At 35.5% G+C, this 288,358-nt stretch overlaps 10 protein-coding genes, 2 long non-coding RNA genes and 1 pseudogene across 32 annotated transcripts in view; 8 read left to right on the plus strand and 5 right to left on the minus strand.

The window, feature by feature from the left end:
- Positions 1–3,971, minus strand: part of LOC128222601 (uncharacterized) — an 8,233-nt gene extending 4,262 nt beyond the window's left edge. Inside the window, exon 1 of one of the 2 annotated variants that reach the window (XR_008259171.1) lies at positions 3,709–3,971. This is a non-coding gene — a long non-coding RNA (uncharacterized LOC128222601). Of the gene's footprint in view, positions 1–3,471; positions 3,652–3,708 lie in introns of those variants that run through there. The other variant, XR_008259170.1, reaches the window with a different exon arrangement.
- A 13,478-nt stretch (positions 3,972–17,449) lies between these two features.
- Positions 17,450–21,487, plus strand: LOC128221515 (uncharacterized). The gene is made up of 4 exons (XM_052930121.1): positions 17,450–17,555; positions 18,762–19,333; positions 20,271–20,509; positions 21,191–21,487. The coding sequence occupies exons 1-4, from the start codon at positions 17,545–17,547 to the stop codon at positions 21,485–21,487; spliced, it is 1,119 nt and encodes a 372-aa protein (XP_052786081.1). The 5' UTR covers positions 17,450–17,544.
- Positions 21,488–41,060: 19,573 nt separating this feature from the next.
- On the plus strand, positions 41,061–58,594 carry LOC128222029 (uncharacterized). Its single transcript, XM_052930774.1, has 3 exons — positions 41,061–41,086; positions 48,538–49,583; positions 51,969–58,594. The coding sequence occupies exons 2-3, from the start codon at positions 48,595–48,597 to the stop codon at positions 52,021–52,023; spliced, it is 1,044 nt and encodes a 347-aa protein (XP_052786734.1). The 5' UTR covers positions 41,061–41,086; positions 48,538–48,594; the 3' UTR covers positions 52,024–58,594.
- A 26,951-nt stretch (positions 58,595–85,545) lies between these two features.
- On the minus strand, positions 85,546–87,080 carry LOC128222030 (uncharacterized). The gene is made up of 3 exons (XR_008259057.1): positions 86,915–87,080; positions 86,652–86,738; positions 85,546–86,435 (listed from the first exon to the last, which is right to left on the minus strand). It is a non-coding gene; the product is annotated as an uncharacterized LOC128222030 (long non-coding RNA).
- A 15,997-nt stretch (positions 87,081–103,077) lies between these two features.
- Positions 103,078–105,143, minus strand: LOC128221516 (uncharacterized). The gene is made up of 3 exons (XM_052930122.1): positions 105,078–105,143; positions 103,926–104,548; positions 103,078–103,807 (listed from the first exon to the last, which is right to left on the minus strand). The coding sequence occupies exons 1-3, from the start codon at positions 105,141–105,143 to the stop codon at positions 103,078–103,080; spliced, it is 1,419 nt and encodes a 472-aa protein (XP_052786082.1).
- Positions 105,144–105,736: 593 nt separating this feature from the next.
- Positions 105,737–108,273, minus strand: LOC128221517 (trichohyalin-like). Its single transcript, XM_052930123.1, has 4 exons — positions 108,110–108,273; positions 107,564–107,675; positions 106,585–107,168; positions 105,737–106,466 (listed from the first exon to the last, which is right to left on the minus strand). Exons 1-4 carry the CDS (start codon positions 108,271–108,273, stop codon positions 105,737–105,739), a joined length of 1,590 nt encoding a protein of 529 aa, XP_052786083.1.
- Positions 108,274–108,434: 161 nt separating this feature from the next.
- Positions 108,435–110,921, minus strand: LOC128221518 (uncharacterized). Its single transcript, XM_052930124.1, has 4 exons — positions 110,663–110,921; positions 110,223–110,368; positions 109,283–109,827; positions 108,435–109,164 (listed from the first exon to the last, which is right to left on the minus strand). The coding sequence occupies exons 1-4, from the start codon at positions 110,919–110,921 to the stop codon at positions 108,435–108,437; spliced, it is 1,680 nt and encodes a 559-aa protein (XP_052786084.1).
- Positions 110,922–123,786: 12,865 nt separating this feature from the next.
- On the plus strand, positions 123,787–190,391 carry LOC128221883 (uncharacterized). 20 transcript variants are annotated; one of them, XM_052930522.1, is made up of 10 exons: positions 123,787–123,944; positions 140,252–140,305; positions 148,891–148,944; positions 160,643–161,069; positions 164,582–164,635; positions 165,019–165,072; positions 187,167–187,239; positions 187,472–187,630; positions 188,566–188,763; positions 189,004–190,391. In XM_052930522.1, the coding sequence occupies exons 7-10, from the start codon at positions 187,206–187,208 to the stop codon at positions 190,047–190,049; spliced, it is 1,437 nt and encodes a 478-aa protein (XP_052786482.1). In that variant the 5' UTR covers positions 123,787–123,944; positions 140,252–140,305; positions 148,891–148,944; positions 160,643–161,069; positions 164,582–164,635; positions 165,019–165,072; positions 187,167–187,205; the 3' UTR covers positions 190,050–190,391. The 20 variants fall into 20 exon arrangements, with proteins under 20 accessions (XP_052786482.1, XP_052786483.1, XP_052786484.1 ...); XM_052930523.1 differs by having other exon boundaries at positions 164,582–164,631; XM_052930524.1 differs by having other exon boundaries at positions 160,643–161,009.
- A 6,412-nt stretch (positions 190,392–196,803) lies between these two features.
- Positions 196,804–202,229, plus strand: LOC128221886 (uncharacterized). Its single transcript, XM_052930543.1, has 4 exons — positions 196,804–198,959; positions 199,217–199,375; positions 200,477–200,674; positions 200,927–202,229. Exons 1-4 carry the CDS (start codon positions 198,929–198,931, stop codon positions 201,952–201,954), a joined length of 1,416 nt encoding a protein of 471 aa, XP_052786503.1. The 5' UTR covers positions 196,804–198,928; the 3' UTR covers positions 201,955–202,229.
- A 49,609-nt stretch (positions 202,230–251,838) lies between these two features.
- On the plus strand, positions 251,839–255,183 carry LOC128221888 (uncharacterized). The gene is made up of 4 exons (XM_052930544.1): positions 251,839–251,887; positions 252,129–252,335; positions 253,319–253,516; positions 253,753–255,183. Exons 1-4 carry the CDS (start codon positions 251,854–251,856, stop codon positions 254,841–254,843), a joined length of 1,530 nt encoding a protein of 509 aa, XP_052786504.1. The 5' UTR covers positions 251,839–251,853; the 3' UTR covers positions 254,844–255,183.
- Positions 255,184–259,692: 4,509 nt separating this feature from the next.
- On the plus strand, positions 259,693–260,220 carry LOC128221519 (circumsporozoite protein-like). The gene has a single exon (XM_052930126.1). The coding sequence runs from the start codon at positions 259,693–259,695 to the stop codon at positions 260,218–260,220; it is 528 nt and encodes a 175-aa protein (XP_052786086.1).
- A 14-nt stretch (positions 260,221–260,234) lies between these two features.
- On the plus strand, positions 260,235–260,942 carry LOC128221520 (fibrous sheath CABYR-binding protein-like). The gene has a single exon (XM_052930127.1). The coding sequence runs from the start codon at positions 260,235–260,237 to the stop codon at positions 260,940–260,942; it is 708 nt and encodes a 235-aa protein (XP_052786087.1).
- Positions 260,943–262,227: 1,285 nt separating this feature from the next.
- Positions 262,228–288,358, plus strand: part of LOC128221521 (uncharacterized) — a 29,107-nt pseudogene continuing 2,976 nt past the window's right edge.

Raw genomic sequence — 288,358 nt, forward strand, 5'->3', positions numbered from 1 at the left:
AAAAAATGGTGCAAATGTGAGAAGCTCTGAAGAAGAAAACTGATATTTTAATAGAAATAGTGATGAAATCACTGACATTATGTTTACTTAGCATCTAAAGCAACAGACCAACCAGACCTACCAGTATGCTAATCTATATTTAACTGCTAAATTTTAAAAACCCTAAACATACAGATAAGATCTGTGGTGCAGTTGTTTACATTGTGTGATTAAAATTAAATTTTTGGTGGTGATTAGTATAAATCCAAGATTTGTTTTCAGAAGATCAGCAATAATGTTTTTTCTTTGTCTCAATGAAAAATGTAATGTTCAAGTTCATAAGCGCTGTTTAATCTGAGAATTTCCCTTGGTGTGAACGGTTTACTGTGTCCAAATTATCCAAGCAGGATCTAAGACATTACTACAATATGGGCAATTCGCTCTGCCATTTTTATAGATAATTGTGTATTCCAAAGGTATTCTTTTGGTACATTGAACTCACAACAATATTTGAACTCCTGACGTCCAGCAGCGCTGTCAGATTATCTAATCCAACCACTATGCCATTGCATGCTCTTTACTGAATGAAAGATAAATGAATACTCACAATTTTGAACAGTATTTTTTTGGTCACAGATAGCAACCTTTTAACCCCACTTTAACCTGTCTTCCCTATTTGGCAAACAGAAATTTTTTAGAAAATTTGTTATCTGATGATCCTGTAAATTTTGTGTGGATAGACTAAATACTGTTCGAATTTAGCAAATCAAAACTAACATTTTGGGTTTATTCAGTGTAGACCCTAAAATATCAATTTTGATTTATAAGTATGTAGGTTTGTTCAAAAGCTCAGTACAGTTTACGTTACTTGTTAAGTTATCCAATTTCTGTAAATAAATGTTACTAAACTTGACTATAAAATACTGTAGGGGGGCGTGTCGTAAAGTTAAGAAAAAATCCAAATAATGCAACAGTCAATTGCAGCATGGGCCCCCAAGGTCCTGCTAATAGCGGGGACTTTGACTTTCCGTCCAGCCAATCCCAGGTAAAATTCCCGCTCTGCACAGACAAACAGCTGGTAAAAGCCCTGTCAAATGAATTATGGTCATTTCGTAACCGCTCATTGTTGGTCATTTCGTAACCATTGTGTTAGTCAATTCGTAACCGTTAAGAAATCGAATGGTCATATCTTAACCGTTGACTCCTATGATTATGAGGAATTAGTTTAATACCATTTGAATTTACAAAATAAGTTTACTGTAAGTATAAAACATAAAAATAACAACATAAACAAAGTTAAATCTAATAGTTGTATTCCTTCTTTATTCCTAATAGTGTAGTGCGATTTGCCAATTAACTCTGAAACTATGACAAATAGAAACATTCACACTAGCTATTTTTTTATGTTACGAAGGAAATATTATAAGTAGGCTGAATATTAAATGTAATAATTTTTTAATTCATAGATGTTCTACCATTGAGAGGAATTGTGACCTGAAGCCAATATTTTTTTAAATATATAGACCATATAACTTTAGAATTTCATTTTTTTTAAATTGCATAGAAGTATTGTAAAATGTAGTAAGTTTGCCAAATGAGAGTATGCGCTTTTTATATGCTTATTGCATTAAAAATGTGCCCATATGTTTAATTTTGTATCTTGTTATTGGAAATTAATACATTGGAAACTCACTAAACCGGACAAGGTCCGGACTGGGCAAAATTTCCGGTTTAGTGGGGATTCGATGTACGGAGTAAGTTTACTCAATATATTAACTGAGTTAACCTTTAAAGGCTTTTGTCCTCTAGGGACAGTTCAATTGTCCGACGTTTAGACGGAGGTTGAGACATGATTAAAGCACTTGCAAAAGTGATAAGCATAATTAAACATTTCTGCGTTTTTATAACCATCTTTTTTCCAAGTCTTGAAATAAAACAACTCTCGTAATTTAATGCTTGTTTAGTATGTTTGATAGTTTAATTAAAGCACCGCTCTAATTTGATTCAATCATAGAAGTCTTTAGATAAAACAACACTTCAAAATGATCACTAAAAAACCGTTTCTAGTTCTTTATTTTCTGCAACAAACAAATAAATGTTTTAATCAATTTTCTTTTCACAAGTTTGATTATCGCGCGACAGTCAATCCACAGTGCAATCATCATTATAGATTATCGTGTTAACACAACATCACAGGTGTAATATTTAACGACGTACCGGCTGTCAAAACAAAATGACACGTGATTCGTAAATTCCTAATACACAGAATTATTTTGACATGTTTGAACAAAACGTCTGGTTTTGTAAGGTAAAATTACGTTGACAACTAACAAATTTTCTCGATTTTTTGTCCGGTATCCGGAATTCCGGGGTTCAGGTTTTGTAGGGATTTTTTACATTGAAAATAGAAGGGGAAAACCGGGACTCTGATAAAATTCCAGTATCCCGAGGATTCCGGTTTTGTGGAGATCCGGTTTAGTGAGTTTCCACTGTACCATAACTAATAATTTTAGGCTGTTTTTTGTTGGTTTCGGATATAAAGTATGCAGAATATGGATCAATTGAGAAAAGAACAGAACAAAATTTTGTTCGTTTTAAACAATTCAAACAAATATAGTCAATGAAATAGGTCAAGAATGATCATTTATGTAAACGTAATTTTACTCAAAAATACATCGCGATCAGTCTTAAATTATTGTTTATAAGTAAGCAAAATGTAAGAAAATAATTAACATATTTTGGTAGTATAACAAATCATTTCTAATTTACCATGATATATATCTAATAACTATTGAGTAACATAAATTATTGGCTTGTTACTAGTGAGAATTTGAGTAATGTCTCCCAATTGGTGTCTTGGTTGCTGTGCCATATACATCCAGGTTCGAATAATACACTTAACGAGGTGCTAAGTGTACTATTTATCACCTTGTTAAATGGTGGTTACCATATGAGCAATTGATTTATTGATGGTTACAAATTTACTAACAAAATGGTTACAAAATAACCAAGATTCAGCAGTTACGAAATGGTAAGGTTACGAAATGACCAGATCCCCGTCAAATGCCCCTGGGGGCATCGTAGGTTAGGCCCATTCCCTGTTTTCAGCGCAAAAACAATAACACTGCATTCACTCAGCACTGTCGGTCCACCTGGAACGTAAAAACATGGCCCATTTCCCCTGCTATCCCTGGTATAAACAAGACCTGCCTGGGGGCCATGGTTACAATTGACTGGTGCATAACTGTGGCAGAATAAGGGAAATATTTTATTGTTGCATTTATTATCAAATATGAAAATTTAAGACACATGCAAAAAGCCACAATACGAATTGGTGATAGTGTTCGTTCTGTTCTGCTATTCAAAGGTGATGAGAATGACTAATGACATGACATTGACAAACAAAATGTAAGGCATTTGTATCATTTCGTCTTTTATTTATTAAAATCTGAGATGTTAAGGGAGCAAATCCCTTTTTAGATTGGAACATACCAAATAATAATAAGCGACGATGTAGTGGTAAACCAAGTTTGCTAGAAATCAATCGAGTTTCTCCAAAATACAAGCAAAAATTACACCGGATGTTGATACTAGTGATTTAGTTTCGGATGAACAAAATCCGGATAAATCATTTGCTTTTCATCCAAAGGGTGGACGATTTATACTACTGTACAAAAGTCATAAAAATAAACGAAAAAAACCCGTTGAATATGTATTGTAAACACTTACCAAGTTACCATTCTCTTTCCGTAAGAGATGAACGCCATACTGCATAATTGCACGGAGATGGTACCACGGAGATACCCGAAAATTTCCGTTATATTCCGGAAAGTTAAATTTCTGTATACTTGAAAATTTGGATGCTGATGGTACACGAAATATCGAATTTCCTTATTTCTGTTTTTTATGGAATGAAACTTCGGGATAATATACAATAGGCTTTAAATAAAGTAAAACAAATAAAAAATGCTTAGTATATAGCTATTTTTGACCAAAATTATGATTTTTTCCCTGGTCGCCTTAATAGCTATTTTTATGGATAAACAAATATACACACACAAAAGTTTAAGAATATTTTTTTTGATATTAAAAGATAATAAGATTTAAAACAATGAAATGATCTCGTAAATAAACATTCAAGCTTATCAACTTACTATCAATGGACATTTTTATTGACATTTGATACATCAAATCTGGACTGAAAATATTAAGGAGACCAATTTTTGTCGCCTTAATCCAGCGGTCCCCATAATGCCTAGATTAATATATATATGGTCACCTTAATATCTGTAGTAGATATATATATATATATATATATATATATATATATATATATATATATATATATATATATATATATATATATATATATATATATATATATATATATATACATATATAGTTACTGTAGTTCTGTATCGTAAAAATAAGTAGGGATAAAAACAGTCACAGTTGTTATCTATACGTTGTAGGAAGTTTTGAAAAGTTGTGTTTTGAGAGCTCTTTTGAATGAATTAAGTGATGATTCTTTTCTGAGAGTGTCCGGGAGAGAATTCCATAGTTTTGCGGCAGCAACTTTGAAACTCCTATCACCGTAAGAGACCAGTCGACATTTTTATGGCACAAGGGTGGTTGCTGCACTTGCTGATCTCAGGTTTCTAGTTGGCACGTAAACCTCTACTAAGTCGCTCATGTAAACCGGTGACTGACCATGCAAGGTCTTGAAAGTTTGAATGATAATTTTATATTTAATTATATCTTGTACTTGAAGCCAGTGAAGGACTTTAAGGATTGGTGTTATGTGTTCAAAACGGCTTGTTTTCGTTATGATACGTGCAGCTGTGTTTTGAAAAATTTGCAGTTTGTTCGTTGTTGATTTCGGCACGCCATACAAGAGAGCATTGCAATAATCTAACCGTGATGTCACAAGCGAGTTTATGAGAGTATTGGTGGCATCAGCGGTCAAATATGGCCGAATGTGACCAATCTTTCGTATCTGACCATAGCATGTTCGAGTCACCGAATTAACATGCTGGTCCATGTGCATGTTCGAATCAAGCGTAACACCAAGGTTTCGAACAGTTTTTGATGGTTTTATGCTCGTATCGCCAATTTCCAGTTCTAGATTTTCAACAAGTTTGGAGTGTTTTTGACTTGAAAAAAGAATTAATTCAGTTTTGTCTGCATTCAATTTTAACATGTTTGAATTCATCCATGATATGATTTCTTTTAGGCATTGTTCAACTCGCGTGATTGTGACTATCTTTGATGCTTGGTCAGTTGGTTTAAACGAAAGATAGAGTTGGGAGTCATCTGCATAAAAATGGTGGTTTAGACGATGGTTTTTACAGATAGACCCGACCGGCTAAGTGTACATCGTGTAGAATTTTGGGCCCAGTACCGATCCTTGAGGAACACTGAATTTCATAAGGACCGGTTTAGAGAGTTTGCCGTCGATGCATACCGTTTGGTAGCGGTCTGTTAGGTATGATGCGACCCATTGACGAGGTTTATCTGCAAATCCAAAGTCAGATTCGAGTCTTTGAAGAAGCGTGTTATGGTCAATGGTGTCAAATTGCAGCCGACAGGTCCAGCATCACGAGTACTGTAACATCACCTGTGTCTAATGATTCAAGAATGTCGTTTTGAACTTTTACCAATGCCGTTTCAGTTGAATGAAATTTCCTGACTGGTTTGTTTCATGTAATTGATTGTTTGTCAAATGTTCCTCAATTCTTCTGTTTACCACTTTTTCGAGGATTTTTGAGAGATATGGCAAATTTGATACTGGTCTGTAATTCTTGAGTATGTTTTTGTCAAGACTAGGCTTTTTTAACAATGGCCTTATTCGTGATGCTTTAAATGATTTAGGCACGATTGAACTTTGAAGCGAGCTGTTAACAATTTTCAGCAAAATTGGTAGAAGTTCGTTTATACACGATTTCAAGAGCCATGTAGGAAGAGGGTCTAGTTCACAAGACTTGTTAGCTGATTGTTGAACAAGCTTTTTCACCTCCTCCTCTGTTGCTGGAATGAAATTATCCATTCGCGCAATATCACGTACTTCTGTGGGTCGATCTTCTGGTACTGATTCACTCTGATGCTGAGATGAAATGTTCGTTCTGATTGTTTCTATTTTATCTATAAAGAAATCGCTGAACTCCTGTGCTAAAACTTCTGGTTTCTTACCTGGTGGAAGTGCAACTTCGCTTGGGCCATTCAATAAATGTTTCGTTAATTTGAACAAACTTTTTTGGTCCCGTTCACTTGATTTTACTTTCTCTGAGTAATAATCAATTCTTGCCTTTTTCAACATTTTGTTAACGATTGCGCATTGGTTCCTATACATTAAATGGTCAACGTTGAGTCTTGAAATCTGCCATTTACGTTCTAGCTTACGCTTCACATGTTTGGCACCGTGAAGCTGCTCCGTGTACCAGGGACAAGATGGTCTCAATGTGATGGTTTTTAAACACAATGGCGCGTGATTGTCTATTAAAGCTGAAAGTTCACTATTGTATGACGAGACACGAGTGTCTGCATCTGACGTGCTCTGAGAAAATTTCAAAAGATCGGATGATAGAATATCAGCTTTGAATGAATCAACGTCAATCGACCGAAGTTTCCTGTATGTTACAGTTTTCTTAACCGGAGGGGGCTTCGCTGCAAGCGCATTGAACATTACTGCGAAATGATCCTTAGCTATTTTGCCAGAGCTATCTGATAATCCAGGATCGGTCACTACAACTGCAGATATTATGTTTTCCATGTCTCTGGTGATGACCACGTCTAAGGTATGACCTTGGACGTGGGTTGGCCCTTTCACATGTTGATACATGCCACAGGATTGAAGCACACTGTTAAATTTGATGGTGTCGCGATCAGAAAGATTGTCCAAATGAAAATTCAGATCGCGGTGATAATGACATTGTTGTCAATTGTGGCAAATTTTGATAAGAAATCTGGCCATTCGGTATCCAGAAAATCGCGTGCATTCAAGCCATTCTTCTTTGATGGAGGAGGTCTGTACATAACGGCCATGAGCAATGTATAGTTGTTGATACTTACATTACACTCAATATGTTCAAATGTTGAAAATATATTATCACTGGTTGAAGAGACTATTTTAACACCAATCACCGATTTATAGATCAGGCCACCCCACCACTCGCCCACTACCTGGGCGTGGCACATGCTTGATTTTATACCCATCCGGTAATAATTCACTTAGACATGCTTTATCGATTGAGGTGCCTAACAATGTCTCAGTCACAGCAATGATATCTAGATCATTCGAGAGTATCAAGTCACTAAAAGATATCGTTTTGTTTTTTCAAGGATCTTGGGTTTATGCAACAAATTTTAATGTTTTTCTGGCCTTTAACTATTGTTTGAGATTCATATTTAATGTGGGATAAATTCATTTTTCTCTTAGAGTCCAGCATTTCTTTGTTGAATTTTCTGGTTAAGGTTTTGCGTGTAAAGAGCCATAGGTTAATATCTTAGCAACTACTTGAGGAATTGCATTGAGGCCTTATACACTGGTACTCAACCATCCAACCTACTAAATCAATCAAGTTAGATAACTCTAGTTTGCATTTGATGCAAAATAATTGCCCTTTTTTATTCGACTTAGAAATTATATTTAAGGTTTGGCATGTAACCACTTTCAAGTCAATACCTCAGCGAATACATCGTGTATTGCATTGAAACTTTACACACGGGCTCCCAACCATTTAACCTTCTTATTTAATCATGTAAGATAACTCTATCTTTCATATTATATAATTTTTGCCCCTTTATTATGCGACTTAAAAAATCTTGTTTAGGTCTTGCATGTAAGCACACATAGGATAATATCTCAGCAACTACTTAATGTATTGCATTGACACTTTATACAATGGTATTCAACCACCCAACCTAATTGAATAACCAAGTTAGTTCACTGTATTTTGCAAATAATGGCCCTTTATTATTACACTTCAAAATTCTGGTTAAATTTTTGCATGTAACCACATTTATGTTAATATCTCAGCACATCATGTATTGCATGTATCTAACAGTGATCCATGCATGTTTCGCCAAAACTTTTCAATCCTTACACTGAAAAGCGGCTGAATGGGCGAGCGCGCTGTCTCTGTGACAGCTCTTGTTTCAATTTTGGTAATTGTTTTCTAGATTGTTTCTCGTTAAAGTATTTATAAAATTTAATCTTTGTAAATCCTAACAAAGTTTTTGTTAATTGTAAATGACATCGTCCCGAAGGAGTATATGTATAATTTACAAGGTTCCACAAATTTGGAACGTTTTTATTCTGACTTTTTCAGGCTGTTACGATGACAGACATAAAAAAAGAATTGGAGGTAAGAATATTGTACAAATGCAAATGACGCTTTGATATTCATCTTATTCATATTAGGTTCGAACCGTCGGCTTGATTATAGAGAAAGTTTGATCCAGTAGCACGACTGGAATTGGTGCTGACCTACTTGTTAAGAGGGGTGCGCTAGTAATTTTAACGCATGCATGTTTCATGTCCATAGTTCAACTCTGTAATAGGTAGTAAACATTTATAAAACTTACTCAGTGTTAACAACATGTAACGAAAAAAAACATTAAGGTTTAGTCATTTGATAATTTTAAACACGCTATCTTGTATCTGGTTTGGAAGAAAGTAATCAATTTCAAATTGCCGCGTCTTTTCGATAATTTGCATATAATTATCCAAAGTCCTTGATTGTAAAGCACTGACAGCATGTCTTTTCAACAGCAATGTTATCACTCAGCAAATATTAAATGTCATCAACAGATGCATCTAAGGTACGTTTATATAGTTAAAATACATTTCCAGTCGGGTCTTAGAGGAGAGGATATCAACTGGTGGACCCCATCGCAAGACGATGGAAAAAAGAAAGACAAGTGTGAGATTTGCTGCGTAAATAAGCCTGGTATGGTATAGCTATCTTTTCTTTTCATGATTGAGTGTTATATTCTAAATTACGGCACATTTTCCATGCATTTGGCGACTTGTGATCAGCCTTTTGTAAAACCGACCGCAATATTTCGATAAATTGACTCTAAGGCAAATAGTTCTCAATTACACCTAAATTGGTTTCCCGAGATACTGCGTGTCAAGTAAAATTAATTGTTGCTAAAAAAAAAGTCTGCGCATAAAAAAACTGGTGAGGTTCTGCGTACCGCATACAACCTACCAAAATTATGAGTACTACATTAACAAAACTCCTTAATACCGCTTACCAAAATGAGGGATTCTTCTTACGTATTGTACATGGATAACTAGCAAACCCATAAAAGATAGTAACATATTTGATATGGATGATCAATAGTTACTAAACAAAAAAGTAACGCTTTTTGCACGGATTGTTGATGATTAATCAGCAAATTAAAATTAAATTACGTGTTTTACATGGCTAGTTGATATCAAGAAATGAAAAAAAAGTAACGTTGTATAGACGGTGCATGAATAAGAATAGAAACATTAAGTAACGTACTTCACATGGTCGGTCAATAACCAGCAAACAAAAAAGTAACGTATTATACATGGTAGTAAATAGTAACGTACACATTTTATGACATAGATAGATAGATAGATTTATTTCAGTAAGGAATTCACATACATGGACATTTAAAATAAACAATATGTATAGTAAATAACATTATACATACATGATATTATTAATAGCCATGACAGGCACACCGAACCAAGGATGACACAAACAAGAGAAAACTCTTATTTCCATTGTGGTCCTTTGTTTTGGTGGCATGGCATAGGAAGGCATTGCATATTTAAGTATAATATAGCTGTAATCGAAATTGCATAAATATATTGAAAGTAAGTATTTATGCATTAAAATAAATATTGCCGTAGTTGTATCACATAATTTAGTAAAATAAAGTTATAGTTGATGAAGTTATATATAACTATCACATTACAGTGTGAATATGACAGTATGTATTACTTATAAAATGCGAGGTTAGGTTAAAATAGTTCCCTTTACTAAAAATCTTTGAATAAATAAATGAATAAAACTACTTTTTAATAGCATAACTAATTATGCCAAATTATCTATAAAAAAGATTCTTTACTAGCAATTGAAAAACAGGTAATTTCTTAGTCTGTGCGATACAAGATGGCAATTTGTTCCATAAGGAAATGCCAGAAAAGAAGAAGGACTTTAACCCAAAACCTTTGACCTCTGGAACAGCATAAGCCCCTTTCTGGCATAACCTTGTCCTATGTGTGTGTACAGTATCTTGGGAGATAAAATTGTATCCCATATAGTCCGGGGCTATGCCATTTTTTATTCTAAAGACATGACCCGAAATAATCTGGTCTACACGTTTGTTGACAGGTAACCAGTTGAGTAATTTAAAGTGTTCTGGGCCAATGTGAGACCTTGCATCAAGATCCTAAACAAACTTCATAAGTTTATTTTGTGTGGTTTGGAGCTTGGTTTTAAGTAACTTGGTCAGACCATGATACCACATAGAACAGGCATAATCAAAATGGCATTGAATTAAGGCCATGACAAGGAGTTTCTTGGTGTGTTTTGTAAGGTAACCTTTCTTTCGATATAGATATTTTAATATTGCATTAGCCTTTTTTTATATGGAACGAGCCATAGAATCAAAAGATAGGGTCTGATCAATAGTTGCGCCAATATATTTAACAGCAGAAGTTGGTTCAATAGTGGTACCATTACATGTTATATCAAGTGTTGAGTTTGACCTTATTTTATGTTTAGACCCAAATAAAATTGACTCAGTTTTGCCTAAATGAAGTGACAACTTATTATCAACCAACCATTTACTGACAAGATGCAGGTCATCTTTCAATGACGTTTCCACAGAAAACTTACATTTACCTGAAACAAGTATGCCAGAATCATCAGCGTATAACAAGAGCTTGTTTTAAACCACGGCTGAAATATCGTTAACATAAAACAAAAATAAAAGACGGCCTAGTATGGAACTCCACATGAAATAGTAGAAGTAGTAGAATGTGACAACATATTTTCTTTATTGAATGATGCAAATGTATATCACATGTAAGCGGGAAAACGATTAAAGAAACTCATACACTTGTTTTTATAATATTTATTTCAGAGAAGACTTTCGACAAGCTAACACATGATCGATTCTGTGTTTCCAAAATACAGATATGCGTTGGTTGTTTGTGGAACTGGCGATACAATCCAGTCAAGTGCCACTCGTGTGATGAAGAGAAAATACGGTCCCCAGTCGGTGAGCAATATACAGAGAGCATAAACATGTATTTTTATACCTATCAAACTGTAAAGCCTGAAAATCACGTTGAAGGCCAGACCAATTGCTGACTATCGATCTGATGATATTATCACATCAAGCTTCACAGATAAAACCAACCAAAAGTTTGTTCAGCAATCGTTAAAACTGGTAAAGTATGTATTTTGTAAAAGTTTTACCTGGTTCTTAAAGTCATTCCTAACGTATACTTTTAAAGGAGATGCTAACTGAACAAGTATCCTGATAAAATTGACTTTGCAACGATCACCCTAAAGTAGCCTTCCTTACATGTTGATATTGGCGTCATCAATGTATAGTAGCTACCACTCACATCTTAGTAACATTTGATGTGCAATGATCACTGTATAGTATCAATACATTACGTGTGCACTACATACACCTTGTCATGATACTGAAGAGTAATTTCCGCTGACGTGTTTGTTACATTGACATTGCCTTAATCACTGTATTGTATCCTCCCTTAACGTCCTGGTAGCATTGGAATTGCTTTGATCACTGTATTGTAGCCTCCCTTTACGTTCTGGTAGCATTGACATTGCCTGGATCACTGTATTGTAGCCTCCCTTTACGTCCTGGTAGCATTGACATTGCCTTGATCACTGTATTGTAGCCTCCCTTTACGTCCTGGTAACATTGGCATTGTTTTGATCAATGTATTGTCGCCTCCCTTTACGTCCTGGTAGCATTGGCATAGCCTTGATCACTGTATTGTAGCCTCCCTTTACGTCCTGGTAGCATTAACATTGCCTTGATCACTGTATTGTAGCCTCCCTTTACGTCCTGGTATCATTGACATTGCCTTGATCACTGTATTTTAGCCTCCCTTTACGTCCTGGTATCATTGACATTGCCTTGATCACTGTATTGTAGACTCCCTTTACGTCCTGGTAGCATTGGCATTGCTTTGATCACTGTATTGTAGCCTCTCTGTACGTCCTGGTATCATTGGCATTGCTTTGATCACTGTAATATAGCCTCTCTTTACGTCCTGGTAGCATTGGCATTGCTTTGATCACTGTATTGTAGCCACTCTTTACGTCCTGGTAGCATTGGCATTGCTTTGAATACTGTATTGTAGCCACTCTTTACGTCCTGGTATCATTGACCTTGCCTTGACCACTGTATTGTAGCCTCTCTTTACGTCCTGGTAGCATTGACATTGCCTTGATCACTGTATTGTAGCCTCCCTGTACGTCCTGGTAGCATTGGCATTGCCTTGATCACTGTATAGTGGCCTCCCTTTACGTCTTGGTAACATTGACATTGCCTTGATCACTGTATTGTAGCCTCCCTGTACGTCCTGGTAGCATTGGCATTGCCTTGATCACTGTATAGTGGCCTCCCTTTACGTCCTGGTAGCATTGGCATTGCCTTGATCACTGTATAGTGGCCTCCCTTTACGTCCTGGTATCATTGGCATTGCCTTGATCACTGTATTGTAGCCTCCCTTTACGTCCTGGTAGCATTGGCATTGCCTTGATCACTGTAGTGTAGCCTCTCTTTACGTCCTGGTATCATTGGCAAACTTTGATCACTGTATTGTAGACTCCATTTACGTCCTGGTAGAATTGGCATTGCTTTGATCACTGTATTGTAGCCTCCCTTTACGTCCTGGTAGCATTGCCATTGCCTGGATCACTGTATTGTAGCCTCCCTTTACGTCCTGGTAGCATTGGCATTGCCTTGATCACTGTATTGTATCCTCCCTTTACGTCCTGGTAGCATTAACATTGCCTTGATCACTGTATTGTAGCCTCCCTTTACGTCCTGGTATCATTGACATTGCCTTAATCACTGTATTTTAGCCTCCCTTTAGGTCCTGGTATCATTGGCATTGCCTTGATCATTGTATTGTAGCCTCCCATTACGTCCTGGTAGCATTGACATTGCCTTGATCATTGTATTATAGCCTCCCTTTACGTCCTGGTAGCATTGGCATTGCCTTAATCACTGTATTGTAATCTCCCTTTACGTCCTGGTAGCATTGACATTGCCTTGATCACTGTATTGTAACCTCCCTTTACGTCCTGGTAGCATTGACATTGACTTGATTACTGTATTGTAGCCTCCCTTTACGTCCTGGTAGCATTGACATTGCCTGGATCACTGTATTGTAGCCTCCCTTTACGTCCTGGTAGCATTGACATTGCCTTGATCACTGTATTGTAGCCTCCCTTTACGTCCTGGTATCATTGGCATTGCCTTGATCACTGTATTGTAGCCTCCCTTTACATCCTGGTAGCATTGGCATTGCCTTGATCACTGTATTGTAGCCTCCCTTTACGTCCTGGTATCATTGACATTGCCTTGATCACTGTATTTTAGCCTCCCTTTAGGTCCTGGTATCATTGGCATTGCCTTGATCACTGTATTTTAGCCTCCCTTTAGGTCCTGGTATCATTGGCATTGCCTTGATCATTGTATTGTAGCCTCCCATTACGTCCTGGTAGCATTGACATTGCCTTGATCATTGTATTATAGCCTCCCTTTACGTCCTGGTAGCATTGGCATTGCCTTAATCACTGTATTGTAGTCTCCCTTTACGTCCTGGTAGCATTGACATTGCCTTGCCCACTGTATTGTAACCTCCCTTTACGTCCTGGTAGCATTGACATTGAATTGATTACTGTATTGTAGCCTCCCTTTACGTCCTGGTAGCATTGACATTGCCTTGATCACTGTTTTGTAGCCTTTCTCTACGTCCTGGTAGCATTGACATTGCCTTGATCACTGTATTGTAGCCTCCCTTTACGTCCTGGTAGCATTGACATTGCCTTGATCACTGTATTGTAGCCTCCCTTTACGTCCTTGGTAGCATTGGCATTGCCTTGATCATTGTATTGTAGCCTCCCTTTACGTCCGGGTAGCATTGACATTGCCTTGATCACTGTATTGTAGCCTCCCTTTACGTCCTGGTAACATTGGCATTGTTTTGATCACTGTATTGTAGCCTCCCTTTAGGTCCTGGTATCATTGGCATTGCCTTGATCACTGTATTTTAGCCTCCCTTTAGGTCCTGGTATCATTGGCATTGCCTTGATCATTGTATTGTAGCCTCCCATTACGTCCTGGTAGCATTGACATTGCCTTGATCATTGTATTATAGCCTCCCTTTACGTCCTGGTAGCATTGGCATTGCCTTAATCACTGTATTGTAGTCTCCCTTTACGTCCTGGTAGCATTGACATTGCCTTGCCCACTGTATTGTAACCTCCCTTTACGTCCTGGTAGCATTGACATTGACTTGATTACTGTATTGTAGCCTCCCTTTACGTCCTGGTAGCATTGACATTGCCTTGATCACTGATTTGTAGCCTTTCTCTACGTCCTGGTAGCATTGACATTGCCTTGATCACTGTATTGTAGCCTCCCTTTACGTCCTGGTAGCATTGACATTGCCTTGATCACTGTATTGTAGCCTCCCTTTACGTCCTGGTAGCATTGGCATTGCCTTGATCATTGTATTGTAGCCTCCCTTTACGTCCGGGTAGCATTGACATTGCCTTGATCACTGTATTGTAGCCTCCCTTAACGTCCGGGTAGCATTGACATTGCCTTGATCACTGTATTGTAGCCTCCCTTTACGTCCTGGTAGCATTGGCATTGCCTTGAACACTGTATTGTAGCCTCCCTTTACGTCCTGGTAGCATTGGCATTGCCTTGATCATTGTATTGTAGCCTCCCTTTACGTCCTGGTAGCATTTACATTGCCTTGATCACTGTATTGTAGCCTCCCTTTACGTCCTGGTAGCATTGGCATTGCCTTTATCACTGTATTGTAGTCTCCCTTTACGTCCTGGTAGCATTGACATTGCCTTGATCACTGTATTGTAGCCTCTCTTTACGTCCTGGTAGCATTGACATTGCCTTTACCACTGTATTGTAGCCTTCCTTTACGTCCTGGTAGCATTGACATTGCCTTGATCACTGTATTGTAGCCTCTCTTTACGTCCTGGTATCATTGGCATTGCTTTGACCACTGTAGTGTAGCCTCCCTTTACGTCCTGTTAGCATTGGCATTGCCTTGAGCACTGTATTGTAGCCTCCCTTTAAGTCCTGGTAGCATTGACATTGCCTTGATCACTGTATTGTAGCCTCCCTTTACGTCCTGGTAGCATTGGCATTGCCTTGATCACTGTATTGTAGCCTCCCTTTACGTCCTGGTAGCATTGACATTGCCTTGATCACTGTATTGTAGCCTCCCTTTACGTCCTGGTAACATTGACATTGCCTTGATCACTGTATTGTAGACTCCATTTACGTCCTGGTATCATTGACATTGCCTTGATCACTGTATAATAACCACTATTACGTGTGAGGTATTTGAAAATTGCCATGATTACTGTATAGAAGTTTCCGATTACGTGTTTGTGACGTTGGCATTGTCGTGATTACTGTACAGTAGCCTCCTCTTACATGTTGATGCTATTGGCCTTTGCTTCACCAGTGTATAGTGGCCTCCCTCAAGTGTTGATGACATTTGCTTTGGCTTTATCACAGTATAGTGGCCTCCCTCACGTGTTGATGACATTTGCTTTGTCTTGATCACTGTATAGTAGCATCCCCTTACGCTTTGATGGCATTTGCTTTGGCTTGATAACTATAAAGTAGACCCCCCTTGGATAGTGATGACCTTTCCGCTGCATCGATTTTTTTTTTTTATTATTAAATATTCCACATTACACAACACAATTGATCACATACATACGTAATGTATAACATATGGTGTTCATCATGTAATGTTTATTTAAGAAGTGAGAATGGTGTCGATTCAGAAAAAAATAGACATTTTTATATTGTTAAACAAAATGATAAAATAGAAAGAAAAGACACACAAAAGCAGAGAATAATTTTAACTAGGCAAAAATAAATATTGACAATTAAATAAAGTAAGTAAGTAAATTTATAAACTACGAAAAAGTAGAGATAAAAAAAATATATATAAATGACTTTACTAGAGGATGTTGCTTAAATTTAATTTTTCTTTTAATACATGCCATTTTTGCTCGTGGACTGTTTGTCATTCATGAATGCAATTTCATGTTCGATTTTGTAAAGCCGTAAAAGTTGGAGTAATATCTTTAAGCTTTATAAAGTATATAAATTTATATTTATGTGTAATGATGTTTATTGTATCTTCGTCGAGATTACTTTCGAAAACCAACCTGCTTCCAAATTTATGTAAAGCGTCATTATACAAAGTTTTGTATTGATGCCTATTGGCTTTATCAAGTAGTCACTTCACCCATGACGCTTGATCGATTTATTTAATATATCAATATTTGGAACTCTAAGGCCACCATCTTTAAAATCGTTCATAAGTACTTTCCGTTTTATCTTGTCGGGTTTATTGTTCCTAATGAACTTAAAACTTGACGTGTTAATGTCATCAAGGACGTATATAGGTGGTGAAGGTAGAACTGTCATGAGATAGATAAGTTTTGGAAGCGCTAATGTTTTAACTACTGTAACTTTTCCCATAAGCGTCTGTTTTCTGTGCTGCCAACTTTTGAGACAATTCTTGAAACTTTGTAGCTTAGGAACAAGATTATTTTGAATCATATAACTATTGCTCTTGTTAAAACGATTCCAAGTGTTTTGGCTTTCTGACTGTCGTTTTGAAATTGATAACCATCTTAGTATGCAATACATGATGATTTTAAACTCCCGAATCTTAAGATTGTAGATTTTGTTAAATTAATTTTAGGCCAGATATTTTTCCAAAGTTGTTTTTTATCAAAGTTTCGAAGATGTTTTGGATCCATCATTAATATATGTAGCATCGTCAGCAAAAAGAGATTGCTTTATTATATTGTTATAAAGTTTTATCCCTTTAATAAGTTTATTTGTCTGTATTGTATTAGATAGTAGTTCAATAAATATAGAAGAAGATAGGGGGCAGCCATGTCTGACGCCGCGCCCAATTTGAAATTCTTCAGAGAGAAAACCATTATTTATGATAACACTATTGATATCATTATAGAAGAATTTGACCGAGTTTGTTAAGCTTTGACCAAAATTAAAATGTTCTAGACATTTTAGTATAAATTTGTTGAACGTTGATTGTTAGCCTCCCGTTGTGTTGATGACATTGTCATTGCCTTAATAGTGCATAGCACTAAGGATTTTTGTTGATATTTTGGTGATCGCTGGGGAGCCATTTTCATAGCGGGCACAGATAAGAAGGAGGACATAACAAAACGTTTTGAAGACGATATAGAAAAGCTGAAAGATAGAGTCATTACAAAAGCAATTTTGATGGGTGTAAAGTATGTTTCATTCTTTTCAATATACAACGTTTATTTCATCGAACGGTATTCAAGTTAGAAGTATAGGTATGGTGTGTACTCAATATCGCTTGCTTGTTTCAAGAGTGTATTAATCCACGTCATTGTTTTACATAAAAAGGTCTTCGAACTGTTACTTTCTGTCCAAGTGATAACTCGACAATGCCTGCACCAATCGTCCTCAAACTTGACTTCGATGTTAGGCCTGACCAGTAGATGACACCTATTGTTCTGGGGGTTATCGGGTGAAAGGTCAAGGTCGCAGTGACCTTGAATGGTAAAAGGTTGTCCGTGTGATAACTAAAAATTGCCTGCACCCATGGCCCTCAAACTTGACTTGGAGGTTGGGACTGCTCAGTAGATGACCCCTTTTGATTTTAGAGGGTCAAAGGTCAAGGTCACAGTGGTATTGAAAGCAAACTCGACAATTCCTGGACCTATGGTCATCAAACTTGGAGGTGAAGGTTGTGCTTGACCAGGATGACCCCCTTAACATTGGGGCTATCGGGCCAAGGTCAAGGTCACAGTAACCTTTAACGCAAAAAGGTTAACAAATCTTCTCCCAGTGATATCTCAACAATGACTGAACCTATGATCATCAAACTTGACATAGAAGTCGGGCCTGACCAGAAAATTACTCGTATTAATTTTAGGAGTCATTGGGACAAAGGTCAAGTTCACAGTGACCTTGAATGCGAAAATGTTTCGAGTAATGACTCGACAATGCCTGCGCCCATGGCCCTCGATCCTGACTTGGAGTTGTGTCTGACTTGTAGATGACGCCGTATGATTGTATGGGTCATTGGGTCAAAGGTCAGGGTAACAGTGACCTTGAATGAAAAACTTGTATGTGTGATAACTTGTCAATGTCTGCACCCATGGCCCTCAAACTTGACATTTAGATGTTTGGTGACCAGCTGATGACTCCCATATACTTCTGTCAATATGGCGCTCGGGGGGGGGGGCATAATGTTTGACAAACATCTCTTGTTTGTTCTGTGACGTGAAGGTTAGATGATTCATGTGCAGGAAAGAATACTGTAGTTAGTAAAGACACGTTAAGAGTGGTCGCAACAGGGTACAGTGATACGATTGAGTTACTTCTTGCATAATTCAGTATTTTATTCAAAATTAATTTCATATATAATCCAACTTTTGAATCCTTTGACGCACATATTTCTTTTCCAGGGACAATGTAGTCACAGTGAAGAAATCTACTAGAACGTACGGTGAACAATTGGAGAAAGCGTTCAGCAAGATTGATTCTCCAGAGATCACCACCATCGTATTAGTTTATTCGGGTCATCATGGGGATGAAGGATTTCAATTAGACGCCCATACGCTGAAAGACAGTGAGCTTGAACAGAAATTCAATTGTCTTAAACATGTGACGAAAGTAATTGTATTTCTAGATTGTTGTCACCCAAAGATGCTTAATCTGGGCAAAAAAGCGGTATTACAGTTTAATGCCGTAACAAGCAAACAAAAAGCTATTTGTGGACCAACAGGTAGCCAGTTTGTAAATGACATTGTCAAAGTATTGACAAATCCATGGGAATGTAAGTGTTGCAAAAATACACCTTTAATAAGAGATTATGACATGCACAAGTATTTCAACAACCACCCTTACAATTCGTCGATAGAACCGTCACAACTTTCAAACACAGATGGAGATCATGACCACATTCTTACGTTTAGACTGGTGGACCCTGGATGGCTGAAAGCATTGGAAGATTCATTAGACATCAGCCCATTGCAAAGTAACCTTAATTTTGAGTAGTTATACTAAAATGATATTGCGACATGGCTAGGAAAGGGTCAAGGAATATTAGCTATGACTTTGCTCATTTCTATGAATCGACTATTATCTTGAACCGCGACAAGCAAAATGTGTCATATAGTGACTATAACTTAAGAAAATTATTTGACGTCATAGTGTCTTGCTATTGACAATAAGAATAAAGTTCCCATTTAAGAAACGTAAACAAGGGCATGGGTTTGTAGGAAATGTGGGCTATGAAAACTATCTGACATTGTAGTGCATTGCTACTGAAAATATAACTGTGGTTCCCTATTTTGATGCATATTTCAAATCATTGGTCTGTAGAAAATATGGGTTATGAAAACTATATGACGTCATAGTGTTTTGCTACTGACAACATAACTGTGGTTCATAGTTTTTGATGCGAAGTTAAGGTCATGGGGCTTTTTTGTAAATATTTTTTAAGAATACTTTTTTCACAATGGTCTTGCTATTGACAATTCAACTTGGTCCCAAGTTTGTGATGTAACATTTGATATGATACCAAAATAAACTAATAATTCAAACATAACTATAAGACTCATTCCTGTTTGTCGCAGTTCATACTAGTATAGATGTTCCAGACGTTTACAAAACAAAATTTAACTGACTTCAAATCAGACATTTGGCCCTATAGGAAAAGAAAATATTCATTTTGCACAAATATCCATGCTTAATATAACTTGCTGAGCCATTGGTGCAAACTATTAAGAACAAAAGTATGGATACTATAATACACAGAGTATGCTTATATAACAACGTTTAAATAACAAATGTCAACTTTTGAAACAAAAAAGTCCAATTGTTTTCGTATACGGCATTTATTCCTTTGTATCTTTGTATATATCATTTGATATTTAGAATGACTGCGGTATAGTAAATAATATTATTTCCAGATTTGAAAAAGGAGCTATTTAAACTATACGACAACACTGCAAGCACATTGTCCATTCGGCTTGATATCGATGAGGCACTTGAGAAAATATATGAATGTCCTAAACTTACTCTAAAAGAAAATGGCAAAGACGAAGGGGACGATATAGCTGAATTGAATGACATTTTTCAAATCAAGGAGGGCACATTGGCTAAACAGTATTTGTTGAAGGCGAGCCTGGGTCGGGAAAGTCTTCCCTTTGTAAGAAGATTGTTCATGATTGGTGTGAAACTAAACGAGAAGGACGGACAATCTATACTCGGACACACACTAAAGTGAACGAACTATCAAGTCAATTTGAATTTGTGTTTACATAATTCTCCGTGAGGCAAAGAAAGAATGTTGCATAAAGAAAATGATATTAAAATTCATCATAGGGAGGATCGGCATAGACAAAACTAGCGGAGAAGAATTGCTTGGAGAAATCTTAAAATCCAACACCTGTCTGCTTGTCCTTGATGGTCTAGACGAATGGCAGCACCCTGAAAGATGCCATTCGGGTGAAAGAATTCCTCATGTTCAAACAAGTTGGGAAAACTGCACCTTACTCATCACCACAAGGCCATACAAACTGGCTGAGCTGAAAATAGGCCTCTCAAAGATTGGCAAACACGTGATGGTGAATGGAGTTTCGAACCCAGAAAAGCTCGTCGAGAACATATTATCTCGTTTGAATGATTTACCCAGTACAGGGATGTCCCATAATCCAGAAGGCACAAGAACACTACTAAATCACGAACTTTGCATTAAGGAAATACAGAAAACAATTTATGGCATTTCAGTGAATGCCCCATCGTGTTAGCTCACATTGTTTGGCTTTCATACAAGAGAAGGCTTTTGACAGATATGAAACTTTCTGATCTATATGAAACGTTGCTAAAGGAACGATGCTCTGAATCGTGCGACAAGGAACGATGCTCTGAATCGTGCGACAAGAGCAACTCATCTCCTAGATCCAAATACAAGGAAATTATACCCACCCTGAGCAAAATAGCATTTGCAAAGTTATTTGCTGAAGATGAAAATCAAACAATTGTATTTGAAATCGATGCGGAGGAGAATGTGAACTTTGAGAGTCAAAAAACTGCATCTCTTGAATCTGGCATCATATCCTGCACCAATGTTCCAGGTGATTCCCGCAATATTACTTCTTGCACAAAACTGTTCAAGAGTACCTAGCGGCGCTGTGTATATCAAAAGACATTGCAAAGTGTTGTTCGCATATCAAACACACATACAAAAATAACAAGAAGAGAAAGCGGAATTAGTTTGTCTCAGATTTTAATTTTCCTTTGCAGTATTGATACAAAAGCTGCTGAAGAACTTTCAAAAGAAATGAACGAGCTGTTCACGGACTTTTGTGATAGATATGGTTATCCTTTTTTTGAAGCGAGGATGCTGCAGATACGATCCTACAAGGTCAAAAAGAGCTAGACAGGAGCGACTACTCGGGGAGGAATTTGTGCCTGAAACACATCTATGACACGAACGCAGCTACTGTTTTAATGTGAAGACAAATCAATCACGCCTAGTGTCATTGGAAATCAATGAAATTCTTACTGAGTACAAAGGTACCGACAACGTTCTTGATTTAAAGAATTTGAAGAGTTTGAAGTATTTACGTCTTTGGACGAAAAGCGTTAAAGATATCATTGGTTTGAATTTGAGTCATTTAGTAGAATGCAGTATAACGTTTGAAACTCCCCAACTAGCTCCGAACCTCACATCAACATTCTACAACAATGATATTGAGTGCTTGCAAACGTTGAAAACACTTGATTTGTCAAATCTGACGGACATCCACTGGCTGCATAAAGATTCAGAACGAAAAGGAATTCAAAAGTTATTTAAGTGTATGGTTTTGAGAAGACGGCCACATAGAGGTTCAGAACAAAAAGGAATTCTTGATTTACGACGCCTTGGAAACCTTGATCATCTTACCGAAGTTGGATTGAACGGAATATCTTACTCAGATGTGGTGAATCTACCAGTGTTTAGACTACACAGGCTAAGAGTAGCATTTAATGAACTACAGCAAGCACCCCAGTTGATTCAACGTTATCAACGCATGGAACATGCCAGGTAACTGTTTTGTTCAGCATAGTCGTCCCATAAGATAAACTTTAACCAATATGATATACTAATCAGATGGTTTTATTTGTTTAAATGATTAGCTTAGGGGCATCAAATGCGTGTGCCTTGAACATACACTTTATTTATATCAAGTCTTAATCGACACCCAAAGACACAAACATTAATGAGATATATGCAATTGTATGTATTTCTACAAAAAAACTAAATTGTTTAATTTCATTTTCATAGTTTATAGTAACCTGTTTTCAAACGATGCTTTCTAACCAATTGTTTATCTTTTCTGGCAAATATATTATTCCAAGTGGGGGTAAATATGTTGCTAGCCAATCGAAACACATCGGTCGGTCTTCCGAATCTTGCCTGAGGTTGCCGAGTAGTAACGATTGTTTTTCACTGACAGTTTAGATAATTGCACAATATGTTTGTTTTTTTCAATACATGGTGTAAATTAGATGTCTTTAATTACAATGCACAGAAATAAATGCATTATATTTTTTAAAGATATTTTTTGTTCATTTATAATAGATGGAATGAACATGTGCACATATTTTCTGACCTACCTTTTTTCATTTTGTTTTGAGATTTTGTCAAAATGCCGCAAACATCAATACATCTAAAGCATTTATACTGAAATAACACGCGTGTAATCTATATTTAAAGAGCATACTACAGATGGCCAGTATGCTAATAGACTTTTGGATATAACCGTTATTAGCATACTTACTAAAGTATAGGTTTGTTGGAACAGATATATGTTGTAAACTATTCCAAACAAAAGCTAAATAGAAATTATTTGCAGATGGCAATATACACTTAAATGGCAAAACAATTTTGAATTGAATATAATTTGAATTAAAGTGATAAACAAAATGAATGCACATACTTTTTTCACAATGAAAAATACAGGGACAAGTCCAATAATCTGAATATTATATGTCAAGTAAGATGAGTCCTGATTTAGTGTGTCGTTTATGGATGATTTATATACTTATATTATACCTTACATAAATGAGTCCCTTCTTTTTATGTATAAAGTCGATCGGTCCGTATATCACTGTATTTTGATTAAAATCCAGTTTTATGACGTCATCCTTATCATATTTTTTGGCGGGCCAGACCTCGCCAGAAATGTTATATGGACCGCTGACGTCATACCACTGGTAAGAGCGGCTTGCTTTTTCACAATTGTAGCATGTGGCCATGATCAGCTTTGTTTAAAAAACACATCTTAAGGGATTAAAAGATATTTTAATAAAACATGTTCGGAATAATATAAGAAATATTTACACACCACCTCGCCTAACGCCTCGATCCATTTTCACTTTTTGTGGCTGTCTGGCCGGTCCTTATAATGTCATATGACCCTCAATGGCGTGTTTTATTTCTTATATATATCTATAATAATATATTCATATATTCGAGTCCGCGTGATGGAGTGCCCTTTAAGAACTGAAATAATTACGAGTCCTGGTAGGAATATGTCCATTTTTTTACGGATTGAACCTGAAAAGTACTGATGGGATAAAGCCCTGTATTGGCATACGAGCTCCCTGTGTGGGTATGCGTGTGTCAGTGTGTGTGTGTATGTGTGCGCGTGCGTGTGCGTTTGCGTGTGTACGTTTGCGTGTGTGCGTGTGCGTTCGCGTGTGCGTGTGTGCCGAACAACTACAAAATTGTTATTTTAGAAGATTTTTTACCAGTATATTGTTGTTCTTCTTCCTTCTGAACTGTTATTACCATTTAATCGGATTCACTGACACCCAACTTTAGCTTCATCCTTTGACAGTAGTATGTGATAATTAACTGTGATGTTATAACAAAGATCGGACCGAAATTGTTACAATTATTTGCAATTCAAAGATATTGTATTGCACATGATTGCTGAACATGAATACGGATTAAAATAGGCACTGAAATACAACATTTGGTTGAAGGTTGCAAATTCGGTTTATTTGCAAACTGATTTTTTGTTTGAGACACAAACTTCCAAAATGGCACAAGGTAAGTTTGCATTGTATATAGTCAATATTTTCAGCATGTACAAAAAGAGGTAAGAAGTATGAAAATAATAATTCAAATAAATTTTTCCCGTTGGCCATCAATTGAATTATTCACAAATAGGATTATGCGGACTCAAATGCGGAATTTTTCATTTTGAACAAATGTATATATTGTTTAAGTTAGATTAGAAAACAACAATTAAAAAATAATAATTAAAAAATAATCACTCATTTTTGAAAACAAATCTCCAAATGAGCGAAATTCTCTATTGGAACTTAATCTTAGATGAATAATTTAAGTTTATTAATCTCAATTTGTTTGTATATGCTATCATATACACTCAACTCAACTTTAGTCTTAACATTTTGGCCTCCATTTATTACAATATAGTGGTGACATTGCTTAATATAAATTGCATACACATTTTAAAATTAATCCGCCCTTTTAACAAGCAACAAATAAGTATTGCCGCTTGTCTTATAACAATACTATTTTCTGCAGGAGTCTGTAAAATGCATGTAGGTCAGAACGATTCGTGTACCAGCTATATAAAATTTCTGACAGTAGAGAACCTTGGGCATATGAAAAATGCATGAAATTTATCTTCTAACAATAGCCTGTTCTCGTTGATTTAGCAGAACGCACATATTCTGTCATAATGAGTTCTTTCAATGTTAAGATGCCGGCCAACTTCGATTTTTAACGGAGGACTTAAACACCTATATCGCTCTAGCAAATTTATGGAAATATATTTTTTCCGGATTGAGTAAGGATTTAACGTGTTTATAGAGATCGCATCTTTAAGATGTATTAACGATGTTGTGCAACCCCTGAGTCATACAGTCGATTAAGCGAAGTTTAAATTGCACGTTGAAAATAGTTATGCCGCTTACGTCTTGCCATAACCATACGTAACCAAATACAAACTGAAATAATAGTTCTCCTACTTTTGTTACCGAATTTATTCTTCCAATATCGTCTTGACGATTCAACATGTCGTTTCGGGCAAATGCATATGCAGTAGTTAATACATTTTGAATAACAAAGCACGCCAAGTAGAACTCGACCACATTCACCTAGCGCCATATAATTATAAGCGCTAATATTTAGACCGAGAAAGTTTTAACAGAACGAATTTTGAGCTCGCTCGATTTCAGCGGCATAGGTACAGCCCCAGATCTCCGCTCCATGTGTCAAAATAGGGACCACCATAGAGTCAAACATTTAACATTTTTTTATTAAAGCATCCAAATGGTATTTCAAAAGATTTGATAGCAAAAACTGCTTTTCTGGCTTGCAATGTTAACTTGTCTTTGAGCTCGCTCGATTTTAGCGACATAGCTACAGCCCCAGATCTCCGCTCCATATGTCAAAATAGGGACCGCCATAAAGTCAAACATTTAACTTTTTTTTCATTAAAGCATCCAAATGGTATTTCAAACGATTTGATAGCAAAAACTGCTTTACTGGCATGCAATGTTAACTTGTCATAACAATTGATAGTCCAGGCATTATAACTATTCGCAGACGACGTTGCAAATTGCTCAAAAACCTTGAATAATTTACGATTGTAACTAAACCGTATAACGTAAAGTTGTGATAACGCAGACATAATTGTTTACTTAGAGAAAACAAAAATAATTGTATTTCGCAATTGCGACCTGTTGTCTGACCAAGAAAATTGCGGGGTAAAAAGTAGACCCATACATTTATGCAAAATGTTTGCCTTCACATTCTGACCTTTGTATAACCAAGTTTCATAATATCTAAACAGGTCGCAATTGCGAAATACAATTATTTTTGTTTTCTCTAAGTAAACAATTATGTCTGCGTTATCACAACTTTACGTTATACGGTTTAGTTACAATCGTAAATTATTCAAGGTTTTTGAGCAATTTGCAACGTCGTCTGCGAATAGTTATAATGCCTGGACTATCAATTGTTATGAAAATCCATTATAAAATATATTCCCTTAAAAAAACAGAGGTCGTTATATATAGACTTAAAGTTATCGGTGAGCTCAAATCTCCTTGCCTGGTGCCTATGTTGCAAATTAAGGCTTTTGATAAATTACACTTTTCGACTGTAGTGCGCGGTTATATTTACATACATTGATACAAGAACATTTAATACTTTGCCTAGAATACCTTAACCTATCAAACTAGTAAACAGGTTTTGGTAAACTAACGAATCAAACGCCTTTTTAAAGTCGACAAGCAATACGTAAAATCTACCACGACGTTTTTATGTTTATTTCGTTTTAATTGATTTCAAACAGAAACTATTATCTATCGTAGATTAACCCGTACGAAAACACGCTTGCGCCTCGTCAATCAAGCCGAACACCTGCGCCCAACCTGTAAGTCGATCATTTATTATTGCCTCTTTGATTAGATGGATCATTTCTCGAGCCTGGCTTAAAATTAGGAACTTAAATGATTTGGCAACAAGCATCTGGAAATGACCCTGTATCTAAAACTTAATTGACAAGTATCAATTATATGGCTGCTATTTGGTCACACGTTTGTTTATAAAACTCTGCCCCTATTCTGTAAGCGTCACATGCCTTGTCCGTTTTAAGTTTACTGATACTCCGATACACTTTTCGTTAGTAGTAGAACAAATCAATACTGAATCTTTATCATAATTGTGTATATCATCCGTGTTTAGATTACACTTACTATCTTGAAGTAATATATCGTTAAAATACCTAAACCACTCTTCATTCTTCATATTACAAGGAACTGATTTAGTTTGGCGTACGTTAGACTAACAATAATAGCCAAAACTGTTTTGGAGTATTGCTAGCTCGGAACAGGACATTTTTACGGTCAATTTGATGCATTATCTGTTTAGATCTGCACAATTGCTTAAACCTGTTACGCACTGCTTTATATGTAGCAAAATACTGTTCCTTATCTGTGTATCTAAAGCGCCGTAATAGTGAATGCTTTCAATTCATCGCATCCGTTATCCAACCAAACGGGCTGAATTGTTAAGAAGACTTAAATTCTTTATTTGAGCGCATAGTATATGCAAACGATTTATATACAGGTAAATTAAGATCGACCGCCTCGTTAACGTTTTGTCAATAGCAGTTTGAATGCGTTCGAGGTTTAATTCAAGATTTATGCCAAATAAGTTAAAATAAACTTAGTCAACATAGTTTGTCTCCATTTATAAATATCGTTTGTTATATTTGTTTGTTGGGCGTTATTGATCTGAGCTCGGTATATGACATCGCTTCGTGCATCACGGTACCTTATGTGAAAAACGATGGGAAAGTGGTCCGATTCGTCTCGATTCATGACGCTAAGGTATGAAATATACGGAAGCAGTTCTGCGGCAACAATATGATAGTCTACAATTTTCTGTCCCTCATTTTCTTAACATGCTATATCCTCTGATATGTCATTATGGTACCTACCATTTAACAAATGGTCATCGTGAATACAACATAGATCAATTACTCGACCAACATCTTAATTATTACGCGGTTTTTCAAACGTATCTTCAACGTAATCTACATGATATCCATACACATTATTTAAGCTATCTGCAGAAATGTAGTCCCGCAAATCTTTAGTTATTGCGTTTAAGTCGCCCAATAAAAATGTATTAATCTTCAAATTGATTTTCGTAATTAATTATATCCTATTTTCTAGCAATACGATGCAATTGTACTCAATATATTTATCATATATAGGTGAACTGTCTGGCGAAACATATACAATGCAAATAATGTATATGTTTTGAGTATGATTTTTTTACAATTGTAGAAACAGCTTTAGACTTTTTTCTGTATAAAATATATATAGCGTCCATAATATATCAGACATCAATTGTATGACAGGATTCCTAACCTAAAAAGGAAATATAGAAATGTACAAAGATCGATATCTATAAAGGTGAAGTGAATTTCATCAGAACTGTCAAATGTATTGCAAAAGTATATACATTAGCACATATTCTGCTTGAACATATGCTTTTTTCCTTTTTGTTTGTTTCACATCAGTTAAAAAAATGTTTTTGATAAATGATGTATCGACCTAACTGCCCCTCTCCGAGACAGCCTGAATAATAATTAGGCGTAACAAAACAAGTGTACGACCTACCTCTTTCTTATCACCTGAACCATATATGTTATTGCAATTTCTTCTGACATTTAGCCATTTAATGCACTGGTTTCTGGGGCGCTGTAGTTAATGTGTATTCATATCAAACGACTCCGGTTAAATTTAAACAACATTTAGTTGGATATTACAAATACAATTGTACACAATTGAGCATAAAACAAATAATTTACAAGGGTTACATTACAAGAAAATTAGACACATGAAATAAACACAAAACTGAATTGGATAGAATAGAGAAAAAAGTTGAAGGGCTTTTATATATAATTAAAAAGTATCCAAATAAAATATGACGACACCTGTTGAAATTGTGGCAATGATAATTAGACACAACTTTATTTAAAAATGTCGGTCCTAATGATCCTGTTTTTATTATTTTTTGTTCTGTTGTGGGGAGGGAGGGTGCCGATGCATCTAAAACAGACATGTTACTAAATGTATATTCTGATAAAGAACAAATGTAAATTCGAATTCTTAAACAAAATTTATTATTCATCCGATGAAATAGTGTAAAAGAAAAAAACCTTTCTCTAATATCGTCAGGTGTGTGTCTCTTTCGTGAATGGATTTTAGCTGGTCAATATGATATTAAAAATACAGGGACAAGCTCAGAAGTCTGAATTTCAAGGCAAGTGTTTGCTGATATAATTTGACCTGTTGCGTTAAAGTTCAGGGTTATATGACATGAGTTGGTGTTTGGGAGTTTCAACATTCCTGATAGATATCGACCCCTATGGTAGTGTTTTCATTGAAGGGTCCTGCTATTTAACTCAGTTGAACCACATAAAACGAGCTGCTTGACACATTTTTGATGTTTTAACTGTTCATATAATGATTAGTATATATATTGTAGTTAACGATACATCAATTTATCCATTATGCAACCAAAGCTATGACGAGGTGGAGTTTTTCTTAACATAAACAGCAAATTCTTCTGCATTCTCTTGTTATAACTCGATCTTGAAATTGCATCTTTTAAAAACACACCTTACACCCCTGGTTTTTCACCAATAGAAACTGATTGGAACAATACTAAAAGAACAAGCCTTTTGAATTTGCCATTTGTTTAAGTTAAGGTAACTGATTACAAGGAAAACATCGTCATATTGACTTCCGTAATGCATTGAAAAGAAACACACAGGTGCAAAAACATACACACACAAACACAGACACAGTGTATAACTATACAGGTGCACAAACATACACACACAAACACAGACACAGTGTTGAACCACAAAGGTGCACAAACATGCACATACACACACAGACACAGTGTAGAACTATACAGGTGCACAAACATACACACACAGACACAGACACAGTGTAGAACCACACAGGTGCACAAACATGCACACACAAACACAGACACAGTGTAGAACTATACAGGTGCACAAACATACACACACAAACACAGACACAGTGTAGAACCACACAGGTGCACAAACATACACACACAAACACAGACACAGTATAGAACTATACAGGTGCACAAACATACACACACACAAACACAGACACAGCTTAGAACCACACAGGTGCACAAACATACACACACAAACAAAGACACAGTGTAGAACCACACAGGTGCACAAACATACACACACAAACACAGACACAGTGTAGAACCACACAGGTGCACAAACATACACACACAAACACAGACACAGTGTAGAACCACACAGGTGCACAAACATACACACACAAACACAGACACAGTATAGAACCACACAGGTGCACAAACATACACACACAAACACAGACACAGTGTAGAACTATACAGGTGCACAAACATACACACACAAACACAGACGCAGTGTAGAACGACACAGGTGCACAAACATACACACACAAACACATACACAGTATAGAACGATATATGTGTATGTTATACTGACACTCTAAATCATTTATGATTGTTAATTCAACTTTATGGTTTCATTTAAGATTCAGAAAAACATTTGAATATTTAAAAAATAACTGTCTCAGAACAAATATGGGTGAAATGCCGAAAGTGTCCATGATTGTATGATTCCACTGTTATCTTGACACTGACCGATAGAAAGAAAGCCATGAAGAAAATGTTTGTTATTTTCACGGTATTGTTTACAAAATGATTTTACCGATGTCATGATTTTTTTTTTATCGAAATAAACAATTTAAATTGACTCTTATGTTTTATTGGGTCATACATAAAACATCGTGTATTTAAATATATGACATTTCCGGCTAGTTGATTTTAAATATTTTCACCTCAACTTCCATTCAATAAATGAACTGATTTTCGGCAATTGCAATTATCATCTGGTGAACGCAATATCATCGGATATGTTCGGATCGCAAATCATTGTAAATCAATAAACATTAAAATTGAGAATTGTTCAATTTGTTTGTATTGTTTAAGCAGGCCTCAAGGGACTTAAGTCAATATTTTAGAAAGTGCTAATTTATGATAAGTTAAATGAATTGTTTTCATTAGTGTTTTAATTTTAAATTTAAAAGTTATTTTAAGTTGTTGATCTCTTCTCGTTTTATTGTGACGTAATTTGATAAACTGTTACGGTCGGGTCGTTCTATTTAAAAAAATGGTCGAGAAAGAACTACTGTAAGGCTTTCCTTGATTAAGTTTAATGAATTATTTTTTTATCAATTTTTGAATGAAATAGTAAACTATTTGTGTAAATAAAAGTAATCAATTGCGGGATTGATGCATTATCGGGGATATGAACGCAGTACATATATAAAGAAATACAAAAAAGAAGCATTTGCTCCAGGTTGATCGTAACGCATCAATCATATTGTCCGCAGCATTTGACTTTTGACTTTAATCCGGTTTGCTTAAATTGCAACTACAACCGTATTTAATATATAGGATATTAGGCGGGAAATCCGAATTCCGTTCTAGCTCGTGTTATTTTAACCCAGTTGGGGCAACAGCCATTAACATTATAGTCTTCACTTATTGTTGAGGTACTTTTTGCTATGTTTCTGATTCAAATATAGTACAGTGCAAAAAGAGGTCATCGTATCATTGCTCGTATGAAACAATACCGTAAGATCAATAAATTGACATTTATAGTATACGTATGTTACAAATATATTAAGTGTTGTGCATGGAAAGTCAAATAAGGTATGTTTAAACTGATAAATACAACTCTTTATTGCAACAAATATATCATTACTGCACAGGAGCAGAGTTTGAAACAGCAATAATGCGATATGACTGTTGATAAGATTGGGGGGGGGGGGCAATGATCTGATGACAATATTAAGTCTAAGCAAACAGTTTCCTGAATTCATACTCATACAATCATATTTCAATTTAATCTAATACATTGTGCTTTAAGACGCATTACCTTTGTATGCATATCAGTAAAAAGAGCTTAAAGATGTGAAAAAAGTTTTCAATGCAGACATAATCACCTTTTCGTTTGCAAAAATACACAGTATATTTATACACAAATTACCATTACTTCACTTGAACTTCCCAAATCATTCAACCAACAGACACAGTACATGACAAGCTTTAAACACAATTTAAGTCAAATCTCATCTAGTATGTACTGGTTGACGGTACATTTCCGAACAGGGCACAAATCCCGAACACCGACTAAAACACGCGTTTGTTTACCTTGATGGATTATTCGATGATCTAGATCAATACAGAGGCTTGCCTTGGTCACTTGCGAAATTTCATCTTGTTATGTTAAGTAGTTTTTTATAAAAATGTCATTCAATGTTTATACGCTTAAAGATCAAAATGTAGCACATGGGGAATGACGTGAGAGGGCGCACGCGCATCTTTAGGTTTTGCAGTTATGTTGACCTACATTCAAGATATTTATAAATAGAAATCACGCTTTACATTTGAATTGCATGTTTTAAAAATCATCGGAAACAAAAAATAACTTTGCAGCAAGTGTTTATTTAATATAGCATACTTATTAATTATAATTGTATGACCATGTATTTTCGCTTTGCAAGTGTTCGTTATTTGTGCCCTCCATAGCATTATTTTAAGGGTGATTTACTGTCCATAAAGTGAACGATTTTCGACATAAATTTGATGACATCATGAATCTGTACTTTGACAGATGTTGTCACATAAACCAAAGATGTTTCATACGCAATTTTAACTTACTACAACATAAACTCTCCAATATAATTGTGAAAAACCTCAAGAAGTGTTCGGATTTGTGACCTGAGCCAGTATGTGTGTGTTTGAGTCTTTGTTTACCTACATTGATAGCTCAAATTATTGTAGTAATCTGTTTTATTTCCAAGCATCTTATTTCATACTATTTGAAATATATTTGGTGTAAACTTCTTTTTGATTATACTACACCTGTCCGCCAATGGCTTAAAAAATAAGGTAAAAATACCATGCTGTGTTGGTAATTCGTCAACAAAGGCACTCTCGGTAAGCCGGCCTGCCTAACCCCTCGACTATTATATTTCCGATGCTTGCAATTTCTCACTTGACTGCCTCTTTGTAATGCATTTTGACATTACACCAACTTTTGTGTGGCATTTGCTAATACACGACATATTAAACTGTTAATAATAATAATTCTGTGATATTGTATATGATTAAAATGTTTTAGTCCAAAAATTTAGGCCAGTTTCTTTACCGCATCACCATACGTCCGCCAACATCCTAACGAAATGTTATGGCACAGAAATGGTGAAATAAAATGGCTTCTGAGAGATCTCGTTTGCCTTTCCAGCATCTTCTTGTAGTCAAAGACTCTGTCTGAGTGTACGAGTGTACGTTGACTGACGCATGGATCTGTGAGGCTCTCATCTCATCATGTAAGTTTGGTAGTGTGAGGACTTTCATTCTTCTCCGATGGCTGAACACCTGGTGACGTGGAAAAATTCCAGATCTATGTCTTCATCGGTGTAAATAACCATCAGGAAACTGATACTCACCTAAAGATAATCGAGATAAAAAATACACGCTAGATATACTTCAATGTGACGCATGTCGGTTTTAAACTTAAACTTAAAGTAAATTTGAAAATATCATATTCTGGGTATAGAAATCATTGCAGTAACCTTCACTCGCATCCGACTTGTCTTGAACATTCCATATCGTGTAAATATATCTGGTTGCAAACGGGTATAATAACTAAGGTAACTGAGCAGAAACTTAATATTTGGGTTTGTTTTTTTCAGTGACAATAATATCTACTCCGCTGATCTTTAGAACAGTTCTAAACTATGTCTGACAATGAGATTCCTACATATATATATATAAAAAAACTTCCTTCACTTGTGAATTTAAAAAGATTTTTAAATAGTCAGTAGAACAAAAACCTGTTGTTGTTTATTTAAATTTTAAGTGAAACAAAACTATAACTAGACCATATAATTTTGAGAGAGGTTTTTAAGAAGAAACTACATATATATCCGTTTATATCCTACTGGTTAACGATTCTCATAAAAATAGCCAAAATATGTTTCACTACAATGATTGCATTGTGTATGTTCTTATTTATTCGTTATTATCTTTCTATATTATCCTCTTCCGACCAGACACACCCTGAATAGAATGTTCAAGACTATTGACATATTTCCGTTCGGAAATTAATGTTTTATAGCTAAAAGCGTTTCTAACGGCTTATGAAAAATGCATAAAACACCAATTTTTAAATATGAAAATCTGCGATCTGAGTTTTTGTCATCAGTTTTATTTCACTGGTTTCCAAGAATGTTCGCATAAATTGTCTCTTTCCAAGATACCAAAAAAAAACAAAACAAACAAAGCTGTCAAAATGTTCAATCCGTGAGTGTGCAGCTTTAAAAAAATGACGATAAAACAAATTGAATATACAATACCACCTTAATAATGTTAATGATTTTATACAGAATGAGCAAAACAATATTCAATCTATCCTAATAATGTTATACAATAATAGTGCACTTTATGTACAGTATTCCAAAGTTTAAGAAAACAAAGATTCAACAGATTAGGTATTGGGGGATATAGAGGTGTAAGTGTAAGATCGTATTTAATTTCACGAGTGTCATAGAAAGATATATTTTCTTTGTTAAATATAGCTTTTCTGTCACCAATAGTGCAATTTAATGCGATCTTAACTGAAATAAACACATGTTCTGTTTCTTTTATGCTTATTTTCCAAGTTTAATAGTATTTGAAATTATTTTCTTAATTACCCCCTATTTTGAAAGGTTGTAATTTAAACCTTAACCCGTGTGACGCCCATCACGAAAAATTATAGCTCGCAACGAAGCTGTAATTTTTCTATTTCCGGTTTATTGAGAAAACGTTCTCTGATTTTTTATAGTTTATTATTCGCTCGTTTTGAGTGCACATATTTTATGAAGTACACGCAATGTTCCAAAAAACAACAACAAGCGGAAACACTTAAATTATCTGCGGGACATTTTTACATAACCAACTTTCTACGCAGCCATTCATTGAATGATAAAAGGTCGTATGCGTTAGCAAACCAATTGTGGATAATCATTGGATATCAAATTTCAAAATATATCTTTTTTAATATATTGTAACATTTCTTTAAAATTTAAATATTTTTTGCCAACATTTTCTGGTTCAAAGTAAAGTTTACTGTTTTGGTCAAGGGGAAGTCACTGAAATGGATTTAAAAAAAAAGTCCTGAAAATTGATATTTTCACTCCTTATTTTGCAGTAAAAATATGAATTTGATATTTTCACTGTTGTTATTTCACTGATAAAACTCCATATTTCATCGAAAAGCATGAAAGAAATATGGTTGTTTTAAAATCGTTTCTCAATATAATTTCCGATGAAGCATTCTTAATTAATAGACGACATAAATTTAATAGTTGATAATACGCTTGCAGGTAATGTCTGTATCCGATTGTTAAGACCTTATAATTGTCAGTGTATACTAAAGTTTTACTTATTTTCTTATTGTTAACAAGTTAATAATGGCTCTGAAGAGCCAACTTTGTAAGTTTTTACTCCTAGTAATCATGTTCTATTGATCATTCGAAAGCAGTAATACCACCATTGTACATCTAAAGAGATTTAGTATTTTGACAAGCCCAGTAGTTGTGTATGATAATCTTAAAACCAACGAATCAGATTTGTTATGTAGTTTTCGATATAAGTAAAACAAACTTGATTCTATTGTCGATGTCGTTTACATCATGATGTAAAACACCTCTTCTAAATGTTTACTTATTTGTGTTGATACCTTTGAGTAAATTATAATTATTAATTTAGAAATTAAAGCGCAAATGTTCTCACATATTTAAGTTCTTTCCATAAAACAATATCGTTATGAAAACGCAATGAAACGATTATTTCTTACACAGGGCCACTTGATATGACTGTTTCATTAAATTACACCGGGCCACAAAACATGACTGTTTTGTTAAATAACACTGGGCCACAATACATGACTGTTTTGTTAAATTACACCGGGCGACAATACATGAATGTTTTGTAAAATTCCACCGGGCCACAATACATGACTGTTTTGTTAAATTACACCGGGCCACAATACATGACTGTTTTTTTTAAATTACACCGGGCCACAATACATGACTGTTTTGTTAAATTACACCGGGCCACAATACATGACTGTTTTGTTAAATTACACCGGGCGACAATACATGACTGTTTTGTTAAATTACACCGGGCCACAATACATGACTGTTTTGTTAAATCACACCGGGCCACAATACATGACTGTTTTGTTAAATTACACCGGGTGACAATATATGATTGTTTTGTTTAATTACACCGGGCCACAATACATGACTGTTTTGTTAAATTACACCGGGCCACAATACATGACTGTTTTGTTAAATTACACCGGGCCACAATATATGATTGTTTTGTTTAATTAAACCGGGCCACAATACACGAATGTTTTGTTAAATTACACCGGGCCACAATATATGATTGTTTTGTTTAATTACACCGGGCCACACTACAAGACTGTTTTGTTAAATCATACCGGGCCACAATATATGATTGTTTTGTTAAATTACACCGGGCCACAATACACGACTGTTTTGTTAAATCACACCGGGCCACAATATATGATTGTTTTGTTTAATTACACCGGGCCACAATACACGACTGTTTTGTTAAATCACACCGGGCCACAATACATGACAGTTTTGTTAAATTACACTGGGCAACAAAACACGGCCTTAATGTTAAATTAAACCGGGCAGCACTAAAATATTGATTTGTTAAATAACACCGGACCACAATACATGACTCCTTCGTTAAATTACAATTAATTACAAATTTACACTGTTCTGTTAAATTACACCGGACCACATTAAAATATTTCTTTTTTAAATTTCACCGGACTGCAATAACTTTTGTATCAATTTTTACAAAGCTTGAGTAAAAACTTATGTAACACCAGAATCGGTTTGTAGATGAGTAAAAACAGGTAAAATATCATTACAAAATCGTTTATAGACCATTTGATGATTAAATGTGTATTGAACATACAATGCAACGTCACTGTTGTTTAAAGGCGTGATTCTACTCATTGGTTACAAGACCTAGCTTCATAAAAGTACTACATACACAAAGTATTGATACATTGGAACTGTCTTGAGTCGTCATATAATAAATAATGTGAACAAGCTCCGGTAATTGATAAACAAGAATTCCTTCGACTTTTGAAAATTGTGTATAAAATGATGACGTCAATGGTCAAATATAGCAAATAATACCTACCTGTTTCACCTGCGCGGTTGATAAGCCGAGTTCAATATAGCAATTCAATTTTTTTGGCGATGCATGCAATATTGAAGGTAGTAAAAGGACAAATTTAAAACAAACATGTATTGACTCGTTTTATTTAAGTAAATATTATGAGGTTATATCCAGTAACAGTCCCAAGATAAGCATTAAACTCTTTACTTTTAAATAAATTGCTTTGTTTGAAATTCCTACGCGGCTACGTCATAATTTGAAATATTTCCGTGACATCATTTCCTGTCTAACATAGAAGGTACCAAACTTTTAAAGATTTCTTTCATTAAAAATAGATAATATTATGTTTGCTACATATTATTAAGATGGAAAGAGCACTACATTTTCTTAAAAAGAAATCATCAAAACAAAATGAGAGACTTGCTAAAATAGTACCATGTTTTCCAATTAAGTTGTTTACAAACATGCATACTGATTATTTATCTAACCAATTCAAAATGAGCATTTCCATAATAAACATTTGAAATGATAAATTCTCAGACCTATGTAAATTGAGCAGTTAATATCAATCATGTTTTAAACTTAAGGATACGTCATGGTTCTGTTTAACCGAAAACAGCTAGGGCATGTGATAAAATTGATAAATTATATATGTGAAACATAAAATTACATACAAATATTTTTTCGCTTACAAGATAATGTCAGTGACCACAAGAGCACGTAAGAATATCCGACATGGGGATGATTTTCTGTCGTTTTATGACGTAGTTCGTGATGAAATCTAACACAAACATAAACAGAAACCGTTTCGGAAGAACGCCCAGACTGACACTTGGTACAGTGACGAGTTTTAAGCTATCCTCGGCATATGACGAGATATGACGAAAAGATCAGCTGTGAACATATCGACTATAATGACCTTCATGTATAACTACGGACATTTTCCAGCCACTGTGGAGTCATCATCGGATCATGTATGAACTTGTAGACTGTTGGTTAATATTCTGTTTTTTTTGTAATATTGTGGACTTCGTTTGTGTCTTGGTTGTCTTTCAGCAACCTAACAACGCTAGGTTAGATATTCAATTCATAAGAACCAAACATCACTTCTAAGATAAAAAATAAAATCTTGATGAGAACAGTGGCGTGCTTACCAAAGCAAATCACTTGCAGACTGTACTAATATGTACATGTTAATGTTAACAAAACGGCTTATATCTTGTAGAATATAGTGCTAGGCTTTGAATTTAGTGTGCAATCTGCAAAATGTTCAATCTCGTAGAAACATACTCCCCATGTTGGTCTCACGCTTGGTAACACTTTCTTTGCAATCAGAATCTCCACGATTCTTCAAACGTTTCGATAAAAATGATGTGAACGTTACAATCTAATAAGAATTTGCGCCAGAAGTTTGCAAAACAGGTTATACGTGTATATTTGATTCTTAATTTAAACCAAAAGTAATACTTTATCTTCATTTTGCGCGTTCTGTTGTTAGTATAATTTGAGTAAACTGGTTGCGATAATGATGCAAATAATTAAAAACAAAATGTATGCATACTACACACTGTACGCTAATAAAATCGTACCTACTACTTTCAACCTTCTACAATACTAATTATGAAAAGGCGTTTGTATACTGCAAGTATACCTCTGTTGATATGTGTATGATATTAAAATATTTAGATTTGATAAGTTCTTTATCATTAATTATTTATTTTCAGATTTGAGAGAGGAGCATTTTAAACTACATGATAATTCTGCAACCACAGTGTGTATTTGGCTCAACACTGATTAGATACCTGAAAAGTTGTACGAAGAGCCTAAACCTACTCTAACGGAAAATGACAAATACAAAGCGAAACGTAGCGACAGCGAAGTCCTTGATTGAGATAATTTCAAGTGTTTAAAGTACTTAAATTAAAACAAAACGTATATTGTCCTCAATGAATTTATGAGAATGCAACATACATTTTAATACTCCCCAGCAAGCTCTTGGACTGGCTACAAGAACAGAAGGTGATATTCAGGTGTTTGACAGTTATATTTAGAAATATGACTAAAACATGAAGGAAAACATGTATTTGTTTGACTCATTTGCAATTTAAAGCTGCACTTTCACAGATTGAACGTTTTGACAACTTTTTTATTTTTTGTCTTGGAACGAGCCAATTTGTGCGAAAAATCCATGGAAACCAGTATTATAAGACTGCTGACAAAACAATTAGATCGCAGATGTTTATATTTAAGTTCAAAAATTGTTTTATGTATTTTTCTTAAACCGTTAGTAACGGTTTAAGTCATAAAACATTAATTTTCGAACGGAAATATGAAAATCTATGATATGATATTTTGTCAGCGATCTTATATCATATTATAAACTAAAAGACTCTGACATATAGAACTTTAGTCCAAATAATTGTACGTTGACGGATTTTTTTTAGATTTTTGATATGGCAAATCCTTCACGTACAAATTGTTTAGTATCAAAAGTGGGTAGTTGTTCCGATCAGGATTCCGGGTTAAAGCATATAGCGTCTATAAAATATCATAAAAACAAAAAATATTACCAGATAATGTTATTTTATATTAGTTCCGTACACAAAAAAATAAATATCCAACTTATAATTATGAGTTTGACGGCTTTTCTTCATTTCATTCTGTCAAAACATAACGATATATACATGAAGGGCACCTGCAAGGCTTTAGGGCACAGTTTTAAATCGCTCGGAACATTTCGGCCATGGCCGAGTTGTTACGATTGTATAAACGAGGTCTATCTCGAAGCTTTGTCGGAGGAGGCCGAGCTATTACGATTGTATCGAGTTGTTCCCCTTCGCATAATTGTTGTCTGTGTCAGTCAACTTTCGTTTTATTGGAAAGGTAAACAACTTGTTTTAATGCATTAAATGCGTGTTTAGTGCAGAATAACATTTCACTTACATGGTAAAATATGAATATAACTCTTTATGATCAATTTCAACCATAAAATACTTCACTTTAAACAATTTCAATATTTTTAAAACACCCCCGTTTTTCGCACATTCCCGTTTAGACGTTAGGGATTGGAAGAATCCCGTATAACACGTCTATTATTTTAGACTAATAGAACTTTAGCTAACATGGGTTATGCAAATATAGTACATTGTTGTGTATACAAGTTAACGTTATATAATCTAAGAACTCATATTAATTTTCACATAATCTCCTCGTAATAAATGTTGTTGTTTTTTTCAATTCAAACTGAGATTTTTTTCTTGTTTTTGCAAATATAGCACTTTGTTGTCATGTAATGGGCAATTAAGCCAGTGAGGGTACTTTTTCGTTTTGCGCGTTTATCTCCCTTAGTTAGAATTAGGCCATTTCTGCAATGAAAATGTGTTACTGCGAAATTTGTATTTTCTTTATAATTAAGGATAGTTTTGGGTTACCCACAGAGTAAGTTCCTATTGAATTCATTCCATTATTATTTGATAAATCATTTCCTTGCGCTGATATTTTCTACATTTTCTGTTATTATGTATTTTTCTTGTTTGTTTGTATGCAGGGGTCATACTTGTAAATTCTCGTTTTTCATTTAAACTATTGATAAGTGTTTGCTATATCATTTAAGTATATTTGAAGTTTCTAGGCATTAACTGCATTAATCTAGCAGTCCAGATTTAGACTTTTAAAGGAAAACTAAGTAAGCTTGTCTTAGTAATGTAGCGTAACCGCATAGTTGCACGATTACCGCCCTTTGTTATAAATTAGCCATTTGTTTAGCGTAACCGCATAGTTGCACGATTACCGCCCTTTGTTATAAATTAGCCATTTGCACTTACAAAGTTAAATGTCTGGCGGTGTATTTCAAAGGTTAGTTTTACATTTTATACTTATTTATTCCATACAAATATATTATTAGCCACAATAATTATTAAAGAAATCATGTTAAACATTATTAATTAACCGGGAGTTGTTTTCATAAAAAGTATAAGTAAAAATAAAGCTGTCTCCCTTCATGTTTTCGGAAAGTGGAATATACCCGTTTTTCCCATCTTAATAATGAACTCGTCCGCCCGGTGAGTATATAAGCGCGTCGCTCGGCTGAAAGATTCATTCTGTGTTTGACCGCCGTCAAGGTAACATCAAACAGTAAACCAGAAATGGTCTTTCAAAGGCAAATAATTAGAGTCTTGACCTTCTGGCTGTTTATTATTGAACACAGAGCATTGTGACCTGTGGTATAAAAAGGCACCAGGAACTTGACATCTATAGGGTTATCTAGCGTTCCAGTTCAAGTAGCCAGTTACATAGAGCATTGCGATCTAGTCTGGTGAACGGAGCTGGTGGCTAGAAACTCTAGTAAGCCTCATACCTGACACCTGCGTTGGCCACAGAGCATTGCGATCTGCACGCTGACAAAGGTTAAGATGTTTTGCATCGCAAATAAACAAGCTCCCGTAAGGTTGATTTTGTTTTAGCCCACCAATCATTTTTCGAATTTGTTTAAATCATAAGGCAACGTAGCCTGAGGAAAATTTATATAAGAGCGATCCATATAAGTTCTACGACACCGATTGAACATACAGCCGGCATGTTACAGTAACTATATTTTTTCTGTAGGTAATTTTGCTTGTTTGAATATAATTTTTGTTTGTTGTAGATTTCTACCTTCCCCTGGGATGTTTGTATTGGAATAAACATAAAAACATTACAAGCACATTGTAATTTTTAATTAACGTTGAATTCATATCATTAAAGTAAACATGAATGATAAAACATACAATGTTGCGGCCTGGGAGTGAATGACCGATTGAATAATGGAATGAATAAATGATTAAGTCGTGTGGTTAAGTCGTGTTGTTAGGTCGTGTGGTTAAGCCGTGTGGTTTAGTCGTGTGGTTAAATCGTGTGGTTAGATCGTGTCGTTAAGTCGTGTGGTTAGGTCGTGTGGTTAAGTCGTGTGGTTAAGTCGTGTGGTTAAGTTGTGTGGTTAGCTCGTGTGGTTAGGTCATGTGGTTAAATCGTGTGGTTAGGTCGTGTGGTTAAGTCGTGTGGTTAAGTCGTGTGGTTTAGTCGTGTGGTTAAGTCGTGTGGTTAGCTCGTGTGGTTAAATTGTGTGGTTAGCTCGTGTGGTTAGGTCATGTGGTTAAATCGTGTGGTTAAGTCATGTGGTTAAGTCGTGTGGTTAGCTCGTGTGGTTAAGTTGTGTGGTTAAGTTGTGTGGTCAGGTCATGTGGTTAAATCCTGTGGTTAAGTCGTGTGGTTAAGTCGTGTCAAGTGGCATTAGCACTGCAACGCCATAACATCAGCATCAAAATTTGAAAACAAAAACTGTACAACATACCGATGTTTATATGCAATTGAATTACAATAGCAATATAGATGTAGATCAGATGATATATTCCTTTACAATAATGTAACAAATGTGTATTTCATTGATAACTTTGTACTCATACATTTTGTTTGTTTGTTTTGGGTATATTTGTCAAATCTTCAGTCGGTATGGACATAAATTTTTTTTTTCAAGTGTTTTGTCAATTCATATTATGTCAAATAATAATAAAAATGTTTTTTACATATAAATTATGATATGTATATATATCTTTATAAGTTTTGTCATTTGCATTTTTCCAGGAGAATTCCAAAATGAAAACAGATAAAGAACAAGTTTAATGAAGTATCTTTATATTTTGTTTACATCCGTGAAATTTTTGATTAGTGTGTTTACTTACGGAGCCACAGGTCCGTATTTTGAAATTATAATACAGCATCAAATTAACAGGTGTGAACAGCAGTGATATATTTATTGTAAGTTGTTAATTTCGTAAGGAACGACAGGGATCGAAAAACGATAAAACAGACAAGAAACCAATGTTAGAAATTGTCTTTAATGAACTCTCGAAGACTCAAATTTTAGCACCTTTTGAACTAAAGTAGACTATCCAAAACGAAGTACAAGAAGATTAATGCATTATCAACCCAGTTAAATGTGTAGTAATATAATACAGGAAAATATATAATTCGTTAAAGTATAAAGCCCTTTATTGATATACGAACGGTGTGTGTGTTTGCGTGCTGTCTGCGTGCTGTCTGCGTGCGTAAGAGCGTGCGTGAGTGCGTGTGTGATTACGTGCTTGCGTGAGTGCGTGCGTGAGTGAGTGCGTGCTTGCTTGAGTGCGTGCCTGTGTGCGTAAGTGCTTATGTAGGTTTGTGAGTGCATGTGTGCGTGTGTGAGTACGTGCGTGCCTGCGTGCGTTATTGCGTGCGTTAGAGTGTGTGCGTGCGTGCGTGCTTGCGTGCGTGCGTTCGTGTGTGCGTGTGAGTGTGTGTTAGTTTTATAATATTTTATTGCTCTTTTGTAAACAGTATAAATTACATGCAATTTACACGTTATTTACACGAACACTTATAATCAAATCGAACAAAAAGAACAAAATGGTTGGGCTACAAGTTATTACAACATCAGTTTCAGCCCTTCCCAGGCGTCAATATAGCGTCAATGTCGTGTAAAATCCATGATTAAAAGTTACTAGAACAATGAAAAAATGTTATTTACTTTAGAAAAGAAAAGAATTGGTTACCACAAAAGAGAAAAAACAATATAATAAGTTAATAACATCCCAGACCATTTATATCGTTATTGAGGATGATATCAAAAGAAACGTTTCGTTAATTGTATGTATTTAAAAACTTAAATAAAAAGTACACTGTTTTTATTGACTGTGCTATTTTCTTTCTAAAATAATAATTTACTTAAAGGATGGAACATTCGAGTATTTCTTAAAAATAACACCCGTTCTTCGCCGTATCTACTACATTTAAAGATGCACTCTTACTCCCAAATACGATTTACCGCAAGTAAAACAATTATTATAATTTACCAAAAAAATGGATTATATGTCAAAAACAATTATTACTATGAAGGATACCGGGATTAATTTGAAAGAAAGATACATAAAATACGGTATTTCTACCTTATGACACGATGGAAGATTGCAGTACTTTTAGCATTTACCAATCATTTAATATTTGTGCGTTGTTAAAGCTATTAAATGCACGGTCGCAATCGTGTAATCAGTAATTAATATTTTCCATAAATGCATTATTAAGTAATAAGTCGAAAGGTTTATCATTCAAATTTTATGCTTGTTATACATGTGTATGTATTAAATTTGAATAAGAGTGTCACTTCAAAGAAATAATGTTCTGCATCTTCTGTGCCTTGTCCACAGTCACACATAGTATTATCACGAAGAAATTTTATGTGGAGATGTGCATTAAGGTTTCTGCAAGCATTTCTAATTCTTGTATGGTGGATATTTGAAAGTCTCTCTCTGACAAGATATTTTTTCGGAACCATTGAGCATTTGCATATACATGTATGTTTTAAAGATGTCTTAAATTCATTTAGCGGGTTACTGTTACGAAGGTTAACATCAAGCCGGTTCGATAAAGCAATGGAAGATGGGATTTGTTAATTTCGAGTAAATATTTAAACGTCTAGGCATGGTAACATAATTATGTCTGTTTCGAAGCGGATAATTGGTTGTTTATTCAAGTGTGTGTGTGTGTGTGTGTGTGTGTGTATTCGCGCGCGCTTGCGTGCGTGCATGCGTGTTTGTGTGTGTGTGTGCGTGCGTGCGTGCGTGCGTGCGTGCGTGCGTGTGTGTATCTGTACGTGTGTGCGTGCGGGCGCGTGTGTGCGTGCGGGTGCGTGTGCGTGCGGGCGCGTGTGCGCGCGCGTGTGTGCGTGTGTGTGTGTGTCCGTGTGTGTTGGGTGTGGGGTGCGCATGTGTGCGTGCTTGCGTATGTACACGCGTTCTTGTATGTGTGCGTTTTTGGTCAGTATCTAGAAATCTGTAAATGCGTATACAAAATATATAACCATCAAGTGATGTGCCTTATCTATTTTAAACCGTTCACTCACCATCAACTGCATTATGCGACGGTTGATTCTACTGTGTGACAGAGTTTTGAAATACTCGGCCCGTATTCAGTGTAGATGTATCCAGTGTCATACTATGTTCTATTGCATATATCTGTTGAGCATATATATAAAACAATCATATGTGCAAATTATGATTGACTTTCGGATTTAAATAATATTTAATAATGCAAAGGGTTGGGCCACAATTAAAGAACATTATTAGATACGGCCCTCCGGTTATGGTATGGTTGGAATCAAGATATGTGTTGCATATGTAAAATAATGCTTTTAGAGATAGGAATTTGACAATTTTACACTAATAAAAATGTGCACATGTCTTGAAATAGGTTATTAAATAGTATAACAGTCGTGATTTGAAGTTAAGAAAACAACGGATCTATATACGAGGCTAATGTAACAAAATAGTATAAAGTAGGTATACACATGTTTAAAATACTTATTGACTGTAAAACAAAAACATGTACGAAAATTAAAAACGAACTGACAAATACACACACACGCACGCTCGCACGCACGCACGCACACATGCTCGTATATGCACGCACACACGCACCCTGCGCAAACACACATACTCGCATTCACAAACACATACGCACACTACAAACATGCGCACATACGCACATATGCATTATGCAAACACGCGCAGACGCATATTCGCATACGCACGCACTTACGTACAATACACAGACGCGCCAAAGCATACTTGTATATGCACGAACAAACGCTTTCTGCCCGCACGCATATTCGTTAACACATCCTACATACACGCACACGCAAACTAACATAAACTCGCACAAACACACCCTACACACACGAACACGCATACTCGCATACACTCGCACATACACACCCTACACACACGAACACGCATACTCACATACACTCGCACATACACACCCTACACACACGAACACGCATAATCGCATACACTCACACATATGCATCCCCCAACACACGCATACCCGCATCCACTCGTTTATGCGCTCCCTACTAACACTCAGACGAATACTCGAAAACACTAGCACATTCACACGCTACACACACGCATACTTGCAAACAAACGCACATTGGCATCCCCCCTACACACACACACACACAGGCGAGCGCACGCATGCATACTCGCATACACACACTTGCAAACAAACGCACATTGGCATCCCCCCCCCCCACACACACACAGGCCCGCGCGCGCGCACGCATACACGCATACACATACTTGCGCACACAGAATACAGCTTACAGTTGTTTTGAAAGTGTCATTATATTATTACGATATAAAGGACGCTTGGGGATAAAGATTTTCATATTCTATAGTTATTACCGAATATATTTAGAGAGTTATTAATTTAAAACCCGAATGGATATCGTTGCATCTGTTTCTAATCCCATTATGTGTCATTTTTAAATTAGTACTAATAAGTCTGCCCTAAATAAGTAGACTAAAATGAATTAAAGCAAAAATAAGTATAATGCTTGGTGTTGTTTATTATAGCGGAAAAACGCTTTCTGTTGACTGTTCCAACGCGGTAACCCAATTTAAGCTTTTGTATTAACTTGCTGAATTATGTGTGGTACATTTATGTCATTTTAACGGATGCCGAAACATTAAAAACAGCGGTCTGAATGACAGCAAATAGTCGAATAAACACGATAAATATCTTGCCGTATCACGGCGGTAATGTGTGATACATATACAGACTCAGTATTGTTTAAAAAAAAATCAGACATTCCGATGGCACAATTTAAATGAGTGTATGATCAAACAGCCATCCGAAGACCACGGACTAATATTTTTATAAATGATATACCAATAGTGGAAGGGTTTTGAAAAGCAAGCAACACTGGATAAACAGCATTGTTAAAATAAAAAAGATATATATATAAAAGTACGACTAAGTGTCGTAAAGAAAAACTTTGTTTTAAAACAATTATTACAGTCGAAACTCGATGGCTCGATATTCTAGGGACCGGCCAAAATACTTCGAGCCTCGAAAATATCGAGCCAAGCGGGATTACTAACAGAATATTTTTTTTTATTCGTTACAAAACGTATTGTTTACATCGTTTGTGATTGGCTACACCATCTCCGCAAGAAAAGCGAAGAGTATTTATTGGACATAATTGTAATCGTAAAGTTCGTAGCATGACTTATTCGATACTTATACAATATTTTTGATTTTTTTTAATTATGATAAAAATGCATTTATGCGAAAACAACAAACAAGCAATTTTAAACAGTGGGTAACACAACTATAGCTCATAAGGTATATCAGAATGCATAAAAATTTATAGATGGATAACAATTAGAGACAGAACTTAAAGTGATGGCATGTTAAATCAACCTGTTTAACCATTTAAATTTGATAATAATTATAATATCAGTCAAGCAATTTTAATCGATTAGCGCCTTGTGCTAAATGAAGCCAAGCAAGGTGTGAGATTCTTAACTGAACCCGCGAAAATGACATCGACCCAAGCATACAAAACAAAGTGTGAAATTTTAACTTGGGACCGCGAAAATTACTTCGAGCGTGGAGAAATTATCGACCCTCAAGATATCGAGCCATCCGATCGAATTTTATATGAACAAAGATTATAAAAAATCGGTCCTTTTAATCTGGTTCGAGCCAACGAGGATATCGAGCCATGAGATATAGAGCCAACGAGTTTCGACTGTATTATTATTATCATTATTATTTTTATTATTATTATTTTGATTATTATATTATTATTTTTCTAATTAGAATTATTATTATTATTATTATTATTATTATTATTATTATTATTATTATTGTTATTATTATTATTTATTTTATTATTATTTATTATTATTATTATCATTATTATTATTATTATTATTATTATTATTATTATTATCTATTATATTTTTTAACTTTTGTTATTATTATTATTATTATTATTATTATTATTATTATTATTATTATTATTATCATTATTATTATCATTATTATTATTATTTTTATTATATTTATTATTATTTATTATTATTATTATCATTATTATTTTTATTATTATTATTATTATTATTATTATTATTAATCTATTTTTATTATTATTATTATTATTATTATTATTATTATTATTATTATTATTATTGTCATTATTATTATTATTATTAATATTATTATTATTATTATTATTTTTATTTTATTTTTTATTATTATTATTATTATTATTATTATTATTTATCTATTTTTTATTATTATTATTATTATTGTCATTTTTATTATTATTATTATTATTATTATTATTATTATTATTATTATTACAACCTACTATGACTACTACTTATACTAATGTTAATACTTCTTCAAGATACATGTCATAATTATAACAAAACATTATTCAACAGAATGAACGGGAAGGACTTTTCTCTCACCTGAAAGACTTATCCCTGGAAAACATCTGCATGTCAGAGGAGCAGTTCAGACGACTATTGCAGTCTTTCATAAAAGCGGGAGGTACGTCATTGCGGTTGTGGGAGTTTTCCATAGAACCGGAAGATGATGTACCGCAGCTTCAGAATGGATACGAGCAGCAGGTAGTATCGTCTGACTGTAGAACATGCATTCATCTTGTGCTTGTTACCATCACAGTAGATGGGTTTATTCGGCTTATTGATTACGTGACCAGATGCGGTCAATCCGTGGAATGTGACTTGAAATTAATCACCCTGGAATCAAACCCTGCTGCTGAACAACCAGTCTTACCGATGTTGGGTCCACAGCCTATCTCAGCTGATTATACCACGGTGTTGGAACTATCTTGTATTAAGATGTCAACAGAACAAATTTGTCAAATCATCGGTAGGATTAATCAACTCGACCATTCAGTAACATTAACATTGGAGGGGTGTACCGTAAAATCAGACGAGTACACTCCGCTGAGGCATCAGATGGTGCCTCCTCCAAACACGTCACTAAACTATACCAAACATATTACGATCAAACGCATGAACATATCGGAAACATTGTGTTTGTATGCTGCTTCCAGTGCAATTTATTATGGATACACGTGTAAGATATCATGGTGTGATATACTGCCCAGTGAAGTGCCGCATGCAGACAATCTTCACTTTCCCCAGATGGCTGCCATCCACTCACCTGCTCATAGAGCAAAACTCACTTTTTATGTCGCATCAATACCACAACACGTAGTTGAGCGTCTCGCCTGCCAAGCAAAAATTTCTCAACATTTGGTTGAGTGTGTGTTAGATAAGTGTGATGTAGGGCCTCCTCCGGAAGTCTGGTCATTGAAGGAAAAGATGGAGGAAGACCCTGTCATTCAGATCGAGGAATTCAAGTTTGAACCAAACAACGACGAGCCCGACTATTGGTGGCCCAAAAGTTATAAAGCGGACCAAACATGGGACATCCGTTTTAAAGCAACCGCAAAAAAGTAAGTTAGTTTACGTTATATATATTTTAATTATGTTTTATATAGCCATTCTAGGCTTTATTTAAGCACGTATAACGGTAACGTTTTGCAATAGCCATTCAAAGACTATATTGAAATATGTCGAAACTCAGTGGCTATTCCCGGAACCGGCCAAAATACTTCGAGCCTCGAGAATATCGAGCCAAGCGGAATTTCTTACTGAATGTGTATTTGTCTTTGGTACATTAGCGAACGTCTTGTTTAACTCGTTTGTTACTTGCTACGTTATGTCCGCAAGAGAAGAGTATTTATTGAAACTATTTATCGTACAGTTCGCAATATGACGCAATCGATATTATGAAAATAGCATTTAATTTTTTTAAGCAATAGCAGTTAAACTATAAATACCTCTATGCAATAAAGACGCAATATTTACTCAGTGAGTAGCACCTTAACATAGATTAAGTTGTACGGGGTCATTCTCTAGATTGCTCAGCATTTGACATTTGGTAGGTATACCGAGCCATGCAACATCGAGCCAACGAGTATATCGAGCCATGCAATATCGAGCCAACGAGTATATCGAGCCATGCAATATCTATCCATGCAATATCGAGTCAACAGTATACCGAGCCATGCAATATCGAGCCAACAAGTATTTCGAGCCATGCAATACCGAACCAACAAGTTTAGTCTGTACGGAGTTTGCAATTTTAAAATTAAATTTTTGCAGGTATATTTTAAAATATTAATGCAAAACCTAATAAAAGGTGTGGAATACATTAGCGTATTGAGTATCTTTGTGAGTTTCAATTCTTTATTAGAGTCTCACCATTACAGATTAAAACAACATAATAGATACAGTTTTTAAAACAATGCCACATATAATACTTACGACCATGAGGACAAATCATTTATTTACAAATCCTAAATCGTATCTATTGTTTTTAGTGTTACCCAGACCTATCATGGAATATTGCCGAACCCACAATGTATTCCAGTTACATGTATAAGATATTGTTTCATGCACACCGATGGACATGTCCGGTTTATTCAGCCAAGCCAGATGAGTCACGCGCAACAACGCGCCACTTCTTATTATTTCATTGTATTGTTTATAAAATTTACATTGTGTCATTTTTATAAAGCGCAAATAAATGAATAAGTAAGCGGGATTTAATTAAAACCGCGATCTTGAAAGGATCCACTTGACATTAACAGTGATCTTAATAGACTACGGGTATTGACGTCAGTAAGAAACGTCGCACGCGCGTTTTGCCAAATTGTGCAAAAATGCGTTTTCTACATCAACATTTTTATAAATTAATTACTTTAGGTATGCACTCAAAAATAATCTTTTTTTTCGACAAGCATCATTATCGATTTAAGCGCGTGCACTCAGATCGTATATTTCAATCCGGTGCGGAAACACATAGTGGATATTATTAGGGGTGACTGTAATAGTTACGCAATCGTTGTCACGTAACGCCAACGCTCACTTAACTTTCTTGATAGTTCGTTCAGTAACCAACCAACAACTGTTCAAGTGTTCTAAGTCTTTATTGTTCAACGTTCTTTCTAAGTATACTAATCAGTATATAATACAGCATGACATTTAAGGTAATCTCGCATCCTAACTGCCGTCCATTAAGGACCCAAGGCCGCGTTCTTGCCTTGCCTAACCTACTCTGTTTTCACATCCCAAATCATCTCTTTTAAACTGATTTGTTGTCTACATATGACAGCTTTACAACCACAGGAATACACGTTTTTGTGATTAACATGACCATTTTGTACATTTGTACCAGGTCGGCTGTCAACCATCTTCATATTCAAATGACAATCAAATATGCCCTACATTACTAAACATACAGTATGTAGACACATATCCATTTAATTAAATCTTAATTATATCTTAAATATAACGTATTACGTCACATTCTATAGTAACTCTGCTACGTGACATCGTTGACTGTAATGCTGATTTCCCTGGATATAGATATGCAAATGCGTCAGGCGGATTTAAAAAAATAATCAAAATATACCAACAGCCCGACACAATGATGCCGTTGAAAACTAATTTTTATCGTAAGAATGAAACTTAGTTTAACATCTGTGGTGGTATTCAACATAAGTTAATCTCAGGGTCATACATTATTGACTCCATTCATTCTCTTGGGCACTAACTTATAACAAGTAATCCGATTAGCTACATCGTTCGTATATCCAATTAGAAAAATAATGAATACCAGCCCATATGTTTCATAGTTTATCAAACACTGATCTTAAATGACTTAAAAAGCTTATAATGATATAACTTGTTTATTTGAATACAAATTAACTATTCTTTAAAAATAAAACAGTTAATCAAATTCTTACCCCGCTGAAACATTTCTATCGATTCAGGTCTGCACTCACTGAGTCCACTGCAGAGAATGCCGAAGTCACGGAATGTACATGAATGTAGAACGGACGTCGGAGTATTGGACAACGTGCGATCAACACGGACAGTTCATTTATGCTAAGTTTTATTAGAACGTTTTATACAACTTGTGCCTGCATTTTCGAGACTTAAAGTTCAATCAGGCAAAGTGTAACGAGCACAATTGCCATTTTGGAGATTTAGAGTTTAATATGGCAAAGTGTAACAAAAGCTTTGGCACAATTGGTGCCTGCAATTGGGATACTAGAGTACACTCATGTAAAGTGTAAGAAAAAACAATGTACACAATTTATGAGATTGAAACGTATTTGGAATTGCTTTTGTAGATACTTAAATTACAAATTCATTTTAGCATAAATTTCTGTAAATACTCTCATCATTTGATAGTTTTTTTCACAAGGTATATAAATGTCACTTTTCTTGAATCATATGTATCGTTTTTTAAAGAACGTTTGAAAGATAATTGCTTAGTTTCTTGTTGATATAATGATGCAAATATGTATTATAAATTATAACAACTCAGGCACATACGGTGAAAACAACCATAGTTATTTTTTTTTCCATTTGGCCCCCTTTATTAAGAGTCACCTTCTGCATTTTGCCCCCTTTATCAAGAGTTATATTGTGTATTTTGTTCCCCTTGATCAACAGTTATCCTTTCCAATTGGCCCCTTTATGAACTGTTATCTTTACCATTTGGCCCCTTTATGAACTGTTATCTTTACCATTTGGTCCCTTTATGAACTGTTATCTTTACCATTTGGTCCCTTTATGAACTGTTATCTTTACCATTTGGTCCCTTTATGAACTGTTATCTTTACCATTTGACCCCTTTATGAACTGTTATTTTTACCATTTGTCCCCTTTATGAACTGTTATCTTTACCAGTTGGCCCCTTTATGAACTGTTATCTTTACCATTTAGCCCCTTTATGAACTGTTATCTTTACAATTTGGCCCCTTTATAAACTGTTATCTTTACAATTTGGCCCCTTTATAAACTGTTATCTTTACCATTTGGCCCCTTTATGAACTGTTATCTTTACCATTTTGCCCCTTTATGAACTGTTATCTTTACCATTTGGCCCCTTTATGAACTGTTATCTTTACCATTTGGCCCCTTTATAAAATGTTATCTTTACCATTTGGCCCCTTTATCAAAAGTTGTCTTTTTTTATTGTCCCCTCTTTATGAAGAGTTATCTTTTCAATTTGGCCCTTTTTATCAAGAGGTATCTCTTATAGTTGGCCCTCTTTTTCAAGAGTTATCTTTTATATAATACCGTTTTTATCAAGAATTATCTTTTCAATTTGGGCCCCCTTTACAAAGAGTTATATTTTCTATTTTGACCCATTAATCAATTAAATTGTTTGGTATCCTTTATCAGAAACGATCTTGTCCGTTTGGCCCCTTTTTCATGACTTATCTTTTCCATTTTGCACCCCACCCCCTCTTTATAAATAGTTGTCTTTTCCATTTGGTCCCCTTCATCAGAGTTATCTTTTCTAGTTGGCCCCTTTTCAAAATTATCCGTTCATTTAGCCTCCCTCTTCATCAAGAGTTATCTTTTTCCTATATCCCCCCTTTATCAAGAATGCAATTGTCCATTTGTCAAGAGTAAAACGATCGGTGGAACAGCCATACATTTTACCTTGTTATTTTATAAGTGAATCACTTTGATGTAACAAAGAAGTCATTTTCCATACTTATTTCTGATTTTGATATGTTTATTTAAGTAATTGACTGTAAGATGTGCGTGTATTATTGATTTGGTATTCACCATAATGCTTGTAAAAGTATGTTTGTCGATTTGAAGGTACGATGTGAAATACATATCTTTAGTTATTGATATGATTTTAACGTGTTTATTGTGAATTGGTTGACCCTCTGCATGAACAACAGAATAACCAATTAACAATGTATGGATTTTTGGATATCCACGTTGGTATACACCATTGGTTTCAATAACATCCCGAGGCTGACATGGGCCATTTATAATAATACAAAGCTTTCAGAAAGAGATATGAGTAATCAAACGATTGAAATACCTCTCTTTCCTAACTTCATTCGGATAGCATAAAATAAAATAGTGTGCTTTAAGATAACTTATACAGTATGTAACATTGGAGGAAAAGAAAAGCAAAAGCGTGTACATGTATAACATACTGTCTGTTAAATACCCTTTGCCATGATTCATTTTTTCTCTTTTATTTATGCATTCATGAACATTGTTTCAATATCCTTTATCAATCAGAATCTATGTATACAGAAATAATTGTGTCAATATGTTCCTATTTATAAGTTCTGAACATAATAAATGATAGTTTCATGTTTGCTTTGTACTTTTTGTAAATATGTTTTTTGAATGAACATACGATATTTTGAATTGAAAAACACGAAGAAATGAAAAATAGTTCGTACTTCTGTACACCTTTGTGTTAAATCTATTACTTACAAGAATTTTAACCATATATTTTTAATTTCTATCAATTGTAGTATTCCTTTGTAAGTAAATAATAGTAATTCGTAAGCGGTACGTGAAATGAAAGATCATTGTATGATTATTTTTTTAGCTTTGAATAACCTGTGAAAATCTTGTTTGTGTACATAAATGAATTCATTACGAAAAACTTTATGCAAAACTGAAAGAAATCAATATATACATGTTTCATTGAAATTAACTTATTAAGTATATATCTGTATATACATTAACCTATGTTATTCATTGCAGTTGTAGTATGCCCATGTAAATAAGTACATTGTTCATTTATTCACATGATTAGACGTTACATGTACGAACTGATCATTGTATGATGTTTTGTATTTTGCTTTGGATAACTTGTGTATATAGTTATTGGATGAGTTATTGTTTTCTTTAAGGGAAAGTCGCATTGTTGATAAAGAATTGAATTTATAACAAAAAACTCAAAGGAATCAATATGTGAAAGTTTCCTAAAATTTCCTTTTATGGAAATTTCTGCATATTATTTTAAACCTTGGTTATTCATATCAGTTGTAGTATGCCCATGTTTATCGTACATTGTTTATTTATTCTGATTAGACGGTACTTGTATGTACTGATCATTGTATGATATTTTGTATTTTGCTTTGTACAAGTTTTGAACATAGTTATTGGATGAGTTATTGTTTTGTTAAAGGGAAAGACACCTTAACAAATGAAGTTGACGGTAAAAGAACGTGTTTTAAATATTTTTGCTTTTCCATTGTAATGAGTATAGTGTTGATGTATTGAAAAAAGTAAAAATCACATGAAAGAAGGTTAATGGTGTCTGTAATTCATTTACATTTCGTAAGTTGATTACTATTGTTCCATTACTGAACGCAGTCGACGTTACATCAATGTATATTGATTGACACAATATGGTGACTGACATGTATTTGCTTTCCCAAATTGTAATTATTGTATTTTTCAATTACTGAGCTAAATAGACGGAACATGGACGTAAGGTAATGTTGTATGCAATTCATTTACCTTTTACATGTTCATTTCTATTTTGTTCAACTTGTTGAACTTAGTAGATATAACATTACCATCCATTTATGGTGTCTGCAATTCATTTACTTTTCAATGGTTAATTACTATAGTGTTAAGTTTATAAGCTTAGCAGATGGAACAATAACGTATGTTAATGGTGTCTGCAATTTATTAACTATTCGCATAATAATTACGATATTGTTCAAGTATTGAAATAAGAAGACGTAATATTAACGTAGGCTTATGGTGTCTGCAATTGATTAACTTTTATAAGTTAATTACTCTATTGTTCAATTACTGAACGTAGTAGATGGAACATTAACGTAAGTTAATGGTGTCTGCAATTTATTAACTATTCGCATATCAATTACGATATTGTTCACTTATTGAAATAAGTAGACGTAATATTAACGTAGGCTTATGGTGTCTGCAATTTATTAACTTTTTATAAGTAAACAACGATATTGTTTACTTATTTAACTACGAAGACGTATTATTAACGTAAGGCTATTGTATCTGCAATTTATTTACTTTTCATAATTATTGCGTTTCGACTTGAGGGTGTTTTAAAAAAAGGCAAAGGTTTTTTATTTCGAAATATGACCAAATTTTAACTGTCTAGGTCGCAATCGTTTTCAAGTTTCAGAATGATGTAAGTGCTTTTTTATTTAGTCTTATACAGTTTATAAAAGAAAGATATAACTTTATTGGATAAAGTCAAATATTCCCAATAGTGAATTAAATATCCATGCTTTGGAAGCTTTCAATCACCCTTATTGTTTATAGAAATGTTGTAAAATATAAGTGCTGCACGCATGCTGTGTTAGTGACCTCTGATATAGACACAATTCATGGATGAAGAATTTGAAGTCTATGTATGGACGATGTGTAATTATTCCGTTTTGTATTGAGTGGAATAGTGAGTTTTAAATCTGTGTATTGATAGTGTGTATTTACTATTAGTGTGATGGTGTGTATAAACTCTGGGTTTGGGTGGCGTGTAATATCTTTATGTGTGTATGGTGTGAATTTGTTCTATGTATGAATGGTGTGTAATAACTCTTTGTATTGATATTATATAATAACTCTATGCATGAATGGCTTGTAAAAATATATTTTTTGTAATAACTGTATGTATGGATGGTTTATAATATCTCTATTAAAATCGTGATTGGTAACTCTATATTTGCATGGTGTGTAAAACTATATGTGTGGATGGTGAGTTCTAACTCTATATAAGGGATTATGTTTTATCACTCTATGTATTGACCGTGTGTAATAACTTGCATGGAATCATTGTAATAATCATATTTTATGGTGTGTAATAACGCTTTTAAATGGATGATGTGTAATAATGTTATGCGTGGGTGCTGGGTAATAGCTCTATGTGTGTATGGTGTGTAATATAACTATATGTATGTATATTACATTCTTACTATATGTTTGGAATATGTGTAATAACTATATGTATGGATAGTTAACATTACCTCTATGTTTATATTGTGTGTAAGAACAATTTATATGGATGATGCATTCGAACTAAAAGTATGGAGTGTGTGTAATAAGTATATGTATGGACGATGTGTAGTAAATGTATGTATGGATAGTTAACATTAACTCAATGTTTGTATGGTGTGTAAGAACTATGTGTATGGATGATGCATTCGAACTTTATGTATGGATTGTTTGTAATAATCATATGTATGGACGATGTGTAGTAACTATGTATGGATTGTGTGTAATAAGTATATGTACGGACGATGTGTAGTAACTATGTATGGAGTGTGTGAAATAAGTATATGTAAGGACGATCTGTAGTAACTATTAATGGAGTGGGTGTAATAATCATATGTATGGACGATGTGTAGTAACTATGTATGGATTGTGTGTAATAAGTATATGTACAGACGATGTGTAGTAACTATTAATGGAGTGGGTGTAATAATCATATGTATGGACGATGTGTAGTAACTATGTATGGATTGTGTGTAATAAGTATATGTACGGACGATGTGTAGTAACTATGTATGGAGTGTGTGAAATAAGTATATGTATGGACGATGTGTAGTAACTATGTATGGATTGTGTGTAATAAGTATATGTACAGACGATGTGTAGTAACTATTAATGGAGTGGGTGTAATAAGTATATGTATGGACGATGTGTAGTTACTATGTATGGAGTGTGTGTAATAAGTATATGTACGGACGATGTGTCGTAACTATGTAGGGCGTGTGTGTAATAAGTATATGTACGAACGATATGTAGTAACTATGTATGGAGTGTGTGTAATAAGTATATGTAAGAACGATCAGTAGTAACTATGTATGGAGTGTGTGTAATAAGTATATGTACGGACGATGTGAGGTAACTATGTATGGAGTGTGTGTAATAAGTATATGTAAGGACGATGTGTAGTAACTATGTATGGAGTGTGTGTAATAAGTATATGTACGGACGATGTGAAGTAACTATGTATGGAGTGTGTGTAATAAGTATATGTAAGGACGATCTGTAGTAACAATGTATGGAGTGTGTGTAATAAGTATATGTACGGACGATGTGTAGCAACTATGTATGGAGTGTGTGTAATAAGTATATGTAAGGACGATCTGTAGTGACTATGTATGGAGTGTGTGTAATAAGTATATGTATGGACGATGTGTAGTAACTATGTATGGAGTGTGTGTAATAAGTATATGTACGGACGATGTGTAGTAACTATGTATGGAATGTGTGTAATAAGTATATGTACGGACGATCTGTAGTAACTATGTAGGGAGTTTGTGTAATAAGTATATGTAAGGACGATGTGTAGTAACTATTCATGGAGTGTGTGTACTCATATGGCAATACAGTGGAGTCGTATTTTTACTGTAAAATGAACATATCTAGTGCTGTTCATAAATAACTATATTTTGATTAAAATTTCAGCCAATAATTGAATAGATGAGTGTATGATATATATATATATATTGTTTTAAGAGATTGAACAAATGTGTTTATATAGTGTGTTTTGCTACTTGAGATTGAGTCAATGTGTGTATTTAATATACATTGCTATGATAGATTGAATAAATGTCTGTGAATGATCTGTTTTGTAAATTTACATTTCTTATAAAGCGCGACTTAATGGGCATTTGACCTTATGTAGTACTTTCTAGTTGCATTTATTTGGTTTTCTCCAATATAAAATTAAGAAAATTATTGCGAAATCTTCATGGTTGTGCTAACGTATTTGTTTTGGAAGTATGGATGTCAGGTCGCCGGTCAACTGGCTCATCTTATGACAAAAAACTACGTTTTATTTGGACAGGTCATAGTGGCAAAAGCGGTTTGGTATGTTACCATGCATGGAGTTAATGTAATATAGAATAAACATAAAGCTCTCTATAGCAATTTCACAACTCTCTATTAAACTGAACCAAATTAACGCTCTCCCATCCGTAGGGTGTTGAAAGGTGAATGAAGAGCATAAAACTGTTTCTTACAAGGCCACAATTCTAAATGAACCAAGCGTGCGCAGCTCAAATATCATGGTGTTGATAGCTGTAATACAAGCATAAATCTGTATCAAACAAGGCAACAATTCTCTGTAAAAATGAACCAAGCGTGTACAGCTCCATCTTCATAGTGTTGATAGTTGCAATATAAGCATAAAGCTGTATCTAACAAGGCCACAACTCTCTGTTAAAATGAACCAAGCGTGCGCAGCTCTATCTTCATGGTGTTGATAGTTGTAATATAAGCATAAAGCTGTATCTAACAAAGCCACAACTCTCTGCAATTGCCAGTAGTCAAGTAGTTCTCCGACACGTGCCTGACAGTAGTCGAGTAGTTCTACGGCACGTGTCTGCCAGTGGGCGAGTAGTTCCCCAACACGTGTCTGCAAGTGGGTGAGAAGTTCTCCGACACGTGCCTGCCAGTAGGCCTGTAGTTCTCCGACACGTGTCTGCAAGTAGGTGAGTAGTTCTCGGATATGTACATACCTGTAGACGAGTAATACTAATACGAGTGATAAGTGGGTAGTTCTCAGACACGCGACTTCCAGTAGTCAATAACCTTTCGGACACTAACCTACCAGTAATTGAATAATTTCGGACACGCGACAGGAAGTAAGTTAGTAGATCACGTGCCTAACAGTAGGCGAATCGTTCACGGACACGTGATTTCCAGACGGCGAGAATTGATCGGATACTTAATACCCTGCAGGTGAGTAGTTCTCGGACAAGTGCATGTCAGTAAGCGAGTTGTTTTTGAACACGTGTCTACCAGTAGGCGAGTAGTTCTCGGACATGAACCTACCTGAAGGCGGGTTGTTTTTGTACATGAACCTATCAGTAGGCGAGTTGTTCTCGGACATGTACCTACCAGTAGGCGAGTTGTTTTTGAACACGTTTCTGCCAGTGAGTACCTACAAGTAAGCGAGTATTTCTTGGACACGTGTCTTCCGGTAGGGGATTAGTTCTCGTGCACGTGCCAACCGGAAGGCGAATAATTATTCGAAATATGATTAATAGTATGCGAGTATTTCTCGGACACTTGCCTACCAGTAGGTGTGTAGTTTTCTCACATGTGCCAACCCGTAGGCGAGAAGTTCTCGAACAATTGCCTTTCAATAAATGGGAAGTTCTTAGACGAGTGCCAACCAGTAGGATGTAGTTCTCAGACACATGACATTCATTTACCGAGTTGTTCTAAGACTCGTGCCTACCTGTAGTTGAGCTATTTTCGGACACGTGTCACCAGTAGGCGCGTAGTTCCCTGACACTTGTCTACCAGTAGGCGAGTAATTCTCGTAAACGTGCCTACCAGTAGGTAAGTAATTCTCGTACATGTGCCTACCAGTAGGTGAGTAGTTCTCGGACACGTGGTTTCCAGTAATCGGGTAGTTCTCGTACACGTGTTTTCCAGTAGGTGAGTAGTTCTCGTACACGAGTTTTCCAGTAGGTGAGTAGTTCTCGTACACGTGTTTTCCAGTAGGTGAGTAGTTCTCGTACACGTGTTTTCCAGTAGGTGAGTAGTTCTCGTACACGTGTTTTCCAGTAGGTGAGTAGTTCTCAGACATGTGCCTTCCAGTAAGCGACTAGTTCCCTTATACGTGCCTTCCAGTAGGTGCGTAGTTCTCAGACACGTGGCTTACGGTAGGCGAGTAAGTCTCGTACACGGGCCTACCAGTAGGTGAGTAATTCTCGGACACGTGCCTACCAGTAGGTGAGTAGTTCTCGGACATGTGCCTACCAGTAGGCGAGTAGTTCTCAGACATGTGCCTTCCAGTAGACGGTTAGTTTCCGGACATGTGTCTTCCTGTAGGTGAGTAGTTCTCGGACCTTTGCCTTCCTGTTGGCGGCTAGTTCTAGTACATGTGCCTACCAGCAGGTGAGTAGTTCTCGGACACGTGCCTACCAGTATGTAAGTAGTACTCGGACACGTGCCTACCAGTAGTGAGTAGTTCTCGTACACGAGTTTTCCAGTAGGTGAGTAGTTCTCGTACACGTGTTTTCCAGTAGGTGAGTAGTTCTCGTACACGTGTTTTCCAGTAGGTGAGCAGTTCTCGTACACGTGTTTTCCAGTAGGTGAGTAGTTCTCAGACATGTGCCTTCCAGTAAGCGACTAGTTCCCTTATACGTGCCTTCCAGTAGGTGCGTAGTTCTCAGACACGTGGCTTACGGTAGGCGAGTAAGTCTCGTACACGGGCCTACCAGTAGGTGAGTAATTCTCGGACACGTGCCTACCAGTATGTAAGTAGTACTCGGACACGTGCCTACCAGTAGTGAGTATTTCTCGGACACGTGTTTTCCAGTAGTTGAGTAGTTCTCGGACACGTGGCTTCCAGTAGGTGAGTAGATCCCGGACACGTGTCTTCCAGTAGGTGAGTAGTTCTCGGACACGTGGCTTGCAGTAGATGAGTAGATCCCGGACACGTGCCTACCAGTAGGTGAGTAGTTCTCTGACACTTGCCTACCAGTAGGTGAGTAGTTCTCGGACATGTATTTCGTGTAGGCGAGTAGTTCTTAGACATATGCCTTCCAGTAAGCGACTAGTTCTCAGACACGTGCCTTCCAGTTGGCGGGTAGTTTTCGGACACGTGGCTTCAGTAGGCAAATAATTTTCGGACGGGCCAAACACACGTTTTATAGCGGAAGTCAAATGTGATTTGAATCGGGGATCAACTGTCAGATTTTAATAAAAAAATCCCAACCTGTTGAAAAGTGTTGGTACCTACACAAATGGTTCAATCATTTGATTAATAATACTCAAAAAGAGGCAAAAATCCTGCCATTTTGAGGACTACTACTGTCTGAGAACTACTCACCTACTGGTACATATTTTGTAATCAGAAACTGTATCTTGTATTTCTTTAGCCAAGGGGGGGGGGGGGGGGGGGCGTAATCTCGTTTCATGCAAACATTAAGTGAGGAAAAGGTTTCATGGCAAACGAAATGGCGGATTTAGAATGAAAAGTACCGATTCTGGTACCAACTTCTGCCTGGTAAGTGGACTTTTTCTTTAAAATTTGAAAAATGTATGCGTCCAGTCAACGATTTTTACACTTCAGGAAAGGACTTGTACTTCACCATGGCCCAATTTAGAAGGTAAACGACAAAAATCACAGAAAATCACACAAGACCGTAGTGACAAAGAAATCCGTCAATACATGAACAGAAAATGCTAGCATGTCGCCGATGAAAAAACGCGCTGGTGTGATGACAACTTCCAATGTAGTTACATTCTCAGTGTACAAAAAGAGATGTTTAACGTCTTTAACGCCTAGCAGAACACCCAAAAGGACACGACTAATCCGGAAAAGTTTATCCATCGAAATACCACATGAACAGAAGCATAAAAAATTAATTTCTCGTGAATGTAAGAAACAACTACTTTTTGACAGTGAAATCTCAAGCAAAGACAATACATATGCAGTGAGTCGCGGGGAGCGAATAATGAAAAATCAGCCAGTTTAGAGGTTCATGAGTATGTGGCGATTAAAATGAATGCTAAAAGTGACGAATTAGATGAAGACATGGTTAAACTAGGACTACATGCTTCTGGGCTAGAAAATACCCAAGGAACTGACACATTGAGCAGACGTAGTGCCACAATAGAGCGTTTAAATGCCTAGTTTAAGCCTTCTATAAGTGACCCCTCCATCCGTGTATAGTAAGCAACTTATGTGTACTGATCTTAATCTTTATTGCTCTCTGCTGTCTATCAGATATCAGAATTGAGTGTCCTGATGTTCAATTCTGGAGGTTTAATTATAGAACAAATGATCTTGTCTTATAGTTGTTGTTTTTTTTTCTCACTTTTTCAAATTATAAGAAAATCATTATAACAATGCTCTAGAATAAGAATAAGAGTAATGTTATATTGTATACATGTATATAATAGCTAGCCCATTAATATGAATTAACCATGATGCTTCTCAATTGGGGTATTACAATTGTGACCATGTATTTAAAGTGGATTGAAATATATCAGCTATATAACTATTAAAACACTTATGACTCTTTTTTGTTTATTATTTATTTCCCATCAGTCAAATTAATAAATACATTGGCTATGCAAATTCTATATTCACAAATTTGTTATGTATTAGTGAGACAATGAGATTATCTACTTTGAAAGTGTCAACTCAAAATGGCCAATAAACAAATACACATGGAATTGTCCACTGCTGTGACCCCAGTGAAATAAACAAGGGATTTTCTTTTGGTTTACTGTCGGGTTTCTTTGTCGCTGCGGTCTTGTGTGATATTCTGTATAACGTGAGGCTCGTCCGCCTTCTAAATTGGGCCATTGTGAAGTACAAGTCCGTTCCTGAAGTGTAAAAGTCGTTGACTGGACGCATACGTGAAAAAGTCGTTGACTTCAAATTATAATAGACATCACATACCAAACTAAAAGACTCGTGATTATTAGCGATTCTCAGAACTAAAAACGTATCCGTTCAAGGCTAAACAATTGTGCAGAAGTTTGTTTGCATTTCACCAAAAAGTGGGTAATGTGCTTGCAATAAACATAATCGGGGGGGGGGGGGGGGGGTTAAGGTACAAAAAAATCGGCCTGGAAAAAGGTACAGTCGAGTAATAACCATAAAGTTTGAAAAATAGGAATATATACATGCATGCACAGTTACAACATGCACAGATATGCCAGATTTGCCGAGAAAATACAACAACTTGTGGATAAAATCAACACGTTTATTTGTAAATATAGCCTCCTAAGCGTCTATATGTTCAATAACTTTTTTATCTTTAAAGTTATGATACCAAACTAAGATGTCGATCGAAGAATATGTTCTTCGTCACATACTGGACGCATACATTTTTTTCAAAATTTAAAGAAAACATCCACTTACCAAGCAAAAGTTGGTACCAGAATCGGTACTTTTCATTCTATATCCGCCATTTTGTTTGCGATGAAATATTTTTCTCACTTAATGTTTGCATTAAACGAGATTACGTCCTCCCCATTGTTTAACATAGCATGTGAAGTGCACGTATTTATTTATTTTGCACAACCACAACTGAGTTGTTTGTAACAGACAAGTACGAATGAATAACTCTGTTCCGATTTCATATTTCAGTTCAACAATGCAACTCCCAGGCATAAGGAATTCCCGTTATTAAAGGTATTGTATAATAAAAAGTCTCCAAAATATTGCAGTATCATCTTTCGATTTAAGATGCATCCATAAGTCATTTAAGAGTTCGATATGCTGTATGACAATAACGTGGCGGACATAGAAACAGTGCTGTGATCTGTAAGTGCAAAAGGAGTTTCATGTGAATTGTAAATAAAATGATCTCCGTTGATTGCAAAGGGAAGTAACCACTTTGTGGAGTTTGATTTGTAATACGTAGCTGTTTTTGGACTAGGGCACTTGTAGCCATAAACGCGCTTTCTGCATTTTCAAGCCGCATCTGGGGGTTACCTATGTGCATAGAAAAGTCTTGGAGCCACTCTCAGTGTAAGTACATGACATTGTGATAAACCATCGCCATTGATAAAACAATATTGCATGCTCAATTTTGATTTCCCCTCTTATAATGCACCAGTCAATTGTTACCACGCCTCCCTCGGGGATATACCAGGGAAAAGGGCTGTGTTTTTACCTTTCATGTGTCCTCGTTGCTAAAGAACTTCAGCGAACACATTATATATTACCATGTTGGACGTGTTGTAAACATCAAAAAACTAACTATCCACATTAAAGTTATGGAAGCCAGAACTAGTGTCCTCGCAATGCCGGGTGATTGCGGTGGTTTTGTCTTCGCTCAAAATATATCAGGGAATTGCTCCTACCTTAGATCCGCGGGGTGCGGGGTTATTCACGGGATTTTACCACCAGTTCGTTCTCGCATGGCAGGGATTTTACCGGGAATTGGCTGGACGGAAAGTCGGGGGCCGGGGGGGGGGTGGTTACAATTGACTGGTGCATACTTTACAAGTTCTTTTTCACTTTTTTATCTAGCCAAGAATGAAATCCAAAAATCAGTCAGAGATACAGTATGGTGATACATTGTTGTTGATAGATCAATATAAATTTGTGAAATATTTGAGGGAAAGGTATTTGGTTAAATAATTTACAAGTGTAACTTTTGAGTTTTATTTAACAATGCAGTGCCGAATATTGTGGAGATAGAATTGAATTTGTATTAATTAATCAGCTGACTTGTGGCGTTTAGGGAACAAAATTAAAATCAAAATATTCAATAAAGTTCCCTTATCAACCAAGGTTGTGGAATAGTAAAGTAATGAGGATTTAATCTCACAACAGTCTTTCTCAAATGCTGTCCAGGCTTTTTTATGCTTAAGAATAACTAATCTCGCTATTTCAGACCAGAAATCATCTTGGCATGAATTTGGATCACTATGGATCATTATGCACCAGTCAATTGTAACCACGGCTCCCACATCCGGGGGTATACCGGGGATAGCCGGCAAAATGGGCCATGTTTTTACCTTTCAGGTGGCCTCGCAGTGCCAGGTCTTCCCGGAAAATACATTGTGGTTGGGGCTTAACCTAATGTCCCTTGGGTGTGGGGCATTTGGTGGGGACTTTACCATCAGATTATCTCCGCAGGGCGGGGATTTTAGCTGGGGTTGGCTGGACCGAAAGTAAAAGTCCCCGCTATGCCGGGACCGGGGGAGGGGGCGGTGGCATGGTTACAATTGACTGATGCATTAGCTTGTGTATGCAGATAAAGTTAAGAATATATATTTATTTATATAAGTTATACTTTGCATTCTAAATCAAAGATTTGAAAAAGGTATCTTTTATCTTTAATGAATACAAGTATACATAAATGACTGTGCAAATCTTTATGTATCATCCAAATATGAGTACCTTGCAGGGTGAATGTTATTTGTAAAAATTATACTAAGTGAGCTTTCAAGATTACCTTTCCAATCGCATACACAATGCAGTTTGAAACCTGGATAATTAAAACAAATCTTGGTTGTAGACTATTACTATTAAATATTTGATAAGTCACAGACATTATAAGGTACTGTTTAAAGGGGCTGTACTCAGTTAATGATGAAAAAGCCAAAATTTTAACTTTAATATAAAAATCTGCCATTTAAGTTTTGGTCAGCAGTCTTATATTACTGGTTTCCATGGATTTTCGCAAAAATTGGCTCGTTCCAAGACAAAAAAAAAGTTGTCAAAATGAGAGTACCGCTTTAAACACATAATAAAATTTCAATGCACTACTTTTGACATATTTTTAAAAAGCACAATATATCCTTTATGTGACCGTACATTATAATGAATTTATTCAGATCATAATTAAGTGACTTTTCTTGCACTTAAATGTGAACAAGAAAGCTTGGGATTGAAGACTAAATGAAATAAGAATGAAATTAAATGAATCACAAAATTTCATCAAAATTATACACACAAATGTTCTTTTGATATACAAAAAAAATGAAACTTTTTAGACTTTCAAAAATTTAACATTTACTAAATACGGTTATATAAAATGATGAATACATTTGTAGGGTTTGATATCCTACTAGATGTAACTCGGCTTCGTTCATTTTTCTAAACTTTCTTTCAGTGATGAGGAATAGATTTTATTCACTGCAGTTGTTTTCTAAGTTTATGAAAATAAGAACAATTAAAACAATTCATTAACTACTGTTGTGCCACTGCAGTTTGTGGGAGGTCATGGTTGAGTTCAATGAACTACCAATAAGCCCTGCCAAAATTGGATACTGATTGGTCAGTCAGGTGCTTTTGGTAGGCATGATTAGCATGAATGTTAATTTTAACCATCATTTATGAATGTTTACACAATCATTGAATATTGAAATAACAAGCGAAATGTTAGTTTGAATGATGAAAGCCATGAAATATGTGAAGTATTGAAAAAGAGACCATTTTTCAGCTTGTATAAAAAAATGAGAAAATTGTTACGGTAAGTAAAATTATTTATTGTTTATCAGGAAAATGTTGAAATCTCATGTTTAGGCCTATAGTGATCTTACTTGATTGCTATGTTATTGGCACTTATTGCAATATGTTTTATTCATTGCAATATTTATGTAAAACATTAATTATTATGTTGACTTAAGTTTGTAAATAAGAACTACTGGTATAGGTGATGTGAGGATGATCTCGTAAGTCTTTAAAACCACTTTTGGTATTGTGAGTTTTTTGCTCCAGTCTTGTTCAGTTTAGCTTTTGAAGATTTCCAAAGTAACTGCAAAACAAGTCCAGCTGTCTAGAAAGACTATGTCAAACCCTGACCAGATAAAATTTCTTGTCTTTTCAAATTATCAACTTGGCAATGGTTTTATCATAACATAGGGTATTGGTTTTAAAGAACATGTTAGTGTTTTTGTATGTAAAATGAAATATCATAAGTGGCACTAAATTGAACATAAGTTATAGTTCTCATTGATATTACATATAGCCCCAAGTAAATGTTGATCTAAGATTTAAAGCTTGGGTGGAGTCAGGGCAAGAAAAATGCATGTTAATACATTGTACTTTCCAACGCAAGAATTGTTTGTTTATTCAAGTAAATAAAGCAATCCCCACACCAAGGAACTGCAGTATTGCATAACCAGCTTAATTGACATTATGAGTTGGAGTTCAAATTGCTGCAATTAAAGGCACATCTAGTTTTCAGAATTATTCAAACCCTGATTTAGCAACTTTAATATAGTTATATAAACTACTTTTGCAAAATGAAAGCTTTTTTAGATTTACAAGGAAGGGTGAAAAGTATTTGCCAAATGTACTGCAACACCTGATACCTGTTGCCTAGGAATCCAACAAATTCTTGACACTCCAAATATTACAGTACTATTCAATTTGGAGTGACTGAAAGAAAGCTTCTTGATTCTACATTCAACATCTTCTTTCTGTATGACATATTGGACCAGGAGAATCATGAACCTACAACCTTTTGCATCTATTGAGATAGGGAGCTATCAGGACAGTGACAGAGGACAATACAAGAATGGCCAACTGCTGCATTTATTGAGTTATCTAATGCATACAAATTAAGACGGAGAAAATAGTTCTTAATTTTTCCAAACTACTTCCTTAAGCAGCTTGTATATGTATGTAGTTGTCTTTTACAATGATTGTTCAAAGTTACAATGGTCCTGTGGGTTAAAGATGCTCTGTCTACGGGGTAACAGGTTTTGTACATAATAGGGTTATAAGTACTGCGTTTTGATCCAAGAGGTTGTATTCGACTCAAGTAGATTTTTGCAGATTCGGATTTCACAAGGCACAAGCCGACTAAAATCAAAATCTACAAAAAACTACCAGAATCAAATATGACATTCGGCCATATCCGGATCAAAACTCATTACTAATAACCCTTTTATTACATACATTACTGATTAGATCACTTAGAAGCCACATCTTTGCATAATAAATTTCATTTTTAGGATACACTCACTGTTTTAATGACGTCAATTTAATATTGCGCAACATACTTGTTATGACGTGACGTCACAAGAGTGGTATGTGGCCGTATTGCACTGGAGCGGAATATGGGTTAAAGTATTTTGTGATATGTATTGCATGTGGATTGATGATGGGTATAAAAATAAAGAATAAAATTATGTTTGGTATTCCATTCTCACTAGCACTGTGATGAACTGCTGACACCATGTTATGAAATTTGATGGTCAAAGTATTTAAAAGACATTTCAATATTTCATACTTTAAAAAACGATATTCATCTCATCTTAGTCTACTCAACTTGCTTTGCTATGTACAAAAGTCTGCAGCAGTAATATGAATAGTATTAGACAGAAGGCAGTGCCTAATATTTATCAAAAGCACTAAGTTATCATGGTAACATGTTATATGAATTGAATACCAAGCACAAATTAAGAGGGACAAAATAATTCTTCACTTTTTAAATAAAAACTACTTCCTTATAGCACTGTGTATGCAGTCTGACATAGGTGTACAATGTAGATGTTTTTACAAAGATTGTTCAAAGTATGGCCCTATGGTTTAAAGCTCCCCAGAAAAAGAGGTGACAGGTTTTCTATATAGTATATAATTACATCATTGAAAATCTTCTCTGAAACTGCAAATAACAGTCCTTTGATATAAAAGGATTTGATCAAATTAAGGAAGTATGTGTGCCAACCACGTAAATTAATTTGTACAAGTCTGATTTAACGACTTTGAGAAATTCAAGAACTATGACTTTATCTGATTTAACGCTTTAGCCCCCCCCCCCCTCCCTCACTCTACACACACTTAACTAGATTTTTCAAATTTCCTTTGCAGCTTGCAAGCAGTTGTAGTCTTAAGTTTAAGCTAGCCCATTAAACAGTGAACACTTGTGATGTGAGCCGATATTTTCAATGCTTAGAACATGATTGTCAACATTCCCCTGAATGAAGCCCTAGTCCATCAGTGCTTTCAGCACTTTGATTCTATATAATATCACATACAACGACTGACATGGATGACATTCGATGTTTAGTACGGAAAGGAAGTTGATAGAATCAAGACGGTAGACAAGTTTGTATATCATGTGGTGTGTTGCTAGCTCCTACTCAATTTTGTTACTCGAAAACACGGCGGACAATCACTGGAGCCATTACATTTTGTCATGCGTTGAAAATGCTCCAACGCGTCGCTATGAAATAGATGGGAAATGAACGTAAAGAGTGCGTTTTATTGGTTCTTTATTTTATTTGTTTAAGGTTTATGGAGTATCCTAAAAAATCGCGGAATAAACCTCCACTTAGGATGTGTACTATGTGTTGTGTTAAATTTTAAGCATCTGAACAAACATCAAAGTCTGATCGTCTAGAACTTGCATGAGCTTAATGTTGACAACGCAAATATGTTTCTTGCTTTGTTTTTATCGTATCTAAGGTTGCAATTTCTTCACCTTTTTTTAAATATTTATTGACATAAGGTTACAAATATTAGAACTTGATTTGCTTTACTTGGTGCAGTAGGCTCGATATACACTGTTTACTGTACGCAGATGATGTGGCAAATTGTGCTGATACTGCCTTCAACGACAATTAAACGCTATTTCCGACTTCTGTAATGAATATGGGATGCAGATTAATCTGAAAAAACCTGAAATTATTGTATTTAGAAACGGAGGCCCATTACGCCAGTATGAAAATTGGACACTTAATGGTAACATCGTCAGAATTACATCGATGTACAAATATATGGGTTTATTGTTTACTCCAACATTATCTTGGTCTGCAGCTAAATCCAAATTAGCAGCTCAGGCAAGGAAAGCTATTTTTCAATTAAAAACTATCAGTTGTCAGTTGGTACGTTTAATCATAATGAATTTTTTAAACTTTTTGATACAATGGTCTCCCCGATACTGACATTTGGCTCAGAAATTTGGGGATTCAAGGAATGTAATGAGATTGAAAAAGTACAGCTTTTCTTTTGTAAATATTTCCTCGGAGTTAAGAGTACTGTAAATAATTGTGTGGCTTTAGGTGAATGTGGTAGATTACCAATGTTCACTATTTATGTCTCGAAATGTGTAAAATATTGGTGCAAAGCATTACAAATGCCTGAAAATAGATTCCCTAGAAATTCATATATTATGATAAAAAAATCTGGATGGTTTAGGTAGGCGTACTTGGGCAACTTATATAAAAGAAATATTGTTGACATATGGCTTTGGGTATGCTTGGATTGCCCAGGATGTGGGAGATATAAATATATTTATGTGTCATTTTAAAATAAGAATTGCTGATTGTTGTAGACAAACATGGCTTGGTGATGTAAATAATTCCTCACGTTGTGATACTTATAAATGCTTTAAGTCTTTATTGAATTTTGAAAGATACCTTAATATCAGTTTACCGTTTCCTGTATGAAAATCATTGGCTAGATTTAGAACATCTAGTCATAAACTCCATATTGAAATTGGTCGATTTTTTTTTGTATTGATAGAAATGATCGCTTTTGTATTTATTGTATATTAGATAAAGACATACTTGTTATTGAAGATGAATATCATGTATTTTTTTAAGTGTTCAAGATTTAATGACATCCGGGAAAATTATTTGTTCTCTTGGTATCGTGGAAATACTGACATTGTTCATTTCTATAATATGTTGGCTTTGGAAAATGTTACCCGTATTAAATTCATTGCTCTTTACATTCATAAACTCATGTTAGCTATAGATAACACTTAACTTGTTAACCAAGAGACACAACTCTTATTTAGTTACATATATGCATTTTGTTATATTTGATTTGCATTGTAACATGTATTGTGGGCTGGAGGCCTTTCATTGAAATAAACTTTCGTTCGTTCGCTTGATTTTATCAAAGACCTATAAACCATTGGTTATAGATTTATATGTCAGATATATTATTAATGTTATGGTTGAAAAGTCTTCGATATAGGGGTTGAAAATTCCAAAGAGGTAGGTGTTGAAAAGTCTTTAAAACAGGGGTTGAAAAGTCTAAGGGTTAAAAAGTCGTTTTTTGAAGGGGTGAAAAGTCTTGGGGTTGAAAAGTCCTGCTCCCGTGTGTTAAATGAATAGGTTGTGGTGCACAGTCCAGAAATTTTTGAACGTATGAAAGTCTAAAAAAGAAAAAAAAATAGCACATTCACTGTTAACGTCGTGGAATGAAGTAAAGAAAACTTTCATCCTAGCTTTATTTAAGGGAGAAAATCGCTGTATACACTTAAAACTATGCCGAATGTCGGTACGGACTAGATACGGGTCTTAACTGATACGAATAACACAAGCCTCGGTTTGGATGATAAATGGCGTCTGACAGTCTGGGATTTATTTTATTTTGAATAATATGTGCTGTTTTGCTTCTAAAATCTGTTTGGTGAGTTATCTATCATTTCATTCCTTATCAACTATTCGATTTCAGAGTTTGCTTTAAATCGTGCTCAGTTTTAGCTCATCCAAAGTGGTTAAACTTGGGTTAAAACCCGTTAAAATCATACAAAATAAACAAAGAAAAAGTAATCACTTTGCTAAGTCGGTTGAACTTGACGTTTAGGTGGCCTATGAGAGTATTTCTCCAGAATTTATTTTAGAAGGTATGTACATCTTAGGTGCTCAATTTACATGCCCTTTGTTTTTCAAATTCTCATCTTAAAAAGAATGTCCAGAAAATTATGACTTGTCCTGTCTTGAGTGACAATATTGTTGAATGAAGACACATTAAACTTTTTATATTATTATATAGGCCTGTGTTTAGTGTCTCATACGGCAATATTGGTTTGCTGTTAAGTGGTGTTTTTATGCCCCCCAAAGGAAGGCATATTCAAATCAAACCGTCCATCTATCTGTTTTTCTGGCTCAATACAGTACACTCAACGACTTGGACCCACTTTCCATTTCTCTCCGCGGATTTTTGCTATCGCGGCCAACACAATGATTTTGTCCGCTTTCCTCAGAGTTTGAATTTAAGGCCCTCGGCGGGTGATCAGTCGACCAAAGAATAACGAACTCGGCGTTCCTCGGAGGGGTTAACTCCGCGAAACTCTGCGGACACTAGATAAGAATCTACGCTAAAGTTATATTTATTTTATTAAAATTTTCAACCGATTACGACGGCTCCAGTAAATTGCTTTTTATTATTTTTCCTCTGCCCGCTTTGCATGAAGTTAGCTTACCACAAGAATGCAGTCGTATTTCACTAGTTGCACATGTATCTTAGGCCACAACAAATTGATCATTTGTTCGTCGGATTTGCCGCACCTAAAATTCGAAAAACGAAAAAAAAATTAAAAAACTTTTTTTTTGCGCCCGCACTTACTATTTGGCCGCGCATATTATTTTTTTTTGTTTACTTCTGAATTTCCTCTATTTTCTGAAGTTCTTTTACTAAGAATTTAATCCTTCAACGTCAACTTCGCCTTTTTTGAAGGTATTTCCATGCTTTACATTCTTCGCGAGCAAAATTTCCTCGTGTCTGGACAAAATCAGGTCCGGGTAACCGCAAAACAGCCGATATTTGTTGACAGTCTTTTTTGTCGGGAATATTTTGCAGGACGCACCGTTGTTATTTATTTCCGGTAATAATTTTCAGGTTACTTTCAGTTTTCGTAATGTAAAATACACGTTTTAAATGAAAATCAGTGTCAAAGTCAATGGATTACAGTCTTCAGTAAACAACAACAGTTTCACAGCGTCGAAGGCAATAATTATCTATGTGTGTTTTAAGTAATTCATTGTTTTGTACTAAAAATTTTGTGTAAAATAATAACTAAATCGGATTTTGAGTGCAAAACTTATATTAAAATACACGGACACACGACTTAACACAATTGAACATGTTTTGGTAAGTTATTTTTTAAATTTTCTAAAATGCATTTCTCAGTTTTCATATAATCATAATCGTTATAAACAGATAAAAATAGTAGGACTTGTAAATGTTTTAGAATCAGCCTGTACATTGAATTTATGAACCAGTCAATCCACACCCCCTTCCCCCCAGGCCCTGGGGTATACCAGGGATAGTCGGGGAAATAGGCCAAGTTTTTACCTTCCAGGTGGCCCAACAATGCCGGATGAATGCAGTAGATATACCCGGGGTTGGCTGGACTGAAAGTCAAAGTCCCCGCTATTCCCCGGCCCTTTTGGCGTGGTTACAATTGACTAGTGCATTACATACACATGGACAGTATAAAAAAAACATCAGTAAAATCAGAAAATAAAACCTTTTATAAGTAAAATGAGTGTTTTAATTTTCTCAATTCTTCGTTTTTATCCACTTGTTTTCTTTGATCCATTTGTATAAAATGGCCTGTAATTAAAGTGGCCTGTTTCTTATGGGCATTGAAGCTATGGAGGCCGACATGATATTCTTTTTCAAGGCACGGACCTATAAACCATAGGTTCGGGGTAAAGGCGGGTTCTTTAAAGGGAAATATCTTTATTCCACCACCTGCTCTAATATAATGACTGGTGCCACATTTGCAGATTTGTTTGATACTGCTTCATTTATGTTGTCCCGCAATTTAATCCACGGTGTCTTTTTTAGATATGTTCTCTGTGTTATTTACATTTTCGATCTTCTGAAATGTCAAAGTCACTAGTAGTTGACACCAATTTAATCATGTGCTTCAAGAGGTTCAAATTTAGACCTGATCCAATATTTAGAAATGCTCAAATCATGAATAACTCTTACAAATCTAAAATGTTTTTTTTTTTCTAATAGTAAGTTACGGAATGAATACAATAGTTTTCTTTTTGGTCTTCGAATAATTGTATGTTACTATGAGGAATGTTGTCTTTACAATAATCCACGTTTAAATTGAAGTTAATAGTAAAGCACTGGACCTTATTGCCATTTGTTAAATATTGAGACAGATTTGCATGTCACTGTGATACAATCAAAACCTTTTCATTAATAACTGAACATATGTTTGCAATTAAAAAGCATTTCTTGACATAATTGTATGATAAATTTGGTAACAAATATACTATTTATTTATTTTTTATTTTTCGCCTTGCGCTCGCCTCTGATTTGCCTTAAATTTAAAAAAAAGTATTTATTTTTTTTCGCTCGCTCGCTCCTACTTTTTTGGGGCAAAATCCGTAGAACAAATGATCAATTTGTTGTGGCCTTATAAACGTGTTTTTGCTTAAATGACTGATAAACACATTTCTTCCGAGAAATTCTAGGTTACACATTTTCGGAAAATCAGGAGGTCAAACACGCGTTCAAAGTTCACAGCGCATGGTTTTGAAGGCCTTCTTGCCTCGTTTTCTGTGAAAAATTCCATGAAACGTCATAGCTATTTTTAACCACCAATAAGAAATAGTATATTCTATATTGTATTGATCACGCGCTTGACGTCAGAGGTCATGGTTCAGAATCATGTAAATAGTCTGCTGCTTTATGATGCAGTAACTTAGTGGATATACTTTAATGATTCAATGTTTATAATTCAAGACAATATTCAATTGGCGTTTACGGACATAAATACAAATTAAACGTTGGTACATGTAAGAATCTTTTACGCTTAACAATGTGGATAAAAATAAATAACTTTTAAACAAGAATGATTTCTTGCTTATCTGATTAGACTCCGAGTTCCGCCGCGGGATCATAAAATCTAACGATTCTCAACGCCATCGTTCATATTAAACTCGACGGTAAGCCAGCCACTCGGAGGAACTCGGGGGGGATTTTAGCGAGGGCTACAGTTTTACCCTCGGAGGAAACGCGCGATCATTGACTTTATCCCTCGGAGTGAGCGAGGAAAGTGGGTCTAACTCGTTGAGTGTACTGTATCTAGTCTAAAATAATAGACGTGTTATACGGGATTCTTCCAATCCCTAACGTCTAAACGGGAATGTGCAAAAAACGGGGGTGTTTTAAAAATATTGAAATTGTTTTAAGATAAGTATTTTATGGTTGAAATTGATCATAAAGAGTTATATTCATATTTTACCATGTAAGTGAAATGTTATTTTGCACTAAACAAGCATTTAGTGCATTAAAACAAGTTGTTTACCTTTCCAATAAAAGTTGACTGACACAGACAACAATTATGCGAAGGGGAACAACTCGATACAATCGTAATAGCTTGGCCTCCTCCGACAAAGCTTCGAGATAGACCTCGTTATACAATCGTAACAACTCGGCCATGGCCGAAATGTTCCGAGCGATTTAAAACTGTGCCCTAAAGCCTTGCAGGTGCCCTTCATGTATATATCGTTATGTTTTGACAGAATGAAATGAAAAAAAGCTGTCAAACTCATAATTATCAGTTGGATATTTATTTTTTTGTGTACGGAACTAATATAAAATAACATTATCTGGTAATATTTCTTGTTTTTATGATATTTTATAGACGCTATATGCTTTAACCCGGAATCCTGATCGGAACAACTACCCACTTTTGATACTAAACAATTTGTACGTGAAGGATTTGCCATATCAAAAATCTAAAAAAAATCTGTCAACGTACAATTATTTGGACTAGCTCAATATCTTGTGTCCAGACTCAAAATTTGATGAAAACGTGCATACATGCACTGAAAATGCATTGGATCAGTGCTATCTAAAATTTGATGTTCAAAAATGAATTGTTCTTTTATTCAACACTTACATCGGTTTGCATGTTATATGCAATTTGAACCAAGTTTTTATCATGATCGCAACAATGGTGTAAATGGGCAATCTTTTAACTACCTTTGTTAAAATTTGGAAGATAATGGGTCACATAGTAGGCAGTGCATATCATATTTTGAATGATTGTTTACAACAGTCCACATTTAACAGTGCTAGAGCCAGGATTTGAAAAGAACAGGGTGGAGTTTTGAAAAGGGCAAGCTACATGTATAATGGTCTGGCCTTTACCCTGACCTTTATTAAGGTCATATAGTTATAGTGAGTATAAGACCAAGCCGGTCGAGGTTCGTTTTATGTCCTAGTGTGTATAACTAACAAAAGCTGTTTTCCATAGTTTACTCTCTTCGTTTCTATACAGATAAATCATGAATCAACATGAAGCACGAAGCACGAAGTAACACAAAGTTTATGGAACTGAGTGTTCTCACTGTATACATGTCTCTCATCTCTCACCCATGGTGTCTGTTAATCTGGTCACTGTGGTTACTACAAACATGGAAATACTTCCAGGAACTAGTTAAAATAAAAAAGCTCTAAAAGTGCGCCAAAAGCTGCAATCCTGGCAGATTGCTATTCTCACATCAACCTCAAATATCAGGGGGGAAAGGTAGCAGTCAACACAAAATATGAGAACTGGAGCAGACAACACTTTTTACTAAATGCTGAAATATCCACAGGGCTACATACACCCCTGCCCTAAGAAATGACGTCTCGTCATTCTTCTACACAACTTCCAACAAATTGAAATCAGAACTAGCCTATAACTACTGTAGTATACCACTGTACTACTTCTCTTAAAACTAATCTGTTTTATTCAAACAATATGATCTTATAATCACACGAATATATGTCAAACAAATTCAAAATTTGCACACACAAAATCAAATTTCAGCATTTCAAATATACTACAGTGAAAACTCACTAAACCGGACAAGGTCCGGACCGGGGAAAATTTCCGGTTTAGTGAGGATTCCGGTTTAGTGAGGATTTGATGTACGGAGTAAGTTTAGACGGAGGTTGAGACATGATTAATGCACATGCAAAAGTGATAAACATATTTCTGCGTTTTTATAATCATCTTTTTTCCGAGTCTAAAAAAATAAAACAACTCGCGTAATTTAATGCTTGTTAAGTATATTGATATTTTAATCAACGCACCGCTCTAATTTGATTCACTCATAGAAGTCTTTAGATAAAACAACCCCCCAAAATGATCACTTAATAACCGTTTCTAGTTCTTTATTTTCTACAACAAACAAATTAATGTCTCAATCAATTTTTCTTTTCACAAGTTTGATTAACGTTTGATTATCGCGCGGCAGTCAATCCACAGCGGAATCATCATTATCGATTATCGAGTTATCACAACATCAAAGGTGCAATATTTAACGACGCACCGGCTGTCAAAACAAAGTGACAAAGTGACACGCGATTCGCGAATTCCTAATACACAAAATCATTTTGACATGTTTGAACAAATAAACGTCCGGTTTTGCGAGGTAAAATTACGTTGACAACTAACAAATTTTCTCGATTTTTTTGTCCGGTATCCGGAATTCCGAGGTTCCGGTTTTGTGGGGATTATTTTACATTGAAAAGTATAAGGGAAAAATCGGGACTCTGAAAAAAGTCCGGTATCCCAAGGATTCCGGTTTTGTGGAGATCCGGTTTAGCGAGGTTCCACTGTACTTACTGTTAATTTCATATTTAAGACTTTAAAAATCTGTAACTGCCGCTTCTGCCTGCTCTCTTGAAAATAAGCGTCCGCGCTTGTCTCGAGCATATGAAAATTCATGGCGTTTTATTCAATTTATTTAAAATTCAATAAAATACAGTAAAACAAATTTCATTTTTCATAATTGTATTTCACTTCCAAACAGAATCTACTAACTTCTGTGCTATCATAGTATCCATATCCATCAATATTCCTGACTCGACCAACATCGTCAGAGCTACTATTCTCGAATCATGTGGTCTTGGTACCATCTGGTTTAACTGATATGCGTCATATCTAGCAGGCATTCTCCTTTGTCTTGTTGATTTTCTCAGACCTTCTTCCATATCCTCTTCAGTTTCAGTAGGTTGAGCATCTACTGTTTGATCTCTATGCCTATCTGCTTGTTCATCTCTATTACTTTCTTTCACTCTCTCTCTCTACTTCTCTGTCCGCTTTCTCCATTATCGACCAATTTCTGATGAGTTTCTTCTCTCAGATTTGCTTCTCTTGTCGCCTGTGCTAAGTTTTCATTTGTCTCCACTTCAGGTTCTTTAGGTTCATCATCACTTTGTTCTACGATTCGGTCTTCCTGTCTATCTTGCCGTTCATACCCAGTATTCTGTCCTTGACCATCTTGTACTATTTCAACGTCCATCAGAGGTGGATTTCTGCCACTCTCGTCCACATCAGGCCTGATCTCAATAACATCTCTATGTTCCACTGTAGCGCTATTTCTGTTTCTTCTATCATCTTCTACTACTTCAATAGTTCCATCAACTCTTCCAGTTGTCACAGGTAAATGGGCGTCCCCACCATTAGATGTAGTTACTACAAAAAAATAACCTGACTCGTCATCTGTTTCTGAATCCTCATTTGTGTCGACACCTTTTTCTTCACCTTTCGCTACTTCTTCATCTCTCTTATCATCTGATGGTCTTTTTGCCTGTACACCATCCTCTTTATGAGCTGATGTCTCTTCAGGCACTTTCCCTACTGTCACATCTTCATCTAGCTCTTCCTTGTAATTCACAGGGACTAAATGGTTTCTGTGCAGCGTCTTCACTCTGTTTGACATTTCATTTTTCACTTTAAATACGGGTATATCTACTCTTGGTTGTTCTATAACCTCATAGATGTCTTCCTCAAATCTGTCCTGAATCTTGTGTTTTCCTTCAAAGGCAAGTATCTTTACCAGAACTCTATCCCCTACTTGTATCTCAGCTGCTCTGGCCTTTCTGTCGTAATACTTCTTTTGTTTACTTTGAGCCTTCTCGGTGTGTTTCTGGACTATCTCGTTGGTCTTCATAATTCTTTCCTTCATATCATACAGATATTCTCTAGTACTCAGCTTCTTCGGAGTGTCACCGGTATCAATCTCAAAGACTGCGTCTATAGGCAATTTTGGCTTCCTACCGAACATCAGTTCAAAAGGCGCTATACCAGTCGTCTCATGTGGTGTGCAGTTGTAGGCATACACGAGAGGTGCTACAAACTTCTTCCAGTCATGTTTCTGACCTGGTTCTAGCGTCCCTAACATACTCAGTAGTGTCCTATTCATCCGTTCGGTTTGACCGTTGCCCATCGGATGGTACGGGGTAGTCCTACTTTTCTGCATGTTTGTAATCCTACAGAGCTCTTGGACGATTTCGGACTCGAAGTTAGCCCCTTGATCAGAGTGTAGAACAGTCGGAATGCCATAGTGCAAGACAAAGTTGTTGTAAAAGGCTTCCGCTGTGGTCTTCGCAGTCTGATTCTTCAGTGGAATAGCCTGTGCAAACTTCGTGAAATGATCTGTAACAACCAAAATGTTTGCAATTCCACCCTTAGACGGCTCCAGGGTCAAAAAGTCCATACAGACTAGCTCCAAAGGGTATGTAGAACATATGGAGACTAGTGGTGCCCTGGTGTTGGTTGGCGTCTTTCTCCGTAAGCACCTATCACATCTAGAGACCCACTTGTCAACATCTGATGTCATACCAGGCCAGTAATATCTTTCCCGGAGTAGGGAAAGTGTCCGTTCACGTCCCGGATGACCAACATCATTGTGCAGTCCCATTAAAACTTCCTTTCTATATACTTCAGGTAACACAAGTTGTTCTATGATCTTTTCATTTTCATTCATCTGCTTATACAGTACTCCTCTCTTCATTTTGAAATTCTTGAAATGTCTTTTCATGGTGATATCGTCTCGTCCGTGGTTGTATCGGGGTAAAGTCTGATCTATAACTGCTCTTCGCCATCTTTCTATCAACGGGTCTTCTCGCTGTTTCCGTCTTACTTCCCTTAGTTCTTTCTGGGCCATCATCTGTCCTGGCATCTCGGTAGCATCAACTATACTGATATTCATTGATGGCAATGTTTCAAAATATGGTGGTGCAATAATTCCACATATCGCCTTGACCGTGCTGTCCTCAATCTTTACCCTTCTCCCTTCTTCTGACTCTTCTTCTACATTGGGATATCGACTCATGCCGTCGGCGTCAGCATTTTTCAGTCCAGCTCTATATGTGATTTCGAAATTGTATTGTGCAAGTGCAGATGCCCATCGCTGTCCAGTAGCATCAAGTTTCGCAGAGGTAAGTATATAAGTAAGAGGATTGTTATCTGTAAGTACTGTAAAGGGTTTTATTTTCAGGTAATCGGAGAATTTTTCAGTAAGTGCCCATTTTAGTGCCAAAAATTCCAATTTGTGAGCCGGATAGTTCTTCTCTGATTTGGTTAAAGATCTACTTGCATAGGCTATGACTCTTTTCTGTTTGTCCTGTTCTTGACACAATATTGCTCCTAGTCCTTTGAACGAAGCATCAGTGTGTACTTCAAAGGGTTTGGTGAAATCAGGGTATGCAAGGATCGGTGGATGGGTAAGTATTTCTTTCAGGTGTTCAAATACTTCCTGTTCTGTTGAAGTCCATTGCCATTCCTTTTCAGGTTTCCTGCTTTTGTTGTGCTTAGACTTTTTGGTCGCAGTGCCCGAAAGGAGATCGGATAGTGGTCGTACAACCTTGCTGAAATCCTTCACGAACCGCCTGTAATACCCAGCGAAGGCAAGGAACGAGCGAAGTTCGTCTGCATTATTGGGTACTGGCCAGTCACGCACCTTCTGTATCTTGGCGGGATCTGTCTCAATGCCTTCTTCACTGACTACGTGGCCAAGAAAATGTACCTTCTCCTGAATAAAGAAACACTTTTCTGGTGATAACTTCAGCCCGCATTCCTTGAGCCTTGTTAACACTATGTCAAGTCGTTTCAGATGTTCCTCGTAAGTATCAGAAAATATGATCAGGTCATCCAGATATATCACGCAGATGGTCATGTTCAGGGGTCCAAGACACTCCTCCATCAGCCGCTGATAAGTTGCTGGACTGTTTGACATACCAAACGGCATTTTAATATATTCGTAGAAGCCCAGTGGTCCTACAGTGAATGCTGTGCGTTCTTTGTGACCTTCTTCGATCTCGACCTGATGATAGCCGGCCTTCATGTCGATCGTTGAAAAGAACCGGCTGCCATGAAGGATGTCAAAAACTTCTTCGATGCGTGGCAGTGCGTAAGCATCTTTGACTGATCGGTTGTTCAGTTGCCTAAAGTCAACACACATACGCAGCTTGCCATTCTTTTTCCGCACAAGAACTACATTAGAAGCCCATGGCGACCTTGACTTCTGTATAATGCCTGCAGCCAGAAGCTGTTCTATGTGTAGTCTAACCTCGTTGATCATATCTGGTGGTATACGTCTATGGCGTTGTTTAAATGGTGTTTCGAACCCTGGGAGAAAATCTATGCGGTGTTTCATCATGTCACACACGCCAATGTCAGTGTCTCCAGTTGAAAAAATGTCGCGGTGTTTCTCTAGTAATTCATCAATCTGTCTTTTCTGATCTGCATTAAGCTTCATGTTCTCGTCTATATGAACTTCTTTTAACACGTCCTTCACTGACTGGTTCTCAATATGATTTAGCACATCATTATCAATTGTAACTGGCTGAAGTTCACAAATTATAGATCTTGGAGCGATGGATACGGTGTTGGTGGTGAGGTTTGAAATGTTTACTGTTACTGGCTTATTCTTCTTAAATTCGTAGTGTATTATTCCAGGTGTAATGTCCACAAAGTCAGGCAGGTAGGTATTATCAGCTTCATGAATAAGAGCAGTAGTGTTATGATATTCCAATTCCTTGTCTGTGTAACACTCAATGTCAAGGCTCTCATTTGGCTTCAATATAACTCTCTGGTTGACAGATCTGATGACAGCTATACGATTTTTCCTTCGTTTCAGCTCCCGTTCTCTGATAACTATACATCTGAAGGATAAATACCATGGCATATGAAGCTTGGCCTTTTGTAAGAATTGTTCGCCAAAATTTAACTTGCATCCTTCCAGAAGTATGTTGAGGATGTTAGTTCCAAGTATCAGTGGAGTTTTGTCAGAGTACTGAGTATTTTTACTGACAAGAAATAAACAAGGCTGTGTCTCTGCTGACTGTAGTCCTTGTCCAGCATCTAACTCCACTTCAATGCAGCCCTCATACGGCAAGTTCTCACCATTGGCACATTCCACGTTCAAAACCTCATTCACTGGCTCAATTATAATGTGGCTGAGATGACTGTCATAAAATGCCTTCGACATAACACTCACGCAGCTTCCAGTGTCAATAAGTGCTTTAGCTGTTATGCCATTTACTTTTACATCTGTTTCATTCGTGTCTCCTACTAGCTGAGTATCCCTCTTCGTCTTGTTCAGATTTTTTACTATGGGCTTGGACACTATTATCGGGCAGTCCTTTGCAATGTGGCCCTTTTTATTGCATTGGTAACAGGCAGGCGCAAATGAATGAGTATATGTTGGCCTTCTTCGGTAAAACTGTGGCCTTCTTCTATCATAATGGGGTTTGTATCTTCTATAATTTCCTCCAAAACTGTAAGTATTTGCTGAATAGCCACTTTCTCTCTCCTTTTCTAAAATTTCAATTCTATGATATAAATTTTTAACTAATTCATTCACTTCAGGTTCACTATCAACTTCTTGTGCCGAGTTACTATATATGTTTGATTCCGTTTCCACTTTCTTATCTCTTTCTAAGTCCAGCTCAAGACGTCTTAACTCTAAAACAAATGTATCATAATCTTGTACAGTGTCCAGCTTGTAGAATGAAAGATGCCTAATATCTCTTTTTAAACCTTTATGCACAGTTCTTTTCAAAATTTCAGTATCACTTTGTTTCAAACCATCAAGTTTTATTGCCTTATAAAACAAATACTCAGCTCTTGCGCAAAACCTAGACACTGATTCTTCTGCACCCTGATCCAATGAGTAAAAATCTCTTAATACCTCTACTCGGCTTTCCAAACTTCCATAGTTACTGTCTAACCTCACCAAAACTTCTTTAACAGTTGCATTCACACCCAGAAATCTCATTATATCAAATGCCTCGCCTTTCAATGATTTCCGTATACTCATAAGTATCTCATTTTCACTATAGGCATTACTTTCCACCAACATCTCAACTTCAAATTTAAATGTATCCCAATTGACATCACTGTCCGACTCATTTCCGCTGAATGTGGATAATGGCGGGTACAGGTAGGTCTCATGCTCCCACTCCATATCGCTGTCTTCATCAACAAATTCTGCCATTCTGAACTAAGTTCACTAATGCACTAACATTCACAAAGCTGTCAAAGTTTAGCTGTCACTAAAGTTACAATGTCAAAGTGTCAAAATGTTCTTTTAAGCACACAAATCACTTCCACAATTCAACTATGTTCACACGCAAGTGTTCACTTGTCACTTTTCACTACAAATAATCACAATATTTGCATGTTTAGCACTTAATTCATCACCCAAAGATCAAATAATTCACTTGATCAATCACTACTTAATGAATTATGTTCCATATGTAGCACCATACAATTATTTCAAATCACAATAGGTACCACTTCTCATCACTAAGTCTTCAACACGAGACCATGCTTTCACAACAATCACTTTTAATAGCACAAATTAAAAATGTAAAATTCACACTAATAAATCCAGACGGCACAACTGCTGCACCAACTATGATCTCATTTCACAAATCACTTCAAATAAACTCAAGTTTCCAAAATGAAATTCACAATTCACTTCATAAGTGTCCCTAACGTACACCATAGTTTCACTTCACACAATCAGTCAAACTCCTTTGATAATGAGTAGATTCAAATTCCTTAATCACTCCGTCTGAATAATCAATAATCTATTTTCACAATACCATGACTTCCAATTTCCCACGAATCATCATAAAGTATCACAAACTCATATATTCCATCCATAAGTTGGTATCTATTCAACTCCACTTTGCTTCACTATAAGTGTTCTCTTATTATATTTTCAATACACAATGGTGAATGCCAATGCACATATCAGACAACTCATTCAAGCATTTCAACTTGTAATGTCCCTTTAATTCAATTCAACCCGAACTGTCATGCCGTCCCTTTAACTCACACAATGTTCAATACTGTCCCTTTAACTTAATTCAACATGGATGATCAATACTGTCCCTCTAATTCACACACGTGTTCATACTGTGCCTTTAATTCACATGAAATTCTAAACTGTCCCTTTAATTTCATTCACTTCAACACTAAAGGTGTACCTTTAATTCAAACAAACCAAATCATGACAACTCATAACTATTTAGTCTTTAGATTGTCTTGTTTCTCTTTCCATCAAAAGCAGCTTTCACATTACATACAAATCTATAACCGGTTAAATATTCAATTTAATTTTACCACTTTCCTCGCAAAGAATAATAAATTATATAAGTCAAATTTATTTCTGTCACTGTGATTTGCAAATAAAATATTATGAATATTATTATTTATAATAATAATATTAATAATTGTACATGTACATGTTTTCTTTGTGTATTTGTACCATCAAAGTATTTTAAATTTATTTAAAATACAATGATAAATTTCTACAATTCACTCAAAACAATGTTTATTTTGAATGAAATCATTATAGTACCAAAAAAAAATTCTAAGTTCAAATAAAATCATTTGAGTACAAAAAATGTTTCTAAGTTCAAATAAATAAATGTCTTATTAATTTGGCTAATTTAACAGCCACTTATGCACCTAATTGCTACAGTGTCTTTCTAAATACTTCGATAGTCTTTGACTAATTAACTATAAAACACAAATACTATCAATCTACACTTATCTAATGTCAAGTACTACTTTTCTAAAGTTTACTACATGTATTTATCTAACTATACTACGGTGTAAGAATATCACATGATAGTGTCACATGACGGTACATATCAATGATGTCACAGAGGGATAACTCCACAATCAACCAATGAGAGCAACGATAATAAATAGAATCCCTGATCACATGACAAGAATGTTAGTCACATGCCGTATGAATGGCGTAGTAATTTTCAATGATTCAATCTAAACAAGTCCCGTACAGGTAAAAGAAATAGTTCCAATTTTAACCTCTTAATTTCAATGAACACATCCAAAAAATGACAAAAGTAATCAAGTACAAAATAAATGCAGCAGGAAATGAATCTCCTAAACCTTGAATATTGCACAATACCCTTGATTTAGGAATTTACACCTGTATGCACTCAGAGGTCTCAAACTGGGTCAAGATCAATATATGTTGTACTGGCAATGTATTGACACAGCTGATTAATGTAAACAAATAGGTATTCACAATATTTTCAAAACAGCAGCACTTTAAATGAGTAACATTTGTGGTGAATATTTAAAATATTAAAATGCACTTATGAGGAAGGGATTAATTAGTAATTAAATACCTTTACCAGATTATTATTCATGCAAGTGAAATCTCTCTCTTACTTTACAGAAACTAAATCTCACAGAAATCATATAAAATACTAGAATCTGCAATTTGTTATTTATTTAAAATGCAAAATAGAAATTAAATTGCAAGTTCTAAGCATTTTAGGCAAAATATGGTACTCACAAAATCCAAAACCAGAAACACAGCAACTCTCTCACAATGGCCACTAAACACAAGTGTCACTACATGACATTTCACACAACAAATGTTCAACATGTCCGGTGTATCCTGGTTTGGTCCCTGCTTCCCTGAATGTCATCCTTGTCATTCCAAATATCCATCCAAGTTCCAACGTACACATGGGTCAATCTCGGGAATGTGCTGGCTTCCTCGGTATGTTGCATCTCAACGAATGTCCAATAGATCCATTAACATGTAAATCCAAATTTAAATTCCATGCATGGCATGTTTGTCAAATTGTGTATTGGTTAAATCCTGATATCTGCAGGTTTAAATGTATAGTTATGTTTACAACAGTGGCAGTTGATCTGTAGTCCACACAAATTTCACTCTATCTAATCCATATGAAAAACACACTTTTCACAATAAATCACGTTGGGCGCCATTATAATGGTCTGGCCTTTACCCTGACCTTTATTAAGGTCATATAGTTATAGTGAGTATAAGACCAGGCCGGTCGAGGTTCGTTTTATGTCCTAGTGTGTATAACTAACAAAAGCTGTTTTCCATAGTTTACTCTCTTCGTTTCTATACAGATAAATCATGAATCAACATGAAGCACGAAGCACGAAGCACGAAGCAACACACTGAAATATAATATGAACAGTAATCAGTTAAATGCATCATCACATTTAGTTATTACAAAAGGTTAAAGAAAAGGTTTATCTCATACAATAATCATGTGCTTAGTGGCCCGTATTAACAAACGACTAATGAGATAAATAACATTTCTTACAAAGATAATACAGTAATGGCAACAACAATAAAACATGTATGACATCAACAACTACAGATACACTTACAAGTTTATGGAACTGAGTGTTCTCACTGTATACATGTCTCTCATCTCTCACCCATGGTGTCTGTTAATCTGGTCACTGTGGTTACTACTGTAAACAATTATGAACACAGTGAAACACATGCAAAGGGTTACTTAAAAGAGCTGCTATCTTGAAATACTGTGATAGAACAGAATTTACCAAACCTTCCAAAAATACAGAATGCACAGCCAATACAACATATTGCAATTAAAAGAATAACACTCTTGAATTCATTTAATACATACCAAACATGGAAATACTTCCAGGAACTAGTTAAAATAATAAGGCTCTAAAAGTGCGCCAAAAGCTGCAATCCTGGCAGATTGCTATTCTCACAACAACCTCAAATATCAGGGGGGAAAGGTAGCAGTCAACACAAAATATGAGAACTGGAGCAGACAACACTTTTTACTAAATGCTGAAATATCCACAGGGCTACAAACAAAATAATGAACTATTAGTGTAAAAATAATTATGAAATACGTGACTGATGTCATTATCGATAATACAATGCGTCAGACTGCACACTTTGATCAGCCTAACCCCGATAATGACATTAATCCCGCCATTCATTCTTTTAAAAATCAAAGAATACTTTTTCCAGACGTCAATTTAGTACACATTGAGGTTGCATAACTATAAACATAAACATTGTTTCTGATCATGTGAGACGCCCTGTGATTGCTTTACATTGTATTACAGTCACCTTGAACAATATCTTTACTCAAGGCTTTTCTTTTTAAAAACAAGATTTAAATTATAACCAATAAATCAATGTAAATGACAAGCCCAGTAGTCCCTCCTTTTGTCTAAAGATCAACCTCAAAGAGATTGTTTAGTTATTAATAATATAACAAATACGTTACTTGTCATTCGGCTGATAGTGTTAAATAAAAACACACCTGGCTGTTCATTGTTCTGATGAATGCATGATTGTAATGCCTTTCAAAATCTTCAGAAATAATAAGCATAAACAATATGATCAAATTTCACCTTGAATTGTTACAAAACTGAATTGAAACAGAAATATATAATTCCTGTCTAAACATATTCAGTCGATTTCGTCAGCCGAAGTTTAATTATTTGATTGCAGAACTTTTGTAGCAATCGAGTAGTACTTAGGATTTAAATAACGCACTATATTTACTGTTATGTCCTATCATATCGCGCATTAATGTTGTCAATTATAAAAAAAAATGTTCTTTGCGGTTTTAGGTTTCCGTAGAGTATGAATACATTAGGAAAACAATAGACAGTAGGCCGCAAGGCTATATATTTAAGTATCGCAAATCGACATCAGGAATCGTCGGATCCACTTTTTTACATGATATGAAAAAAGTTCATGTGCCGGGATTAAACAATTGACGTGTCAAAGCCGAAAAATCCTAAATGAAGATTTGTAAGAATAAGGGGAAAATATAAGTATAGATATTTTCGCAGAAAATGGAAATCTGTTGTGTAAAAGACCCTGGCATACATCATCTACGAAAAGTAGACAAAACGTGTTAGCCAATATCGGGGTTCTTTTAATTGTCTCAACGCTTACAATAAATATGCGAGATGAAAGCTATGTCAATATACGTGAGTACATAAATATGCTTTGGCCACAAGGTCCTAGTACATACAAATCTATAAACTCTTTACACTTTCTGTTAAGTATAGGTATATAAGCATCGATTGAATTTGTTTTTTGACCATAATACATTGGTAGGTTTATAATATTAATGCAGAAATCTGAAAAAGTATTTGCATACATTTCGTCATTGCTGTAATATATATGCAAGAAAATGATAAATACAAATAATTTTAAAATCATCATCGTGTCAAAATCAACTTAAGAGAAAAAAACAGGACATAGTGAATTCCAGGGGACAAGCGGATTGGTTGGAATTCCGGAGATTTTTTCCCTCGCCGGGGGATATTGCAAGATTGCTCATTATGTTAAATGATGTATTATCGGCCACATAAATGGTACAGCTCTGATTCATAATTCTAGGCTTGTTTTCAGACAATTATGCTATTTGCTGATGTTTGACCATCTGGTGTCTATTCCCTTTAAGCTATAGCGTTTGTTATATTGTATTATTCTTATTTAACAGCCGTAAAACTAAATCAATGAATAACTAGTCGCTTAATTGCGTCACGTTATATGTCAAACTGAATCTCAATTTCTTCTTGTATATTTGAAATATGTCATTACAAAAGGCCGACAAATAGTTGCCTTATGATCATTTGTTACGGTTTTATTGGGCTCCATTTTGTTCTAGCTTGATTGTAAATATGTTAACTGTTTCCTGTTCGCCGATATTTAGATACATTTAAGGACATGATACGTTTTGAATAAGAACAAACGATTTCCCTTAATGAAATTTTGACATTAAACCACATGAAGATAAGTAATGCATTTTTCTCCCACCTCAGATAAGTAGATCCAAAAATTAAATCATGCTAGAAATTCTTATCTTGCCCACGTGCAAAGATAAAACGCCCGTATGGAACTCCTTTTTAATGGTTATCACATTGTAATTACCTCCCTTGTTGAAGATTGTCGTCTGTAGCATCATAGAAGCGTTGTTTTGTTGCAATATTTAGATTGCTAATTAATTATTTTGCACTTCAAATATCTCCATAAAAAAGGGTTCACGCTTCTTTCAAGAAATAATACTTTACTCTCCTCAGAACTATTTAAAGGCCGATTTGACTATAAACATAATGTGAATCACTGCGCGCATATCCATGACAACCACGAATGATCACATATCCATACGCATTTATTTTCACTACGCACAAAATAGTTCCAGCAAAAAATACATTTTTACTTAATTTTGTTTCACTGAGGTGAGAGAAAAAGCATCTACCATTGCCAATGGTGTAAGATAGGTTCATCCCAACCCTCGCGCAGGTCGGGATGAACCTATCTTACACTCTCGGCCATGTAAAATACTTATAATCTTAAGCATCATAATGTTCGCAATACGTCGTCTAAGATGGCATGTGATCTAAAATGTGCTACATGTTAAGCAGATACTCGAAATTACGAAATTGCGAATGCTTGGTTGACAATTCGACAATATTATAATGGAATAAATTCCTTATGAAAGGGCCTAGTAATTCATTTTTCAAACGCATATTTGATTGACAAATCTAAGGTTAACGATTTTTGTGCTACTTTGGGAAACACCAAAATAATTCCAAAATGTCTAATTACAAATACACAAGTTTTGATTTATTACGCATACATAATACTGAATTTTATCTACCCTTGAAAAGACCTTGTTTGCTTTTGAAGAACTTCATTTTTTTTGTTCATTGACGGAAACTGTGTTTACCGAACTTGGTAAGAAGCACGAATGTTATGGGAAATTAGACACTTCTTGCAAGGGGAAAGGCCTGAAAAAGGCAATGGATTCAACAAGCATCACTTTTTTAAATCAAACACAAAAAAATATTACAGCAATATTTTAAAAGAAAAGTTAAAACGTATTTTCCTTTTTGTTCTCAAGGAAACAGCGCTAATGATTGCTTCAGGTGGTCATTTTCGATAACAAGCTAATATTCAATATGATATATTCCGATAAGCATTGTTGCAGTTTAGGGTTAAAATGACTAGCATTAAAACTTAAAATGGGCTGTTGAGAGAGAATGCAAGGCTACTAAATATTTTATTACATGTGCGGCGAAGAACGATTTTGGTCCATTTAACTACATTTTGAATTCCGGTATTCAGGTCATTACTAATGTCGAATCTACATAAGAAATATTTGGCCTCCCGCACTAAAGGTATTGAACTCTAAACTACCGACTGTCATAAATATCTTACCCACGGGTAATATTTAACAATACATAAACCATATCATATTTCTCTTATCGCTCCTTTTTCTTAATTTACGAAACTCTATACCTGTTGATACAAATATAACCGACAAATGACGTTTCTTTAAAGCCTATTTGCTGCCAATTTAAATATCGTAGAATGCGGTTTCAGTATAAACTACTATACATAGCTCTTGAAGCGTGTATTATCAACATTATTACAACATACCGCGGGCTTTTAAACGTTTCTGCGCAGCCCTAAGACGTTTTTGGGGCTAAAACTGTGACCTTACGTGGAATCACTAAGACGGATTCAAGCTGTGTAGCTGACAGCGCCTGGATGGGTTTAGAGATTTAGCTGTGACCTTATTTTATCACTACTGAGAATTGAACTGGGAGCCAATTGCTGATATGAAACCCCTTTTCTATCTGCGTATGATTATTTTCCTATGTATATGAAAAGGTTAATAAAAGATCATAGTAATTTTCTAAAAAGAGAGACAACAGTATTACGTTATAAAATAGGTCCAAATAAGTTGAAGGAATAGAAAATTGTTGTAGTTTGAAAAGGCCACACAATTATGTTAACTATATTAAATGAAAACAAATAAACATTATCTACTATGTATCATACTACGCATTCAAAAATAAGCTAAACGATTGTTGATTGTTTTCTTTATGACGGATACCAGTAAAGGAAGCGGGGAAGACCTACTTGTTGATGGTGTTCTTTATGACCGATACCGGTAGAAAAGGCGGGGAAGGCCTACTTGTTGGTGTTGATCTATTTAACCGATGCCAGTCGAAGAGACGGAAAAGACATACTTGTTGGTGGTGTTCTTTATGACCGATGACAAAAGAAGATGCGGGCAGATATATTTTTGATTGTTTTCTTTTATGACCGATACCAGTAGAAGAGGTAGAGAAGACCCATGACATTAGAATACGTCGGGAAGACAGACTTGTTGATGGTGTTCTTTATTACCGATGGCAGTTAAAGAGGTGGGGAAGACAAAGTTGTTGATGGTGTTCTTTATGACCAATGATAGTAGAGGAGGCAGAAATGCATACCTTCTGAAGGTGTCCTTTATGACTGATGATAGTGGAAGAGTTGGGGAAGACATACGTGTTGATAGTGTTCTTTATGACCGATGATAGAAGAAGAGGTAGGGAAGACAGACGAGTTGATGGTGTCGTTTATGGCCTATGATAGTGGAAGGGTCTCGGAAGACATACTTGTTGTTAGTGTTCTTTATGACTGATGATAGTCGAAGAACTAGGGAAGACATACTTTTTGATGGTGTCCTTTATGACTGATGCTAGTGGAATAGGTTGGGAAAACATACTTGTTGATAGTGTTCTTTATGACCGATGATCGAAGAGGAGGTTGGGGATACAAATTTGTTGATGTTGTTCTTTATGACAAATGATAGTAGAGGAGAAAGAAAGGCATACTTGTTGAAAGTGTTATTTATGACTGCTGATAGAAGAGGAAGCAGGAAGACATAATGTTGATGATGTTTTTTATTACCGACGATTTTAAAAGAGGTAGGGTGATACACTTGGTGATCATGTTCTTTATTACCGACGATTTTCAAAAGGGTAAGGAGAAATACTTGTTGATGGTGTTCTTTATTGCCGTTGATTTTAAAAGTGGTAGGGAAGACAGACTTGTTGATGGTGTTTTTATGACCGATGACAGAAGAAAGGGGTGTAGAAGACATATTCCTGATTGTGTTATTTATGACCGATACCAGTAGAAAAGGAAGGGAAGATATACTTGCTGATTTTGTTCTTTATGACTGGTAATAAAAGAAGAGGTAAGGAAGACAGAATGATGGTCGTGATCATTATGACTGGTAATAAAAAAGAGGTAAGGAAAACCGATTGCTGGTCGTGATCTTTATGACTGAAAACAGAAGAAGATGAAGGGAAGACAGATTGTTGATGGTGTTTTTTGTGACTGATGGCGGTAGAAGTGGTGGGGAGGACAGATTGCTGAGGATGATCTTTAAGACCGAAAAGAGATTTGTTAAAGATGTTCTCTATCACCGATGGCAGTAGAGGAGACAGGTGAAGACATACTTGTTGATGGTGTTCTGTATTACCGATAATTTTATAAGAGGTTGTGAATACAGACTTGTTGATAGTGTCCTTAATATTTGATATTAGGGGAAGAAGAAAACATACTTGTTAATAATGTTCTTTAAGACCGATGACAGTAAAATAGATGGGAAGTCATATGGGTAGATTGTGTTCCTTATAACCATTGATATAATAACAGGTAGACCGACATACTTGTTGATGGTGTTATTAATGAACATTGATAGTAGAAGAGATTGTGAAGACAAACTTGTCGATGTTTTTCTTTACGGCAGATGACAGTTGACAAAGTGGGAAATAAATTCTTGTTGATGTGGTCATTTTAGTGTTAACACTAGAAGTTGTAAGTGGTGTATTTTATGACCAATGATAGTAAAATAGTAAATAAACAAGGCAACTATTCGTGTTAAAAAGATGCGGGTCGGGGCGCGTCTTTTTAAAAAAAACAAGTGGAAGGACCTGTTCAAGTTATGCGAATCGTGGGTAGGTGCGAACTCAAAGCCTCCACTTCTATCACCACTTCCCATTCTTCACTCCTCCCTGCTTCAACTTATCTCATATCTGTTCCCTAGTCACTCTTCCCTAACTAAAAGTCACTTTTATGTTCATTTTTTCCACCGATAAATCGATTAAGTCGTCAATATTGTCTAAACAATTCCCGCCTCGTCGAAGCACCGCTTCCGTAATGGAATTGCGTCTCATCGAAGCACCGCTTTCGTTAAGGTATCCCGCAATATCGAAGCACCGCTTCCGTAAAGGAACCAAGCCTCATCGAAGCACCGCTTCCGTAAAGGAATCCCGTCTCATCGAAGCACCGCTTTCGTAAAGTAACCACGCCTCATCGAAACACCACTTCCGTAAAGGAATCCCGCCTCATCGAAACAACACTTACGTAAAGGAATCTCACCTCATCGAAACAACACTTACGTAAAGGAATCCCACATCATCGAAACAACACTTACGTAATGGAATCCCACATCATCAAAACAACACTTACGTAAAGGAATCCCACATCATCGAAACACTATTTCCGTGATGAAATCCCGCCTTATCGATGCACTGCTTTCGTGAAGGAATCCCGCCTCATCGAAGCACTGCTTCCGTAAAAGAGTTCCGCCTCATCGAAGCACCACTTCCGTGAAGAAATCCCGCCTCATCGAAACACCACTTAGGTAAATGAATCCCGCCTCATCGAAACACCACTTCCGTGAAGGAACCACGACACATCGAAAGACCACTTACGTTAAGGAATCCAACCTCATCGAAGCACTACTTCCGTAAAGGAATCTCGCCTCATCGATAAACCACTTCCGTGAAGGAATCCAGCCTCATCGAAACACCACTTCCGAGAAGGAAATCCGCCTCATTGAAGCACAAATTCGTGAAGAAATCCCGCCTCATCGAAACACCACTTCCGTGAAGGAATCCCACCTCATCGAAACACCACTTACGTGAAGGAATCCCGCCTCATCTAAGCACCGCTTCCGTGAAGGAATCCCGCCTCATCTTAACACCGCTTCTGTGAAGAAATCCCGCTTCATCGAAGCAACGCTTTCGTAAACGAACCCCGCTTCATCGAAGCACCGCTTTCGTAAAGGAATCCAGTCTCATATAAACACCGCTTTCGTAAAGGAATCCCACCTCATCAAAACAGCACTTCCGTGAAGGAATCCCGTCTCATCTAAACACCGCTTCCGTGAAAAAATCCCGCCTCATCTAAACACCGCTTCTGTAAAGGAATCCCGCTTCATCTAAGCACCGCTTCCGTGAAGAAATCCCGCTTCATCGAGCACCACTTTCGTAAAGGAATCCCGTCTCTGGAAGCACCATGTCCCTAACTCGCTTCCGCTACAAAATTACCCTCGTTGTATACTCTAATCGACATTAAATTGTAAAGCTCAAGAAAAGCATTGTTGTTTTTTTCCTTGACCAACTTAGGAAAATATAATTATTGTTTAAGGATAATGGGCACTTCTTTGCAGGGGGATACAGCTTGTAGAAGTCAGTTAACAGTTAATGTTTATTTAAAATAAAAGATAAAAAGTATTAAGCAATATTTTGTTAGGCAAATTGTAACTTTCTTTTCTTTTTATAATGGACGTTGTTGATTGCAACGGATCATTTCGTTTCAAGCAGCCAAAAAGTATTTATCCTAAGTAATATCATAAGCATTGATGCGGTTACTGCTAATAAGCCATTTAAATGTAAAAGGTAAAACGTAAAAGGTAAACCTAAAGAGATATTTGAAATGATAGCATGTTAAATTGACGATGTTATCAAATGTGCGGAGGCGCTAATTTGTGATGTGTTTAAATGAATTTTGAATTGCGGTATTTATCCGGATGAATTGACTTTAATATGCATTCATTAAATTATTAATATCGCAATGACAAAGAAGTATCGGTTCTCCCAAGGTAAAAGGTGTAAAACTATAAATTACGGCGTATCATACCTGTCTAACCCTCAAGTCGCATATAACAATGCATGCACTATATCACATTTCTCTTATCGCTTACTTGTAGTTATTAAAGAGAAACAATACCAGTTAAAATAAAGATAACCGACTCGGGTCGTTTTGGGTCAAAATAGTATTTTTTCCAATATAATTATATTCTCTCAATATCAACGCGGGGATTTTTTAAACATGACAAAGAGTTAATGTGATATATATGGAAAACGCTGAACCCTTATTCTTATTATTTTGCAACATTGCAACATTGTATGTCTTACTATAATACACATGATATATTTAAACACATTGAAACGAAGGCAAAACGTATAATGTTTCTTAAGTCACTTCATGATGTTCAAAGAATAACAATTAAGAATTTAATTCCTTTTAAAAGAATTAATTACTTAAAACTAGCGGAGAACCCCTTTTGTCTTACCATGACAAATCAGTTACTCATGTATTTATCAGATAGTATTACCTGGGTTTAACATGCGGAATTGACCCTCGTCATTTCAGTATGCCCTGTGGGTCAATCCTTCGTGACCTTAAGTGTGAAAAACCGATGACGAATACAAAATCTGCGTCACTCACGAACGTACATTGATAAATACTTGGATATTTCCATGAGGCCATTTTCATATACATTTAAATCTTTTAGTTCGAGTATCAGCTTAAATGATTGAACTTTCTATCGACAGGCTTCACTAATTTCGCCTGCAGGGTTTGCGACAAACCAGAGGATTTTATAGCACATTATATCGGTACATTCTCATTCTATTCTACGCTAATGTGTATGACAACTCTAAGGATTCTATGGAGCATGGTCATTTCTACCGGCACACACTTCTTCTATTCTTCGTCGGTGCGTATGGCAACCCCGAAGACTCTATGGAGAATAATAGTTTTTACCGGCACACTCCCTTGCTGTGTCTCGTCGGTGTGTATAACAACCAGAAATACTCTATGGAGCATGCATATATCTACCGGCAGACACCCTTGCTGTTCCTCGTCTGTGTGTAAGACATCTCCGAAGACTCTATGGAGCATGATCATTTCTATCGGCACACTCCCCTGTTGTTCATCGACGGTGTGTATGACAACCCCGAAGACTCTATGAAACATGGATATATCTACCGGCTGACTCCCCTGCTGTTCCTCGTTGGTGTATATGACAACCCCGAAAACTCTATAGAACATGGTCATTTCTACCAGCAGTCTTCCCTTCTGTTCCTCGCCGGTGTGTATGACAACCCCAAGGACTCTATGGAGTAGTTTCTACCGGCACACTCCCCTGCTGTGTCTCGTCGGTGTGTATGACAACCAGAAATGCTCTATGGAGCATGTATATATCTACCGGCAGACTCACCTGCTGTTTCTCGTCGGTGTGTATGACAACCCCGAAGACTCTATGGAGCATGGTTATTTCTACCGGAACACTCCCCTGTTGTTCCTCGTCGGTGTGTATGACAACCCCGAAGACTCTATGGAGCATGGTCATTTCCACCGGCACACTCCCCTGTTGTTCCTCGTCGGTGTGTATGACAACCCTGAAGACTCTATGGAGCATGGTCATTTCTACCAGCAGTCTTCCCTTCTGTTCCTCGCCGGTGGGTATGACAATCCCGAAGACTCTATGGAGCATGTTTATTTCTACCTGCCGACTACCCTGTTATTCCTCTTCGGTGTGCATGAAAACCCCAAAGAATCTTTGGATAATGGTCATTTCCACCGGCACACTCCCCTGCTGTTCCACGTCGGTGTAAGCAAAGACATTTCAAGACTCCTGTGCTGTTCCTCGCCAGGGGTATTTTGCAAACACAAGGACTATTTTGCGCATTGACAATTATACCGTCACACTCCCCTCTAGTTTCTAGCCGGGGTCTGTGCCAAACCAATTGAATGTAAGGAGCATGGACAATTCTACAGGCAATCTTCCCTGTTGTGTCTAGCCGAGATATATAACAAACCCAAAGACTCTATGGAGCATGGACATATTTACCGACAGACTCCCTTGTTGTTGCTCGTTGTTGTGTATGACAACCCCAAAGACTATATGGAGCATGGTCATTTCTACCGGCAGACACAAGTGATTGGGGTATTTGACAAACCCAAGGACTCTATGGAGCATGGTCATTTCTACCGGCAGACACAAGTGCTTGGGGTATTTGACAAACCCAAGGACTCTATGGAGCATGGTCGTTTCTACCTGCAGACACCAGTGCTGGGGGTATTTGACAAACCCATAGACTCTATGGAGCATGGTCATTTCTACTGGCACACTCCCCTGCTGTTAACGTGAAAATGTACCTCAGCATGTAGCAATGTTGACTTGCACTTCAATGGTTAGCTACTTTTACATGTATTTCATCATATCTCACCTCCTACTTGAATGACGCTATCCGATTGGCTTAGAGCGGTCACGTACACGACGTGTATATTCCATACCCCCCTGTAATATCCAGTATGTTTCATACCACCACTGTGACTTTCATACTCCGCAGAAGACGAAACAAAATAGCGGCCGTAAACTTCTTTTTCGGCTTATCTTTTCATTGGAGGGAGGCTAATAATATATGTGTTTGTACATACACTTTAAAGTGTAGCTACGTATACATGTTTACCTCCTTGTAAATGTAATTTAACTCGTAGGTTAATGTAAATGTACCAACATGTACTTTGACGTATATACTTGCGTATAAAGTTTTAATTCTGTCAAAATCTTAATGAAGCCAAACCTATCAAGACACATATATTATAAACAAAGTAATTTGATCACTTTATGCCTTACTAAACACGTTATAAAATCGATTCAAACATCTTTTCAATACGAATGCATACTGTTGTGTACCATATTGTCTCCGACAGTGTTTAGTTGTAGCATGTTTGTTCTTGAATAGCTTTATATTTCATCCATGAACTACATGATGCATTGTAAGAGCTCTGTCAACGGGTTTGCGTTGTGATTTAAGAATGAACCCAAGTCTGTGAACCATTTTATTCAACGAATAATAGAACACATATGAAAGTATATGAAGGTTTATAAGTCGATATTCAACGCTCTCACACAGTAGGCCTGATATTTTAAAGGTACCTCACAAAACTACTTCACACATAATTGAATTTACTTTCTACTAAAGCAATATGCACGTCACAAAGACAATGTTTAAAATCTAAAGTGTTTTTGTTATTATTACTTGAATCATCTTTACATACCAAAATCACATACTCTACACGAAAACCGTGTTTTAAATATTAAACGCTGATGAAAACAATTATAATATCAATTAAACCGTGTTTATACCAAATGAATTTACACAAAACCCGTATTTATCATGGAATAACCTTTAAGATACTTATAGCAGTTTATTTCAAGCAGTTCACCGGATCAAATGATCATGTTAAAGACATAAAACCTGCTTTCTTCCCTGATACACTAACAACTACATCATAAACATAATAATAATGAAAACAAATAAAAGATAATTAACCTTAGAATTATTAATGTTATATTAGAATGAATATGTTAAAACAAGCTATGGAGAGAAGTTATTCTGTGAGAAACTTTTGAGTATAAGATAATATAGTTTTGTTTTTAGTAGTGAAGTATGCTTTCACGTTGCGATTTTTTTTTGAATTTTGGTAAACATTATTTAACACGGTCAATACATCTTAAACCAATGTTCTTGTATATATACTTGTGAACTGAAATTAGCACATGTACTTGCCGTTCAAATATCGAGGGATAATGATTGTTATTCTACAATAAAACAAATTACACTTAAAGGGACTAAACACCAGATAATTCAATTGCAAGGGAAAATATAAATTGTCTAAAACTTGCGTACAATTGATATCATTGTGTACAATGCATGGAATCCTTCTTACTGATGTATCACATTGCTTACAACACATTCAATTTTCGCTGTTTTTGAGTGTGTTTTTCCAAATTGAAATCGATATGACTACCCACTATGTCTAAAGATAGCGGCGATATATTAATCGACACTAATCCATACATGCCATATTTCTAAGAGGCCTCCCAGGGATTTGTGTCTGAATTACAAAGGATTTTGATATTAGACCAGGGATTTTCACGCAGCCAAATTAAATGCGATATCGACATTTATAATATAGTACTGAATACAGCAATCTGAATGAGATTTAAAAATACATTTCTTCATTGCTCTAATATATATTTAAGAAAATGATAAATAAAATAATAATTTCAAAATCATCATCGTGTAAATTCATGGCATAAGTATATAATACACCAATAGCATATAAAGCAAATTAGGAAATATTGAATTGGTTGGAATTCCGGGGAATTTTTCCCTCGCCGGGGGATATTGCATGTTTGCTCATTAGGTAATATGATCGGCCACATAAATGGTACAGCTTTTATTCACAAGTTTATGCTTGTTTTCAGGAAATGCTGTTATTTGCCGATTTATGACCATCAGGTGTCTACTCCCTTTAAGCTATGGGCTTCATTATATTATATTATTCTTATTTAACAGCCGTAAAACTAAATCAATGAATATCTAGTCGCTTAATTGCGTAACGTTATATGTCAAACTTAATCTCAATCTCTACTAGTATATTTGAAATATGTGATCACAAAAGGCAGACAAATAGTTGCCTATTGATCATTGTTTACGGTTTAATTGGGCTCCATTTTGTTCTAGCATGATTGTTAATAAATCAATAGTTTACTGTGTGCCGATATTTAGATACATAAGAACAAACGTTTTCCCTGCCTAAGAAATCCTTACATTACGACACACAAATAAAAAAACAATAGATTCATCTTGATCATCGTAATTTTGCTTCGTTTAAGATGGCATGTGTTCTAAAAAGTGCAACATCTCTAGCGGATACTTGAAACTACGAAATTGCGAATGCTCGGTTGACAGATCTAAAATATTATTATTATAGAATGTAAAAATATAATAATGAAAGGACCCAGTAATTCATTATTCGAACGCATTTGTGATTGACAAATCTAAGGTTAACGATTTTAACATTTCTTTGTCGTAAAACCTCATCAATAGAATTGCTAATTGCTACGTTGAAATTAACACTACTATCTTTCAATCTTTAACAAATCATTTACAATAGATTTTTAAACTGTTACGTCTTTCATAATTGGCAAACCAATGTTTAAAGGCTTAAATAGTCTGTCAGCTAAAACAATACTTACTTCAACATGAACAATTAAATTCAAGATATTTAAAGTTGAAGCTCAATCGAAAGATCAAAATACAAATGATTCACACAGTAAAGAATGATGACACAGTGCATTATGAACTTTTGAAATTTAAACCATGTCTTCAATTGCAGGTTCGTTGTTTGAAGTCAACATAGTAACACCTCAACGTCCATTCCTTGAATGAACTGCCTTTCGGCAGGCCGCTGGTAATTTATGATAATTCTGATAAATGTATTGTTGTTGTAATCGTTTCAATTTTACGCTTAACAGTGATTTAAAATGATTAATTATTTCCCGCGTTATTGTGACGTCATATTATAAACTGTTTCCAGTTAAGGTCGGGTCTCTCTGAAGTATATCTTAAACAATTCCTGAAAACAATAATGAACTTTTAGTGTATGAAAGTCGCCTTGAACAATATGTTTACTACATACTTTTTTTTAAAGTTCAGATTTAAATTATAACAAATTAATCAATGAAAATGACAAGCCCGGTAGTCCCTCCTTTTGTCTAAAGATACACTTCAAAGAGATTGTTTAGTTATTTATATGCTAACAAATACGTTACCTGTCATTCGGCTGATAGTGTTCAATAAACAAACACATTATTCTGAATGCATACTTGTAATACCTTACAAAATCTTCAGAAATAATAAGCATTAAAGAATATGATCAAATTTCATCTTAAACTGGTTCAAAATTGAATTGAATCAGAAAGATATAATTGCTGTCTGAACATATTCAGTCAATTTCGTCAGCCGAAGTTTAACTATTTGATTGCAAAATTTTTGTAGCAATCGAGTAGTACTTAAGCTTTAAGTAACCCACTGTATTTAACTTTATGTCCTTTCATATCGCGCATCAATGTTGCGGTTTTAGTTTTCCGTAGAATATGAATAAATTAGGAACTGTAGGCCGTAGGCCGCAAGGCCACAGATTTAAGTATCGTAAATCGAAATCAGGTATCGTCAGATCTTCTTTTTTACATGACATATATAAAAAGTGCATGCGCCGTGGTTAATAAACTTGACGTATGACAAAGCCGAAAAATCCTGAATGAAGATATGTAAGGAAGAGGGGAAAATATAATTATATATCTTTTCGCAAACATATGAAAATCTGTCGTCTAAAAGACGTCTTATCGGGTTTCATTTATTATTTAAACGCTTCCCATAAACATGCGAGATAATAGTTTTGCCCATATATATGAGTACATTTTTTATCAAAAGGTCTTAGTACATATACTTCGATATACACTTTAAATTTTCTGTTAAGTATTCGTATATTAACATTGACTAAAATAGTTTTTTAGTCAAACAATATTGGTACAGACACATCAATCGACTGTGAACGTTTGCAGTTAAGTTTTGGTTCATAAACACTGATTAACTCAGTATTCTGTTGTTAAGCTATTGGTACGGAAACATCGGTTGACCATGTACAACATTGTTTTTCGATCCTAAAACGCTCCTTTACAGCAAAAACGTAATCTAGAATAATACACGCATGTATGCAATACTCTTAAATAGTGCCAAACGTTCCTACTGAAAAAAAAAACGCATTTGACTCACGGATATAAAGATAATCGTCATGGTTTCGTAAGTCGACATCGAACAGTAGTATGTCCCAAGACACTGAATTTGATATTCGCAAAATGTAGCATTTTCAAGCCTTTGTTCAGCATTCAGAAACACTCATAGACTGAAGATGTAAAGGATCCTCTCCACTTCTGACAGCCCAATCCCTACCCCCTATTATCTCCTTACGAAATGTTCACTCTTCCCTGTCTCCTCTTCTCTTCTTACCACATATTCACTCTTGCCTGTCTCACCTTTTCTCCTAACCACATATTCACTTTTCCATTTCTCCTCTTCTCTTCTTGCCACATATTAACTCTTGCCTTTCTCCTCTTCTCTTCTTACCACATATTCACTCTTCCCTGTCTCCTCTTCTCTTCTTGCCACATATTCATTCTTCCCTATCCCCTCTTCACTCCTAGCCCCATATTCAGTATTCCCTGTCCCCTCTTCTTTTCTTGCCACATATTCAACTTTACCTGTCTCCTATTCTCTCCTAGCCACATATTCACTCTTCTCTGTCTCGTCTTCTCTCCTAGCCACATATTCACTCTTCCCTATCTCCTCCTCTCTCCTTGCCACATATTCACTCTTCCATGTCTCCTCCTTTCACCTTGCCATATATTTATTCTATCCTGTCTCCTCTTCTTTCCTTGCCACAAATACACTCTTCCTTGTCTCCTCCCCTTTCATTGCCACATGTTCAATCCTCCCTATCTCCTATTATCTTCTTGCCACATATTAACTCTTGCCTTTCTCCTCTTCTCTTCTTACCACATATTCACTCTTCCCTGTCTCCGCTTCTCTTCTTGCCACATATTCACTCTTCCCTGTCTCCTCTTCTCTTCTTACCACATATTCACTCTTCCCGTTCTCTTCTTCTCTTCTTGCAACATATTCACTCTTCCCTGTCTCCTCTTCTCTCCTTACCACATATTCACTCTTCTCTTTCTCCTCTTCTCTTCTTGCCACATATTCACTCTTGCCTGTCTCCCCTTTCTCCTTACCACATATTCACTCTTCCCTGTCTCCTCTTCTCTCCTTGCCACATATTCACTCTTCTCTGTCTCCTCTTCTTTCTCTCCTGGCCACATATTCACTCTCATCTGTCACCTCTACTCTCCTTGCCACATATTCACTCTTTCCTGGCACCTCATCTCTTTTTGCCACATATTCACTCTTGCCTGTCTCCTCTTCTCTCCTTGCCACATATTCACTCTTCTCTGTCTCCTCTTCTCTCCTTGCCACATATTCACTATTCTCTGTCTCCTATTCTTTCTCTCCTGGCCATATAATCACTCTCATCTGTCTCCTCTACTCTCCTTGCCACATATTTACTCTTTTCTGTCTCTTCTTCTCTTCTTGCCACATATTCACTCTTGCATGTCTCCTCTTCTCTCCTTGCTACATATTCACTCCTCTCTGTCTCCTCTTCTCTCCTGGCCACATATTCACTATCACCTGTCTCCTCTTCTCTCCTTGCCACATATTCACTCTTTCCTGTCTCCTCTTCTCTTCTTGCCACATATTCACTTTTGCCTGTCTCCCCTTTTCTCCTTAACAAATATTCACTCTTCCCTGTCCCCTCCTCACTCCTAGCCACATATTCACTTTTCTCTTTCTCCTTTTCTTTTCTTGGCACATATTCACGCTTCCCTGTCTCCTCATATCTCCTTGCCACATATTCACTCTTCCCTGTCTCCGTTTCTCTCCTTGCTACATATTCATTCTTTCCTATCCCCTCTTTACTCCCAGCCACATATAAAGACCTCTTCGTCTCGTCGTCTCTCCTTGCCACATATTCACGTTTCCCTGTCTCCTCTTCTCTTCTTACCACATATTCACTCTTCCCGTTCTCCTCTTCTCTTCTTGCAACATATTCACTCTTCCCTGTCTCCTTTTCTCTCCTTACCACATATTCACTCTTCCCTTTCTCCTCTTCTCTTCTTGCAACATATTCACTCTTCCCTGTCTCCTCCTCTCTCCTTACCACATATTCACTCTTCCCTGTCTCCTAAATTCTCCTTGCCACATATTCACTCTTCCCTGTCTCCTTATATATATTTGCCACATATTTACTCCTCCCTATCTCCAATTCTCTACTGCCACATATTCACTCTTCTCTTCCCTGTCTCCTCTTCTTTCCTAGCCAGATGTTCACTCCTACCTGTCTCCCCTTCACCCCTTGCCACATATTTTATTTTTCCTGTCTCCACTTCCCTCCATACCACATATTCACTCTTCCCTGTCTCCTTTTCCCTCCTTGCCACATATTCACCCTTCCCTGTGTCCTCTACTCTCCTAGCCACATATTCATTCTTCCCTATCCCCTCTTCACTCCTAGCCCCATATTCAGTATTCACTGTCCCCTCTTCTCCTCTTGCCAAATATTCACTCTTCCCTGTCCCCTCTTCACTCCTAGCCACATATTCACTATTCTCTGTCTCCTTTTCTCTTCTTGGCACATATTCACGCTTCCCTGTCTCCTCATTTCTCCTTGCCACATATTCACTCTTCCCTGTCTCCGCTTCTCTCCTTGCTACATATTCACTCTTCCCTGTCCCCTCTTCACTCCTAGCTACAAATAAAGACCTCTTGGTCTCGTCCTCTCTCCTTGCCACATATTCACGTTTCCCTGTCTCCTCTTCTATCCTTGCCACATACTCTTCCCTGTATCCTCCTCTCACCTTGCCACATATTAATTCTTCCCTGTCTACTCTTCTTTCCTTGCCACATATACACTCTTCCCTGTCTTCACTTCTCTCCTTGCTACATGTTCACTCCTCCCTATCCCCTTTTCTCTTCTTGCCACATATTCACTCTTCCCTGTCTCCTCCTCTCTCCTTGCCACATATTCACTCTTCCCTGATTCTTAACCTCTCCTTGCCACATTTTCACTCCTTCCTGTCTCCTATTATCTACATGCCACATATTAACTTCTCCCTATCTCCTATTCTCTTCTTGCCACATATTAACTCTTCCCTGTCTCCTCTTCTTTCCTTGCCACATATTCACTCCTCCCTGTCTCCCCTTATCTCCTTGCCACATATTTTATTTTCCCTGTCTCTACTTCTCTCTATACCACATATTCACTCTTCCCTGTCTCCTCTTCTCTCCTTGCCACATATTCACTCTTCCCTGTGTCCTCTACTCTCCTTGCCACATATTCATTCTTCCCTATCCCCTCTTCACTCCTAGCCCCCTATTCAGTATTCCCTGTCCCCTCTTCTTTTCTTGCCACATATTCAACTTTACCTGTCTCCTATTCTCTCCTAGCCAGATATTCACTCTTCTCTGTCTCGTCTTCTCTCCTAGCCACATATTCACTCTTCCCTATCTCCTCCTCTCTCCTTGCCACATATTCACTCTTCCATGTCTCCTCCTTTCACCTTGCCATATATTTATTCTATCCTGTCTCCTCTTCTTTCCTTGCCACAAATACACTCTTCCTTGTCTCCTCCCCTTTCATTGCCACATGTTCAATCCTCCCTATCTCCTCCTCTCTTCTTGCCACATATTCACTCTTCCCTGTCTCCTCTTCTCTTCTTACCACATATTCACTCTTCCCGTTCTCTTATTCTCTTCTTGCAACATATTCACTCTTCCCTGTCTCCTCTTCTCTCCTTACCACATATTCACTCTTCCCTTTCTCCTCTTCTCTTCTTCCCACATATTCACTCTTGCCTGTCTCCCCTTTCTCCTTACCACATATTCACTCTTCCCTCTCTACTCTTCTCTCCTTGCCACATATTCACTCTTCACTGTCTCCTCTTCTTTCTCTCCTGGCCACATATTCACTCTCATCTGTCACCTCTACTCTCCTTGCCACATATTCACTCTTTCCTGGCACTTCATCTCTTTTTGCCACATATTCACTCTTGCCTGTCTCCTCTTCTCTCCTTGCCACATATTCACTATTCTCTGTCTCCTATTCTTTCTCTCCTGGCCACATAATCACTCTCATCTGTCACCTCTACTCTCCTTGCCACATATTCACTCTTTTCTGTCTCTATTTCTCTTCTTGCCACATATTCACTCTTGCATGTCTCCTCTTCTCTCCTTGCTACATATTCACTCCTCTCTGTCTCCTCTTCTCTCCTGCCCACATATTCACTATCACCTGTCTCCTCTTCTCTCCTTGCCACATATTCACTCTTTCCTGTCTCCTCTTCTCTTCTTGCCACATCTTCACTTTTGCCTGTCTCCCCTTTTCTCTTTAACACATATTCACTCTTCCCTGTCCCCTCTTCACTCCTAGCCACATGTTCACTTTTCTCTTTCTCCTTTTCTTTTCTTGGCACATATTCACGCTTCCCTGTCTCCTCATATCTTCTTGCCACATATTCACTCTTCCCTGTCTCCGTTTCTCTCCTTACTACATATTCATTCTTTCCTATCCCCTTTTTACTCCCAGCCACATATAAAGACCTCTTCGTCTCGTCGTCTCTCCTTGCCACATATTCACGTTTCCCTGTCTCCTCTTCTCTTCTTACCACATATTCACTCTTCCCGTTCTCCTCTTCTCTTCTTGCAACATATTCACTCTTCCCTGTCTCCTTTTCTCTCCTTACCACATATTCACTCTTCCCTTTCTCCTCTTCTCTTCTTGCAACATATTCACTCTTCCCTGTCTCCTCCTCTCTCCTTACCACATATTCACTCTTCCCTGTCTCCTAAATTCTCCTTGCCACATATTCACTCTTTCCTGTCTCCTTATATATATTTGCCACATATTTACTCCTCCCTATCTTCTATTCTCTACTGCCACATATTCACTCTTCTCTTCCCTGTCTCCTCTTCTTTCCTAGCCAGATGTTCACTCCTACCTGTCTCCCCTTCACCCCTTGCCACATATTTTATTTTTCCTGTCTCCACTTCCCTCCATACCACATATTCACTCTTCCCTGTCTCCTCTTCCCTAATTGCCACATATTCACCCTTCCCTGTGTCCTCTACTCTCCTAGCCACATATTCATTCTTCCCTATCCCCTCTTCACTCCTAGCCCCATATTCAGTATTCCCTGTCCCCTCTTCTCTTCTTGCCACATATTCACTCTTCCCTGTCCCCTCTTCACTCCTAGCCACATATTCACTATTCTCTGTCTCCTTTTCTCTTCTTGGCACATATTCACGCTTCCCTGTCTCCTCATTTCTCCTTGCCACATATTCACTCTTCCCTGTCTCCGCTTCTCTCCTTGCTACATATTCACTCTTCCCTGTCCCCTCTTCACTCCTAGCTACAAATAAAGACCTCTTGGTCTCGTCCTCTCTCCTTGCCACATATTCACGTTTCCCTGTCTCCTCTTCTATCCTTGCCACATACTCTTCCCTGTCTCCTCCTCTCACCTTGCCACATATTCATTCTTCCCTGTCTACTCTTCTTTCCTTGCCACATATACACTCTTCCCTGTCTTCACTTCTCTCCTTGCTACATGTTCACTCCTCCCTATCCCCTTTTCTCTTCTTGCCACATATTCACTCTTCCCTGTCTCCTCCTCTCTCCTTGCCACATATTCATTCTTCCCTGTTTCTTAACCTCTCCTTGCCACATATTCACTCCTCCCTGTCTCCTATTATCTACATGCCACATATTTACTTCTCCCCATCTCCTATTCTCTTCTTGCCACATATTAACTCTTCCCTGTTTCCTTTTCTTTCCTTGCCACATATTCACTCCTCCTTATCTCCCCTTATCTCCTTGCCACATATTTTATTTTCCCTGTCTCCACTTCTCTCCATACCACATATTCACTCTTCCCTGTCTCCTCTTCCCTCCTTGCCACATATTCACTCTTCCCTGTGTCCTCTACTCTCCTTGCCACATATTCATTCTTCCCTATCCCCTCTTCACTCCTAGCCCCATATTCAGTATTCCCTGTCCGCTCTTCTTTTCTTGCCACATATTCAACTTTACCTGTCTATTATTCTCTCCTAGCCACATATTCACTTTTCTCTGTCTCGTCTTCTCTCCTAGCCACATATTCACTCTTCCCTATCTCCTCCTCTCTCCTTGCCACATATTCACTCTTCCATGTCTCCTCCTTTCACCTTGCCATATATTTATTCTATCCTGTCTCCTCTTCTTTCCTTGCCACAAATACACTCTTCCTTGTCTCCTCCCCTTTCATTGCCACATGTTCAATCCTCCCTATCTCCTATTATCTTCTTGCCACATATTAACTCTTGCCTTTCTCCTCTTCTCTTCTTACCACATATTCACTCTTCCCGTTCTCGTCTTCTCTTCTTGCAACATATTCACTCTTTCCTGTCTCCTCTTCTCTCCTTACCACATATTCACTCTTCCCTTTCTCCTCTTCTCTTCTTGCCACATATTCACTCTTGCCTGTCTCCCCTTTCTCCTTACCACATATTCACTCTTCCCTGTCTCCTCTTCTCTCCTTGCCACATATTCACTCTTCTCTGTCTCCTCTTCTTTCTCTCCTGGCCACATATTCACTCTCATCTGTCACCTCTACTCTCCTTGCCACATATTCACTCTTTCCTGGCACCTCATCTCTTTTTGCCACATATTCACTCTTGCCTGTCTCCTCTTCTCTCCTTGCCACATATTCACTCTTCTCTGTCTCCTCTTCTCTCCTTGCCACATATTCACTATTCTCTGTCTCCTATTCTTTCTCTCCTGGCCACATAATCACTCTCATCTGTCTCCTCTACTCTCCTTGCCACATATTCACTCTTTTCTGTCTCTTCTTCTCTTCTTGCCACATATTCACTCTTGCATGTCTCCTCTTCTCTCTTTGCTACATATTCACTCCTCTCTGTCTCCTCTTCTCTCCTGGCCACATATTCACTATCACCTGTCTCCTCTTCTCTCCTTGCCACATATTCACTCTTTCCTGTCTCCTCTTCTCTTCTTGCCACATATTCACTTTTGCCTGTCTCCCCTTTTCTCCTTAACACATATTCACTCTTCCCTGTCCCCTCTTCACTCCTAGCCACATATTCACTTTTCTCTTTCTCCTTTTCTTTTCTTGGCACATATTCACGCTTCCCTGTCTCCTCATATCTCCTTGCCACATATTCACTCTTCCCTGTCTCCGTTTCTCTCCTTGCTACATATTCATTCTTTCCTATCCCCTCTTTACTCCCAGCCACATATAAAGACCTCTTCGTCTCGTCGTCTCTCCTTGCCACATATTCACGTTTCCCTGTCTCCTCTTCTCTTCTTACCACATATTCACTCTTCCCGTTCTCCTCTTCTCTTCTTGCAACATATTCACTCTTCCCTGTCTCCTTTTCTCTCCTTACCACATATTCACTCTTCCCTTTCTCCTCTTCTCTTCTTGCAACATATTCACTCTTCCCTGTCTCCTCCTCTCTCCTTACCACATATTCACTCTTCCCTGTCTCCTAAATTCTCCTTGCCACATATTCACTCTTCCCTGTCTCCTTATATATATTTGCCAAATATTTACTCCTCCCTATCTCCTATTCTCTACTGCCACATATTCACTCTTCTCTTCCCTGTCTCCTCTTCTTTCCTAGCCAGATGTTCACTCCTACCTGTCTCCCCTTCACCACTTGCCACATATTTTATTTTTCCTGTCTCCACTTCCCTCCATACCACATATTCACTCTTCCCTGTCTCCTCTTCCCTCCTTGCCACATATTCACCCTTCCCTGTGTCCTCTACTCTCCTAGCCACATATTCATTCTTCCCTATCCCCTCTTCACTCCTAGCCCCATATTCAGTTTTCCCTGTCCCCTCTTCTCTTCTTGCCACATATTCACTCTTCCCTGTCCCCTCTTCACTCCTAGCCACATATTCACTATTCTCTGTCTCCTTTTCTCTTCTTGGCACATATTCACGCTTCCCTGTCTCCTCATTTCTCCTTGCCACATATTCACTCTTCCCTGTCCCCTCTTCACTCCTAGCTACAAATAAAGACCTCTTGGTCTCGTCCTCTCTCCTTGCCACATATTCACGTTTCCCTGTCTCCTCTTCTATCCTTGCCACATACTCTTCCCTGTCTCCTCCTCTCACCTTGCCACATATTCATTCTTCCCTGTCTACTCTTCTTTCCTTGCCACATATACACTCTTCCCTGTCTTCACTTCTCTCCTTGCTACATGTTCACTCCTCCCTATCCCCTTTTCTCTTCTTGCCACATATTCACTCTTCCCTGTCTCCTCCTCTCTCCTTGCCACATATTCACTCTTCCCTGTTTCTTAACCTCTCCTTGCCACATATTCACTCCTCCCTGTCTCTTATTATCTACATGCCAAATATTTACTTCTCCCTATCTCCTATTCTCTTCTTGCCACATATTTACTCTTCCCTGTCTCATCTTCTTTCCTTGCCACATATTCACTCCTCCCTGTCTCCCCTTATCTTCTTGCCACATATTTTATTTTCCCTGTCTCCACTTCTCTCCATACCACATATTCACTCTTCCCTGTCTCCTCTTCTCTTCTTGCCACATATTCACTCTTCCCTGTGTCCTCTACTCTCCTTGCCACATATTCATTCTTCCCTATCCCCTCTTCACTCCTAGCCCCATATTCAGTATTCCCTGTCCCCTCTTCTTTTCTTGCCACATATTCAACTTTACCTGTCTCCTATTCTCTCCTAGCCACATATTCACTCTTCTCTGTCTCGTCTTCTCTCCTAGCCACATATTCACTCTTCCTTATATCCTCCTCTCTCCTTGCCACATATTCACTCTTCCATGTCTCCTCCTTTCACCTTGCCATATATTTATTCTATCCTGTCTCCTCTTCTTTCCTTGCCACAAATACACTCTTCCTTGTCTCCTCCCCTTTCATTGCCACATGTTCAATCCTCCCTATCTCCTATTATCTTCTTGCCACATATTCACTCTTTCCTGTCTCCTCTTCTTTCCTTGCCACATATTCACTCTTCCCTGTTTGCTCTTCTCCCCTTGCCACATACTCACTCTTCCTTGTCTCCTCCTCTCTCATTTCCACATGTTTACTCTTCCCTGTCTCCTCTTCTTTTCTTGCTACATATTCACTCTTCACTGTCTCCTCTTCTTTTCTTGCTACATATTCACTCTTCCCTGTTTCCTCTTCTCTCCTTGCCACATATTCACTCTTCTCTGTCTCCCCTTGCCACATATTCACTCTTTTCTGTCTCCCTTGCCACATATTCACTCTTCTCTGTCTCCCCTTGCCACATGCTCACTCTTCCCTATCGTTTTCTCCCAAGTCTTACTTTAATTTCGATTTAGCCGTTAATAATAGAATCCCGCTTTATTGATTGCTAAACGGGTAATACAAAGATAGGACAGTAATGCCACAACGGGAAGCAAATATGCCAATGGTAAACACATTCCATTTCTTGGTTGCATTCACAATAGTATGTGTTATAAAAAATACAAAAACTAATAATAGGAACAATATTTTGAGTGAAGTACAGTTTGGCCACTTGTGCTTTCCATTTTTTTAATTTTGTATTACTTTGGGAACAACACAATCATTTTAAAATCTATGATACACAAGTGTTACATTATATTGAATTTTATCTACTCTTGAAAAGATCTCGTTTAGTTTTTAATAATTTCATGTTTCTTTTATTCATTGACGGAACTTGTGTTTACCGAAATTGAAAAGAACTATGATTGTTATGGGAAAATCGACATTTGTTTGCAAAGGGAAAGGCATGAAGAAGGCAGTTGATTCTACAAACATCACTTATTTTAAAGCAAAAATAAAAAAGTACTAAAACAATATTTTTAAGACGAATTAAAACCTGTTTTCCTGTTTTTCTCTCTAAAGGAAACAACGATATTGATAAATCCAATTGATCATATTTTGATAACAGCTTATATTCGATGTGATCCAATAAACGTTGTTAAAGTGTAGAGTTAAACTGGCTATTAAATAATTATAACGTAAAATGGGTTATTGATAAAGATTACATGCTAATTGAATATTGCATTAAATTAGAGGCGGGGTACGACTGTGGTTCATTTAACTGCATTTTAAATTCCAATTTTCAGGTCATTATTATTTTCGTCAAATTAACACAAGAATTATGGGTATCCGCGAGTATTTGGTATCCCGCTCTAAAGGTATTAAACTCGTAAACTACCGGCTATCATAAATATCTTACCCACGGGTCATATTTAACAATACGTTAACTAAATAATATTTTTCTTATCGCTCCTTTTCTTAATTAACGTAACTCTATACCTGTTCATACAAAGATAACCAACAAATGACGTTTCTTTAAAGACTATTTGTTGCCAATTTAAATATCGTAGAAGACGGTTTCAATAAAAAACTACTATACACAGCTCTTTAAGCGTGTGTTCTCCACATCTTTACAACATAACGCGGGCCTTAAAACGTTTCTGCGAGGACGTTTTTGGACTGATGCTGTGTCCTTACTTAGACGGATTCAAGCTGTGTAGCTGACATCCTTAAGACAGATTTTGGTCTCTAGCTGTGCCCTTATGTTATAACTACTGAGAGTGAATAGGGAGCCAATTGCTGATATTTAACCCAGTTCTTATGATAAATTTTCGTAGATAGTAATGTATATGAAAAGGTTAATGAAATATCATTGTAAATTATCTTAAAAGAGACACAACAGTATAAGATTACAAAATAGTTTCAAAGAAGTAAGAGGATAAGAAAGTTGATACAATAATGTAGTTTGAAAACGCTACACAATTATAGTTACTTTATAAAATGAAAACAAATAAATAATATCTACTATATATCGAATTACGCATTCATACATAAGATATACGTGTATTGCATTTAAATAAAAAAAAAAAAAACAGTGAGGCGCATATACTTGCTGTGTGTCCTAATTTTAGTAATTCTAGATGGGCAATTGTTTATGTGACTGATTGCAGTAGAAGTATGGAAGACAAACTTAAAGATGGTGTTTTTCTATGACCGATGACAGTAAAATATGTCGGAACACATATGTGTTGGTGGTGTTCTTTATGACCGATGACAAAAGAAGTGGTGAGGAAGACATAGTTCTTAATTGTGTTCTTTATTACTGATTAAAGTTGAAGAGAAAGGGAGGACAGATTGTTGATGGTGATCTGTATGACTGATGATAGTAAACAAAGTAGGAAAAACCTACTTATTGATTATGTCGGTAAAAAGCTATTCATAGCTTATGTTTCAAATATTCTATATAGAATCAGACAATAAACAAATATTGACTTGAAGACATAATTATTGATATTTTTTATACGACTGACACAAGTATAAGTGGTAGGGAAGACATAATTTGTGATTGTGTTTTTTATGACTGATGATAGGAGAAGTAGGGAAGACAGATTGTAAATGGTGATCTTTATGACCGATGACATTATAATACGTGGGAAAGACATACGTGTTGATGAAGTTATTTCTGGCCAATGATGGTAAAGGAGACAGAAACAGATACGTTTTGATGGCGTTAATTATAACCGATGAAAAAAGAGTCGGCAACAAGACATACTTGTTGAAGGTGTTCTTTTATCCGATGATTTTAAGAGTTTGGGAAGAGAGACCTGTTGATGGTGTCCTTTATGTCTGATGATAGTGGAAGAGTTGGGGAAGAAAAACTAATTAATTGTGTTCTTCATGACGAATGGTAATAGAAGAGTCAGGAAGATATATTTGTTGATGGTGTTATTCATGACAGACGATAGCAGGAGAGATTAGGAAGACAAACTTGTCGATGTTCTTCTTTATGACCGATGACAGTTGACAAGGTGGCGAATACTTTTTAGTTGAGGGTGTTGTTATGCCTGATATAAAAAGAAGAAGTAATGGGAAGACTGACTTGTTGATGGCTTTAATATGTTCTCCGACAGTAGAAGAGACGGGGAAGACATACCTTTCATGGTGTTCATAAGGCTGCTGACAAACGAAAATGCGCTGAAGATATGTTTGTTGATGTTGTTCATAATCACTGATGACAGACGAAGAAGTGAGAAAGACAAAGTTGTTGATGGTAGTCCTAATTACCAATGATATTTGAAGAGTAAGTGATGACAGAATTGTTAATGGTGTTCTTTCTGACAGATGAAAGTAAAAGAGGTGGGGAAAACAAACTTGTTGATGGTGTTCACTCTGACCGATGATAGTAGAAGAGGTAAGGAATACATACTTGTTGATGGTGTATTTTATGACTGATGATAACAGAAGAGGTCGAAAAGACATATTTAAGGATTAAAATTCGACATGTTGCATTTTATTGGGGTATGATATACAATGGGGCTGTTCAAAATGGGTGGAGTTCGAACTCCACCAACATTTTGAACTGCGCCATTGCATACCATACCCCAATAAAATGCAACATGTCGAATTTTAATAGTTATATTTTCATTCATTTGAATCTACATTTCTGCTATGATAAATTGATTATTCAAGAGCATTTTCTCTTTTCTTTCTCTCGTTGTTCTCAACGGTGGGTAAATTAGAACAGCTATCGTAACCTAATTTTATACGACAATGAATGCACAGATAAAATAGTTCATTATTTATATCTTTATTTTCTATCTTTTTAAGGTCAAGAATATTATAAATACGTATTATTGCATACAATGTGTGTTTTCGGTCCGTTATCGTGGTGTATTAAAACGCAAAACACCGGGCGTTATCAGAAGAAAACGTGCAGTATTTAGTAAATTCACGTGCCGTTAATGCCCGGTTTTTTGTTTTACATATGCGCTTTCAGTGCCCGCATCATAACAATAAGGGCTGAGCGACCTGGCTTTTGACCGAAAGTTAGTCAACGATGCAAACTTTTGCACAAAACATATTTAAGAATCTATAATGTAGCTGTATACAAATACCAAAACATAAAATAAACCACATATAACTTACATATTTTCTGCTGAGTTGTTTTTTCCTGGCAAGCTAATGTGTTTATCAAATAGTTTTTTCTGCAGTTGTTTTGATTATTAAAAGCACTAAATTATGTCTAAAACGACGAACTCCTCCGAACTTAAGTTATTTCTGTCGATTTCATTCAGAGCATACGACTTAATTCCATTACATCGTATGCAATAAACAAAGAAAGTTTAAATATTTTTTCTCTGATGCTGAAGATGCTGTACATTTTATCAAGAACATGTTTACAAAATTTTCAGGCTTCAACACTGCAAATAATGGCGTCGAAACAAATTGCAGCTGCCGAGTTATGTTGAGGCCCGAATCGAGCTTTATGTAAAAAACTTTCAATGACATCACTCATGACGTCATACAAGCACCCATTATAGAGGTTATTTTGAACTAACTGTTTTTGCATTTTCGTGACATTTAACAACATTTTTAAACACAAACGTTTCTTCAACTGTTCCATCCATCATGAAATTATCTACATTAAAATCAGTCAAATTATCGTTGCTTAGTTTGTTTGAATTGCTTTACTGCAGATGGCAGTTTTGCATGTTGCCAATAGTTTTACTACGATTTCATTAAAAAAATAGTTCCGTAGTAAATATTCCCCGCCCCTTGCTATTATTGAGCCCAATGACAGGACCGAAGTATCGAACTAACGCAGGCGATATCGATGGGAAATGCCATTGCATTTTAAACAGAAATGAAGTGCAATTGATAAACAACAACCATCGTTAAGGAATGAAGAATGAATGTAAATATTTGTTGATGGTGATCTTTATGTCCGATGATTGTAAAAGAGGTTTTGAAAACCTACTTGTTGATGCTGTTCTTTATAACTGATGATAGTAGAAGAAGTGTGGAAGACCTACTTGTTGATGTTGTCCTTTATGTCCGATGATAGAAAAAGAGGTTGGGAAGACATACTTGTTGATGGTGTTCTTTATGACCGATGACAGTAGAATATGTTGGGAAGATATACTTATTGTGATCGATGGCAGTACCTACCGGGATGGTGCTCGAACATATGATGCTAGATAAAGAGAGACTCTACGTGTCCAAGTGGTTTGGATGAGGGGTTGGAAGGTGGATGCTACTTAGAACAGAAAGGGGCTGTTCGTGTGTAAATGGTGCGGATCGGCAAATCATTCTACATACTTATATTACAGGCGAATCGGGCGTGCGAGTTTGTTTAGAAATATAGGATTGTAGTAGTCAAAGTTGGGCGGAAAGTGTGTAATTACAACTTAAAACAACGGAAATCGTAATTGTTCAAGTAGTGGGGATCGGTGCTGCTTACTACATACAAAACCTGGGGATTGTCCGTGTTAATGTCGGTGGGATCAGTGTTGCGTGATACATAAAAAACAAGGGGCACTACTTACTATATTTGTGCGGATCATTGGAGATTGCTACATACAAAACAAGGGAACTATACATTTTCAAATTTCATAAATAAGTAGCGGGTTTGCTCGTGTTTAGATGAAGCAGAATTTGGGTGCTGTGGAAGGGACCTGTAAAAGTGATGCGAATCGGGGAAACGTGCGTATCGACGGAGCGTGTCACATACAAAAAAAGGTGTTTCACTGAGGTTAATTACTTTCAGTCAGTTTCTTTATTGTTATCTTGTTATAATACATACGCTTAATGAGGTTGACCACAACCAGTCACTTTCTATATTGTTGTGTTGCTATTATCCATACGCTCAATGCGGTTGAACACAACCAGTCATTTTCTTTATTGTTGTGTTGTTAATATCCATACGCTCAATTTGGATGAACACAGTCAGTCACTTTCTTTATTGTTGTGTTATTATTATCCATACGCTTCAGGTGTTATGCTTCATATAAATAAAAAATGTTCTCTCATTCTGTATCGCCATATCATAGAAATGGGCAGAAATAATACGCACTTGTGTGCCATACTCAAGAAAGGTGCAAAGGATTACTCCAGGAATACCGTTGCTACAACCTTAAGAAACATTCATAGACATTCATTTAAATGTTCTATATACGCCAGCGAGTATCATGTTTATTTTCCCTGTGTCATTTCATTCTTCTCGTTTTCTACTTCACTTCTCCCTGCCCCTTTTCACTGTCCTATTTTTCAACATCTCTCCTTAAAGCATCCACTTCTAACCTCCCTCCCACTTTTTACTCCTCTCTTCACCCTCTTCACTCCTCCAAGCCTCAACTTCTATCTTCCCTTCCCCCTCTTCACTCCTCCAAGCTTCCACTGTTATCCTCCCTTTCATCCTCTTTACTCCTCCCTTCACCCTTTTTACTCATTCAAACCTCCATTTCTACCTAACAATCCTTGATAAACACACCCAGAGTTTTTATATAGTATACGTATATGCACTGTGTTTGTAGAGTTTTGTGCTGTTGTTTCCATGTTTCTTGTTTGTGATTTTTTTTTGTTTTTGTGTTCTATATCTTTGGCGTTTACCCTTTGCCTTTAAAGGGGTTAATGTTGAAACGGGTCTCCCACGTTAAAAGGTGTTTGAATATAAATTGCAGCGTATCATAACTATCTAACCCACAGGTCGCATTTAACAAAAAATGTACTATATCACATATCTTCTATCGCGGGCTTGTAGTAATTAAGGAAACGCGATACGAGTTTAAATAAAAATAACCGACTCGGGTCGTTTTGGGTCAAAAAGTATTCTTCCAATTTGATCATCTTCTTTCAATCACGGCAAGCGTTTTAAACATTTGAAAGGATTCTTTTTGATAAAAGGAAAACGCTAACAACTTGATCCTAGTATTTAAAATGCCAAATGAGTCTACTATCTAGTTAACATTACCTCTTATTCAAACATAAATTATACGGTTATTCTGCACTGTTTACGTTATAATAGAGAGAGGCGCATATGCTTCCAGACAGACACATGTTCTTTATGACCGACGCTAAGTGTTTTCACAAGTTTGATGATGTATTTTATTGTCCTAGCATGCATCCCAACAAAGTCTTTGTTTGAGATCTTACTTCATATAAATATAAGGTAGGCAACTCGGGATATTGCTTTATTAATTTTTATTTATGTTATTTGATTGGGGGTTTGAACTTGTGATTGAATATCCTTTGAGACCGACAAAACATCTTAATAGTAAATGCCGTATGTGTTGATACCAAAACGGTGTAAAATAAAAACTTGTATTTGTTTAGTAAAAAAAAAACGTTTAAATAATAAATACCCGTATTTTTATCTAAAAACCTCTAAATAGAATATACCCGTATGTGTCCACCCCTAAACGTCTTAATGATTAAAAGCCGTAAACCAAGCGACCCCCAACCCCGACCCCCCAAAAATACAACACTAAAACACGTTTTAATAAGAAAAACACTGGTAAACGTATGATGACTTATAATTATAAATGCCCGTATTTGTTTACCCCCAAAACGTCCTTAAAATTGCGTCTGATTATCATTCTTAGACCGACAACCACGGCCTTTTTGTCTGCGTATTTTTGTTTTATTCCAAGTAAAAAATATCCGGGTTTGGGTTTGGCATAGGGCATGTAATTAATCACAAACAAGTAGAACAGTGTGTCATTGACTTAATTGACATTAGTTCGTTTCATTGCCCTAGCTATAGTGTGTACACCTATGTGGCTCGAAATATGCAGCCCTAAGTGAGTGGTCGGTTGTGAGCAATGGGGGTGTGATACATAGGAAACAAGGGGACGGTACGTGTTAAGGTGGGTTGTATCGGGGATATGTTACATAGAAAAGAAGGGGACTGTACGTATTAAAGTGGTGTGTATTAGGGGTCGACGCGACATAAAAAAACAACAAGGAAACCATACGTGTTCAAGTGGTGCGAATCCGAGCTGCGTGCTATATAGAAAACAAGGAGATTGTACTTGTTAAAGTTGTGCGTATCCGGGGTGCGTGCTACATAGAAAACAAGGAGACTGTACGTGTTAAGATAGGTTTTATCCGGGGTACATTCTACATAGAAAACAAGGAGACTGTACGTGGTCAAGTTGTGCGTATCCGGGATGCGTGCTAAATATAAAACAATGGAAATGTACGTGAAGCGGCTCGGGTCATGTGTATCTAACAAACAGTGGGGCAACATCTGTTAAAGTGATGCGGATCGGGCTGCATGAATCCAATACAACACGTTTATTGAACGTGTAAAAAGGTGTATCTTAGGCGTGTGTTTCATAGAAAAAAGTTACTGTTTGTGTTTAATCCTCTATAAGTTATTCATATGTTCCCATTATGTTTGAAATTATAAGATATGTATAATGTAAGCCGTATTATTGTAAACATACCTCATCGAATGTCGTAAACAGGGCATCAAACAGGGACCTTATACATCTTACGATTGTAATCTGACTCTTTTGAACGACTTATGTTAAAGCTTGAAACATTAATTAACATCTAACGATTAAGAATGGGCGGAGTCAACGTAGCGAATAAGTGGCAGAGTGTTTCGGATGAGTGGCAGTGGGCATTACACACCCGCGAATGTTATTTAAAACTATTTTTTTGTGATATCATTAACACGTAGTTTTGATTGACATGGCTATAATACTTATTGTACTATAAAAATTATTGTTGAACAACTGTATGACTGGATTGCCATGTAACTGATACATTTTATTTTAAAATATATATATTTATCTATCTTCATGTCGTTGGTGAATATATGGTTAAAAACCACCTTTAAATGAGTTTATGAGTGCGGAAACAAATTATGTATGTTTCAGTGCTAGGGACATTTCGTTTGCTATCATTCTTCTACATTGTATTACCTTATTATTGGATCATATTTCCCATTTGCTTCATGGGTTCTGTTTTATCTCTTGGGCTTGGTACTAACGAATTTATACAGGGCTCACCGGACGCGCACCCCCTCTAACGTGTTTTTTCAACGTTTTATTCAATAACATATTTAGTGCAATTTTGCGCACTATTTCAGTCTTAAGTTGCAAAATATATCATTGAGAACGACCTGAAGACTCAATTAACTCATTCAGACAATGCAACACTCGCAGTTTAATAGGCTAACACAAATCTGATCGCACACATGTATGCGTGGTATGTGTTTTGGCCATTGTTTGAAATTCCGTCCTTCAGCCATGGCAGTTTCCTAAAGAAGCCATTTTTTTTCAACCAGGGATGGCAATTTCAAACGTTTTTATTAAATCACAACCGCCTAAATGTTTGACCCATGATTGAAATACTCATTCGTTGATACTCTTTGCCCTGATGTCGACTCGTATTATATCTTGTGACCCTGATAAGTTAAACACACACACTGTGTATAGTTTTCACCAGAGTGACTGTTTCACTGTCGTTACCTGCAAAGGTTGAGTTTTGTCTCTTTTATCTAAAGCTACATCCATTTGAGTGTAATGTTACAAGCCCATCTGATCACATACAGAGCGTGATAGGAAATAAGCTCGTCATATAATGTTCCCGGATAATAATAAGCAGCTGTGGTTTTCAGTTGGGGAGGGGTTCTGGGATAACTATGTTTTTTCAACTGTCTAAACATTGCAGAAGAGAGAACTAAAATAAAATGGTTTCATATGTGCTTTAAAATCGACCGAACGCCTATTTTCCATGTGCCAATCATGAGGTTCTGCAAACATCGAGGTACTACAAGTTTGAATCTTCAGTACTCAATCAAAATGACGGTTAGTTAAAAAGTGTTGGCTTTAAAATTAAATTAAAGTATAAAAAATCATGTTTAAAATTCAGCACCGATTTTATAATAACACTTTTTGCGTGTCGTACGTCTTGTAAATAATAACAATAGCTCAAGATAATGGTATCTTTATGTTGAAAGGCACGATTACCGTTCCTCATCAGAACCAATACGCTTGAATGTAATCATTTTCGTGTATTCAGATCAGAAAAAAAAGATAAAATGTATTGTCTTACAAGAAGAACAGTCAGCTTTTCTAATCGCCAACAGCTCACGCCATAGTACATCGGAACCTTGTCGAATAGGTTAAAAAAGTAAATTAAAAGACTAAGTTAATTCAGTAATTGTCAAATTATTCCGGTATAAAGTATGAATTAAGAACACTTGAGTGTAAATCGTGATATCGGACGAAAACAAACACATATAGCGATGTCATATTATATATCAACAATAGCATTTAAAGGAGTGGGTGGAGATGCATCCGGCCTGCATCTGTTCCCCTTCCCTTTAGTGTATCAACACTAACATTTAAATGGGGGGGGTTGAAGATGCATCCGGCCCGCATCTGTTCCCCGCCCCTTTAGTGTATCAGCAATAACATTTAAAGGGGGGGGGGGTGAAGATGCATCCGGCCCGCATCTGTTCCCCGCCCCTTAAGTGTATCAACAATAACATTTAAAGGTCGGCGTGGAGATGCATCCGGCCCACATCTGTACCCCGCCCCTTTAGTGCATCAACAATAACATTTAAAGGTCGGGGTGGAGATGCATCCGGCCCACATCTGTACCCCGCCCCTTTAGTGCATCAATAATAACATTTAAAGGGGGTTGGAGATGCATCCGGCCAACATCTGTCTCCCGCCCCTTTAGTGTATCAACAATAACATTTAAAGGTTGGGGTGTAGATGCATCCGGCCCTTATCTGTACCCCGCCCCTTTAGTGTATCAACAATAACATTTAAATGGGGGGGTGGAGATGCATCCGGCCCACATCTGTTCCCCGCCCCTTTAGTGTATCAACAAAAACATTTCAAGGGGGGGGGGGTGAAGATGCATCCGACCCGCATCTGTTCTCCGCCCCTTTAGTGTATCAACAATAACATTTAAAGGGGGGTGAAGATGCATCCGGCCCACATCTGTTCCCCGCCCCTTTAGTGTATCAACAATAACATTTAAAGGGGGGTGAAGATGCATCAGGCTCGCATCTGTACCCCGCCCCTTTAGTGTATCAACAATAACATTTAAAGGGGGGTGAAGATGCATCCGGCCCACATCTGTTCCCGCCCCTTTAGTGTATAAACAAAAACATTTAAAGGGGGGTGAAGATGCATCCGGCCCACATCTGTTCCCGCCCCTTTAGTGTAACAACAATAACATTTAAAGGGGGGTGAAGATGCATCCGGCCCACATCTGTTCCCGCCCCTTTAGTGTATCAACAATAACATTTAAAGGGGGGGGTGAAGATGCATCCGCCTCGCATCTGTTCCCCGCCCCTTTAGTGTATCAACAAGAATATTTAAAGGGGGGGGGGGTGGATATGCATCCGGTCCGCATCTGTTCCAAACCCCTTTGGTGTATCAACAATTACATTAAAAGGAGGGGATGGAGATTCATCCGGCCCGTATCTGTTCCCCGTCCCTTTAGTGTATAAACAAAAACATTTAAAGGGGGATGCATCCGGCCAGCATCTGTACACCAGCCCCTTTAGTGTATCAACAATAATATTTAAAGGAGGGGGAGATGTATCCAGCCCACATCTGTTCCCTGCCCCTTTAGTGTATTAACAATAGCATTTAAAGGGGGTGGGAGCAGATGCAACCGGCCCGCATCTGTTTCCCGCTCATTTAGTGAATCAACAATAGCATTTAAAGGGGGGGGGTAGGAGATGCATCCGGCCGACATCTGTACCCCAGCCCCTTTAGTGTATCAAAAAATAACATTTAAAGGGGGTGTAGATGCATCCGGCCCGCATCTGTCCCCCGCCCCTGAAGTTTTTCAGCAATAGCATTTAAAGGGGGGATGGGTGGAAATGCATCCTGCCAGCACATGTACCTCGCCCCTTTTAGTGTATCAACAATAGCATTTAAAACGGGTTGGGGTGGACATGCATCTCATCTGTACCCCGCCCATTTAGTGTATCAACAAAAACATTTAAAGGGCGGGGTGGAGATGCATCCGGCCCTCATCTGTACCCCGCCCCTTTAGTGTATCAAAAATAGCATTTAAAGGGTCGGGGCGGAGATACATCCGATCCTCATCTGTACCCCGCCCCTTAAGTGTATAAACAATAGCATTTAAAGGTGGGAGTTGGAGATGCATCCGGCCCTCATATGTCCGCCGCCCCTTAGTGTATCAACAATATCATTTAAAGGTGGGAGTTGAAGATGCATCCGGCCCTCATATGTCCGCCGCCCCTTAGTGTATCAACAATGGCATTTAAAGGGTCGGGATGGAGATGCATCTGGCCCTTCTCTGTACCCCGCCCCTTTAGTTTATCAATAATAGCATTTAAAGGGGGGGAGGAGATGCGTCCGGCCCTCATCTGTCCCCCGCCTCTTTAGTGTCTAAATGAATTGTGTATGCAATATCAGAGAAAAATAATATAATACCCAGGATGCACCCTTTCAAACTAAGGAAGGCCTATCTAGTAAGGGATAGGGTCTTAACAAACTATCATTATATATTAACCATAGGTAGATCGGTTCTTCGCCATAGTCGCACGTCGGATGTTCTGATCCTGTAGTTCGGCTACACGTCCTTTTTATTAGTATTAAAATAATAATAACGATACTAAGGAGCATTTTAAACCACGAAAATTGTGGCAAAGTAGCTATTATTTAAACAATTAAAATTCACGAAGGCAAATATTGTTTGAATTCGATAATGTCATATAATATATGTACAACTTCACGGGGGCCCTCGCCGGGTAAGCAACCCTCTCTCAATTAATTCGCTCGTGAAATATGTATCAAATGTAAGAATAATTTCATGACAAAAACAAAGTTGACCAAATGGTCAATCTATAATACAGCAGCCTTAGACTGCTGAAATAAGATCAGATCAAAGTTTATCATATTTGCGTTCAAAAGATGATGTCTTATGGCGAATGTTTGGCAGTTCACCAACAAATATAGATTTATTTTATAGTAAGTTTTTATCATTTAATATAATTGACTTTAAGGCATTGATGCCAAATTCAGCCAATTTTGAGATACCACATAAATAAAGTGTCAAAACTGATTTTATGAGAGAATGCATCTTAAAGTGAGAATTGAAAAGGCAGTCAAACATTCATTTCAGTATAATTTAATTAAGTTATTTGATCGAATACAGGTTAATTCAAAATGAACAATCTGAAGACTGATCTGAAATGTCGAATATAGTATACAAATCCTTCTATTGATTTCCGTCCTTGGGTAGGTTTAGAGAAGCGCATACCTTGCTTTTGTTAATCATGAAATCTGATCTCTCCCTTCTTCGTATATAATTATGAAGTGTAGGTTTTATATAAGCACAATTATAGAAGAGCATTGGCATTGTGCGTGCGGCTTCAGAAATAAAAGTTAGTTAACATTCGATTTAGTGAGAAATATGGAATCAAGGGATTTTGTTTAAACAGTAAGTACGTTTACTTTCTGATATGTGTGTTATTATTATTTATTAAGTTAAACAGTTGACGATTCCATCAGTTATTATCAAACTAATCGAACCTTTTTCTAGCGGCGCAAGTTTTCATCCGCTTTATTTCGTTCTCTATTTGGTAATTTGTGGATTAATTCGTTCAATTAAAACATATGAGTATTAAATACAATATGACAATAATATGTAGAACGTTAACTTATGTTATCAGTGCTATAACTGATACGACGCTTACCACGTTCGCTGTTTGGTTATATAGAGATACAGTGTCAATACATATTAAACATGAAGACGAATGGATTCCTGATTTACCAAATACACATTAGCTTATCTATGGTTTGGCAGTTAAAAGTGTATGAGTAAAAAGCCTTACCATTACATAATTACCGTAAGCTACTACGTGGTGAGACAAGGATAGCTAATCCGTTAATGACTGCCAGCGGATTATAAAGCCATATTATTACAAAATTACCATAAGCTCTATTGTGGTGAGACACAGGATAGCTTATGTGTGAATGACTGCCAGTGGGATATAAAACCGTACCATTACAAACTTACCTCAGGCTTGTTTGTGGTGAGACAATAGACAACTTAGAATTATTGACTAACTGTGAGATATATTACCAAATTAGTTTAAAACTACCTGTTTTTACTTTTTACTGAAATCAGAGTAGTGTATCATTAGATGTATGTTAAATTAAACTAAGATATTTTGTGTATCGTTGTATTAAATAATTGTTCATTTATATCATCGATATAAGTCTTTTGCATAAACACGTGTCCTTAATACGACATCTGACTCAAGTTTGTGAATATCTTTGGTAATAATACTCGTCCATAGAATCAGATCTGATCTGATCCATGTCATTGTAAAAGAAAAATAATCTGTATTTAAGTTAGAATACAAATGTAGCCAAAATACAGTAATTTCGATATTGTTTCGGATATTATTCAAGTCTCAATTAGCTGACACAATAACAATAGTCATTTGTTATCATAGTATACAAAATATTGTATATTTTCCGCCTGTGTTAGATTTAAACAGGCGCATACCGAAGCTTTTGTTAGGGATGAAATATGATATCATTTATTTGTATAGGATCTTGGAGTTCATTAATAATATTATGTTATTCATTAGGTGATTTAATATTGGCCAAGTTATTCGTCCGAGGACAGCAATATTGGACAATACTGCTTACTGAGGGCAATTTCTATGACATTCTGATTTTAACTGTCATATCTCCACCTTAACATATTATTACATCTTACAGGATTTCCATTTTTCGTTCATGTATTCTGCTTTTCTAGACTTGACTTTGCTGATTTTCAGGTGCATCATTGATAGTGACATTGTGCAGATTGATAAACAAAGCCAAATAAACTGTACATTCTAAGGAAGCATATATATATATATTGAGCAAAGTTTCAAGAATGTTTTCAACTTTTACGTGGATTTTGTCGGTTTTCAAAAACATAATTGACTGTCATAAAATACACTAACAGGTTAAACATTATGTAGACTGGTAATTCAAAAGTCCTTTTTAAACAAGGAACTATTTTTACAGTCAGATAAACAAAAACTTATAGCTGCCGCATTTTTTAATTTACAAGAATTCTCGTATAATGGTGCGTCTTTAAAATGGGTCGTTCTGTGCATTACGTATTTGTCGAGTAGCCAATCAAAATGGCAGAAACTCGCATTTGCCGACTTTGGTTCGTTTTGGGCGAGATTCGGCATATATTGTTGTCAACTGTTATGGATTAGTATGAGTATTTCAGTATCACGTCAAATACGTGATGATTAGTTATTATTATAAGGACAAGCATTGACTACCATTCACATGTATGTGTGTGCGCAATCAGAAATAACAATAATGGAATCGCTTAAGTGAGAACTATGGAAGGAGCGGTACAGTTATTATAAGTTATTTTGCATTCTTTTTGAGTGATACTTTCTATTTAGTAGAACAGAAAACATGAAGTTACTTGGTCCTAGTGGCACAAATTATATTTTGTAAATGTTGACATTATTGATTCAATAATTTAAGTTATAATTAACTTGGTGTTTATGTGTTTCGTAGTATGTAAATTGGTATTGCTTTGTTTCGTTCAGTTGAGCGATGACAGCTTCCACTTTATTTTTAAACACACGTGATAACATGACACAACCTTTCTATAGATAAAATATCAATATAATTTATAATAATGTGTGTCTAATTATAGCGTAAATGACTTTTCATTGTTTAGTGTAAAAACTGTTCGGCTGAATGCAATAATTCAATTTCGTTTCGAGGTAACAAGGCTATGTTAGGAACTTGCTCATGTTTTCCATTATTCATATTACACATACATACAAACACGCATGTACTCATACACACACATACTCACACGCACGCACATATATATATATATATATACATATATATGTTAAGTATTAATATAAATTTTTAGATATGCAGATGCAAAACACGTATGTACGATGTTTCCAACAGAAGGCAAGCGGTATCATTAGGGCTTAACAGATAGCGGTAATTTACCTGTCTGTTTGCATTGTTCCTCAATCCGTCGTTTTCACATAAACGTTAGACATGCGGCGTCATTAGGGCTTGTAAAAGATTCTCTCATATAAATGATTTCCCTGTCTGTTTGTTCCGTCCTTCGATTGCGCTTGTACAAAGACATGCTGCATATGTATGACTTGTGAAAGCGGTTCTCCTGTAGCAATGCCTAATTGTTTCGTCCGTCCGTCCTTCATTTTCACATATACTGAATACTTGCGGAGTAATTATGACTTTTTAAAAAGGCTCTCTTATAGCAATAAACCTGCCTATTTGTAACGTCCGTTCATCCGTCGTTTGCACATGAAAAAAGACATGCGACTTCAGTGACTTGTGAAAGCGGCTTGCTTACAGGTATTAACCTGGTTTTGTGTTCCGTCCGTCCATCTGTCTTTTGCACATATATTTAAGACTTGCAGCGTCTTTAGGACTAATGAAAGAGACTAATAATAATTACCATGTCTATTTATTCCGTCCGTATATCCATCGTTTGCACATATGCTTTACACATGCGGTGATATAAGGACATGTGGAAACGACTCTTCTGTAGTATTTACCTCGCTGATTTATTCCGTCCGTCCATCCGTCGTTTGAACATAAACAAAGACATGCATCGTCATGAAGACTTTATGGAGAATGCTCTCGTTTGGTAATAACTCCGTCCTTTTTTTCGACTGTCTACCCGTCTCCCATCGTAATCACCCTGTCTAGTTGTTCGTCCGTCCATCAGTCGTCTATACATGTCTAAAGACATGCGGCGTTATAAGGAATTGTGAAAGAGGCTCTCCAAAAAACCATCCTCCCTTTTCGTCCCGTCCTCCATCATACGTTTGCAAATTAGGACTTGTGAAAAAGGCTCTTTTATATTACTAACCCTTTCAATTTTTTCCGTTCATCTACTCCTCGTTCGCACATGAAAACAGACATGCGGCAATATTAGGACTTGTGGAAGGGACCCTCCTATAGTAATCACCTTCCCGTTTTGTTCCGTCCACCATCCGTCGTTGGCACATACGCTTTACACATGCCGTGTCATAAACATTTGTGAAAACAGCTCGCCTGTAGTTAATACCTGGTCGATTTGTACCGCCCGTCTTGTGAAAGAGGCTTTCATATAGTAATTACCCTATCAAGTCCCATCCGTCGTTAGCATGTGTCTAAAAACATACGGCGTCATAATGACTTCTTAAAGAGGATCTCCCATAGTAATCACCCTGTCTAGTTGGTCCGTAAGTCCATCCGTCGTTTAAACATAAACAAAAACATGCGACGTCTTTCGGAATTGTTTAAGCGGCTCTTCTGTAGTAATTACCCTTATGTGATAAATGTGTGTGAAAGACACTGTAAGACTTCAATGGTGTTATTGACTTTTCCTTGTCCGGCCATTACGCTACAGATCCTAGCAGTTCGAATGCAAGTTTGTGATATGTGCTGAGCGTCCTTTGCAATAATGACTATCTGAGGCAAGATTTTAGCAAGGGGAGATCTTAGGATACAAATGTGTTTACTTAAAAATAAGTAACGCCGACTAATGAGCGTCCTTATTACGTTTCTTCATAATATTAAACAAATTGGATTTGTAATACTTCTGTTATTGATCTACGGTGTCAAAGTCATTTTGATAAACGCCAAGATTTAAAATAAGAATGATCAATAAGCCTGAATACATTCATTTCAGTATAATCATAGTTATATGATCGAATATTGTTCAAATGCAAATAGAAACGAAACAAAAGATTGATCTGAAATGGGGACCAATAGTTTACCAATTCAGAATTCTATTATTATTTATTCTATTGTATATTTTAGAGGCGCATAGCGAAGCTTGTGTAAATTATGAAATATGATATTTATTTTTGTCTATGATTTTGAAGTTTAGTATGTATAAAAGGACAACCAAAGAAGACCATTTACATTGTATGTGCGGCTCTAGAAATAGAAACAATCAATATTGGATTTAGTGACAAATATGGAATGAATGGATCTTGTTTAAAAAGAAGACAAGTTTACATTTTGCTAAGAGTGTAATTGAATATTTCATTCCATCAGTAATTAACATGATATAAACTTTAATTTTTTACTTTCAACAGCGGCGCTATTTATCATTATCTTTATATCTTACTGTATTTGGTAAATGGTGTATTTATTGATTCAGTTAATAAACATAAATATTGCACAAAATATGACAATAAATAGGACGTTTACTTCTGCTTTTTTTGCTAGAATTATGTAGGTAGGAAGATTAGCATTTAGGTGATACGGAAATATAAAGATACAGTACGAACAAATACCATACCATTACAAAATTACAATATAGTGCGATATATGGCCATATCACTACTAAATTTCCTGAGGCTTGTTCGTGGTAAGGCACTGTATAACGTATGTATGAATGAGTGATTAACAATGGCATAAAAACGCCATATCATTACGTGAGCTACATTAAAGTGAGACACTGGATAGTTTATTAGTGAATGATTGACAGTGAAATATAAGGTCGTACCATAATAAACTCACTTAGGCTAGTGTTGGGACACTGGATAGCTATTGATTGAATGACTTACAGTGAAATTAAAGGTCGTACCATAACAAACTAACTTAGGCAAGTTTTTGTTGGAACACTGGATAGCTATTGAGTAAATGACTGACAGTAAGATATATGGTCGTACCATAACAAACTAACTTAGGCTAGTATGTGTTTGAACAATGGCTTGTTAATAAGTGAATGACTAACGAAGGCTAGTGTTGGGACACTGGATAGCTATTGATTGAATGACTTACAGTGAGATAAAAGGTCGTACCATAACAAACTAACTTAGTCAAGTTTTTGTTGGAACACTCGATAGCTATTGAGTGAATGACTAACAGTGAGATATTAATATTTAGACCGTCGAATCGTAGACCAACGGATCGTCGTTCTTGCTATGCCATGAGTAATAGTCAATATATAAAATTATAATTGCAAAACATGTGCATCAAGTTTATAACTCAAAACAAACACTTCTAACAAATATCAATTTCGATGACATAAAGAGAAAATGTATTTGTACTATTTGAAGATAAAATGTGTATACTTTTCCTTAAAACTCGAAAACAAATATATTGAAAACAACACTTCAAACACTTAAGATTCAATAGATGGCAATGTGTGTGTTTTATAGAATAAAACATAAACATATCAATTATTTTTTGAAGAAAAATGTAAATGCTTTTATTTTCAAGATTCTTCTTTCAAAAAGCACCACTCTCGTTTATTTGCTAAAGTGCTAATTTTACAATATTTTCATCGGTGACATTTCAGCAAAACTATTTTCAAATACGTCTTTGCATTAAGGATATGGCAATGCAAACAAGTATTAAATATTAATCATTGATGATATTCTAATCTGTCTGACGTTTGTTAGCGAATGAAAGATGAACCAGTATAATTTTGAAACCCAATGCAAATTTACATCCGCTGAACAATGACAAGCTTTTGAAGTTATCTGATTTAGACCCTATACAACTGACATTGAAATGTTTGATAATTTTAATATGCTCAATACCTTTATGAATAGTTCATAAATAGTAATCTGCATGTAATGGTTTTAGATCAATTTAGGTCAAATAAACTGTCTTTCAGTGAGGTAGGGGGACTATAAATACTGTCTTCACGTCGCAGAAGGTCAGAATATTAAATGTTGATAGTTATGTTCTTTAAAATTTAAAGAACGCTTTTTTCTTATACATAAGGTATACATGTGGGTTTCATCTCATCATGTTAAAAATATACTATACAAGGCAAGTCTAGGAACCAAAAAAGGCCATTCTAGAGGTTCAGTACATCGCGTACCGCGTACGGGACTCAATTGAGTGTAGACTTTTCCATCCGAAAAGCTGCAAAACTAAACTCTTGTATTGTGTTCTGGAAAATCACATTTTGAGATCGTGTATGTTCTGCTATATCGATTCTATATAAAGCATGTCCTAACTCATAAAAGGTGTCATAATAGTTGTAAAGACATTTACAGTTGACATTTCTAGAAAGAAAACAAATCTATTCATTTCCTATTCATCAGTTTAGGAAAAAAATCCTGTGTATCCTCTTCCAAACAAAACATTCTCTTTGAATCTTGGTCAACATTTCATGTCCTAGTAAAGTGGAACATTTCATGACATTTGATCGATCAGGCCATAAAAGTAACATGGAAAGTCTTCTTAATGATTAGCTGGCGCCATGCTGCACCCGGCCATTGAAGTGCATGTGAGACTTCACGGAAGCAAAATATATGCACTTAATTTTTTTGTAATGACTTTCAATAAATGCCATTTTAGATAGCGGGGTAACGATGGTAAATCATTACATAACACAATGGAATGTCTAAATGCACTACAATATCCACCAATTTCTTATCATTTGTAAGATATTCAATATGGCAAACTGTCAGACGATCTGTTTTATAGATAAGAATAGGCGTCTTTTTATTTAGTACAATATGGAGTTTTATTTGTTTAAATGCATGTCAAATTGCCATGATTCCATACATTAGAAGGTCATTGTGTAAGACAATAATCATGCCTTTTTAGATATTTTATATTTTGTTTACCTTTCAAGCTTGAAGTCGACATGAATTTTTTTCATGATATCCTTCAAATTTACTTGATTTATGTTTTTTGTCAAACTTTCCAAATCAGTCAAACTTAGACATAAACAACATTTCACATTGATTATCATAAACAAGTGTCATTGACAGTCTTAGCATAATAATATAAAGCAAATGTTTTCGGATAAAAAAATCAAAGAAAAGCGACGATTGTTAAGTTAGTGCAGCACGCCCAAGTGCCGGACAGCAAAAAAGTAAAGTGCTAATACGCAATTCTTTATATCGTTTAGTTGAGCAGTGGCAGTTTACACTCTAATATTGAACACAATTTATTACGCTTAAACCTTTTTTAAAATTTGATGAAATATTAATCTAATATATCAATGACGGTTTTGATCATCTATAAGACAGTGTTATAACTGTTCTGTTCAATGCAATTCTTGAATTTGGTTTCAAGATGACTCTGCTTTGCCAACAATGTAAAGCTTAATCTTGTTTTCCTTAATTATTAGTACACTAACAGACACACGCGAATGTACGCATACACACGCAAATAATGACACCACACACATCACGTATAAATAACTTTTTATTTACGTAAAATAAGATATTCAGATACATAATATGTATGTAAAAACGAGTCCATCAAAAGTCATTCGGGTCAATAAGGGCTTATCAGAAAGCAGAACCTTCTGTCAGCCTGTCTGTTTGTTCCGTCCGCCCATCCGTTGTTTGAACATATATTTTAAATATGCGGCGTCATTAGGACTAGTGAAAAACATTATCCTATAGTAATAACCCTGTCTATTTGTTTCGTCCGTCCATCCGTTGAATGCACATGTACATATACATGTGGTGTTATTATGACTTGTGAAAGTGGTACATCCACAGTAATTGGCCTGTATATCTGTTCTTCCCAACCTTCCGTCAATGACGCATGTATACAGTCATGCGGCATCATAAGGATTTAAGCGGCTTTCCTATAGTAATCACACTGTTAATGATTTGTCCCGTCCGTCTATTTGTTGTTGCACATGTACAAAGACATGCGGATTCACCATGATTTACGAAAGAGACTATCCTATAGTAATAAGACTGTCTATTTTTTCCCTCTGTCCATCGGTCATTTGCTCATATACTTAAGAAATAAGGTGAATTTTGAAAGCGGCTCTACTGTAATAATTAACCTGTGTATTTAATCCGTCCGCCCATCTGGTTTCTGTACATACACTTAAGACAAGGCACGTCATAAGGACTTGTGAAAGAGACTCGCATATAGTAATACACTTGTCTATTTGTTCTGTCCGTCCATCCGTCGTTTGCACATTTGGCACAGACATGGAACGTCATAAGGACTTGTGAAAGAGATTCTCCTATAGTTATAAGCCTGTCTATTTGTTCCGTCTTTACATCCGTCGTTTGCACATTTGGTAAAGACATGTAGCGTCATAAGGGTTTGTGAAAGAGACTCTCCTATAGTATAAACCTGTGTATTTGTTCCCTCCGACAAACCATCGTGTGCACACATACTTAAATAATAAGGCGTCATTAGGAATTTTGAAAGCGGCTCTCCTGTAATAATTAACCTGTGTATTTAATCCGTCCGCCTATCTGGTGTTGGTACATACAATTAAGACATGACACGTCATCAGGACTTGTGAAAGAGACTCTCCTATAATAATACACCTGTCTATTGGTTCTGTTCGTCCATCCGTCGTTTGCACATTTGATACAGACGTTGGGCGTAATTAGGACTTGTAAAAGAGACTCTTCTATAGTAATAAGCATGTCAATTCGCTCTTTCCGTCCATCCATCGTTGTCACATTTGGTTAGGGCATGCAGCGACATAAGGATTTATTAAGGAGACTCTCATATAGTAATACCCCGTGCATTTGTTCCCTCTGTCTATCCGTCGTTTGCACATATACTTAAGTCATAAGACGTCATTTGAATTTTGAAAGCGGCCCTCTTGTAATTATTAACCCGTGTATTTAATCATTCCGCCCATCTGGTGTTTGTACATACACTTAATACAAGGCATGTTAAGATACTCTCATATAATGATAAGCCTGTCTATTTGTTCTGTCCGTCCAACCGTCGTTTGCACATTTGGTACAGACATGGAACGTCATAAGGACTTGTGAAAGAGACTCACATATAGTTATAAGCCTGTCTATTTGTTCCGTCCTTTCATCCGTCGTTTGCACATTTGGAAGAGACATGAAGCTTCACAAGGACTTGTGAAAGAAACTCTCCTATAGTAATAAACCTGTAATTGCTGGCACTTGCCCATTAGTATATTATATATTGTGTGTTATAGAAACTGTAAGACTTCTTCCATTATGCGACAGTCCCTAGCATCACATCGGATGCAAGTTTTTTTAAGTGTCGCTGAACGTCCTTGTCAATACTTACAATTTGATGCAAGTTTGAAGCAACGGGGATCTAAGGTTACAAACGTGTCTAACCATACATAAGTTATGCCGATTGTTGGATGTCCATATCATATTTGAGTATAACATTAAACGTATTGGATTTGTTGTTTTCTGAAATTGATCAACTGTCTCAAAGTCACCAGACAAAATCCATTCATTTCAGTATACTTCAAGTTACATGATTCAATAGTTTTCAAATCCAATTTAAAAAACAAAAGATTGATCTAAAATGTGGACAAATAATATACAAATTCTTCTATTGACTGTCGTCCTTGGGTATATTTAAAGAGACGCATACCGTAGCGTTTGTAAATGATGAAATACGATCTCTCTTCTTTGTCTATTCTTTTGAAGCTTGGTAAATATAAGGACACACCTTGAAGATCATTGACATTGTGTGTGCGGAATCAAAGCATTGTTTAAGTGAGTAGTATGGAAGTAATTGATTTTGTTTAAAAATGAGTAATTTTACATTCTGCTACGAGTTTAATCGATTATTTATTTGGATACGGAACGATTCCGTCAGTTTTTAGCATTATGTAAACTTTAAACCTTAACTCTTTATAGCGTTGCTAGCTATTATCCTCTTTATGAAATACTGAAGAATCTAGGTGATTTGGTAATATAGAGATACATTGCTAATAAATATCAAATATAAAGACTTATAGGTTGATAGTTTACGAAACAAACATAGAGGCTTATTTGTGGTGTGGCAATCGATAGCTTATGAGAGTGATGTAAGGCCACACTATTACAATATTACCGTAGGCCGGTTGTGGTGAGGCACTGAATTGCTAATGTGTGAACAACTGCAGTGAGGTAGTTTTGTTATAAAGACTGAAAGGTTGTCCGGATAGCACAGCGTTTAGCGCACTCGCTCCTTACCTAGACGACCCGGGTTACATTTCCCATCCTGGGCGCATGTGGTTTTGGTCTGTGGTCATCAACACTCTCGCGTGAAAATCGTGCCAACGAGAGTGATTAATATAATGTTGTAATAACGTGTTTCACAATCGCTGCACAATAAATAAGTTAACACTTATGACTAAAAGTGAGATATACGGCCATATTATTATAAAGCTACCTTAGGCTAGGGTGTGACGCTGGATTGCTAATGAGTGAATGACTGACACTGAGATATAAAGCAACATCATAACAATACTACTTTAGGTTAGCTCGTCAAGAGACCCTGGATAGCTTATGAGTGAATGACTGACACTGAGATATAAAGCAACATCATAACAATACTACTTTAGGTTAGCTCGTCAAGAGACCCTGGATAGCTTATGAGTGAATGACTGACACTGAGATATAACGCAATATCATTTTAATACTACCTTAGGCTTTTTCGTGAAAAGACCTTGGATAGCTAATGAGTGAATGAATAACAGTGAGATATAAGGCAACATCATAACAAATCTACCTTAGACTAGCTCGTCAAGAGACCCTTGGTATCTAATGAGTGAATGACTGACACTGAGATATAAAGCAACATCATAACAAATCTACCTTAGACTAGCTCGTCAAGAGACCCTTGGTATCTAATGAGTGAATGACTGGCAGTGAGATATAAGGCAATATCATAACGCAACTACCTTAGTCTAGTTTGTGGTGAGACTCTGGGTAACTAATGAGTTAATGACTGCCAGTGAGTACTGTGCATTTAAATTGAGAAAATGGTCTTTTGAATACGTTAGATTTTAATAATAAATATAATATGACCTTAGATAACAATGTCGGTGAGTTATTTTAAGTTCACTGCAGTTTAAATCGACCTTAATAAGTTCAGACATGTGGTAAAAAGCCGACAGAGGCATTTTATCTATTTGCGTATCTAATACTCTTCTCAATTACAATGTTAACAATTCTAGTGCCAATCATTAATATCTAGGCCGGTGGATCATAAACCAACGGATCAATGGTAGTGCCATGCCTGAAGTAATTTTCATTATATACAATTATAATTGCAAAGCATGTTCGTCATGTCTAAAACTCAAAATAAACATTTCTGTTACAAGTTTATATTTCTGTGATATTAAGTGAAAAGGCCTTTGTACTTTTTGAAAATGATAAATATTTATAGTTTCACACAGATAATCAAAGCTTCAATAGATGTCAAAAATAAATTTGATATATCATAAATGCTTAAATCTATTTTGACAAGAACATATGTGAATAATTGCATTTAAAATTTACAGATTGTTCTTTCAAAAACACAAATGTCGTTGAGTTACTAAAGTGCTGCTCTCGCATACAAGTTAATAATAAATAATGAATACTTGGACATTGATTGATGGATATATGTATGTGGTCACATTTGAAGAACATGTAACTACGTGATTATTTGTTCCAATGTAGCCTTTTAGCAAAACTGTTTTCACATATTTCTTTGCATTAAGCAAATGTCAATGGAAACAACTATTGAACATGTATTTTTGCTGATAATATTATTCCTTTGACATCTGTTTGCGAATGAAACATAAACCAGCAGTATTTCGAGACCCAATACAAATTTACATTCAGCTGAAGAATGACACACACCCACAACGTGGCATACCCCCCGCTCGCTTATAAAACCCTATTGACGTGGCATACTCAAAGCGCGCCAATATTTAGATTGCTGTTGTCCAAGTTTCCAAGTTTTATTTCAAACAACTCAGTTCATGTAACATGACAGCATGAGCATGTGAAAAAGAAATACATAATAACAACGAGGCTGTTGTAAAAAGTTAACATTCAAAGAGAGGTACAAAGCAAATAAAACGGGACAGACATATGTTATACAATGCTTTATATGAATATGTCGAGAGTTATAGATTATCGGATACATGTGTTATTGTACAGTACAAATATATTAACATTTAGAACAGTTTTACTATTTCCTTCACAAATTTACACAACTTTTTGTATTTCGACATTTGAGTGTTACACATACACATTAGAGATTTAAATTTGATGACATTTGGATTGATATAGTATTTTTTATCAATAAATCGCTTTCTGCTATTGGTTAAAGCTTTACATTCAAGTAGATAGTGATATTCGTCTCCAATGCTACTGTTTGCTTGACACAAAGGACACTTCCTCGATGACATATCAAGTCCAATCCAGCTTCCTGTCTCAATAGGAAGACGATGGTTTCTGGTTCGAAATTTAATCATAAACTTTAACAATTTGTAAGGTGAAGTTTTTAGATAGTTCTCAATTCCGAACTCGTTCTTAAACAATTTATAGTTGTTGCATTTACTGGAAGTGTTAACAATGCTATACCATTCATTTAAAAACAAATCTATGAGTTTCTGTTTAACATTGCAAGTCAACCATTTATGATTTGGAAATATATGTGAATCCCATATATTATTAAGACCACATTTTATGAATATTTTTTTGACAAAAGAAATCCATAAAAAAGTATTGCTACGTATGTTTACATCAAAGATATAATTACTTAACATTATCGTATACATGGTTGTTACTAATTTTGGGTACAATGGTGATACAAGTTTTGTCCAATATGAAATCATTCCAGTCTCTATGTCAATTGATAACGGTTTGACGCCTGTTTCACCGTATACTATGCAAGACGCGGTGCTTGACTTAACACATAAAATATATTTCAAAAATTTAAGTTGAACTCTTTCTAAAATTTCATTATTGCCATATCCCCAGCATTCACAACCATATAGAAGTATAGGTTTGATCATTTTATTGAACAGATCTATTTGCATATCAATCGGCAGAGCTAAATGCTTACATTTGCTTAGAAGGCAGTACATAGCTTTAAGTGCCTGCTTTGATATTTCAACCTTAGCTTTATAAAAAGAGCCACTGTTGCTAAATACTAATCCTAAATATTTAAAACTAGAAGTTGTCAAGAATACTGTTTAAATCGTTAAACTATACAAACAATCTATCATTGGACTTCTAACATTTTATATCAAAGAGGCACTCTTTTATTTTCACCCAAATCTTGAATGTGAGCGGAACTTGACACTTGTTCGCAATTCTATTATTCACACCTTGGATACCAGGTAAACACTGCTGTGCCACGCTAAAGCCCAGTATTCGTTAAGAAAAGTAAGACGTGTGTTATTTGAAGTTTAAGTTCACATTAATGGAAATATATATCTCAAATATGTGATATAAGCTATCGTTTTTTGTGATTAAGGTATGTATGTTATTTCAATTTTATCTATGTTATGTTTGTTTGCATGTACTAGTCTCTGCTGTTAGTAGAAGGAACATTTATTTTGGATAAGAAAGTGCACAGCGCTTATTTTAACGTTATCATGTCTCATTGTAGACTTCTTTCACATGCAGTAAATTTAGACTGATACAAGCTTTTTTATTTGTGAACTTCAAGTCATATTGCTTAGATACTTGGCTAAAAACAGCATCCTTATGTATGGTGGCATATACCTGCCTTAAGATAGTCTGTTAACGTTCGCGAATTGTTTCGAGCTAACCATTATATTTTTGCAATAATTATCTAGCTATCGAGTTCATACTCGTGTTAATATTTTGGTACGATAATTATCATAAGACTAAAAACAGGCTTGGAAGTGCCCAGAAGTGTCACCTATTACCTTTTTATTTAGATGTACAACATTAACAGGTTATCTAGTTATGGTTTGTTAAGTCCACTTCATAAGTAAAATACTAACTGATTTACGTGGTTAGATTCGTATTACAACTTAGATATAAATGTACTTTGGGGTTCTAGCAGTAACTGCTTATCTAGTTATGGTTTGAGAATTCCCCTTTATAAGTTACATACATGTTTAGCGTAATAAGATTCGTGTTACCACTTAGCTATAAATGCATTCCAGATTCAGGCGCTAACATGTTATCTAGTTATGGTTTGCGAATTCCAGTAAATAAGTTAAATACCACCTGGTTAATGTAATACGATTCGCGTTACTTATTAAGTTATAATATGCCACCATACTTAAATGATGTATCTTATATAATTAACATATTATTTTGAAGTCAGGAAAAATCCTTATTGTGGATTTTGAAATGTTTATGGTTGTCTATAAAACCACCCAAATAAATAACAATTAAAAAATTAAATAAAGCATCTTGTTAAGAAACCAGGTTATTAAGTTTTTTAGCTCACCTGAGCACGTAGGTAGTAGTGTTCAAGCTGAGCTTTTCCTATCGCCCAACTCCCGGCGTCCGTCGTCCGTCCGTCGTTCGTCAACATCTAACGTCATCTCCACCAAAACCATCTGGCCAATTTAGATCAAACTCTTTTTTAAAATTATACAAATAAATGAATTCCATGCACGTAACTGAACTGAAAAAAAATGAATCTCTTTTATGACAAAATCACAAATTGTTCACAAGTGACACTTACTGAATCGGCGTCATTCAGCAACTGTACCGAGGATAGCGGATATCCTCTCTATTAATGTATTCATTCTCAAGCGCAACAAAGCAGGGATAATGAAGAGGGCTTTTCCTTTCCTAGTCATCTACTTCATCATGTTTGCCATAATGGAAGCATGCCGCAACAATGACATCACCATATTAAAATACTAAACATCCGCAAACTGTTTGATACAAAACGCCTGTACTTCGTAACTATGTTATCCCATCCAAAAGATTACTGCCATACAGATGTAAATGATTTCTTACTATGCTGTGTACCTTGCGGTGTTTACTTGCACATATACAATTGAAACTATAGAGTCGAGCAAAGCTAATTCAAAACTTTACTATGTTCAGAGACACAAAACAAGGGCTTTAACGACAATGAATTAGAGACACGAACGTATAAATATTTCATACACAACTACAAAAACCTCAAACAAATAACTCACGCATCAAAATAGCCTTACCAGTACATTATTTGTTTACCGCTTTTCAATGTCAGTGAAAGACGAGTCGTTTTGAATCCCGAATCTTCTTGGGGATTACACCTGTTTTGCAATAACCTCAAAATTGTCTCAATGATTTTCAAAAATAACAAGATCAGAAATATAAACCTAATAAATAATACATTACAAGCCTTTATAATTTACTCCGTTTACCCTCGACTATCAAATTACTGAAAATCAATTCATCAACATGATTCTTCTTAATTATTTGTATAACCTATCCGTCTAGCGCAATGCATATTTCACGGTATGACTGAGATGTATTGTATAGAGTTGTATTGAAGATATATTATGGTTTGTCGACTCGTAAGGTGCTGTTAGTGACGTATAAACTCAACGAATAAAATAAATGCCATATCAACACATTCCACTACATGGACTTTCTTTTCTCCTACTGTTTTTGTCATACTTTTAGAAACCGGAAATTTGAATTACATATTTCAAAAACACAAAAATGATGTCTTAGTTTTGAAATGTATCAGCTTGTTTTAACTTTAGGCCTGGATGTTAATTAAAACAGACGAAAGGCAGATGTTTTCCCAAATTTAAATCATAAATACAAATCTCGACAGGTGTATTTTTTCTTTTCTGCTGAAAAAATACGAGGTTACGAAACAAGTCTTTTAACTACAATATATTGGGTAGCATTGACCGTCTCGAAAATGCATTTGAAGTTGGTTTCGTCTTTCGTTTAAAACTCATAATAATCATATACTATGACTATAAGACTTTTATATCGATCAATCTTGTGTCAATATTGTTTTTTTTCTTACATACGTTTCTGGATTTTGGGCCAGTATATTAAGTGTCATTAATATATTTTTCAGTTGGATGAAAGCAAGCCATTGAATCAAAGTAATTGGAATTGATAATGGGAGTAGGTAAGTTATCGTCATTCAAATTGTTTTGTACAAAACATGTTAAGAATACATTTTGGTGAGATAATTATCATAAGACTTAATACACACTTGAAAATGACCAAACTTTAGATTTAGAGCATTAACAGGTTTGCTATTTATGGTTTAGCTCTACTGAGCACGTAGCTAGTAGTGTTCAGACTGAGCTTTTCATTTCGCACAACGCCCGGCGTCCGTCGTCCGTCCGTCCGTCGTGCGTCAACAACTAATTTAGATGAAACTTCACCGTTCCAGGGATGGTGCTCTTTTTGAAATTATATAAATTAATGAACTTCATGCAAAACTTTGTTTTCCATGTAACCGAAAAGAAAAAAAACTTTTCATGACAAAATCCATCAGGGCGAGAGCTCAGATATTGTGTAACATTGCTTAGTGGTTTCTTCCACTATTCAAACTATCCCCTGGGCCCACACCCTTGATATTTGTATGTAGCATCTAGTCCGTTCAGATTTAGCCCCTGGGGTCAAAATTGGGCACCGCCCCAGGGGTCACAATTTTCCTTTCAGCTTATGTAAGAAAAGTTTGAAAATATTCTTATCGAAACCGCTAGGCCAACACTTTTGATATTTTGTATGTAGCATTAAACAGTTGTCATTCACCAAGTTTGTGAAAAGATTGTCTCTGGGGACAAAACTGGCAACGCCCTGGAGTTCATCAGTTTCATAGACTTATATAGGAAAATCTTCTTTTCCTTAACGAAGTGGCGAAGACCTTTGATATTTATTATGTGGCATCATACGATTGCCCTCTACCAATTGTGTTTAAATAATGTCCCCAGGGTCAAAGCTTGTTCTAATGGTTTTGATGTACTTGTTTCTGAAGCATTAGCAATGCAATATACCATGTTACCAAATATCAATGTTGTGCTAGGATGACAAAGACTGTGATCTTTAGACCTTTTGTTATTGAGACATTGCGTGCAGTTTTGCAAATACCTTTCAATGTCTTATTCCTGGATGAGCTATACTGTGAGATTTTGACCCACCTTCTATTTTTGAAGCTACACTAACGAAGCTCGGACCTTTTTTGTACGTTATGTATAAAGCACTATAAAAAATGTGCTTTTATGTAAAAAATATGCTTGGACCTAATTATTTTTACTTTTCAATTAATTAGTTAATGCTCCATTTAAAATCTTTAAAAGTTAGCCCAAAAACAAGCAATGTTGAACTTATTGGCTGTTCCCATGTAATCCATTTGATATTTCTTATGCCCCGCGAACAATAAATGCTCTCCCAGCCATATTTCAATGCCGCTTGCATATCATTACTAACTAATGGTTAAGTTCAAGTTTTACTTTATTTGAAATGCATAAATGCTTTTATCCAACGAGTAAATATTAAGTAACATGTTTGTGTCATAGCTATCAGTTTCGACTGCATTTTAATTCATGAAAATGATTTATACTAGTTAATGACAACAGGGCATAGCCTAGTAGTTGAATCTTAAGCCCTGTTTATAGTCACAAGGCAAGTACCCAAACGTCATGGGACTAGTGACGCAAACATATTAACACCCTATACACAAAAATGAACACCACAAACACCAAAAAAGCTCCACAAACACAAATACAAACATCACAAATAGACAACACACCCATCAAAACAAACGTACCTATAATGGCTAGGATTACCGCCTTTGAACGATCAATGACAAGCGATTTCTTCTACACGATTTCTCAAAAAACATTTTTAATGAATTCATTGTTTGTAACCAATATGTTATTTGCTTGTTTGACCAAAAACCATTGAACCATTCCTCTTTTGATAAGCCAGCATTCTATTACTCACCACGCATAGAACCTTTGTCCGTCCTCTTAAATATGTCAATGCTTTGAAAGAGGTCAAACAATTAACGCATTTCAATTGAGATACCGTATTATTACCATTGCATATCTAACATTTTATCTTTGCAAACAACTTGAGCCTTTTATATTTTGTCTTTATCCTGTGTCTACGTTTACGATATTATTTCTACTCCATAGCATTCGATTTTATTCAAAAGGCGTAAACCTTGAAATTGTAATGTTATATTGACATAGTAAGGTTAAACCAAGCTATGGAGAGAAGTTATTCTGTGTGCATTTTGTAAGAATACGAACTGAGAGTTGTATTTTTCAGTGAGTAAAGTATGCTTGCACGTTTCTTATTATTTTAGATTTAAGTAAACACTATGGAACAATTTAACACTGTCGATATCTCTTAAACCAACGTCTTAGTGTATATATTTCTAAACTGTAATTGAAATAATATCTTGATATTCAATTAGTGAGGAATAATGATCGGTGTTGCAATATGCTAATTCTGTGTTTGGGCTTGACTTTTAAGCTCGACGGTTTTTGACGCTGCTGGTGGTGTCGCCATAGAAGCTATTCAAAACTTAATCAATGGAAAAGAAACTCTATCCTTCTTCATATTAAATATCAACATGTTGCGTGAGAAATACGAAAATGCACTGCAAGGTCGATAACTGGAGTGTATAAATATATATATATACGTGAAGCTTAACTTTTTTTTATAGAATCCTGAAACAAAATGTCAAAACCCAGATATCTAACCAACAAATTGTCAGATTGTATCGCAGGAACGAGAAGTTTTTGCACCGACGATAACCATAACCACGTCAATTGACCCTTTACAGTGACACCGTTATCGTTGCTGGGTACTACGCTTATTTCCGAAATTCCCTTAGCATGACTGAACTGAAATGAAATCAATTTTATAATACCGCAGAAAGGTGCATGTATGTACAACATACGAGGTAAAATATTACTCCGGTTTTAAAAGCATGGGGTTTCATGATCAAAAGAACATATTTCTTTTCATCAATAAATGCGAAAAACATAAACAGCAATTGTTTTAAATACATTTCTGACCAAATATTCACACAGCAACTTCATTTTCTCGGACACCACTCACATTGACCAGCACAATTGCGTTCATACCACGATAATGACATCAACCCCGCAATTCATTCCTTAAATATACTTGTCCAACAGTACTTGTGACACGGAGATTGTGTATATAAGGTATACATTTATTCAACGATATTAATATTCATGCACAGATCTTTTGAAATGTTCTGTTCACAGTAAAGAAATCTTATACATAACGAACAAGAAAAAAGCAATGAATGAAAACTTTGGCTTAATCTTTAATGCTTTACAACCCTTGATCGATATTTCTTATTGAGATAAATTCTGGTATAAATCGGTTAGTTCGTACAATGAAATAATTACTATTTATTAAATGCCACAATCTTTACGAGTAGTTTCGTACAATGAAATAATTACTATGTATTAAATGACACAATATTTACGAGAAGTTTTGTTCAATTGATTCGACAAGGACATAATGAAATCACTGAGTCTACTGTCTAATATCTTGTTGTGCAGGGTTGGTGTATTTTTGTATGTATCCCTATAAAACATATTGTATATTCAAGGTTCCTTTTAATTTCTTCTCTTTGATGTTTGTTTTTAAAAATAAATTAATATTTTTTTATCAATTCTAAAATTTTATAGGCTTCGGTGCAAAATAATTTTGAGATATATTAAATGTTCCATTTTGAATGGAAATTTAGATATTGAGTTTAAACAAAAGTAAATTATGGCGGGACTTACATGTTAATATATACCATGAGGTAGTATTTGAGTAAAAGTTAATGACATTATAAAACCCATGTCATACACTTGTAATGTGCGAGACCAACAAACACCAATTAATCCCTTCAGAGAAAAGCATGCTCGACCCTGATGGGGTCCGCTGGTCTTTATATACAGTTAATTCTCAATCCATACACAACCCAGGCTTTGCTAATTTGCATATTTCCAACCAAGTTAACATACGTACTATGAATGTACTTCCGTCTGGAATGTTATACTATGAACGCACATCCGCCGCCTACAGCGGATCATTACACTAATCCGCCGCCTACAGCAGACCGTTACACACTGCATCAATCAGTAAACAAAAGCGGGTTGAGGGGTGCTTGGGGGAGTCAATGAAATATAGGAGAAAAAAGTAATGAAATATGCCCATGACGAAACCTTTTTGACTTGAAATTGCTCAAATGTAATAAGGGGTAGTACACCCCCCCCCCCTGTCCTGCCAGTACTAAATACCAAATTAATTTCGTTCGTAGGGAGGTGCGCTTGTCAAAAGCCTACGCTCCTATGTTACACCCCCTCTAACGTCAAATTATGGATGCGCCCCTGGTATATCATTTAAGTTATCGATAATATGATAACCACGTTTAAGGAAGACAAGGGGTAGTATTTCAGCAAAGATATATCGATATGAAGATTCGTACTATACATCTGATGATTATTTAATCTTATCCTTAACATTGACTTTTATGAAGATTTTTATTCAGGCTTTCTCATGATTAAATTTAAAGTATGGTTAAACTTCATAAACTTGAAGCCTGCTGGCAAAATGTAAGAGAAGTGCCAAGTTCATTTATGTCAATTTTAGAAAATTATGAAGGTCAAATATTGCGTGAGTTTAAGCTATATAAATTTAAACTTGACGGTATGCATGCTTGATATCTGAAATGTAAATATAAATTGTCCAATTCATTTTATGATTACAAATGTTGAATCATCTTAAGTTTGGCATTGTATTTTTTAAAAGGAATCGAATTAGACATCGACAGAGTAGAACGCTTCAACTAATGGAATGCTGTTTTTATAATCTGGTATAATTGATGCAATATTTCTCTGCGAAAATTCCGGTTTTTAATATAAATATAAAAAAAATCATATCAATATCGATGAAAGTCAATCATTTTAAATTGTTATCTTTTAATTGTTCACTGATCTTGTTTGTTTGTATAACAACGATATTCCAGCATACGAGTCGAAAAACAAATATCAGGGCCCGTCTTATTATTGAACGTTTTACTAACATGTGAGAATTATACATGTTGCATGGTTCAAATATGTTTTGTTGATTACATTACTGACTGAAGTCCGCACAGATTTATATCGAAATGACTCAAGAAGGACATGATCATTTCACATTATGTGACACCGGCTCTTGTGCTCGAAAAAGGAAAGTTAACTTTTAAATGGCCCAACATGATTGTCATGTACAGAAAAGCGTCAATAGTTATAGTTAAGTTATGCATTAACTTAAGGGTTTGATCACTGCAAACTCCAATATGTTTTTTTATAAAAAAAAAAAAAAACACACAAAATAATACCAGATACCTTTAATTCAAAACCTGGTCATGCATCATTGACTTCATACACTGTGTATGTTCGTTATTGAAATCGAGCAATCCGATTAGCTCCTTCGTTCTTAGATCAAATCGAGACTTGTATTGAATACTACCCCAAGGTGGTATTCAGTTGTATTCTTAATTGGATCTAAGAACGATGTAGCAAATCGGATAATGTGCAAGTAATAACTGACTTATACAGAATGAAGTTAATAATGTAGGAGCATAACGTTAACCTAAGGTGGCTAATGAATACCACTCCTGGAACTAGAATGAACAAACCCTCGAACTTGATAGTTTGATAAAATAATAGAGTTCGCAAACCGTCGGCAAGAATATATAGGTAAAAGGGAACTAAAACGCATACCAAACACAGTACAGTTTTATGCACGTAGGAAAACGATTAGTATATTTTATTTCAAATGATAGTTATACCTTCAGATTGTGAGTGACTACATTTCACTAAACAGGGATAATTGCTGTTATTAAGAATAATATTTAAACCCACAGCTATTAAACTATACATAATAAACTTTGGACTTTTGACATTTTATATCAAAGAGGCACTATTTTCTTTTCACCATAGTCTTGAATATGAGGGAAACTTGACACTTCCTTTACACGCCCGTTCGCTATTCTATTATTCACATCTTGGATACCAGGTAAACACTGCTATGCCACGATAAATGCACAGTATTCGTTAAGAAAAGTAAGACGTAAGTTATTTGAAGTTTAAATTCACACTAATGGAAATATATATATAAATATGTGATTTAAGCTATTGTTTTTTTTGTGATTAAGGTATATATGTTGTTTAAATTTAATCTATTTAATGTGTGTCTGAATGAATTAGTTTCTGCTGTTAGTAGAAGGAACATATAATTGGGATAAGAGAGTGCACAGCGTTTAATTTTACGTAATCATGTCTCATTAAAGGTTTTGTTCAAATGCAGTAAATTTAGACTGAAACTAGATTTCTACTTGTGAACTTGAAGCCATATTGCTTAGATACTTGACTTAATACACCATCCTTATGTATGGTGGCATATACCTGCCTTAAGATAGCCTGTTAACGTTCACGAGTTGTTTCGAGTTAACTACTTAATTTTGGCGATAAATATCTAGCTATCTAGTAAATATTCGCGTTAATGTTTAGGTAAGATGATTATGATAAAACTAAATACAGGCTTGGGAGTGCCCAGAAGTGCCACCTATTACCATTTTAGATGTACAACATTAACAGGTCATCTAGTTATGGTTTGTGAAGTCCACTTAATACTAACTGGTTAACGTGTTTACATTTATGTTACCACTTAGATATAAATGCACGTTGAGGTTCTAGCAGTGACTGCCTATCTAGTTATGGTTTGTAAAGTCCTCTTAATAAGTTACATACTAACTGTTAAGCGTAATAAGATTCGTGTTACCCCTTAGCTATAAATACATTCCAGATTCAGGCGCTAACATTTCATCTAGTTATGGTTTGCGAATTCCACTTAATAAGTTACATACTAACTGGTTAAAGTAATAAGATTCGTGTAACTTATTCAGTTTATATATGCCACCATACTTAAATGATATATCTCATATGATTAACATATTATTTTGAAGTCAAAACAATCCTTATTGTGTATTTTAGAATGTTAATGGTTGTCTATAAAACCATCTAAATAAAAAACAATTACATAAAACTTCTTGCTATGAAACCAGGTTATTTAGGGTTTTTGCTCACCTGAGCACGTAGCTAGTAGTGGTCAGTCTGAGCTTTTCCTATCGTCCCTCGTACGTCCGTCCATCCTTCGTCAACAACTAACGACATCTCCTCTTAAACCATCTGGCCAATTTAGATTAAACTTCACTGATCCTTGGATGGTGCTCTTTTTTTAAAATTATACAAATAAATTAATTCCATGCAAAACATTGGTTGGCACGTAACTGAAAGGAAAAACTTAAAATCGCTTTCATGACCAAATCACAAAATGTTCACAAGTGACACTTACTGAATCGGCGTCATTCAGCCAATGTACCGAGGATAGCGGACATCCTCTCGATTAATGTATTTATTCTGAGGTGCAACAAAGCAGTGAAAATGAAGTGGGCTTTTCCTTTCCTAGTCATCTACTTCATCATGTTTTGCTTTAAAGGCAGCACCCCGCAAAGATGACAGCTCAATATTAAATAACTAAACATCCGCAAACTGTTCGATACAAAACGCCTGTCCTTCGTAACTATGTTATCCCATCCAAAAGATTACTGCCATACAGATGTAAATGATTTCTTACTATGCTGTGTACCTTGCGGTGTTTACTCTCACAAATACAATGGAAACTACAGAGTCGAGCAAAGCTAATTCAAAACTTTACTATGTTCAGAGACACATGACAAGGGCCTTAACGACACTGAATTAGAGACACAAACGTATAAACATTTCACATACACAACTACAAAAACCTCAAACAAATAACTCACGCATCAAAATAGCCTTACCGATAAATGGTTTGATTACCGCTTTTCAATGTCAGTGAAAAACGAGTCGTTTTGAAGCCCGAGTCTTCTTGGGGATTAAACTTGTTTTGCAATACCATAAAACTTGTCTCAATACTATAAAACTAATAAATAATACATTACAAGCCTTTATAATAGACTCCGTTTACTTTCGACTATCAAATTACTGAAAATCAAACCACCAACATGATTCTTAATTATTTGTATAACCCATCCATCTAGCGCAATACATATTTCACCGTATGACTGAGATGTATTGTATAAAGTTGTATTGATGATATATAATGGTTTACCGACTCGTTAAGCGCTGTAAGTGACGTATAAACGCAACGAATAAAAGAAATGATATATCAACACATTACACTACATGAACTTTCTTTTCTCCTACAGTTTTTGCTTTAATTTTAGGAGCCGAAAACATGAATAACATGATTCTTAAAACACAAAAATGATGTGTTAGTTTTGAAATGCAAACATTTGTTTTAACTTTAGGTCTGGATGTTGAATAAAACAGACGAAAAGCAGATGTTTTCTCAAATTTCATTCATAAATACAAATTTCGACAGGTGTATTTTTTTTCCTTTCCTGCTGAAAAATACGAGGTTACGAAACAAGTCTTTTATCTACAATATATTGGGTAGCATTAATCGCCTCGAGAATGCAAATGTATATTTGAAGTTGGTTTCGTCTTTTAAAACTCATAATTATCATATACAAAAGTCTTTTATATCGATCAAACTTGTGTCAATAATGTTTTTTTTTCTCACAGACGTTTGTGGATTTTGGACCAGTATATTGAGTGTCATTAATATATGTTTCAGTTGGATGAAAGCACGCCATTGAATCAAAGTAATTGGAATTGATAATGGAAGTAGGTAAGTAATCGTCATTAAAATTATTTTGTACAAAACATGTTAAGAATACATCTTGGTGAGATCATTATCATAAGACTAAATACACGCTTGAAAATGCCCAAAATTTAGATTTACAACATTAACAAGTTTGCTATTATTAAGCTCTACTGAGCAGGTAGGTAGTAGTGTTCAGACTGAGCTTTTCATTTCGCCCAACGCCCGGCGTCCGTCCGCCCGTCGTGCGTCAACAACTAATTTAGATGAAACTTCAACGTTCCTTGGATGGTGCTCTTTTTTAAAAAATATACAAATAAACAAATAAATGAACTCGATGCAGAACTTTGTTTTCCATAAAACCGAAAGATATACTTAAAAACTCTTCATGACAGAATCCATCAGGGCGAGAGCTCATATATTGTGTTACATTGCCTACTGGTATTCTTCCACTGTTCAAACTATTCCCCTGGGCCCACGGCCTTGATATTTGTATGTAGATCTAGTCCGTTCAGCTTGTGCCCCTGGGGTCAAAATTTGGCCCACCCCGAGGGTCATAATTATCCATTCAGCTTATGTAAGAAATGTTTGAAAATATTCTTATCGAAACCGCTAGGACAACACTTTTGATAATTTTGTATGTAGCATTAAACAGTTGTCATTCACAAAGTTTGTGAACAGATTGGAGTTCATCAGTTTCATAGACTTACATAGGAAATAATCTTTTCATTAACGAAGTGGCCAAGACCTTTGATATTTGTTATGAGGGCATCATACGATTGCCCTCTACCAAATTTGATTAAATAAATTTCGAGGTTCAAAGCTGGTTCCAATATTTTTTTATGTACTTGTTTCTGAAGCATTAGCAATGCAATAGAACATGTATCCAATTTATAACACAAATATCAATGTTGTGCTAAATGACAAAGACTGTTATCTTTTGACATTTTGTAATTGAGACATTGAGTGTAGTTTTGCACATAGTTTCAATGTTGTTTTTTTTGATGAGCTTTTCTGTGAGATTTTGACCTACCTTCTTTTTTTTTTAAGCTACACTTACGAAGCTCGGACCATGTACACAGATTTGAAAACAAATTCCAATGTTGCGCTTTGATGACCTTAACCACTACAGCATTTGCCAGTACTCTATCATAGTTAATGAGCGATTAAGGGGCATAATGGCCTTTTTTGTACGTTATGAATCAAGCACTATAAACAAAAATGTGCTTTTATGTAAATAATATTATTGGACCTAATTATTTTTACTTTTCAATTAATTAGTAAATGCTCCATTTAAAATCTTTAATGTATGCCCCAAAACAAGCAATGTTCAACTTGTTGGCTCTTCCCATGTAATCCATTTGATATTTATTATGCCCCGCGAACAATAAATGCTCACCCAGCCATATTTCAATGCCGGTTGCATACCATTATTAACTAATGGCTAAGTTCAAGTTTTACTTTATATGAAATGCATAAATGCTTTTGTCGAACGAGTATATATAAATTAACATGTTTGTGACATAGCTATCAGTTTCGACTGCATTTTTATTCATGAACATGATTTATTGTAGTTAATAATAAAACGCGGAAACACAGGGGAAAACCTAGTAGTCGAATCTTAAACCTTGTTTATAGTCACAATGCAAGTACCCAAATGTCATGGGACTAGACACGCAAACATATTAACACCATATACACAAAAGTGAACACCACAAACACAAATACAAACAACACAAATGGACAAAACACACATCAAAACAAACATACCTATAATGGCTAGGATTCCCGCCTTGGAACGGTCAGTGACAAGCGAGAAACCACTCGCATTACAGTCGGTTCTTGCACTGGTGGGAAAACCCCCAGACAAAAGCGAACTAAAGCTATCCCTAGATGAATTTAATTCTCCAAACAATAGGTCCCCTTGATTTTCACAAAACCTTTTTAATGAATTCATTGATTGTAACCAATATGTTATTTGGTTGTCAGTTCCATCTTGGCAATATTGAGTTGTTGTTGCAAATGTCTAACGACTCTCACACTGATCACTGCAGCCATTAGCCTTAACCGTGGTAGTGAAAGTTTCTTTAATGGTTCACCACGGGGTTTTGCCATTGACAGCGCTGATTGGTTGGCTCTGCATATGTATACAGCTACGCCATATATCGTCATCGTCATACTATGTCTGAATACATGAATGGTTCTTTTCGCAACCGCCTGATAAAGTTTTCTGTATGTCTCAAGCTAGCCTCATAATTGACCAGCAACGGCAGATACTCATCTTTCCATGGACGCTTGGTGATGTAGCGACCCTCGTGATATGTTAGAATCCATGGAACAAGTTTCCATGGATATTGTTTTATTATTCTTGTTTTTCATTCACTTTGTTGTTTGGTAGTTGAAAATTGTGTTTGATTATACTTTCAGAACGACAAAAACGTCTTAATAATAAAAACCCGTATTTGTTTACCTTAAAACCGCTATATAGAATATACCCGTATGTGTCCAACCCTTAACGTCTTTATGTTAAATAGCCGTATCTCCCACGATTCCCACCGAACAAAACAACAACAACAAAAAAATACAAGAAAAAACAACAAAAACGTTTTAATAAAAAAACACTGCTTCTGAAGATCGTTCTAAGGCCGACAATCGTGGCTTCTTTGTCTGCGTAAAATTTATTTAATTATAAGCAAAACATATCCCGGTTTGGGTTTGGCATAGGGATTGTAATTAATCACAAAAAAGTAGACTTAATTGGTATTAGTTCGTTTCATTGGCATAGATATAGTGTGTACACCTATGCGGGTCGACATATGCAGCTATAGGTGATTGGTCGGTGGTGAGCATTGGGGGTGTGATACATAAAAAAAGAAAGGGGACTGTACGAGGTACAGTGGGCTGTATCCGGGGTGCGTGCGACATAAAATGCAAGGCGATTGTACGTGTTAAAGTGGGCCGTATCCGGGTTGAGTGCGACATATAATACAAGGCGATTGTAAGTGTTAAAGTGGGCTGTATCCGGGGTGCGTGCGACATAAAATGCAAGGAGATTGTACGAGTTAAAGTGGGCTGTATCCGGGTTGAGTGCGACATAAAATACAAGGGGACTGTACGTGTTAAAGTGGGCAGTATCCGGGGTGCATGCGACATAAAATACATGGGGACTGTATGTGTTAAAGTGGGCTGTATCCGGGGTGCGTGCGACATAAAATACAAGGGGACTGTACGTGTTAAAGTGGGCTGTATCCGGGGTGCGTGCGACATAAAGTACAAGGGGACTGTATGTGTTAAAGTGGGCTGTATCTGGGGGTGTGCGACATAAAATACAAGGGGACTGTACGTGTTAAAGTGGGCTGTATCCGGGGTGCGTGCAACATAAAATACAAGGGGACTGTACGTGTTAAAGTGGTCTGTATCCGGGGTGCGTGCAACATAAAATACAAGGGGACTGTACGTGTTAAAGTGGGCTGTATCCGGGGTGCGTGCGACATAAAATACAAGGGGACTGTACGTGTTAAAGTGGGCTGTATCCGGGGTGCGTGCGACATAAAATACAAGGGGACTGTACGTGTTAAAGTGGGCTGTATCCGGGGTGCGTGCGACATAAAGTACAAGGGGACTGTATGTGTTAAAGTGGGCTGTATCTGGGGGTGTGCGACATAAAATACAAGGGGACTATACGTGTTAAAGTGGGCTGTATCCGGGGTGCGTGCAACATAAAATACAAGGGGACTGTACGTGTTAAAGTGGGCTATATCCGGGGTGCGTGCGACATAAAATACAAGGGGACTGTACGTGTTAAAGTGGTCTGTATCCGGGGTGCGTGCGACATAAAACACAAGGGGACTGTACGTGGTGTTAAAGTGGGCTGTATCCGGGGTGCGTGCGACATAAAATACAAGGGGACTGTACGTGTTAAAGTGGGCTGTATCCGGGGTGCGTGAAACATAAAATACAAGGGGACTGTACGTGTTAAAGTGGGCTGTGTCCGGGGTGCGTGCGACATAAAATACAAGGGGACTGTACGTGTTAAAGTGGGCTGTATCCGGGTTGCGTGTGACATAAAATACAAGGGGACCGAACGTGTTAAAGTGGGCTGTATCCAGGGCGCGTGCGACAGAAAATTCAAGGGGACTGTACGTGTTAAAATGGGCTGTATCCGGGGTGCGTGCAACATAAAATACAAGGGGACTGTACGTGTTAAAGTCGATTGTATCTGGGGTGCGTGCGACATAAAATACAAGGGGACCGAAGGTGTTAAAGTGGTGCATATTCGGGCTGCGCGCTTCATAGAAAACAAGGGTATTGTACGTGTGAAAGTGGTACGTATTCGGGCTGCGCGCTTCATAAAAAACAAGGGGATTGTACGAGGTAAAGTTGTGTGTATCCGGGGTGTGTGCTAGAATGAAAACAAGGGAAATGTACGTGTTAAAGTCGATTGTATCCGGGGTGCTTGCTATATAGGAAACAAGGGTAATGCACATGGAGCGGATCGGGTCGCGTGTTCCTAACAAACAAGGGGATTGCATTTGTTAAAGTGATGCGATTCGGGCTGCGTGTACCCAATACAACACGGTTATTGAACGTGTAAAAGTGGAGTGTATCTTTGGCGCGTGCTTCATAGAAAATAAGGGATTGTAGGTGTTTAATTCTATATATGTTTTTCATATGTTTCCATTTTGTTTGTGTATCTTTGGCGCGTGCTTTATAGAAAAAAGGAATTGTATGTGTTTAATTCTCTATATGTTATTCATATGTTTTCATTCTGTTTGAAATGAGAAGATGTTCAATGTCTACAGTTAATCCCATATTTTGATGTTTCTAATTTAAGGGGCTCAAGTCTTAATTTTACTTTGTTTTCAACGTTTAGCTTCTTGCACATGTACTTCAACGTTTAGCTACTTGTACATGTACTTCAACGTTTAGCTACTTGTGCATGTATTTCAACGTTTAGCTACTTGTACATGTTCTTCAACGTTTAGTTACTTCTGCATGCACTTCAATGATTAGTTTCTTCTGCACTTACAACAACATGCATTTGTGTTCCAAATTGCCTTGTGCAATCACATAAAATCATTTCCATTCATGTATTAAGCAGTATCCTGTTATAGCGTCCAGTCCAGCCTAGTACAACAAAATGCGGCTATTCCTCAATTCTGCTTTGTGTCCTACGTAAACCGTGCAAAACAAAATGCCATGATTTCCTCCTTCCATTTGTGTACCAGCTTGCAGTAATCCATAACTCCTGCTTCGTTCAACAAAATACAGTTAGTTCCTCCTTCTGCATTTTCCAGCAAATATGCATATTTCTCTCCTTCTTACTATCGTGTCCAACAACTCGTTGTCTCCCCTCCGTCATATAACAAAAAGCATGCTGTAACTGTATCAGAAGAACGTGCATGTTAAGGTGTACATGTATAATCTAATCCTTGTTTCAAATGAGTCTTAAATATCCTGGCATTATTGTTAAAGCGCATAACGATAGTCTTGGCTGGACTAGTTACAAATCATGACAGTTGTTCAAAACAGCAATAATTATAATTACGATTGATTTACTTTTTTAAGACGGTAAATAACTGAAATTACAAGAGTCAACTAAATGGTTGGACATTTCTAGGGATTTCAAAGATATGATTCCGAACGTTCGGTGTGTTGACTGTGGTCAAAACACGAACGCATACATGTCGAGAATCTAACACACTAATATCAAGGCCCTTTCGTGACCAACAAGAGAGGTACAACATGTCCCCCAAAACCATTGAAGATCCTTTCTATTTCTCTTTTGACAAACCAGCATTCTATTATTCACCACGTATTGAACCTTTGTCCGTTCATTTAAATATTTCAATGCCTTGAAAGAGGTCAAACGATCAATGCATTTCAATTAATATACTGTATTATTACTATTGCATATCTAACATTTTATCTTTACCAACAATTTGAGCCTTTTATGGTTTGTCTTTATCCTGTGTCTACGTTTACGATATAATTTCTACTCCATATCTTTTGATCTTATTCAAAAGGCATAAACCTTGAAATTATAATGTTATATTGACATACTTAAGGTTAAACCAAGCTATGGAGAGAAGTTATTCTGTGTGCATTTTGTAAGAATAGGAACGGAGAGCTGTCTTTTTCAGTGAGTAATGTATGATTGCACGTTTCTTATTATTTTAAATTTAAGTAAACACTATAGAGCAATTTAACATGGTCGATATCTGTTAAACCAACGTCTTAGTGTATATATTTGTGAACCTTAATATATATGCAAAAAATGGCACAAGAACTTGACATTCAATCACCGAGGGATATTGATCGGTATTGCAATATACTACTACTATGTTTGGGCTTGATTTGTTAGCTCGACGGTTTTATTCGCTGTTGGCGTTGTCACCATAGTAGTTAACCTAATCAATGGAAAATAAACTAAAATCCTTCTTTATATCAAAGTTCAACATGTTGTCAAGAAAATGCACTGCAAGGTCTATAACTGGTGTGAAGATTAACTCTCTATATAGAATGCTGAACACAACAGGTTAAGAGATACACGTACGATGGACCTTTATAGATGTAAGTGAGGTTCTAGGATTCTGCAAAAAAAGTTTTCAATTCATATTGGGAAAATATTCGCAAGATCACTCTCATTATTTACTTAGACCGATATATCATCACTAACATAGACTTACTTAATTTGTTCACCCCTGCTCAGGCAATGTACGCAACAGGTTAATAAATTGTCAGATTGTATCGCTGGAACGAACACCGCCAGGTCAATTATTCATGTAAACTAAACGATGATCTTGATTTTAAATATAATTACCTATTGATTGATACAATTTTAATAATTGCCATTCATTTACCTATTTACCCATACAATATCCGACTGTTTTTTCGTTAATTTGGCACAATTCATTGTATAGAGGTTTCAAAAGAGATTTTTCAACGATAATCATGCCACAATTTAGCCGCATACGTACTGTCTGGAGTTCATTAACAAAACTTGATAGACATTGAACCATGTGACCCTTTACAATGACACCGTAATCATTGCTGGGTAATACGCTTATTTCCGAAATCCCCTTAGCACCATTGAACTGCAATTATATCAATTTTATAATACCGCAGAAAGCTGCATGTATGCACAACATACAAGGTAAAATATTACTCCGGTTTTAAAAGCATGGGGTTTCATGATCAAAAGAACATATTGTTTTTCATCAATAAATGCGAAGAACATAAACAGCAATTGTTTTAGATACATTTCTGACCAAATATTCACAACGCAACTTCATTTTATCGGACACCACACACTTTGATTAGCACAATTGCGTTCATACCCCGATAATGATATCAACCCCGCAATTTATTCCTTATTTATACTCGTCCAACTTTAGTCTGAGATTGTGTATGTAAGGTACACATTTATTCACCGATATTAATATTCATGCATAGATATTTTAAAATGTTCGGTTCACAGTAAAGAAATCTAATACATTACGAACAAGAAAATAGCAATGAATGAATCCTTTGGCTTAATCTTTAGTGCTTTACAACCCTTGATAGACATTTCTTATTGATGACAAATTCTGGTATAAATAGGTTAGTTCGTACAATAAAATAATTACTATGTATTAAATGACACAATCTTTACGAATAGTTTCGTTCAATTGATACGACATGGATATAACACAATCTCAGATTCTACTCTCTAAAGTATTGTTGTGCAGGGTTGGTATAATTTTGCATGTATCCCTCTAGTTTTGCCCTTTACATATTGTATAGTCAAGGTTTTTCTTATTTCTTTTTTCTTTTTGAAGTTTTTTTTTTTTTAAACAAAACAATATATTTTTTTTTATCAAATTCTAAACTTTGATAGGTTTCGATGCAAACATTTTTTGAGATATATTAAATGTCCCATTTTGAATTGAAATCTAGATATTGAGTTTAAACAAAAGTAAATAAAGGCGGGACCTTTACATGTCAAAGGACACTATGAGATAGTACTTGAGCAAAAGTTAATGACATTATAATACCCATGTAATAAGGTGCGAGACCAACAAACACCAACATATCCCTTCAGAGAAAAGCATGCTCGACACCTGAAGGGGTTCACTGGTCTTTATATACAGTAATTCTCAATCCATAAAGAACACATGTTTGGTAATTTGCATATAACCAACCAAGTTAACATACGTACTGTGAACGTACTTCCGTCTATAACGTAATGTTATACTATGAACGCATATCCGCCGCCTACAGAGGACCGTTACACTAATCCGCCGTCTACAACGGACCGTTACACACTGCATCAGTAAACAAAAGCGGGTTCAGTGGTGTTGGGGGGGGGGAGTCAATTCAATTTAGGAGAGAAAAGTAATGAAATGTGTCCAAGACGAAGTCTTTAGGAATTGAAATTGCTAAAATATAATTGGGGTAGTACCCCCCCCCCCACTCTTGGTATATCATATAATGTATTCGATAATAGGATAACCACATTAAAGGACGACCAGGGGTAGTATTTCAGCAAAAATAAATATGAAGATATGTACAATAAAGTTGATGATTATTTAGTCCTACCCTTAACCTTAACCTTTTATGAATATTTTAATTTAGGCTTTCTCATGAGTTATACATTTTTGTCTAATTGGATTCCAAACCTAAAGGGACTTGTCACAGATTGGCACCAAAAAAAAAAGTTTTTTTTTTACTGTAACGAATCTCAGGACAATTATCTAATAGAATGTGGTACGTTTTCATATCATAATTGCAAAAAAATAGCAAAATGTAAAAAAAAAATGTGTTGGAGACCGGGTTCAAACCCGCGTCGCCAAAATTGTAGTCATCGTCTTACTCACTGCGCTACAAAGTCTTATTCTTATAGGGTGACATAATTAAGCTATACACCTACCTCGGTAATATTACGTGATAACACCGAGTAGCCAATCACGCATAAGGAATGAATTATACCTGGTAGACATACCCAGTAATCTTTTTTAATGGAAAAATACGAAATAACTGCTAAACTTAACTAAATTGTAAACTATATGATACTTCAGTTAGTAAGTTTCAATGAATTGTACACATCGAAGCCAAGTTTGTTTTCGACAATTTTCTCTTTTTTTTTTGCTATTTTACCATACGTGAGACAGCCCCTTTAATGTATGGTTAAGTAGTATAAACGTGAAGCCTGCTGGTAACATTTAAGAGTAGAGACTCGTTCATTTATGTCTGGATTATCAAGTATGTGTCAATTTTAGAAAAAAAATGAAGGTCAAATTTTGCGTGAGTATTAGTTGTATAAATTTAAACTTTACGGTATGCATGCTTGATATCTGCAATGTAAATACAAGTAGACCAATTTCGTTGTAATTACAAATGTTGAATCATCTTATGTTTGGCATTGTATTTTTGTTTAGAAGAAATCGAATTAGACATCGACAGAGTAGAACTCATTGAATGCAATACTTTTCTGCAAACATTCCAGTTTTTCATATAAATATTAATGGAAAACAATAAATAGAGACATGTGATTTTAAAAAAAAAGTCATATCAATATCTAAGAAAGTCAATCATTTTAGATGATTATCTTTCATTGTTCACTGTTTTTGTTTGTTTGGATTGCAACGATATTCCAACATACGAGTAGAAAAACAATCCCCTGGGCCTGTCTTATTATTGAACGTTTTTTGTTACTTTAACCTGTAAGGATTATACATGTTGCATGGTTCTAATATGTTTTGTTGAGTATATTACTGACTTAAGTCTTCACAAGTATATTTCGAACTCATGCAAGAAGGACATGATTATTTCACATTATGTGATACGGGCTCTTGCGCTCAATGAAACTTAATATTAAATGTCCATTCATGATTGACACGTACGTAACAGCGACAATAGTGTACTTTATATGGTTTGGTGTTACTTAAATAGCAAACTGATTGCCAAACATGTGGAACGTCCGTATAATAACTTAAAATCACGTTGTTTAAGGTTGCTTGATATAGAAATCAATTTCAATAGTTTATTCAAAATATAATGTCTTTGAGTATACGATTAAAGCCTTAGGCTATTCATTATAAAAATGATCTCCAAGGACTGAACAACTCGGCTTGTATTGCAAGTATATATTAATAAAAGCAGCTTTAAATGTTTGAATTATTTGCTGGTATTTAGATATTACTAATGTTCTTAAGCGTGGTTTAACAAATATGTGTAACGATCACGGGTTACACTTGATATTAAATATGACGAAACAGAATATTAAACAAGGAAGTTGCATGCACGTTTCGTGGGGAAGATTTTGTGAAGCCCGATTATAACCCGTTCTAAAATTTGAAGCTATTGATTACCAAATACCAGTGTATCAAACTTGATCGTGAGAATGAATTGCATTTCGAAATTGCACTGTTCGATTTTCAAATTCTTTGAATTACCAGCAGTGTTTGCATAACATAGGATTCTTTACCAACTGTAATCGACAGAATAACGTTAGCCACATGCCTCATAAGCAGAAACATATTAGAAAAAACAACCATAACATGGTCGTCATCTTGTCAAATATGAGATCGCTTGGTCCCGTAGAAGATTACCAAGACCGTAAGGGTGTATATCCAAGACAGATAAATGTACGAGTATACTATTAACAAACAACCCGAACCAATGAAATACTCTCGTTTGATGAAGCTCTTGAGGCGACACCCAACTCATGGAATGTCATTAATAATGTGAAAAACAATACTCATGTGGAAAACGAGCAAAAGGTTTAAACATCATGCCATGTAAAGCCAGCGAGACACAATCGTCTTCGCGACAGTTTGGTTGCATTAGGTCGTAACCAGTCGTTTCAGATATAGTTGTGTAAGTGCACAAAAAATGTGTGTGGCGATATATCCATACGGTTAGTACAAAGTCTTTATCAAACGTTGTTTGAGGCATTGTTTGTTTGATACAATACTAAATTTCGCCGTCGGCAAGAAGAATTAAGTAAAAGGAAACTCAAACGCATACCAAACACAGTACAGTTTTATGCACAAAGAAAAACGATCCGTATATTTGATTATACCTTCCAATAATAAGCGACTACATTTCAACAAACATGGATAATTGCTGTTATTAAGAATATTGTTTTAACCCACAGCTATTAACCTATACATAATAAACTATCTTTGGACTTTTGACATTTTATATCAAAGAGGCACTCTTTTCTGTTCACCACAATATTAAATATGAGCGAAACTTGACACTGCCTTAACACGCTCCGTTCGACATTGTATTATTCACATCTTGGATACCAGGTAAACACTGCTGTGCCACGATAAATGCACAGTTTTCGTTTAGAAAAGTAAGACGTTAGTTCTTTTAAGTTTAAGTTCACAGTAATGGAAACATATATCTCAAATATGTGATTTAAGCTATCGTTTTTTTGTGATTAAGGTATGTATGTTGTTTAAATTGTATCTATTTAATGTTTGTGTGCATGTATTCATTTCTGCTGTTAGTAGAAGGAACATATATTTGGGATAAGAAAGTGCACAACGTTTATTATTACATAATCATGTCCCATTGTAGCTTTCGTTCACATGCAAGTTCAAGTTCAAGTTCAATATTTTATTTGCTAAAGGCCACCGGCCCAAGACAACAAATATGTATATTACAAATGTGCAAAAGCAACAATGGTAACATCGGTTGAACAATGTACAATATAATACAAAATCAATTACAGAACAAACAAATGAGAGAAAAATCCAACAAGAAACCAACAAGAGAATGGAAAAAAGAACAAAAGAAAAAACAATAAACAAAAACAAACAAACAAAAAACACGAAAGCTAAAGAGTTAAGAAATAAAGAAGTGCAAGTCGGAATACAGATTCGAATGTGTAGCATGCATTAAATACCTTTTCGAAACGAAATAGAAGGGATCTAAAGAGTACACATTGTAATAAAATACTATACACAATACTCTAGCAATACCCTGCAATAACTTGCATCCCGTCTAAGTCATCGAGACGTCACCCACGTAGGTGTGGTTGATCTAGTGGTACCCACCGATACGTCAGGCACACATCTCAAAGGCCCCCGAGATCACAAGTAATTACAGATGTTAAACAATTAATATCATTACCGAACAAAAGTACACAATATACTGAAGTAAGTATTAATATTACTTATAACATTTTTACAACGCTTGTAGTAAAGTATTTCTATGTTGCATAGCAAAGTATATATACATAGCAATATCCCTTAACAAATTTTCATTTTTTGTACGCATCAAGATGATACAATTGTTAAAAGTGGCATTTTCATAATATTTCTTTGGTAAATATGTTTTTCTAATATTAGAGTAGAAAGGACATTTGAGCAAAAAATGGTATTCTGTTTCAACAACATATTCAATCTCAAGGTTATGTGATGAGCATCGGAAACACGCAAGAGCATTTCTATATATGCGTATATTGACGCAGTCTAAGTAAATTTCATGGCACAAACTTGATTTAAAACAAGAGTGAAATTTAAGTTTTTCAGAATCTATAATAGAAGAATGCCATTCCTGGCAATACTGGTCATTAAGTGATTGTTTCAACAAAGCAATAAAATGAGATTCATTCAATACTTCTTGGTTATACCAAACGTATCCGAATCCACAACTAAGCAATATATTCACATGCAGTAAATTTAGACTGATACCAGCTTTTTGTTTGTGAACTTCAAGTCATATTGCTTAGATACTTGGCCTCAAAAATCATCCTTATGTATGGTGGCATATACATGTCATAAGGTAGCCTGTTAACGTTCGCAAATTGTTTCGAGTTAAACACTTAATTTTGGCGATAATTATCTAGCTATCTAGTGAATAGTCGCGTTAATTGTTTGGTAAGATGATTATCATAAGACTAAAAACTGGCTTAGAAGTGCCCAGAAGTGCCACCGTTTACCTTTTTTAGATGTACAACATTAACAGGTTGTCTAGTTATGGTTTGTGAAGTCCACTTAATAAGTAACATACTAACTGGTCAATGTAATAAGATTCGTGTTATAACTTAGATATAAATGCACTTTGGGCTTCTAGCAGTAATTGAACATCTTTTTATGGTTTGTGAATTTCAATTCATTAATAACATATTAACTGGTAAACGTAAAACGATTCGTGTTACCACTTAGATATAAATGCACTTTGGGGTTCTAACAGTGATTGCCTATCTAGTTATGGTTTGCGAGTTCCAACAAATAAGTTACATACTAACTGTTTAGGTTAAATAAATGCGTGTAACAACTAGGTTACAAATGCATTCCAGATTCAGGCACTAACATGTTATCCAGTTATCGTTTGCAAATTCCACTTTATAAGTTACATACTAACTGGTTAACGTAATAAGATTCGCTTTACCACTTAGCTAAAATGCATTCCAGATTCAGGCGCTAACAAGTTATCTAGTTATGGTTTGCGAATTCAATATAATAAGTTACATACTACCTGGTTAACGTTTTAAGATTCGCGTTACCACTTAGCTAAAATGCATTCCAGATTCAGGAGCTAACAAGTTATCTAGTTATGGTTTGCGAATTCAATATAATAAGTTACATACTACCTAGTTAACGTTTTAAGACTCGCGTTACCACTTAGCTAAAATACATTCCAGATCCATGCACTAACAAGTTATCTAGTTATGGTTTGCGATTTCATTATAATAATTTACATACTACATGGTTAACGTTATACGATTCGTGTTACGTATTAAGTTATAATATGGCACCATACTTAAATAATGTATCTTATATCATTAAATTTTATTTTGAAATCAGAAAAAAAAACTTATTGTGGATTTTGAAATGTTTATGGTTGTCTATAAAATCATCCAAATAAAAACAATAAAAAATGAAAAAAAATCATCTTATTTAGAAACCAGGTTATTTTGGTTTTTAGATCACCTGAGCACGTAGCTAGTAGTGTTCAGGCTGAGCTTTTCCTATCGCCCTATCGTCCTTCCGTCCGTCGATCGTCGACATCTAATATCATCTCCTTCTAAACCACCGGGCCAATTTAGTTGAAACTTCACTGATCCATGGATGTTGCTCATTTTTAAAATTATACAAATAAATGAAGTCCATGCAGAACTATGGTTGTCACGTTACTGAAAGGAAATACTTTAAAACTCATTTATGACAAAATCACAAAATGTTCACAAGTGACATTGACTAAATCGGCGTCACTCAGCCAATGTACCGAGGATGGCGGACATCCTCTCGATTAATGTTTTCATTCTGAGGCGCAACAAAGCAGGGATAATGAAGAGGGCATTTCCTTTCCTAGTAATCTACCTCATCATGTTTGCTTTAAAGGCAGCATCCAGCAACGATGACAGCACTAAATTAAAATACTAAACATCCGAAAACCTTTCAATACATAACGCCTGTCCTTTGTAACTATGTTATATATCTCTTTTCGAGATTACTGCCATACAGATGTAAATGAGTTCTTACTATGCTGTGTACCTTGCGGTGTTTACTCGCACATATACAAAGGAAACTACAGAGACGAGCACAGTTAATTAAAAACTATACTATGTTCAGAGACACAATACAGAGGCCTTAACGACAATTAATTAGAGACACGAACGTATAAACATTTCATACACAACCACGAAAACCTCAAACAAATAACTCACGCATCAAAATAGCCTTACCGATAAATTATTTGTTTACCGCTTTTCAATGTCAGTGAAAGACGAGTCGTTTTGAATCCTGAATCTTCTTGGGGATTACACCTGTTTTGCAATAACCTAAAAATTGTCTCAATGATTATCAATAATTACAAGATCAGAAAAATAAACCTAATAAATAATACATAACAAGCCTTTATAATTTACTCCGTTTGCTCTCGACTATCAAATTACTGAAAATCAAACCATCAACATGATTCTTCTTAATTATTTGAATAACCTATCCATCTAGAGCAATGTATATTTCACCATATGGCTGAGTTGTATTGATGATATATTATGGTTTGTCGACTCGTTAAGTGCTGTTAGTGACGTATAAACACAACAAATAAAAGAAATATCAACACTTTACACTACATGAACTGTTTTTGTTATACTTTTAGAAGCCGGAAACATGAATTACATAATTCATAAAACACAAAAATGATGTGCTAGTTTTGAAATGCAAAATTCTTAGGTTTGAAATGTATCAGATTGTTTTAACTTGTTTTTTGTAACCTCGTATTTTTTTTAGGAGAAAAGAAAAAAAAAAACACCAGCCTGGATGTTGATTGAAACAGACTATTAGTAGATGCTTTATTAAATTTAGATAATAAATACAAATATCAACTGGTGTATTCTTTTCTTTTCTCCTAAAAAATACGAGGTTACAAAACAGGTCTTTTTCTACAATATATTGAGTAGCATTGACCGCCTCGAGAATGCAATTATAAATTTGAAGTTGGTTTCGTCGTTACAAAACATTTTTTTTTCTACAATATATTGGGTAGCATTGATCGCCTCGAGAATGCAATTATAAATTTGAAGTTGGTTGGTTTGGTCTTTTAAAACTCATATACAAAATACTTTTATATCGATCGAACTTTTGTCAATAATGTATATTCTTACAGACGTTTGTGGATTTTGGAACACAATATTAAGTGTCATTAATCTATTTTTCAGTTGGATGAAAGCACGCCATTGAATCAAAGTAATTGGAATTGAAAATTGAAGTAGGTAAGTAATCGCCATTCAAATTAACTTGTTAAAACATGTTAAGATTACCTTTTGATCAGAAAATTATCATACGACTTAATACACGCTTGCCCATATCTGCCACTTGTGTAACCTTTTTTAGATTTAGAACATTAACAGGTTTGCTATTAAGGTTTAACTCACCGGAGCACGTAGCTACTAGTGGTCAGACTGAGCTTTTCCTTTCGTTTAACGCTCAGCGTCCGTCGTCCGTCCGTCCGTCCGTCGTTTCGTCTTTTAAAACTCATAATTATCATATACAAAAGTCTTTTATATCGATCAAACTTGTGTCAATAATGTTTTTTTCTCACAGACGTTTGTGGATTTTGGACCAGTATATTGAGTGTCATTAATATATTTTTCAGTTGGATGAAAGCACGCCATTGAATCAAAGTAATTGGAATTGATAATGGAAGTAGGTAAGTAATCGTCATTCAAATTATTTTGTTAAAAAACATGTTAAGAATACATTTTGATGAGATAATTATCATAAGACTAAATACACGCTTAAAACTGCCCAGAACTGACACTTTAATAACCTTTTTTAGATTTAGAACATTAACAGGTTTGCTATTAATAGTTTAGCTTACCTGAGCACGTAGCTAGTAGTATTCAGACTGAGCTTTTCCTTTCGTTTAACGCTCAGCGTCCGTCGTCCGTCCGTCCGTCCGTCGTGCGTCAACAACTTATATCAAAGTTCCATGGATGTTGCTCTTTTTGAAAATTATACAAATTAATAAACTCCACCCAGAACCTTGTTTTACATGTAACTCAGCTAGTTCTGCATGCACTTCAACGTCTCGCTACTTCTGCATTTACTTCAACGTTTAGCTAATTGTACATGTACTTTAACGTTTAGCTACTTGCACATGTACTTCAACGTTTAGCTACTTGCACATGTACTTCAACGTTTAGCTACTTGTGCATGCACTTCAATTTGTAGCTACTTGTACATGTACTTCAACGTTTAGCTAATTGTACATGCACTTCAGCGTCTAGCTACTTGTGCATGTACTTCAACGTTTAGCTACTTGAGCATATCCTTCAACGATTAGCTACTTGTACATGCTCTTCAATATTTAGCTACTTGTGCATGTACATCAACGTTTAGCTACTTGTACATGCACATCAACCTTTAGCTACTTGTACATGCGCATCAACGTTTAGCTACTTGTACATGCACATCAACGTTTAGCTACTTGTACATGTACTTCAATGTTTAGCTTCTTGTGCATGCACATCACCGTTTAGCTACTTGTACATGTACTTCAACGTTTAGCTATTTGCACATGTACTTCAACGTCTAGCTACTTCTGCATGTACATCAACATATAGCTGCTTGTACATGCACTTCAACGTCTAGCTGTTTGTACATGTACTTCAACGTAAAGCTGATTGTGCATGCACTTTAACGTCAAGCTACTTCTGCATGGACTTCAATGTTTCGCTTCTTCTGCACGTTCAGCAACATGCATTTGTGTTCCAAATCGCCTTGTGCAACCACATGAATTCATTTCCATTCATGTATTGAGCAGTATCCTGTTATAGCGTCCCGTCCAGCCTAGTGCAACGACATGCGGTGACTCCCTTCTGCTTTGTGGTACAACATACAGTCATGTCCCACCCAAGCCTTGCAAAACAACATACCATGAATTCATCCTTCTGTTTGGGTACCAGCTTGCAGCCATACATCACTCCTGCAACAAAATACAGTTAGTTTCTCCTTCTGCATTGTCCAGCAAATATGCATATATCTCTCCTCCCACTGTCGTGTCCAACAACTCGTTGTATCCCCTCCGTCATATAACAAAAAGCATGCTCTAACTGTATCAGAAGAACGTACATGTTTAGGTGTACATGTATAATCTTAGCCATGTTTCAAATGAGTCTTAAATATCCTGACAGTGTTGTTAATGCGCATAACGATAGTCTTGGCTGGACTAGCTACAAATCATGACATTTGTTCAAAACCCGTAATAATTATAATTACGATTGATATACTAGTTTAAAATACGTGGTTAATAAATTGAAATTACGAGAGTCAAATAGAAGGTCGGACTTTTCTAGAGATTTCAAAGACATGATGCCAAAGGTTCGGTGTGTTGATTATGTTCAAAACACGAATGCATACATGTCGAGAACCTAACACACTGATACCACAATCCCTTTCGTGAACAACGAGGGAGATGCAACATTTTCTCCAAAACATTCTATTTCTTTTTTGACAAACCAGCATTCTATTATTCACCACGTATTGAACATTTGTCCGTTCTCTTAAATATTTCAATGCCTTGAAAGAGGTCAAACAATCAACGCATTTCAATTAATATACCGTATTATTACTATTGCATATCTAACATTTTATCTTTACCAACAATTTTAGCCTTTTATGTTTTGTCTTTATCCTGTGACTACGTTTTCGATATAATTTCTACTCCATATCGTTCGATTTTATTGAAAAGGCGTAAACCTTGAAATTGTAATGTTATATTGAAATACGTAAAGGTTAAACCAAGCTATGGAGAGAAGTTATTATGTGTGCATTTTGTAAGAATACGAACAGAGAGTTGTCTTTTTCAGTGAGTAACGTTTGCTTGCACGTTTCGTATTATTGTAAATTTTAGTTAACACTATGGACCAATTTAACACGGTCGATATATCTTAAACCAACGTCTTAGTGAATATATTTGTGAACAGTAATTGGTACAAAAACTTGACATTCAATCAACGAGGGATATTGATCGGTATTGCAATATGCTACTACTATGTTTGGGCTTGATATTTTAGCTCGACGGTTTTGTCGCTGTTGGCGTTGTCGCCATAGTAGTTATTCAAAACATAATCAATGGAAAATAAACTCTATACTCCTTCATATCAAATTTCAACATGTTGCCTGAGAAATACGAATATGCACTGCCAGGTCTATAACTAGTGTATATACATATATATATATACGTAAAGCTTAACTTTTTATAAAGAATGCTGAAAACAAACTGTCAAGAGATTAATAATATCTGTCATGTGTTCCCGTTCCGGATAGAAAAATCTGACCCGAGGGCACCTGCGTTGCTTGGTAACGAGGCTTGCCGAGTTACCGGCTACGCAGCGTGCCCGACGGTCGGATTTTTATATCCGGAACGGATACACATGGTAGATATTTTTTCTAGCATACCTTAATTATTTTTTGTGTGAAGAAACTGCATAAAAAAGCTCATTTTTGTACATTTCACCAAAAAGCGCTTGCGATAATATTTACTGACGTCATGACGCGCAGTAATTTTTATTCACTGTCAACGTCAATAAGTTCCTTCGATATCAAGTCTTTGAAGGGTTATTTCGATTTGTTGTGAAGATATATTTTTGCAAAGTTAATGTTTATGAAACTCATCTATTGAAATCTCATAATTATCGTTACTTAAAGTATATAATAAAAGAAATAAAGTATTACGTCACAGCGTGTGACTCATCTGGCATGGGGGGAAGCCAGATGGGATTTTCCAGCACGGCTGACGTCACCGGAAGTGCATATCCGGTGTGCTAGAAATACACGTACGATGGGCTTCTGTAGGTTTAAGTGAGGTTCTTGGATTCTGCAAACAAAGCTTGCTATTCGGATGGGGAAAATATTCGCAAGATCACTCCCATTATTTACTATAGGCCTATATGTCATCAACAACATAGACTAACTTAATTTGTTCACCCCTGCTCAGGCAATGTACTCAAAAGGTTAAGAAATTGTCAGATTGTATCTCTGGAACAAAATGTTTTTTGCACCGACGATAACCATAGCCACGTCAATTATTCATGTAAAAGATGATCTGGATTTTAAATACAGATGCCTATTGATCGATGGAATTTTAATAATTGCCATTCATTTACCTATTAGCCAATACAAAATCCGACTATTCTTTGTCGTTAATTTAACACAAATCATGCAAAGGAATTTCAACAAAGTTTTTTCAACGAAAATCATACATCAAATTAGCCGCATACGTACTGTCTGGGGTTCTTTAACAAAACTGGATAGACATTGAACCATGTGACCCTTTACAGTTACACCGTAATCATTGCTGGTTACTACGCTTAATTCCTCAATTTCACAAGCATGAATGCACTGAAATGAAATCAATTTTATGTTACAGCAGAAAAGTGCATGTATGAACACCATACGTGATCAAATATTTCTCATTTTTTAAAAGCATGGGGTTAATTTAGCAAACGAACATATTGTTTATCACCAATCAATGCGACGAACATTAACAGCAATTGTTTTAGATACATTTCTGACCTGTTATCAAATTTACTCGGCCAACAGTACTTGTAACTCGGAGATTGTGATTTAATTTATCGTCAAGGTTTTTCTTAATTTATTTTTTTTGAAGTGATTTTATAAACAAAACAATACATTTGTTATCAAATTCTAAACTTTGATAGGCTTCGATGCAAAACAATTTTGAGATATATTAAATGTTCCATTATGAATGGAAATCTAAATATTGAGTATAACGAATAGTAAATAAAGGCAGGATTATACATGACAAAGGATACTATAAGGTTGTATTTGAGTAAAAGGTAATAGTTTAATACCAATGTGGTTCACTACATGAATCGGTAGAAAAGCGGGTACGGGGGTGTTTGGGGCGGGGGGGGGGGGGTTAAAGTAATGAAATATAGTACAAAAAAGTAAGACGCCAAAGACAAAACATTTTAAACTGGAAATTGCTAAAATGTAATTGGGAAAATAGCCCCACCCTCCCCTGCCAATACTAAATACCAAATTAATTTCATTTCGGTGGAAGGGGCGCTTGTCCAAAAGCTTAAATCCCTTAGTTCCACCCCCGTTAAATTCTGGATGCGCCCCTGGTATAACATTTAAGGTAATCGATGATATGATAACCACGTTTAAGGATGCATGTTTGATATCTGAAATGTAAATATAAATTGTCCGATTCTCGTTATAATTACAAATGTTGAATCATCTTAAGTTTGGCATTGTATTTTTGTTTAAAAGGATTCGAATTAGACATCGACAGGGTAGAACGCTTCAACTCATGGAATGCTGTTTTTATAATCTGGCATAATATAAATAAATGCAATATTTATCTGCGAAAATCCCAGGTTTTCATACAAATATTAATGGAAAACAATAAAGAGAGTTTTAAAAAAAATATTATCAAAATCGATGAAAGTCAATCATTTTAAATGATTATCTTTTAATTGTTCACTAATCTTGTTTGTTTGAATTGCAAAGATATTCCAACATACGAGTCGATAAACTAATCCCTTGGGCCCGTCTTATTATTGAACGTTTTACTAACCTGTGAAAATTATACATGTTGCATGGTTATAATACGTTTTGTTAATTATATTACTGAATTAAGTCTTTCTAATTCATATCGTAATCACGCAAGTAGGACATGGCCATATCACAGTATGTAACACGGGCTCTTTCGATCGAAAAAGGAAAATTAACTTCTAATGGCCCTGCATGATTGACACATACGGAACAGCGATAACAGTGTACTTGATATGGTTCAGTGCCACTTCAATAGCAAACTGACTGCAAAACATGTGGAAGGTCCGTATAATAACTTCACATTACCTTATTTAAGGTTGTTTGTTAAAGAAATCAATTTGAATAGTTTATTCAAAATATAATGAGTATACACTCATAGTCTAAGGCTGTTCATAATACAAATGTTCTCAAAGGATTTAACAAGTCGGTTACAAGTATTACAAGTATAGAAAAATGATAGCAGATTTAAATGTTCGATTTATTTGCAGGTATTTATATATTAATAATGTTCTTAAGCGTGGTTTAACCAATATGTACGATCACGCGTTACATCTGATATTAAATATGACGAAACTGAAATTTAAACAAGGAAGCTATGTTCTCGTTTGATGGGGATTTTTTGTAAAGCCCGATTATTACTCGTTCTTAAATTTGAAGCTATTGATTTGCAAATGCCAGTGTATGAAACGTGATTGTGAGAACGAACTGCATTTCGAAATTGCAATATTCGATTTTCAATCATTCATAACATATGATTCTCTACAGACTGTAATCGGCAGATTTACGTCAACCACATGCCGCATAAGCACAAAATATGTTAAAAACAACAATAGTATGCTCGTCATCTTGTCAACTATGTGCTCGCTAGTTCCCGCAGAAAATGACCAAGACCGTAGATGTGTCTATCCAAGAAAGTCAAACACTGACCAAACCAATGAATCATTGATTCGATTTGTGAGATGTTTAATCTGACAAGACGCATTAATGTACGAGAAAGCTATGAAGAAACAGCGAATTAAAATAAACTTTCGTTTTATGAATTCTCGTGACTCCAGAGCCCATTAAAGCCCGGAAAAAGATTCAACTAGCATGTTACAAGCATGTACGAGTATACTATTAACAACCAACCCAAACCAATGAAATACTCTCGTTTGAAAAAGCTCCTGAGGCGAGACCCAACTCAAGGCATGTCATTAATTATGTTAAAAACAATACTTATGTGAACAACTACAGAAACAAGCTCAATAGCAAAAAGTTTAAACATCATGTCATGAGGCCAGCTAGACAGAATCGTCTTCGAGAAAACCATAGAGAACTCTCCTATATAACACATGTACGCTTAAATTATTGAACTTATGAAACGTAAATTTCATTCGAATTGCAAATGTGAGGGGTGTGTGTGTGTGTGTGTGTGCGTGTGTGCGTGCGTGCGTGCGTGCGTGCGTGTGCGTGTGCGTGTGCGTGTGCTTGTGTGTGTGTGTGTGTTTGTGTGTGTGTGTGTGTGTGTGTGTGCGTGCGTGCGTGCGTGCGTGCGTGCGTGCGTGCGTGCGTGCGTGTGTGTGTCTGTGGTTGCGTGTGCGTGATTTAGTACCATAATGTTAACCTTAATTGGCTAATGAATACCACTTCTGGAACTAGAATGGATAAACCCTCGAACTTGCAGCCTCAGTTCAAACACATCTGGTTTACAAAAATCAGTGAATACAACGCGGGCATATTTAGTTGTATTAGGTCCTAATTAGACGCTTCAGAAATAGTTGTGTAAACCCACTGCTCAATAGAGGTTTCAGGCCATATATCCATACGGTTCATTCAGACTAGTTGTGTAAACCCACTGTTCAATAGATGTTTGTGGCGATACATCCATACGGTTGATTCAGACATAGTTGTGTAAACCCACTTCTCAATATATGTTTCAGGCGATATATCCATACGGTTGATTCAGACATAGTTGTGTAAAACCCACTGCTCAATTGATGTTCAAGGTGATATATCAATACGGTTGATTAAAACATAGTTGTGTAAACCCACTGCTCAATAGAAGTTTAAGGGGATAAATCCATACGGCTGTTTCAGACATAGTTATGTTAACCCACTGCTCAATAGAATTTTAAGGGGATATATCAATACGGCTGTTTCAGACATAGTTGTGGCGTGATTTAGTAATATATATTTCCCAAACATACAATCTCAGCCAGTGTTATTGGTGAATAAGGTATGTATGACTTTTATATTTTATTTATTTAATGTCTGTTTGGTACTAATATAATCCGTTGTTAGTAGAAGGAAATATATTTGGGGAAATAAAACGCATAAAGTTGACTTTAATGAATGTATATCTCATTGCATATTTCCTTTTATCTTCAGTAAATTTAGACGGATAAGTTATGTTTTCATTTGTAAATTTCAAGTCATATTGCCTATATATACCTTCTTATTGTGGATTTTGAAATGTTTAAGGTTGTCTATTTAAACATCAAAATAAAATAAAATGAAATAAAACATCTTGTTTAGAAACAAGGTTATCTATTTTTTTTGCTAAGGAAACAATTCAAAAGTCATCTTGACAAAATCAATCAGGCATAGAGCTTAGATATTTGATACACTTCTATTGGTAATTCGTTGAAAATCTTCATTGCTTAAACCACATGGCACAGACCTTAAAAATCTGTTATGTAGCATCATATGATGGCCCTCTACCAAGTTGGTTCAATCACTAGTTGTATTACCATAAACCAATAAACTCATTCATTCTCATAAAAACAAAGACAACGTTCACTCTGGTGAGTTCTAGTTGTCGAAACTTAATTAAGAAATAATGTAATTAGTCATGTTTAGAGGCACAAGGCAAGGATCCAAACGACATTGAACTTGACACATAGAACTTGACAACCCTCGTCGGTAATAAGGACATGGAACTTAACACCACGCGTCGGTAATAAGACATGGAACTTGACACCCCGCGTCGAAAATAAGACATGGAACTTGACACCTCGCGTCGATAATTAGACATGGAACTTGACACCTCGCGTCGGTAATAAGGCGTCAATTAAGTAAATGGTCCAAACGACATGGAACTTGACACCTCGCGTCGGTAATAAGGCGTCAATTAAGTAAATGGTCCAAAGTTCTCATATTTAGAAATCTGGACTATGTGAAATAAGGCATGAACTTTTTTATTTAAGTTTTAAAAATTATTGAAAATTACATTGAATTGCATATTGGTATTCTAACCTAGTATACTACGTAAGCAATACTTTAATCGAATTGAAATGAAAAGTCAGAGGATAACTATTTGTTTCAGTGTTAGATCGCAATATATTTGATCAAGTTTGCACCAAAAGTCGTGCGTCAACAACTAATATCAATGTTCCTAATATCATAATAAAGTTCATAATATCAGCGCTGATTCGTTGACTCTGCAGATGTATACAGCTAGCGTCTGAATACATGAATGGTTCTTTTCGCAACCGCCTGATAAAGTTTTCTGTAAGTCACAAGCTAGCGTCATAATTAACCGGCAACGGCAGATAGTCATCTTTCCATGGACGCAAAGAAAAAGGGATTGTATTGTAAAATTCTCTATATGTTATTCATGTTTCCATTTTGTTTGAAATGAGAAAATGTTCAATGTCAAAAGTGAATCTAAACGTTTGAGTGTCTAATTTAAGGGGCTCAAGTCTAAATTTGATCTTGTCTTCAACGTTTAGCTACTTGTACATGCACTTCAACGTTGAGCTACTTGCGCATGTACTTCAACGTTTAGCTACTTGCACATGCACTTCAACGTTTAGCTACTTGCACATGTACTTCAACGTTGAGCTACGTGTGCATGCACATCAACGTTTAGCTACTTGTGCATGCACTTCAACGTTTAGCTACTTGCTCATGCACTTCAACGTTTAGCTACTTGCACATGCACTTCAACGTTTAGCTACTTGCGCATGTACTTCAACGTTTAGCTACATGCACATGTACTTCAACGTTTAGCTACGTGTGCATGCACTTCAACGTTGAGCTACTTGTGCATGTACTTCAACGTTTAGCTAATTGCACATGCACTTCAACGTTTAGCTACGTGTGCATGCACTTCAACGTTGAGCTACTTGTGCATGCACTTCAACGTTTAGCTACTTGTGCATGCACTTCAACGTTTAGCTACTTGTGCATGCACTTCAACGTTGAGCTACGTGTGCATGCACTTCAACGTTTAGCTACTTGCACATGCACTTCAACGTTGAGCTACTTGTGCATGCACTTCAACGTTTAGCTACTTGTGCATGCACTTCAACGTTTAGCTACTTGTGCATGCACTTCAACGTTGAGCTACTTGTGCATGCACTTCAACGTTTAGCTACTTGTGCATGCACTTCAACGTTGAGCTACTTGTGCATGCACTTCAACGTTTAGCTACTTGTGCATGCACTTCAACGTTTAGCTACTTGTGCATGCACTTCAACGTTGAGCTACTTGTGCATGCACTTCAACGTTTAGCTACGTGTGCATGCACTTCAACGTTTAGCTACTTGTACATGCACTTCAACGTTAAGCTACTTGTGCATGGACTTCAACGTTGAGCTAATTGTGAATGCACTTCAACGTTTAGCTACTTGTGCATGCACTTCAACGTTGAGCTACTTGTGCATGCACTTCAACGTTTAGCTACTTGTGCATGCACTTCAACGTTGAGCTACTTGTGCATGTACTACAACGTTTAGCTACTTGTGCATGCACTTCAACGTTTAGCTACTTGTGCATGCACTTCAACGTTGAGCTACTTGTGCATGCACTTCAACGTTTAGCTACTTGTGCATGCACATCAACGTTTAGCTACGTGTGCATGCACTTCAACGTTTAGCTACTTGCACATGCACTTCAACGTTTAGCTACTTGTGCATGCACTTCAACGTTGAGCTACTTGTGCATGCACTTCAACGTTTAGCTACTTGTGCATGCACTTCAACGTTGAGCTACTTGTGCATGCACTTCAACGTTTAGCTACTTGTGCATGCACTTCAACGTTGAGCTACTTGTGCATGCACTTCAACGTTTAGCTACTTGTGCATGCACTTCAACGTTTAGCTACTTGTGCATGCACTTCAACGTTGAGCTACTTGTGCATGCACTTCAACGTTTAGCTACTTGTGCATGCACTTCAACGTTTAGCTACTTGTACATGCACTTCAACGTTTAGCTACTTGTGCATGGACTTCAACGTTGAGCTAATTGTGAATGCACTTCAACGTTTAGCTACTTGTGCATGAACTTCAACGTTGAGCTACTTGTGCATGCACTTCAACGTTTAGCTACTTGTGCATGCACTTCAACGTTTAGCTACTTGTGCATGCACTTCAACGTTGAGCTACTTGTGCATGCACTTCAACGTTTAGCTACTTGTGCATGTACTTCAACGTTTAGCTACTTGTGCATGTACTTCAACGTTTAGCTACTTGTACATGTACTTCAACGTTTAGCTACTTGTGCATGTACTTCAACGTTTAGCTACTTGTGCATGTACTTCAACGTTTAGCTACTTGTGCATGTACTTCAACGTTTAGCTACTTTTGCATGTACTTGAACGTTTAGCTACTTGCACATGCACTTCAACGTTTAGCTACTTGTATCTGTACTTTAGCGTTTAGCTACTTTTGCATGTACTTCAACGTATAGCTACTTGTACATGCACTTCAACGTTTAGCTACTTGCACATGACTTCAACGTTTAGCTACTTGCACATGTACTTCAACGTTAAGCTACTTGTACATGCACTTGAACGTTTAGCTCTTTGTACATGTACTTCAACGTAAAGATGATTGTGCATGCACTTTAGCGTCTAGCTTATTCTGCATGTATTTCAACGTAAAGCTACTTGTACATGCACTTCAACGTCTATCTGCTTGTACACAGACTTCAACGTAAAGATGATTGTGCATGCACTTTAACGTCTAGCTTCTTGTGCATGTACTAAAACGTAAAGCTGCTTGTACATGCACTTCAACGTCTAGCTGCATGGACATGTATTTCAACATTAAGCTCCTTGTGCATGCACTTTAACGTTTAGCTTCTTCTTCACGTTCAACAACATGCATTTGTGTTCCAAATTGCCTTGTGCAACCACATGAAATCAATTCCATTCATGTATTGAGCAGTATCCTGTTATAGCGTCCAGTCCAGTCTAGTGCAACAACATGCGGTTACTCCTCCCTTCTGCTTTGTGGTACAACATACAGTTATGTCCCACCCATCCAAAACAAAATACCATGAATTCCTCCTTCTGTTTGTGTACCAGCTTGCAATAATGCATTACTCCTGTTTCGTGAAACAAAATGCAGTTAGTTTCTCCTTCTGCATAGTCCAGCAAATATGCATATATCTCTCCTTCTTACTGTCGTGTCTAACCACTCGTTATATCCCCTCCGTCATTAACAAAAAGCATGCTCTAACTGTATCAGAAGAACGTGCATGTTTAGGTGTACATGTATAATCTTATCCTTGTTTCAAATGAGTCTCAAATATCCTGACAGTGTTGTTAAAGCGCATAACGACATTCTTGGCTGGACTAGTTACAAATCATGACAGTTGTTCAAAACCAGTAATAATTATAATTACGATAGATTTACTAGTTTAAAAGACGTGGTTAAAAAATTGAAATTACGAGAGTCAAATAGAACGTCGGACATTTCTAGAGATTTCAAAGACATGATGCCAAAGGTTCGGTGTGCATACACGAACGCATACATGTCGAAAATCTAAAACACTGATATCACAGGCCCTTTCGTGAACAACGAGAGAGGTACATTTCCTCCAAAATCATTGAAGTTCCTTTCTTATTCTTTTTTGACAAACCAGCATTCTATTATACACAAGGTATTGAACTTTGTCTGTTCTCTTAAATATTTCAATGCTTTAAAAGAGTTAAAAAAATCAACGCATTTTAATTGATATACCGTATTATTATTATATATTAATTAACATTTTATCTTTGCAAAAAACTTAAGCCTTTTATGTTTTGTCTTTTTCCTGTGTCTACGTTTACGATATTATTTCTACTCCATATCGTTCGATTTTATTCAAAAGGCGTAAGCATTGAAATTGTAATGTTATATTGACATATTAAAAGTTAAACCAAGCTATGGAGATAAGTTATTGTGTGTGCATTTTGTAAGAATGAAAACGGAGAGTTGTCTTTTTCAGTGCGTAAAGTATGTTTGCACGTTTCTTATTATTTAAGATTTTAGTAAACACTATGGAACTATTTAACACGGTCGATATCTCTTATACCAACGTATTAGTGTATATATTTCTGAACTGTAATTGGCATAATATCTTGACATGCAATTAGTGAGGAATAATGATCAATATTGCAATAATCTACTTCTATGTTCGGGCTTGAATTTTAAGCTCGACGGTTTTTGTCGCTGCTGGCGTTTTCGCCATAGTTGTTATTCAAAACCTAATCAATGCAAAATAAATTGTATCCTTCTTTATATTAATTATCAACACAACATGTTGCGTGAGAAATACGAGTATGCACAGCAAGGTCCATAACTGGTGTGTATAAATAGGATATACGTGAAGCTTAACTTTTTATATAGAATGCTGATAACAAATTGTCAAGACCAAGATATTATCACCTACATAGAAACCCTGCTCAAGCAATATACGCAAAAGGTTAAGAAATTGTCAGATTGTATCGTTGGAAAGAAAATATTTTGCACCAACGATAACCATAACCAGGTCAATTATTCATGTAAACGATGATCTGGATTTTGAATACAATTATATATTGATCGATGGAATTTTAATAATTGCCATTCATTTACCTATTAACCCATACAAAATACAACTATTTGTGTCGTTAATTTGACACAATTCATTGTATACTGGTTTCAATTGAGATCTTTTAACGATAATCATGAATTAATTTAGCCACTAACGTACTGTCTGGAGTTCTTTAACAAAACTAGACAGACATTGAACCATGTGACCCTTTACAATGACACCGTAATCATTGCTGGGTACTACGCTTATCTCCGAAATTGCCTTAGCATGATTGAACTGAAATGAAATTATTTTTTATAATACCGCAGAAAGCTGCATGTATGTACAACATACAAGGTAAAATATTACTCCGGTTTAAAAGCATGTGGTTTCATGATCAAAAGAACATATTGTTTTTCATCAATAAATGCGAAGAACATAAACATTGTTTTAGATACATTTCTGACCAAATATTCACACCGCAACTTCATTTTCTCGGACACCACACACAATGACCAGCACAATTGCGTTCATGCCCCGATAATGATATCAACCCCGCAATACATTCCTTAAATATACTCGTCCAGCAGTACTTGTAACTCGAGAGAAGAGCCTCGTTCATTTTTGTTTGCATTATAATAAATTATCTGTCAATTTGAGAAAAAAATGACGGTCAAATATTGCGTGAGTTTAAGTTGTATTAATGTGAACTTGACGATATGCATGCTTGATATCTGAAATGTAAATGGTCCGATTTTCGTTATAATTACAAATGTTGAATCATCTTAAGTTTGGAATGGGTCTTTTTAGAAGGAATCGAATTAGAAATCGACGGGGTAGAACGCTTTAACTGATGGAATCCTGTTTTTATAATCTGGTATAATCGAAAAAAAATCATTGCAATACTTCTCTGCAAAAAATCCAGTTTTTCATATAAACATTAAAGGATTACAATAAATAGAACATGTGATTTAAAGTTTTTCATATAAATATAAATGAACGTCAATCATTTTAAGTCATTATCTTTCATTGTTCACTGTTTTATTTGATTGGATTGCAACGATAATCCAACATACGAGTAGAAAAACAATACCAGGGGCCCGTATCATTATCAAACGTTCATCGTTACTTTAACCTGTAAGAATTATACATGTTGCAAGGCTCTAATATGTTTTGTTGATTATATTACTGACTTAAATCTTCACAGATATATATCGAACTCACGCAAGTAGGACATGATCATTTCACATTATCTGACACGGGCCCTTGCGCTCGAAAAAGTTAACATATAATGGCCCTACATGATTGACACATACGGAACAGCGACAATAGTGTACTTGATGTTTGAGTAGAAAAACAATACCGGGGGCCCGTATCATTATCAAACGTTCATCGTTACTTTAACCTGTAAGAATTATACATGTTGCAAGGCTCTAATATGTTTTGTTGATTTTATTACTGACTTAAATCTTCACAGATATATATCAAATTCACGCAAGTGGGACATGATCTTTTCACATTATCTGACACGGGCACATGCGCTCGAAAAAGTTAACATATAATGGCCCTACATGATTGACACATACGGAACAGCGACAATAGTGTACTTGATGTTTGTTTGTTTATTTGAGTTTATCAGTAGGTCTGCCCGCATCCATTGGCTGCATTATGGCTTGACCCCGCCGTGACGCCATCACGACTTAAATTGTGGTTCAATGTCATGCTCGGTGTAAAGCACCGTTTTACGGGAAACAACTTTCCTGGGTTGAATTAGTACTGAGTACACCACTTTTCCAAGCACTACCCTTTAAATGCCGAACGCCAGGCAAGGGAGCTATTTGTACCTACTTTTAACGTATTTCGGTATAACGCGGCCTGGGATTGAACCCACGACCTCCAGCTTCGTATGCGGACGCCTTAACTACAAGGCCACGGAGACGGTACTTGATATGGTTCGGTGTCACTTAAATAGCAAACTGACTGCCAAAAATGTTGAATGTCTGAATAATAACTTCAAATTACGTTATTTAAGGTTGCGTGTTAAAGAAGTCAATTTGAATAGTTTATTCAAAATATAATGAGCATACATTCATAGTCTAAGGATATTCATATTAAAAATGTTCTCCAAGGCTTGAACAAGTCGGCTTGTATTACAAGTATAGATAATTGAGCTTTAAACGTTCGAATTATTTTCTGGTATTTAGATATAAAAAATGCTCTTAAGCATGATTTAACCAATATGTAAAACGATCACGCGTACCAACTGATATTAAATATGACCAAACAGAATTTTAAACGTTTAAAGTTTTTTTGAAGCCCGATTATTACCCGTTCTTAAATTTGAATCTATTGATTTGCAAATTTCAGTGTATCAAACTTATGAACGAATTGCATTTCGAAATTGCAATGTTCGATTTTCAAATTCTTTGCATTACCAGCAGTGTTTCATAACAGAGGATTCAAAATGTAATAAGATTCGCGTTACTTATTAAGTTATAATATGCCACCATACTTAAATGATGTATCTTATATAATTAACATATTATTATGAAGTCAGGAAAAATCCTTATTGTGGATTTTGAAATGTTTATGGTTGTCTATAAAACCACCCAAATAAATAACAATTAAAAAATTAAATAAAGCATCTTGTTAAGAAACCAGGTTATTAAGTTTTTTAGCTCACCTGAGCACGTAGGTAGTAGTGTTCAAGCTGAGCTTTTCCTATCGCCCAACTCCCGGCGTCCGTCGTCCGTCCGTCCGTCCGTCGTTCGTCAACATCTAACGTCATCTCCACTAAAACCATCCGGCCAATTTAGATCAATCTCTTTTTTAAAATTATACAAATAAATGAATTCCATGCACGTAACTGAACTGAAAAAAAAATGAATCTTTTTTATGACCAAATCACAAATTGTTCACAAGTGACACTTACTGAATCGGCGTCATTCAGCAACTGTACCGAGGATAGCGGACATCCTCTCTATTAATGTATTCATTCTCAAGCGCAACAAAGCAGGGATAATGAAGAGGGCTTTTCCTTTCCTAGTCATTTACTTCATCATGTTTGCCATAATGGAAGCATGCCGCAACAATGACATCACCATATTAAAATACTAAACATCCGCAAACTGTTTGATACAAAACGCCTGTACTTCGTAACTATGTTATCCCATTTTCGAGATTACTGCCATACAGATGTAAATGACTTCTTACTATGCTGTGTACCTTGCGGTGTTTACTCGCACATATACAATGAAAACTACAGAGACGAGCACAGGTAAAACTTTACTATGTTCAGAGACACAAGACAAGGGCCTTAACGACAATAAATTAGAGACACAAGACAAGGGCCTTAACGACAATGAATTAGAGACACAAGACAAGGGCCTTAACGACAATGAATTAGAGACACAAGACAAGGACCTTAACGACAATGAATTAGAGACACAAGACAAGGGCCTTAACGACAATAAATAAGAGACACAAGACAAGGGCCTTAACGACAATGAATTAGATACATAAACGTATAAACATTTCATACACAACTACAAAAACCTCAAACAAATAACTCACGCATCAAAATAGCCTTACCAGTAAATTATTTGTTTACCGCTTTTCAATGTCATTGAAAGACGAGTCGTTTTGAATCCCAAATCTTCTTGGGGATTACACCTGTTTTGCAATAACCTCAGAATTGTCTCAATGATTTTCAATAATAACAAGATCAGAAATATAAACCTAATAAATAATACATTACAAGCCTTTATAATTTACTCCGTTTACCCTCGACTATCAAATTACTGAAAATCAATTCATCAACATGATTCTTCTTAATTATTTGTATAACCTATCCGTCTAGCGCAATGCATATTTCACGGTATGACTGAGATGTATTGTATAGAGTTGTATTGAAGATATATTATGGTTTGTCGACTCGTAAGGTGCTGTTAGTGACGTATAAACTCAACGAATAAAATAAATGCCATATCAACACATTCCACTACATGGACTTTCTTTTCTCCTACTGTTTTGTCATACTTTTAGAAACCGGAAACTTGAATTACATATTTCAAAAACACAAAAATGATGTCTTAGTTTTGAAATGTATCAGCTTGTTTTAACTTTAGGCCTGGATGTTAATTTTCAATGCTCTAACCCATCTGTCTTGTCACAAAGTTTCACATTTAAATATTAGGATTTCTGATGAACTATTTTGAGATTGTTCATGTCTGCACTTCTACTAATATATTTGATATACATATATTGACAATCATTTTAAGAATTATGTTTAGGAAGAGCAAGAAGACACGATTATGATACTAGATTAAAAAGATCGCGATATCGTAGGGATGAGGCACTTATGAGATATAACCATACCAGCGGTAATTCTGATGACTTCAGACCGGCCATGCGAAACTGTTTTTTTCTGATTCTCACACTGATCATAGCGTAAGACAATGTGAGCGAACTATTAATGCTACAGGCAACGGAATTGCGGGTACGCAAGGCGTGATATATGGCAATTGTAGGACAATGGCTACTGTGACAATGTACATATTACAAACGGAACCACCTACAGGGACATCGGTTAATAACGACAGGAGTAATATGAATGCTTGAGACCCGACGCAAGACGAATATGCTACTAAGAGGCACACAGTAGTATGTGACTTGTCTGTGTTAATTGATTATTGTCGTTCGGTAGTTTATCTTAATATATATAATAGCATAAAGGATAAAGGTGTAATAAACGGTGTACTCCTTGCTTTATTGACTATGTTGAGAATCATGACTTTGCCTTAACTATTGTCACACATGTTTAATAGCAAATGTGTAGATATTGCACTTATTAGTAACCATAAAGTGGTACCAAGTTCTAGCAGCTTTTGTAAACAGTACGATGATGTTGTAAATCTGGTACTGCAATTCTGTATCAGAACAAAACACTTATTTATTGCTCATCTGTTCGTGATACTTAGAAAGCATCGACTTTCTGGTAATGAGATTAGATGTATAGAAAAAATGTCACTATAAGTTCTGTATTTATTTATGTATTTATTGTATGTATTTATTCATGATGTTGATGATTACAAATCTATGTTGAATAGTTTACAAATATTCATCTCGGTCTATTCTACAATGGTGAGCGTTATTGCTGCAAGGAACGTTAGAAATAGCAACCAAAATTTGTCTGTGAAAATTTCATTGTTGACATATATTTTTAATGCGATCAACCTTACATCCGTGCATCTCATACTTTGTTTTAAAGGAAGGAATATTCATACCGATAGGAAAAAAATGACCATGTGTTAATTGAACGTGCATTGCATTCATCGGTACAAATTCTGGATAAGGATCAACAAACAAAGCAATAACCGCGAACCATATGCGGACCATATGACATTACATTTAATCGTACCAGCAACCCCTGGCCATCTTTACGCCGACAGAACGGTGTGGCGTTGCACAAATGTACAACGGACCATATCGATAAGTATTCGAAAGAATTACATCAGTGCCTTAGTAACATATCAATAAACGACGGAGACCCATCCATCCTAAATGACTTTAAGGCAAATACAATGAAAAATGTAGAAAGTCATTTACCGGATCTCCCATACACCACCCAGATGTATGCGTAGGCAGTGGACTATTGAGGGGCGCCCAAGAAGACAAACATCCTTCCGCAACTAAATATCAGCAAAACGAGACTTTTGATGAACACAGACAAACAAATTTGAAAATAAGGTGAACTTATGTTGATTTAAACTCAGTTACGGATTTAGACTACAAATTATTCGGGGCACAGGTCGAAATCATTGAAAAGTGTCGTGTATTGGCAATGAACTGACAGTTAAAAATATCACATAAACTGATGAAAAGGATTTTCACGGTAATAAAACACTTTGTTAAAATGTTTGTGGCAAAAGATAAAGTTATAATATGAAAAAGATATGGAGTGCCTGTCAGTTAATTTTACAGCATGCTCGATCAGAAATCCTTGTTTGATATGCTGATATGGCTTTTAAGTGTGATGTTTGGCTGTGAGGGTAGCATTTCAAATGAAAAACCAGTCCTGAAACCAGTGAGACTCTAAGGCGTATTGTAAACATTTTATTATCTCGTGTTTATAGGTGAACTTTTACATAAACTGGAAACAGTTATCTAGGATGTTCCATGTATTTTTTAACAAATGGAGGTAATCTTTCATTTGCTTATGACATTTCTCTAGTCTCGTTATCTCCCTTGAATTTGCAAAGCATGCTCTACGGAGTGTATCGCCACTGCACGGATTGGAAAATTGACATTACCACGACGAAGTCGACGGATTTAATATTCAGCAAGCAGCAAAATGTAACGCCTGCTGATGATTTATGCGGGGACATAAGTCTTGAGCAGTCCAGTAATTTCAAATTATAGCTGCAAAATACGTATTGAGGAACGCTACCAAAAGCCAAAAACGCCTTCTTTGCTTTGTCTGCACAAGGCTTACATCCTCATGGTTTAATCCAATTATATAAACCTGTATAATAAAATACACATGCCTTTAGCCTTATTCGACAGTGAACTGTAAAATACTATCAATAACCATGATATGAGTACTAAAAAATAAACTTCAGCATTTAATAAAAGAAATATGCAAAATCTGATATGTGTGATTTCATGTTTTTCGTGTTTAACTTGTTGTAACATGTTAATAAAAATGATATTTCTACATAAGCTACTGTTCCTAAACGTCAATTGTAAAAGCAGATATCTGTTTATAGAATTAAACAATAAAATAAGTATGGGTTGAATCCAGACATTTGCAAAATACTATGCACGCTAGGTTGTAAACATTCATAAACGACTAGCTTCTTTAGCCAACTTACCTACCATCTAAACAGCAGTGGAAAGGTCTTTTAAAACATCTTGTTAGCACGAGATAAACGGAATATAGGAATTGGAGAACATTAACAAGACAATCGTTACATCCCACACAAGTACGGCGCTGTCATTTATGAAGTGTTCGACAAAAGCATTGAACTTGTAGCCAAACAATATCCTTAACTACATGAAAGAAGATAATCAGTTCAATAACTTTTAAACATATGTGTACATGGTGAACAGTTGCATCTCGTGTATGATTGAAGTACAACCATAGGAATCAGGATGAAGTTAAGTAGCAGAAACGGGATAACATATTTCTGAAGCGCTGTTGGTAATCATCGCAGAGACGTTTTACCTCACCCTAGGTGTGCTGCTTGTTAATGTTTCATGACTAGAAGTCTACACTAAGATTAAAAATATCCCTTGTGTAAAGAAATACATAAAACATATCGAAACCGAACGTGTTGGGCTTAACATCACTGTAAAGTGTGTTTACGAAATGTTGTCTATATGACCGTATACTGATATTAACATATCAATGCAATTCACGGTTATTTAAAGCCTGTTTTTGTGAATACTAGAATAGCATATAGCCAATTGTGTGTACTTAACATATGAAATCCTATATATAGTATTTGTACATGTCTCTGGTTTTGTAATTGCTTATACACATATTTATGTTTGATTGTTGCTCTCTTTTTTGCATTTTTAAATTCATATTTATATGTTTGCACCTCCACTTCCATTCCTTAGATGAACTGCCTTTCGGCAATTGCGGTTATCATCCGATGAACGCACTATCTTTGGGTATGTTCGGATCGCGAATCATCGTATAACAATATGCATGGAAATTGTTTATCCTGTTTGTATTGTGTCAGGTCCCGTAAAATAAATCAAGATTTTAGAAAGTGTCAATTTATGATATTTTAAATGTATTTTTGCCATTAGTGTTTCAATTTTAAAATGTGATTTCAAGTGGTTGATCTTATCCCGCGTTATTGTGACGTCATTTAATACACTGTTTCCGGTTACGGTCGGGTAGTTCTATTAAAAGAATGGGGGAGAAAACTTTAGTTTAAGGTTTTCTTAAATGAAATTAAGAATATTTTTACAATGTTTGAATGAAATTATAAAGTTTTTGTGTAAATATTAGTAATGAATTGCGGGATTGATGTTATTATCGGGAATATGAACGCAATTGGGCTGGTAAAAGTACATGTGGGGTCCTTTGGACTCCTTAAATGGACAATTACGGAAACAAGCAAGGTAACTGAAACTAAACATAAACCCCGTTTTAGGGCACGGGGTAAACGCCAAAGACAAATAACACACATGCTTTAAGAATCACAAACAAGAAACATGGAAAACAACACAAAACTCCTCAAACAACATAGTACATAATATACTATATAAAAACCTATGTACGTTTATCATGGATTGGTAGGTAACGCCCTGGAACGATCAGTAAAATGTAAATTTACTAGGATGTACATTTATCACCAAGTATCAGTTGAATATTAAATTGAATTGATACGGGTATATCATACTTTTATTCATAGTATAGATACGAAATCATTGCTAGATTCTAAGCATTTGATGCATTTCAATAAACATTTTACACTTTTTAAAAGTCTATTTGACAGAACATGAAAATATCCCACATACTTCAAAACTCTTTATTTTGAATTACAACTTCGTCCAATGACTATGTGTATTTGTAACTTTAAAAAAGACAGCCTTCATTTTTTATCATCTTCAGCAGACATGTCCAGTTGTGTATATCTTAGATAAAGTAACGACCTTTGAAATGGTTCAAGCTTGTCCACAACACACATATTTCTATACAGTTACCTTATTATAATGGGTTTTAAAAACTTCTGACATAACATGACCACATAAAGCAAGCCAGTATAGTATAGCTTCACGGCCCTTCACGAGCTTTTGGTTATCATGTTTTACCATAATATATTTGCATGTCAATGCACAATATCTATACCATTAATATAATCACTGTATCGCTTATGATAAAACTTACAATATTACATTCTTTTATCTTATAAACTGATAAATACTGCCGTATAAAAATGTATTTCATTTAAAACTTCTGGTCTTCTCCACTTAGTTTTATTAAAAATATAAAACAATGCTCAATATACACTGGCCAAACATAAACCTGGTAATAATTGTTATGCATCTCACAAGTAGATGTTTGAATATGTTTCTTTTGTTTTTCATTTTGGTATTCCAAGCGTTTGACATTAACAATGCGTTGATTGATCGGGAATATTCGGTCCTCTTCATTAATGTACTAATTCCTAATAATACCACAAAGCCTACAAAGCCAAAGCCAAATATGATCAAAATCACATTGATAACCAAATTCTATTAAAACAAACCAAACAATCTTCTTATTCGTCGTTTACTGTCTTTACTGCAGTTGATATCTTTATACGCTCAAAATGAACTTAAAGCTTGCAAGTTCGCATTGTTCACATGTTTGAGCAAATGACACATTTATCTATAACCAGCTGTGTGTAAATATAAAGCATGTTTATGCGCGTCCTTTTCATCTCTGCTACGATAAAGATCCAAGTAGAAACTCCTCAACCTTTCTCATTATCGAAAATGCCCCGCAATAGAGGATATCGTAGTGGGAATGGTAAGCTTTATTTGATACAATAAGTGTAAGTCAACTCAAATTGTTCATTATTAAATCAATTTCTCATATTTAGTTTAGTATTTTAGATAAAATATGTATCTCATGTTTTAATGTATCGTAAGGGAATCAATCGTAGCATAAGAAGGTCTTGAAGACGATCACGATGGGAAGATTGTGACATTTAGCATTAAAGAAAATCTTATCTCTATGGTGATAGTTGTGCTCTTTACAGACTCTGACAAGGGTCTCCAAGAGAACAGGCGCGACCCGAGGGTCTCCCAGAAACATGCACAGGAAGTGTTTTATACGGAAGGGAGCCAAGAGGCTATCCCCATGCAGCAAATGCCGCCAGGCGGTCCGCCGCAAATGCAGGATCACAGCCTCTCACAAGGTGAGAAATGCGGTGGGATAAATATATATCTTTGTGGAGAAGGAGGGATTATTTTTTCACGGAGTCGCCATAATGCAAATTTAATTTTTGAAAAAAGACAGCAACTCATATTCAAGAATTCACATTGTATCTCCTTTTAATGTGCAATATTAATATCTAATTTCTCAAGCATAATGTATACATTATTTCAGATAGCATAAAATGGTATTTCAAATGCTTTAAATCTTTTACAAAATAACATTTTATCAAATTTGCAGATTGACATATTTTATTTGAAAAATTGTGTTTTTTATTATTTACGAGAGTTTGTTCAAATAAAATATTTTCATGTTGCAACTTATCACATTGATAAGGTTTTTTGATAGCACATAAAAATGGCAGCTTGCTTATGGGCATGAATGAATAATATTGACAAACCGTGATATTAATAAACATATACTTGAAACAAACAATAATTTTAAAAAGACATAAGACATAGTTGATTAGATTGTCTAGAACACTTTACGAAAAACGCAATCATCTTAAAAAATCCGAAAAAAAGCAAACGAAATTTTAACAGAGCTCCGGCAATTTATTGCGTTCTGAACTCACTTTTCGCAAGAGGTTGTATGCTGGAAATATTTTTCAGGTGTGCGGCAAGCAGGGATATTTTGAAAATTAATTCCTTCTTTAACTTTTTGTGCAGAAAGGTGACGAAGCATGGCGTTACATAAAACAGAAAACGTTACAAAAATCGACAATAGAACTCTTAATTAGAGGGTTGAGATAATATTTTACAAATAAGAATTCTATTTACACATTTAACTAGGGTACGAAATGAGCGCCACAAAGATTTGATAATAAAGTAGAGTAAGGTATCTTTTAGGACACATCTGTTTATTCAATTTACATTAATAAATCTGTATTTGAAAAGGTTGTATTCATTACTTATGTAGGGCATAGTCGACATCACGGTCATCCATATTACAAACCGAATGGTTCTAACGCGCCTGGACACTTCGATCCACAAAGCAACGTGTCACATGGACATGGTGTACAAGACCAATACGCCCAACATGACCAAGTGGCACCAGGATACAACCATGCACCTCATGCCCAAGTCATTATAAGGGACGCGAATACACCAAGTAAAAGTAAGACCTAAGATAAATTGACAAGCGCCTGCTTAGCGCACAAACATACATGTTCTATTACGAACGTATTGTTGATAGTTTGATATAACTCAAAATCAATTATGATATATGTACCTAACAGCAATTACATATAGTTACAAATCACATGCATGCTATTAATTAAATTAAGTATTTAATATTCTAAAACATTATATCAATGTCAGTGAAAAAAAGAGTTTATAATTTATTCGTTCTTATTAGGATACATAACTCCATCGATAGCATCCATCATCGCCAAGAGAGTTCTGACAATCGCCGTTCTCATCTTTAACGAAACCCTCAACTGGCTTCAATACTGCGACTGGAAAGGCACTATTGATTTGCCATCCGTGTTTGGGCAAATTGGAAAGAAGGGTAAAACAGATGTCATCGAATGCAGTGCAGACGCCCCTTTCTTGCCTTCACTTTACGGCCTTTTCTGTGGAGTTGCCACCGTGTACGCCGTATTCCAGATTATAAACATCACTGGCGAAACAGTACTTGAATACCATAGGAGAAAATCTGGAAATAAATATGAAGATACTGGATCATCGCAAAGTGAATTGTCACAGAATAACGCTCAACCAGGTCCTTTGCATCAAGATAGAAGCCAAGAACAACCGGAAACAGACGATGGAGATCCTGAGAGACAGGATGAAGAGGAACAAAAATCAATAAGGCAGCGATGCGTCAGTATTTTCTATGGTTTTCAACTTTTACACGGATGGGTTGAAACAGTTGCCGCAATGGTTGTGGAAGATCTCCCACAAATCATTGTAATGGCTTTTTCCAGCTACTACTGTACCGTCAGCTTAGAAAACGCTGTATTTGTTCTCATTTGGCTGGTCGTAAAGGAATTAAAAAACGTTTTCAGGAAGGCCTTCTGCAAACACAAGTACACAGCATGCGCATGTGACTGTGGTGACTGCTTTAAGGGATGTTGTACCTACACGTGTCATTGTTGTTGTGTGGTGTTAATCTGCAGGCTTTGTCCTGGGCCCGAGGAACGATGCTTTGAGAAGAGGCCGGTCGACTGTAAGTGCCCTGACTGTAAATGCCCTACCTTTAAATGCCCTGAATGTAAATGTGACTTCAACTGTAACAGCATATGCGACCGTCTCTGCAAAGCCTTTGGCCCCAAGGACATAGATCCAGAATGGGTTACCAAATTGCTACCAAAACTTAAGTTTCTTACTGGTGTTGGATGGTTTGCTATTGTCGTTTTACAAATACTTGGCCTATCTGACGCATTCCATGCATCCAATTAGAAAGTCAACATTCAAAAGAAATGTTTACTATCTAAGCAGCTTACAATATATTTATAAACTAGGCTGCTTACATGCTGTGTTGTTTGTACTCGGATAAAATTCTTCAAACGACTGGTTTTATTTACGGAAGATGGATTTGTTTTAATATTTGTGTATTTTGAAATTCTTTCTTCCTTGAAGGACGCAAGTGAGCTTGTTTGCAGAAAAGTGCTTGGCGGCTTTTATTGAACTTAAGACTCGACACTTTTACAATTGCACTCATGTCGAGTGTTTTTGTACACATCTGATAAGGGATATATTACGTTGTTTAGTTTATTCTCTAATAAACAATAGTAAAGCACATCTAGTTCTATTCTTCCCTACCAAGCTATTACAGGAAATCCTTGATAAAAGTGTTGCGTCGAATGTAGGTTACATCCAGGGCTTAATAACCGTTGAAACCCGATTATGAACTTAATAGTAACCAGGCTAAAACATCATCAAACGTCCAATTATAGCTATATAATAAGTCGATTAATTCTTGATAGTTGATCAGCTTATTGACGCCCCTTTAAATTTCGTCCCACGGCACTTTCTATTCTTGTGTTCATTCGTCGCCAGATTCTACCAGAACGGGAGAGGCGACTTACCATTGCTTGCATTCTTTTTATTCTTGTATAAGTGACGATACCAATTTATTAGTAAGTGCGTTTTGAATTGATAAATTTAAGTCTTACATGTATAAACTTGTTCTGAATGTGAAAACGTTGCTGTCCGATCGATTTTACTCAGCACTGTAACTTACATGGCACGGGGAGTAACTTTCCAATAGTAAATTATAATACTAATTGTAGGCGTAAATGAGCATGGTAAAAGCGATTTTAAACACACCGACAGAAGGCCAAACGATTTAAAAGGTTGTACCCGAAGCCAAATAAACTGTTATGTGTTCACAAATATAATATATCAAAACAGTGCGCTAATACAGTCGTCGAAATAGTTGCTTGATGGTGTAAAGCCAAATGTTTGAAAGTGCTCCTCAAAATACTCAATAACTACTATATCCAAATATCCAAATACATTTTGCTCTTTACGACATCAATACAAAAATCATACATTTCGATATCAACGGAGCCTCATATCTTACTAGTTTTATCCTGTAGATATTAAATGGTAATCCTAACCTGTTTGATATGCAAACACTGTTAACATGTGAGTGCAATTCAAACGTACTGATACTCGACTTGCTTTCAGTGTACATTTTTTACCTTTAGAATGCGGTTTATTTAGATAGATTATACAATAAATAACTTCCAAGAGTTTTGACATAACCGTTGCAAGGCGGACATAAATGTTTTAAGCGACACTATATGTACTGTGTGTTACATATATACATACGAATTTGTTTCATCTCTATGTGATGACAATTTAAACAGCTTTAATTGCCAAATATGTCAAATTGCGTTTTATGTCTGTAATATAAAAAAAAAAGATAATTGAAAACGATTGAAATTTGTTTGAATATATATGCACAAGGTAAAAGTTAACGCTTTACGAATCCATTCTTTAGCTGTGATGACTATGAAGTATGTGAACGAATATCATAGTGCCTAATTTAGCAAATTATGAATATCACTTAGCCATCCGCGTTATTGTATCATATCAAAATACCATGTGAATGGAGAGAGCTAGTGAACTAAATGTCGTGTCTAGAGCCTTAAATGACATACCCTCATAGGTATTGACAACCGAAAAGTATCAATGTCCCAGCAGAATCATTCTGCACTTTAAACTGACAGAGATGTCTTCAAATTGGAATGCATGTGCTACCTTTTTGAGGCAGCAGGCGCAGATCTTTAAACGTTGGTTCCGCCAATCAAAGTCTGATATCGTCAGATCTACTTATTGATATAACATCTTAAGGGAATTATTGCACAGTGGTAACAAAATGAGACGTATGGTATTATGCTGTTAAAACAAATGCCAATTAGAAAGAACACTTGATTTAGATACATTCGAAAGATTGCAACAAAAAATGTGAATTTTAAAAGTAATCTTAGGAATTTCTTTTCTATTCATTTGCCCATGTCATTACAATCACCGTCTGTAGTGTAAAAAACCGAGTTAATGCATTAGGCTACTAAGAAAAAATAGGTGCACATGTAAAGCTTACGTAAAATCCTCTTATGTATTGAATTGTCAAACCCTATACTAGAAAGTTGTGCCTTATGCTTGAAGATGCCCAACAAGCTTATTCAAGAATCAAGGGGTCTTTTCGAAAATGCCTTGTCATCAAGCTTATACTCGTTTTATGTCTTATGGGAAGTATACATACTTTATGGCTGTGTTTTCTTTTTCACACTCAACCCACCCTTCAAACTCATAAGTATACTTGAAGAAATATGTATCTTCACAATGTAACCTAGATAGCAAAATCTAAATAATGTCGACAATACCAGATATAGGACAGATAAGAAATTCAATGTTAAGCGGAATGTTGATAATAATGTTATCTATTCTATCATGCATACTCAATTAACATTTTTTAAATCATAACTGATAGTAGTATCGCACCTGAATCAATTTGCACGACATTCTGTCGGATGCAAATAGGTAAACATATGTACACTTTGTCTATTAAGACATTTCATTTACGCTTTGTCAATGCAAATTGCAAGGCGTTTACCACAGGGTCAATGAGTTAAGATACACAGACGGGATAAATTCAAAAGCTTTTCAAATATTTTAGTTTGTAGATTCGGCATTCCATATACCTGGGCTTTGAGTTTTTAAGCCTTTCTGCTTTACTTTTGACTCAATGTTTTTTTTAAGGCTATACATCTGAATACTTGACAAAAATTGATGGGGGGTGAAATATCTTTAATATAGGGTTGAAATGTCTTAAATATTGTTATTTCAGTATTTAAAGTAGGGTTAAAGTGTCTTATTATATGGGATAAAAGGTGTTGTTGTTGTTTAGATTAAAAGGTTCTGCCCGCGCCTTATAACGGCTGCTTTATAATTTGACCCCGTCACATAAGTATGGCTTAAACACAGTTTTAAAGACAATGGGGAACTTTCACCCCTCACTGCGTGATGGGATAGTCGTCAATAGATAAATTTGGTACATAAAAAGCCACAAGACTTGGTATGAATGACATCTATAGTGGTCCCACAACTCTGACAATTGGATATGGTTGAATATATCCAGTCTTGACTTGTTGTAATTTAGATATTTGCTACATCATATACCTTAAAATCATTCCTTTGTAAGAATGGTATATTGTAAAGAATCAGTAAGCCTCGTGGTCAATTCATTGACAATAAATTGTATTGTGAACTGGACGTTTTGTCCAGAATATGTTTTTTAGGGGTTATATGAACTGGTTACAACGAACTGATTGCTCTATTATTAAAAATATGAAAATGAATCCAAGACCAGAGATTGCGATGACATTTTGTCCCTACACATGTATGTTCTATTTTCAACTGTATATGAATATACATAGAGAAACTTAATATGCTCATCTGATTTTCCATTTTATTTCATATTCATATTTTTTATTATTTATGTTTCCTTTTCTACATCTTATTTCGCGACCCACCCGTCTTCCATTAAAATATGCATGTGTGGGATAATGAAACATAACAGAATTTCTTGAAACAGACAGATAATTACATTTTCATGTTGCCACAAAACCGGGTTTATATTTAAACTTATTGCTACTGAGCATGTTTCTGTAGCTTTTTGCATAAATATTGCCATTGGTCCAGTTTTACTCTCGATTTTATCAGCGGGTCGTAGCTATAAGTCTCACCAGATAGGGGTTGGTAATAATGGTTTATGTGTAAGTTGTGGACTACTTGATTTGTTTCTGTAGTTCTCTGTAGCTAAAATATATTCTGGAAACCGCTACGTTGAAAACATGGAAAAGTGCAAGATTTCTGAAATGAACTCATGGTTAACATCGCACATACTTGAGAAAGGGTTATTCACGGTTCAATACATGAAATATCCAACATATTTCAAAACAATGTTTTCATTATTACAACTTCGTCCATGATAATGAGTTTTTGTAACTAAACTATACGGCCTTCAATATTTTTATTTTATTTTTCAGCAATCTTGGACAGTATTCATTATTTGGCCCGATGTGTATATCGTAGACTGAGTTATGAAACTTAAAATGGTACAACTGAACTCAACTCAACATCTTTATTTCCCTCATGCCTGGAGATATTCATAATATATACAAACATTCATATACATAGAACATAAATAATATTATATATATACAATGATAGTGCAGCTCAAAATTATAGCATATTGGTGTCAAAATATTTATTCAAATATTGTAGGATAAAGCTTCATATCTATGTATAAATAAGAAGCTTATATTCTACAAGCAAATAAAATTAGTCTATTTGACTGCCATGATAGTAAGGTAGTATGTGATCCGCCGCTTTGATGCAGAAATCTTGTCGAAACGAAATACAAGCGATTTACAGCAGCGAGTTATGGCCTACATAATATTGTTTATGTAAGGAAGATAACGAGGACATGGATTAATTGATTAGTATAATCCATAAATTGCCTAGCAGTTTTATATGAAATATGTCACTATTTTGCATGGTCGTTCCAGCCTAGACGAAACAGTACATTGTAAAGCTTGGAATTTTACTAAGGAATAGTTATTAAAAGTATCTGTTTAAACAGCGTGTAATAAATGTAAAACATAATTTCAAAAATTTGACGTGTTGATCTATTTCCAGTTGTGGCTCGATTGGAGCCCCTAAAACTTTTGAACTGTCCAGAGAAGAAAGAGTTTCACAAAAGTCGTGGTTGAAAGTTTCTTTTAGTTGATATGTAAAATTTGCTTTTTCAACTAGTGTAGTTTTACATTCACAAATAACATGTGTAAATTTTTCCTGGTATATCCCGTCACATTTAATGCAAGTTCTGGTCGCAAGCACAGCTGATCTACACCATAATTTTGCTATAAATCTAAGAGTCTCCCTGTATACAATTTTTCTTGAAACAGAATATACTATAGAAGGCGAGACTACAGGATGGAGGGTTTGAAACAATATAAAGTCACAGTCATTTGCGGTGCGATTTTCCCAGGAGTTGAGTTCTAATACTTTGACTGAGTTGCAAATTGTACTTTGTAAGTATTCTGCATATGTCCGGGATAAAACCAAGTTTAAAAGAATTATTGTCTTCCAAATACATACAAAATGTTCTGATGAAAATCTATTTTGTTATACACTGTTGAGACAAACTTAAACTTTAATACAAAAAACATCAGTTTGCGTTTATCGATTTGGCTACAGAGGCGGTTTAGTCTGAGCATGGATTCCGACATATCAGATCTGACTTGCGATGGGAAACCTAGCACTTTCTTTGCCACAAAGTGTTGAAATCAATCGACTGTTTTGTGTAATTTACGGTCATGTTATTCTATAACTCAGAGCCGTAAAGTGTTATCGGGACTATTATCTTTTGGTATAAGCTGCATGAAACGAGACCTAGATGAAACCTTACCCAACCATAGAGAATAGGGCATTTTTCGCTTTTTGAATGCATTGTGTTAAGCGTCCGTTCAGTTTTAAGTTTGAATCCTGCAGTTTACCTAGATGAATAGTGTATGTGACTTGTTGGATGATACGCTCACCGTACATGATAAGGATTTAGGGGACGCTGTGTCGTGGTGAAAATACTATTACATCAGATTTGTTGACATTCACTTCTATGTTCCAACGTTGGCAATACGAGAAGACTATATCGACCATACAATGGAGGTCGTAGGGACAAAAAGGACGAGTGATATATCGTCTGCAAATGCGGGACTTCCGGAATTCACAGACAGAAGTTTTGCCCCATGACGTCATCTGGAGAGATGTCGTAATAACGCGTCTATATACACCAGGTTGTAGAATGTGGAGAGTACCCCACCCTGTCTGACACCACGTACGACGTCGAAAGGCGTCGGACGTTAAGGCTTGACCGACGCGGATAATACGTCAGAGGGATTTATATGAGGATTGGATAATCCGAAGGGGTTTACCTTTGATACCAAGTCTACCTAGTTTAAGTAACAGTGCTTGATGTCGGATAGTATCGAAGGCAGCTTTTGATCTAGGCATGCCATGTACGCGTGACTACCATTGTCAACAGCGTGATAAATCATTTCCTGGAGGTTAAATGCGGTTGTCAAGCAGCTGAGACCCGTTTGGAACCAGTTTTGCTGGGAACTAGGAAATAGGGATTTATGAAGTAAAGGGTTGGCGTATATTCTGTTGGCCAAGAGCTTTTCGAAGATTTTACAAAACAAGGTATAAGAGATACTGGTCTATAGCTTGATGGGTCTCGCTTATCTTTACCTTTGCCTTTGTAAATTGGGACCAATATGCTTGTTTCCCATGCGTTTGGAGTTGACTCGTGCTTTATTACAGCATTGAATAAGAATGTGAGAGCTATAATTGTTGCTGGCCCACCATAGTAATACATGCTCGTTCAGTATACCATCGTGACAAGGGCTTTTGAGTTTGGCAAGTGCCTGTGTGACCTTTTGTATTTCTTCCGGTGTGAAGGGAAGTGTGATAAAATGGGAGAGGTCTCGATTTTCGCTATTTGCGGTCAAAAAGCTTTTGGTTTGGCCTCGTCACGGTAATCGAGGGTGTCTTGCCTATTTGAACGGCTAAAGACTTGTGGTGCATAAAACCTTCTGAAACCTTTTTGTTAACGTATGAGGTCTCGTTATAGATAAAATACAACAACACTTGTCTAAGGGAAAACATCGATGGGGGTTGAAATATCTTTGATATAAGGTTGAAATGTCTTAAATATTGTTATTACAGTATTTAAAGTTGGGTCTTATTATACGGGATAAAAGGTGTTGTTGTTATTGAGATTATAAGGATCTGCCCGCGCACTTTAACGGCTGCTTTATAGTTTGACCCCGTCACATAAGTGTGGCTTAAACACAATTTTAAAGACAATGGGGAACTTTCACCCCCACCGGTTGATGGGATAGTCGTCAATAAATAAATTTGGTACATAAAAAGCCACAAGACTTGGGATAAATGACATCTATAGTGGTCCCACAACTCTGACAATAAGTATTACCAGATAGGGGTTGTTAATAATGGTTTATGTGTAAGTTGTGGACTACTTGATTTGGAAACATGGAAAAGTGCAAGATTTCTGAAATGAACTCATAGTTTAACATCGCATATACTTGTGAAAGGGCTATTCACGGTTAAAAAGATATTCTTGTAAAAGTGTTGAGGCAAATGTCGGCTATCGCAAATTGATAATATGAAATAAATACGGAGTGCTTGTCAGTGGGTTTACCGCGAAAGAGGTACAGCGTGCGATCAAACCTCAAAAGAAAGAAAAAAGCCCGGGAATATACACTATATTTTTTATAGAAATTTGATATATGGCGGGGATGGCGTACTATCTGCACTTATCACGCTATTTAATATTGGCCTTAAGAAAGAAAAATACCCAGCTAATTGAAAAACAACAACAATAACAACACCTGACTGATCCCATTATACAAAGGCAATAGGAAATTCTAGTCCCGTATTCTTGATGCCATGATTCAGTTAAATTTTCAAAAAAGTCGTACTCAATAGACTTTAATAAGTAAAACAACCAATATTTCCTTCAAACCAGCAAAAGGGCATTCAGAAAAACTTGGGGTGTGTCACTGGCGCTACTCACCTCTACGAATATGTGTACCACCAGATCGAACATAACAGTGTATGTTAGCATCTCGATCTGAAATCCGCATTTGATGCGATGTGGCAAAGAGGGCTCAAACTAGGAAAACCTACACCGTGTTTTGGTATCTGCTTATTTGGAATTAAAATTTTAAGTGAGGCTGTACGGGGAGCATTTCCAAAAAAAAAACAGTCCTCAAATTAGTGAGACATGGAGGCGTTTTGTCAACTTTATCTCGTGTATATAAGTGACCTCTTACATTAACTGGAACAATAGTAACCTGGGATTGTTCAAAAAGAGAGGCTATCCTTCTATCGCTGATGATAGTTCACTCATCGCATTATCTTTCCTGAATTTGCTATATAAAATGTTAATAATTTGGATGGTTTGTAATTGCTTATCTATATAATTATGTTTGATTGCTCCTCTCTGTTTGCTGTAGAGTAAACTACACATAACTTAAATATACAGCCTTCAACATTTTTTTAATTTTCAGCAATCTTGGACATTAATCACTCTTTTGGCCCGATTTGTATATCGTAGACCGAGTTATGAAACTTGAAATGGTACAATAAGTTTTATCTATATATGAATATAATCACAATATCACTAATGATAACACTTACAATTCTTTTATCATTATAAACATATAAAAAGTGCCATATCAAAATGTATTATATTTTAAACTTCTAGTCTACTCCACAAAGTATAATTGTGTTATCAATGCTCAATACACACTAGTCAAACATAAATTGGGTAGTACTTGTAATATTTTCACAAGTAAAAGTTTCTATATATTTCTTTTGTTTTCTTCAATTTGGTATTACAAGCGTTTGACATTAACAATGCATTGATTGATCTATAATATTCTGCCCCTTCACTAATGTACACATTCCCAATACTACTACAGGGAAAAAAGCGCATTGATAACCAAATTCTTTTTAAACAAACCAAACAATCTTACTGTCTTTATTGGAGGTGGTATCTTCAAACGCCCCAAATCATTTTAAAACTTGCAATTTAGCATTTTTCACATGTTTTGTGCAAATAAAACAGTTGTCTATTACCAGCTGTGAGTTACTATAAAGGATGTGATTGCGCGTCCTTATCAACTCTGCTCTGATAACGAACCGAGTAAACTTCAACTGAAATTACTTCATTATTGAAAATGTCCCGTAATAGAGGATATCGTGGTGATGGTAAGTTTTATTATATACCATCAGTGTTTGTCAACTACAACAAACATATTCGTTATTAAATCAATTCCTTATTTTTAATCTAGTATTTTAAAACAAAATAATTTTCACCAATGAATGCATCGTAAGGGATTATTTGTAGCATAAGAATGTCTTGAAGACTTATACATATAATAACGATGAGAAAGGCTTGTGAGAAAATGTGACATTGAGCTTTAAGGTAAATTATATCTCTATGGTGATATATGTGCACTTTACAGAATCTGATAAGGGTCTCCAAGAAAACAGGCGCGACCCGAGGGTGTCCCAGAAACATGCACAGGAAGTGTTTTACACCGAAGGGAGCCAAGAGTCTATCCCCATGCAGCAAATGGCGCCAGGCGGTCCGCCGCACATGCAGGATCCTGGCCTCTCACAAGGTGAGATATGCGGTGGGATAAATATAGATCTTCGTGGAGGAGGAGTGATATTTTCATAACGGAGCCGCCATAATGCAAACGTTCTTTTTATGAAAAAATCACAGTATTCAAGATGCCAAATTGTATTTCTTTTTAATGTGCTTCATTTCTTACGCATTATGCACACATTAATGTAGATAGTATAAGATGTTATTTCAAATGCTCTGCACCTTTTGCAAAATAACATTTTATCAGATTTGCAGATTTACATATTCTATTTTAAAAGTTGTGTTTGTTTAAATTTACGAATTGAGAAATGAATAACTACTTGCATTAGGCATATTTAACATTATTTTTATCCGTTTGTCTAAAAGAGAAACGAGACGAAAAGGGAGATTATGTTAACAAAATAATTTAATTTGACGCAATATCACATTGATAATGTTATTTGAAGGTTCAGATATATCTAACAATTGATAACATATAAAATGGCAGCTAGCTAATGGCCTGAATGAAAAATATTTGCATACCAGAATGTTAATCAATAGATACTTGAAAACCAAACGATATATTCAATAAGATATATGACATTGTTGATTAGATTGTCAAGAACACTTTACACAAAACGTAATCGTCGTAAGAGTTTCCCCCCGAAATGCAACCGATATTTCAAAAAAGCTCTGACAATTTATTGAGTCGGTAATATTTCTAAGCTCAAATATTGCAAGAATTTGTATGCTGTATGATGTTTTGAAACGTTTTAATAACTGGCCTTTCCCACCCATTTCGTGTTTGAAGCAAGCAAATTATAAACCTTTGTTGTAACATCCAAACCAAGGGCACACTAGACAGTGCTGAGATGTGCGACAAGCAGGGATAGTTTGCTTATCAGCTCTTTTTTTAACTTTTTATAAGCAGAAAGGTGACGCTACATTGCGTTTTATAACACAGAAAACTTCACATGAGAACTCTTAATCAAATTACACATAAAACTAGGGCAATGAACGAGCGTCACAAAGATAAGATAATTACGCACAGTTACTATATTTTAGGAACCATCTATTTAATAAATATTCAATAATATAACTGTTAATTCAAAGGTTGTATTCATTCCTTATGTAGGACATATTCCCCATCACGGTCATCCATACTACAAACCGAATGACGTTAACGCGCCTGGACACTTCCCTTCACAAAGCAACGTGTCCCATGGATATATTGTACCCGGTCAATACGCTCCACATGACCAAGTGGCACCAGGATACAACTATGCACCTTATACCCAAGTCATTATAAGGGACGCGAATACACCAATTATTAGTAAGAACTATGATAAATTAACGTGCTATACTTGTGCCTGTTTAGAGCTCATACATACATACATGTAGTATAATAAACGTATTGTAACGTGTTTGATATAACTCAAAACTCAATTATGATATATGTACCTAACTGCGTTTGCGTATAATTGCAGATCACATTTATAGTATTAGATAAATTAAGTATTTAATGTTTTAATACATTATATTGATGTCAGTGAAAAAAGAGTTTATAATTATTCGTTCTTCTTAGGATACATAACGCCATCGATAGAATCCATCATCGCCAAGAGAGTTCTGACAGTCGCCGTTCTCATCTTTAACGAAACCCTCAACTGGCTTCAATACAGCGACTGGATAGGCACAATGAATTTGCCACCCGTGTTTGGGCATATTGGAAAGAAGAGTAAAACGGATGTCGTCGAATGCAGTGCAGACGCCCCATTTTTGCCTTCAATTTATGGCATTTTCTGTGGAATAGCCACCGTGTATGCGCTATTTCAGATTATAAACACCATTGGCGAAACAGTTCTTGAATACCATGCGAGAAAATCTGGAACAAAATATGAAGATGCTGGATCATCGCAAAGTCAATTGCCACAGAATAGCGCTCAACCAGGTCCTTTGCCTCAAGATAGAAGCCAAAATCAACCGGAAACAAACGACGAGGATCCTGAGAGACAGGGTGAAGAGGAACAGAAATCATTAAAGCAGCGTTGCTTCAGTATTTTCTACGGTTTTCAACTTCTACACGGATGGGTTGAAACGGTTGCCGCAATGGTTGTGGAAGATCTCCCGCAACTCATCGTTATGGCTGTATCCAGCTACTACTGTACCGTCAACTTAGAAAACGCTGTATTTCTCCTCATTTGGATGGTCGTAAAGGAATTAAAAAACTCTTTCAGGAAGGCTTTCTGCAAACACAAGTACACAGCCACACAATGCTCGTGTGACTGTGGTGACTGCTTTAAAGGATGTTGTACCTTCACGTGTCCGCTACCTTGTTGTTGTCTGGTGTGTGTCTGCAGGCTGTGTCCTGGGGCCGAGGAACAGTGCTGTGAGATGAGGCCGGTCAAAATCTGCCCTGATTGTAAATTTGACTGTTGCAGTGGTCCAAGCATCTGTGATGGCCTCTGCAATGCCTGTGGTCCCAAGGACGAAGATCCAGAATGGGCGACAGATTTGCTAAAGAAGCTTGAGTCGCTTGCTGGTGTTGTATTTTTTGTTATTGTTGTTTTTCAAATACTTGGACTTACTGGAACATTTCATGCTTCCATTTAGAAAGTTTTCTTTCAACAGAAATTTTCATTAACTAAGCAGTTTACAGGATATTTCATTAAGTAAGCTGCTCACATGCTGTGTTGTTTGTACTCGGATTATATTTTTCAAAACGACTGGTTTTATTTGCGCAAGCTCGGTTTGTTTTAATATTTGTGTATTTTAAAATTCTTTCTTCTCTGAAGGACACATTTGCACGCATGTCCAGTGTTTTTTTTTTTTGCATATCTGATAAGAGATATCTTACTTTGTTTAGTTTATTCTCTAATAAACAGCAGTAAAGAACATCTCGTTCTTTTCTTCCCTATCAAGCTATGACAGGAAATCCTTGATAAGGGTGTTGCGTCGAAATGTAGGTTACATCACGGACTTGATAACGAAATCCCTTTAATGTTATAATGACAGTTACCTGGCAGCCAAACACTGTGATATTATTTAATGTCACAAGAACAATCAATAAGGAACGTGTAAAATAATATGTGTAATATGAGTTAAGGTCCTACCACCAGGGACGAACACAATCATATATTATTTGTTCACTTACACTATATTCATAGTTATACAATACATAATTCAAACAACAATATTGACACTTGCATTCATTTTCCGATAAACTAGATTTCTATGTTATACATTTGATCAATGTCGTTTTAATGCGGAAAAAAATGTATGTGACGCTGAGGGAACAATGCTCTTAATACAATCGTCGAAGTTAATGCTTTCAAGCCAAAGGTTTGTTAGTGCTAAATAACTACTGAGGGTAAAATCCAAATACATTTTGCTCTTGACAATTATTTGCTTAATATATTTCGAAACCAACGGAGCCTCATATCTAGCTATTTTCACCGCGTGGATATAAAGTGATAACCCGAACCTGTTAGGCCAGTATGCAATCACTGTGCCTGCAATTGTATTTTTAACTGACACTCGACTTGCTTTCAGTGTACAGTTTTGTCCTTTAGACAGCGGTTTATTTAAATAGATATTACAAAAAAGAACTTTAAACGCTTTCCCTCGTGAAAAACTGAAAGCCATCTCTAAATGGGACGTCATAAACCCTGTGGTAGGATCGACCTACATACGTAGGCTTAGCCTATGGAAAAAGGGTTTAATAACAAGAGCCTTTACTCTAGTGTTTTCAAGGCGGACATACATTTATCGTGTCTTACTTATATCACACGTGTTTGTTTTTTCTCTGCTGATACTGTTATAAAACTAGCTAATTTGATTTAAATTTAATTCATTTACAATTTAGAGAAAAATAGGTTACACAGGAATATAGGTGATTCTATAAAGCCTGCGTAAAATGCTCATGTGTATCGAACATTTAAAGCTGTGTCTCATGTTTCTGAAATGCGCAACAAACACATTCAAGAACCAACGGATCTATAAGGAAAGAGCACTGCCATCATACCATGACTTGTTGTATGTCTTAAGAAACGTCAACAATTTGTGGTTGTTCTTTCTCTTCTACCCCCCCCCCACCAATTCATTCAATCTCATAAAACGTACCTGACGAAATATTTGTCTACACAATGTAAACAAGATAGCAAGGTCTAACTGATGAAATATTTCGACTAAACCAGAAATAAGACAGATAACATATTGAATGTTTAGAGGAATATTGATACTAATGTTATCTATTCCAGCATGCATACTCAATCAACATCGTTGTCCTCACACCTAAATCAATTTGCACGACATTCTGTTTGATGCAAATAGGTAAACATTTATTATACTTTATCTCTTAAGACGTTTCATTTACGCTTTGTCGATGCAAATAGGTACATATGTACCAATATTCAATAAAGCTGCATTGGTGCAGTCTGCAATGCGTCTACCACATTTTTGGATAACTAGGTAGATAAGGGATAGGAATACATTCAAAAGAACTGGTTATCTTACGAGCTCTTCAAATATTTCAGTTTGTAAATTCAGCGATCCATATATCTTGGTTTTTAAGTTAAATGAGTTAAAGTTTGTCTGCTTTGCATTTGTCTCCACATTTATTTGATCTCTGATAATAACAATATTACAAAAACCGCTTTAATGTCCTTTATAAATTATAAGAATGCAGGTGGAAATATTTTCACTGAAATGTGAAAACAAATGTGATTCTGTGATAATTTGTGATAAATATCTTGGCTTTAAGTTTTAAGATTAATGATAAGTTTGTCTGCTTTGCGTTTGCCTCCTCATTTATTTGATCTCTGATAATAACAATATAACAAAAACTCTTTTAATGTCCCCGATAAATCGCAGAATGCAGGTGGACATATTTTCACTGAAATGTGAAAACAAATATGATACTGTGATCATTTGTGATAAATGACGTAAACATATTTCGTTCATTGAATATTTATACCATAAAGATGGTATCACACTATACAGTTTGCGTTTTACTAGCAAATTACAAAGTGCAAAAACGTCACAGTGCAGGTTTACAAGGATATTTTGTTGTTGTTGACTAAGTGTCTGAATGAACATTAATTCAATTCAGATGATAACAAGAACATCCAAAGTAGGCACAATTTTGTATCCTATCACAACTTATTACACTTTCTGTTTAGACGCATCATGTTATTTCAACATCGCCATCCCACATAATACTGTAACGTCGCCTTGTTTTGCCCCTCTGGGCTCCGTCAGGCATAGGACCATTTAATCCAGGCAGGTTTAGATTAAACTGTTGTGAAATATGCCAAGGAACATTAAATCCGGGCAAATTTAGATTAACCTGATGTGAAATAGGCTTAGAATTTGAGTCCCTAAAATGAAGTCCAGTGATACCATTGGCTAGAGCTGCAAGAGTTGTTCCGCCCAATATACTTTTCGGAGGTGGCAAGCTGTTTTTTGTTACAATGGAGTTGCGCCATTGAAGATTTGTCAGCGCCCGAAGACTCACGAAAGAGCCCGTGGAGTTACAGCAGACCTTGACCGGAAGTAGTTGGAGCCTAATATTTGGCAAAGTTAAAGAAGGCTTCTTTCATAATTTATTCCGATACTCCTCGGTTAGGCCAAACTGTTGTTAAGCCTATACAGTAAAACTGCGATCGCTCGAGGTCGCCAGGGACCGAGCCAAAACCTCGAGGGAACCGATGTTTCGAACCACCCGATTTTCAATTTTCCAGTTTGATATGAGATATCTTTCAGTGTATTTTAAGTTTGAAGTCGTCAAACAGACTGTTTACTAAGACACCGATTATGTGTTGCGTTGTGGAAATCGCAAATATGTTCAAAGGTTGACGTAAACTAATTGTAAAACGCAAGAGAAAAACACAACAACAATAAATGAATAAATAGAAATGTTTATTTTAATAAAAACACATTTTCGTAACAAGCAAGATTTGAATGACAGTACATATTGTGGCATTAGTCCGATTAAAGTTTCGCAAAATCAAGGATTGTTGATTGGCGTATCTTGTCGGTTTCGCGAAACTGTTCAATCGTAATGTGACGTGACAGCGTACAGAGCGTCTGAAGATCACGGTCAGCATCAGCAGTGAATTCAAAGAACCTTCTTACCACATCTAAAGCGTTAACTTCTCATTATTAACTTCTCATAATTATCATCTCAAATGCCCATATCAACTAATATCGGTCATGCGTTAAAAGTGAAAACGGTTTTTCTCACCTTATCAAATTGCCTTTCAACTGTCATTGCATTTTTTACAACTCGCGAAAATGTAAACACCTAGCAATTGTTTAATTATTTTGGAACACGCGTTCTGGTAAAAATGTGAAATTATGTCCTCGAGGAAGCCATAAGGTTTTGTGCACGATTTGTGTACTTGGGACCGAGGATACTGCTCGACAGAATTAGGTTTCGATGCAGCGTGGGTATATTTTATATGAAAATAGAAGGAAAAAAGTTCGGGACCAAGCTCCGACCTGGAGGGAAAGCCGGTTCTCGAACGACCGCTTGTTTGAGGGAACGCAGTTTCACTGTATTGTAAAAAGCATTTTATTTTTGTTGTTCATCTGACTAATTATCATTTTGCCAAAACACCGATGAAAGAACTGTTATGTTATCATCTAATTATTCCTAAATAACCTTCCCCCTTTATACTTGAAGAGAAAATTAAGTGACCTTAACTTTGCATATATTCGGTTAAAATTATAAAGTTATCGATAATATGAAATAAAAGTGTTAATACCTGACAAAGTGGAATATTTTAGTCCCCGGGAAGTCAATAAACTCATCCCATCCGAACACCTTTACGAGACGCGCACATTCCTCCTTCAGGAACGCTCTGGAAAACACATTAATCAATTGCGTTAATTGTGTTTGATGAAAAGTCTTACATATATGATCGCTTTAGTGATTCAGCAATTTATTTTATACATCAGTCAAAACGTTTAGTTTAACTATATTAATTGCAACAACGATTATGGAGAAATTTATGTCAACTTTTTTGAGGATGTGGTCTTTTATGAAAAGAGGGTGTGGTCTTGTGACGTTTGGGGATAACCGGAGTAACTGGAGAAAACCAACTTACCCGATTTTATAACCACAGTCCAAACTCACATCCGTATATATGCCCTAATGATAACTTGCCTTGGTACACCAAAGGTAATCAGATTGTAGGGCATTAAACCCATGGAACCCTCGGTAGGTAACGAAAACAATGATTCATCAAAATAAGATACCGCTTCCGCCGGTTGAATTTGGTAAAGACAGGGTTGCACTTGTCGTTTATATCATAGAAAACAGCTTCATTTATACCGGGACTGCTGTTTTCATACTTTGGGTGCATGCCTGGATTGCAAGTGATCTCTCCTCCATAACGTATTGACTGTCACCACGCCATTAGCGATAAGGCTACGCCTACAATGTCACGTGACACCTAAGTATTGGTCCTGCGAACAGTACACAGTAGCAGACGATGATAAAACAGAAGTTCGACTTGACAATGAGGTAAAAAAACCCATAATACGTCGTAAAAGATAGCAATAAAAGCAGGAATAACGTATAACTAATTTAGTTCATCATTATTAATTGAATGCAATGGATGATTCAGGTAGAATTATCTAAAAACAACATTTGTTTTTTGTAACAGCAAAAGTCTTTTTTAACCCTCAACTTTATGGAAACAAAACATGTATTAATTTCCTTTACGAAAGCCATCAAAAAACGACTTTTGTTTATATCAAATGCCAAAACTCAATGGATTTTGCTGTTTTTCTTCCTTTCTCCATTAAAAATTTCCTGTTCTATGCAAGTTTAATGATTTATTAGTATTTATATAACTATCTTAATGTCTCTTTTAGTGTAAAATTATCAGATTTAGTTTCAATTTATTACAAAATCAGGAAATAAATGCTTTTGACGATAATTAACATCAAATTTCACAAATATCCATATTAGATGAAATGCAAAAATGTTGCAATAAGCAACAAAAGAATAAGAAATGATCAAAATCATCATCACAAGTTAATCCTTTGATTTGCGTCAATTGCCAAGATGACTTTGTTAAATCTATACGTGTTTACATTATGTGACCTTTAGTTATCTAATATCACAGACCTATAAACCAATTTAAAGGACCGTAATGCTATTAGATCTTTTATCTAAATTTTAAAACAAAAAACGAAAAAACAATTTGTTACTCGAATCAACTGAGTTGTCTTTCTCCTTAAAAATATGTCCAAACAAACTTAATGCAAATGGAAATGCTTCGGATCTAAAATTTAACGCACAAAAAGGAAACAAATTTCTAAATAAAAATAAATCGTATGATATCGTTAATATAGTACACTTATACTGATTACTCATTATGATATCTACTATTTAATGGTTAAAAGAAAATATACATATATTATGTACTGTTGCATTAACGATTAATAGGGGAAGGTTTTAATAGTCTACTTAAAGGTTACTTTGTTACCAAAAAGTACAATGAAATGCATAATTTGAACAACATAAAGGGATATAAGAAACATATTTGTTTAGAAAAAAAAAGTAATTACACTACTGTTGATATGTGCAGATTGTCGGATGTCGGGGCGGATAGCATCAGGAAACTGATAAGCCCCGCCTTATCTAAACGCTGATTGGTCAGTCGGGTATCGACCGGCTTTGATCGACCGGCCGCGTCATGTTAATTTTCTTGTCCGGTTGCATACAACTTTACCTTAATCGAATATAATTGCATTGGAATCGTAAATATACTATCTGTAATATTTGTTCTATAACAAAGAAAAAGGAAGTCACATTCGAAGTTTCTAGATTGAAATATAATATAAAATGCGTTTTATATTTTGAAAAAAAAAATGTTTTAGTCACATGAACATGTTTGTTAGACCAATCGTTTATCCATCTGATGGAGAAACGTTCCAACGAATAAAACAATATTAACTTGATAGATTCTGAGTAAATAGTTCTAAGGATGAGAATATTGCTACTTTTAACCGCTTCCGCGTCTTCAAAACAACGATAAATGTTTCAGTATCGGTATTTATTAAGATTAAATACTATGCTCAATAGGAAGATTACCATTGGTTCGAAAATGATAGAAAACATTTGTTTTGTTAAGACAAGAATCTGTTTGATGATATATCGTCCTTTTTGATGTTAAATCAATTCTCACATAAACCCTCATTAAGAAAGCGATAACAACAATTCCCACTCGTGAAATTTACGGCTTTCAATATCAGCGTTTATTATGACAAGTATTAATAGTTTCAATTACTTCTTCAAGATGAAACAATAAAAACGTCTTTCGTTATCTAACAACAGGTGATGAAACTAAAACTTATGAAATTAAAGCATCAAACTCATCTGATTGATGGCTGATCAACGGGCTCCTCCCCAAGAGGCCTATTACCTATCTTATTCAATAGAAACGTCTAATGATTATTGAATAACTGGTTATAAATTTTTGTGAAAAAACAAGACAACACTTTACTTAAAATTAAATTGAAATGCATAGTCTTGTTTTTACAGTATTTTAAATGATATTTGAGAGTTACACACAACTGCTGTTTTAATCATTAAAAGAACCACAGCTTACTCGGAGGCAATTGCAATTTTGTATCCATCAATATACAATCTATGCAGTAGCGGTTTGATGTCAGGGAAACCTACCACTTTTCGACCGGAGGCGTCGCATGCATTTTTCTCTCCCCTGCAAACCAGAATAAAATTATGTAATGATATTCTAAAAAAGAAAATAACGGAAGCGGTTTTCTCGTAATAACAGGGCTCACAACAATTCTGTATTTTAGCCCTTATGTTTTTTGGTGCTTTCTTTGAAAGTGTAAAAAACATTCCAATGAAATGGTACGTCTTTTTAGTTTCAAAATTCCCCAACCTGACTCTGATAAATAAATAACCTAACTCTTATAGCGATTATTGTCTCGAATAACATGGTATGCTTTTGCCGGATCCCTTACAAAAGACATTATCAAAAAAGAAGTGCTAGATTCAGAATATCAAAAGAAATTCAGTTGTATTTGCATACGTGTAGGTGAGGAAGATCAAGCTATTAATAATCATTTCTTAAACATTTTTTACCATTTTCATGAGATATGGCGGGATTCCGTAGACGTACGGTTACGATTTGCAGTCAATGCTTGTAACCGGATCAGTTTCTTTGAAGCTAAATAAACCATTGTGTAAAAGGTAATGATTTTATTATATTGTTATTTATAATTATTCGGTTCCTTTTATGTCAATTTTTGGGTATGTTTTGTATCTTTTATACCGAAATTGTGTCACGTTTGAAAAAATCTCTAATAACTGTCAATTAAGTTGACATACTATTACCTTTGTTGATGGATCTTAGGGGAAATTGGTTTTCTGTCTCAATACGCGATGCTTCTCATTTGGAATGATGGGCATACGAACAGACAATGGTGTCTCACGAGAACTTTGGTCAAATGCATTACAAGAACTGTAAAACGCTGACAATGTATGGCGAATAATTGGTATCATCGGCGGAATCTTTTCACCTGCGCTGTATATTCCGATAGGTGGTGATATAATGTAAAGGTCTGCGATATGTAGGCATCTGGTTCAGGAATTTAAAATAATCATTAGTAAAATTTTCGGCTCAAAGTTTCTAGATGACGCTCATATGGTACATAATCTGCATTCACACTGTTTGCACTCGAATTAAATATGTGAATGCCGTTCCTTATGTATTTATTCATCTTGCTCGTCACATCGACCGCATTGTACGTCGTAATATATTATTCATGTGATTGATATAAAGGTTAATCAGTATAAGAAAAAGAAAATGAATTACATGTTTGAAATCAGAAGCATTCACGAAAAAGATCTTTCTCCATAACAAACTGACTTATCGATATTTCTATTTGTAGAAATTTAACTTGCCAAGTAAGATTAGAATAGCTCTGACAGACATAAATAGATTAAGTTGATTATTTCGCCATGGTAATTCGTTTTGAGGTCATGTATCAGTCCTTTTCAACAAAGACGTGTGATCTAAATATCATTTGTTAATGGCAATACAGTAATCAACACACCATTACGCTTCTCTGGTAGCATGTTTGTCATATACCTTAGTTTGATTTCAGTCTAAGGTAGATCTATCGATAAAAGATGTCAAGTGTTATCGGTTAAAAGCGTCGTCACACGATAAGGTATGATTTGACTGACTGTTGTACACAACGGTTCTGAAAATTTCAATCGGTTTTAAATGACACTGAAACACAACATTTTAAACAACTGCATTTTTCATTTTTCAGTTTATGTACCTGCATACAAAATTTCAATATAATATTGCTATCATTTTTTGTTTATTTCTTCAAGTGAAATCGGACGTGATACAAAACATTTTGTAATGGCTCATTAATTTATATGAAAAACTACAGAAACATACTCAGTAGTCGATAATTTGGACATAAACCCCGTTTAATGGCACAGGGTCAACGCCAAAGACATAGGCCACTAAACAAACGATCACCAGCTAGATCCATGGCACAACAAAACAAAAATTCGGTAACAACACAGTACATAGGAACTAGGTATGTTTATCAAGGCTTGTTATATCCGCCTTGGAACGGTCAGTAAAATTTACATTTACTGGGGGTTTAAACCAGTTTATGTGCACAACCTCACTCTTATCCCAGCAATCCCGAATAAAGTAAAAACGTTAATGGTACATCTTAACAGAGTATGCATCACCTTGAGGAAACTTGATAATAAAACAAATGATAATAAACTAAGGTAAACCCGAAGTACTTCTATGATTAGGATCCCGACTCTATCTGCAGAAGAATGAATTCAATTCAGAGTACATATTTTAACTTTTTAAAGATACGATGCAGTTATCGTTTAAAACTATAAAAATCTCACACAGTCTGCCTACGTAACTAAAAGGTTTAAAACTATGTGATCATAGAGTTTTATTATGAAAAGTATCATTGTACTAAAACTGAGAACAAACAAAGAAATAATTTAAAAAAAAACCCACAACATATATTTGCTAAAATCTTTTTCCAAATGATTAAAATAGTGATTGTCATGTTGTTTTTGGTATATTTCATTACATATATGTTTTCTACTAAATAACACCAACATAACAATAGGATCACAGAACTTGCAAAAATGCATAATTAAACATTGGATACCTTAGAAACAATGTCTTCATTAGACAAGTATCTACTTTGATAAGCATGTTAAGAACAACACTATTGTTGGAACATTTATTTGGTTAGTTTAAGTTCGATTGTATACTTGGTTACTTGAACACATGCCTGTTCCTTTGAGTTGAGTTCTCTGATGCTTGCGCATTGCTGAATCTATGCATGCTCATCAATAAACACAAAGCAGTAATGGGAAACACAACAAATACAGTTTTTTAATGTACATGTGGAAATGATATATATAAAACGCATTTCATTGATCACATAGAAAGTCATCTAAACGCACACAAGCTTGAAGAAAACTGAATACTTGTACTTTTATGTACCAAACGACTTTCTTATAATAAGTACAACGGAAACTAAAAGATTACAGCTTAAACCCTGTTTTAGACAAAACATACTTATTTAACCTCCCCGCCTACCACATATTGATGAAATCGTATCTAACATGCATGCATTTAAATCTATATGTTATGTCAAATATGAGACTGTGTGATGATGATATTTAAAAAGAATGCACATATCTTTGCTATGAATATATTAGTGCTCATGCCGTTATTATCGAATACTTATTGTATAGGTTTATCTCTAATAAAATAACAAGAGTTCAGATGATTAGATAGCACAAAATGCTTAATTTAATATGTGTTATTATGAATTCTGAGATTAACAAAACTGCAAGACAATTGAAGAACGCATCACGGAGCAAGGAGAAGAAATTCAAATAAATATACTTGCAAAAACTTTAAAACTACACACAGGGGGAGAAATAGTTAGTTTGTACTTACATTTGTTTGAACGGGAGCTCAATATTAATTTGTTGATCGACCTCAAACGGCCATAGCGTATAGTCTGAAATCAGAACAAAAATAAATAAAAAAGATACTGCACAGAATCATAGTCTAAAAACACAAATGGAAAAACGTAAACATTGTTTTTGTCACTCATCAAACCATACACTGATAAGGGATTGCTGGCCAATAGAATAGGCTAAATGGCATATCTTGTATTGATACGGTCAAGGGCATTATCAGCAATGAACGCTTCCGAAGCAAAAATCATACATTTAACACATAATTAAATACCCATTTAATGTGTCCGAAGGTTTGTAAAAACGGTAAGAGACAGACGTTTATATATATATATTTATGTTTCTGTTTTCTTTTATCAGTTTATTTATTGTTTGTTTATAAAGGTTATTTTGTATCAAACATAATTTAAAAAAGTTTTGTATAAATAATAATTTTAGTTGTTCCATTGTGATCACGAGAACCGCTATGGAACAACATTGAACATGTCAATGATAACGATATCTGAATATCGATATAGTCTATGTCTGTTGTCTCGTGACGTTGTGTGTCTGTTAGTCTGTGATTATTTAGCTTTTCAATAAACAACGTATGCTTTGGAATTTGGGTTCTTTGTTTATGTAGTTTCAAACTAGCAAATAGTGCAATGAAAACTACTGGGACAAACCCAGTTGTGCAAAAATTAAATTATTCCTGTTGAAGACTTCCCTTTTCATGTGCAGTAAATAAAACGTTCTTTTAAGTTCTATATATGTATAACGTCCTCTTGTCTGACAAGGACTGGGGATTTTAATTTCTACGTATTTGACTTCCAAAGAATATTTGGAAACAAATTGAAACATATTATTGTTTTTTTCAAAGTCTACAAAAGGAACAGAAATTTACTGTTCGACAGAATCAACTTGACAAATGGCATCCTGTACATACACGTTGAAGAGGATCATAATCATATCAACAAGTTGTTATTGTTGAATATGTCAGTGTTTTTTTCTGTTTTGAATTACCTTTTATCATATGAAAACTCATATGAACAATTATTTTATGCATTCAACAAATACACGGAAGACAACCACAAATCCCAACCGAACCCTGACTTAGAAAGTACTCACAGGTCTACGAGGAAAAAAACAGAGAAAAGGTCTCCCCTGGTGTCGAATCCATAGACAAGAAATCTAGACACTCCTCGGGTTCTGATATTGAAAGTGTTTACAGTCGATGCAGTAACTGGATTGATAAAAGTATAAATCCCGATCCATCAAAAGAAATGTCAAATAAAAACGAATACAGAAATGCTACAATGGTGATCGAAACAACCTTTAGCACATATACCACCCCTGTCAAAATTAGAAATGAATCTGGCAACTGTACACCACAGCAACAACACCAGTATATATATACACCCCTACACAAATGCCCCATGTTCCAGTTTTCATTTAATCTCCAATCCAAATGGGCTCTCTAATGCAACCCAAAGGCCCCACCAACATTCAGCAGCCATACGTGCTTTCGAATAATGACATCTAAAGAATAGTCTCTTCTTTGCGGGTATCTATAAGGGAGGACATGGCGGCCATGGTCAACTCTGCCATCCATGAGCAGGTGAAACCCTCCAAGAAGAGGTTTCACAGCTTAAGACCCAGGTCAATTACCTTACAATTGAAATGGATGCTGCAAATCAATATAGTAGAAGGAACTCTGTTCTCATAAGCAACATAAAGGAGGAGCCTGGTGAGAACACTGACAACTGCCCTTCAGGTGGCTAAAGAAGGTGGCCTGGAAATATCATCCACTGACATTGACAGGTCCCACAGGAATGGTAGGCCAAAGGACAAACCTAGGGACATCATTGTCAAGTACGTGACATATAAGATCAAAAGTGCTTTTATGAAAATAAGAAAAGAGCTGAGACAAAAGAAAAGCAATGCATTTATGAATGAACACCTAAGACAATACATGGGTGATTTTGCCTACCAGTGTAGGCAGTTTAAAAGGAACACACATTCCTCTGTTACTGACAGCTGGTCATTTGATGGCAATATTTACATAGAAACAGATAACAACAGTCCCATGATCAAGATAAACAGTCACATGGACCTTGGACAGTTTGGATTTAAATCTCTTTCTTCATGATCTGTGAACTGTCAGTGCTGGAAGTAAGCCTAAAATTACTCACTTATTTTTCTTTTCATTCATTTCTCATTGAATAACGTTATTTATAGGTTACTTTCATTAATTGGTAAGTATCATAGTTATCTTGCTTTATGGTTCTAATCCATGTCTTCTGTTGTTATTCCCACTTATAAGACCAACTAAGTGTTAACTTCAACTACATACCTTAGAACATAAATGTTACATAATTACATCTATACTATGTAATGCATATTTTTTTAATATGATGGTGAACATGCATACCAAATATTTATACTACATTGACCATGCAATCACTTGTTTGACTTTGCAATGCTTTACTTATCCTTTTCAAAATCAAAATCACTAGCATGTATATAAGAAGTACTTATTAGTATTTATTACAATAATCAACCTTTAATGTCTTATTTAAAGCAATTTGCAGTATTTAGAACATGGTGTTAAAAACACCATCTTAGCTTCAATTTCAATAGCCTTAGAATGCATGTCATTTATGTCAAAATATTACATATAATTATCTAAAATCCATATTATAATCAGATACCTTAATTTGGAATTATATTTCATAAGATAAGCATAAATACTTCAATGTACATTCTAGATGTCTAAATTATTATACATAATTAATATAATAAGTTGCGGCACCTAACAATCCTTGATAAACATACCTAGTTTATATATATATATATATATATATATATATATATATATATATATATATATATATATATATATATATATATATATATTTATATATATATATATAGTATGTAAGGCCTAACACATTCCAGATAGCGGTTGATACAGTTAACATCAGAGTCATAGACTGGGTTGTTGCAAACAAGGGCAGTGTTTGAATTATATGACCTCATCAGCAGCATGGTTTGGATATATAGATAACACTTTCCTGATAGCGAATGATTCAGTCAACACCAGGCCCCAATACTCAAGTCAAATCTTAATTTAAATCTCAACTCATTTTACTACATAAAAGACAAAGAAATTTTCAAAATCCTACGTCGTTTATACTTTTTAAAAACGTATTTCCTCATAGAATGTGTTATTGAAACATTTTAATAATATTTCAAAGAAATCTTATTCTAGAGCCAAAAGTAAACTTGAGTAATTGTTAAAAGGCAATGAATTGTACACAAGTACATTTTTTGCTGTAGAATATTTTTCCATTGATATCTAGAACAAAGGCTTCAATCATCATATTCAATGATAGAATGCGTTTTAAAAATATATATATATTTATTTCAATAAATTTGATTTTGTATAGTAAAATGAGTTGACATTGAGTTTTAGATTTAGTACAATGATGCTTTTTATTATGAAACTCTATGATCACACAGTTTTAAACCTTTTATTTTAAAGGCAGACTGTGTGGGATGTTTATAGTTTCTAACAATGACTGCATCGTATCTTTGAAAAGATTTTGCATTAGGTGCTCTGAATTGTATCCCTCCGTCTGCAGATAGAGTTGGGGTCTCTAATCATAGAAGTACTTGGAGTTTACCTATACATTTATCATTATTTATTTTATTTATTTATTTTAGTTTCCTCAAGTTAATGCATACTTTAATAGATTTACCTTTTGCGTTTTATCTTTATTAAGGATTGTTGGGATAAGAGTGAGGTTTGTGCACATAATCTGGTTCAAACCCCCAGTGAATTTACATTTTACTGACCGTTCCAAGGCGGTACGGTACCAAACAATTCTTGATAAACATACCTTTTTTATATATATATATATAGTATGTATGCAATGTGCTGTTTGTGGAGTTTTGTGCTGTTCTTATATGTTTCTTGTTTGTGATTTTGTGTTCTATGTCTTTGGCGTTTGCCCACTGCCACTAAACCGGGTTTATGTTTAAAATTTATGCTACTGAGCTTGTTTCTGTAGCTCTTTGCATAAATATTGACTTTAGTATTTTTGTGATATTGGGGCCATAGACTTAGTTGTAGCAAACAAATATCCCTGTGAGATGTACTTTGGAAAACATATTTATGTAATAGTAGATACGGATGGATGACTTGCTTATAAGATTGTGAGCAATTTAGATTATGCAAGGGAAACTCAATGGACAGGTTTCAAGCGTTGCTATTTTTCATAGACATAAAACATATTGGCAACAAAATTAAACAACTTGGAGGCAAATATCAATCAAAAATTGATTTACTGTTTATATATTTTAATTGATTTCGAAGTTGCTGTATTAGACATAAAATGCAGTCCTTTTATAATAATGACACCAAAATAGACACCAGTTCTGGTTCCTGCCCAGGAAACGTACTCGAACGTGATTCTTTTAGCTGTCAGCTTTCTTCACTATCTAGTTAAAAGAAATCAGTATGAACTAAAACTAAATCATGTTTAAATTGTATATTAAATTATTGCTACACAACGTTTATATTTGCTCTTAAAATAAAACGTGAAGTTTAAAGAAAAGCAAACTAGACTAAATTGTAACGAATCATCACATAGCTATGATTAATAATACATGTACATACAAACGACTTATAACAGTCAGCAAAGCAGGAATGATACCTGTCTGTGTTGTTATCATTTTAGTGAAACAATACACTATAACCTATATGTTCTAGGTAAAAAAGAGAACAATAAATGTATATATGTTATTATCATACGTGAAACTAGACAACAGTGTTGCACATCAAACTGCAGCAGTCAACAGAGTATCTGATAAAATTCCATGCTCCTCAAACACATGCCACATTATACAATTTCCAGAAAGATTCCACATGCAGTTTCGGATTCCTCTGATAAAGGCGTGTCTTGTTTTGTCCATTGCAAGCTTCTCAATACGTTTCAGCGACGAAGCTTTTTGTTATGAACAGAAAATCAACATGGTAATAAATTATCTTAGGAATACCCTTGTTATCTTGCACATACATTACAATAAACTGGTATAAATATATATTTATTGTTGTTTGGATCGGTGGCAATGCAAAGTAATTGTATCGTCCAACAACTCTTACATACTGATGCAATCAAAATGTAATAAAACGTTTCATATGTAATTTTGTTTGTTATATATGTATTATTTTTGGCGTTAGACTATGAGCAAATAAACAAAATCACTGTAGGGTTTTGACTGTTACGTCTTTCATTGCAGTTTTCCATGTATTATTTGGAACAACATGCTCCTGATTAAAAAGTGCATGCTATTCTTACGTAAGTTCAGCTTTTCTAAGGCGTAAATGCAAGAATGACATTGATACAATGCAAGAATGGCATTGATCCTTTACCATATTTTTACGCGAAAAGCAAGGCAACTTGGTTAGCACAGAATGGAACATATTTAGCAAACGTTTTCTTTAGCGGTATCAGGATCATGTGAGAATTCAGATAACACAATTTACGTTTCCACATGTTAATCCGCCAGCTGAATGACTGTAGGTATAAACCCGAGTGAGAACAAAGCTATTGATATGATACGTTATATGAAGGGAAATTGAAAGTATTTCAGCAACCAGTTAACGTAGCTTCAGTCTTAGATCATGCTGTGATAATGCGATTTGTACATACGAGTACATTTCACAAGTATTTAGTGAAACAGAAGCAAACACTATACAAATACCCGATTTTATAACAAAGAAGGATAGTGATTCGTATTGTTTTTGATGATCATACTGTTTAAAATCAAATAATCTATTTTATGACGTTCTGTTCCTATTTTGCTATAAGGATATTGCAGATGTCAGCAACATGCAATTACATTATTGCTTGCTAAACTATGCACTAAACTTGTAATGATGTTTGCGTTAATCTTTTAATGAATATTGTTTTACCGTAGGTCTGAGTCTGTATTGTCACTGTATGGTATTGCAATATTTGGCATTTCGTTGCATTACACTGATCATGAGTTGATTTTTGACAGTAAATGAAGTTTATATCTACGTAAATGTTTAACTGCAATGCTTTACCTAAGTTTTACAATTCTTTAATGAATATTCGTTTATAGATTCACCTAGCCACGTTGAAATCCAAACATCTATTGACTGAAAGTCATAAACTAATTCGTTAGCAGTTTACCTATAACCAAAAATATGTAACACATCCTACCGATGTAATTTTATAATAGACTACAAATGAATTGGAACTGTGTTAGAAATGTTTTTACTTATTTAAGAAAGTGTATGGAATATGATGCATGCGTACTAAATTCCAGGTTAAATCTTTTAATCTTTTCGAAAATCAACACATACAACTTTGCGACTCTAACTTTTTCATCATTTAGTTCTAAAAGCCATTAACAAATATTGTAAAGATGCGCTTTTGATTCATACACTTGATACTGCTATTTCCTAACACATAAACTAAATTATGATTCATAACGAACATAATCACGTTCCAAATTGTTCATTAGATAAAACATGCATTCAATCTGGTTTGGTTTAGCTATGGGTTGCGTCCGGCTCGTTGTATCTTTAAACCATTTCGTCTGGCATGAATCAACATTTGTGAAACCACTTCCCTCGGTGGACTATTGCATACTCATTTATAATTGAAATACATACATTTTAAACATGTTAAGGGTTTAATTCCATGTGTTTTCACTCAAAGCTTGCCAGGCGGACATACATTTTGTAATGTAATATAATATTTAGTGTGCGTTACTTGTATCATACGTGTTTGTTTCGTCTCAAAAGGATGGTGATGTAAACGGTTTTGAATGATGTTACGTTTGTCTAAGGTCTAAGGTCTACAGATCCTTTTTGAGCAGTGAAGATTATCAAGAACGTTAACGAATATCATCATTTATACTCTATCAAATTCCGTTGCAACCTTATATTATCATGTTTTTTTATCAAAAGAAATCTGTTATATTTCAGAGCGTAGATCAAACGTCTTCGGGTCAGTGAATTGGCGCTCGATCGTGGATATCTGTCATAATTTATACTAGCTTGATTACGTTTTTCAATCCTTTATCTGTATGACTTGAATGCTCTTTTAGTTCGTCTCCGTTTTGTGGTTATTCATCTGGTTCTGAAGTCGTTAAACTTAACTGTCTTACTCTTTTGGTACAAGGGGTATCCTTTATCCGCATTGATGTATCATTTCAAAGCATACATGCACCATGTAATTGCAGAGAGTTAACACATTGAATTGCGTGTCAAAAACTTTAAACGTGCATACCCTAATAAGTATTGTTTATCGAGTTTCTCAGCAGAAACAATTAACACTTTAATCTGCCGGAGGGCTGCAAATCGGTATACATGTATAACTAGTTTGAGGCGGTAAGCGCAGGGCTTCATACTCTAATACCGCAATTCGAAATCTGGTTTAGTCATACCTACTCTTTGACATGGAATGCTAAAAGAATTAATACTCCGTGGTTACAAACTTAGACGTATGGTGTTATGCGGTTACTTGAGTTAAATACGTTCATTAGAGTGTTAATGCGCATTAGTAAACAAGCCAAGGAATCCTAGACAATTCTTGGTGAGGAACCGGGTGGATAAGATGATTAAAGATAATTACGCATTAATGGGAAAAATACTAACTGACTATTCCTTACTATATATAATACAAATAGTCAAAATGACAATATCGGGTTTCATTAAATGAACACAAGCAAAAGGATAGCAAGATAAAAGCAATGTTCATATAATCAAGTACATATAGGGTGATCAGTTACTGTCATGAAAATAACTAATCTTTTTAAGAATAAGTTAATTTACATCTATTCTTATGTAATTACAGCGCCTATCGGTTACAGCTTGGGCCACTCGAAACGGGTTTTGGATACCAATATAATTGATGTAATCGGAATTGTAAAAAAGGATAATCTCGCTTGTCGCACCTACAAAGCTTCAACGTTTTGAGCCCGTTCATTTGATTTAGTTTTGGAAGTCGCCATCAACAGTTTAGAGAAACCGATTAAATGAAATAAATAAATAAAAGGAAGTATAAAAAGGTTAAAAAAAAAGTATAGGTGCATCTATGAAGCCTGCGTAAATTGCTCTTATGATAATCCCTGGGAAGATGTGTATCATGGTTCGGAGATGCACAACAAACACATCTAAAAATCAAGGGGTCTATTATAAAATATTAATGACGTTATACCAAGACTCGTTGAATGTCTTATCTTATGGGAAGTCAACATACTTTACGGCTCTGCTGGTTCTTCCACACACCCCTCCCCTTATATTTCATAAAAGCAAACTGACGAAATACTTATCTTCACAATGTAAACTGGATAGCAAGTTCTGAATGCCAAAATATTACTACTATACCAGATACAAGACAGATTCAATGTTTAGATGAATATTGATGAGAATGTCAACTATTCCAGCATGCATACTTAATCAAGATTTTTGAAAGCATAACTCATCATCGTCTCGCACCTGAATCAATTTGCACGACATTCTGTCGGATGCAAATAGGTAAACATATGTTATACTTTGTCTGTTAAGACATTTCGTTTATGTTTTGTCGATGCAAATAGGTACTAATATATTTTACTTTGTCGGTTAAGAAATTTCCTATACGCTTAATCGATGCCATCTGCAAGGCGTTTTCCAAGTTTTTGGGAAACTGAGTTAATGAGTTAAACTACGCGAACGGGCTAAGTTCTAAAGTTGTGGTTATTTATAGAGCTCCTTAAAAAATTGAGTTTTGTATGGTTGTCGTTCAATATATCTTTGGGTGTTTAAGTTAAGTGATGAGTTTATCTGCTTTGCTTTTGTATTCATGATGATGTGATCTCTGACAGGGCTATACAATTATAAACTTCGATAACCGACCTGATGACATTTATAGGTTAAATGTTTGCAAAAAAGGTTTTACTCTTTATGTCAATTGTATTTGTTCTTTTGGCAATTACTTGTTGTCTAACCTTCTGAAATAATACAATAACACAGTAAGTGTTTGCCGCCGGGATACATTCCTTTTTAGAAGTATAAAGGAAAGTGATTAATCGTGTTGTTACCTAAATACCCGCTCGGATACGTCACACAACATATCAATAACAAATATACGGCATAAAATTGGGAACAGTGGTAGGAAAGTCATGGCTGTGTCATAAACAAAAAGTTTTATTCGCAAACGAAATGTGCTTTTAAAGACCATTATCGTACATTTAGTTACATGTAACAGATACTAAGCAACTTTCAAATCCATTTCTTCCAAACCAGCGTCATTCAATTTAGAACCGCTAACATCGTACGGCAAATCTTTTGTAGGTTGTTTTAGGGCTGTAGTAGTGGTCATTTTGTTGGTAATAGTGTTAACATTATATTATTGACGACACAAGCATACTAAAATATATTTCTTTCAACCTATTGCTTATCACAATAATGTAGATTTATCAAGGTCTAATGAAAGAATGAGTATTAATGAGTAACAAGTTGTCTTATGGTTGCTTACATTTTGATTCCTTTATGTGTCGAGCTAAAAGTTGAAATTATACAAAAAAAACAGAAGTCGTAAATGTTACCTTCAATTGCCCGATGTATATTTTTTAATTATTTTGAATTTATTTAAAGACTTAACGATATTTTCTATATAACGGTTGAATAGTCCAACGTTGTGTTATAAAGGTCTGCACGCGCCTATTATGGCTGCTTTATGACTTGACCCCGTCACATCCCCAAGTGTAACTTTAACGAAAGTTTGAAGCCACAGTTCTACCCCCACTGGTTAATAGGATATTCAAAAAGAAGTAATTGTGTACCCAAAATGTCGACCTGCATTAAATGACATCTAGAATGGTCCCACAGCTTTGACTTTTGGACATGGTTTTATTTCACAAGTCTTGAATGGTTTCAATTTAGAAATTTCATATTTCATGTATCTCAAAAATCATTGCATTATAAGAATGTTATATTTTAAAGAATGAGTTAGCATCGTGGTCAATTCTTTGACAAGAAAGTGTTTGTGAACATGTTGTTTTGTCATGAATGTCACATCGTGCTTGAATTTTGTCCCATTTCAATATGAATGTACAGGATAATGATAATAAAAAAATCTGGACACAGACAGATTATTACAGGTTCATGCTGGCCCTGGTTTATTGTTTTCTCGGTTGAAAAATTTTAAAAATAGGGGTTGAGAAGTCATCATCTTGATCGGGGGTTAAACAGTCTTGGATTTGAAAAGCCTAACAACTGAAACTTAAATGTTAAAAGAAATGGACATATGTATGGCGTCTAGGAAAATATCTTTTCTCAAGTAGTTCCTTCCAATGTGTTTGCTTTTCATAATGTTGTGACACAAAATATCTAATACTGTATAATCATTAATCGTAATCATTCTAATCCTTCATTAGAGGGGACACAACCCTAAACGACGAGTTTGACATAAAGGATGCACTTGGGGAAACCAACATAAATGGAAAATGCTAGGCTCAAAACATTGTATGAGGAGTACCTTTTCAAATGGATTTTGGCTAACTTAAGCAATACTCAAGTTTGTACGCTTACTTAAGTGTTCGAGACTGATGATTCTGATGCAATAGTAAATCCGTATTAGTTCAACAACTTTAAGATGAACAGTTAACCTATTAATTGAAGTGAAACGGTATAAGTGGGGTTAAGCGCCCGATCATTTATTCTTGATCAACTTGTCTGTGTTATTATTTTCAGCCTTCGAAAGATGTAAACAGTTGAATGAATTATCATTTAATAAAATAAGTTGGATTAAAAACAAAAGTGGCTTTCTCCTCTATTGATTAGGTACTGCCATGGACAAACAGGACAGTGAGTTGGTCTACAACACTTGTCACATTGATAGTTCATTTATGGAACATCAATCTATTATTAAATACTCCATTTCAGATGCAAAGCAAATGCACCAGGATTTATTGGCAACTATGAGAAAGTTTTCTTCCATACTTTCTTCCGATTCTCGTCGGTCATCCCAACCCTATATTAAAAAATACAATATTATTGCCATTCATCGGATTAGGTCCGATTTTATTTTGCCAAACACATGTGCAAGAACTATTATTCTTTGCTGAAATTAATCTAAAATTCACTTCCCGTTTAAATATTGAGAAGCTTTTTTAATTCCCATTGTGATTAAATTGCTTGAAAAGCGAATCAGGGAATTAAGGTATTTAATGAGATATGAGATATCTTCATAACAATCAATTAACAACACTTGATAACTTTATCATATGTTTGAAGATATATTCAACTTTCATCTGTTGACAAACATTACATGTTTTCTTATGCAGGACATTACGTTTTGGTTTTGATTAATATTCAAATTGTGAAATGCTCAGAGCTACTTCTGGTGTGGGGCGTTTTTGTTTCTCTTGTAATTTTAACACTATCATCAAGACTCGTCAGCTAATTCAATGAAAATATAATTTTCGCAAAAAGTGCAAGTGACAATTTAGAAATGTTGTTTGGAGTACATTGGTTAGGATGATTTATTCTTTACAAGTGCATGTGGTTGCCACCTCCGCCATGTGTTCTTTCTCGTCATCAAAGTACAGCATGTCACAAAAGTCCACTCCGTCTGCCCGCTTTATCCTGTTAGTTTGAAGAGTTTAACATCATATATCGCGTTTCAATGTTAACTTTGCTGTAGAAAACCAGTCGACATGTACTACAGTATTGCGATGGAAACAAACACGACACAATGTTCCCGAATTGTGTACCGTGAATATTATAATCTATATCTATTCTAATACAAAGCGTTAAAAGTCACTGTTAATATGCTTGACGAGGTAATTAAATGACCTTAACTTTGCATATATTCGGTTTAAATTATCAAATAATAGATAATATGAAGTAAAATAATTAATACTTGACAAAGTGGAATATTTTTGATCCCGGGTAGATTTCCTGGTAGTAAATAAACTCATCCCACCCGAACATCGTTGTGGATAATGTTGGTGTTGACAGGGTTGCACTGCGTTTATATCAAAGAAAATAGCTTCAATTATATAGGGACTGCTGTTTCCATACTTTGGGTGAATGCTTGGACTCCAAGCGATCTCTCTTTCGGAACGTATTCATTTTCTTGTCCGGTTCCATACATCTATACCTTAATCGAATAGCATTGCATTGAAATCGTAAATATAAATTCTGTTTTTTTAACCAATACAAGGGGAGTCACTGTGTCTGGATTGAGATATTATATAGTGTTCGTTTTATATTTTGAAAGAATTGATTTAGTAACATGAACATGTTGTATTTTTTGTAACCGTTAGACCAATCGTTTACCCATGTAATGGAAAAACGTTCTAGCTACTAAAAACAATATTGGATAAGTTCTGAGAAAATAGTTCTTAGGGTGAGAGTATTGCTACTTTTACCGCTTTCTTGTTGCCAGATTAATGCGTTTTCCAAAAACAATGGAAAAAACCATTACCGGTATTTATTAAGATTAAATACTATACTCAATAAGAAGACTACCATTGGTTCGAAAATTGTTGGATACGTTTGATTTTATTTAGACAAGAATCTGTTTGATGATATATCGTCCTTTTTGATGTTAAATAAATTCTCACATAAACCCTCATTAAGAAAGCGAAGACAACATTTTCCATTCCTGAACTTTACGGCTTTCAATATCAGCGTTTATTATGACAAGTATTGATAGTTTCAATTACTTCTTTAAGATGAAACAATAAAAACGTCTTTCGTTATCTTACAACAGGTGATAAAACTAATACTTATGAAATTAAAGCATCAAACTCATCTGATTGATGGCTGATCAACGGGCTCCTCCCCAAGAGGCCTATTACCTATCTTATTCAATAGAAACGTTTAATGGTTATTGAATAACTGGTTATAAATTTCTGTAAAAAACAAGACAACACTTTACTTAAAATTAAATTGAAATGCATAGTCTTGTCTTTACAGTATTTTAAATGATATTTGAGAGTTACACACAACTGCTGTTTTAATCACTAAAAGCACCACAGCTTAATCGGAGACAATTGCAATTTTGTATCCATCAATATACAATCTATGCAGTAGCGGTTTGATGTCAGGGAAACCTACCACTTCTCGACCGGTGGCGTCACATGTATTTTTCTCTCCCCTGCAAAACAGAATAAAATTATGTAATGATATTCTAAAAAAGAAAATAAGGGAAGCGGTTTTCTCGTGATAATAGGGCTCACAACAATTCTGTATTTTAGCCCTTATGTTTTTGGTGCTTTCTTTGAAAGTGTAAAACACATTCCAATGGAATTGTACGTCTTTTTAGTTTCAAAATTCCCTAACCTGACGCTGATAAATAAATAACATAACTCTTATAGCGGTTATTGTTTCAAAGATTATGGTATGTTTTAACCGGCTCTCTTACAAAAAGACATTAACCAAAAGGAAGTGCTAGATAAAGAATATCAAAAGTAAATCAGTTGTATTTGCATACGTGTAGGTGAGGAAGATCAGGTTATTATTAATTATTTTTTAAATATTTATATACCATTTTCATGAGATATGGCGGGCTTCCGTAGACGTTACGATTCGCAGGCAATGCTTGTAACCGAATCAGTTTCTTTAAAGCGAAATAAACCATTGTGTAAAAAGTAATGATTTTATTATATTATTATTATTATTATTATTTATAATTATTCGGTTCCTTTTATGTCAATTTTTGAGTATGTTTTGTACCGAAATTGTGTCACGTTTGAAAAAAAATCTCTAATAACTGTCAATTAAGTTGACATACTATTACATTTTGTTGATGGATCTTAGGGGAAATTGGTTTTCTGTCTCAATACGCGATGCTCATCATTTGGAATGGTGGACATACGAATCAAGTTTATATTGATGCTCAGGCTGGCTTTAGGCATAATATGGGAACTATTGATAATGTTTTTGTTCTACATGGTATTATAAACTATTTCACAAATACAAATAAGAAGTTATTTACTGCATTTGTGGACTTTACCAAGGCATTCGATTATGTTGTACGGGATATTATATGGTATAAACTTATTAAACTTGGTGTAAGAGGTAAAATGTTAGATATTATACGTTCAATGTACAGGAATGTTAAGTCTAGAGTAAAATATGACAATGTTTTAAGTGATAGTTTTACATGTTTGTTAGGTGTTCGTCAAGGAGAATCCTCATCTCCATTTTTATTTGCCATGTATCTAATTGATATAGAAGAGTATTTCATGGCTAATAACCATCAGGGTATAGATTTAGATGTGTTTAAACTATTAATATTATTGTATGCTGATAATATCGTTTTGTTGTCAGAATCAGAGGCTGGTTTACAAGAAGGTCTATTATTACTAGAGAGATATTGTGATGGAATTTAAGTGATAACTCACAAAAGACAAAGGTCATGATATTTAGGAAAGGCGGTAGATTAAGGAGGAATTTAAAAATTTGGTATAAAGGCCAGGAATTAGAAATTGTTGACAAGTTAACATATCTTGGAATTGTATTAATACCAGGGGGTTCCTGTTCTAGTACTTTTGAAACATTGTCAGGACAGGCTATGAAGGGTATATATAAACTTAGACAGTGCTTATCCAAATTTCCGACGTTGTCTGTGAAGCATAGATTAGATATTTTGATAAACTTATATATCCAGTTTTAAGTTACGGCTCTGAAGTATGGGGTCTTTTTAATAGTCAGCAAATAGAAAGAGTACATTTATTTTTTTGTAAAGAACTAAGAAAACAAACTCAAAATAATTTTGTTTATGGTGAACTAGGTAGGACTTCATTGTTAAGTAAACGTTCTGTAAATGGGATTAGATATTGGCTTAAAATAGTAATATGCAAACCATAAAATATGTCAGAATTGTATATGATAAAATGTATTTAGAAGTAGATAGAAATCCAAATAATAGATTATTGATATATATGTTAAGAGAATTATTACAGAGGCTTGGATTGAATGATGTATGGTTAAACCAAGGAGTTGGGGATATATCTTTATTTTTAAATATATTTAGGCAAAGAGTTACTGATGTTTTTATAAAAAGTTGGAGCTCAGAATTAATAGAGTCTACCTATGTACTTTTTGCAGATTTCAACATAACAACGTTTTAAAGGATGTTAACATTGATAAGTATAGAATTGCATTGTCAAGATTAAGGATGTCTGCACACAAATTACAGTTTGAGGCTGGTAGATGGCATAAACCAGCTGCTATACCTTATTCGGAAAGAAAATGTCATTTATGTGATTCACTGGAAGATGAATATCATTTTGTTCTTGAATGTAAATTGTATACTGATATAAGAAAAGCTTATATAGATAAATATTATTATGCAAGACATAATATGCTTAAATTTATAGAATTATTGACCTCTCAAAATACTAATGTAAATAGAAAATTATCTATGTTTGTTTTCAAAGCTTTCGAGTTGAGAAATGCCTACTATAGTTATTACGGATAATATTTGGTTATTCCTCTCGCTGTGTTTATGTTGTTCTATGGAACTGTGATTGTTAAACCAATTTGTAACTGTATGATTGGAAGATTGAGTGACCATTGACTATGTTATAAACATTAACGTATTTTATTGATTGTGTACGCATGTGCGTATTGCCTATTGTATTCTGAAATAAACTCTAAACTCTACGAACAGACAATGGTGTCTCACGAGAAATTTAGTCAAATGCAATACAAGAACTGCAAAACGCTGACAATGTATGGCTGATGATTGGTATCATCGGCGGAATCTTTTCACCTGCGCTGTATATTCCGATAGGTGGTGATATAATGAAAAGTTCTGCGATGTGTAAGCATCTGGTTCAGGAACTTAAAATATATATCAGGTAAAGTTTCGGCTCCCAGTTTCTAGATGATGCTCATTGGGTACATTATCACATTCACACTGTTTGCACTCGAATTAAATATGTGAATGCCGTTCCTTATTTATTTATTCATCTTGCTCGTCACATCGACCGCATTGTACGTCGTAAAAATATTATTCATGTGATTGCTATAAAGGTAAATCAGTATATGAAAAATGAAATGAATTACATGTTTGAAATCACGAGCATTCACGGAAAAGATCTTTCTACATAACAAACTGGCTTATCGATATTTCTATTTGCAGAAATTTAACTTGCCAAGTAAGATTAGAATAGCTCTGACAGACATAAATATCTTAAGTTGATTATTTTGAATTGGTAATTTGTTTTGAGGTCAGCATATTTCTAGACGGTCTGAAACGATGCTTAAATCAGCAATTACTACAAAATATACGTATATATCTATATATAAACAACACCAACAAAACATGCACTCCGACTCTTTATAAGATTTTGTCAGTGCAACTATGTACACGTGTGTATACTTTTTACAAACATTAATTGAATTTCTTTTAATTAAATAATTAAGCTTCGAGGACCGCTAATCTATTTCTGCGTATAAAAGTAGGTTTTGATAAGTGCAGATTATGGGTATTTAACAATGCTCTTATCTTTGATAGGTTATGCCTGTTCTCCTTTATTCATTCATAAAATGCTCCTGAAAGTACACCTATACAAAATCTGTCTAAACAATATGCCGGAACTTTCAAGAACATAACAGAGTAAAGGAAATTAGAAAACCTGTAATACCTTTTCATCTACAGTAAAAGTAAAGTCTGCAAATACCTGAAAAATACCTATTCTAATACTATGTAGATTATAAGAAATCCAATCTTAAATAATAATTTCCTAATCGAATCCAGGCCGCCAGAAAACCGTTTCAGATTCCATAGGAATTCATTTGACCTAAAGAACGTTTAAACAACAAGCAACATTTGGCTGAAAATAATTCATTGAAATTCAGCCATAATTTATCAGGCCAAACCGTTCCTATGTTCAACAACATTTTATATGCGAACACTTATCTTTTTAACCAAAAAATACCTAAACAAAAACAGGCAGAGGAGAAAATAAAACATTGTGCATTGTTCAAATAAACAATTCAACGTCATGACAACTGGAAATGCATTTGATTGCGGATGTTTTTAACGAGTATCTAAAGCATTGGATGAACATTGTCAGCACGATGACGGCATTCTTACATTATAGTTTATTGATTTTAGTTGAGAACTCCAGGTGCAACTGCGCTCTGGGCTTATCAATTTTATCAGTATTTTATGAGTTTAAATTGCATCGATTTTTGGTAAGTTTTGATGATTTAAATCGAAAAACATATCTGATGATGTCAGCTGTTTTAGGAACACAATATTGAGGTTATGCAGACTGTTTATTAGTCATGCGAAACGAAAATTGAATTACACGCCGTATCAGAAACACCATGTGACTAAAAGGCAAAGTGATAAAACCATGGCAGATTACGCTGAAACACAGGCCTATATTCCATTTTGACTTACGTTCGAGCACAAAATCTTATCTTTCATATTTAAGTTAATTATAAACATGTATCAGTCCTTTTCTAAATATCATTTGTTCATGACAATACAGTAAGCAACACACCATTACGCTTCTCTGGAAGCATTTTTGTTATATACCGTAGTTTGAGTTCAGTCTAAGGTAGAACTATCGTTTAAAGATGGCAATTGCGGTCGGTTAGCAGCGTCGTCACACGATAAGTTCTGATTTGACTGACTGTTATACATAACGGTTCGGAAAATTTCAATCGGTTTTAAATGACACTGAAACACAACACTCAAAACACCTGCATTCTTCATTGTTCAGTTTATGTATCTGCGTACAAAATTTCAATAAGCTTGTCACATCATTGAGACAGTTTTAATTACATCTATAAAACTGTGTACCTGCTCACCAAAAAGAATATTGCTATCAACTTTGTTTATTACTTCAATTGAAATCGGACATGAAACTTAACATTTTGTCATCGTGTTTTATATATATGAAAAACTACAGAAACGAAACGCGGTAAATTAAAGCTTGCACATTACATTATTATACAACCAGAGCAGCGTTGTGTATTTGGTCAACACACTGATGGATCCAAAATTTGTGATGTTTCGTTCAAATATGCTCCGTATAGAAACGCAATTTGCGAATATCAAAAGTCGTTCCCGTTCTACACCCGTCTCATTATTATTGTGCTATAAAATGCATATTTGAATAATCTATTTCAGTTTAAAAGTTCTTATTTTGTGTTTGTTTTAAAGGCATAAATCATACAAGTCAGATAAAGCTAAACTTAATTGTCTAACCCAGAAAAAATATGACTTTTTGTTTTCTCTTTTTTGAGACATATTTACCGGATAGGTAATCAGCATGGCTTCAATTTAAATAGCTTAAAATCTTAAAATGTGTCTGATACTAGAAATAAATTTTTTTTTTAAACACATTCAATAAAGTCAATCACATTTTCAAACTAATACTAAAATTCAAACTTAAGAAAATGTAAATTTCATTGTTGTGCTCTTGCCAATTTCTGTCAACATATATCATCCTATCCATTAAAGATCTTCTACAGAACTTGAATGTTCATCAATATTGTACAAACTGTCCTAATTCAAATTGCAGCTACCTTCGTTTTCAGGATATCAAATCTAAATTAGCTTTTAATAAAGGAATCAAACTGGGCAGAGAATTTGATGATTAAAACGATGTCAGGATAACTTATGAATGGCTGAACTTACAGATAAGGGTTATTGAATTAATATTTGAAATTCATAACGTATTGGTTATCAGATATGCGATTTCGTTTTATATTGCGATCTGGAATATTTTGTTACCGTATCAATCAGTTCATTCCTGTAGTGAATGTTCTTTCAGATTTAAGATTAAAACGTCAAACGATAATACAAGGTATTTTGTTCTTGTATTTGATAAGAGCTCTTGTATGATTGCAAACATATTAAATGTAAGAATAATGTCTCAATGTTGCGCCGGTTTGCCATTGCTCGTGGATGTTTCATTACTTACGAATTTCGAGGGATAACTGAGTTATCAAAATGAATGGCATCACTAGCCGCCACAGGCAAATTCAGGGACTGGGCAGATGGTCTGAAGATCCGAAATTGTGCGCAGCTTTGATATTCCAGGTTGAGTTCCATGTGGCATTCTTAGTCCAACTACCTAGTCAGTAAACAATATATATGCCGAATTGTTCATGTCATCCAAGGCGTTCTCACATTTTACAGCTCCAATCAATAAACCAAAATACAATTAGACAGCAGTTCATTCATTATTGTTTTATTAAAAGTAAACCTATATTTTTCTTACTTTACAGTAATGTCTTTGAAGTAAATATAACGATACCTGTTCTGCCAAATAGTTTCATGTTGAAATAATGTTTGAAGTCGTACACCTCGTTTGTTAATTAGCTTCACTTTGAGGTTTGGCTATTCCTCTCTTGGCTAATGTGCAAAAAGGCAAACGAACGTTTACCTTCTATACAGTGCTGCTGTTATTTAAATATATATTAACAAGAAAATGTCAACTTATTTTGGAAATCTACACATATCAATTCTAAATAAAAAACAACAATTTCGTACTATAAAAAATAACACATGTACAAACCCTCGTACACTTAGCAGATTGACTGGCTTCGTCAATGTTTTTTTATTTGTTGGCTGCTGGTACAATTTCTTTATACCTGCCCGCAATAGCAATATATATTTAAAAGCAAATGACGTCTGTAAAATGGTGCGCCTGTTTAATAACGAAAATTCCCGCGCGTTAAATCAGGACGGTGTTTAGGATGTTGATCAACACACAGAAGCTTATTGGAGAATGTTTAATGGTTAAGATGATATGTGTTTTGACAGCTATTGGCAAGAGAACGAAGCTTTTGCACATAAGTTAGAAAATATGTTTGTTATGCAAAGACAAAAATGGGTTTACAATGTGATTAACTTCACTGTCTGTGATTTATCTCTTTCTATTCCGAGTATCAGACACGTGTTTTAGATTTTAGGCTGCCTAATGAGGACGGTAAATATCTTTTTGCCCCTTTGCAAAACTAGATGACTAATCTGATATATGTCTCACAATAATGGGCAAACAATGATCATTCGATACCCGGAAAACAGCTCTACTTGTTTGGTCTATCTATGCAAAGAACGCTTTAAATTCAGCAAGATAAATGCCATATAATTATGCTAACGTTTCCTGTTCTTGTGAACAATTTAGTGTCATTGTCAATCATATATATTTAATACTTGTCCATACTAATAATATGTATATGTACAGGTGACATAAGCGCAACACTACCTTATGAGAACAAGGGCAGCAATGTCAGGTGCGTCCATGCTTCCCGGTTCATTGTTTTGAGTGGAAAACGTCCTCGATGCGGTGAGTATTATCACTGTTTTTTATATGTTTCAACGATAATTTTTAGAAACGAACATTTGTACCGAATGAAGAGCAATTGCTCGTTTACGAAGACGCTTGTTTTAGATCAAAATAAAGTCTGTATTAAAATATCTCGTGAAAACAATGCACGTTCTTACTAGGCTTCCCGACTCGCTCAATGCATATTTTGTTTCAAAAACCATTTAATACCGTTCTCTTGCGTACAAACCCCACGCGATGCTTTGTTCTGGGCAATAACAGTATTGCTTTTGTTTTCCGAATGCAGACAGCCAATTTTGGAGTTAAATAGCCTCATTTACGAAAAAGCTTGCTGGTTCATTCTGTACATTTTTAGAACCTAGGTTCATCCCAAATATAGAAGATCTATGGCACACTATTTACCCGAATTACCAGTCGTTTTGTTTTAGTTTTTCACAAAAATTAATTTTGTTAATTATTTAATTAAATAAGAGGGTGTACAGATATATAATTTATAATTTCAGGTAATAAAAGATGAAACGAAAGAAGAGATAAAACCTGAATCTAAATAGACAAAAAACAAGACGCTTAAAGGTAGTCCATATAAACGACATAATTAATGAACTCTGCATACTTGATGATAAAATCAAAATAGAGGTTCTTTATAAATAAAAGGGACTATACACCAGATTGGCACCAAAAAGTTTTTTTTCTGTTACAAATTCAGGACAATTTTAAACAAACGTTTTATTCTTTCATATCATAATTGTAGAAAAAAAAATCGAGTTGGAGACCGGGTTGGAAATGGTGTCGCCAAAATTGCAGTCCATTGTCCAAGGCTTACCCTAAACGGTTGTGGTGTTAGTAGTTTATACTCCGGGTCCCGGCGTGAGCACATTGAACGGTCCCAGAGTGACATTTCAACCACCTCACACGCATCCTGGGCAGAACCAGTACTAGGTGCCGTTACCTCTTCAAGGAACTGACAACTTATGTACATGCCAGGGGCAGTGGAAAGGATTTCATAACCAATCACAACAGAAGTGACCTGGTCCGCCCGGGATTCAGAGTCCAACGTTCTACCGATTGAGCTAACCGGGCGGACCAACCCTAAACGGTTGGAATATACCTTTAAGCTATATACCTAACTTGGTCTTATCACGTGATTTCATCGACTAGCCAATCACGCAATACGGGAATGAATTCCACTAGGTAGATATACCTAGTTATCTTTTATAATTGATTTTTTTAAAAGAAAAACTGCGAAAATTAAATTAATTTTGAACTATGTGGTACTTAAGTTAGTAAGCTTCAATTCATTGTACAAATCGATACGAAGTTTATGCCAGGTTTCGACAATTTTCTCTTTTTTTTATGTCGCTATTTCATTGTACGGAGACGAGTACAGCCCCTTTAAAAATTGCTTATGTAATAATGTAAGGTAAAATTGTGGATTATTTAGGAAATAGCAATGAAAAGGAACTAAGAGTTTACCTTAAAGAGTGTGCTATATGTTTACTTTGGCAATCCTGCAGGAAACAGTGAACAATTAAAGGTCTTTAATGTTGTAAGTTACTCCTAAGTTGATAAAACTGTTTTATGTAAAGACATTTACGTGTAACCGCGTCTCGACTTACTATATAACCTCCAAAAATAATGACAGTTCTACTTTAAGTAGAGTGCCCTGTCAGTGTGTGTATACCACGTGATAAACAACGTCATAAACGCTACGTCCGAAAACAAAATTTTGCTTCGAATGAAGACTTTAAACAAAGATAACTTTCCTATTTCTTCACCATTTTATATGAAATATAGTGCAGTCTACGCCGCTAATGGAGCCCCGCATTCGGTCGTTAACCAGTGTTTGGTTGAGAGTTTAGTTTCTTAAAACACGTCGACAAAACTTTTCACAATACGGCCGTCTGACGGAGCACTGTCAAAGCATTATTTTGGAAACAGGTTTGTCGGAGCGTTTGTTGAAACTAATCACCTTAGCAAACTCCGGTAATACAAGGCGGGACTCCTTAGGTGGCATAGACTGCCCTGTGTTTCATCTAAAATGGTGTAGTGATTGAAAAGTTATCTTCGATTTACGTCTTCATTTTAAGCAAAATGTTGCCTTCCGACGTAGCATATATGACGTAATTTATCACGTGGTATACATACACTACCAGTACAAAATTACCCTTCTTAGACGTTGTATAGTACAAACTACATATACATGAATTTTTAAAAAAATCGACGCATTTTATTAGTTATTTTAATGTGCCATAGATCTTCCAGATTTGGGATGAACCTAGATTCTAAAGATGTACAGAATGAACCAGCAAGCATTTTCGTAAATGAGGCGAATTTACTCCAAAATTGGCTGTCTGCATTCGGAAAACAATAGCAATACTGTTATTGCCCAGAACAAAGCATCGGGTGGGGTTTGTAAGCAAGAGAACGGTATTAAATAGTTTTATTGAAGCAAAATATGCATTGAGTGAGTCGGCAAGCCTAGTAAGAACGTGCATTGTTTTCACGAGATATTTTAATACAGACTTTATTTTGATCTAAAACAAGCGTCTTCGTAAACGATCAATTGCTCTTCATTCGGTGCACACGTTCGTTTCTAAAAAATATCGTTTAAACATATAGAAAACAGTGATAATACTCACTGAATCGAGGACGTTTTCCGCTCAAAACAATGAACCGGGAAGCATGGACGCACCTGACATTACTGCCCTTGGAGAAGTATGTTTAACATACACTATAGTTGTTACAAAATACCAATTAGGAAATAGTAGACAGATTACTACGTAGAAAAAATACGTCTGAGTACCACACCGTAGAGTGCAGATCGCGATATTTTGCATTATGTAAAGACACATGACGTATTTCTGGTCATAATGTGTACAGATAGCATAAACAACTCTTGTCTAATGTACTTATGCTTTAATTTCTAACTGAATGATAGTTCAGCTCACATTTTCGTTCGTGCTGATTTTGCAGAAGATTATATGCATATTTTCAAACAATGGATTAAAGAATGAATCCAAAACAGTGCAAACACGATTTCAATTCGTTTGAAGTTTGATTATTGTATTTAGTCGGGAGGATTTTGTTTGTGTAAACTGTATCACATGCAACTAAACTGCTTCGTGATTTCTGTTGAACGGTTAATTGAATATGAATAAAGATACAACAATGCATTAATCCTGTTGTTTCGTTGTTGTTGTTCTACACTGATTTTATATGTTGTTTTTGACCTTGGCCGTTTCTTAAAAAAACATGAAAAACTGAATTATATTATTAAATACTACTGTGATGGGATCAGATTTGCCTTTTTATCTATTTACTTCCTGCATTTGCCGTAACCAATTCCAGCGGAAGAATTCGCACTGTTGGCATGGTATTATTCCAAATGCAAATTGCAATTTTATTCAATGCATAGCTATACAAACTACTTCATACTTCACATCTCTTACTTACATAGTTTTTATATAGCCTAGGATTTAGACTGAAGACACTATACGGTAAACTTTCATCCACCATCCATCCATCCATCCATCCATCCATCTTCAATTAATGTGAAACCCCTACTGGGGACATAGACATTTGCGCGTCAAGCTGCAAGAATGTTAGTAAAAGTTGTGAAAAAAACAGTAATTTAAAAATAAACAAATAAGGAGGTACAGATTAGGTTCAAAAAGTAAAAAATAGTTTTGATAGCTCCCTATGGCGAGACATGTTCAATCTGGCAGACAGCCTGATTGAACTGCTCCAGGGTCAGGCAAGCCACTATGTTGGGTGGGAGGTTGTTTCAATGGAAGACACCTCTTGGGAAGAAAGAGAATTTGTAATAGTCAGTGGTGGCAGATATTAAAGTGTAAGAGGAGCTGTGATAGGGTCGGTATGGTCTTGTCAGTGGGTTAAGGTAGCCAGAGATAGGGATTGCTATTAGGTTATGTATTATTTTGTACACAAGAGAAGCCTGTTATCTATTTTTTATGATCAAGCCTACGCCACTGTAAAGACTGCATCATGTTAGTGACACTTGATGTTTGTCCATAGTCATGTTTGGCCCATCTGGCAGCCCTACGTTGGACACAGATTCGAGTTGGTGTATGTGGGTATCAGTGAAAGAACACCAAACTGTGGAGCAATATTCAAGCTGTGGGCGGACAAGAACTTTGTAGGCAGAGGATTTCAGTGGTTCAGAGTGTACCTTAATGTTCCTCAACAGGAAGCCCAATGTGTTGTTTGCCTTCTTAGAGATGCGATTTATGTGTGTGTCCCACGATAGATCTGAGGTCAGATCAACACCCAAATATTTTGCTGAGGATAGTAAGCAATGGTGAAGAGTGTACTGTGTTGGAATAGGTTTTTTTGCCCTTGCTATGTGAACGACTTGACATTTAGATGGGTTAAATTCCATGTCCCATTCATGACTCCAATGTCCAAGTGTATCAAGATCTTTTTGGAGAATTTCTGATTGTGTTGCTGTTGACAGAGATAAATAAATGGCAGTCTCATCAGCAAATAGTCTGACTTTGGATTGCTTATTCTGAGGAATGTCATTAATGTAGACTAAGACGAGAAGTGGCCCCAGTACAGATCCCTGGGGGACTCCAGATGAGACTGGTATGGGTTCTGATGAGGATCTATTAACAACAAAAGTCTGAGGTCTGTTATCCAGAAACCCATTAATCCATTTTAGAGCAGGGCCTCTGATGCCATAGGAATGAAGTTTGAGAGCAAGTTTTTCGCGACTGACTTTGTCGAAAGCCTTGCTGAAGTCAAGCATAATTAGATCAGTTTGCTTTTTGTTATGGAGAGATTTGACAAGATCATCTACCAGCATAAGGAGCTGGGATTCGTAAGAGCGCTTTCCTCTGAAGCCATGTTGGAGTTCATCAAAGGCATTGAGCTTAGTAAGGTGTTTTGAAAAAGAGGATGCGATTATATGTTCTAGTGTTTTGCACATAATACATGTCAGGGAAATGGGACTGTAGTTAGCGGGGTCTGAGCGTTCCCCTTGTCTACAAGAGCCACATTTGCATCCTTTCAAATTTGGGGTAGAGTTTCAGATTCAAGAGACTTTTGGAAGAGATGTTTCAGAATTGATGACAGCGAAGTTGATAGGTTTTTCAGGATGACAGGCTTAATTTTTAATCAGGGCCTGATGCTTTGTGGGGATTTAGGTTTGATAGAAGTTTCTCTATCCCCTTTGCTGTGACTGTTATGTCTGGCATTGTATTTTGAGGTTTACCTGTGTTAGGGATGTCTTGGAGTTTCATGTTACAAAGGGACCTGAGACTATTGGGAGATTTTGGGCAAAAAAACTGACTTGAATTGCTCATTTAAGATGGTTGCTTTTGCTGTGTTTTGTTCTGGTGGACCGAATTCTGTTTACGTAAGTGTGCAACAGAGGCTGAATCTTGTTTGGAATGTTTGAGAAGCGTAAACAAGTTTTTTCGTGTTAGGTTTGGAGGTTTGATCCTTAGAAGCAATGTCGAGAATGTCTTTAGGATAACTTTGGTAGGATACTTTGATGGACTTTCTTAGTAGATGTTTTAAGTCAGGGATTTGTTTCTATCTTCAGCTTTCCCTGATTTTCGCTGTTTTATGTAGGCACTATCTCTTTTTCTAGCAAGTTTTTTTTTGAGTTTTTGATTGACCCAGGGAAGATTTCTTCTGGTGCTAGAGAGCTTAGAAGGGAAACATTTCTTTGTAAGAGAATTGAGAGTGGAATGAAAATTATCCCATAGATGTTCAGCACTAAGAGAGGAGTGTTTGCTAATTTCAAACATTTTCTGATGGTAAGCATCCAGTTCCTGCTTCATCCCATCCCAATTTGCTTTCTTATAGAGTAATATTGACCGTGGTTTCTGGGAAAGGGTTCTTACAGAAGTGTTGACTTGAATTTGGACAATATCGTGATCACTTATCCCGGGAAGAATACTGACTCTTTGGCTAAGAGTTGGATTTGTTGTAAGGGAAAGATTAAAAATATTTGATTCACGAGATGGTTGAGTGACTGATTGAGTAAGTTTGTAGTCATTTAGTGTTCCCATGATTTGTTTATAGTATGAGGGATGTTTGCAGTCAGTGGACGTACACTGGTGGCCCAAATCCATCTTGGGCAAGTTAAAGTCTCCAGCGACCCAGATGTTACAAATAAGTTTGCTTGCTTTATTGAGAGATTTGGTAAATTCATCCCAACAATGCTGGTCATGCTCATGGGGATTATAATATGCCCCAATGAGAAGTGACTTGCTACCAAATAGGTTCATTTTGATCCATAAATCTTCGCAGTTTGATTGGATATCTTTCATATGTTTGGCAATTAGATCATTTCTGACAGCAATGAATATCCCCCCACCCCCAGTTTGGCCAATCCTGTCTCTACGAAATGGTGTATTCCCTTGGTCTGGATTAAAAATTCATTATCATAGTGTTTTGGTTTAAGCCAGGATTCAGTTCCAATGACTATATCAGGTTTGGTAGAGTGAATAAGATTTTCGTATTCATTCTTTTTGTCTACAATTGATCGACAGTTTACTACTAGGACTCTGACTGATCTTTTGATTTTATTCTTATATTTTGTAAGAGGCTGCTTTGCTGTTTGGATTTGGGAGTGGAGGTCCGTACCAGAGAAAACGATATGTTGTCACTGTTGGATGCATTAAGTGGTTCATATGGGTTTGATGTTTCATATGAATCAAGAATTTGTAGTGAAGATGAAGTGATATTTATATTTTCACAAGCAAGGCATTTCCAGACATCAGTATTACTGAAGCTTTCTCCAAGACAGTCATACATAGAACTGTTAATGTTTTGACAATCGGCGTGATACCAGATGAAGCAGCCCTCACATTCAACACCTTTACAAGACCAGGTGACAGGTTTTTCACAGCTTTCACATGTGAAAACTGTAGAATTACATTTGTTTTGATTGGTCCTGGATTTGATTCAACATCAAGTGAAAGAGCTATGAGCAAGATGGAGAGGAAAGGAGGGTTGTGTGCTCATCGTTTCCTTTTGCATCCTTAGATGGCGGCCAAAATGTCTTCATTTTAAAAAGTAAGGACAATCTCAAACGAGTCCATGTCTGCGGAAAATGGCCGGCCTGGTAGAGTATGCACAAGTAAGTATGATAAAACCAGTTAGAAATGATAAAAACATTTTAACCTTTCAAGTTAATGTGGTTTTAGCCTATACATATGTATGAGTCTTGCTTTTTGTGGCAGGTAAACAATATATTTATATCCACGAAAACATATGACAAATAAATCGGAAGTGCGGTAAAACAAGCGACCTTCACCTTCGATTATATAAGTGTTGAAATATTAATTTGTTAGTATTTGGGTGCAGAGAATATTTTTTTGCAGCTGACGTTGCGCATACGCATGTTCTAAACGTACAAACACCACATACACACTTACAAACATCAAATATACACAAAAATCACCACAAACATACCACACAGATATCAAAATTGACTCACGTATTCTTAAACAAAAACGCATGCACTGTTTACTAGTGAAATGTACAACTGGCAATATCAAAGCTTAATCTAAGAACGCAAAGCTATCGTTTTTGTACAAAAAGTTAAATATATTCGTTTCTGGAATACTTGCCATTTCCCTCTTGGCATTAATTACCGTATTAACATCATTGTAATCTCACGGGTTTACATCTACTAATAATCTCAAGTCATTATGCTGGCGTATTAACATGCGAGAACGTCGGTTTTGTTAAGTCTTGAATGACAGTGATACCGCTTGTTTATTGTTTAAATTGTTTAATATTTTCCCACCTTGACTGAACCGTATTGCCCTGCCTTTAGCGTAAAACATATGGCGGAAGATTAATGTCACTATCGTTCAATGACGAGTTACAGAGTCGAATGTGCGCATGGGCAACATGCATTTGTCTCGTTGCCTGCTAAACAATACAACATACACCACAGGGACACTCTAGTAGCCTAAAACATATTTGGGTCATTGCCTTGGAACGGAGGCCGGATAGGGTAAAACGGATTTCGAAAACGGAACCTTACAATGCTTATTGTTGTTTGAATGACTTGAGAGGCTTGGTCGCTGAAATGTATTCTCGAAAATTGCAATTCAAGCAAGTCTCGGTGTTCTGTTTAGCGCAGTGGTTAGCGCACTCGCTTGTCTTCAAGGCGTCCCGGGTTCGATTCCCAGCATGGGCGCATGTGGGCTTGGTTAGTGGTTAGGGTTCCATGGTTATATTATACAGTTTTGGAAGAGAAGCAGTGATTAAGTGACGGATCTGTCTGTTCACTATGTTTCAAAAGTATAAATAAACTGCAATCTTTATATGAAAAACTACAAAAACAAGCTCAGTAGTCGAAAGTGTAAACAAAAACCCCGTTTAATGACACAGGTTAAACCCAAAAGACATCGAACACAAAAATAAACAATCACACACCAGAAACATGGAATAACAGCACAAAACTCCACAAACAACACAGTACATATATACTAGATAAAAAACTGGGGTGTTTATTGATACTTGTTAAGTACCGCCTTGGAACGGTCAGTAAAACGTAAATTTACGGGGGTTTAATCCAGTTTGTGTGCACAACCTAACTCTTATCCCAACAATCCCGAAATTCAAGTACTAAAGCACTGACTCTGGTTTAAACTCTGGGAAAACAAAAAGGCAAAGCTTTGGTGTGTGTTTATTGAATACCAGAGAGCTTTTGATACGGTAAAAGGAGCCCGTTATGGATTCAGTTAATCCAAGCCCGTAAAAGCTGTAAAATGATTAACGCGATCAAATGTATTTATAATAACGTACAGGCATATGTTAAACTATGCTCTGCTTGTTAATCTGAGTTTTCTCAATGTTTCGATGTATCAGTTGTTCTAAAACAAGGAAAACATATGTCTCCTCTTTTAATGTTGTTTATAAGTGATATATTTGAAAATTAACTTTATCAAACATTTACTACTTAGGATTGAGAACTTTTTTCAGTGAATATGAGCTCAGACGGATGCTAAATATCATTATTTTGTTAAATGGTGATATAAATCGATATAAATAAAACTAAGATTAGTGCTTTTGAAAATCTGAAGCAAGCTAGAAATGTACAATTCTATATTAACAATGACTTGGTGAATATAGTACATAACTTTAATTATCTTTGTGTAAACCTTTATCTAAACGGCAATATGCCATATACAGTAAAATGCTAACTGAATGCATACCATAGTATCTTGTCTTTGTTTGACAAGGTTAACTTTGATGTTACAAATCAGAAGTATGAGGGTTTGTAACTTTAAGGCTACATATTGGATATCTGAAATAGTTTAGGTGTACAGAACTAAACACCTAACTCTTCTGAATTATTATGGTATATAATGATTTGAATGATAATAATTCTTCCTTGGCAAGGATAATAAATTCTACTATTGATCATCTTGGTTTAATGGACGTAAGACAAAACCGATGTAAATATATCTTCCTTTGATTAAATGTAGAGTTCGTGACCAGTTTGTTCTTGATTGGAATGCATCTAGAAATGATATGCTAAAACATTCATTCCATTCTTTACTCAATGAATACTTAGTTTGAAAAGTATCTAGTACAAAATAAAACGATGGATTACAAATATATGACCTGTTTGAGATTATCAGCACTTTACCTCGCACGTTAATATGATATTTTATGTTGTACATTCTACCAAGATTAAGACATACATACTGAGGCAACATTTCCTTGCCTTCCTTTACATCACTATAATCATAAAAGCGAGCCTCATCTAAGTGCAAAATGTCGAGTAAATTGTCCAATGAGAAAATGGTGTTGTATCATGCGATAAAAATGTCGAGCAATGATTGGACATCTCACAGAGAAGCAAAAATGCCAAAACTTCAGAAATTGTAACTTTCAAAAATTGTGACTTCGGCATTTTGTAAAAAATGTGTGCTGAAATTACGAAGATTAAATACTTAACACACTTTTCAAAAAGCACTGATGAACGTTTTTGGGAGCAAACTAGGCTTGTTCGTCGGTTTGAAAAAAGATCCGGTATATTAGGCTGTGAAAAATACCGCGAAAAGCTAATTTCAGAAGAAAACTACGATACAGAGGAAGCTTTAAAGTACGCCATTCTGAAGCGGACATTTTTTTTTTGATAAAGCACTGGATTCTTACGATTTTCCTGAGTTAGAAAGCGATGAAGAAATGGAACAAGAGGATAATTCAGTGTGACTTTGATGAGACACACAGGTTGTGATGCCTTTCGAACATTTATGAGTAATTTCGCTCTCGCAAAGAAAGCACAAAGTGGACTATATTTAAATACGCATATTTTAATGAAAGAGTAACTGAACTTTGAGACGAGTCGGTTGTATAACAAAATGTTGATGATACCTACAATCTGTGATCATCTTACATGTATTTTGTTTATGTTGTATATAGCAATTACACAACGAATAGCATGTATATTTTGTCTACAAATAATATAAGATAAAACAATAGCTATTGATATAATACGAATACTTGTAAGGTATCATTTGTCTTATAAAATATATAATTAAGGTAAATTTTCTTAATCTCTCTTTTGCGGATTTATCTGCATGCTAACACAGCTCATGTTTATATACTAATGCATTTGATATAAATGGTTTAAATTTAAACAATAAATGTTGAAATTAAATTGGTATATGCTTTTGTTTTTTATCTAGCAAGATAAGAATGAGGTAGATTGCCAGAACAATGCCATTAAACGCATGAACGAATCCATGTAAAACGAAAAACAATTAAAAACCATGCTTATTGTTTTAATGTCGACTGAGGTATTGCATGTTTGTAAGATTACGGATTTAAACCAAATTCAAAAGATTTAATTGGAAAGAGCATTTCCTCTCACATAAAATACACTCTATACCTGAAAGCGAGACCCTTTATTGTTTGAAGAATATTCCACACGTAATAACGCATGATTGAAAACCGTATCATACCGGGTATATATTTGACAGGTTTGTCGTATTGAAACAAATCTATTTGTTATAAAAACAGACAATCACCTCTGATATGTTATTGAATAAAGAAGTTAAATCTTGCATAGTAAATAAAGAATAAGTAGCATTTGATAAAACGGTGATGCCACGGAATGCTTTACTTTCTGATGGTATCGGCGTCACTTGTGTTCTTTATATATCATTAACTGTTTTCATAGGTTATAAAACTAGTTGTGTTTGATCTCAATTCTTAACAGATTAAACCCATTGTACGTATTACTCATGGGACACCTTTCGTCATTTATTGAGAGTGCGTTTTTATTGTGATAGTTTCAACAATGATAAGTAAACGTTTGATCATAAGCATTCTTCTATTTGAGTAGTTTAAAAGTCGTAATCTTTAACTTAAGGTGAGTTGGGAGCAAACCGTGCACATGTGTTTGTAAATTTTTTAACATTGTTGAGAAATTTAAGAAGAAAATCAGTTGTTTTAAGACAAATTCTCTATAAAAAAAACACATAGTCTTTTTGTGTGATTCATTGATTCAAAACAATCGTACACAGGAAAAAACACGACGGTCAATGACGAAAAGCCTGTCTCGGTAAAAAATCATGTTGGGAGAACTACATGTATTTTCAAACATTCTCCTGATCGAATCATATGGTGTCAAATTATAACTCATATTAACGTAAAATAATGGCTGCAAACTTCAATCACAAGAAGCTTTGTTGTTTTTATATCCGGGAGATATAGCCAAATGCTTTGTACACTGTGATTTATATTTTTCTATTTTTTTGTTTTTATATCTGGGAGATAAAACAGAATGCTATGTACACTGTGATTTATATTTTACATATACTCATGTTACCTATAGACTTTTGATTTTGTTTTTTTGTTGTTTAACATCATATCAGGGAGATAAAGCCTAATGCTATGTACACTGTGATTTATATTTTACTTATCTTTATGTAACCTTAGTAATTGTATGGCTACTTCATTCCATTAATACGATATTTTAAAGTTTATAATTACTCATTTTCAGATATATTATGCTATTATCTTGTCTAAGAAAAACACATTATATATTGGTGAGATTTTTTTTTAGATACTAGAAAACTTTCAGGATATTCAAATGAAACTTTTACAGACAACCATGATATGATGTTACCTTTAAGTCAGGAGATATACTCCTTTTTAACAGACACGCCGCAATGCTTTTTGTTTTCAATCAAGTAGCTGTGTTTTTCTATATTTACACATGTTTTAAATGTTTTAACATTTTATGTTTTTACAGTTCATAAATCGGGTCGTTTGTGCCAAATGCGTTGTATATAGTGATTTATTTGTTAATTCTTTCAAAAATCAATAATAAAAAAACATTCACGTTTTCATAACAATAAGATCAAACACATCTTGACATCTCTGTAGGTTTGGTTTAATGGATAAAACAGCGAAAATGAAATGTAAACGAAATATCATCACCTTAAAGGTATGAGGTTATCTGATAAAGAAATTGTGTTAATCCTTTACCGATTTCATAAACATAGGGAAACTCAAAAGAAGCTTTGAGAGATCAAAAATGATATCTTCAAAACCTACTTCGGTGACCAAAATAAAATATTATTTAAGATTACAAGATTAATAAGTTCGTTAAAAACGAAATATCATCACCTTAAAGGTATGAGGTTATCTGATAAAGATATTGTGTTAATCCTTTACCGATTTCATAAACATAGTGAAACTCAAAAGAAGCTTTGAGAGAACAAAAATGATATCTTCAAAATCTACTTCGGTGACCAAAATAAAATATTATTTAAGATTACAAGATTAATAAGTTGGTTAAAAACCTTCAAGTCATTGTAAGGTTCAGAGAAAGGTGCTCATAATAAATAAATAAACTGAGTCCAGTAAATCGAGTGCTGGCATCTGACAATGGTTTAATAAGTGACCTATTGTGATAGCCCACAACAAAGTATTAGCTTTAGTCACACTGGATGATAAACTAGATATATAATAACGACAATCTCGTTATGAGTTGCCAACTCGTCATTTAAATGTCTTCACTTATAAGTTATTACAATGGGTACGTTGGGTGGCTATAAGATGGTGTTGTTGTATGAATTGACGCTTTAAACTGATCTGATTAGTGTGACAATGCTATTGTTTATATATCTTCGATTGAAATGAATACTGTCAATCAATGGAGACCCAGTTAAACATGGCCGCTGAGCGCGGGAAATCGCCAAATATGGCCGCTAACGCGGGAAATCGCCAAAGATGGCCGCGGAATTACCCATTTATACCTACTAATGTTTGAGGCAAAAGATAAAGTTATACTATGAAAAAGATACGAAGTGTCTGTCAGTTAATTTTACAGCATGCTCGATCAGAAATCCTTGTTTGATATGCTGATATGGCATTTAAGAGTGACGTTTGGCTGTGAAGGGAGCATTTCAAATGAAAAACCAGTCCTGAAACCAGTGAGACTCTAAGGCGTATTGTAAAACATTTTATTATCTCGTGTTTATAGGTGAACTTTTACATAAACTGGAAACGGTTATCTAGGATGTTTCGTGTATTTTTCAACAAATGGAGGTAATCCTTCATTTGCTTATGACATTTCTCTAGTCTCGTTATCTCCCTTGAATTTGCAAAGCATGCTCTACGGAGTGTATCACCACTCCACGGATTAGAAAATTGACATAACCACGAAGAAGTCGACGGATTTAATATTTAGCAAGCTGCAAACAGTAACGCCAGCTGATGAATTATGCGGGAACATAAGTCTTGAGCACTCTAGTAATTTCAAATTTTAGCTGCAAAGTACGTATTGAGGAACGCTACCAAAAGCCAAAAACTCATTCTTTGCTTTGTCTGCACAAGGTTAAATTCTTATGGTTTAATCCAATTATATAAACCTGTATAAGAAAATACACATGCCTTTAGCCCTATTCGACAGTGAACTGTGAAATACTATCAATAACCATGATATGATTACTTAAAATAAACTTTTAATAAAAAAACCCTAAGATCTGATATGTGTGATTTCATGTTTTCCGTGTTTAATTTGTTGTAAAATGTTAATAAAAATGATATTTCTACATAAGCTACTGTTCCTTAACGTCAATTGTACAAGCAGATATCTGTTCATAGAAATAAAAAGTAAAATATGTATGGGTTAAATCCAGATATTTGCAAAATACTATGCACGCTAGGTTGCAAACATTCATAAACGACTAGCTTCTTTAGCATACTTACCTACCATCGAAACAGCAGTGGAAAGATCTTTTAAAACATCTTGTTAGCACGAGATAAACGGAATATAGGAATTGGAGAACATTAACAATACGATCGTTACATCCCACAAAAGTACGGCGCTGTCATTTATGAAGTGTTCGACAAAAGCATTGAACTTCGTGTAGCCAAACTATATCCTTAACTACATAAAAGAAGATATTCAGTGCAATAACTGTTAAACATATGTGTACATGGTGGCATCTCTTGTATGATTAAAGTACAACCATTGGAATCAGGAGGAAGTTAAGTAGCAGAAAAGGGATTACGTATTACTGAAGCGCTGTTGGTAATGGTCGCAGAGACGTTTTACCTCACCTTACTTGGTGCTGCGTGTTAACGATTCATGACTAGAAGTCTACACTCAGATTAAAAATATCCCTTGTGTAAAGAAAAAAGGAATACATAAAACATATCGAAACTGAACGTGTTGGGCTTATTATCACTACAGTGTGTTCACGATATGTAGTCTATAATATAACGTATACTGATATGTATATATCATTGCAATTTACGGTTATTTAAAGCCTGTTTTGTGAATACTAGAATAGCATAAAGCCAATTGTGTGTACTTTACATATGAAACCCTATATATGTATATAGTATTTGTATATGTCTCTGATTTTGTAATTGCTTATACACATATTTATGTTTGATTGTTGCTCTCTTTTTTGCATTTTTATATTTATATCTATATATTTGCACCTCCACTTCCATTCCGTAAATGAACTGCCTTTCAGTAATAGCGGTTATCATCCGATGAACGCACAATCTTTGGATATGTTCGGATCGCGAATCATCGTATAACAATATGCATGGGAATTGATTATCATGTTTGTATTCTGTCAGGTCCAGTAGAATAAATTAAGATTTTAGAAAGTGTCAATTTATGATATTTTAAATGTTTTGTGGCCATTAGTGTTTCAATTTTAAAAAGTGATTTCAAGTGGATGATCTTATCCCGCATTATTGTGACGTCATTTAATACACTGTTTCCGGTTACGGCCGGGTAGTTCTATTTACATATTTGGGGAGAAAACGTTACTATAAGGTTTTCTTAAATGAAAGTAAGAATTATTTACAATTGTTGAATGAAATAATGAACTATTGGTGTAACTATAAGTAATAAATTGCGGAATTGATGTCATTATCGGGAATATGAACGCAATAGGGCTGGTAAAAGTACATGTGGGGTCATTCGGACTCCTTAAATGGACAATTACAGAAACAAACAAAGTAACTGAAACTAAACATAAACCCCGTTTTAGGACACGGGGTAAACGCCAAAGACAAATAACACACATTCTTTAAGAATCACAAACAAGAAACATGGAAAACAACACAAAACTCCTCAAACAACATAGTACATATACACTTAATAAAAAACATCGGTACGTTTATCAAGGATTGGTAGGTACCGCCCTGGAACGATCAGTAAAATGTAAATTTACTGGGATGTACAATGATCAGCAAGTATCACTTGAATATGAAATTGAATTGAACCGGTTATATCATACTTTTATTCATAGTATAGCTACACTATCGTTGATAAAAAATTAGCATTTGATGCATTTCAATAAACATTTTACACATTTTAAAAGTCTATTTGACAGATCATGTAAATTAACCACATACTTCAAAACACTTTATTTTTAATTACAATTTCGTCCTATGATTAAGTGTATTTGTAACTGTAAAGAAGACAGCCTTCATTTCTTTTTCATCTTCAGCAGACATGTCCCGGTGTGTATATCGTAGATAGAGTAACGACCCTTGATTTAAACATATTTTATTTAACACACACACACACACACACACACACACACACACACACACACACACACACACACACATATATATATATGTAATACACGTTAAATATAATTTAGATATTTGCATTAATAAATTGAATCGGATTGAAACGAAAGCATAGCTTATTAAGTTTCTCTCCGTGAGAATTAGGTTTCACGTTATGCAGAATAAGGAGAAGGTTAGACAATTTCAATTACATGTTTATGTTGTTAATGAAAACATGCAGAATATTATCTTAAGAGAACGAAAGAATGCGTTTGAATTTATGTATAAAAATGATGATTTCGGTAACAAAAAGAAGAAAAGAGAGCATGGATGAAAACAAAAGTAGAGAGAGTGAGAATATATGTAAGTTTGATGATAGTTAGATTGATGATAGTTGGGTACCTATACCGTTTGATGGAAAGGGCCAAGTCTGGGAATATAGCATAATCAGAAATGTTTCGAGCAAGAAGTTATGAACAAAACTGAAGATTTTTGAGTTGCTCTCGTTGTTAAGGGGGGGATCACCATTGAGAAAGATATCAATGTCAACACGTGTGATTCTAGACATATCACGAATTAAAGTTTGTCGAATATCATTATACAAGGGGCAATGCAGGAAGAAATGAGCGCTACTTTCAACTTCCCCACATTCGCATAGAGCAGAAATTATTATATTTTTTGCAAAACAGGTGATAGTTAAGGGTACTACAACTAGTACGCAGTCGAGCGTGGAGTACCTGCAAGCGACGGCTACCGTTGTAATAGTATGGAGGGCAGACTGAAGATTGATTAGAAGTAGATCTCTTAAAAGAAGCAATAGAAGGGCTGTCCCGCACATCCCGAAAGTTCATTCCATGTACGTACAGAATAAGGAAGGAAAGAGGAAAAGTAAGAACTAGTACGTGACATAACCGTTCTTGTATTAGATGCATTGCGTAGTGGATAATTCTGAGAACCAACAGTTTGGGGCGTAAGGAATGATAAATACTCAGGTATAAGGCCGTTTTCCATTTTATAGAAGAGACATAGTTTGTGATTGAGTCGTCTTTCTGAAAGAGAAGGCCAGCTCAGTTCCTTATGAAGAACAGCAATAGATACTAGCTTTGTAGCCCCACAGACGATTCTACCGGCCTCATTTTGGATCTTTTGAAGTTCATTTTTTTCGTAGTCTGTACAATTATCCCACACTGTATCAGCTTATTCAAGAATTGGGCGAATGTATGAAAAATAGATAATTTCTACACATTATCTGTCAAAACGGAATTTTAGCTTTCGCATGATGCATATGCGTTTGAGGGCTTTACTTCTAATGTACTCAAAGTGCTCGTGCCATGTACAGTCACTTGAAAGGACCAAACCAAGATGTTTGTGCGAGTTAGTTTCTGAAATTTATTGACCATACATAGTTAACTCGGGATAGAAACGAGGTTGTCGTTTTCGGGAAAACAAAATTGACATCGTTTTGCAGGGTTAAAAGTTACTAACCATTTATCAGCCCAAGTACTTATGCTATCAATATCCCTCTGGATTATTTCAGTGGCCCTCAGGGGCTAATCAACGAGAATGTACAGACTGGTATTGTCTGCGAATCACCTAATATTACTATCGATGTTAACAATAATGTCATTTATGAATATAAGAAATAAAAGGGGACCTAGAATGGAACCTTGCGGAACACCGGCCTCAAAGTGGGCCCAACTAGACATGGAGCCAGGAAGAACTACGCGTTGCCAACGATTACTGAGATAGTCACGGAACCACGATATTAAGTTGCCATGGACACCTGTTTCTTGAAGCTTCACTAGCAAACCCTTGTGCCAAACTTTTATCACACGCTTTGCTAATATCAAAAAATACTGTTCGAACTTCAAGGCCATCATCTTATGCCTTGCAGAAAGTGTTGTAAAGGAAGGTAAGTTGATTAACAGTTGAGTCACATGGCCGAAAGCCTGACTGAAACGAGGTTAGAATGTTTATATCACAAAGATGGTTAAACAAATGTTTATATACTGCCCGCTCGAACCTTTTTTCCATTGTATTAAGTAGGAAAATAGGACGATATTTTACAGGAAAACTGCACATACATTGGCATCTTTCCACTGCTTGGGAAACTGACCGATAGTAAGAGATGTATTAAAAAAGGAACGCAGCGGGCGAGCTAAACAGTGCGAGCATTCTTTTAGTATTCGGTTGCTTATGCCATCAGGACCAGAGGCTTTGTTAATGGGGAGTGAGGTTTAAATGTCGGTGATATCACTTGGTAGCAGGGTTATATTATCAAGATTATAATTACTGTAACGACCCTTGAAACCATATTTAAGCTAGTCCACAATACACGTAATTCTGTACAGTTACCTTTTTATAGTGGTCTTTAAAAACTTTTGACATAAGATGACGACATTAAGCAAGCCAGTATAGCCACGGCCCTTCATGAGCCTTTGCTTATCATATTTTACCATAATGTATTTGCATGTTAATGCACATTATCTTTACCATTAATATAATCAATGTGTCACTGCAAACCTTGCATTACAACATTCTTTTATCTCTATAAACAGATCAATGCTGCCGTATAAAATTGTATTACATTTAGAACTTCTGGTCTTGTCCACTAAGTTTTAAAAAAAGTATAATACAATGCTCAATATACACTGGCCAAACATAAACTTTGTAATAATTGTTATGCATCTCACAAGTACAAGTTTAAATATGTTTCTTATTTTACATTTTTGTATTCCAAGCGTTTGACACTAACAATGCGTTGATTGATAGGCCCCTTCACTAATGTTCTAATTCCTAATACTACGACAAAGCAGGTTAAAATCACATTTATAACCAAATTCTTTTTAAACAAATCAAACAATTGTTTTATTCGACATGTTCTGTTTTTCTTGAAGGTGAAGGTGGTATCTTCATACGCTTTAAATGAATTTTAAGACTTGCAAGTTCGCATTGTTCACATGTTTGAACAAACAAAACCTTTATCTATAACCAGCTCTGTGTAAATATAATTGACATGTATGCGCGTCTTTTTTAACTCTGCTACGATAAAGATTCAAGTGGAAACTCCTCAACCTTTCTCATTATCGAAAATGCCCCGCAATAGAGGATATCGTAGTGGGAATGGTAAGTTTTATTTGATACAATCAGTGCGAGTCAACTCAAATTGTTCATTATTAAATAAATTTCTCATATTTAGTTTAGTATTTAGATCAAAGTGTATCTCATTTTTAATGTATCGTAAGGGAATCAATCGTAGCATAAGAAGGTCTTGAAGACGATCACGATGGGAAAGGCTCGTGCAAAATTGTGAAATTTAGCATTAAGGTAAATCTTATCTCTATGGTGATAGTTGTGCTCTTTACAGACTCTGACAAGGGTCTCCAAGAAAACAGGCGCGACCCAAGGGTCTCCCAGAAACACGCACAGGAAGTGTTTTATACGGAAGGGAGCCAAGAGTCTATCCCCATGCAGCAAATGCCGCCAGGAGGTTCGCCACACATGCAAAACCCAAGCCTCTCACAAGGTGGGATCGGCGGTCCGCCCAACATGCAGGATCCTGGCCTCTCACAAGGTAAGATATCACGGAGTCGCCATAATGCAAACTTATTTTTAAAAAAAGTAGGCAACCCATATTCAAGATTACACATTGTATCTCTTTTTAATATGCAATATTAATATCTAATTTTGCAAGCATAATGTATACATTATTTCAGATAGCATAAGATAGTATTTCAAAAGCTTTGAACCTTTTACAAAATAATACTTTATCAGATTTTCAGATTGACATATTGTATTTGAATAATTGTGATTGTTTAAATTTACGAATTAAGAAATGAATTAATGATTGCAAAATGCATATTCTTTTTATCCGTTTGTCTACAAGCGAATCAAGATGAAAAAAGGAAATTTGTTCAAATAAAATATTTTCAAGTTGCAACATAACACATCGATTAGGTTATTTGAAAATTCATATACACTTAATATGTGATAACACATAAAAATGGTAGCTTGCTTATGGGTCTGAATGAAGAATATTGACAAACCATGATATTAATAAAGTATACTTGAATGCCAAACAATAATATCAAAAAGACATAAGACATTGTTGATTAGATAGTCTAGAACACGAAAAACGCGATCATCTTAAAAAATCCGAAAAAAATGCAAACGAAATTCCAACAAGCTCCGGCAATTTATTGCGTTATATAAATGTTTCTTTACGCACTTGTTGCAAGAGGTTGTATGCTGTAAGTATTTTTCAGGTGTGCGGCAAGCTAGGATAATTTGCATATCAATTCCTTCTTTATCTTTATTGTGCAGAAAGGTGACGAAGCATTGCGTTTCAAAAAAGACATAAGTACTCTTAATTAAAGAGAGTTGAGATAATATTTTACAAATACAACAAATTATATTTACACATTAAACTAGGTCAAGGAATGAGCGCCACAAAGATTGGATAGTTAAGTAGAGTTAGGTATGTTTTAGGACCCATCTGTTTATTCAATATACATTAATACATCTGTATTTGAAAGGTTGTATTCATTACTTATGTAGGGCATAGTCAACATCATGGTAATCCATACTACCAACCGAATGGCTCTAACGCGCCTGGACACTTCGATCCACAAAGCAACGTGCCACATGGACATGATGTACAAGACCAATACGCCCAACATGACCTAGATGCACCAGGATACAACCATGCACCTCATGCCCAAGTCATTATAAGGGACGCGAAGACACCAATTATAAGTAAGACTTAAGACAAGCTATACATGTGCCTGTTTAGCGCACAAACATGCATGTAGTGTTGCAAACGTATTGTTGAGTGTTTGATATAACTCAAAATCAATTATGATAGTTTAATCTTACAGCATTTACATATAATTACAAATCACATGCATAATATTAAATAAATTAAGTATTTAATATTTTCAAACATTATATCAATGTCAGTGAAAAATAGATAATTTATTCGTTCTTATTAGGATACATTACGCCATCGATGGGATCCATCATCGCTAAGAGAGTTCTGTCAGTCGCCGTTCTCATCTTTAACGAAACCCTCAACTGGCTTCAATACTGCGACTGGAAAGGCACCATTGATTTGCCACCCGTGTTTGGGCAAATTGGAAAGAAGAGTAAAACGGATGTCATCGAATGCAGTGCAGACGCCCCGTTCTTGCCTACACTTTACGGCCTTTTCTGTGGAGTTGCCACTGTGTACGCCGTTTTCCAGATTATAAACATCATTGGCGAAACTGTTCTTGAATACCATAGGAGAAAACCTGGAAAAAAATATGAAGATACAGGATCATCGCTAAGTGAATTGCCACAGAATAGCGCTCAACCTGGTCCTCAAGAAAGAAGCCAAAAACAACCGGAAACAGACGATGAAGATCCTGAGAGACAGGGTGATGAGGAACAGAAATCATTCAAGCAGCGATGCGTCAGTATTTTCTACGGATTTCAATTGCTACACGGATGGGTTGAAACGGCTGCTGCAATGGTTGTGGAAGATCTCCCACAAATCATCGTTATGGCTTTATCCAGCTACTACTGTACCGTAAGCGTTGAAAATGCTGTTTTTCTCCTCATTTGGATGGTCGTAAAGGAATTAAAAAACGTTTTCAGGAAGGCTTTCTGCAAACACAAGTACACAGCAGGCGCGTGTGACTGTGACTGCGGAAACTGCTTTAAGGGATGTTGTACCTACACGTGTCCTTGTTGTTGTGTAGTGTTTGTCTGCAGGCTTTTTCCCGAGGTCGAGGAACAATGCTGTGAGATGAGGCCGGTCAGCTGTAAATGCCCTGACTGTAAATGCCCTGAATGTAAATGCCCTGAATGTAAATGCCCTGAATGCAAATGCCCTGAATGCAAATGTGACTTCAGCTGTAACTTTTGCAGTGGTCCAAGCATGTGTGACCGTCTCTTCAAATCTATTGGCCCCAAGGACGAAGATCCAGAATGGGCTCCCAAATTGCTACTGAAGCTAAAGATGCTTGCTGTTGTTGGATGGTTCGCTATTTTCCTTTTTCAAATACTTGGCCTGACTGACTCATTTCATGCATCCATATAAAGTTAACATTCAAAAGAAATGTTTATTATCTAAGCAGCTTACAATATGTTTTATTTACTAGGCTGCTTACATGCTGTGTTGTTTGTACTCGGATAATATTATTCAAAACGACAGGTTTTATTTTCGGAAGATCGATTTGTTTTAATATTTGTGTATTTTGAAATTCTTTCTTCCTTGAAGGACGCAAGTTAGCTTGTTTGCAGAAAAGTGCCTGGCAGCTTTTATTGAACTTAAGACTCGACACTTTTACAATTGCACTCATGCCGAGTGTTTTTGTACACATCTGATAAGGGATATATTACGTTGTTTAGTTTATTCTCTAATAAACATCATTAAAGTACATCTAGTTCTTTTATTCCCTAGCAAGCTATTAAAGGAAATCATTTATAAAAGTGTTGCGTCGAATAATAACAAAGTACCGTTGAAGCCCGATTATGAACTTTATAAACAACAAAACATAATCAAACACTTACTCTATTATTGTTTAATACCACAATAACAATCAGCAAGGAACGTGTAAAATAACGTGCACTATGAATAAACGTTCTACCCCCAGGGACCAAAACAAACATTAATTAATAATACACTTACTCACAGTGTCATTATAAAGACTGAAAGACTACAACTGACACATGTATCCATCTTACGATACACGAGAGTTTTCTGAAAAACGGTTTCAAAGAAATATGGTCAATAATAAGTGTGAATATAAACATGTAATATTTTATTTATTTACTAACAGCTGTGTATAAAAACATTTGGTCAGTGCATCGTGGACATTTGGTCAGTTCAAGCAAATGGTCATAGCATGGACAATCGTGAAGACCTTTGTTCTTCACATACCGTAAACTTACCAATTGATCTCATACAGTAAACAAACATTTAATAATTTTTAATGTAATAATTTACAAATTTTTGATGTTATCAAAACGTTAACAAATTAATAGTAACGAGACTAAAACATTATCAAAAGTCCGATTACAGCTATATAAGTAGTCGATTAATTCTTGATAGTCGATCAGCTCATTGACGCCACATTAAAATTCGTCCCACGGCACTTTCTATTCTTGGGTTCATTCGTCGTCAGATTCTACCAGAACGGGAGAGGCGACCTACCATTGCTAGTATTCTTTATATTCATGTATAGATGACAATACCAATTTATTACTAAGTGCGTTTTTAATTGGTAAGTTTTAGGCTTATAAACTTGTGCTGATTGTAAAAAACGTGGCTCTCCGATCGATTTCACTCAGCACTGTCACTTACATGGCACGGGGAGAAACTTTCCAACAGTAAATTATAGTACTAATTGTAGGCGTAAATGACCATGGTAAAAGCGATTTTGGACACCCCGATAGAAGGCTAGACGATTTAAAAAGTTGTACCAGACACAAAATAAACTGTTACTTGTTCACAAATAAAATATATCAAAATAATGCGCTAATACAGTCGTCGAAATAGTTGCTTAATGGTGTTAAGCCAAAAGTTTGAAAGTGCTACTCAAAATACTCAATAACTACTAAATCGTATATCCAAATATCCAAATACATTTTGCTCTTTACGACATCAATACAAAAATCATACCTTTCGATATCAACGGAGCCTCATATCTAACTAGATTTATCCTGTAGAAATTAAATGATAATCCTAACCTGTGTTTGATATGCAAACACTGTTAACATGTGAGTGCAATTCAAATGTACTGATACTCGACTTGCTTTCAGTGTACAATTTTGACCTTTAGACTGCGGTTTATTTAGATAGATTATACAATAAAGAACTTCCAAGAGTTTTGACATAAACGTTGCAAGGCAGACATAATTTTTTTAAGGCAACACTGCATGTACTATGTGTTACATATATACATACGAGTTTGTTTCGTTTCTATGTGATGACAATTTAAACGGCTTTAATTGCCATTTAGTATTTCAAATGGCGTTTTAAGTCTGTAATTTTGAACTCAATTGATAATTTAAAAGGCATGAAATTTGTTTGAATATATATGCACAAGGTAAAAGTTCCATTCTTTAGCAGTGATGACTATCAAGTATGTGAATGAATGTCATCGTGCCTAATTTATCAAATTATGAGTATCAGCCATCCGCATTATTGTATCATATCAAAATAATATGTGAATGGAGAGAGTTAGTGAACTAAATGGCGTGTCTAGAGCCTTAAATGACATACCCTCATAGGTATTGACCACCGAAACTATTCAATGTCCCAGCAGAATCATTCTGCACTTTAAACTGACAGAGATTTCTTCAAATTGGAATACATGTGTTACCTTTTTGAGGCCGCAGGCGCTGATCTTTAAACGTTGATCCCGCCAATCAAAGTCTGATCTCGTCAGATCTACTTATTGATATAACATCTTAAGGGAATTATTGCACAGTGGTAACAAAATGAGACGTATTGTATGATGCGGTTAAAACAAATGGCAGTTAAAAAGAACACTTGATTTAGATACCTTCGAAAGATTGCAACAAAAAATGTGAATTCTAAAAGTAATCTTAGGAATTTCTTTTCCATAAGTCATTTGCCCATGTGATAACAATCACCGTCTGCAGTGTAAAAAACCGAGTTAATGCAATAGGCTACTAAGAAAGAATAGGTGCATATGTAAAGCTTGCGTAAAATGCTCGTATGTATTGAATTGTCAGACCTATCATTACCCTATACTGGAATGTTGTGTCTTATGATTGAAGATGCCCAACAAGCTTGCCTTGTCATCAAATTTATTCTCTTTGTTTGTCTTATAGAAAGTCAATCTACTTTATGGCTGTGCTTTCTCATTCACCCCCCCCCCCCGCCCCTCTTCAATCTAATAAATATACCTGACGAAATATTTACCTTCACAATGTTAACTAGATAGTAAGATCGAAATAATGCAATATTTCGACTATATCAAATATCAGATAGATAACAAATTGAATGTTAAGCGGAATATTGATGTTATCTATTCCAGCTCATCGTCGTCTCCCTCCTGCGTCAATTTGCACGACATTCTGTCGAATGCAAATAGGTGAAACACGTGTTACGCTTTGTATGTTAAAACATTTAATTTACGCTTTGTCGATTCAAATATGTACTAATATAAAATACTTTTTCAGTTAAGACATTTCAATAAAGCTGCATTGATGCAATCTGCAATGCGTTTACCACATTTTTGGGAAACAGGGTAAATAAGTTAAATACACGGGCGGGATGAATTCAAAAGTTCTGTTTATCTAAAAAGCTCTTGAAATAATTTAGTTTGTTGATTTGGCGTTCCATATATCTGGGATTTGAGTTTTTTTAGTCTGTCCGATTTGCTTTTGTCTCCATGTTTATTTGGTCTCTGATAAGGCTTTATATCTGAATATTTTGGTGAAATGTTAAAGTCTTTGTTCAAGTCCCATAATGCATCACTCAATCACAATATTTCCTTTCAAATACTTTTGTTAAAAACTACAGAAAAAAGCTCAGCTCATGAAAATTAATACCAGACCACAGCTTGCCATGACATTTTGTCCCTACACATGTATGTTTTCAAATGTACATGAGTATTTATAGAACTTAATATGCTTATCTGTTAGTGAATTCCTTCGTATTTTCATTATACGTGTTTCCTTCTTTACACGGCCCGAGCCCGTCTCCCATTTCAATATGCATGTGAGGGATAATAAAACATAATATAAGTTGTAGAAACAGACATATTATAACATTTCCATGTTGCCATTGGACCAGTGTTTACTCTCGTTTTTATCAGCGGGTTGTAACTAACCAGATAGGGGTTGGTAATAAGGGTTTATGTGTAAGTTTTGAACAACTTGAATTATTTCTGTAGTTTTCTGTAGCTTGAAAATATTCTGGACACCGCTAAGTAGAAAACATGAAAGAGTGCAATATTTCTGCAATAAACTTATAGTTAAATATTACATATGGATACAGGGCTATTCAGGGTTTAAAAGATCTTCTTGTTAAAGTGTTGGAGGCAAATGTCGGACACTCACTATCTGCACTTATCACGCAATTACTATTGTTCTTAAGGAAAAAAATATCCAGCTAAATGGTAAAAAAACAACACCTGACAGATCCCATTATACAAAGGCAATGGAAAATTCAAGTACCATATCCCTGATGCTATGTTTTAGAAAAACTTCAAAAGAGTCGTACTTTATAAACTTTTATCAGTAAAACAACCAATTTTTCCTTCAAACCAGCAACAGGGCTTTCAGAAAATCTTGAGCTGCTGAGTCACTACCGCCACTAACCTAAAATAACATGTGATCCACCAGATCGAACATAACAGTAATGTGTATGTTAGTATTCTCGCTCAGAAATCCGCATTTGATGCGATTTGGCAAAAAGGGCTCTTTCTCAAACTAGGAAAACCTACACCGTGTTTTGGTAACTGCTTATGTGGGATTAAAAAGTGAGGTGAGGCTGTACGGGGAGCTTTCAAAGAAAAATCAGTCCTCAAATCAGTGAGACAAGGAGGCGCCTGGGCAACTTCATTTCGTGTGATCTCTTACATAAACTGGAAAATAGTAACCTAGGATTTTTCATGTTTTCAAGGAGAGGCTATCCTTCAATCGCTGATGATAGTTCACTCATCGCATTATCTATATAAATATGTTTGATTGTTCCTCTCTGTTTTGCGTATTTGTATTGTTGTATAATATCATCATTTTCGGTGGAAATAAAGTGTTTTGAATTGAAGTGAATAGATTATTCATACAGGTATTCACGACATAGCTTCAATTTGTTGACATACTTTTGATGCAGTTTAAAAACATTTTACATACAAGTGTCATTTGACAGTACATGAAATATCCAACATATTTCAAAACAATGTTCCAAAACTATGGTGATATATGTGCACTTTACAGAATCTGATAAGGGTCTCCAAGAAAACAGGCGCGACCCGAGAGTGTCCCAGAAACATGCACAGGAAGTGTTTTACACGGAAGGGAGCCAAGAGTCTATCCACATGCAGCAAATGGCGCCAGGCGGTCCGCCGCACATGCAAGATCCCAGCCTATCACAAGATGGGATAGGCAGTCCACCCCACATGCAAGATCCCAGCCTCTCACAAGGTGGGATAGACGGTCCGCCCCACATGCAGGATCCCGGCCTCTCACAAAGTGGGATAGGCAGTCCACCCCACATGCAAGATCCCAGCCTCTCACAAGGTGGGATAGGCAGTCCACCCCACATGCAAGATTCAAGCCTCTCACAATGTGGGATAGACGGTCCGCCCCACATGCAAGATCCCAGCCTCTCACAAGGTGGGATAGACAGTCCACCACACATGCAAGATCCCGGCCTCTCACAAGGTGGGATTGGCAGTCCGCCAAACATGCAAGATCCCGGCGTCTCACAAGGTGGATAGGCAGTCCACCCCACATGCAAGATCCCGATCCTGGCCTCTCACAAGGTGGGATAGGCAGTCCGCCCCACATGCAAGATCCAAGTCTCTCACAAGGTGGGATAGGCAGTCCACCCCACATGCAAGATCCCGGCCTCTCAGAAGGAGGGATAGGCAGTCCACCCCACATGCAAGATCCCAGCCTCTCACAAGGTGGGATAGGCAGTCCACCCCACATGCAAGATCCCAGCCTCTCACAAGGTGGGATAGGCAGTCCGCCCCACATGCAAGATCCCAGCCTCTCACAAGGTGGGATAGGCAGTCCGCCCCACATGCAAGATCCCGGCCTCTCTCAAGGTGGGATAGGCAGTCCACCCCACATGCAAGATCCAAGCCTCTCACAAGGTGGGATAGACGGTCCGCCCCACATGCAAGATCCCAGCCTCTCACAAGGTGGGATAGGCAGTCCACCCCACATGCAAGATCCCAGCCTCCCACAAGGTGGGATAGGCAGTCGACCCCACATGCAAGATCCCAACCTCTCACAAGGTGGGATAGGCAGTCCACCCCACATGCAAGATCCCAGCCTCTCACAAGGTGGGATAAGCAGTCCGCCCCACATGCAAGATCCCAGCCTCTCACACGTCGGGATAGGCAGTCCGCCCCACATGCAAGATCCCAGTCTCTCACAAGGTGGGATAGGCAGTCCACCCCACATGCAGGATCCCGGCCTCTCACAAGGTTAGAAATGCGGTGGGATAAATATAAATCTTTGTGGAGGAGGAGTGATATTTTCATAACGGGGTCGCCATAATGCAAACTTCTTTTTGTAAATCACAGTATTGAATATGTCAAATTGTATATCTTTTTAACGTGGTATTTCTTAGGGATTATGCATACATAATTGCAGATAGTATATCATGTTATTTCAAATGCTCTGCACCTTTTGCAAAATAGCATTTTATCAGATGCTGAGATGTGCGACAAGCAGGGATAGTTTGCTTATCAGCACCTTTTTAACTTTATTGTGAAGAACGGTGACGATGCATTGCGTTTTATAAAACAGCAAACTTCATATGTGAACGCTTAATCAAAGAGAGTTGACATCAAATAAACATAAAACTAGGGCAATGAACGAGCGTCACAAAGATAAGATAATTACGCACAGTTACTATGTTTTAGGACACATCTGTTTATTAAAAATTCAATAATAAAATGTTATTCTAAGGTTGTATTCATTACTTATGTAGGGCATATTTCCCATCACGGTCATCCATACTACCAACCGAATGACTTTAACGCGCCTGGGCACTTCGCTTCACAAAGCAACGTGTCCTATGGATATAGTGTACCCGGTCAATACCCTCCACATGACAAAGTGGCACCAGGATACAACCATGCACCTTATGCCCAAGTCATTATAAGGGACGCGAATACACCAATTACTAGTAAGAACTAAGATGAATTAACGAGTTATACTTGTGCCTGTTTAGAGCTCATACATAAATACATGTAGTATAACAAACGTATTGTAACGTGTTTGATATATCTCAAAACTCAATAATGATATATGTACCTAACATAGTTTGCGCATAATTGCAGATCACCTATATAATATTAGATAAATTAGGTATTTAATGTTTTATATTGATGTCAGTGAAAAATAGAGTTTATAATTTATTCATTCTTCTTAGGATACATAACGCCATCGATAGAATCCATCATCGCCAAGAGAGTTCTGACAGTCGCTGTTCTCATCAGTAACGAAACCGTCAACTGACTTCAATACTGCGACTGGATAGGCACAATTAATTTGCCACCCGTGTTTGGGCATATTGGAAGAAATCATGGAATGCAGTGCAGACGCCCCATTTTTGCCTTTAATTTACGGTCTGTTCTGTGGAATAGCCACCGTGTACGCCGTATTCCAGATTATAAACACCATTGGCGAAACAGTTCTTGAATACCATGCGAGAAAATCTGGAACAAAATATGAAGATACCAGATCATCGCAAAGTGAATTGCCACATAATGGCGCTCAACCAGGTCCTTTGCCTCAAGGTAGAAGCCAAACACAACCGGAAACAGACGATGAGGATCCTGAGAGACAGGGTGAAGAGGAACCGAAATCAATATAGCAGCGATGCAACAGTATTTTCTACGGATTTCAACTTCTACACGGATGGGTTGAAACGGTTGCTGCAATGGTTGTGGAAGATCTCCCGCAACTCATTGTTATGGTTGTATCAAGCCAATACTGTACTGTCAACTTAGAAAACGCTGTATTTCTCCTCATTTGGATGGTCGTAAAGGAATTAAAAAAACTTTTTCAGGAAGGCTTTCTGCAAACACAAGTACACAGCCACACCATGCGCGTGTGACTGTGGTGACTGCTTTAAGGGATGTTGTACCTACACGTGTCCGCTACCTTGTTGTTGTCTGGTATGTGTCTGCAGGCTGTGTCCTGGGGCCGAGGAACAATGCTGTGAGATGAGGCCGGTCAAAATCTGTCCTGATTGTAAATTTGACTGTTGTAGTGGTCCAAGCATCTGTGATGGCCTCGGTAATGCCTGTGGCCCAAAGGACGAAGATCCAGAATGGGCGACAGATTTGCTAAAGAAGCTTGAGACGCTTGCTGGTGTTGTATATTTTGCTATTGTTGTTTTTCAAATACTTGGACTTACTGGAACATTTCATGCTTCCATTTAGAAAGTTTTCTTTCAACAGAAATTTGCATTAACTAAGCAGTTTACAGGATATTTCATTAAAGAAGCTTCTCACGTGCTGTGTTGTTTGTACTCGGATTATATTTTTCAAAACGACTGTTTTTATTTGCGGAAGCTCAGTTTGTTTTAATATTTGTGTATTTTAAAATTCTTTCTTCTCTGAAGGACACATTTGCACGCATGTCCAGTGTGTTGTTTTGCATCTCTGATAAGAGATATCTCACTTTGTTTAGTTTATTCTCTAATAAACAGCAGTAAAGAACATCTCGTTCTTTTCTTCCCTATGAAGCTATGACAGGAAATCCTTGATAAGGGTGTTGCGTCGAAATGTAGGTCACATCATGGACTTGATAACGAAATCCCTTTAATGTTATAATGACAGTTACCTGGCAGCCAAACACTGTGATATTATTTAATGTTACAAGAACAATCAATAAGGAACGTGTAAAATAATATGTGTAATATGAGTTAAGGTCCTACCACAAGGGACGAACACAATCATACATAATTTGTTCACTTACGTTATATTCATAGTTATACAATACATAATTCAAACAACAATATTGACACTTGCATTCATTTTCCGATAAACTAGATTTCTTTGTTATACATTTGATCAATGTCGTTTTAATGCGGAAAAAAATGTATGTGACGCTGAGGGAACAATGCTCTTAATACAGTCGTCGCAGTTAATGCTTTCAAGCCAAAGGTTTGTTAGTGCTAAATAACTACTGAGGGTAAAATCCAAATACATTTTGCTCTTGACAATTATTTGTTTAATATATTTCGAAACCAACGGAGCCTCATATCTAGCTATTTTCACCGCGTGGATATAAAGTGATAACGCGAACCTGTTTGGCCAGTATGCAATCACTGTGACTGCAATTCTATTTTTAACTGACACTCGACTTGCTTTCAGTATACATTTTTGTCCTTTAGACAGCGGTTTTTGAAATAGATATTACAAAAAAGAACTTTAAACGCTTTCCCTCTTGAAAAACTGAAAGCCATCTCTAAATGGGACGTCATAAACCCCGTGGTAGGATCGACCTACATACGTAGGCTTAGCCTTTGGAAAAAGGGTTTAATAACAAGAGCCTTTTACTCTAGTGTTTTCAAGGCGGACATACATTTATTGTGTCTTACTTATATCACACGTGTTTGTTTTTTCTCTGCCGATACTGTTATAAAACTAGCTAATTTTATTCAAATTTAATTCATTTACAATTTAGAGAAAAATAGGTTACACAGGAATATAGGTGATTCTATAAAGCCTGCGTAAAATGCTCATGTGTATCGAACATTTAAAGTTGTGTCTCATGTTTCCGAAATGCGCAACAAACACATTCAAGAACCAACGGATCTATAAGGAAAGAGCACTGGCATCATACCATGACTTGTTGTATGTCTTAAGAAACGTCAACAATTTGTGGTTGTACTTTCTCTTCTAAATACCCACCCACCAATTCATTCAATCTCATAAAACATACCTGATGAAATATTTATCTACACAATGTAAACTAGATAGCAAGGTCTAACGTATGAAATATTTCGACTAAACCAGAAATAAGACAGATAACATATTGAATGTTTAGAGGAATATTGATATTAATGTTATCTATTCCAGCATGCATACTCAATCAACATCGTTGTCCTCACACCTAAATCAATTTGCACGACATTCTGTTTGATGCAAATAGGTAAACATATATTATACTTTATCTCTTAAGACGTTTTATTTACGCTTTGTCGATGCAAATAGGTACATATGTATCAATATTCAATAAAGCTGCATTGGTGCAGTCTGCAATGCGTCTACCACATTTTTGGGTAACTAGGTAGATAAGGGATAGAATAACATTCAAAAGTACTGGTTATCTTACGAGCTCTTCAAATATTTCAGTTTGTAGATTCAGCGATCCATATATCTTGGTTTTTAAGTTAAATGAGTTAAAGTTTGTCTGCTTTGCATTTGTCTCCACATTTATTTGATCTCTAATAATAACATTATAACAAAAACTCTTTAAATGTCCCCGATAAATCGCAGAATGCAGGTGGACATATTTTCACTGAAATGTGAAAACAAATGTGATACTGTGAACATATTTCGTTCATTGAATATTTATACCATAAAGATGGTATCACACTATACAGTTTGCGTTTTACAAAGTGCAAAAACGTCACAGGGCAGGTTTACAAGGATATTTTGTTGTTGCTGACTAAGTGTCTGAATGAACATTAATTCAATTCAGATGATAACAAGAACATCCAAAGTAGGCACTATTTTGTATCCTATCACAACTTATTACACTTTCTGTTTAGACGCATCATGTTATTTCAACACCGCCATCTCACATAATACTGTAACGTCGCCTTGTTTTGCCCCTCTGGGCTCCGTAAGGCATAGGACCATTTAATCCATGCAGGTTTAGATTAAACTGTTGTGAAATATGTCAAGGACCATTCAATCCAGGCAAATTTCGATTAACCTGATGTGAAATAGGCTTAGAATTTGAGTCCCTAAAATGAAGTCCAGTGATACCATTGGCTAGAGCAGCAAGAGTTGTTCTGCCCAATATACTATTCGGAGGTGGCAAGCTGTTTTTTGTTTCAATGGAGTTGCACCATCGAAGATTTGTCAGCGCCCGAAGACTCACGAAAGAGCCCGTGGAGTTACAGCAGACCTTGACCGGAAGTAGTTGGAGCCTAATTTTTGGCAAAGTTAAGGAAGGCTTCTTCCATAATTTATTCCGATACTCCTCGGTTAGGCCAAACTGTTGTTAAGCCTATACAGTAAAACTGCGATCGCTCGAGGTCGCCAGGGACCGAGCCAAAACCTCGAGGGAACCGATGTTTCGCACGACCCGATTTTCCATTTTCAAGTTTGATATGAGATATCTTTCAGTGTATTTTAAGTTTGAAGTCGTCAAACAGACTGTTTACTAAGACACCGATTATGTGTTGCGTTGTGGAAATCGCAAATATGTTCAAAGGTTGACGTAAACTAAATGTAAAACGCAAAAGAAAAAAAAAACAATAAATGAATAAATAGAAATGTTTTATTAATAAAAAAGCACATTTTCGTAACAAGCAAGATTTGAATGACAGTACATATTGTGGCATTAGTCCGATTTAAGTTTCGCAAAATCAAGGATTGTTGATTGGCGTATCTTGTCGGTTTCGCGAAACTGTTCAATCGTAATGTGACGTGACAGCGTACAGAGCGTCTGAAGATCACGGTCAGCATCGGCAGTGAATACAAAGAACCTTCTGACCACATCTAAAGCGTTAACTTCTCATTATTAACTTCTCATAATTATCATCTCAAATGCCCATATCAACTAATACCGGTCATGCGTTAACAGTGAAAAACGGTTTTTCACACCTTATCAAATTGCCTTTCAACTGTCATTGCATTTTTTACAACTCGCGAAAATGTAAACACATAGCAATTGTTTGTTTATTTTGGAACACGCGTTCTGGTAAAAATGTGAAATTATGTCCTCGAGGGAGCCATAAGGTTTTGTGCACGATTTGTGTACTTGGGACCGATGATATTGCTCGACTGCTCGACATAATTAGGTTTCGATGCAGCGTGGGTATATTTTATATGAAAATAGAAGGAAAAAAGTTCGGGACCAAGCTCCGACCTCGAGGGAACGCCGGTTCTCGAACGACCGCTTGTTTGAGGGAACGCAGTTTCACTGTAGTGTAAAAAGCATTTTATTTTTGTTGTTCATCTGACTAATTATCATTTTGCCAAAACACCGATGAAAGAACTGTTATGTTATCATCAAATTATTCCTAAATAACCTTCCCCTTTTATACTTGAAGAGTAAATTAAGTGACCTTAACTTTGCATATATTCGGTTAAAATTAAAAAGTTATCGATAATATGAAGTAAAAGTGGAATATTTTAGTTCCCGGGAAGATCTCCTGGTAGTCAATAAACTCATCCCATCCGAACACCTTTACGAGACGCGCACATTCCTCCTTCAGGAACGCTCTGGAAAACACATTAATCAATTGCGTTAATTGTGTTTGATGAAAAGTCTTACGTATATGATAGCTTTAGTGATTCAGCAATTTATTTTATACATCAGTCAAAACGTTTAGTTTAACTATATTAGTTGCAACAACGATAATGGAGAAATTTATGTCAACTTTTTTGAGGATGTGGTCTTTTATGAAATGAGGGTGTGGTCTTGTGACATTTGGGGATAACCGGAGTAACTGGAGAAAACCAACTTATCCGATATTATAACCACAGTCCAAACTCACATCCGTATATATGCCCTAATGATTACTAGCCTTGGTACGCCAAAGGTAATCAGCTTGTAGGGCATTAAACCCATGGAACCCTCGGTAGGTAACGAAAACAATGATTCATCAAAATAAGATACCGCTTCCGCCGGTTGAATTGGGTGAAGACAGGGTTGCACTTGCCGTTTATATCATAGAAAACAGCTTCAATTATACTGGGGCTGCTGTTTTCATACTTTGGGTGCATGCCTGGATTGCAAGTGATCTCTCCTCCATAACGTATTGACTGTCACCACGCCATTAGCGATAAGGCTACGCCTACAGTGTCACTTGACACCTAAGTTTTGGTCCTGCGAAAAGTACACAGTAGCAGACGATGATAAAACAGAAGTTCTACTTGACAATGAGGTAAAAAAAAACATAATACGTCGTAAAACATAGCAATAAAAGCAAGTATAACGTATAACTAATTTAGTTCATCATTATTAATTGAATGCAATGGATGCCCCGGTAGAATTATCTAAAAACAACATTTGTTTTTTGTAACAGCAAAAGTCTTTTTTAACCCTCAACTTTATGGAAACAAAACATGTATTAATTTCCTTTACGAAAGCCATCAAAAAACGACGTTTGTTTATATCAAATGCCAAAACTCAATGGATTTTGCTGTTTTTCTTCCTTTCTCCATTAAAAATTTCCTGTTTTATGCAGTTTTATTGATTTATTAGTATTTATATAACTACCTTAATGTCTCTCTTAGTGTAAAATTATCAGATTTAGTTTCAGTTTATTACAAAATCAGGAAATAAATGCTTTTGACCATAATTAACATCAAATTTCACAAATATCCCTATTAAATGAAATGCCAAAATGTTGCAATAAGCAACAAAAGAATAAGAAATGATCAAAATCATCAACATAAGTTAATCCCTTGATTTGCGTCAATTGCCAAGATGACTTTGTTAAATCTATACGTGTTTACATTATGTGACCTTTAGTTATCTAATATCACGGACATATAAACTAATTTAAAGGTCCGTGATGCTATTAGATCTTTTATCTAAATTTTAAAACAAAAAACGAAAAACAATTTGTTACTCGAATCAACTGAGTTGTCTTTCTCCTTAAAAATATGTCCAAACAAACTTAATGCAAATGGAAATGCTTCGGATCTAAAATTTAACGCACAAAAAGGAAACAAATTTCTAAATAAAAATAAATCGTATGATATCGTTAATATAATACACTTATACTGATTACTCATTATGATATCTACTATTTAATGGTTAAAAGAAAATATACATATATTATGTACTGTTGCATTAACGATTAATAGGGAAAGGTTTTAATAGTCTACTTAAAGGTTACTTTGTTATCAAAAAGTACAATGAAATGCATAATTTGAACAACATAAAGGGAAAATGTTAGTATTTCGGATTTCCTTATTAGTCTTAACTATCTTTCAGCTATAAGAAACATATTTGTTTAGAAAAAAAAGTAAGTACACTACTGTTGATATGTGCAGATTGTCGGATGTCGGGGCGGATAGCATCAGGAAACTGATAAGCCCCGCCTTATCTAAACGCTGATTGGTCAGTCGGGAATCGACCGGCTTTGATCGACCGGCCGCGTCATGTTAATTTTCTTGTCCGGTTGCATACAACTTTCCCTTAATCGAATATAATTGCATTGGAATCGTAAATATACTTTCTGTAATATTTGTTCTATAACAAAGAAACAGGAAGTCACATTCGAAGTTTCTAGATTGGAATATAATATAAATGTTTGTTAGACCAATCGTTTATCCATCTGATGGAGAAACGTTCCAACGAATAAAACAATATTAACTTGATAGATTCTGAGTAAATAGTTCTAAGGATGAGAATATTGCTACTTTTAACCGCTTCCGCGTCTTCAAAACAACGATAAATGTTTCAGTATCGGTATTTATTAAGATTAAATACTATGCTCAATAGGAAGATTACCATTGGTTCGAAAATGATGGAAAACATTTGTTTTGTTAAGACAAGAATCTGTTTGATGATATATCGTCCTTTTTGATGTTAAATCAATTCTCACATAAACCCTCATTAAGAAAGCGATAACAACAATTCCCACTCGTGAAATTTACGGCTTTCAATATCAGCGTTTATTATGACAAGTATTAATAGTTTCAATTACTTCTTCAAGATGAAACAATAAAAACGTCTTTCGTTATCTAACAACAGGTGATGAAACTAAAACTTATGAAATTAAAGCATCAAACTCATCTGATTGATGGCTGATCAACGGGCTCCTCCCCATCTATTACCTATCTTATTCAATAGAAACGTCTAATGATTATTGAATAACTGGTTATAAATTTTTGTGAAAAAACAAGACAACACTTTACTTAAAATTAAATTGAAATGCATAGTCTTGTTTTTACAGTATTTTAAATGATATTTGAGAGTTACACACAACTGCTGTTTTAATCATTAAAAGAACCACAGCTTACTCGGAGGCAATTGCAATTTTGTATCCATCAATATACAATCTATGCAGTAGCGGTTTGATGTCAGGGAAACCTACCACTTTTCGACCGGAGGCGTCGCATGCATTTTTCTCTCCCCTGCAAACCAGAATAAAATTATGTAATGATATTCTAAAAAAGAAAATAACGGAAGCGGTTTTCTCGTAATAACAGGGCTCACAACAATTCTGTATTTTAGCCCTTATGTTTTTTGGTGCTTTCTTTGAAAGTGTAAAACACATTCCAATGAAATGGTACGTCTTTTTAGTTTCAAAATTCCCCAACCTGACTCTGATAAATAAATAACCTAACTCTTATTGCGATTATTGTCTCGAATAACATGGTATGCTTTTGCCGGATCCCTTACAAAAAGCCATTAATCAAAAGGAAGTGCTAGATTCAGAATATCGAAAGAAAATCAGTATTTGCATACGTGTAGGTGAGAAAGATCAAGCTATTAATAATCATTTCTTAAACATTTATTACCATTTTCATGAGATATGGTGGGCTTCCGTAGACGTACGGTTACGATTTGCAGTCAATGCGTGTAACCGAATCAGTTTCTTTAAAGCTAAATAAACCATTGTGTAAAAGGTAATGATTATATTGTATTATTATTTATAATTATTCAGTTCCTTTTATGTCATTTTTTTAGTATGTTTTATATCTTTTATACCGAAATTGTGTCACGTTTGAAAAAATATCTAATAACTGTCAATTAAGTTGACATATAATTACATTTGTTGATGGATCTTAGGGGAAATTGGTTTTCAGTCTCAATACGCGATGCTCATCATTTGGAATGGTGGACATACGAACAGACAATGGTGTCTCACGAGAACTTTGGTCAAATGCATTACAAGAACTGTAAAACGCTGACAATGTATGGCGAATGATTGGTATCATCGGCGGAATCTTTTCACCTGCGCTGTATATTCCGATAGGTGGTGATATAATGTAAAGGTCTGCGATATGTAGGCATCTGGTTCAGGAATTTAAAATAATCATCAGTAAATTTTCGGCTCAAAGTTTCTAGATGACGCTCATATGGTACATAATCTGCATTCACACTGTTTGCACTCGAATTAAATATGTGAATGCCGTTCCTTATGTATTTATTCATCTTGCTCGTCACATCGACCGCATTGTAAGTCGTAAAATATTATTCATGTGATTGATATAAAGGTTAATCAGTATAAGAAAAAGAAAATGAATTACATGTTTGAAATCAGAAGCATTCACAAAAAAGATCTTTCTCCATAACAAACTGACTTATCGATATTTTTATTTGTAGAAATTTAACTTGCCAAGTAAGATTAGAATAGCTCTGACAGACATAAATAGATTAAGTTGATTATTTCGCCATGGTAATTCGTTTTGAGGTCAGCTTATTTCTAGACGGTTTGAACCGACGCTTTAATCATCAATTACTACAAAAAATATATATTAAAAACAACACCAACAAAAACATGCACTAGACACACTAGAAAATGCTGTTAGTGCAACTACCTAGACATGTATGTACTTTTTACAGACATTAATTGAATTTCTTGTAATTAAATAATTAAGCTTCGAGGACCGCTTATCTATTTCTTATAAAAGAAGGTTGGATAAGTGCAGACTAAGGGTATTTAACAATGCTCTTAGCTTTTATATGTTATTTTCGTTATCCTTTATTCATTCTCAAAATGCTCCTGAAAGTACACATATACAAAAACTGTCTGAATAATATGCGGGATCTTTCAATTTCATAACAGAGTCAAGGAAAAAATAAAAATAAAATTGTAATACGTTTTCATCTATAGTAAACGTACAGTTTGTATAATATAATAAGACGCAACGAAGATTGTAATCATAAAAGATGATTCTACTTTATTGTGTTTGCGTTTAATGAAATAATAATAATTTCTTCGTATATAGCCTATTTTTGGCGCATTTGAACCTTTGAACACCTTAAATACTCGAAAAAAAATGTACACATATTTCTACGCTAATACCCTTCAATTATGTTCCTACTGCAAAATGTACATACACCCATTGAACAGACGGCAGTATTATGACATGGTAGTATTTTAACCTAAATTGTGTTAACAATTTGCTGGATTAGATAATACAGGCTGTCAATATAGTACTTTTGATGTAATGCGGTATGCTTTAATTGGTTGTCAAAAATGTTTTATAACTCTTTTTCACGAAAACACAATTTCAATGAATCAATAAGTGCCCAGCAGATGGTGATATCCTTCATTTTATTAAATGTGGCAAAAAGTGACAGTCAACCAATAAATAAGTTTGAGGTATACTTTGAGGTATAGAATCAGCCAATTAATTCCCCTTCACGCACTAAAGTTTCACTGACCTATGACCTGGAGCGATAGCCCAAATATTTGTTGATAACGGAAACGTCAATGGACGTTTTGTCACGTTGTATGTCTACATATTGCCTGATACGTAACGGTCCATGTTTCTATAATGAAAATCGAAATTTGATACATGGTTGCTGAGGTCGGCCAATGCAGCTTACTTTTATGTATTATTTTTTATAATTATTTTCATAAATCTTATGTATCTCTACTTGTTCTGCAAAATACCAGCTTTTCATCCTATTGATCAATATAATTTCTATAAGAAGAGGAAAAACAGTGCAACTGTGTCATTACTGATACCGTTCGGACGGGGTTTAAAATGTATTGCTAATAATTTGTGATGACGAAGGACAAGGTACCTTACCTGATACTATACTACAATGAAACTACAGGGACAAGCCCAGTAGTCCAAACAATCCAAATATTACCCATTGTCTTGAAGACAAAGGCCCAAACGACAATAACTTCGAGAGACAAACGTATAATCATCACATACACAAATACAAGCACCAACTCATATCACACAACTGATACATGATTGGATTACTGCCTTGGAATGGTCAGTGAAACATGAATGCACTTGAACAAGATACCACTTATGGCTTAAACTAGTTAGTATGGTCATTACCTCACATTTGTGAGACGGTGTAAGACGGGATCAAACTTGATAAAAGCAGGTTCATCTCTAGGGTCTCGTATGAACATAAGGCAGACAGGATGTCTAACAAATGATTGAATTTTTTGATGGGCGTTTGAGCGCCAGGAGAATCCGTGAAATATTTGGAATAAAAAGGTCAATTACTGATGTCATCTTCATCAGAATGTCTCCCTGACATTACTGATTCATAAATACCTGCCAAATACCTGTTCTAGTAATATGAAGAATATAAGAAATCCAATCTCAAATAAATATTTCCTTATCGAATTCAGGCTGCGAGAAAACCGTTTCGAATTTCAGTGGAATTTATATGACCCATAGAACGTTTAAACAAAAGCAACATTTGGCTGAACATATTTCAATGAAGCTATATGCAGGCCAATTCGTTCCTATGTTTAACAACATGTTTAAGCCAACACTTACCTTTTTGTTTAAGAAAACAATATGTTAACAATAAGAGAGGAGAAAATAAAACAATTTGCATTGAACAAATAACCATTTCAACGTCATGACAACTTGCAAGTGATTGCAGATGTTATCAACGAGTATCTATAGCATTGAATGAACGTTTTCATTACGATGATGTCATTTTCACGTAATAGTTTATTGATTTTAGTTGGGAAGTCCAGGTGCAACCGTGCTTTGGGCGTATCAATGTAATCTATATTTTAATAGTTTAAATTTCATCGATCTTTGGTAAGTTTTAACGATTTCAATTGATAAACATATCTGATAATGCCAGCTATGTTTAGGAAAGCAATGTTGAGGTTATGCAGACTGTCGATTAGTCATGCAAAAACAAAAATCGAACTAAACGCCGTATCAGAAACACCATGTTGCTAACGGGCAAGGTGATGGAACCCTGGCAAATCAACATGAATCAAGCTTTTATTAGAGATTGTGAAACGTCTACGTGGGTATGTCAATGTCTATGCCAACTTTATTCATAAGGCCTATATTCAATTATGACTTGCGTTCGAGCACAAAATCCTATCATTCATTTTTTACATTATTATAAACATGTATCAGTCCTTTTCAACAAAGACGTGTGATCTAAATATCATTTGTTAATGGCAATACAGTAATCAACACACCATTACGCTTCTCTGGTAGCATGATTGTCATATACCTTAGTTTGATTTCAGTCTAAGGTAGATCTATCGATAAAAGATGTCAAGTGTTATCGGTTAAAAGCGTCGTCACACGATAAGGTATGATTTGACTGACTGTTGTACACAACGGTTCTGAAAATTTCAATCGGTTTTAAATGACACTGAAACACAACATTTTAAACAACTGCATTCTTCATTTTTCAGTTTATGTACCTGCATACAAAATTTCAATATAATATTGCTATCATTTTTTGTTTATTTCTTCAAGTGAAATCGGACGTGATACAAAACATTTTGTAATGGCTCATTAATTTATATGAAAAACTACAGAAACATACTCAGTAGTCGATAATTTGGACATAAACCCCGTTTAATGGCACAGGGTCAACGCCAAAGACATAGGCCACTAAACAAACGATCACCAGCTAGATCCATGGCACAACAAAACAAAAATTCGGTAACAACACAGTACATAGGAACTAGGTATGTTTATCAAGGCTTGTTTTATCCGCCTTGGAACGGTCAGTAAAATTTACATTTACTGGGGGTTTAAACCAGTTTATGTGCACAACCTCACTCTTATCCCAGCAATCCCGAATAAAGTAAAAACGTTAATGGTACATCTTAACAGAGTATGCATCACCTTGAGGAAACTTGATAATAAAACAAATGATAATAAACTAAGGTAAACCCGAAGTACTTCTATGATTAGGATCCCGACTCTATCTGCAGAAGAATGAATTCAATTCAGAGTACATATTTTAACATTTTAAAGATACGATGCAGTTATCGTTTAAAACTTTAAAAATCTCACACAGTCTGCCTACGTAACTAAAAGGTTTAAAACTATGTGATCATAGAGTTTTATTATGAAAAGTATCATTGTACTAAAACTGAGAACAAACAAAGAAATAATTTAAAAAAAAAACCCACAACATATATTTGCTAAAATCTTCTTCCAAATGATTAAAATAGTGATTGTCATGTTGTTTTTGGTATATTTCATTACATATATGTTTTCTACTAAATAACACCAACATAACAATAGGATCACAGAACTTTCAAAAATGCATAATTAAACATTGGATACCTTAGAAACAATGTCTTCATTAGACAAGTATCTACTTTGATAAGCATGTTAAGAACAACACTATTGTTGGAACATTTATTTGGTTAGTTTAAGTTCGATTGTATACTTGGTTACTTGAACACATGCCTGTTCCTTTGAGTTGAGTTCTCTGATGCTTGCGCATTGCTGAATCTATGCATGCTCATCAATAAACACAAAGCAGTAATGGGAAACACAACAAATACAGTTTTTTAATGTACATGTGGAAATGATATATATAAAACGCATTTCATTGATCACATAGAAAGTCATCTAAACGCACACAAGCTTGAAGAAAACTGAATACTTGTACTTTTATGTACCAAACGACTTTCTTATAATAAGTACAACGGAAACTAAAAGATTACAGCTTAAACCCTGTTTTAGACAAAACATACTTATTTAACCTCCCCGCCTACCACATATTGATGAAATTGTATCTAACATGCATGCATTTAAATCTATATGTTATGTCAAATATGAGACTGTGTGATGATGATATTTAAAAAGAATGCACATATCTTTGCTATGAATATATTAGTGCTCATGCCGTTATTATCGAATACTTATTGTATAGGTTTATCTCTAATAAAATAACAAGAGTTCAGATAATTAGATAGCACAAAATGCTTAATTTAATATGTGTTATTATGAATTCTGAGATTAACAAAACTGCAAGACAATTGAAGAACGCATCACGGAGCAAGGAGAAGAAATTCAAATAAATATACTTGCAAAAACTTTAAAACTACACAAAGGGGGAGAAATAGTTAGTTTGTACTTACACTTGTTTGAACGGGAGCTCAATATTAATTTGTTGATCGACCTCAAACGGCCATAGCGTATAGTCTGAAATCAGAACAAAAATAAATAAAAAAGATACTGCACAGAATCATAGTCTAAAAACACAAATGGAAAAACGTAAACATTGTTTTTGTCACTCATCAAACCATACACTGATAAGGGATTGCTGGCCAATAGAATAGGCTAAATGGCATATCTTGTATTGATACGGTCAAGGGCATTATCAGCAATGAACGCTTCCGAAGCAAAAATCATACATTTAACACATAATTAAATACCCATTTAATGTGTCCGAAGGTTTGTAAAAACGGTAAGAGACAGACGTTTATATATATATATTTATGTTTCTGTTTTCTTTTATCAGTTTATTTATTGTTTGTTTATAAAGGTTATTTTGTATCAAACATAATTTAAAAAAGTTTTGTATAAATAATAATTTTAGTTGTTCCATTGTGATCACGAGAACCGCTATGGAACAACATTGAACATGTCAATGATAACGATATCTGAATATCGATATAGTCTATGTCTGTTGTCTCGTGACGTTGTGTGTCTGTTAGTCTGTGATTATTTAGCTTTTCAATAAACAACGTATGCTTTGGAATTTGGGTTCTTTGTTTATGTAGTTTCAAACCAGCAAATAGTGCAATGAAAACTACTGGGACAAACCCAGTTGTGCAAAAATTAAATTATTCCTGTTGAAGACTTCCCTTTTCATGTGCAGTAAATAAAACGTTCTTTTAAGTTCTATATATGTATAACGTCCTCTTGTCTGACAAGGACTGGGGATTTTAATTTCTACGTATTTGACTTCCAAAGAATATTTGGAAACAAATTGAAACATATTATTGTTTTTTTCAAAGTCTACAAACGGAACAGAAATTTACTGTTCGACAGAATCAACTTGACAAATGGCATCCTGTACATACACGTTGAAGAGGATCATAATCATATCAACAAGTTGTTATTGTTGAATATGTCAGTGTTTTTTTCTGTTTTGAATTACCTTTTATCATATGAAAACTCATATGAACAATTATTTTATGCATTCAACAAATACACGGAAGACAACCACAAATCCCAACCGAACCCTGACTTAGAAAGTACTCACAGGTCTACGAGGAAAAAAAACAGAGAAAAGGTCTCCCCTGGTGTCGAATCCATAGACAAGAAATCTAGACACTCCTCGGGTTCTGATATTGAAAGTGTTTACAGTCGATGCAGTAACTGGATTGATAAAAGTATAAATCCCGATCCATCAAAAGAAATGTCAAATAAAAACGAATACAGAAATGCTACAATGGTGATCGAAACAACCTTTAGCACATATACCACCCCTGTCAAAATTAGAAATGAATCTGGCAACTGTACACCACAGCAACAACACCAGTATATATATACACCCCTACACAAATGCCCCATGTTCCAGTTTTCATTTAATCTCCAATCCAAATGGGCTCTCTAATGCAGCCCAAAGGCCCCACCAACATTCAGCAGCCATACGTGCTTTCGAATAATGACATCTAAAGAATAGTCTCTTCTTTGCGGGTATCTATAAGGGAGGACATGGCGGCCATGGTCAAATCTGCCATCCATGAGCAGGTGAAACCCTCCAAGAAGAGGTTTCACAGCTTAAGACCCAGGTCAATTACCTTACAATTGAAATGGATGCTGCAAATCAATATAGTAGAAGGAACTCTGTTCTCATAAGCAACATAAAGGAGGAGCCTGGTGAGAACACTGACAACTGCCCTTCAGGTGGCTAAAGAAGGTGGCCTGGAAATATCATCCACTGACATTGACAGGTCCCACAGGAATGGTAGGCCAAAGGACAAACCTAGGGACATCATTGTCAAGTACGTGACATATAAGATCAAAAGTGCTTTTATGAAAATAAGAAAAGAGCTGAGACAAAAGAAAAGCAATGCATTTATGAATGAACACCTAAGACAATACATGGGTGATTTTGCCTACCAGTGTAGGCAGTTTAAAAGGAACACACATTCCTCTGTTACTGACAGCTGGTCATTTGATGGCAATATTTACATAGAAACAGATAACAACAGTCCCATGATCAAGATAAACAGTCACATGGACCTTGGACAGTTTGGATTTAAATCTCATTCTTCATGATCTGTGAACTGTCAGTGCTGGAAGTAAGCCTAAAATTACTCACTTATTTTTCTTTTCATTCATTTCTCATTGAATAACGTTATTTATAGGTTACTTTCATTAATTGGTAAGTATCATAGTTATCTTGCTTTATGGTTCTAATCCATGTCTTCTGTTGTTATTCCCACTTATAAGATCAACTAAGTGTTAACTTCAACTACATACCTTAGAACATAAATGTTACATAATTACATCTATACTATGTAATGCATATTTTTTTAATATGATGGTGAACATGCATACCAAATATTTATACTACATTGACCATGCAATCACTTGTTTGACTTTGCAATGCTTTACTTATCCTTTTCAAAATCAAAATCACTAGCATGTATATAAGAAGTACTTATTAGTATTTATTACAATAATCAACCTTTAATGTCTTATTTAAAGCAATTTGCAGTATTTAGAACATGGTGTTAAAAACACCATCTTAGCTTCAATTTCAATAGCCTTAGAATGCATGTCATTTATGTCAAAATATTACATATAATTATCTAAAATCCATATTATAATCAGATACCTTAATTTGGAATTATATTTCATAAGATAAGCATAAATACTTCAATGTACATTCTAGATGTCTAAATTATTATACATAATAAATAATAAGTTGCGGCACCTAACAATCCTTGATAAACATACCTAGTTTATATATATATATATATATATATATATATATATATATATATATATATATATATATATATATATATAGTATGTAAGGCCTAACACATTCCAGATAGCGGTTGATACAGTTAACATCAGAGTCATAGACTGGGTTGTTGCAAACAAGGGCAGTGTTTGAATTATATGACCTCATCAGCAGCATGGTTTGGATATATAGATAACACTTTCCTGATAGCGAATGATTCAGTCAACACCAGGCCCCAATATCACGAAAATACTCAAGTCAAATCTTAATTTCAATCTCAACTCATTTTACCACATAAAAGACAAAGAAATTTTCAAAATCCTACGTCGTTTATACTTTTTAAAAACGTATTTCCTCATAGAATGTGTTATTGAAACATTTTAATAATATTTCAAAGAAATCTTATTCTAGAGCCAAAAGTAAACTTGAGTAATTGTTAAAAGGCAATGAATTGTACACAAGTACATTTTTTGCTGTAGAATATTTTTCCATTGATATCTAGAACAAAGGCTTCAATCATCATATTCAATGATAGAATGCGTTTTAAAAATATATATATATTTATTTCAATAAATTTGATTTTGTATAGTAAAATGAGTTGACATTGAGTTTTAGATTTAGTACAATGATGCTTTTTATTATGAAACTCTATGATCACACAGTTTTAAACCTTTTATTTTAAAGGCAGACTGTGTGGGATGTTTATAGTTTCTAACAATGACTGCATCGTATCTTTGAAAAGATTTTGCATTAGGTGCTCTGAATTGTATCCCTCCGTCTGCAGATAGAGTTGGGGTCTCTAATCATAGAAGTACTTGGAGTTTACCTATACATTTATCATTATTTATTTTATTTATTTATTTTAGTTTCCTCAAGTTAATGCATACTTTAATAGATTTACCTTTTGCGTTTTATCTTTATTAAGGATTGTTGGGATAAGAGTGAGGTTTGTGCACATAATCTGGTTCAAACCCCCAGTGAATTTACATTTTACTGACCGTTCCAAGGCGGTACGGTACCAAACAATTCTTGATAAACATACCTTTATATATATATATATATATATATATATATATATATATAGTATGTATGCAATGTGCTGTTTGTGGAGTTTTGTGCTGTTCTTATATGTTTCTTGTTTGTGATTTTGTGTTCTATGTCTTTGGCGTTTGCCCACTGCCACTAAACCGGGTTTATGTTTAAAATTTATGCTACTGAGCTTGTTTCTGTAGCTCTTTGCATAAATATTGACTTTAGTATTTTTGTGATATTGGGGCCATAGACTTAGTTGTAGCAAACAAATATCCCTGTGAGATGTACTTTGGAAAACATATTTATGTAATAGTAGATACGGATGGATGACTTGCTTATAAGATTGTGAGCAATTTAGATTATGCAAGGGAAACTCAATGGACAGGTTTCAAGCGTTGCTATTTTTCATAGACATAAAACATATTGGCAACAAAATTAAACAACTTGGAGGCAAATATCAATCAAAAATTGATTTACTGTTTATATATATTACTGGTTTTCGAAGTTGCTGTATTAGAAATAAAATGCAGTCCTTTTATAATAATGACACCAAAATAGACACCAGTTCTGGTTCCTGCCCAGGAAACGTACTCGAACGTGATTCTTTTAGCTGTCAGCTTTCTTCACTATCTAGTTAAAAGAAATCAGTATGAACTAAAACTAAATCATGTTTAAATTGTATATTAAATTATTGCTACACAACGTTTATATTTGCTCTTAAAATAAAACGTGAAGTTTAAAGAAAAGCAAACTAGACTAAATTGTAACGAATCATCACATAGCTATGATTAATAATACATGTACATACAAACGACTTATAACAGTCAGCAAAGCAGGAATGATACCTGTCTGTGTTGTTATCATTTTAGTGAAACAATACACTATAACCTATATGTTCTAGGTAAAAAAGAGAACAATAAATGTATATATGTTATTATCATACGTGAAACTAGACAACAGTGTTGCACATCAAACTGCAGCAGTCAACAGAGTATCTGATAAAATTCCATGCTCCTCAAACACATGCCACATTATACAATTTCCAGAAAGATTCCACATGCAGTTTCGGATACCTCTGATAAAGGCGTGTCTTGTTTTGTCCATTGCAAGCTTCTCAATACGTTTCAGCGACGAAGCTTTTTGTTATGAACAGAAAATCAACATGGTAATAAATTATCTTAGGAATACCCTTGTTATCTTGCACATACATTACAATAAACTGGTATAAATATATATTTATTGTTGTTTGGATCGGTGGCAATGCAAAGTGATTGTATCATCCAAAAATTCGTACATACTGATGCAATCAAAATGTATTAAAAGTTTTATATGTAATTTTGTTTGTTTTATATGTATTATTTTTGGCGTTAGACTATGAGCAAATAAACAAAATCACTGTAGGGTTTTGACTGTTACGTCTTTCATTGCAGTTTTCCATGTATTATTTGGAACAACATGCTCCTGATTAAAAAAGTGCATGCTATTCTTACGTAAGTTCAGCTTTTCTAAGGCGTAAATGCAAGAATGACATTGATACAATGCAAGAATGGCATTGATCCTTTACCATATGTTTACGCGAAAAGCAAGGCAACTTGGTTAGCACAGAATGGAACATATTTAGCAAACGTTTTCTTTAGCGGTATCAGGATCATGTGAGAATTCAGATAACACAATTTACGTTTCCACATGTTAATCTGCCAGCTGAATGACTGTAGGTATAAACCCGAGTGAGAACAAAGCAATTGATATGATACGTTATATGAAGGAAAATTGAAAGTATTTCAGCAACCAGTTAACGTAGCTTCAGTCTTAGATCATGCTGTGATATTGCGATTTGTACATACGAGTACATTTCACAAGTATTTAGTGAAACAGAAGCAAACACTATACAAATACCCGTTTTTAAAACAAAGAAGGATAGTGATTCGTATTGTTTCTGATTACCATACTGTTTAAAATCAAATAATCTATTTTATGACGTTCTGTTCCTATTTTGCTATAAGGATATTGCAGATGTCAGCAACATGCAATTACATTATTGCTTGCTAAACTATGCACTAAACTTGAAATGATGTTTGCGTTAATCTTTTAATGAATATTGTTTTACCGTAGGTCTGAGTCTGTATTGTCACTGTATGGTATTGCAATATTTGGCATTTCGTTGCATTACACTGATCATGAGTTGATTTTGACAGTAAATAAAGTTTATATCTACGTAAATGTTTAACTGCAATGCTTTACCTAAGTTTTACAATTCTTTAATGAATATTCGTTTATAGATTCACCTAGCCACGTTGAAATCCAAACATCTATTGACTGAAAGTCATAAACTAATTCGTTAGCAGTTTACCTATAACCAAAAATATGTAACACATCCTACCGATGTAATTTTATAATATACTTCTGTGGAATGGAACTGTGTTAGAAATGTTTTTACTTATTTAAGAAAGTGTATGAAATATAATGCATGCGTACTAAATTCCAGGTTAAATCTTTTAATCTTTTCGAAAATCAACACATACAACTTTGCGACTGTAACTTTTTCATCATTTAGTTCTAAAAGCCATTAACAAATATTGTAAAGATGCGCTTTTGATTCATACACTTGATACTGCTATTTCCTAACACATAAACTAAATTATGATTCATAACGAACATAATCACGTTCCAAATTGTTCATTAGATAAAACATGCATTCAATCTGGTTTGGTTTAGCTATGGGTTGCGTCCGGCTCGTTGTATCTTTAAACCATTTCGTCTGGCATGAATCAACATTTGTGAAACCACTTCCCTCGGTGGACTATTGCATACTCATTTATAATTGAAATACATACATTTTAAACATGTTAAGGGTTTAATTCCATGTGTTTTCACTCAAAGCTTGCCAGGCGGACATACATTTTGTAATGTAATATAATATTTAGTGTGCGTTACTTGTATCATACGTGTTTGTTTCGTCTCAAAAGGATGGTGATGTAAACGGTTTTGAATGATGTTACGTTTGTCTAAGGTCTAAGGTCTACAGATCCTTTTTGAGCAGTGAAGATTATCAAGAACGTTAACGAATATCATCATTTATACTCTATCAAATTCCGTTGCAACCTTATATTATCATGTTTTTTTATCAAAAGAAATCTGTTATATTTCAGAGCGTAGATCAAACGTCTTCGGGTCAGTGAATTGGCGCTCGATCGTGGATATCTGTCATAATTTATACTAGCTTGATTACGTTTTTCAATCCTTTATCTGTATGACTTGAATGCTCTTTTAGTTCGTCTCCGTTTTGTGGTTATTCATCTGGTTCTGAAGTCGTTAAACTTAACTGTCTTACTCTTTTGGTACAAGGGGTATCCTTTATCCGCATTGATGTATCATTTCAAAGCATACATGCACCATGTAATTGCAGAGAGTTAACACATTGAATTGCGTGTCAAAAACTTTAAACGTGCATACCCTAATAAGTATTGTTTATCGAGTTTCTCAGCAGAAACAATTAACACTTTAATCTGCCGGAGGGCTGCAAATCGGTATACATGTATAACTAGTTTGAGGCGGTAAGCGCAGGGCTTCATACTCTAATACCGCAATTCGAAATCTGGTTTAGTCATACCTACTCTTTGACATGGAATGCTAAAAGAATTAATACTCCGTGGTTACAAACTTAGACGTATGGTGTTATGCGGTTACTTGAGTTAAATACGTTCATTAGAGTGTTAATGCGCATTAGTAAACAAGCCAAGGAATCCTAGACAATTCTTGGTGAGGAACCGGGTGGATAAGATGATTAAAGATAATTACGCATTAATGGGAAAAATACTAACTGACTATTCCTTACTATACATAATACAAATAGTCAAAATGACAATATCGGGTTTCATTAAATGAACACAAGCAAAAGGATAGCAAGATAAAAGCAATGTTCATATAATCAAGTACATATAGGGTGATCAGTTACTGTCATGAAAATAACTAATCTTTTTAAGAATAAGTTAATTTACATCTATTCTTATGTAATTACAGCGCCTATCGGTTACAGCTTGGGCCACTCGAAACGGGTTTTGGATACCAATATAATTGATGTAATCGGAATTGTAAAAAAGGATAATCTCGCTTGTCGCACCTACAAAGCTTCAACGTTTTGAGCCCGTTCATTTGATTTAGTTTTGGAAGTCGCCATCAACAGTTTAGAGAAACCGATTAAATGAAATAAATAAATAAAAGGAAGTATAAAAAGGTTAAAAAAAAGTATAGGTGCATCTATGAAGCCTGCGTAAATTGCTCTTATGATAATCCCTGGGAAGATGTGTATCATGGTTCGGAGATGCACAACAAACACATCTAAAAATCAAGGGGTCTATTATAAAATATATAATGACGTTATACCAAGACTCGTTAAATGTCTTATCTTATGGGAAGTCAACATACTTTACGGCTCTGCTGGTTCTTCCACACACCCATCCCCTTATATTTCATAAAAGCAAACTGACGAAATACTTATCTTCACAATGTAAACTGGATAGCAAGTTCTGAATGCCAAAATATTACTACTATACCAGATACAAGACAGATTCAATGTTTAGATGAATATTGATGAGAATGTCAACTATTCCAGCATGCATACTTAATCAAGATTTTTGAAAGCATAACTCATCATCGTCTCGCACCTGAATCAATTTGCACGACATTCTGTCGGATGCAAATAGGTAAACATATGTTATACTTTGTCTGTTAAGACATTTCGTCTATGTTTTGTCGATGCAAATAGGTACTAATATATTTTACTTTGTCGGTTAAGAAATTTCCTATACGCTTAATCGATGCCATCTGCAAGGCGTTTTCCAAGTTTTTGGGAAACTGAGTTAATGAGTTAAACTACGCGAACGGGCTAAGTTCTAAAATTGTGGTTATTTTTAGAACTCCTCAAATACTTGAGTTTTGTATGGTTGGCGTTCAATATATCTTTAGGTTTTTAAGTTAAGTGATGAGTTTATCTGCTTTGCTTTTGTATACATGATGATTTGATCTCTGACAGGGCTATACAATTATAAACTTCGATAACCGACCTGATGACATTTATAGGTTAAATGTTTGCAAAAAAGGTTTTACTCTTTATGTCAATTGTATTTGTTCTTTTGGCAATTACTTGTTGTCTAACCTTCTGAAATAATACAATAACACAGTAAGTGTTTGCCGCCGGGATACATTCCTTTTTAGAAGTATAAAGGAAAGTGATTTATCGCGTTGTTACCTAAATTCCCGCTCGGATACGTCACACAAAATATCAATAACAAATATACGGGATAAAATTGGGGACAGTGGTAGGAAAGTCATGGCTGTGTCATAAACAAAAAGTTTTATTCGCAAACGAAATGTGCTTTTAAAGACCATTATCGTACATTTAGTTACATGTAACAGATACTAAGCAACTTTCAAATCCATTTCTTCCAAACCAGCGTCATTCAATTTAGAACCGCTAACATCGTACGGCAAATCTTTTGTAGGTTGTTTTAGGCCTGTAGTAGTGGTCATTTTGTTGGTAATAGTGTTAACATTATATTATTGACGACACAAGCATACTAAAATATATTTCTTTCAACCTATTGCTTATCACAATAATGTAGATTTATCAAGGTCTAATGAAAGAATGAGTATTAATGAGTAACAAGTTGTCTTATGGTTGCTTACATTTTGATTCCTTTATGTGTCGAGCTAAAAGTTGAAATTATACAAAAAAAACAGAAGTCGTAAATGTTACCTTCAATTGCCCGATGTATATTTTTTAATTATTTTGAATTTAGACTTAACGATATTTTCTATATAACGGTTGAATAGTCCAACGTTGTGTTTATAAAGATCTGCACACGCCTATTATGGCTGCTTTATGACTTGACCCCGTCACATCCCCAAGTGTAACTTTAACGAAAGTTTGAAGCCACAGTTCTACCCCCACTGGTTAATAGGATATTCAAAAAGAAGTAATTGTGTTCCCAAAATGTCGACCTGCATTAAATGACATCTAGAATGGTCCCACAGCTTTGACTTTTGGACATGGTTTTATTTCACAAGTCTTGAATGGTTTCAATTTAGAAATTTCATATTTCATGTATCTCAAAAATCATTGCATTATAAGAATGTTATATTTTAAAGAATGAGTTAGCATCGTGGTCAATTCTTTGACAAGAAAGTGTTTGTGAACATGTTGTTTTGTCATGAATGTCACATCGTGCCTGAATTTTGTCCCATTTCAATATGAATGTACAGGATAATGATAATAAAAAAATCTGGACACAGACAGATTATTACATGTTCATGTTGGCCCTGGTTTATTGTTTTCTCGGTTGAAAAATTTTAAAAATAGGGGTTGAGAAGTCATCATCTTGATCGGGGGTTAAACAGTCTTGGATTTGAAAAGCCTAACAACTGAAACTTAAATGTTAAAAGAAATGGACATATGTATGGCGTCTAGGAAAATATCTTTTCTCAAGTAGTTCCTTCCAATGTGTCTGCTTTTCATAATTGTGTGACACAAAATATCTAATACTGTATAATCATTAATCGTAATCATTCTAATCCTTCATTAGAGGGGACACAACCCTAAACGACGAGTTTGACATAAAGGATGCACTTGGGGAAACCAACATAAATGGAAAATGCTAGGCTCAAAACATTGTATGAGGAGTACCTTTTCAAATGGATTTTGGCTAACTTAAGCAATACTCAAGTTTGTACGCTTACTTAAGTGTTCGAGACTGATGATTCTGATGCAATAGTAAATCCGTATTAGTTCAACAACTTTAAGATGAACAGTTAACCTATTAATTGAAGTGAAACGGTATAAGTGGGGTTAAGCGCCCGATCATTTATTCTTGATCAACTTGTCTGTGTTATTATTTTCAGCCTTCGAAAGATGTAAACAGTTGAATGAATTATCATTTAATAAAATAAGTTGGATTAAAAACAAAAGTAGCTTTCTCCTCTATTGATTAGGTACTGCCATGGACAAACAGGACAGTGAGTTGGTCTACAACACTTGTCACATTGATAGTTCATTTATGGAACATCAATCTATTATTAAATACTCCATTTTAGATGCAAAGCAAATGCACCAGGATTTATTGGCAACTATGAGAAAGTTTTCTTCCATACTTTCTTCCGATTCTCGTCGGTCATCCCAACCCTATATTAAAAAATACAATATTATTGCCATTCATCGGATTAGGTCCCATTTTATTTTGCCAAACACATGTGCAAGAACTATTATTCTTTGCTGAAATTAATCTAAAATTCACTTCCCGTTTATATATTGAGAAGCTTTTTTAATTCCCATTGTGATTAAATTGCTTGAAAAGCGAATCAGAGAATTAAGGTTTTAAATTAGATATCTTCATCACAATCAATTAACAACACTTGATAACTTTATCATATGTTTGAAGATATATTCAACTTTCATCTGTTGACAAACATTACATGTTTTCTTATGCAGGACATTACGTTTTAGTTTTGATTAATATTCAAATTGTGAAATGCTCAGAGCTACTTCTGGTGTGGGGCGTTTTTGTTTCTCTTGTAATTTTAACACTATCATCAAGACTCGTCAGCTAATTCAATGAAAATATAATTTTCGCAAAAAGTGCAAGTGACAATTTAGAAATGTTGTTTGGAGTACATTGGTTAGGATGATTTATTCTTTACAAGTGCATGTGGTTGCCACCTCCGCCATGTGTTCTTTCTCGTCATCAAAGTACAGCATGTCACAAAAGTCCACTCCGTCTGCCCGCTTTATCCTGTTAGTTTGAAGAGTTTAACATCATATATCGCGTTTCAATGTTAACTTTGCTGTAGAAAACCAATCGACATGCACTACAGTATTGCGATGGAAACAAACACGACACAATGTTCCGAATTGTGTACATTGTTTGTTGAATATTATAATGGAAATCATCTATTCTAATACAAAGCGTTAAAAAGTCACTGTTAATATGCTTGACGAGGTAATTAAATGACCTTAACTTTGCATATATTCGGTTTAAATTATCAAATAATAGATAATATGAAGTAAAATAATTAATACTTGACAAAGTGGAATATTTTTGATCCCGGGTAGATTTCCTGGTAGTAAATAAACTCATCCCACCCGAACATCGTTGTGGGTAATGTTGGTGTTGACAGGGTTGCACTGCGTTTATATCAAAGAAAACAGCTTCAATTATACCAGGACTGCTGTTTCCATACTTTGGGTGAATGCTTGGACTCCAAGCGATCTCTCTTTCGGAACGTATTCATTTTCTTGTCCGGTTCCATACATCTATACCTTAATCGAATAGCATTGCATTGAAATCGTAAATATAAATTCTGTTTTTTTTTAACCAATACAAGGGGAGTCACTGTGTCTGGATTGAGATATTATATAGTGTTCGTTTTATATTTTGAAAGAATTGATTTAGTAACATGAACATGTTGTATTTTTTGTAACCGTTAGACCAATCGTTTACCCATGTAATGGAAAAACGTTCTAGCTATTAAAAACAATATTGGATAAGTTCTGAGAAAATAGTTCTTAGGGTGAGAGTATTGCTACTTTTACCGCTTTCTTGTTGCCAGATTAATGCGTTTTCCAAAAACAATGGAAAAAACCATTATCGGTATTTATTAAGATTAAATACTATACTCAATAAGAAGACTACCATTGGTTCGAAAACTGTTGGATACGTTTGATTTTATTTAGACAAGAATCTGTTTGATGATATATCGTCC

Source organism: Mya arenaria, chromosome 16 (genome assembly GCF_026914265.1).
Source record: "Mya arenaria isolate MELC-2E11 chromosome 16, ASM2691426v1".
In the NCBI taxonomy this organism is placed as follows: Eukaryota; Metazoa; Mollusca; class Bivalvia; order Myida; family Myidae; genus Mya; species Mya arenaria.

What these genes read in the sequence shown, in the direction of transcription:
- LOC128221515 (XM_052930121.1), top strand. An exon ending in AGACATCAGCCCATTGCAAA is followed by an intron (nt 19,334 to 20,270) that starts GTAACCTTAATT and finishes TATTATTTCCAG; the next exon opens with ATTTGAAAAAGGAGCTATTT. An exon ending in GTCGGGAAAGTCTTCCCTTT is followed by an intron (nt 20,510 to 21,190) that starts GTAAGAAGATTG and finishes ACGTTGCTAAAG; the next exon opens with GAACGATGCTCTGAATCGTG.
- LOC128222029 (XM_052930774.1), top strand. Translation starts at nt 48,595, where the DNA reads ATGTCAGAGGAGCAGTTCAGACGACTATTGCAGTCTTTCATAAAAGCG. An exon ending in TTTAAAGCAACCGCAAAAAA is followed by an intron (nt 49,584 to 51,968) that starts GTAAGTTAGTTT and finishes CTATCGATTCAG; the next exon opens with GTCTGCACTCACTGAGTCCA.
- LOC128221516 (XM_052930122.1), bottom strand. Translation starts at nt 105,143, where the DNA reads ATGTGGCTAGGAGAGAAGACGAGACAGAGAAGAGTGAATATCTGGCTA. An exon ending in TAGGAGAGAATAGGAGACAG is followed by an intron (nt 104,549 to 105,077) that starts GTAAAGTTGAAT and finishes ATATGTGGCAAG; the next exon opens with GAAAGAAGAGTAGACAGGGA. An exon ending in AGAAGAGTGAATATGTGGCA is followed by an intron (nt 103,808 to 103,925) that starts GTAGAGAATTGG and finishes ATATGTGGTAAG; the next exon opens with GAGAGAGGAGGAGACAGGGA.
- LOC128221517 (XM_052930123.1), bottom strand. Translation starts at nt 108,273, where the DNA reads ATGTGGCCAGGAGAGAAAGAAGAGGAGACAGAGAAGAGTGAATATGTG. An exon ending in AAGGGAAGAGTGAATATGTG is followed by an intron (nt 107,676 to 108,109) that starts GTAAGGAGAGAA and finishes ATATGGGGCTAG; the next exon opens with GAGTGAAGAGGGGATAGGGA. An exon ending in CAGGGAAGAGTGAATATGTG is followed by an intron (nt 107,169 to 107,563) that starts GTATGGAGAGAA and finishes ATATGTGGCAAG; the next exon opens with GTGAGAGGAGGAGACAGGGA.
- LOC128221518 (XM_052930124.1), bottom strand. Translation starts at nt 110,921, where the DNA reads ATGTGGCAAGGGGAGACAGAGAAGAGTGAATATGTGGCAAGGAGAGAA. An exon ending in CAGGGAAGAGTGAATATGTG is followed by an intron (nt 109,828 to 110,222) that starts GTATGGAGAGAA and finishes ATATGTGGCAAG; the next exon opens with GTGAGAGGAGGAGACAGGGA. An exon ending in AGAAGAGTGAATATGTGGCA is followed by an intron (nt 109,165 to 109,282) that starts GTAGAGAATAGG and finishes ATATGTGGTAAG; the next exon opens with GAGAGAGGAGGAGACAGGGA.
- LOC128221883 (XM_052930522.1), top strand. Translation starts at nt 187,206, where the DNA reads ATGCCCCGCAATAGAGGATATCGTAGTGGGAATG. An exon ending in GGATCACAGCCTCTCACAAG is followed by an intron (nt 187,631 to 188,565) that starts GTGAGAAATGCG and finishes TTACTTATGTAG; the next exon opens with GGCATAGTCGACATCACGGT. An exon ending in CGCGAATACACCAAGTAAAA is followed by an intron (nt 188,764 to 189,003) that starts GTAAGACCTAAG and finishes CGTTCTTATTAG; the next exon opens with GATACATAACTCCATCGATA.
- LOC128221886 (XM_052930543.1), top strand. Translation starts at nt 198,929, where the DNA reads ATGTCCCGTAATAGAGGATATCGTGGTGATG. An exon ending in TAGAGGATATCGTGGTGATG is followed by an intron (nt 198,960 to 199,216) that starts GTAAGTTTTATT and finishes TGCACTTTACAG; the next exon opens with AATCTGATAAGGGTCTCCAA. An exon ending in GGATCCTGGCCTCTCACAAG is followed by an intron (nt 199,376 to 200,476) that starts GTGAGATATGCG and finishes TTCCTTATGTAG; the next exon opens with GACATATTCCCCATCACGGT.
- LOC128221888 (XM_052930544.1), top strand. Translation starts at nt 251,854, where the DNA reads ATGCCCCGCAATAGAGGATATCGTAGTGGGAATG. An exon ending in GGATCCTGGCCTCTCACAAG is followed by an intron (nt 252,336 to 253,318) that starts GTAAGATATCAC and finishes TTACTTATGTAG; the next exon opens with GGCATAGTCAACATCATGGT. An exon ending in CGCGAAGACACCAATTATAA is followed by an intron (nt 253,517 to 253,752) that starts GTAAGACTTAAG and finishes CGTTCTTATTAG; the next exon opens with GATACATTACGCCATCGATG.
- LOC128221519 (XM_052930126.1), top strand. Translation starts at nt 259,693, where the DNA reads ATGGTGATATATGTGCACTTTACAGAATCTGATAAGGGTCTCCAAGAA.
- LOC128221520 (XM_052930127.1), top strand. Translation starts at nt 260,235, where the DNA reads ATGCAAGATCCCGATCCTGGCCTCTCACAAGGTGGGATAGGCAGTCCG.